Genomic DNA, 288358 nt, shown 5'->3' with positions numbered 1-288358 from the left:
CCTTCAGCTGGGCTCATGGCAGGAGAGCAGACAGTGCCAAACCATGAAAATGCCCCATAACTCATGCACACCCCATGCAGGTCAGTTAGCGTTGCTGTCCCGTGCCTGTGCTGGCCACCTGATAGGAAAGGGATGTCACCTTCTCAGCCAGCTGGAGTGTAGGGGTTTCAGTTCCACCTTTCTCACCACTGCACCTCATGCTCCACAGGGCAGGGGATGGATGCGATGCTCTGCCCACTGCTAGGTGTCCCTGTTCTTCATCCAGGGTCCAGGGGCAGGGCTGCAGTGAGAGGGACCCCTCTAAGTGGAGGTCCAGCCTGGTGTCCACGTGTCTCCGGTCTGTAGCCTGGGGGGAGCGGCACTATGACATCCCATGACCTCCCAAATGCAAAAGTCCTCCAAACATTCAGGTCACCAATTGCAGGAATGTGTGTCACCCATGCTTGTGTCACCTGCAGGTCTTGCCTCAAGGGACCTGTTCTGCTCTTCAGTACCTGGATCCTGGTTGGTGAATGGCTCTGGGCCATCAATACACTCCTGTTCCCTACCGGGGGACCCCCCTTGCCCTTGAACTTTGGAATCTTTTTCAGGCCTTGTCCCCCGTTCTGGTGACTTGTTTTCCCCATGCCTCTCGCAGTCACTTCTTCCTCCTCTGGCCCTGGCTGCTCCACAGTCCCTTCCTGCTGTGTCACAGTAGCACCTGTCCCTGTCCACCCCGGGCTGCCAGCACAGCCACCCTCTCCCCCCACCAAGTCCCCATCTGTTCTCTGACCTGCCCCGGGCTCTCCCAGGCCATTCGTGGTCTGTGCCTGGATGGTGCCAACAACCTCTCTCCCCTGCATCTGCCTGCATCCTTTAATCTGAGACTGGATGAGCTACCCCGGCAGGGGGCTGGAGCCACTCCAGCACCCGCGACCGGACACTCAGGACTGGCCCGGGGAAGGCTTCTGCTCTTGTGAGTCTTCCCTGTCCTGCAGAGCGAGGAGAAGTCCCCGCTGGAGGTCTGGAGGAGTCAGGTGGCAGCCCCAGGCCCTTCATACAGTCTTTATTCCACATTTCAGGAGCCTGCCCTTCCCTATATGGACCCCTGGCCTTTAATCTGGGAGAACCAAAGTGGGTTTGTGCCCTGAGGCTGCAGAGGAAGAACTCTCAGGCCAGGAGCTGAGCCTGGGAATCCTGAGCCTGTTTTTTCCCAGCCAACTCCACAGCTGTACTGTCACCGCCACCCCTAACTCTTCTCCTCTAGTCTGCACCACGTGTCAATCAGTGGCAGGGGAGCCCCCACTCACTGGCGCCACTTTTTTTTTTTTATCTTTTATTTAATGAATATAAATTTCCAAAGTACGACTCATGTGTTACAATGGCTTCCCCCCCCATACCGTCCCTCCAACCCACAACCCTCCCCTTTCCCACTCCCTCTCCCCTTCCATTCACATCAAGATTCATTTTCGATTATCTTAATATACAGAAGATCAGCTTAGTATACATTAAGTAAGGATTTCAACAGTTTGCTCCCACACAGAAACATAAAGTGAAAAATAATAGATGATTTTTTTTTAAATGATGATGAAATCAGATCAGACCTATTGTCATGTTTAATCCCAGTGAGAGTCAAATTGGGAATTGATAATTTCTTTCTTTCTTTTTTTTTTTTTTTTTTTTTTTTTTTACAGAAGATCAGTTTAGTGTACATTAAGTAAAGATTTCAGTCGTTTGCACCCCCATAGAAACACAAAGTGAAATATACTGTTTGAGTACTCGTTATAGCATTAAGCCTCAGTGTACAGCACGTTAAGGACAGAGATCCTACATGAGGAGTAAGTGCACAGTGACTCCTGTTGTTGACTTTACCAATTGACACTCCTGTTTATGGCATCAGTAATCTCCCTATGCACCAGTTATGAGTTTCCAAGGCTATGGAAGCCCCTTGAGTTCTCCGACTCTTATCTTGTTTAGACACGGTCATAGTCAAAGTGGAGGTTCTCTCCTCCCTTCAGAGAAAGGCACCTCCCTCTTTGAAGACCTGTTCTTTCCACTGAGATCTCACTCACAGAGATCTTTTTGCCAGAGTGTCTTGGCTTTCCATGCCTGAAATACTCTCATGGGCTTTTCAGCCAGATCCGAGTGCCTTTAGGGCTGATTCTGAGGACTGGCGCCACTTTGTGGCCTTGGATCTGTGGCTGGGTTCTTTGTGAGAGCTGCAGGATTACTTAAAGGGCAGGTGTTGTGGTTGCAGTGGGTTAAGCTGCCACTTGCGAGGTCCCAGTGCCATTCTGAGGGCCACTTCTAGTCCCAGCTACTCTGTGCTTTGGCTCCAGCTTCCTGCCAAGGCACGTGAGAAGCGGCAAAAGATGGCCCAGTCTCCACGCATGTAGGAGACCCAGAGTTTCAGACTCCTGACTTTGACCTGGCCCAGCCCCAGCTACTGCAGCTATTTGGAAATGAACCATCGGATGAACGATTCTCTCTCTCTCTCTCTCTCTCTCTCTTTCAAAGAAATACGTCTTTAAAGAACCAGCCCTGAATCCTGAGTAGTTCCACTCCTGATGCTCCCTGCCATAGTCCGTGCTCCCCAGAAAGCCACGCTCAAACACAACCTTGTGTCGGGAGATGTAGCTTGCATGTGTGCTCTTGGAATATAAAGCAGGGGCAGAATACTGGGCATGGAGTGGGGACTCCAACACTGTGATGCCTTGTGCAGGGCTGACAGCTAACGTGGAGATTGGGGGCTGGGTCTTTACTTCCTTCTCATGGAGGTGAGAGGACCAGAAACCAACTGTGCCGGCCGAGGAAGGAGGCCCAATGCTCCACGTCCACTCCTTTGTGTGGCCTTTTTCCAGTTTCCTCTTTTCTTTCTAAATACTCATTTAATTCTCTCCTGAAGCCTCCTGACAGCCAGGTTCAATGAATTCCCAATGGCAGTCAAGACATCCAGGGGTGATGCCCTCGACCCCCAACCCCTCTACCCGAGCTGGGAATATCAGTTGCTGCTTCTGTCCGTGGCCTGAGCCTCTGCTGTCCACTGCAACTCCAACACGTGGAAAGGCCAGGGACCACCTGCAGAGGGGAACACATCACCAAGTGGCCAGCACCTGGCCAAGGAGATCTAGAGAGGCTGTAAGAATCCAGGGGGTGACAGGACACCTGATCACCCTCCCGACTCCAAGACTGCATGACGGAGCTGTGTGGAGCCCATCCCTATGTTAACACCTCCGTAGGCAGGGCAGGTGTGCCCACTGGGGTAACCTCAATTCCATTCCTGGGGGTCATCTCTGCTGCTCTTCCTGCACCCCACCTTTGGGAGTCAGAACCTACCCTTGCCATGAACACGTCCTGGGAGTGAGCTCAGTGCCAAGTCAGTGCCAGGTATGACCGACCATCCTCACCTGCCCCATGGGGTTGCTTGTGGAGGGTCCAGTCCTTTGCCACCTGCCTGTCAGTCATTCGAATCAGCAGAAAGGGACTGGCCAGGAGGAAGCAAGGACATTGAGTCACGGGGACACCACGAGATGATATAATTAGTGAATTAGTTCTTCTTTAAGACGTGTTTATGTATTTGAAAGGCTGTGTTAAGAGGGGAGACAGAGAGAGACAGAGATATTTTCCCTCCACTGGTACACTCTCCAAATGCTTGGGGAAGGGCAAGGCCAAACCGGGAGCCTGGAACTCCATCTGGATCTCCCATGTGGGTGCAGGGGTCCAAGCACTTGGAGATCTTCTGCTGTTTTTCCCAGGAGCTGGATCAGAAGCGGAGCAGCCGGGACTTGAACCTGTGTCCACATGAGATGCTGGTATCGCAGGAAGAAGCTTAATCTGCTACAGCCCAACTCCTGCCCCAATTATTTAATGTTTAAAATTCTTGACTTTTCCCAAAGAAGTTAATGGACTCTGAGGCCTGTCAGGTAAATTAACTCATTCAGAAAAAAAGTATTTTTAGAGACAGAAAAAAGTGAGCTTCCTCAACATCTAAACTCAGCTCCACTTCCACGCAGAGGAAGCCGTGGGGAGAAGTCTGGGCAGGCGCCAGGCGCTGGGTTAGGAATAACGAAGACCAGCTTCTCTGGGGATAAAAGAAAAAGCGGAACGGGTGGAGGGTGGAAGGGGGCGGTGAGAGAAACGCCCTGGAAATCTACTTAAATAGAGCTGAGCGCAGCTGATCCAGCAGGCCCCGTCAGGTGCCCGGAAAGAGCCGAGCAGGTGTGGGTGGATGGGGCTAACAAGACAATGGGGCCCTGCAGATGGAGCTGCTGGGCTGCAAAACACCACTCCGAGCTGGGAATGCACGCTGGACAGGTGCGCTGGGCACCTGTGTTCTTTTCTTCCACCTCGTGATCACTGAAATGCAACAAACTCAGGGGGACGCTGAGACCGCTGCCTTATGCTACTTGCTCCTGTGCCCTAAGAACCCAGCAGACAGCAAGAAAGGGGGTGGGGTGGACAGCGGGAGGTAGAGGGATGACCAGACCCCGGATGGGGGTGTGGAGGGGGCTGGGAAACTTTGCAGCAGCTCCCTGCTGGCTGCTGTGCACAGAGTCTCCTTCAGCCCAGGCCTCAGTCTACCCATCTGTGCAATAGGAGGTTGCAGCAGAGTCAAGGGGAGTTGAGCAAAGCCTCAACGCTGGCTGGGATCCGAGGAGACCCTGATACTGTTGGCCATGCTGCTTGGGCTTGCAGGTTTCAAAGTTTTTCTTCTGTAGCATCCCTGAGGTTGTCAAAGGGACAGGGGACTCAGGCAAACTTCAACATCCCGGAATCAGACTGCATCCAAGCCACCTGCTAGCCCTTTGACACTGGAGTGAACGGGAGAGCCTGGAAGAGAGATTTGTGACATCTCATGTACATCAAAACCCAGAGTTATCTAAAGGCAAATCATCTCTAGGGTGAAGAGCGAGGCATAATAACCAGGCAACGTCACACCCAGGTGAGGTCTTGGTCTGTTTTCTGATTCTGACACAGAATACCGGAGGCTGGGGCATTTATTCATTGTTTCAAAAGAGTTTGTAGCTCCCAGTCTGGGGTCTAAGGCAGCGGCATCTATCTGCTCTTGGTGCGGGGCTTGGGGTGGGGCGGGCGTCACATGACAGCAGGTGCGTGTTCGAGGGGTGCGCAGGCACAGCTGGAAGAGAGCACAGCAGTGGGGGCGGCCTTGCTTCGAACCGGCTGCTCTGATGGTAACTGACCCAGTCCCGCGGGGACCGGCTCCCTCCACAGAGACCTAAGCTGAAACTCCACCTGCTCTTAAGGCCACTACACCAGGAGTCAGATTTCAAAGTGAGTCTGGATGGAGACAAATCCTGTCCACATCTCGCTGTTTTCCCAGAGCAGACATGGGTATGTAGACAGTTTTCTAGGAGGAGGTCCTGAGTAGGGGGGGAGGGGGAGTGGCACTGGTGAGCCTGTCCCTGCTGGAGGCAGCTGGGACTTCTGGGGAACCATAAAGGGGCCTTCGGACCGTCCCAATAAGGAGAAGTGGCACTAATGCACCAAGGAAGCTTTCCCTGTCACTTGAGAGCATTCCTTGGGGCAGGAAGTGCACCTGCTCTGCACACGGCCAAGCACTGGAGGAGGAGCTGTCCCCCCGGGAGACAGGCAGGGAGGTGAGAAGCAGACAGGAGGCTGGGCACAGTGTATCCCAGCCACCTGTGACCCCCAATGGCCAAGAGGGGAGGAGGGGAGGAACGAAGGGATGGGTCCTGGCACCAAGCCCCATGCAAGACCTGAACAAATGTGTGGCAGGAGTGTCCCCCAGACACCTGCCTGCACCCACATCCTGGCTCTGTCCTGGAATGTCCTAGTGAATCCTAGAAAGAGATGACACAGAGAGGGCAGGGTTACCTCAGGGCAGAGAGGGGGTGGAGGGCTGTGAAGCTCACAAGGCTCGGCCTGAGCATGGAGCTCAGGGCAGGGAGAGGGGAGGGGACACGTGGGAAGCCAGGGTGGTCGCTGACTGTCATGCTGTCCTCTGAACAGCTGTGCTGGCAAAGCAGTCAAAACCCTGTCTCAGGTCACAGCTTGATGGGGGGAGGGGGAGGGAGGATTCTGCACCCTGGAGTCTGGGGGCTGTCAATATGATGGCCATCTAGTCTCCTTCATCAAAAGATCCCTGGCTGGGGCTGGCACTGTGGCACAGAAGGTTAATCCTCTGCCTGTAGCACCGGCATCCCATATGGCCACCAGTTCAAGTCCTGGCTGCTCCACTGCCGATCCAGCTCTCTGCTATGGCCTGGGAAAGCAGTAGAAAATGGTCCAAGTGCTTGGGCCCCTGCACCCACGTGGGAGACCTGGAAGAAACTCCTGGCTCCTGCCTTCAGATCGGCACAGCTCTGGCCGTTGCAGCCATTTGGGAAATAAACGAGTGGATGGAAGACCCCTCTCTCTGTCTCTCCTCACTGTATGTAACTCTACCTCTCAAATAAATAATAACTAAAATCTTAAAAGAAAAATCCCTGGCTAGGGGCTGCCCTCTGGCTCACAGGGAGCATCTATTTGCTCTGTCCTCAGGCAGGGGGGAAGGGGGAATGGGCAGGGCTGGCTGTCCGGGCGTCCTATTTATTTATTTATTTATTTGACAGAGTTAGACGGTGTGGGAGAGAGAAAGGTCTTCCTTCCACTGGTTCACCCCCCAAATGGCCGCTACCGCCGGCGCTGCACCAATCTGAAACCAGGAGCCAGGTGCCTCCTCCCGGTCTCCCATGCAGGTGCAGGGGCCCAAGCACTTGAGCCATCCTCCACTGCCCTCCTGGGCCACAGCAGAGAGCTGGACTGGAAGAGGAGCAACCGGGACTAGAACCCAGCACCCATATGGGATGCTGGCGCCGCAGGCAGAGGATTAACCAAGTGAGCCACAGCACCGGCCCCACGGGGCATCCTTTATAAAGACAGTCATCACACCTGTGAGGAAGGAACCCTCGCGTCCCAATCACCTTCTGAAGGCTCCCATCTCTTTGTTTTAAAAAATGCATTTAGGGGACGGCGCTGTGGCGCAGCGGGTTAAAGCCCTGGCCTATTCGTGAGAACCTGCACCCAACCAAGCACAGAAGACACTGCCTCCAGTAGGCGGTCCCATCCAAAGCCACGCAAAAGCTACTTTCCTTTCATGTCCAGTATCGTCGGCATCAGGTCCTTCCTGCTCCCTGTCCTGGGTGTGCAAACGAGGGTCCAGGGTGGAAGTGTCCACAGGAAGTGCGTACGTTTCTTCTCACCAATGCCAGGATAACATCCACTAAGAGCCTGAGCTGAATTTGAACAAAACCACAATCTGGAAAGAGCCCTATGAGTCTGGTGAAAAGTGCCAGACCTTACATCCTTTCCACTTCTAGCAGCTGTACTAAAAGTCACATGCTGAAGATTTCTCACCTAATTAGCAGGAGGGGGAGGGGGTACACCCTTGTAAGTTCCTTAAACATTTAAAATGTCAGCCCTGCAAGCTCATTTTCATACCTCTGTTTTTCTGAATAAAGGATACAGTAGTTCTTTCTTTCTTTTTTTGATCTTAAAGAATTAGAAGGAGACATTTGCTCCAATTTTTTTAAAAGAAAAAAGGAAAACCCAGCCAGTTGTGAACTGCACCGAGAGAGAAGGCTCAGACACAGCAAAGGATGGATGTGGGGTTTTAGGGACCCCAGGTCCCCCCACCAAATATCTATGCATGGGGGCCCTGGGAGCTGGGATGCGTCTCCTCCACGCCTGCACCTTCTGCCTGCGTCCCTCACTTTTAACTCTGTGAGCTGTAGCTGGAGCCTGCTGAAGCCACGAGTAAGCTGCAGCAGATACAAAGGGGAAAGACGGATGTAGGTCACTGGGATGATTACAATTCCATGTAGCAGCTAGCATTTCCCCAGCACTTTATGCTTTCCATAAAATTTTCAACCTCCTCTCGTTTGATCAGAGCACAAGCAAGGACAACACACACACACAGGCACACCCACGGCTCGCTTCACACTCGCCAGCGCACCTGTTCCAGGAAATGGCAGCTGGTCTGCTCAGCACTGCTGCTACCTCAGGGCTGGGCTCCTGCACTGTGAGGTGGGAGAAGGCAGCCAGGTGTGCCCAGGAGGTCACCTATGTTAGCTTTCTTTCTTTTCTTTTCTTTTCTTTTCTTTTTTTTTTTTTTTTTGACAGGTAGAGTTAGACAGTGAGAGAGACGAGAGAAAGGTCTTCCTTCTGTTGCTTCACCCCCAAAATGGCCCTGACGGCCAGCGCACTGCGCCGATCCAAAGCCAGGAGCCACACGCTTCCTCCTGGTCTCCCACGCGGGTGCAGGGCCCAAGGACTTGGGGCCATCCTCCACTGCCTTCCCGGGCCACAGCAAAGAGCTGGACTGGAAGAGGAGCAACCGGGACAGAATCCGGCGCTCCAACAGGGACTAGAACCCGGTGTGCCAGTGCTGCAGGCGGAGGATTAGCTTAGTGACCCGCAGCGCTGGCTTGCCCTTCCTTCCTTCCTTCCTTCCTTCCTTCCTTCCTTCCTTCCTTCCTTCCTTCCTTCCTTCCTTCCTTCCTTCCTTCCTCTTTCTTTCTTTCTTTCTTTCTTTCTTTCTTTCTTTCTTTCTTTCTTTCTTTCTTTCTTTCTTTCTTTCTTTCTTTCTTTCTTTCGACAGGCAGAGTCAGACAGTGAGAGAGACAGAGAGAAAGGGATGTTAACTCTCAATAAGGATTACTGGTCAATAATAACACAAAATGTTACATAAAATATATTCTGCCCTCCTGCCCTGGAAAATATCCCTTGGAATGACCTAGAGTTCTCATTGTCTTGAGATACTAGAGGATGGCAGTACAGAGAAAGCCACCCCAGTCTCACGCCAGCTCCCTTCTCCTCCCACCTCCTGCTCTTCCTGCACTGTGACTACCCTGCGCCTGTGTAGAAGGGTGCCAGCGCCCCAAGCCCTAGATCTGCCCAGACTGCTGTGCCTAGCAATGGCAGTGTTGCGTTCTGCTTCCCCTAGAGACCTGTTCTGGGGAAGCCACCTGCAGAGGCCCTGGGGAGGCTTGGGAATCTTTGGCAACCCCCTCTCCAGGCCCCAACCCCACCCCCCAAACTGCTCTATCACAGAGTCACCTCTTCCAGCCCTTAGTGGCTTGCTGTTATGGGGTCGCTGCCCTGCACCTAAACCGGATGGTTGCATTGCTTCTTCTTGATTCTCCAAGCATCACCTTGGGCCTCCCCACTGTGGCAGATGAGGGCCAGGCTCCTTCTTTCACCCATCCAACCCCTGGCATGCATACCTTCCCTTGCACCTGCTTCCCAGACGGTTGTAAGGGAAGCTGGGGCAGAGGAGCACTCAGTGGTTACATGACCGTGATTGTGTAAAGATCATTCACCAGTGAACCACGCCATATGCACAATTATCTTGCCAGCTATTTCTAAAAAAAAAATGCATTTAAAAACGTGTGTACCGTGGACTCAGAAAGCATACTGGGTTTTTGCATGCTTTGGTTCCTGTGAAATCAGCATTAACTCATAGCCTGACCGCATCACCATTTGTTCAAAACAAGACTCAGCAAACAATGTGGGGCCGGTGAACTCAGCCCTGCCTTCTCCCAGGGTGCACAGCCGCGCTCGTCTGTTTCTGTTGTCTGCAGCTGCTTTTGCACGGAGTGGCAGCAGAGTGGTTGCAGCCAAGACTGTGTAGTAGGAGCAGCCCTGCTCCCTGCATTAGCCCCTTGTTTCAGTGGTGCACGTCCTTTGGTAGCTTTCCATGAAGACATGTGGCAGGTGATGACTCTGAGTATATGCCCCCATCTCTCCCTCCACCTTGTCTTATTTCCCTCATATTCACCCCACTTTCAGCTGTTCTATTAGGTGTCCCAGTGGTGCTCCCAGGTGTTGATGTTTCTGTGACTTTGCTTGCACCCACTGCTCTCTGTGAACTGCTTCACCCAGGCAACGTGCCTCATGCCTCTCCGGCCAGTGCTATGTTGCATATACCTTACAATCTGCCTGGTACCCTCTCGTCCCACCCTTCCTCTAGCCATTGCTGCACTGAGCAGCTTTGCACAGCAGTGCCCTGATGGGGCTCCCTTCCCTGGAGCCCCGTACTTCTTGCTGTCTGTGTCAGGGCCAGTTCCACCTGTGGAACTCACCCGGCACTCACACCTGATACCTCGCAGTACAAGGAAGCTGCACCCTGGCTGTACTCCTCTTGTATCCCTTGTGTGGGCCATTCTGAGGCATGGTCCTCAGGACGGCCCAGGGGAGCCCAGCACAAATGAGTGACCTGTTTGAGCTGTGAGCTTGAATTGGCATTTTTCCACTTCTCCCAGTTTTTGCTCCCGCTCCATGGAATCACTTTCCTGAATAAACTCTCCCTTCGGTAAACTTGCTTTTGGCGTCTGCTTTCCTGCAGGGAGCCCCAGCTAAAGCAATGGCCGTCCCACAATGCTGGGGAATCCCAGGAGCATGCGTGCACAATATTAAGGGTGCTGCCCCGGGTGAAATGAATGGCAGGGCCACCCCCGACAGGGACACAGAGTTAGGAAAGCAGCAGCCGGATCGGCGCCAGTTTTCTCTCTTCCTGAGGAAGATAAAGGGAAGCCCAAGTTCATTTCCCCACTGGTGCTAGCTGTTGCCATAGAGATAAACATCTCCTCCCCAGCCTGCATTTTAAAAGGAAAATTTGCAGCCACGGCAACACTAAATTTGAGTCATTTTCAGTTCTGACTTTGGGCCGTAAGAAAATCCATTTGCATAGAGTGAGTGGAGAACAGAATTAAGTGGAGAATGATGAGTCAGTGTCTAAACATCATTAGGGGCCTCCGGGCTTTGAAAATGACATCTAGGTTCAGATGCATCTGTAGAAATGACAATTAGCAATTTTAAGTGGAGGGGTAAAAGTCAGCAAGTGACAAAGGGCTGGTTTCTATTGCATTATGCTAACTTCAAGAATGCCTTCAAGGGAAAATGCCCCTCAAATGAGGCCAGTATTTCAAATGGCATCTTCAATGCCATCTTGCCAAGAGACCGCTCTGCAGTGGGTGAACCGTTTGAAGGGCTGAAAAGCAGCTGGCTTGGCCCCCGTGTTTAAGCTCGGTTGATTTATCCACCTTTAGTGACCAGTCTGAAGGGCCATGTTGTGGCACAGCAGGTTAAGCCGTGGCCCACCATGCCGGCATCTGATATTGGAGTACCAGTTCGAGTCCCAGCTGCTCCACTTCTGATCCAGCTCCCTGCTCATGCATTGGGAAGGCAGTGGAAGATGGTCTGAGTGCTTGGGTCCCCTCAACCATGTGGGAGATCCAGACGGAAGTCCTGACTTATGGCTTCAACCTAGCCTGGCCCCAACCACTAGTCATTTGGGGAGTGAACCAGCAGATGGAAGATCTCTCTCTCTCTCTCTGCTTCCCTCCCTCCCTCCCTCCCTCCCCAGCTCCATCTATCAATGTGCTTTTCAAAGAAATAAAATAAACCTTAAGAAAATAGTTAGAGTTGCACTTGGCTACAAGTGACAGCAAACCTGAGCCAGGGCCTTCAGCCAAAAGAGGTTGCTCCCCTACAGCCAACGAGTCAGAGGTAGGTGGCGTCGTCATTGGTTCAGGGGCAAGATGATGTCAGCATCGATGGCTCCTGTATTCCCTTGATCCTTCTTTCACATTTACAAAATGGCTGCTGCCTCTCCAACCATCATGACCACATTCCAGGGGATGGGAAGGGCAGTGTCTGCTGTTTCTCTTCCTGCTTGAGAAGGCAAAAACATTTAAGCCACACAGAAGAATCCCTTGAGCTGTCATTGTCCAGAACAGTGTTGCCTGACTCCTAGCTGCAAAGGAAGCCGGGAACTCTAGAAACAGGAGGGTCTGTCTCCTGGGGTCCTGCTGATGAACCTCAGTGCGATTGTGGTTCAGAGGGCAAGGACGAGGGATGGACTTCTGGTTCCCAGGGGAGTGAGCAGGGCGGCCCTTTGGGAAGCCACTTCCTAAGGGAGGCCTTTGAGAAGCAATCTGTGAGGGAGTGAGGGCACTGGGATGGGGTGCATGGCACTGACTCCCCCAGGGGCTCGCCCTCGGCCTGGCTGCAGGATCAAGCTCTCAGACCCCTCTGCAGGGGGCAGGCAAGGTCTCCAGATGCTGCCTTTGGCTCTGGGTGTGCCTGCGACTCCTGAAAACATCAGGTGGTGGGAAGGATGCTCCATTCTTTTCCTAGTTCAGGCCCCTGGGGTGCCAGCAGCTTCCACTCCCTGTTTCTTGGAATGCATTTTCTACAGCCCTGAGCTGTCCTGTAAGAAGCCTGAAGAGCCTGCTGAGAAGGTAGCACAGAGCAACTGGGACAGGAGGGAGGGAAGGAGGGAAGGAGGGAAGGAGGGAAGGAGGGAAGGAGGGAGGGAGGGAGGGAGAGAGAGAGAATGCCCAGCCGACCCACGCCTCCAACTGAGACTGCCCAAGTGAAACAGGGAGTGACACTCAGGGCCTGTCCAGCTGCCAGCCGCACACTGGACCTTTAGTCACCGAACACCAGGTGGGCAGGAGGTTTGCCCAGCCCGGCCAAGTGCTGCACCCCCAATACCTCAACTTCTGATAAAGTGCTGCAATGCCACAGAGACACCTGGAGTCCACTGGAGCCCCAGCGACACGGAAAAGGTGTTGCCCAGGGCAGGACACTGGGCCCTTGTATGTCCAGAATAGGGAGACCCTGGGGCAGGAAGAGCAAGCAGGGGGCAGCTTCAAGAGAGGCATTTGCCATCAGCCAAGGGCGGTTCTTCATCCACCAAGGACAGTTCCCTAGGGAGGGCCATGCTGAGGGCCATGGCCAGGAACAGCCCAGCAGCTGGGGGCTGGGTGCACCTGCTGAGTGAGGGCTGCATGGCTGGGAAGTACCTGCAGCATGTTCCAGAGTGGACATCTGTCCACCAGGGGTGGGCACACACACACACACACACACGGACCCATGAGAACGCGTACATGCATGCATGCACACACAGGTGAGTATACATGCAATTGCTCACAGGTGCACATGTATCTACATGCCAACACATACACTTGCACACTCACACACAGGCATATATAGGAGGCCTCAAGGAGCCCGTGGGAAAATGGAATGAATCTGTGGCTGTGGATGTGGCTGTGGATGCTGGACGTGGGCTGTAGGCTGTGGATGTGGACGAGGCTGTGGGTCTGCACGTGGGCGTGGACGAGGCTGTGAGTCTGGACATGGAAATGGACGAGGCTGTGGGTCTGGACGTGGACGTGGAATGGGCTGTAGGCTGCGGATGTGGGTGTGGCTGTGGATGCTGAATGTGGACATGGATGTGGACGTGGACGAGGCTGTGGATGTAGAGTGTAGTCCAGAGCCTGGGACAGCAAAGTGGCTCAGGGGCTCAATGGGTCCCTGCTCTCTCTGATGAGTGTTACCCTTTTGTGAGATGCCAGTGCATTAAAAAAAAAAAACATCATTGAAGATCATAGCAGGAATCCTGCTGTCACTCCCATGAGTGGCAGGAAGTCACTTCTTCATAAAACAGAGAGCTCCATATTGTTCCTACCTTCCATAGAGCTGGATCAGAAGTGGAGCAGCCAGGACTCCAACTGGCGCCCATATGGGATGTCGGCACAGCAGGCAGTGGCTTTACCCGCTATGCCACAGTGCTGGCCATTGAGTTTGAATTAAACAAAAGAGATTTGATTTTGACATGAGGGAGATGATGAGCCCAGCATGGCATGAGTGAGTAAGCTCAGCTCTCTGGGCTGAGCAGGATGCCCTGGGGGGAGGGGGAGGGCAGGGCTGGGACCTCTTCTGGGAGTCTTCTCCCAGAGACCCAAGGCGACAAGCCCTGTCTCTCTGCCCAGGCAGGTTCCAGCAGGCAGCAAAGGCCAGAGAGTGAGGTGGGGATTCTGGGGGACAGATCTTTCTCCCCAGAACTCTGCTCAGCTCCCCTCTTATCTCACAGGGAAGGTCTTGGGTCTCTGTAGAAAGTAGCATGGTGGTCACCATGGTAACACAGGCTTGGTCTGTGCTGCTCCTAATTAAACCAGCCACAGGGACACCGGGATCCTCTGGGCGCCAGGACACACAAAGCACAGGGCACGAGGATCAGCCCGGTCTGCTCTGGGGGCTTCTCTTATTCCTGACTTCTCTCCTCTGGTCTCCGCTCTGTATTGTCCCACAAAAGTCGGGAGTGGATGCTGTCCTTATATGGCCAGGTCTATGCAAGACGGGGGCTACACATCCCTCAGGTGGTCACATATCAGATAATAACAGAGAAGAGGGGCTGTCCTGGCTGCACAAACAACCATACCTGGCCTCCACCAAGGTTTCCCCAAGTCGATCAGGCTTTACAAACACCCTCTCAGCTCTCTTCCTCCACACTGCCCTCTGCACCCTACCAGGTTGGACACAGAACTTCCCCCATGGTATAGCACCTGTCCCAACATCCCCTGCCCACACACTACCACATCAGGCCTGTCTGCTCACTGAGACGTGTAGGTTACCATTGTTATATATTGTTAGCCATCACAAAACACACCGAACACTGGAGTAAGGGAGAGGGTTTATTGGGAAACACCCAACAGATGGAGGGGTGGGGCAGCGCAGGAAAAAGAGGGAGAAAGAGAGTGTAAGAGAGAGAGAGACAGAGAGGAGTTAGTGAGGAGAGAAGATAGAGCAGAGAGATGAGCCGAGAGAGGACCCAAGAGAGCAGGAGACAAACCAAGAGAGAAGAACCAAGAGAGCAGAGAGACCAGAGGAGGAGGCTAGAGAGAGAGCACGTGTGCAGGAACAGGCCCTTTTAAAACTTTGCCCAAGGGCGGGCAGGGAAGCAGGAACAGCGAATCCCATTAGGATGGGGGTGGAGCTTGACAACAGAGGTTGGGCCATGTAGCCATCTGGCTTCCAGCAATGGTGGCTGGGGCTAGAGCTTGGGATGTAAATCAGGGTGTAGATTGCGCCATAGATAACAACCATGGCCTGGCGCTGAGTCTTCTCTAAGGTAAGTGAACTTTTCTAAACAAACAGCCATGACCCTTGACCCAAGTGAACATGAGTCTGTTGTACCAGTGGAAAACATGCACCTGTTTCCCCTGTCTCTGCCTCTTAGGTTACACACTTGTGCTCCACTTAGAGACTTGGATAAATTAGCACCACAAGGCACATCCTGCTGACGACCTCCAGCCAACAGTGGACTTGTCTCCCCTTCTACGTTTCCCGGAAATCAGATAGTGGTTGCAATTGTAGGACCTGCTGGGGTGCCAGCAGGGTAACCTCCGTGGATACCAGCTGCCTGTCCACACCCCTGCAGTGACAATAGGGAAAGATGACCTCATCACTTAGGGGTGATAGACTTGATTGTTCATTGATGGCTACATTGCTTTCCTGATGTTTTGAAAGAGTGTTTATTTATTCAAAGCAATCAGTCCCCTCTTAAGTGGTGAGTTGTTTGATACGTTTGCTTTGTGAAAAATTTAGAAAGGAAAAAGCTCAACCCACATGATTTAAGATTTACATATTTATTTGAAAGAGGTACACAGAGAGGGAAGGAGAGGCAGAGAGAGAAGAGGTCTCCATCTGCTGGTTCATTCTCCAATTGGCCAAGACAGCTGGAGCTGCACTGATATGAAGCCAGGAACCAGGAACTTCTTCCAGGTCTCCCACATGAGTGCAGGGTCCCAAGGATTTGGGCCATCTTCTGCTGCTCTTCCAGGCCATAGCAGAGAGCTGGGTCGGAAGTGGAGCAGCCAGGACTCAAACCGGCACCCATACAGGATTCCAGCACTGGAGGTGGCAGCTTTACCCACTATACCACAGCGCCAGCCCCAGCAACCCACATGATTTACCAAGGGAGAGGACAGCCAGTCTCAAAAGCAAGTTGCAATGGCTGACTTGAACTCCAGGATAGAAGAGGAGATGGAAGAGTTCAAAGTGATGCCCTCCTCTTAGGCCAAACTGATCAGACAGCCACTTCCACTTAAGGAGTGGACAGGAAAGTGCTTGATGAATCCTGGGCAAGCTCAGCTGGCCAGCTGTCCTCCCCAGTGACAGTGCGCTCCTCCACTGTGTCACCCCAGCTGCCACAGTCCAGGCCCCCGGGCTGTGTCATACCTTCCTCTCCACCCCGTGCAATGTAAGCAATGCAACAGCGAATAAACGGTCACTCAGGAAGCCGCCACCGGGCATGACAGAGAGAGGGCGGGCTCTTTTCTCGGGTGTCACTGGCAGCTGATTTGTGTCTTAAGAGGCTCTCTTAAAGGTAATCACAGCTCAAAAAAAAAAAAAAAAAAAGCGTGTGAATTATTGAATAATGAAACAGAATGTATCACACAGGTTGATTGGGGCTTCTGTTAAAACCTGGGTTTCTTTCTAACCATGAATTCACTTCACAAGATGAACAAATAGTGAATCAGGTGCAGATCAATTTTTTCCCCAAAGCTGACAATGTGCCCCTGCAGCCCCATCCTGGGGACAGGAGTTTGGGAGTCGGGGGACAGAGGACAAAATCCTGAAGCTTTGCCTGTTCTCCCAGGAGCCACTCTTCATCCACTTCCGTGTCAGACCCTCCGTTGCCCTCCTTCAGGTCCAGGGGGTCTCGAAGCAGCCACTGGTCAGCTGCCTTCTGGCCTGCTCTGAGTTCTACTCCAGCAACTTCCTGAAATCCTGCGGCTTCTTCGTGGCTGCCACTTTCCCTGGTACCACTGAGTGGCATTTTTCATTGCTCTTCCTTAAATTAAAAGCTAACAACCAAGAAATACTGGCAAAAGCATTAGTGGATTAGTGGGGACAGAAGTGAGGGCTAAGCAGAGAGAATGACCAGACCAGGTCTACAAGTGGCCCCCAGCTCTTGAGTGAGGATTTTGACACTGCTGTGTATCCCTGGGAAACCACGTGATTGGGGATCTCCGATAGTGAAGATCTTTCAAAGATGGGATTCGATCCTGTGAACGACTGGCAGACCTCAGGCCCCTGCTCCCATTGTACAGACAGGAAGCTGAGACTCAGAGGAGGAAGGGACCTGCACAGGTGCACCCTGTTCACCAGGACCACACGGTCAGGGTCCAAATCTCGTGCCTTCACCCTTCGAGTTGTGTTGGCCTAGGTCCTCCTTTCCGTCAGCAAGCACTCCACGTGAGCATTCAAGTCCACACTCTACCAACCCACTCCAGGCTCCATTCCCTCCACCCTCAACTTTACCCAGCCCGAAGGAAGAGCTCCACCTGGATATCCCCCCACATCACCCCAGTCCACAGGTGTCTCAAATGATAAGAAACATCCCCTCGCGAAAAGGACCACTCAGCTTGGAGCCTCACATATCTCCCTCTAACCAAAAGAAACCAGCAGTCACCAAAACGCCTGACCCAACATCCCAGAGTCCTTTTATTAATTTTTTTATTTGAAAGGCATAAAATCAGACAGAGAAAGGCAGATCCTCCATCTGTTAGTTTATTCACCAAATGCCTGCAATAGCAGGGGCTCAGCCAGGCTAAGACAGGAGGGGAAACTCAATCCATGTCCTCCATGTGAGTGGCAGGGACCTGAGTATTTGAGCCTTTGCCTGCTGTCTCCTGGATGTGCAATAGCAGGATGCTGGATCAGAAGCAGGGAAGCCAGGGCTTTAACCAGGCACTCTGTATGGGATGTGATGTCCCAAGTGGGGTTTTAACCACAGCCCCACACCTGAATCCACAAAGCCCGTTCTGTCCTCCCGTGCACCTGCCTGCCCTTGGGTCGTATCTTGTGGCTTCTTTAGTTTTTTCCCTGATCTGTTCTTTCTTTGCCAACCCTGCCTCTACTGCGCTAATGCAAGAAGCCAGCCCTGTCTCTAACATGGACAACTTTAATTACTGTGCATCAGAAGACTTCAGACAGTTCATGGAAAACTGTATTAGAGAAGTTTATTCTGATGCAACTTTTTTTTTCTGAAATTCATGCACAACTTTCTCACACTGTGAATTTTCCATGAACTATTGGATAATCTCTCATATATTAGTCAGCATGGCTTCCATCCTACCCATTTTTTTTTTTTTAAAGATTTACTTATTTGTGTAAAAGGAAGAGTTAGAGAAAGAGAGAGAGAGAGAGACTGAAAAAGAGATCTTCTATCTGGTGGCTGTAATGGGCCATCCTCTACTGTTTTCCCAGGCCATTAGCAGGGAGCTGGATTGGAAGAGGAGCAGCCAGGACATGAACCTGTGCCCAAATGGGATGCTGGCACTGCAGGCAGAGGCTTAGCCTACTATGCCACAGCGCCGGCTCCTCCAGTGAATTCTTACCGACACCTACAGGCCAGACGTGGAACACCTGAATAGTAGAGAGTAAGCTGTGCTTCCTACAAGAACCCCAAGGAAGAGACTGGAACCAAAGGAAGCTATCAGGATGTTTTCTCAGACAGATAAATCCAAAAACTCAATTCATCTGCCTGTAGTTACCTTTGCCAGTGGTCCATGAAATAAAAGTCTAGGGCTTGTGATGACGTCGAGGCCTGGGTACAGGCACAAACTGTGAGGTGCTGAGCAGCGTGTCAGGTAAAGGACAAGCCCGCATGGCAACTACCCGGCTTCAGAACCAACTTCAGCTGCCAGTGCTGCACCTGTCAGGGGCGTGAGCTTGTGGGGTTCCCCTGGAGTTCCCCCACAGCTCCTGTGGGTCAGGGCTCTCTGGAAGTGAGCAGGCAACAGCACCACTCACCGTGTTGTAACCCAGCCACTCAGTTCGCTCTCCCTGTAGAAAGGACGGTAGGCAAGGGGCTGGGCATTTGGGGTCAGCACAGCTCCAGCCACGGCAGCCATTTGGGGAGTGAACCAGTTGATGGAAGACCTTTCTCTCTCTGTCTCTACCTCTCTCTGTAGCTCTGCCTCTCAGATAAACTAATAAAATCTCTTTAAAAAAGAAAAGAAAGGACCCAGGACTTGCAATTGCTTCCCTCAAGTGAGAAGACAGATCCTCAGAAGGCTGAAGTGCTGTCCCCAAGGCCACCTTGCCTCGGGGTGGACAGCAGAGTGGGGCCTGGGTTTCCGAGCTGGTCCCTGTGAGACACTAAGCCAGGTCCAAGGATCTGAGAGGCATCCTGGCTCCTGCTGTCCCTAGCCACGTCGGGCTCTGCACAGGCTGTCCCTGTTCCCGCCCCCTCCTGACCACACTGCAACAAAGCTGCTGGTTATCCCAGAGGCTGGTGTTCCCAAATTTTCTAGGTGAGAACATGAAGGTTCTCATGAGAGCTCCATGCAGAGCAGGCAGCTAGCAATAGGCAGATCCAAGCCTCAGACACGGATACAAGTCCTGTGCACTCACTGTCAGTACATCAGCAATAAAGACAGCAAGGGAGGAGGAGATGCGTCTTTCAGAAGTGGCTTTCTGCCATGCAGGGGCTGTGCCCCCATCGCTGTGCCCTCAACACATCATCAGTTCCTCTCTCAGTCTGGCTCCCGGCCCCAGGAACCCACTCCGCCTTCAGAAGCTGCCTGTGAGGGGGCACCAAAGCCAGCCCCCAGGTGGAAAGACCACAGCAGGAAGATGGTGCCTATGTGCCTGGCTCGATGCAGAAATTCTGTTTTATTAGAGATGATTGGATTCAGTCCTCCCCTTTCATCAAGATGCTGCTGCGTGAGGGAGAATATGAACTGAAGAAGGGCAACACATGACTGAAAAAGCCCAAGTAGGATGTGCGCACATGCATGTTGTGCAGCAACGTGTTGTGTGTACATGCATATTGTGTGTACTTGTATGTTTATGTACAAACATGTTATGTGTGCATATGTGTTGTGTGTGGCACACGTATCACACTTCTGTGTTGTGTGTTCACACATGTGTGTTGCATGCACACACATGCACGGTGCGTGCACATGTGTGTGCATGTAAGGGGATGGGGAGCAGGAGTGCACTGGGGGACAAGTGCATGTGTGTAGGCCTGGGAGGCAGGGATGCCACTGAGAATCCTGTCCCCTTCCACCCCCAGCTGCCCCAGCTCCCTGGGCTTGTGAAGCAGCTGTGACAGCTCCGTCACCTCCCTGCGTCTGAGCCTCCCCTTGCTCCCAACATCACACCAGTCAACAGCTTCCTCTGCAGCCTCCCCTTGATTGTTCCAGGAAGAGAGAAATCCAATGCCTCCAGAAATTGACTCAACTTGAACTTGGCAGGAGTGAAATAGTGCAGAGGCGGCCCCATACTATCAGCCATGGCGTCGTCGTAAAGCCGCTCTCAGACGCCCCACACAGGTCAGGCACCTAAGGTGGAACAGTGTCCTCTGTGCTTTGCAGTAGCCTCACAGGTAGGACACAAAGGCTGGAAGAGGCCACCAAGACCTATGAACCCAAAACCGAGGTCGAAAAACGACTGAGCGGCATGGTAGAACAGCTGGACAGACCCGAGATTGAATCCTGACTCTGCAAAGCCAATCCCTTCCTTGGCAACAGGCTCTGCAGAAAGTGGCGGAAACTTCTCTGAGCTCCACAGCTCACACCTGTGAAAATGGCTTGGAAGATCCAGCTCTGGGCTCCCACACTTCCAGTGCGAATTGGAGTAACTGGCGCAGGTTCACAGCCAAGGATTCCAGGCGTCCCCAGTGGGAGGAGCCTGAGCACGTGCATTTGGGATGACAGCACAGGGAGCTGGCTGGGGGTGGTGACACATGGCAGTGGTGCCTGTCATGCTCCATGGTGAGCAGGTACAAGGAGCACCTGCAGAGTTGCCACACTTGGTGTCTCTGAACCAGCAGGTCTGGGAACGCGCATCTGTTATCAGTTCCCTGGGGTCCACCGCTGTGCTGAAATGGAGCAAGGTGAGTGAGACACCAGCCCAGGGTCTGGAGCAGGCAGGTGCTTGACGGTTGCTTGGGACCTGGCTGCAGCTCAGGCTGGGCAGGCGTGCTCCCCACACACACTCAACCATGTTGACTACGCCAGGATGAACAAGATCCAGTCTCTAGCCTCGGGTTGGGGCTCCGTATGCATAGAACATTCTCACCCATTGCTTAGCCCATAAGACCCATGGGCATTTGTACCCAAAAGCACAGGTTTGGGTTTGTGTAGTCTTTGAGGTGTTGCCCTGTGCTATGACCAAGTCAGGGAGACTCAGAGAAATAAAGAGACTTAAAAAGCAGATGGCTGGTTAGCTATGGCAGAGCCCTGGTCGGGTCCCAGCCTTCCCGGTTTCCAGTACTCTGACTACTCAGTGATTGTGACACTGGGACCTGAGACTTTCCTGGCAGAGCTCCGGCACCACAAGCAGGAGAGGCAGGCACCAGGGTGGTGCTGGTGCAGGGTGCCTGTCCTGCCACCATGGCTAGAACCGAGATGCTGGGAGTCCCGGGGATGCTGACATCCTGGCTCATGGCTGAGGGAGCAGGAGATGCGATGCCAAGTGTGACTGTGGATTTGTCTGCTCAGCTTCATGCCCTGGCTGCCCTGTGCAGCTCCAGGCTCTGGCTGGGCAGGGCGGGATCCGGAGTGAGGCGTCTGTGACTCTGCCCTCTCTCCCTTCTGCTTCCTTCACTCCCCAGCATCGCCCGTGATGGTCTCTCCTCTTTCCCCCTCATCCGTCTTCATCCAACCTTTCAATTAGGCTGGCCTAAGACATCTTATCTGAGCCTGTCTGGCCAATTTGCTGGTGATTACTCGCGCCACCTAATCCGCGGACCACATGAACGTGGAGCCTGTCCATCTGATTAGGAAGTGAGAGACAAACCTTGGTAAAGAGGCCTCAGGCACGCACAGAGCACCCCGAGAAGGTGACGGGGCCCAGGAAAGGGGCAGTCAACTACAAGGGGAGGGAATGGAGCCCATGGGAAGGGAAACGGCCATGCTCTTCCAGGGGGTGTGCAGGAGCCTTCTGCTCTCTGGGTCACTGTGCCCCTGCCATGTGCACTGGAGTCAGATGACAGGCACAGGCTGGGTGACGTCTGCCAGTGGCTCTTCTGGGCAACTCACCCTTTCACACACACATCAGCCTGCCAGGTTCCATCGAGACCCTGGAGACATGCCTGTTGGAAGCTTATCTTGTTGAGTGATCGATCTGGGGACATTACCTCTAGAATATTGAGAACCTCTGCACCCAGATGTGGCGTAGCTCCCCACTTATTTAACACCTGAGCAACGACTTTCAATAAAATGTTATATGTTATCTTGTTAGGGTCTTAACATGTAAAAAACTAATTCCCAGGGGTTGCCATTGTGGCACAGAAAGTTAAGTGGCTGTTTGCAACACCAGCAGCCCATATAGGAGCACGGGTTCGAGTCCCCGTTGTTCCACTTCCAACCCAGTTCCCTGCTAATGCACCTGGGAAACCAGCAGACGATGGTCCAAGTGTTTGTGTCCCTGACACCTCTGTGGGAGACTTGGATGGAGTTCCAAGTTCCTAACTTCAGCCTGGCCAGTTCTAGCTGTTGGGACCATTTTGAACCTCTCTCTCTCTCTCTTTCTCTCTCTACCTCTTTCTAGCTCTCCCTCTCTGTCATTCTGCCTTTCAAATGAATAAAATAATTTTTTATAAAAGCACACTAATTTATTTCTAAATTCCTTATACTCATAGGTTATAGAAGACATATTTTAATTGTATTTCCTGTTTTTTGAATACAGAATCTGAAATGTTTTAATACACAGAACCCCTATTAAACAACAACATTAGAGTCTATAGTTATTTCTTTTTTAAAGATTTATTTATTTATTTATTTATTTGAGTTTATAGTTACAGTTACAGAGAGACACAGAAAGAAAAATAGAGAGGGAGAGATATATCTCCTATCCGCTGGTTCACTGGAGCTGGGCTGGTTCGAAGTCAGAAGCCAGGAGCTTTATCTAGGTCTCCCATATGGGTGCAGGGGCCCAAGGACATGGGCCAGCTAATGCTGCTTTTCCAGGCACATTAATAGGGAGCTAGACAGGAAGTGGAGCAGCCAGTTCTTGAACCGGCACCCATATAGGATGCTGGCATTGCAGGTGAGGGCTTTACCTGCTGCACCACAATGCCAGTCCCTCTGTTGTGATTTTTGTCATGTGCCTGTATAGTATTTGCATTTTCTTTGTGAACAGTCATGGTGTCTTCAAGCAATGGCAGTTTTGTCCTTTCCAGGCCTTGGGGCCTTTTTTGGTTTGTCTCATCAATGACCAGAATATGCTGCACATTTATATGATCCGAATCAGTGTGTGGTGTGCATCCTCGTCTTTTTGTTATTTTGGAAGGTGATGAGGGGTGGGTATTTGGTGTTGTGGTGAAGATGTCACTGGGGGCTCCCACATCCCATACTGGAGTGCCTGGGTCTGAGTCAATTAGAGGGTCCTGCTAGTGTGCACCCTGGGAGGCAGCAAGTGATGGCTCAGGGATTTAAGTCCCCACCACCCATGTGGGAGATCTGGATGGAGTTCCTGGCTCCAGCTTCAGCCTTGCCCAGTCAATGCTGTTGCATGCATTTGGAGACTGAGCCAGGGGACAGGATCGCTTTCTCTCTGTCTCACTCTCTCTCCTCTCTCTCTCTCTGTGTGTGTTTGTGTATGTGTCTTTCTCTCCCCCTCCTCCTCCTTCCCTCTCCCTCGTTTCTCTTCCAATATTAGAAAGATAATGTATACAGGATTTCATACGAGGGACTTGTGTACTCTCAGACTTTGGTATTGGCAAGAACCTTGGGACCAATCACTGTAATTACTTCTGGCACTGTTGCAGGAGAGGGGCAGGCTGTTAGCCAGGCTGATGTTATTGATCTATAACTGATTTCCACTGTGATCAGAGATTGAAATCTGCCCTAGACAGAAACACTCAGGTGCACTCCAGCTGTTGGGAGATTCATTTCAAGAGACCACAAGAAACTAGGGCATTAGTCTATGTAGTTCTCATGCGAGGTCCTCACAATTTCTCAGCCCCATAGTCCGCCAAACTCCACTTCCATCTCCTCTGTCCTCTGCCCTGCACTCATCCTTTCTGGTTGGGTCACCAGGCCACCACGGAATGCCAGTGATTAGAAAGAACGTTTGTATGGGGCCATTAATTTTCTGCTGGCCTCTCTCTCTCTCCTGGACAAGGCTCAACCCTGATCCACCTGCAGGGCTCAGGACTGCTGGCTCACAGAGGTAGCACCTGATCTCTTAGCCTGGCTGAGACTTCTGGATGCCCCATCCATGGCAATGACTCAGATTTCCAGGTCAGCCAGGCCAGCGGCCATCTAGCTGGCTTGGGGACTGTTGTCTTGGACAACACAGAGCTCTGTGATGCCTGAAGACAGATGCCTGCCTGCACCTCCCTGGTGTCTGCTTCAAGAAGCTAATCCATCAGGCTATGGGGCCTAGGCAGTGTGTGGGGAGACTTCTTGCCACTGCCTGCAGAATGAGAAGTGTCATCAGCTCCAATCACCATTCTTGCATCTGAGGAGAACATATCAGAGGTGCTTCACCCTCGTAGCATAAAAACAAGGAAGGGGCCGGCACCGCGGCTCAATAGGCTAATCCTCCGCCTTGCGGAGGCACACCGGGTTCTAGTCCCGGTCGGGGCACCGGATTCTGTCCCGGTTGCCCCTCTTTCAGGCCAGCTCTCTGCTGTGGCCAGGGAGTGCAGTGGAGGATGGCCCAAGTACTTGGGCCCTGCATCCACATGGGAGACCAGGATAAGTACCTGGCTCCTGCCATCGGATCAGCGGGGTGTGCCGGCCACAGCGGCCATTGGAGGGTGAACCAACGGCAAAGGAAGACCTTTCTCTCTGTCTCTCTCTCTCACTGTCCACTCTGCCTGTCAAAAAAAAAAAAAAAAAAAAAAAAAAAAAAAAAAAAAAAGGAAGGAGGACTCCTCAGAAAATACCATTTCTTCTTCTTTGTGGAGGGAGAGAATGATGGAGCTTTCCGGACTCCTGTTAATAGACACCAGGGCGTCTCCCCACCCCTCCTCCTGCTCCTCTTCCTCCATGACTGCCCTGAGGTCCTGAGGTCCTGAGGCAAAGTCATCAACCCCACCTTCCAACCTGCTATTGATTGGGGTTTTCACAGTAATCCCTACAGGGGCAACTCACTTCCTGTCCCTGGGAATCCATGTCATAGTGCCACTTGTTGTCAGAACCCAACTGGGGAAAAGGGTACCCACCATCTGCTTGGAGAGAGTCCCCACTGCAATGATCAGCCTGGCCTTTTTGACCCTGGAAACATCAAGGAGCATCTGGCCGCAGAGATGATGTTGATGGGAGAGACTGAATCTTTTCTCCCAGAACACAGCGTTCTCTGCTGGGGTCAGTGTATGCTGGATGGATCTCAGGCAAGATTGAATAGGACGCCGTGTCTGCTCTGAGATACAGCATCACAGGACACACCACTGGTCTTCAGTCACGGCCACGAGTTAACATTTCTTTGAGATGTCATTTTTCTTCCTGGGAGATCTGGATTTTGCAATTTTATCTCATCATGACCCAAAAAGAGCCCGAGCCAGCTTGAAAACTGTTTCTTCTTACCCTTCATGAGATGATCCATGAAAGAGGAGAGGGTTTTATCTCTTGCAGGTAACCAGTCGATTTGGGAGACTCTCATGTAATACTTTACTGAACATTTCCTGAATTCATGGCTGTACCATGTTGTGCCTTATTAGGGTTGCTACTGATAGTGGATATCTGTGGTTAATCTCTAAAACACACAGTTCAGCTGGCAAGATTTCCATCAACTGTTGGAACACACATCCCTGTCTTAAAGAAATGTTAGTGGAATTTCCTTGTCGGGAACAGGACCTTCCAGGGACTAAGAAGAAAGAAGTGAACCTGGCCATAATCAATATTTCAACTCAGAATGAGACTGGACTTGATTTAATCACTGGGGAATAGTTTGATTGTTGCTGGCATTGAACAGAAAAGGTCTATTCCCATTAGCAAAGTGCTTTCTGCCTGAGAGGCCCAGATTACCCAGTGCAGGCAGCTGGAGCTCAACTCTTGAGGGTTTTATTTAGAAATACAATTATCAGATGCGTTTTAGGGAGTTTTAGCAATCACCCTTATTGAGGCAAGAGAAACATACAATAAAATGCGTCAATTTTCAGATTACAGTGGCTATTCATAAACGTGTTTCCTGAGCGATTGTCCTCATAATAAAGTCACCCGGCATTCCTGTCACCCCCAACATTCCCTTGTGTGCACTGCCATCAGGATGCACGTCCCCAGCTCTGAGCAGCCACTGGTCAGCATTCTGTCTCAGGGGTTTAGATCTGACTCTTGAAATCTCATGCAAACAGAATCATACAATAGATAGACCTGTATGCCGGCTGTCTTTCTTTCAGCATGTCTTTGAGATTCATTCATATTGCCCTGTCTGTCGACTGTCATCTGTTGGTATTTACATGGGGATGCTTAGGTGTTTGTGCAGGTTTGGGGGCAGCTGTAGGTCGCTTCTTCACCCTCAGCTTTTGTGTGGGCTATGCTCTCACTTCTCCCAGGCAACCATCTGGGAGGCTGGCTCCTGTGTCTCTGGTTTGCTAGGACACCCCCAAGCTGTTTTCCAAACTGTCTGAACTAAAAGTCTTCAGCATCCCAGTCAACTTCTGGTATTGCCAGTCCTTATCCGTTTACTCTCAGTGCCAGCCATTCTCAGTGTGCCTGACGGTGTCTCACTGTGTGAACCCATTTCAACATCGGCCATCTTGTCCTATGCCTGTGGCTGGCTTTTGTCATCTTACTATGGTCAACTCAGATTGCTAACAGAGAGAACCTCCAGGAAACCTCCAAGATGAGCATCCTCTAGCGCATGTGTGGGCTGGCTCAGTGGTGCCTGCTTGTGTATTTCAGCCATGCCTGTAACACATCTCATAAGTATGTCATTAAGTCTCATACATATGTCATTAGCATACAGAGTGATGTAAACCCAGAATGTGGTGGGTGCCTCAGCTTACTGGTTAATTCCTCAGTTGAAGTGGCAAAATCATCAAATCAAGGTTGACCCTGTGGATGTCAAATGATAATCAGAACGGGGCTTTCCTGGGGTTACACTGGGTTCTGGCTGGCCCATGCTGTGAAACATTCTATGGCAGTTATGAGTCAACTCAAGACCACAGCAAAAGCCATCATGCTAAACTTCTCCACAAAGACTTATGCAGAAGGCTCTGGCTGCCAGTCACTCAGGGAAAGGCTGGTGCCTGCGCAAGCTGTGGGTAAGGAAAGTTGTACCAGCGAAGAACTCGTGTCCTCACCACTGTTTTCAAGTCCCATTTCCAGGAGCCTGTTTCACAGCTCCCATGCCAGACAGGTTCCTGTTTCTTTGCAGCTTGGGTCAAGCTTAACATTGTTCTTTTTTCTTTCCAACACTCCATTGCTGTTTTTAAAAACAAGATTGATTGATTGATTTGAAAGGCTAAGTGACAGAGACAGAAACAGGATCTTCCATCCGCTGGCCCACTTCCCAGATGGCCACAATGGCTGAGGCTGAGCCAGCACAAAGCCAGGAGCCAGGAGCCAGGAGCCAGGAACTCCATCCAGGTCTCCCACATGAGTGTGAGTTTGCCCAAGCACATGGGCCATCTTCCACTGCTTTCCCAGGTGGACTATCAGGCAGCTGGATCAGAAGTGGAGCAGTCAGGGCTTAAACCAGTGTCCAGATGGGATGCTGGTGTCACAGGTGGTGGTTCAAACCAGTGAGCCACAGTGCCGGCCCCCACATCCCATATGTTTAATGACAACATCCTGCCTGGCACGGGACCCTTTACTGCAGCTCTCAAGCTGTCCTCCTCTGGGGAGTGTGCAGCTGCCACACAGGTACTACTGGCTGTGGCTTGGCCAGACTTAGCTACTGGCTGTGGCTTGGCCAGACTTAGCCCTCAAAATCCTATGAGCATCCTATTTAGTGAGAGGACATGAGAGAGATGATGAGGAACATATGAGGTCGTGGGAACAGGCCCCCAGGACTTTCCTTCTCTTTTAAATAAATTACTCTTTTTAAAAATAAATTAGACCTGTATGCAAATTGGTCTGACACAGTGGATCAACTCTGTAATTGGCAGGAGGGCCCCTCCACACTCCTCCTAGCAATGCTGCTCCAATCTCCTGGCAACACCAAGGGCTCCTGCCAGGGCCTCCCACAGAGAGGGCTTTGAACCAGCGCATGGCTCCAGGGCAAGGGGAATAAGGGTACACTGCTCACCCATTGCCTCACCCAGTTACACCACCCCAGCCCGCTCAGGAACACAGCATCACCAGTGTGGAGGGCAGGGGCCCTTGGCAGGCCCTGGGATGGCTGCAGTGTCAGAGTGGCCCAGCCTCTCAGGGTGGACCTGCTGCCTGCTGGTTGATGAGAAGTGCTGAGTTCCCAAGTCCACAAGTCTGCCCATACAGGATGTGAATGCATATTAATGGGTTGTCATGGAGAATGAGGAATCAGTCTTGGAAGTGTATAATATTTCATGGAATGTCAGAGTTTTCTCTCGCCCCCGCCCCCAGAGATCCTAGAACAGCCCGAGAGACACAGCTCCCCCCTGCACCTGAACAGCTGCCCCCCCAAGATCGTATCAGCCTCTCCTAGGAAGCCCCCCTCAGGCCCAGCTCCAGCAACCACCCTCTGCACCTGCAGGGACTTCCTCCTGAAGCACCAGGAAGGAGTTGTTTTGGGGCCAGTGCTTCCCTGGTGCTTCAGAAATGTAGATGATGTCACTGTGTGTTAATGTTTTACAAATGGAGAGCTGCTTACAAATGTTACCTGCTAGGGGCTCCCAATTCCATGCAAAAGGAGCTGAGAGAAGTGGGTGCCTGTTGAGGGTCCAGGGTCCCTCCCTCCAGAGGCTCTATTCACGGAGCCACAGGGAAAGCCTCTCTTCCTCTCCGGGCAGCCGTGGCTGTGACCCCAGCTCCTTCTCTGAATCCCAGCACAATGTACAGCCTGGCTCTGCCCTGCCCTTCCTGAGCCCTGCACTGAACTTGCATCACAGTTCCCTCATCTGGCACCCCTTCCTCAGGACACTGTGGGAAGACCCATCTGGGATGCTGGCTCCGCAGGCAGAGGATTAACCAAGTAAGCCACACTGCTGGCCCCAGCCAATAAATGAACTTTTAAAAAGGCATTGTGAGAGCAGTTGTGCTGGGAGGCTAGCTCCATGATAAAAGGTGTGATGGAAATGCAGACGAAGCATAGAGTGCGACTTTTCAAAGAGGCCAGGGAAGGGTTCCTGAGGAATTCTTGAATGAATCAAGCCATCCAGCCGTGAAAGATTAATTGGTCATGCCAAGTAAAGGAATTATCACAAGAAGATCTCAGGGAGAGTGGGGAGAGGGACTTGGAGCTGCTCTAAGCTCAGCATGGCAGGGATTGAGGGCACTCGTGCAGAACAGCAGAGTCACGAGGTTGGAGAGGTTAGGAAAGTACCTTTCTTGTCCTCATAGCAAAGTTTAAAATGTAAGCAGACAGCCAGAGCCACTGAATGACAATCTCACACAGTGGCATCATCCAGTGCACCTGTTAGAGGCTCCTTTTGAACGCAGTGTGTGTGGCACAGGCTCTGGGCTCTGGTGGGAAAGAAGCCTTTTGTGGAGATCCACTAGGAGACAGGGGGTTGTGCCTGAGCCAATAAAGAGCAAGGCTGCTGGGATCTTGGTGATCAGGAGGAGGGGCCGTGGCCTTCCCCTAGCTATGCCTGCCTTGGCTGTGGTCAAAAATACATTCATGAGAGCTGGGCGGCCCAACAGGAGTCCAAAGGTGGCCTTGCAGGGAGCACTGTTCTCACCAGAGGACAGTGACATCCATGATGACATAACATGGTTTACAAATCTGCACCCACAGGCAACACCACACAGTAGGAGGCACCTATATACACACGACCCACAAAAGCCAGGCGCCCTGGGTGTGAGTGCCAATTGCTGCACCCAGAGAGGCACAGATGGTTCTATTTTTGTTAATCCAGACATCTCTCCCAGTGCCTGAGTTGTCACAGCAGGAATGGGCCCCAATGAGATTCACAAATTCTAGATAAGAGGATCTGCTAAGACTTGACCACGGTGGGCCCTAACGTGATGGGGACCAGGAACCAGAACTGACAATAGGAAGAAAAGGGACTTGTTCTTTCTTGTCTGCCCCTGAGATGTCGGTGCAACCCTTTGCGGTAGACCTTCCAGGTTGCTCCATCCCTGCTCACCAGCCGCCAGCCGCCATGACACCAGATAGAAGAACTATTTAGCTGGGTGAACGGATGAACGAGGGGGCTTTTCCATTGTCTGCTTGTTTTAGCTGCTGATAAAATAGTCACTCAATTTTATTTTATGATCACAGAACACTGAAGCGACAAAGCTTTTTATTGCAATTCCTACAAAGGAGGTACTGTGTTGTTCTCTTCTTGCAGCCGGGACTCGAACTGGCACCCATATGGGATGCTGGCACTGCAGGTGGTGGCTTTACCCGCCGCGCCACAATGCTGGCCCCTGTGTTGTCTTCTTCAGGACTGGTCCCCAGCCCTGTCTCCCTTTGAAGCCTTGGCTTGTGATAAATGCTCATCTGCTAACCCAGAGACACTTAGCAGTGTGATAACCCCTGTGCCCCAGCCCCTCTGGCTGGAGACATCCTCCCTGGGGACTTAGTTGCTCTGAAACTGGACTGAAAAACATCTTCCTTTAGGGCCTGTCCAAAAATCCCCATGGCCTCCCTGTCTCAGCTCTCTGCAAACCAGTGCAGTATCAGCCCCCTGGTAGGCGGGAGCAGAATTTAAACACATAGGCATTTCTAGGCCTTAGTCCCTCCCCCTCTTTTCCCAGGTACTCACACCAATCAGATTGGATCTAGAACTAAGTCACAGTGACCTGAACCTGACTCTTGCGGGGATCCCTGAGCCCCAAGTCTCCTTCACAGGTGGCCCATTGTGAGACAGGCTCCTAACAGCTGGGTCCTGATGTCTTGGTTGTCCCTGGGGCTTCCATTACCTGAGATGGCACAGGCCAGAGAAGTTGATCGCAGCTATATTCGTCCCATGTGGTGCTGGAAAACCTCTCCTGCTGGCTTTCCCGGCCTTGTCATCCTCTTGAATGACCAGAACCTTGTAGCAAAATCAAGTCCGTTTCGGTGCCTCTGACCCCAGCCTCATTGCTTTACCATGTGGGCATTTTACAGTGTTCAGCACACACACCCTTCTGCAGCAGCTCTGTTAACATGTGCCCATCCACTTTCCAAAGCAGACGCTGACCTGTGCCCCAGTTTCACAAAGTGAGCCGGGCTCCGTGCTCAAGTGATTGGTCCTGACCTGGGTTGCGAATTAGTTGCTCTGATAGCATGAGGAGAACTCAGATGCTCACAATGCCTGGAAATAAAGCAGAGTCACGGTGTCTGGAGCCTCAGCTGCCTTGCCTGACTCACTTGCACGGACTGGGACAGGTCACCAGCCTGGCACACCCATGTCGCAAAACTGAAACTCAGCTGGCTCACTGATCCAAGTGCCACCGGGCACATCCTCCGTGCTGGCCCCCAGTTACCTAGTGGGAAACGTGGGCTGAGCACCATGTGAGCCACACAGGTCTCCTTGCTCCTTTCTGCATTTTATGACTTGTTAAAGTGTCAGCTCCCATCAGATGCATTAGTGGAATAGGCATTGGGGCATAGTAGGCAAAATCACCACCTGTGATGCTGGTATCCCATATGGTCACCAGTTAGAGTCCTGACTGCTCCACTTCCCATCCAGCTCCCAGCTAATAAACTGGGTAAAGCAGCAGAAGATGGCCCAAGTGCTTGGGCCCCTGCCACCAACATGGGAGACCTGGATGAAGCTCTCGGTTCCTGGCTTCAGCCTGGCCCAGTCCCAGCCATTGTGGCCATCTGGGGAATGAATCGGCAGATAAAAGATCTCTCTCTCTCTCTCTCAATGCTGACTTTCAAATAAATATGTTTAAAATCTTTAAAAAAGGCCGGCGCCGCGGCTCACTAGGCTAATCCTCCGCCTTGCGGCGCCGGCACACCAGGTTCTAGTCCCGGTCAGGAAGCCGGATTCTGTCCCGGTTGCCCCTCTTCCAGGCCAGCTCTCTGCTGTGGCCCGGGAGTGCACTGGAGGATGGCCCGAGTGCTTGGGCCCTGCACCCGCATGGGAGACCAGGATAAGTACCTGGCTCCTGCCATCGGATCAGCGCGGTGCGCCGGCCGCAGCGCACCGGCCGTGGCCATTGGAGGGTGAACCAACGGCAAAGGAGGACCTTTCTCTCTGTCTCTCTCTCTCACTGTCCACTCTGCCTGTAAAAAAAAATCTTAAAAAAAAAAGTGCACCAGCAACTACACAGAAATTTGCTGAAATCTTGCCTCGATGAGCAAGCCTACAGTTACAAAATCATTGGGCCACATGACGGAAAACTTCCTCACCTGAAAAGGAGTAAAGGAGTGGACGTTTGATATCTGCAAAGTTTAGGTGAACCTCAAAGAAATTCTGGTGCAACAAAAAGAAATAATCGAGAAGAGCACCTGCTACATGATTTCATTTATGTAAGGTTCACATAAGTAAAACTGTACTATATCTATGTGTTCCTGTATGAGAGAGAGAGAGAGAGAGAGAGAGAGAGAGAGGCCTTCCATCAGCTGGTTCACTCCCACAATGGGCACAATGGCCGGAGCTGAGCCAATCCAAAGCCAGGAGCCAGGAGCTTCTTCCAGGTCTCCCATGTGGGTGCAGGGGCCCAAGCACTTGAGCCATCCTCCACTGCTTTCCCAGGCCATTAACAAGGAGCTGGATCAGAAGTGGAACAGCTTGGACTAGAACCAGCACCCCTATGGGGTGCCAGTGCCACAGACGGAGGCATAACCTGCTACACCACAGTGCCAGCCCTTTTGCTGACATTTTTAAAGGAGATGCACTCAACAAATGACAGACCAACACACTGTTACAAGACCATATCTGGGGGGTTACTGTGATGTGTGTTTTAACATCTATGGTTCTCCCATCCCTTCATCTTGCAAAATGAGACTAAGTCAGCAGAGAATGGGGACCAAGAAAGAGTGAGTTAGGGTCAGGGTCCACAGGAGGCCAACCAGACTGTCCAGAATGACGGAAAGTGCTTTTCTGGGAAAGAGGCTAAATGAGGAAGAGAAGACAGTGTGGGAAGTGCCACTTGCTAAGTGAGCAAAGCTCTTCCGTTGCTTTTTATGGCTCAAGCACTGGTGCAGAGGAGCTCATCTTGAGTGAACATGTCAGGTCAGCCTGTGATGAGGACAGCAACCCGGTAGCTCTGACGCCTGCCCCCTCATCTCTTTACACTACACCTCCTAAACCATCTCCACCTTGCAAGTCCCCTGCTGCTTTATGTCCTGTATACTATGCAATGCTCTCTCTCCCTTGGAGATAAATAATATGCATACATACACATGAATGAGGTCACACTGAAGGCTGACGGAGGGGCAACACACACGTGAGCATCCTACATCCACAGATGGACCACCACCAGGCTTGGGTGATTCACTCTACCTCATCCAGTTCGGCCACTGACTGATAGACAAGGACCCAACCCATTTATTCTCTGGTCCCCTGTGCAACTCTCAAATCCTCAACACTCCTCACATAAATTATTGTGAAGCCCTCCTCCCTTTCCTTACCATCTGTATGCAAGTCACCTTACTCTCTCAAACTTTTGATTTCTATTAGTTTTATTTAGGCCATCACTTTCCAAGTTTCATCATTCTTTGACCTCAAGTCCTGTAGCCACACAGTTGTTCTCAGTGGAATTCCGTTCACCTGGCTGCTGTTACCATTCTACAAACACCTCATTCATAGGTATCAGCAGTGCTGGGCAGTGCTGGGTGGCTGCTCACTGCCATTAAGGTACCACCCACCCTTGTCAGCATAGAAAATAACTGTTTCTCATCATTATGATCAGCATCCATTATTCCAGTGCACTTGGATTTACAGCAGTGACTCAGATTTCGCTTTAGACACCTTTAATTATTCATCTTTCTTTTAATATCCCATGCACTTCTTAGGAATCCTAATTGGATGACAGGATGGATGAATGAATCAACAGATGAGTATGTGAATGTTAATGGGTGAAATGGGTGACAAGATGGATGGATGGGTGGATGGATGGATGAACTGATGGAAAAGTTGAAGGATGGATGGATGGACACATGGATGTGAGGTGGAAAGTGTAGAGTGGGTTGGATGATTTATAGATAACAACAATAACTGAACTTTAGAAGTGGGAACTGGAGCAGAATTGATTGGCGTGCAAAACTAAGAGCTACTAAGAATTTACTCCAACCAGTCTCTACAATCACACTCTCATTGAATTCTCATGAAATAGTTTAAGCTGGGCATTTATCATCCCCTTGTATGAGTGAGCAACTGTGGACCACAACTTGTGAAATATATGTAAAGTCAGAATGTAATCGAAAACCCAAGTGAGGTATACAAGGACTTCATGCTCTTTTGATTGTATCACATGAAATGATTTCCGTGTGGGACATGATGATTCATATCTGTCTCAGTAACTTCTGAGTGTTATCTAGAAAATAGATGAATAATCACATTTAGTGCAAAGGAAATAAAAAGGTCCTGGGATAAGGATTTGAGAGTCATAACATGTCGTACACTATCCAATACTCGACAGCTACAGGTAAGCCACACACTGTCAAGCACACTTTGAAACACTAAGACTGAAAAGCAGGGAAGATCACTGACAACAAGGACTAAGAGTAAGGGCAAGACAAGTAGGGGAGTGGGCACTAAATCCTGGCTGTGGACAGTGCCTGGCTTATGTGGTGGCAGAGGAGTAGAGGGAGACAGAGCCTTCCATGTTTGTATACCTACTGGAGAGTCGAGAGTCGAGCGAGCAAGTGAGAGAGAGAGAGAGAGGGAGGTTGCTGGGATGTAAAGGGGAAGGTGGCAGTCCTGCTAGGTGAAACTTGGGGGAGCACAGAGCAAACCAGGTTGATCCTGATGCAGGATATCAATTTTTCTTGTAGGACTTTGTACATACCCCAAGGGCTTCATGGAAAGATGCAGTGATCACACCTCTGCCAAGTAGTGACCCCAGGGAACAATGACAGTGTCCATGACAGAAAGTGACCCCTGGAGGAACCAGAGCCAGGAGCAATGTTCTGTGGCTCTTCCGCTCCGTCTGCTCCTTGTGATGTCCCTTTGCATCGTGAGTATGTAATGATGGTCTCAGCCAGCAAGCTTTGTAGTTCTTCTTTGTAGTTTGTCCTGGAAGGAAATGATTGTCCCTACCTAGGGGCCTATGTGGGGAGAGTCAGGGCTCTGGATACAGAATCAACCCCTCACTCTCCTAGGAGGTGTCCATCTGAGGTAGCAAGGTGTGCCCGAGCTTGGGCTCATAGGGCCCAGGTTTGTGGCACCTGTTGGCAAGTGTCCCACAGGTAGAAACTGAGAGCAGGACAGCTGGTGGCTGCCCCGCAGTCCCTAATCAGTGCACTCTGACAGCCTCAGTTTCATCCAGAAACTGCCCAGCCAGCAGCATCTCAGCATCTTCATTAAAGCTTCAACCAATCCACTTCTGTTTGAACTAATTTGGGTTCCCTCCATCTGGCAAAGCCTAAGTACAGTCTGAAGATGGTCACCATCAGTGACCAGCATCCTGCCCGGCAAGGCAGCTTCCTGCAGCCCCAAATTCTCTAAAGCTGGACCCCACAGCCCCACTTCTTTCTGGGAACCCCACTTTCTATCTGAGCTGTGGGTTTCTTTTCAGTGAGAGCACATTTAAAAGCCTGATCTTGGCCGGTGCCGCGGCTCACTAGGCTAATCCTCCGCCTTGCAGCGCCGGCACACCGGGTTCTAGTCCCAGTCAGTGTGCCGGATTCTGTCCCGGTTGCCCCTCTTCCAGGCCAGCTCTCTGCTGTGGCCAGGGAGTGCAGTGGAGGATGGCCCAGGTGCTTGGGCCCTGCACCCCATGGGAGACCAGGAAAAGCACCTGGCTCCTGGCTCCTGCCATCGGATCAGCGCGGTGCGCTGGCCACAGAGCGCCAGCTGCGGCGGCCATTGGAGGGTGAACCAAGGGCATAAAGGAAGACCTTTCTCTCTGTCTCTCTCTCTCACTGTCCACTCTGCCTGTCAAAAAAAAAAAATTAAAAAAAATAGAAAAAAAAGCCTGATCTTAGCCAATACGGGATGCAAAGAATGGAGGCAGCAAAACAGGGAGGGACAGCTGGAACAGGCAGCTAGCCACAGACTTCTCAGGGGTGTGTGGCAGCCTGTGTCCCCGCAGCACCTGCCGGGAACCCTGGACGGCTGCCTCCTTCAGCAGGAACATGAAGCAAGTGCGTTCTAGAACTGTCCCAACACACTCAGCCAGTAGTGGCCACACCTACTTTGAAGACACCACTACTTTTTAAAAATATGGAATTATGTATTTGAGAGGTACAGCTGTAGACAGAGAGAGGGGGAGAGAGAGAGAGGTTTTTCATCTGCTGGTTCACTCTCCAAATGGAGCTGGATTGGAAGTGGAGTAGCTGAGACTTGAACAGGTGCCCATATAGGATGCTGGTGCCACAGGTGGAGGCTTAGCCCACTATGCTACAGCGCCAGGTCCTAAAGGCAGCACTATGGTCAGCAGGACCTGTGAAAATGAGAGGTGGGCAGTGTTTGAGCCCGTGAGAAGCGTATTGCCTGGTGGAATTTCTGGCCTAGCAGGAGATAGGGTCACCCTTTCCCTCCAGTGTGTCGATTCCCCTCTTTAATATCCTTATAGAGCTTTTAAACAATTGATGCCCTCCCCAAGGTTACAAGGTTGGGAAACACCTTGTCACAAGAATTCCATGATACAAGTAAGGGCTTTTACAACACGGGCAAAGCACACTAGACAGGATCCGGAGGGTGGGCTTACGGAGAGGGCAGGGTTGAGGGCTGGCATCCAAGGCCCAGCGAGGAGTAGTGGGGGTGGGGTGCACATCACAGCTCCCCCCTCCCCGCAGAAGGCCAGGATGCCCTGCTCCCTGCATGGCCTCAGGAGCAGCTGCCCTCGGCAGCGTTTCCACATCAGATGCCAAACAAACCCTTGTCTGGATGCTCTCTTAACCAGACCCAAGGCAGAGTCTGGAACACAGCTGTGCAAAGGAAACGCATCAAGAGCAGAAGCCACAGCCTGATGCCCGCCCCTCCCCGCCAGCCCCACTTCCCATCAGACCGCAGTAATGGGGGATCTTTTTTCTGCCAAGGGCCACGTGGATATTTATGACGCCATTTGCTGGCCATACACAATGATCAATTTAAATGTTGGCCTGCTACAGATTCACTGGATTTCGAGTCCTACCTGTGGTTGCCTTGGCAGGGCCAGACCAAAAGATGCCTTGAGCCTTATAAGGACCTGCAGCCTGTATATTCCCCTGGGGGGAGACAGATGAATGGCATAGTTTTTAAAGGGTCCTCCCCAAATGCTTTTTCAACCAGGTTTTGCATATGCACTGTTGAGCAATCAACAGATACTCATGCCCCTGGAAAGCATGGGGCTTGCCAAGGCGAGGGAATCCAATTCCAGCATGTGAGGAACCAGGAGATGGGCTGGGGAGCTGGAGTTTGCATACAAGAGGGTAGGAGCCTATGCAGCCTTCTCAGGAAGGGGGGCTCATTGCAGAAAACTGAGTGTTCTTCCAAGACTTGTCTCTGCTCCCACGGCTGAGCGGAATCTTCAGTGGATGCTGTTTGTACAACTTCAGAGAGCGTGGCTGTGATTATTCCAGCCTGGACCATTCTCAGAGCTGGTGTTTTCATGGGCCAGACCCCCAGGAAGACCACAACGGGGCATCTCCTGAGAGTCTAATTGAGGCTTCCTGCTGGGATGGCCTCATGGCCAGGTGTGTACATCTTCAGGTAACCAACCAAATCTGCGTCTCAGACAGACTTGCAGATGCTGCCTGTGACAGGAAATTTTTTTTTATAGGCAGTTAGACAGTGAGAGAGAGAGAGAGACAGAGAGAAAGGTCTTCCTTCCATTGGTTCACCCCCCAAATGGCCGCTACGGCCGGCGCACTGCGCCAATCCGAAGCCAGGAGCCAGGTGCCTCCTTCTGGTCTCCCATGAGGGTGCAGGGCCCAAGGACTTGGGCCATCCTCCACTGCCTTCCCGGGCCACAGCAGAGAGCTGGATTGTAAGAAGAGCAACCGGGACAGAATCCGGTGCCCCAACCGGGACTAGAACCCAGGGTGCTGGCGCCACAGGTGGAGGATTAGCCAAGTGAGCCGCGGCGCCAGCCAAGCGAATTTCTGGTTTTGATCTTTCTGGATCCTGCTAGATGGCAAGCTCCGCCACGTACCAGATGGCTATTAGGATGTACTTCCCATGTGCAAACTCCGCACTCTGTGCAGGAGTGATGTCCACTCGTGTTCTAGGCAGTTTGAGTGCCAAACCACACACCACACTCCCTTTGGTCAACTTTCTTAGACTCATTTCCAAATATTTGTAAGTTGTTCATGCTCCATGGCATCCCACAGATAAGGACATCTTTGCCTTATCTCACATTTCAGTCCCTTGTGAGTTCCATGGAAGCATGTATGAATCATCACTAGGACAAAGAAAATTCCCCAGAGATGGCGCTCACCACCCCAAATATCCCCAGGGAGACGCCTGATGCAGTTACTGAGGTGGCTCTGTGCACAGGTGGGTCAAAGCCGACCACCAAAGAGGAGAAGAGAACAATTTTTTTTAAAGATTTATTTATTTATTTGAGAGTCAGAGTTAGAGAGAGGAGACACAGAAACACACACACACACACACACACACAGGGAGAGAGAGAGAGAGAGCGAGCAAGCGAGGATCTTCCATGTACTGTTTCACTCCCCCCAAATGGTTGCAATGGCCAGGGCTGGCCCAGGCCTAAGCCAGGAGCCAGGTCTCCCACTGTGGGAAGGGACACCCCCCCCCCCTTGGGCCATCCTCTGCTTCTTTCCCAGGCACATTAGGAGCTGGATCGGAAGTGCAGCAGCTGAGACTTGAACTGGTGCCCATATGGGATGCCAGCACTGCAGGCTGGGCTCAACCTACTGTGCTACCGTGCCAGCCCTGAGAACAATTTCATAATCTTATCTGGTCATATCTGTGGGAGATGTGCTTCTCTAAAGGGTTTCTAGTAGAAGCTCCCTTCCCATAGTCATGATTCACTATCTCTTCTTCTTTCCAGCAAAATCCACCAACGTCTTCCTTGTGGCACTCAGAAGACAGTCAGACATATGTACATATGGCTGGGATGGCACATTTTCTCCCCAGTGAAACCAGGATTCACATTACAGACGAATCATTAATAACATGAAGCTATTAAATAATATGAAGCCATTCCTTGCTTGCACCCTCTTTTGAGAGCTAATACTTGGCCATGTAATGTATTTGCTGGACAAACACTAACGCAGAATATTCTCCCTGCCAAGTGCTGCATTAATCACTTTACAAATATTAATTTAATTCGTTGTTCCAATAACTCTGAGGCCTAGAGAAGCCTAAGAACTCATTGGAACTCCCATGGCTGGGGGAAGCCAAGCATCCCGGCCTGGGAGTTTGTACCTTGCAGCCCCACATTCTGTGTCCCTGAAACTCTGCTAGCAGTGGAACGGCCAGGGAGTCTTTGATCCCCAGGGGACAGCCACTGAAAGGGGGTGGGCAATGATAAAAAGAGAAAGAGAGCCCAAGCTGTGCCAAGGGTAGATGCACCTGCCTCAACAGGTGGCCAGGAAGGAATGAAACATGCAGCTGACCATGTACCTACGACTGGAGACCAGTTCTTTGTTTTCAGTGGCAAACCATGCTGTCACTTTCCCCCCTGAAAAAATGACATGGGAGTAATTTTTTTAAGTCCCTTCTCCAATTCTAAACCTCCACATCTAATAACTAACATAATCTGATTCCTAAGAATCTCTTCCATTAATCCTCATTCTCCCCTTTGTGCTGCTTTCCAAAAACGAACTGCAGGAACACTGCAGGAATATTAATCTCTCTCTGATGGTTCAGAAGGCACTTCAGAACTCCACAGTCCTCGGGTTATCATTTTAGCATCAATTATCCTTGCCTGGTTGCTAAGCTGAAGACTCCATTAACAGAAAGCTCTGCGTAATAGATGCCAAATGCAGAGAATTTTCTATAACGGGATGGGTCACAAGTTAGCAACTTTTGAATCCTGCTGTGGCTCAGGCATACAACAAATCAAGGCTTACAGGGCCAAGTGGCAGCCCCACAGAGGTGGGCATTGGTCTTTCCGGCCACATGGGGGCAGTCTTTCCCCAAAGATGTAGAAGGCAGGTATTTGTGATAAGATATGCTAGGTCTGCACTGGCAGATGGAATCCACGCGGGCTTCCACAGCCTCATTCTCCATAGGGGCTCAGCTCAGGGAGGGAGAAATAGTTGAGAAAACAAATAGCTTTACCCACCCCCTCCTGCCCCCAGCAAACAGAGGAGACCTAGGGAAACAGACACGAGTCCTGTTCCCGAAAAATAAATAAATAAAAAGAACCAGGAAGCTGCTACAGGCACACAGAGAACTACCCAGTTCAGTTTGGTTTGGAACATGGAGGGGCCTGAATACTGGGTGGACATCCGAGGTCCGTGCCACCAGATGTCCTCAACAAAGACTTTTGTCCAGTGCTGGGATCAGCCTCACCAGGGCAGGCCTGGCCTGCTCACAGCCCAGGGCCAAGGACTCCCTGATGCTCTGGCTTGAAACCCTGCCCACAGAGACCCAACCCAGTGCCATTCTGAAGTCCATTCTGGCCCTGGAGCCCCCTGGAGTCGGCCTGCATCAGGGTTCTCTTCTCCCTCTTGCCAGTGCCAGTCTTCCGTAGGAGGCCCCAATCTGCACGTTCACCTCCAGCCCGGAGTCTGCTCGCTGGGAAACCCACTCTGCAGTGAAGGCAGAGCTGAGGCTGAGGCTCCCTGAGCAGGGGCAGATGCAGGGCAGAGAGCACACTTCACCTGTCCTGTCAAACCTGTCACCCGTGTCTCCTGGGGAGCATCAAGCACAGCCTTGGTGACTCCTGTGACAGCCTGTGACCTTAGATGTTTCTTTGCCTTGAGCCTAACTGACTGGCTGCTGGTCCCCTGTCATTTGGGGATTGATGGCCCTCTCCCATGGGCAGCCCCCACTGCCAGCCCTCTCTTGAGCTGGACCCTGGGCTGCTTCCTCCCTGAGGCATTGGAAGAGCAGCTCAATGCTCCGAAGTGTCAGTTATGCAAGTCCCGAAACATTTCATACAGCAAGCTCTGGTTTATTGTCAGACTATTCATAAAAATACAGTTACAGCTGCAAAGGAAGTGGCCTGGGAGCAAATCTAATTGAAATCAGGGCTTCTAACAGGGTCCCCTCTGTTTGAGTCCGATCGTGCGGTGCACTTCTGCAGCCTTCTTCGCCGGGCTCATGTCAAGCTTTCCTGGGAAGGTCAATCACCTGTTCTTCTGGTTGGTTTAACCACATCTGCCATCAGGCTCCAAAGAGATCTCTGCACAACTGCAGGTCTCACATTAAAAAAAAAAGCCTATAGAGGAATTTTCCATTTCCCTTGACTTAGATGTTCAGTTGCCATTTAGGCAAATCAGCATGGCCTCTGGTTTTCTGAATCTGGGATTGGGAATTGTTGGGGAAGGCTCATTGCTCTGAGGATATGGGACACCTGCTCGGTCTCAGCCTCCTCCCCTCCTAGACCAGACTCCAATGAGATTCCTTTGAGCCCGGCTTAGCCTTGACCTTGGCTTCCAAGTCTGAATTTAGCCGACAGTCTCTCTCCAGTCAGTTCACAGAGAATCCACCTATCCTGGATGTCTGACAGAATCCTTCATCCCTAACCCTTGCTATCAAAGCCTTTGGCCTGTGTTTATTTTTTTTTAAAGATTCATTTTGTTTATCTGAAAGAGTTACAGAGAGAGGGAGAGAGAGGGAGGTCATCCATCTGCTGGTTCATTCCCCAAATGGTCACAATAGCCAAAGCTGAGCTGATCTGAGACCAAGAGCCAGGAGCTTCTTCCAGTCTCCCACGCTCCCACGTGGGAGCAGGGAATCAAGGACTTGGGCCATCTTCCACTGCTTTCCTAGCTGCATTAGCAGGGAGCTGGATTGGAAGTGGAGCAGCCTGGACTCGAACCGGCACATATATGGGATGCTGGTGATGCAGTCCAAGGCTTTAAACCTGCTGCGCCACAGCACCAGCTGCTGGCCTGTGTTTAGTAAAAATTTTGTTAGGTCACTTTAGCTACCTGCCCTTGGCATTGAATGAAATTCTTCTCAGCAATTCTCTGTGCACAGGACCACCACCCTCGCCCATCATTGGTGTGAATCCTCAGCTGCTTTCGCTGCACTTGGCATTGAGTTCAAGCTCTTCCCCTACTGCACAAGACTTGAATGAAGTCATCCTTGCCAGTTTTAAGACACAGCCCTGGGAGAATTTCTCTTCCACTCCTGTTTGGCTTCAGCCAGGGTTGGGTTTCCCCAGCTCTGGGAGAGGCAGACGGCCCAGAGACGCACAAGATTCCCTTCATGCTGGTCATGGGGCTGGGGATAGGTGATAATGCACTTGCCCAGGTGCCCCTGAAGGTGGCCTCCCCACACTGCAGTGGCTTCATTTGCATGTTAGAGGGGTACAAGGCCAAGAGGAATGGCCTGTGTTTGCTTGGACAGGAGCAGGAGTGCCTTGGGGTGGAATCTGGCCCAGGTAAACCTCCGAGTAGGTGAGCAGCACCCCCTTGCACACTCAGCAGTGGCCCTGACACCAGCTCAGGTCATTTGGTGATTTCCTTCTCTCTCTCTTGCCAGAACCTGCTGAGCTGCCACACTGTGCACCCAGAGGCTGTGACTGACCCTTAGCTGAGTGACAGGCCCTGCATGACTGAGGGACAACATGTTAACAGGAGACATCCGTGCACTCAGAGCATTTAGCCAAGTACACATTCAGTCCCAGTGCACCTGTAGGTTGGGGAGGAGGCCTTTCCGGGGGTGGTGCCTGGCCCTGCAGGCTCACAACACCTGGAACTTGTGAAAAATGCGCATACTGGGCTCCTGCACAGACCCACCAAATGGGAAACCTTGACAGGAGAGGCAGCAGTCTGTGTTCTAAGCAGCCCCCCTCCCAGGGGGGTTCTGATCTTGCCAACATTAGGGAGGGGCCCTGGAGAGATGTCCGGGTGGTTTCTTCTCAGATGCTGATGGCGAGAGGAGGCGAGGGGCTCCCCGACTTTTTTGCCTGGAGGCTCTCACTGAAATACTCTTGACAGTTCCTGTGCTCTGATATCTCTTGCCACAAGGGCAAGACACCAGGTGACTACGGCAGGGGGATGGCTTCTCAGGGAAACACTGGCTAGACGCACTGTATCCTCAGGAGAAGGCCTGATGGCTGGTCGCAAATGACCACTTGGACCCCAAGATCGTCATCAGTGGCTGAGCTGCTCCCTGGATGGGGAGAGCCTGTCCCTGTGTGGGGCTCTGCAGGGCCCCAAGCCCCTCCTCATGCCACCTGCTGAGGCACTTCTAAATCATCCCTTTCTTTGCACTGATCCTTCAGGTAAAGATGCAAACAAACCCTGATCCTAGGACGCCTGAGTGGTTTCAGAGGTCTTTCAAAGAACCAGAGAGAAAGGAGAGCAACTCACAAAATAACCTCGCACGAAGATGGCTCTGCTGCCTGTGATGCCCCTCCTCCTCCTCCTCACGATTCCTCCGGGCCTGGAATTGTACCCGGCTCATGACAACGGTTCCATCAGACTCGTTTCAATTGACGGGTAGGGGTCCTTAGAGAACCACACTGACCACACCTCACTGTTAAAAAATATTCTCCTTTCCACACTATTGATAAGTCCACGAGAACAATCCCTTTGGTTCTCAAAGATCAGAATGATGTCAGTACTGATCTGAACACATTGAGGCCTTGAGCAAAATTCCCGTATGGGTGCTGCAAGTGACCTGAGCAGATCTCAGCCCAACTGTCTCCTGCTCCCATCACTATTTTTTTTTGACAGGCAGAGTGGACAATGAGAGAGAGAGACAGAGAGAAAGGTCTTCCTTTTTCCGTTGGTTCAACCCCCCCCCCCCCCAATGGCTGCTGCGACTGGTGAGCTGCGGCCGGCGCACCGCGCTGGTCCGAAGCCAGGAGCCAGGTGCTTCCTCCTGGTCTCCCATGCAAGAGCAGGCCCCAAGCACTTGGGCCAAGCTCCACTGCCTTCCCGGGCCACAGCAGAGAGCTGGACTGGAAGAGGAGCAACTGGGACAGAATCCGGTGCCACGACCGGGACTAGAACCAGGTGTGCCGGTGCCACAGGCGGAGGATTAGCCCATTGAGCCGTGGCACCGGCCCCATCACCATTTAATTGGCCCCATGGAAGAGTGGACATTCATGGTGGTGACTAAGCCACTGCTGGGGATGCTCGCTTCCCACAGCACAGCGTCTGTGTTAAAGTCCCAGCTCTGCTCCTGAGTCTGGCTTCCTGCTCATGCACGCCTCAGAGGCAGCAGGCAATGACTCAGGTGAGTGGAGTCCCAGGTCCCAGTATCAGCCTGGCCCAGCCCTCGCTGCTGCAGGCATCTGGGCAGTGAACCAGTGCGTGGATGATCTCTCTCCTCTCTCTCTCAGTCTCTCCCTGAATTTCAAATAAATACATTCAAAATAAACAAACTAAAACAAAGTTGTGTTCCTTGATTTATTAAATAAATAAATATGAAACCACCGAGCTCTCTCTACCCAGAACCATAGCCAGGAAACAGAAACCAGAGCCCACCACAAATCCACTGAGATCAGCAGGAAAACTAACAGTGGAGTGTTTATCTTGCTGGGAGCCACAGCAGCCTTAATTTGCACATGTCCATTTATAATACTTTTTCTTGTTTCATCATTAGGCGTCAGATGAAACACAAAGAAACTTTGAGAGGAAACAGCCAATTCCATCTCCTTGACTGCCAGGGTCATTGCATGATGCTATTTTTAAAGTATCTTTTTCTTTTCCCAACAGAGAAAAAGGCAAAGAGCAAGAAAGTGTGGTCCTCACATGAGGAAACTCGCCCCACTGAAATGGAACCTGAGCAGCTCAGCTCTGGGCTTGCTGTGGAAAGACCTTTCTATCACTTACGGTAAATATGTTCAGAGGACTTGAGGAAGCCTTGTCTAAAGAACTGCAGGCAAGCATAAGAGCTCTGGGGCTGGCACTGTGGCACAGTAGGTTAATCCCCCGCCTGCAGTGCCAGCATCCCATGCGGGCACTGGTTCGAGTCCTGGCTGCTCCTCTTCTAATCTAGCTCTCTACTATGGCCTGGGAAAGCAGTAGAAGATGGCCCAAGTCCTTGGGCCCTTATACCCAAGTGGGAGACCCAGTGGAAGCTCCTGGCTTCGGATAAGCTCAGCTCTGGCTGTTGTAGTTATTTGGGAAGTGAATCAGCGGAATGGAAAACCTCTCTCTCTGGCCCTACCACTCTTTGTAACTCTTTCAAGTAAATAAAATAAATCTTAAAAAAAAAAAAAAAGGATAAGAGCTCTGTCACACCAGATTGACAGCACTAGCAAAGAAAGAAAATCACAGTAACTGAAATGAGAAATTTACTGAAGGTTCTCAAAATTATTTTAAGTGCCAAAACAAGAGAAAAAAATCATGATTAAAAATGGACAAAGCCTCAGAGATCTGTGGGCCATGAGCAAACAGATATTGGGAGCAGAAGAAGAGAATGAGGGAAAATGGGTAGGAGGATGACTTGAAGAATGAAAGGGTAAAATTATCCCAAATTTCATGAAAAAAAAAAATAGATGAACTACAGGTCCAAGAAAGATAAGCTCAAAGAGATTCATAATCAAGTTATGAAGCCTAAGACAGATTTTTTCAACATATATTTGTTTAAATGAAAGAGTAACAGAGACAAAAGGAGAGGGAGAGAGGGAGGAGGGAGGGGAGGGGGAGGGGGAGGTCTTCCATCTGTTGGTTCACTCTCCAAATGGCCACAATGGCCAAGGTTAGGCCAAGCCAAAGACAGGAGCTTCATCCAGGTCTCCCAGGTGGGTGGTAGGGTCCCAAGCACTTAGGCCATCTTCTGCTGTTTTCCAGGTGCATTAGCTGGGGGCTGGATTGGAAGTGGAGCAGCTGGGACTTGAGCCTACGCTCACATGGATGCCAGTGTCACAGGCAGTGGCTCAACCTGGTGCACTGCAATGCTGGTCCCACAAAGACAGGATCTGAAAAGCAGAAAAAGAAGTGATTTCTCTGGCCGGCGCTGCGGCTCACTAGGCTAATCCTCTGCCTTGCGGCACTGGCACACTGGATTCTAGTCCCGGTCGGGGCGCCAGATTCTGTCCTGGTTGCCCCTCTTCCAGGCCAGCTCTCTGCTATGGCCAGGGAGTGCAGTGGAGGATGGCCCAAGTGCTTGGGCCCTGCACCCCATGGGAGACCAGGAGAAGCACCGGGCTCCTGCCTTTGGATCAGCACGGTGCGCTGGCCACAGCGTGCCGGCCGCGGCGGCCATTGGAGGGTGAACCAATGGCAAAAGGGAGACCTTTCTCTCTGTCTCTCTCTCTCACTGTCCACTCTGCCTGTCAATAAATAAATAAATAAAAAGAAGTGATTTCTCATGCAGAGAGCCCTGAGTGAGACTTAGAGTGGACTTCACAGTGGACACCTTGGAGGCCAGAGGCACTAAAGTCACATTTCCAAAGCACTCACCGGAAAACCAAACCATCGACCGAGGATGCTGTACACAGGAAGACTATCCTTCAAAAACTGCTGAGACATTTAGACGTATTCTGAATTTTTTAAATTAAAGAATTGAGCCCAGTGTTGTGGCATAGCAGGCTAGGACTCTACCTGAGGCACTGGCATCCTATACGGGGGCTGGTCAGTGTCCCGGCTGCTCCACTTGTGATCCAGCTCTCTGCTATGGACTGAGGAAGCAGTGGAGGATGGCCCAAGTGCTTGGGCCCCTGCACCCATATGGGAGACCTGGAGGAAGCTCCTGGCTCCTGGCTTTGGATCAGCCCAGCTCCCACTTTTGCAGCCATTAGGGGAGTAAACCAGTGGGTAGAAGACCTCACTCTCTCTCTTTCTCTCTCTCTCTCTCTCTCTCTCTCTGTAATTCTGCCTCCCAAATAGATAATTAATTTAAAACAAAAAAAGGAAAACAAATAACAAAATGGCAAATATAAATCCTATGTGTAATAATCATGTCAAATACAAATAAGCATAATAATTAAAAGGCAGATTAGAATAATAAATAAAAATCACAATTCAATTATATGCCACGTACAAGAGAGACATTTTAAATTCAAATAAATAAAAAATTTGAAAATAAAAGAGTGTAAAAGGATTCCTGAAACAATAGATGAAGAACAAGAGCCTTCATTAGTGCTGCTCCAGGTAGATTTTAGAGACAAAATACGTTAAGAGAGACAAAGAAGGACATTTTATGTCTGTAAAAGTGCCAACCCACAAGAAAAACATAGCAATTACAAAAATGTATGCATCAAGAAACCCAGACTCAGAAACTGACTTAGTTAGAGGGAGAAGTGGTTAATTCCACCACAGGAGCTAAAGACTTTAAGAAGCCACTTTTAATAATGGAGCACTTCTTTCTTCTTTCTTCCTTCTTCCTTCTTCTTTCTTCTTTCTTCTTTCTTCCTTCTTCTTTCTTCCTTCTTCTTCTGCTTCTTCTTCTTCTTCTTTTTTTTTAAGTCAGAGTTACACAGAGAGAGGAGAGGCAGAGAGAGAGCCTTCATCTGCTGGTTCACTCCCCAGATGGCTGCAATGGCCAGGAGCCAGGTGCCTCCTCTGGGTCTCCCAGGTGGGTGCAGGTGCCCAAGCACTAGGGCCATCTTCTTCTGCTTTCCCAGGCCATAGCAGAGAGAAGTGGAGCAGCCGGGCTTCGAACTGGTGCTCATATGGGATGCTGGCACTGTAGTCAGCAGCTTTTCCCACTCTGCCACAGTGCCAGCCCCATGGAACTTTCAATAACTGGAACAACATAAGAATACTGAGGGTACATGACTCACAGTTCTCAAATTCAAAACCTGCTGCAAAGTCACAGTGGTCACCGCAGGGAGATACTGCTCTAAGAATAAACATGAGAGGATTCCCAACAGTTCTTGGAATATGGAATTAAAAGATAAAAAAGAAAAAGCATAAGCTTTATTTCTCAACATTAGCTGCACAAATTTCAAGATACCTTTGTGGGGGCTGGCACTGTGGCATAGTAGGCTAAGCCTTCGCCTGTGGCACCAGCATCCCACATGGGCACTGGTTCCAGTCCTGGCTGCTCCATCTCCAATTCATCTCCCTGTTAATTCACCTAGGAAAGCAGTTGAAGATGACCCAAGTGCTTGGGCCCTTGCACCCAGGTGGGAGACCTGGAGGGAGCTCCTAGTTCCTGGCTTTGGATTGGTACAGTTCCTGCCATTGCAGCCATTTGGGGAGTCTTGAAGAGCAGATGGAAGATCTCTCTCTCTCTCTCTCTCTCTCTCTCTCTCTCTCTCTATCTCTTTCTCTGTGTGTAACTCTGCCTCTGAAATAAATATATTTCAATATATAATATATAATACATTATATATATATATATATCTCGTTGGAATGCATGAGCTCAAATCAGTCATTTAGCTCATCCTTAAAGAATTGAGTATCCTGGGAATTTAACTTTGTCAATATAGTCCTCTGTCTATTATCAACTGAAGGAAACTGGGCCCCATTTAGAGACTTTTTTAAAATTAGGGGACAAAAGGAAGTCAAAAGATCCATATCAGTCTGCAATGTGGATACTGAATAAAACCCCAATGAAACTGTCATAAATTGCCAATGCTTCATGAGAGCAATGAGCAGAAACTTTGTTGTAGTGAAGGAGTCTACAGTGATTTTTCTGCAAAATTGCTGCTGAATTCCCTCAAATACATTCCTAATAAGCCGGCACCATCGTTTTTGTGGCTCTCTGGGAAGCCAGCAAGCCGAATGTCTCAAGCATCCCAAAGCCTTGGGTTTGTATCGACTGGACCACCTCCACCTCTTGGTAGCTATTACTCTGATTGTGCTTTGTCATCGTGAGCAGACTGGTAAGGCTGCATGTCTCCTCTCATTACGATTATTCAAAGTGCTTCAAGAGTGCAAAGAGAGAGTGAGACAGAGAGAAAGGTCCTCCTTTTTCCAATGGTTCACCCCCCAAGTGGCTACTACGGCTGGCGTATTGCGGCGGGTGCTCTGCGCTGATCTGAAGCCAGGAGCCAGGTGCTTCTCCTGGTCTCCCATGTGGGTGCAGGGCCCAAGGACCTGGGCCATCCTCCACTGCACTCCCGGGCCACAGCAGAGAGCTGGACTGGAAGAGCAGCAACTGGGACAGAACCGGCGCCCCAAACGGGACTAGAACCAGGTGTGCCGGTGCCACAGGCGGAGGATTAGCCTAGTGAGCTGCAGCGCTGGCCCAAGGTCTTGATCCCTCTTGCTTGAAATTCCCTGTGAGATCTGCTCTTGTCTGCAGCGGATCCATGAACTTCTGGGAACTCCCTCCTGTGGGATACCGTAGCAGTCATTGAACTTGCTCTTTTCATTGTTCTGTCTTCACTGTGGAAGCTGAGCCAACTGAGACGCCTAGGGTATGAGCTGTGGTTTCTATCAGTCATCAGTCTTCTTCAATGAGGCAATGAACAAGATTAATGCTTTCCTTGAAAATTGAAGTGGATGGCACATCAACTTCAACATCATCTCATCCCTTCTTAAACAAGGGATCTATATGTAAGCTGCTTACTTCTTTGGGTGCATTGTCCCCATAGATTTTGTAAAGAATCATCTTCGGTTTCATCCAACTTTGACCCAGACTTTACCATAAATTGGATATCTGTTCTTGCTTTAGTTTTAGTAGCATTCATGTTACTGTAATAGGAGCTTTTCTTTTTTTTTAGATTTATTTATTTGATTTGAAAATGTTAGAGAGAGAGAGAGAGAGAGAGAGAGAGAGAGAGAGATTCTATCCACTGGTTCACTTCCCATATGGCTGCATTGGCCAGGATTGAGCAAGGAGCCAGGAGCTTCATTGAGGCCTCCCTCATTAGTGCAGGGGCCCAAGCACTTGGGCCATCTCACGCCTGGGTGCAGGGGCCCAAAGAGTTGGGCCATCTTCTGCTGCTTTCTCAGTTGTATTAACAGGGAGCTGGATTGCAAATGGAGCAGCCGGGACTTGAACCGGTGCCCATAAGGGATGGCAGCACTGTAGGCTGGGGCTTTAAACCACTGCACCACAACACCAGCCCCAATAGGGGCTCTTTTCAAACCCACACTCTGTCTTCCTTTGTGCCTCAAATTAGATCCTGTTCAGACATGCTATCATGAATTTGTTTTGGTGAAAAAATTTTCAAACCATGCAGTTTTTTTTCCATAATATACACCTTCCATGAAGGTCTTAAATATCCCTCACACAGATCAATAAAATGAAATTGACAGTCCAGAAACAAATCCTGACATTTATGATCAGTTAATTTTCTACAAGGGCACCAAAACTGTTCTACGGGGAAGAGAGCAATGTCTTTTCACAGATGATTCTGAGACAACTTGCTATCTACATTCAGTATATGCTATCTCACTGCATAGAAAAATAACTCAAGATAGACACAAAAGTTAAAAATAAGCATTAAAACTATAAAAAGATACAAGAGGAAACAGAAGTAAATCACCACGAACTTGGATTAGGCAAGGTTTTCTGAGATATGACACTCAAAGCACAAACAACAAAAGAACAAACAGATAAATTGGACTTTGAAAAAGTCTGTGTACTTCAAATTATACCATCAAGAAAGTGAAAATATTGCTCACAGAATGGTAGAAAATCACAAGCTAAATATCTTAAGGGGCTTGTATCCAGACTAATCAAAAAACACAACACAATCATAAAAAGACAAATATCCCAGTTTAAAAATAAGAAAAGGATCTGATAGACATTTCCCCAAAGAACATGTACATATAAATATATATGAAAACTAAATATGGGTTATTAACAGCCACATCCTTCAATAAGAAACATCACAGCGGTGCCTTGTGAGGTCAGGAAGATGTGAATGGCGATGCACACACAGAGAGCTTCTTCTTTGTTGCATCTGGGTTCCCAATGGACAGTTCACAGAGCCAGCAAATCCAGCACATACAAGGCGGTTGCTGAGTTATCAGACCTTCTAAGAAGACTCATGCATGAGATCCATGCTGGTGACCCTGGATCTATGAATCCACAAGAGTCCCCAGAGATCTGTCTGCAGATCCCAAAGGAGTCTGCGCTGCTCTCTCCAGCAAAGAACAAAAGCTCTCCATGAATCCATGGATCTGACCTGTGAAACAAATTGTGAGCCGTTAAAGAGAGGAGAGAACAGAAGCAGGCATGATGTCACTGTGTCATGTCTATCCACAGCTCAAGATCTGGTTTTTAAAAAGTATTACTTTAGCAGACATCAGCACACTTATGATGTGCCCGGCACCATGCTACATGTTTTAGAGCTATAATATTTGCAGAGTCAGGATTGATCTTTTCCATCAGGAAAATTTTGGAAACTCTAGCACAAATGGTTGAGTGACTTTTCCAAGTTCACAAAGCTGGTAACAATGCCAGAGTCTGACTCTCATGAGTTTAGCACCAGTGCCTTGCTCTTTACTATTGTGTGCTGCCTTTCCATGCTGACGTGAAAATGTCCCATATACTTATGTGCATATATGCATACAGATGTAGACAGCTAATGGTAAGGCTCTATAGATACAAACATATGGATGGATGGATGGAGAAAGGGAGAAAGGAAGAGGAGTAAAAGGAATGGGTGGGTGTATGGGTGAATAGATGTGTGGATGGAGGACTGGAGGGGAGAATGGAGAGAACAGGATGGTTGGGTCTAGAGGGTTGGATGGATGAGTGTACTTACATGCATGGGTGAAGTGAGGGAAGGAAAGAGGGCAAAATGTGGAGGGAGGAGAGAGGTTAGCAAGGAGGGAGGGGGATGAAAGAACAGAGTGGTGGATGGAAGGGAGGAAGAATAAAGGCAAGCATAGGCGTATGCAGGCACATAAAGACAAATACATAGGCTACGTATGTGTTTCTTGGCCTTTTTTTTTTTTACTGTAGAAAGTGAAAACACAAGAATAATACATTTAATCAAAACCACAAAACTCCAGATTCACAGCAACCAATACAAAGTGTTTAAGAATTAGTCATTATTATTCTTCACCCAATCTCAGTGATTTTTGAAGCTATGCAATTAAGGTCCTTGATGAACCCATGTTTTTTAAAGAGATGACATGACTGGGTGACAGACAGCAGGAGGTAGTGGTCAGGCCTGACCTCCCAGGAGGACTTGATCTGGGAGGGAGGACCTGAAGCAAGTGTTTTGTCCCCCTGGTCTTGCACATCAGGTGGGCACAGGGACCCTGCCCTATCTCCCGGATGAGACTGGGTGACAGGAATCAGGGGTGGATTCTCCTTTGTTCTCAAGGAGCCTGAAGGAGGTGGGTCTGCTGGGCAAATCCAACAAATCCCTCATGTGCTGTCGGTTACTGGCCAAGGTGAGACACTGGGATAGGAAAACTTACGCAGACACAACATCGGGCATCCACAAGAGAGGAACAAAATCAACCCTTGGCTGGATGCACAATCTGCCTCCTTGGTCCTGCTACGAAAAGAAAACAATCCCTTATTTGATGCTTTAATCTGCCAAATTGCTTTGTATTTGCTATAGCAAATAAAACAGAGCCAACGTTGTATTAAAACAAAGGAAGCTGTCTCCCTTCAGGCATTCTATCCCGGACCCAGCTCAGCCCACTTTGCTCTCAGCCTCCATGCATACCCGAGCCTGGACAACACATCTCCGAGGCATCAGTCATAAAATACACCCGGCATAAAATTTATCAATTGAACCATTTTTCAAAGCTTATTTATTTCAGAGACCTCCCGTTCACTGGCTCACTCGTCCAGTGCTCACGAGAGTCAGGCCCAGGTCCACTCAAAGCTGAGAGTCTGGTCTCCCACATGAGTGGCAGGGACCCAGCCACCTAAGCCATCGCCACTGCCTCCCAGGGGGCTGCAGTGGCAGGAAACTGGGGTCAGGAACTGGAGACAGGACTTGAACTCAGGTGCTCTGTTGTGAGTCACAGGTACCTACCTGGGGTCCTAACCACAGGCTAAACGCCCCTCCAGCCACTGTGTGTCTGTGACATTGAGAACATGCACAGTACTGCTCAGCCCTCACCATCATCCCTCTCCAGGACCCTTCCATTGTCCCCCACTGACACTCAGAGCACATTGCAGAGCAATTGCTCATGCCCCTGCTCCAGCCCCTGGTCACCCCCACGCCGCTCCCTGTCTCTGTGACCCTGGCTGCTCTGGGTCCCTTGTGGGAGTGGAATCCCACAGGGATCACCCTTCTGTCTGTGGCTTATTTTGCCCAGCACAAAGGCCCCAGGTTCCCCATGCTGTAACAAGTGTCAGAGTCCAAGTCCTCTGAGTGGGGAGCAGGGGCCCAGACACCTGGGCCATTGTCCACCATCTCCCAGGCGCATTGGCAGGAAGCTGGATCGGAAGGGCCGAGTAGCAGGCACTCACACCCAGGTGCCCTGATACAGAATGTGGGCGTCCCAAATGGCAGCTTAACGGCGGCACCACGGCACCTGCCCCCGTCTGGAAGCTCTTCCCCTGTGTTCGCTCCCATGACTTGTACAGCTTAGCTCCGACATGTGGGTATCTGGTCCCTTGTGAGAGTTACTTTCTGTATGGGATAGAAAGCGAGAACTCGTCCTTTTGCTTGGGGTTCACCTGGTGTCTCAGCAGCTTAGCAGAGAAGGCTGTACTTTCCCCACTGGGTGCCGCTGGGGCCCCCACTGGCAATCACAGCACTGGGGGAGGGAGGGCTCATGCTGGGGCCTCCCCTTCATTCCAATGCGTCTGTCTCCTGGTCAGCTCCTCCCTGCTCTGATTCCGACAGTTTTGTATAAGTGGTGGAATCGGTGAGGATGAAATTTCTCAGTGTCTTCTTGTTCAAGATTTCCGGGCTGTTCAACAACCCAGTGGGTTGTAACTACATAAATCCTGTTTCTACACTGTCACTCAGCTGCTTCCTCTTGTTTAACAGTGAGTCCCGGTCATTCCCGTTAACAAGGTCACTTTCTGCACCCAGGTAACTTTACCAAAATGGAGCATGCCAAAAAAGCTTTTCTGTTTGTTTGCATGAATGGCAGAGAGGCAGAAAGAGCTAGAGACAGGCAGGCACAGAGCCCCCATGTGCCGACCCACCTTATGTGTGCTGCGACTCCCAGGGCTGGGCCAGGCTGAAGCCAGGAGCCAAGGACTCAATCTGGATCCTCATGGCTTACTTAAGACCACAGTTGCTGCCTCCCAGGGTGCACATTAGGAGGCGGGAGCCAAGAGCAGGGCTGGGGATTGAACCCAGGCACTCTGGGTATCCCGGGCACTATCTTAACTGCTGAGCCAAATGCCTGCCCCGACAGCTGGGTTTTTTATCTGCTGTCTCGGCTCATTTTCACTTTCCTTTTGTGTCTGCTCCCCCACCCCCCATCACCCCTGCTTTGCTTGTAACCAGTCCCCAGCCTCACATGGCTCTTGTCAGTCTCTCCAGGCTCCTGTGGTCGTCACACACAGGCACACAGATAAAACCACACCCAGGATGCACCATGGCTGGCACAGGACCTAGTGCTCCTCCTTCTGCCCCGGATGGGCTGACTTGCACTCATGTTGCCTCTGTCAACTGTTTTTCTTGGAGACTCCTGAACAGGGATGGAACGGCTGTGTTTCTGGTGTAATTTTGATGGCTCTATAATGTTGTGGTGTGAATGAGCCATGCTTTACTCCACCATTGCCCCGAAATCGAGAGGACTTCATTTCCAGTTTTAGCCACAGATCACAAAGCCTGCTATAATTCCTTGTAAGACCTGGCTCTAACACCATCCTGCCATTTCTACACCGTGGATCCCCAGTGTCAGAATCATGGAGTTTTTTTTTTTTTTTAAAGATGTGTTTCATTTGTTTGTATTTCCACCTGCTGACGACAAGGGTTTCCCTCCCCCAAGTCCTCCCAGGTTTCATCACAGCCTGGGCAGCAAATCCATTTGTAGAGATGGCGTTAGGAAAGTGTAGGACTCAACTCGAGCCCCGTGGGTTCCTGTGCCAGTGTGAGTCCCCCCACTAAGAGGCGGGGGCGCTGCCTTAATGCTTCTCGGGCCGGCTCACAGTGCTGCGCACAAGACACTGCTTCTGGTCGCACTCGCCGCTCAGGAAGAAGAAAAGGAGAAAGTTCCTGCAGGTGTCATTTGGCTTCGCTGTCCAGCAACAGCCCTGGGGAAATCAGCAGCTGTGCTGCCGTGCTGGCTGCTACAAGAGGGGATTTGGATTTGTGAAAATCGCAGGTGCCCCTGACTGCCGGCCAAGCAAAGGGGACCCTGTGGAGGAAGGAGGGGCTGGGCTGGTGCCACACCTGGCTCTGGCATCCTCAGCAAACACTACCCCAGGCACAGCATCAGCTTGTTCACCCGGGGCTCATTCACCTGGCAAATGGCTTCTGAGCTCTCACTGAGAGGGGTGCACTTGGGGGCTGGATGCAGAGGGAAGGGGTTCTGGGCGTGTCCTCCCCTGCCCATGGCACACTCTACGAACCAACCATGGAGCGTCCACACTGGCTCAGGCTGCCTGATTCCCCTCCTGCCTCCCACCACCACGTCCCAGCCCCTCACTCCTGAGAGATCTGCCCAGAGCCCCCAGGGCAGCAGCACACTCATCACCGTCCAGGGCTCCAGGCAGAGGCCAAAGGACCACACCTACCGTCAGCCTGGGGTTTGTTACCTGCTGCAATTCTCTGGGGTGCACAGGCTCTAGAGAACCTTGGGGCCTTGCATAGAGAGGGTGCAGGGGAACTGGCTGGGCTTGGGTGGGGTTAGGTGATCAGAGAGGGGTCAGCATTGCTGCAGTTTGCCCTGGATGGTGACAGAAGGGGCTGCCTGTGATGAACCGAAGCGTGCTTATCCTGCAAAGATTCCAGAAGTTTGGGAGCACTGAGGCAGTGTCCTGGGCATGGCTGTGTGGACAGAAGCCTGCAAGAATCATCAATGAATAAATGTATCAAAATCCTAAGTTGAAAGGGTCCTCACATATTTCTGTACACACTAGGCCCCTGATGTACAAGGGTTCCACCTAAGGATTTCCTGACTTCAGGATAGTGGGGAAGCCAAGGGCTTTCTGTAGAAATTTGGACCTGGGTTTTGAATTTAGTCTTTCCCCTGGGCCAGCACTCCATGGTCCATGCTTTCTCCTGACACGGGGCAGCTCGCGGTCAGCCGGTGGTTTGTGGGTGCCGGACTCCTGGTGCCCTTTGCACGCAGGTGCTCAGTCTGCTACAGGAGGTGTTCAGCACCTTGGTGTAAACCAGGCTTTGGGCTGGGTGACTGCGCCCTCTGTCGGCTGATGTGGGTGTGCTGCACATATTCGAGGCAGGCTCAGCTCAGCTAGGATGTTTAGTAAGTTGCTGTGCTGAATGCATCCCAGCTTGCAGGATTTGCAACTTCCCGGGGTGCCACCCACTGTAAATGGCAGAGCGTCTGTACTCAGCTGAGGAGGGGGCTGACTCTGTGCCCACCTCCCCTTGAGACTCAAACAAGCCTCTCATGGTGCCATTTATTTCTTTGTTCACAAAGTTCATTATGTCACCAGGAATAGTCGCCATATTTCTCTGGCACAATTACGTTAAATGTCCTCTGACAGGCGGCTCCCCTAGGTAGCATCCGCCTGGACTTACTCCTCGGACGTGTTCTCTTACTTGGACTTACCTGCCTAAATAAATTGTAGGTATCAGTAAATAATCTACACGTCTCAAATCTGCAAGCCTGCATCTTCCTCTGCTGTTCTTCCCAAGCCTTACACTGTTCCCCCTCACATACAAGGCATTGTTTCCCAAAGTAACTATTGCACACCGGGAGGAGGTGTGTTTCAGACACAGGGATTCAGTTACGGTCACTGCTGTCTCATCCTGAGACGAATCGGGGAGCAGGTTGTGTCCACGTCCCTGGCCATCATAGGAAAAGGACCACGTGTGACTGAGGTCTCTGCTGTGTGGACACCGAGGTACAATGATTCCAGAAAAATCTTCAGCCAAACACAGCCTGTGTTTACAAGATTAAAAAATTAAAAAAGTTTACAAGATTAAAAAATAATTTTAGTGAATAAACATAAGTCCTTTGTCTCTTCCTCTGGGTGTGTAATTGTATACAGTGCACACACACATACAAACACATGTAGCAAGATAATATTGTGTGTTTCTTACATAATTGATATCCCTATGCAAAGACAAGGTTGTGTGTTTTCCTGCTATGGAAAATGGACATATAAATATCCTTTCCTAAATTGTTATAACTTTTATTGTCATAAAAATAACATGCATTTTTCTGTCCAATGTTGTCATACCAGGCATTCAGTTTGTTAATATCATCAGAGAGAATGACCTCAGATTGTTTGTACAAAACTTAAATCAGTAACTTTGAAACTGACCTTCAAGGGGCTGGTGCTGTGGCATAGCAGGTAAAGCTTCTGCCTGCAGGGCCAGCATCGCATCTGGGTGCCAGTTTGAGTCCCTGCTGCTCCACTTCCAGTCCAGCTCCTTGCTATGGCCTGGGAAAGAAGTATAATATGGCCTAAGTCCTTGGGCCCCTGCACCTACATGGGAAACCCAAAAGAAGCTCCTGGCTTTGATACCAGGCCTCAGGTTTCATAGCTCACACAAGTGCTTAGTATTCCATACCCCTGAGGGCATCCCTTGGAAGCAAATGCTAGAATAAACCCCTGGGTGCAGAGGGGGGACAGGGGAGGCCCTGAGAGGCACAAGACTTGCCCAGGGATACAGACCTGGAAGAAGGAGACGCCGGGTCTGACCCTGGTCTATGACCTCCTAGTTGGAGAGTATGGCTGGCCCAGGCCTCCCTCAGGGATCTGGGGGGGGGGGGGTGATGGTGTAACTGGGTGCAGGTGCGCACACAGCATCTGTCCCGGGGGGCAGTCAGCTGTGATAGAACCCTAGGGGAGGTCCACTGAGAGGACCTCAGGAAGTGACCTCACTTCTTTGATGATGGCCACAACAGAACCTGGAACCCAGGTTACCAGGCGCCCACAATGTGGTGCTGGTGACCCAGCCAGTTCAGTTGGTCAGAGGCCATCGAGCAGATATGTTCTCGAGTTGTCTCTCGCCGTCTCAAGGCCCAGGCCGGGGCCAGCCCAGGCTGCAGGTCTTCTCCAGAGCTACAGACATTGGGTCAGCCCTCGCCCACAGCAGCTCTGGCAGTTCTCTCAGAGGGAAGCCAAGGTGATCTCAGCCAGCCAGGCCAGGACCCCTGGGCAGACCTCCCCTCTGATCCTCCTGGGCGGCCCTGCATCCATCTTGGGTGGTGTGAGGGGGCACACTCTGGGGAGGTCAGTGGCCCATGGGAAGTGGCAGGGGGTGGGATGGGGAACCTGGTGGTCCCATGAAAACCACAGGAGGGTGGGGGCAGCACATCAGGCCCAGGATTACAACCACCCTCCTTGTTCACCGCAGAATGACAGTGACTTAGACACATCCCATGATGACACCAGCGGAGTGGGGGCCATGGTGGCAGGCAGGCTGGAGGGGGAGCCCTCACCAAGAGCAGCTGATTCAGCTTCCCTGGAGCCGGACCCTGCAGAGGCCGTGGCAGCGGAGATGGGGCCAGGATCTATGCTGGAATCAGAGGAGCCAGCAGCACAGGCCCCTGTGCTGTCCCTGTTGGCTGCCAGCAGTGTGGGGACCCTGGACATAGCCATGGTCGAGAAGCTGGTGATGGAGCTGGTGCCTGCCCAGCAGAGAGGGGACCCCTTCATCGTCCCCACCTTCTTGTGCAATTATCGAAGGTTCACCACCACCCAGCAGGTGCTGAACCTGCTGTTTCACAGGTGAGGGCCTGCACCTGCAGGCACATGGGGATCATCACTTAGGCGGGGTCCTGGAGACATCTTGACCCCCCACTCAGGGCTTCAGTTTGCTCTTGCAGCATCTTGCTGCTCAGGGGAGCAACCACCAGGATAATAAAATACCTCCTAGTGCTTGGTCCTGAGCGGTGGCCTGCCCAGGACATGGGGACTGACTCAGGATTGTCCTCCCCTGGCCCCGAGATGAGGCTGTGGGTCTAAGGAATCCTGTACCATGGCTTTCAGCAGAGTGGCTTTCCTGTTCCCAAAGAGCTTCCAGATCGATGTGGAGGTCTCTGTCCTAGCAGTGGCCAGAACCAAGCAATAGGGGTTGGCAGAGGGCACCCAGGCCCCCACACACCTTTTAAGGAGCAGGCTGAGATCACACACAGCAAACGTAATGAAGCATCCACTGTGTGCAGGCTTCGGTCCAGGCCCCAGCAACATTCAGTGCACAGCAGAGACCACCGTGTATGCCCTGCTTTGTTCCCTGCTAGTCAGGGAGTCAGCCCCTCCCCTCCAGGCCTCCTGGCAGGTGGGACCCAGGACACCACAGGTGACACCTCCTGTCCTCCCCTAGGTATGCCTACTTCCAGCCTCACTGTGAAGAGGACGACCGCACTAAGGAGTGAGTGGGCTCTGGGTCAGGAGGGAGGCTCCATTCTGCCCAGCAGGGACACTGGGGTGCAACTGGGTGCTGACCATGACCCCAACTGCCACAACTAAGGTTCCTACTAGAGGGCTTGAGGTCAGGGGCCTTGCCTGGAGGAGGGAGACAGAATTGTCTGGTGCAGGGCATCTGAGAGCAGTGAGAATTCATCCCCATGCAACCCATCCCAGCAGGGCTGGCCAACCCCTTCCCATTCTGTGCCTTGAGGTTGGGCACAGACGGCTCACACGTGGGCCTCTGCACTGCCCACCTGCACACGGGCTGAGCATCCTCTGCCCAGGGGCCATACCCTGAGGTGTGAGGGAGAGTTGTGGGGCAGGAGATGCCAGGCCTCTCATTCTCCCTCCCTCCTTCCTGTCCCCAGCGCCCTCTGCTCCATCCTGGGAACCTGGCTGGAAAACTATCCAGACGACTTCTATGAGTTCCAGGACCTGGCCAGGCTGAAACAGCTGGTGGCCTACGTCAGGCTCCATATGCCCTTCTCGGACCTGGCACGCCGGGCTCAGCTGCTCCTTATAGAGTTGGAGGATGCAGAGCCCAAGGAGCTGGTGGCTGAGCCCGAGGGTGAGGAGGGCTGGGGCTGGTGCATGGGTACTTGGGAGTGTGTCAGGGCTGGGCCACACTGAGAGGAGGCTCCAGGTTGGCACTGGCTGGGAGCTATGACATCAGGGCTGTAGCACAGTTTGGACAGGGTCCTGTTTTGGGCACATGGCCGAAACAGCTCTGCAGTTCACGGGAATCCAGGTTTGCCACAGGGAGCTGGGAAGGCTGTGGTGCTGACATTGTCTCTCCTGCATTAGCTCCAGCAATCTAGGGCTCCCCTGCAAGTCATGGGCACTTTTGTTGGGTACAGGGAGCAGGAAGGGCTGATGCGTTGACATTTTCTCCCCTTGCAGAAACATCACTGCCCTGGGCAGTCTTTCTTCTAGCTCCAGAGGCACTGGAGTCCCCTGAGTATCCAGCAGGGGGGTCAGGACCCCCCCCCCCCCCCAGGAACCAGATTTTACTCCTGTGCTCTCCTTGTCGGCTGCCAGCAACGTGGAGACCCTGGACACAGCCTTGGTCGAAAATCTGGTGGATGAGCTGGTGCCTGCCCTGCAGAGAGGGGACCCCTTCATCGTCCCCACCTTCTTGCACATCTATCGAGGGTTCGCCACCACCCAACAGGTGCTGCACATGCTGTTCCACAGGTGAGGGCCTGCACCTGCTGGACCTGCCATGACTCAGCACCTCCAGGCTGGGTCTCAGGGATGCCCCAGGCCCTGCACAGCCTCAGATTAACCACACAGAATCTGGGTGCAAAGCGGCGCAGCCCCTGGGTGATTTTAGAACTAATGGGAGGAGCCCCAGAAAGGATCTCCGTGTTCCTGGCCCTGAGGAGTGAGCTGCCCAGGACAGGGGTCTCATTTAGGATTTTTCTTCTCCCACAATGAGGCTCTGGGCCTCAGTCCTCACCACTCATGCTCTCTGGCAATGTGGTTTTCTTATTCACATTTAAACTTCTGATTTCTCTGTCCTGGTTTTGCTCGTAAAGTTTCCATTTCCACTAAGTCCCCTGGGAAGAGAAGGCTGAGTCCCTGCATTCAAACTGCATATACAATGAAGCATCTGCTGTGTGCAGGAACCAGTCCAGGCCTTCAGCAAAACACAGTGTTTAGCACAGATTACTGTATCCCCTGTTTGCTTCCCTTCTAGTCAGGGAGTCAGGCCCTCCCCCAGGTCTCCTGTCAGGTGGAAGGCAGGACACTACAGGTGGCACGTCCTGTCTTCCTGTAGGTATGCATACTTTCGGTCCAACTGTGAAGAGGACAACTGTGCTAAGGAGTGAGTGGGCTTTGGGTCAGGAGGGAAGTTCCATTCTCCCCACGGGGACACTGGGGTGCTACTGGTTGCTGACCATGACCCCAGCTGCCACATTTCTGTGATCCCTGCTAGAGGGCTGAGGTCAGGAGACTCCAGGCCTCTGATTCTCTCTGCTTCCTTTGTACCCAGTGCCCTCTGCTTCCTCCTGGGATCCTGGCTAGAAAAGCACCCGGAGGACTTCTCCGACCTGGCCTGCCTCCATCAGCTGGTGGCCTATGTCCAGCTCCATATGCCCTTCTCAGACCTGGCCTGCCGAGCCCAGCTGCTCCTGATGCAGCTGGAAGACACAGAGCCCACGGAGCTGGTGGCTGAGCCAGAGGGTGAGGAGGGCTGGGGTCAGTGCCTAGGAGCTTGGGAGTCTCTCAGGCTGGGCCACACTGAGAGGAAGCTCCAAGGCTGGTGTTGGCTGGGAGTGAAGAAAAGGCTTAGAGCCTTCTGGGCTGCAGCACAGTCTGGGCATGGTCCTGGTGTTGGCGCTGGGCTGGGGAAGCTCTGCAGGGCAGGGGCACCCCCGTGTTCTCACAGGGAGCTGGAAGGGTTATGGTGCTGATATTTTCTCTGCCTGTATGGGCTCCTGCATCCTGGGACTTCCCTGGAAGGCTTGGAAAATTGGGTACAATGAGCTGCAAGTCCGTGCTGTTGCTATTTTCTCTGTTGCAGAAACATCATTGCCCTGGGCAGTCCCTCTTCCTGCTGCATTGATTTTTGAGGCCCCTGAGTGCCCAGCCGCTGGACCGGGGTCAGGACCCCTCCAGGAACCAGATGTCACTTCTGAGCTCTCCTTGTCGGCTGCCAGCAACGTGGAGACCCTGGACACAGCCATGGTCAATAAGCTGGTGGATGAGCTGGTGCCTGCTCAGCAGCGAGGGGACCCCTTCATCGTCCCCACCTTCTTGCACATCTATCGAGGGTTCATCACCACCCAACAGGTGCTGCACACGCTGTTCCACAGGTGAGGGCCTGCACCTGCTGGACCTGCCATGACTCAGCACCTCCAGGCTGGGTCTCAGGGATGCCCCAGGCCCTGCACAGCCTCAGATTAACCACGCAGAATCTGGGTGCGAAGCGGCACAGCCCCTGGGTGATTTTAGAACCAAGGGGATGAGCCCCAGAAAGGGTTTCCCTGTGCCTGGCCCTGAGGAGTGGGTGCCCAGGACAGGGGTCTCATTTAGGATTTTCCTCACCCAGATTGAGTCTCTGGGCTTCAGTCCTTACCACTCATGTTCTTGGGTAAATCAATTTTTCTATTTACAAAGAAACTTCCGGTGTCTACGTGGAGGTCTCTGTGTTGTTTGTGGCTCAAACTGAGAACCCGTGGGCAGTAGAGTGTGCCAGTGCCACTCTGACACCTGCAAGCGGCTGGCTGAGTTCAATCACTCACACTGCATATACAATGAAGTATCCACGATGTGCAGGTTCCTGTCCAGGCCTTCAGTAGTATACAGTGCACAGTACAGACCACCGTATCTCTGCTGCTTTGCTTCCTGTCTAGTCAGGGAATCAGCCCCTCCCCCAGACCTCCTGGCAGGTGGGACACAGGACACCACAGGTGACACCTCCTGCCCTTTTCTAGGTATGCATACTTTCGGTCCGACTGTGAAGAGGACGACCGTGCTAAGCAGTGAGTGGGCTTGGCTGAGGAGGGAGGTTCCATTCTCCCTAGCAGGGACATGGCGGTGCTACTAGGTTGCTGACCATGACCCCAACATGACCCTGCTGTAATTCCTGCTTGAGGGCTGAGGTCAGGGCCCTTGCCTACAGCAGGGAACAGAATTGTCTGGTTGCAGGGCATCTGAGAAGCAGTGAGATTTATCCCGACACAACCCATCCAGCAGGCCTGGCCAACCCCTTCCTATTTCAGGACTTGAGGTTGGGCACAGACAGCTCACACAAGGGCCTCCCACTGCCCACCTGCACTTGGTGCTGAGCATTCTCTGCCCAGGCTGCATACACTGAGGTGTGTGAGAGAGTTGTGGGGCAGGAGACTCCAGGCCTCTGATACTCCTGCCTGCCTGCCTGTCCTCAGCGCCCTCTGCACCATCCTGGGAACCTGGCTGGACTCTTTCCCGGAGGACTTCCAGGACCGGGCCAGCCTGAAACTGCTGGTGACCTACGTCCAGCTCCATATGCCCTTCTTGGACCTGGCAAGCCAAGCCCAGCTGCTCCTGATGCAGCTGGAGGATGCGGAGCCCAAGGAGGCTGAGGCTGAGCCTGAGGGTGAGGAGGGCGTGGGTGAGTGTTTCGGAACCTAGGATGGCCTTGGAGCTGGGCAGCACTAGGAGACTCCAAGGCTGGTGTTGGTTGGAGTGAAGACTAGGCTCAGAGTCCCGGGGCTGCAGCACATTCCGCCCAGGGCTCTGCTGTGGGCACAGGGCTGGGCCTCTTCTGGAAGCCAGGGACATCTCCCTCTTGGCAAGGACAGCAGGAACGGGCAGTGGTGTTCATGACATGTTCTCCTCCTGCAGCTCCAGCACCAGGAGGAGACCTGGAGGTGCCTCCTGCAGCGGCTGCTGCACTTCTGTGGTCAGAATTGTTGCCAACAATTGCTCCCCAGCCAGAACCAGATGAAGCCTGTTTGTCCCTGGCAATTGTGCCAGATGTGGACAGCCTGGAGCCTCCTGCATGTCCAGAAGCCAAACAAGAGCCAGATCGTCCCCAGCCCTGGTTCACGAAGCTGTGCTGGCCCTGGGTCCACCGGCGTGGGCAGCGCACAATCTCCAATCAGGACCGTCCCCACCGTCGTTCACCCAGCTGGGTGCGCATCCTTCTAAGCTGTTTCCCCATCCACTCATAGGGGCTCCACTCTGGCCCCAGCCATGAATGAAACATCTGTGGTGGCAGCAAACCCGGCTCTGCACAGCTCAGCTCCTGGGTCCTCCCAGGGCCACCTCCAGCCAGAGCCATCCTGCCCTGGGCAACATAGTGTTTTGTAGCTCCCTTTTCTGCTCTCTGAGACAGTTTATTTCAGTCTCCCTCTGTATGTAGTACAATATAGCTCTTTTCATGTTCCTGCATGGATACCAGTGCATTGAGTCCCCACCCGTGCTGTGCAGCCACCTTCTCCCTGCTGTACATGGGAGCCCCATGGCGACCTGCAGGGCACCCGCTGCTGTCCTGGAGCAGGGAGGAGGAAGCCCCTGTGTGTCCAGGGTTCACTGACTGCCCAGAAGAGTGAGGAATCCAGGGGAACCATGGGCATGGCCATGGGCTGGTCAGTGCTCCCTCATGGTTAGGAACACAGGTTCTGAGGGTAGGCAGAGTGGCTGGTGTTCTCATTGGAGCCTCAGTGTTCTCATCTGTGACGTGGGCTCACAGCCCTCCCCACAGGGCCCCATGGAGCCAGGTGAAATGAGATGCATGTGGTTCCCTGAGCACTCCACGAGCTCCCAGCTCCTCAGCTCCTGGCTCCTGGGTGAGGACTCACATGAGTTCCACATGGACAGGGCAGCCTTTCTCCCAGCAGGGGTACAACCTCCGTGCCTGGGGAACCGCATCACCATCGGTCACTGTGATCACAGCTGTGCCAGCCCATATCCCAGTGCCCACGGATGGGGCTGTGACAGGAGGAGCCCAGGAGTGTTTGGCCTGGATGGTGCAGGCAGTGGTGTCCACAGCACAGGAGAGAAACCAGGCCAGGCCAGGAACCACCCCCACTGACAGAGCACCTAGCATCCAGGCCGAGATGCACTGCGGCTGCAAATGGGAGACTGTGCAGTGTTCCTGGTGTGGGAACAACTCCCTGCAAGGGCTCCAGCTCTGTGTCAGGCACCTGGCTGGGTACTGGGCCCCTCCTCACCTGAGAGCAAGTGGCCATGGTCACTGACACAATACCGAGTCCCTGCCCATCATGGGACTGGGAACTCAGGGGTGGATCCCCTCCGCTGCTGCACCTAGACCATGGCAAGCACCAGGCCCACAATGTGCAGAATCACAGCTCAGAGCCAGAAGCTGCAGGGAAGTCAATGGTCAGGGGAGTTCGTTTTTCTGAAGATGTTGAAACACGTGGTGAATTTCTTCAAGGTTTTCTCAACTTTTCCACAGGCCTTGGGCTGGATTGGGCAGGCTGCCTGTGGGGCTAAGGGAGGCAGCTGAGTCAGTGGGAATTGGGCTGATGCATGTGTTTGTGGGAGTGGCTAGGACCACCCCACAGTGCCAGTACCCACACAAGGCACTCTGGGAAAAACCATGGATCATCCCCCCTCCCACGACATGGTACCTGGCATCTGGGAGACCTAGGTGCTAACTGTTCAGGACTTGAGGAGGGTGCAACTATATGGGGCACACAGGGCAGCTACGTATGCCAGTCGAGCTAGAGAGTCCTCCCTCACGGGCACCCCGACATCAGTCCCTTGGTGTAGACGACAGAGTGCATATCAGGGAGCCCCGGGGTGGAGGTGTCAGCAGTCAGGATGGTTCATGTTTGCAGATGCACCAGCAGAGCCAGGGGTCAATTACTCTTCCAGAACTTGGGGTCACATGTTGGGATCCAGGGTGGCATAGGCTTGTGAACCCCCCAGTAGGGTTCCTGGAGGAACGGGTGCTGGGCTTTGCGTGACTGCTAAGGATGCCTTTGTCCCCAGGGGATTTCTGTCCACATGGGCCAGAGGGGGTGATGTCATGTCTAGCAGAGAGTGTCTGAGTCCCTCGGGGGCCCTCTGTCCATGGTGGCCATCATGAGTGGGCTGTGTCGGCAACTGCGGGCATCTGCATCCCTGCAGGGCCTCCTGTCTTCCCTGTGATCTCTTGCTGCCGCCTCCTGGGCACTCCGGGACAGCAGGGGTGACCGTAATGGGAGCCATTTCCTGTTTCTCTCAGTAAATTCCCCAGACAGCTACAGCTGTGGAAGAAGGTTCTGTGGTTTCCAAGTTTGCAGCTCCAAGTCAGGACGCATTGGTCCTTTCTATACAGCATATAGAGAGCAGAGTGACCAAAATGCACACGCACAGGGGACTGTGGTCCGTGGCGCCACACTAGAAGCTCGACGGCGCGGAGCTCTTCCCACTCCTTCCCTCTCCTCCCCTACACCAGCACCCAAACACTATGCAGGCCACTCAGGGGGAGTCTAGCTACCACACCCCCCACCAAAGAAAAACAAACTTTTCTATGTATTGTTACAAAAAGATTACTTATAAAATGTGTTTGACTGCTTCAACTATGACCCTATACCAGGCATCCAGAACATCTAGAAAGACTAGATATTTCCACAAAGTGCTTAGCACCGGCAACTACCTAGCACCAAGGAAACACACACACAAAACAATGGCTTCACAACTCCACAAATGCTCACCCTGACCAGTCTGGCCCAGAACCTTCCTCCTGCTCTCCCTCCTCATGCTCCTCCACTTCAGGACCTCGAGCCTTCTGAGGGGCCGTGGCCGCGTGTCCCTGCTGGGCGTGCACATGGCAGTGGAAACAGAGACAAAAACAGCTTGCTTTCTGTAAATCAGTCAATGCAACCATCGTATCATTTAAGGACAGGAAAATACCGCATGCGACAATCTCAAAATGTACCTGGCAAATCGACCACCCGTTCTTGGTTAAAAAACACACTGCTTGAGAAAGTTGTGACAGAAGGGAGCTCCCGCCTCTTATTAAGAGCATCTACAAGAACCTGTAGTGGACAGGATCCTTACTCATGGAAGCCGGAAGTCTTCCCCACTAAGATCACATGCTTACACTCATATACATACACACACATGTACACATATACACATGTACACGTACGTACATGCACACACACATACACATGAAATTTTGGTCATGGATTGCAACAATTTTCCTTTTAGAACCCCATTGGAAAATATAAATAATCTTGATATTTAATTCCCCTTGAAAACTGCTTACTTTCTTTAGGCCAGAGAGTAAAGGACACGAATGAGCACTGAAGGGGGGTCTGTTGTAGGTTGGAATCTTGGCTCTGCTTTTAACTAACTGAAATGTTGGTACATCAAGTTTATTGACCTTAGTGTCTCTCTAGTCTGTAAAATGAGTTTGAACGTTCCCACTTCTAATATCTGTGCCTATTGAATATGAAAATCAATACAAAAATATTCAGATAAGCTGTTGAAAGTTATCTGAATATAAGATATTGCTTGAATATTTGTCTTATTACAAAAATATAACTAATATATAAAGATGAAATACTAGAATAATAACAAGAAGTAGCTTTAGAAGAAGCAGAATAAATTGCTGATTTTCTCTGTGTTAGACATGATTCTTACTACTGACTGAACATGTTATTTAACTCTCACAGTAAGTCTACCAGGTAGAATTTTGTTTCACAGTGAAGGTTGCTTACCCAAGATCACACTGCTACTTATGGAGATAGACATGGGCTGAAGGACCTGCATGTTTTCTAAACCAAAACTGTTTCGATGATATGTGCATCTGCTCAGCTTTCGCAAGCAATGCTTATAAAGTGAGCCCTGAAGAATAATAAAACTCTTAAACTTGTAAATGCACCTGCAAAGACAATTAAGCAGAAATTGAATATCCTTTTATTTGCATGGAACTCTAAGATCAAAGTAAACTGACATCAGTTGTGGGGGTGTAAACCCTTGGTTACCTGGAGCTTCACACTGACCAGAAGGGGGCAGTCTCACAAGGAAGAGCTAGATGAAAGAGAAACTCAAAACTAAGAGTAAAATTGTGCATACTGACATACTTCAAGGTCAGTAGTTCTCAGCTAGGACTGCTTAAGTCCCCTGTGGGATATTTCACAACACCAATATATTTTGGTTGTCACCACTGGTGGGGGAAGGAGAGCCGGGGTAGACTGGTGATTATCACGTGGCTGTATGTTGCTGTCCATGGTCTAGCAATAGGGATAGGCCAGCAGAAGGTAGAGGCCAATGATGCTGCTAAACCTCCTATTGAACAGTCCCACCCAACAAAGAATGGCTTAGTCTCAAAAGTCAGGAGGAGTGGGTAGGAAAGGGCTTGGAATAAAATCTTCTCATTTTCCCATATTATCTCCTATCTAGAATAGTGGAAAGAAGAGGAGATTTGCCATGGAAGAGGCCTGAGTGTGGGCCCACTGAATGTGCTGGTGGGATGAGCAGAACAGCCTCATTGGGCCCCATGTTTTCAGGCAGAAAACAAGCAAGACTCATGAAGGCACCATGTGCAAAGCAGGTTCCTTGGACTGAGTACGCTTCTTATACATCTGGAGTAAAAGATGATCATTTCATAAAGATTTATGGATATTAGATAAAATACATTGGGCATATTTTAGCAATTTGACATTAAAAATTATGAGACAGTTTCCAAAATGCTTAATTTAAAACAAACAAAATCAATAATTTTATGCTGAGCAATCTAGTTGTAAGGTGGAAAAATATGTTAGTTAGAGCCCCACTGTATAGGCAGAAGCATCAACTAAATCAGCTCTAACCAGTTTCCAAAACTTAATATACATTGGAATCACTTGTGAAGTCTGTGAAAGTACAGCATCTGATTCAGCAAGTCTGGTGCACTCTATGCTTCTAACAAACTTCCTGGGATTCCTCTGCTGCTGGTGGTACTGGACTACCCTTGAGGTGGCAAGTCCTCCAGCTATGGAGGGTCCTTAAAGACAGAAAAATAAATGCATGGTATTCTGTGAAATCTATAACACTGAGACTTACCTCAACTAAGGGTTGAATAGAAGCGAAAGCTGGACTTCCTCTGTATAATGCTCGTCTTTCTACATTTATATGCAAATAATTAAGAAAACAGGTTCAGGACTTTTTAGTGGGGATGGAGGTACTGAAAAAAGCTGGAAGATATTAAATTCAAAGTTCTTTAGATGCAGCTTGATCATAGCTCTGGACAATGTCCTCCCTTGTAACAAACTGGGCCTGGGAACGCAAAAACATTCTTTCTTAAATAGCTAAACTTAAGGGATTTCATCAATACCTAAAGCCCCAGACAAGAGGAGGTCCAGAGCTCTGTAATGGAAATGTTCTGTGGCTGCTCAATTCTCTTCGCTCTGCAAAAAATAGATTACTGGCAATGGAATTACTGCATTTAATGAAGACCCAAATGGTTAGAGTTGACTTCTGAAAATGATTGGGATGACTTGAATGCTTCTTGAACAAGAAAGGAGGGAAGGTGGAAAGGCCAGTAAACCTATAGAGTGCATTGTCCCCTGCTGAGGTTTTAAATGTGGGGTCCATAGAAATTTCTCAAGATTCTGATAATTCTTCCAAATACACAGGCTTCTAAAAGCAGAAGCTGTAAATGTCATTAGGGTGTCAGAATGGGGCTGAAGCTGTCTCACTTATCTTCTTTTTTTGTAAGTTCTGTGGTTGTCTCTCATGACAACCAACTGTATATCACACCACCCTACTGTTCCCATCCCTCCCCTGGGACACACACAACTTCAAGATTTTATTCTCAGTGCCAGTGTCAGTCTCCAGTATTCTGCCCCATGGCTCAGAAATTCTCCAAATACTAGGCACATCAAATACTCTGAGACATCAACAGCCATGTCCCTCTGGACCCTACAATGTCACTTGCAGGGTAAGGCTGGATGAAATGGAAGCACAACATTAACATGGATCAGAAGGATTCTTAAGAATGACAGAGTATGGATTTGGACCTGCTCCTGGGTCTTTCTCCCTTAAGCTCCAATTCCTGTACCTCAGGAAACAATATGTCTATTGTATATAATGTATATATAAATATATGCCCTGTATGTAATGTATATATACACATTTATAGGTAATATATATGTTGTGTGTCTATGTATATATTAATCCAGTTAAAAAGGTAGAAACAGTTTATTGGTTAGTTGAATTAAATGTATATTTAACTACAAAATTATTTAATATTTATTATCTCTTCCCCTCAAATTTAAATAACAGTTGCTTTAAAATACTGATCTCCCCCAAAAATCATGTAATGAAGAATTAAGAAAAATCCATCCTGGGCCGGCGCCGCGGCTCACTAGGCTAATCCTCCGCCTAGCGGCGCCGGCACACTGGGTTCTAGTCCCGGTCGGGGCGCTGGATTCTGTCCCGGTTGCCCCTCTTCCAGGCCAGCTCTCTGCTGTGGCCAGGGAGTGCAGTGGAGGATGGCCCAGGTACTTGGGCCCTGCACCCGCATGGGAGACCAGGAAAAGCACCTGGCTCCTGGCTCCTGCCACCGGATCAGCGCGGTGCGCCGGCCGCAGCGCGCCGGCCGCGGCGGCCATTGGAGGGTGAACCAACGGCAAAGGAAGACCTTTCTCTCTGTCTCTCTCTCTCACTGTCCACTCTGCCTGTCAAAAAAAATAAATAAATAAAAAAATAAAAAAAAAAGAAAAATCCATCCTAATGTAATGTATACCACACATGGAATGCGTTTCCCATTGAAGATAATATCTTTTTCTTATGCAAATATTTCATTTGCCATTGAAGTAAACAAAAGTTCATGAATGTTGGCCAAACAAAGCAGCCCATTTTTAACACTGTATAGAGGCCAGCGCCGTGGCTCACTTGGCTAATCCTCTGCCTGTGGTGCCGGCACTCCGGGTTCTAGTCCGGGTCGGGGCACCGGATTCTGTCCCGGTTGCTCCTCTTCCAGTCTAGCTCTCTGCTATGGCCCGGGAGTGCAGTGGAGGATGGCCCAAGTGCTTGGGCCCTGCACCTGCATGGGAAACCAGGAGAAGCACCTGGCTCCTGGCTTCAGATCGGCATGGTGTGCCCGCTGCAGCACCGCCTGAGCAGCCATTGGGGGGGGGGGTGTGAACCAACAGAAAAAGGAAGACCTTTCTCTCCGTCTCTCTCTCTCTCTCTCACTGTCCACTCTACCTGTCAAAAAACAAACAAACAAAAAAAACAACACTGTACAGAACAAAGTGTAATCCACTGCCATGTACCCTTAACTGTAAGGCTACATTTTAGGGACAGAGCTAAGCGGCACAGGTGATGACAGTCACACTTCCAATCTGCTTTTACTGGTATATAAACACAAACAGTGTGTGTTCCCAAGAGCACTAACATGAGAGGAAAGAGGACAGAGGGGGAAGATATTACTACGATGAAAAGCAAATTATTTCAGAATTTTTTCTTCAAATCTAACCACAAATAGTAATACCGTGATGTTGAACCAGCGTGAATCAAGAATATCTGATTGAGTCGACATGAGGTAAGTGAATACGACTAGGTTAACTCCAAGTTAAATTCAACCTAACTCTAAAATTTACATTGCTTGTATAAGATACTTGAGTCCCAACTGCATTTCAGAAATTAGAAAATTCAACATAAATGTTATTTCATCTAACAGAAAACATTTTTCATGTTTAAACTTTTATTAATGATCATTTTACAGGTTATAATTAATTATCTTTGAAGAAGCTTTCAGAAAAATTGGTAATGAGCCATTTCTAAGGGTCTCGAAAATATCACTACTCTACTTAATAGTCCATTCCAGATACCCTACTTAGTTAAAGCCACCCTCATGTCATAAATCACACTGCAACAGTCCTGTTTCACCCGCAGATTTACTCTGTAGCTACATTTCTAGCACATAAACGAAACTGTCTCCCAATCTCATTCTTTCACAAGACACTTTTTATTTTAAAAAATCAAATTTATGGAAAAAGTTGCAAAAATTACAATGAATTGTCACCCACTTTACAACTTGTCACTATCTTTTACCTCTCTCTCTCTTTCTTTTTATCGCTCACCATTCTGTCTTTCTCTCTCTACAGATAGATAAAGAGATGGATATAAATGTGACAGTATCAATGTGGACATAGATATCACACACCTGTTCCTATGCTTTCTTTGCGTGTAACCACTTAATAGTGAGTTGCACTCCTGCATGACTCTTTATTTTAAATATGTTAGTGCAGAGCAGATTTTTGGTGCAGGGATTAAGATTCCACTTGGGAATCCTACATTGGAGTGCTAGAGTTGGGGTTCTGACTTCCTGTTCATTCATATCCTGGGGGAAGCAGGTGGTGGCTCAAGTTCTTGGGTCTTGCCACCCACCTTGGAGACCCAAATTGAGTTCCAGGCTGCTATTGCCAGTATCTGGCAAGTGAAGAGTACACTGGCTATAATCATGACATAATAATCAAATTTAAGAAATCTGGCACTATTACAATACTATTACTTAATATAAAGTAAAGTTCAATTTTGCCAATTATTATTAATATAATTTTTCTCTCCAGTGATGTAGGATAGAGCCCAGGATCAGTTATTTCATGTAGTTCATGTATCTCTTTACTCTCCTTCAATCTGCATTAATCACTATCTTTCCTAAAATTGTTATTATTGAAGAGTAGAATATAGTTGTTTTGTAGAATATCTCTCAGTTTAGATTTCTCAGCTACTTTTCTTGTGGTTAAATACAACATCATTTTCAAGGACATGTCTAACAAAGTTACCCATAGTAGCATGTTTCTTAAGAAGACTATTAGCATTTCCAATGAATTATACTCATATTGCATATTGCATGACATAGATTATATATTAAGTGACCTATATGGTATGTTATACAGTAACATGAGTTTTAATATGCATGTGTATATACATATATACTATTCACAAACACATGCACACACTCTCCACCTTCCAGTTGGACTCCCCCTCCTGCATTTTTATGTACTAAACATCCTCCTATGCACCCCTAATGCCACTGTGGGTAGGCAAATATGTCTCCTCGAATGAACATTTAGATGGGTGTACACACAATCTGATTTTCATAATAATTTTACAATTTACAGCATAAAAACTAATTACACAAATGTGTGCTTTTTAAAGCTACTTTACAGGACCTTCCTTCCTACTCTAGTTTCCATTCAGAGAAAATACACATTTTCTTATTTAACATAGTGCAGGCTGGCACTGCGGCTCACTTGGCTAATCCTCCACCTGCGGCACCAGCACCCTGGGTTCTAGTCCTGGTTGGGGTGCCGGATTCTGTCTGGTTGCTCCTCTTCCAGTCCAGCTCTCTGCTGAGGCCCGGGAAGGCAGTGGAGATTGGCCCAAGTGCTTGGGGCCTGCTCTTGCATGGGAGACCAGGAGGAAGCACCTGGCTTCTGGCTTCAGATCGGCACAGCACACATGCCATAGCGGCCATTTGGGGGGTGAACCAATGGAGAAGGAAGACCTTTCTCTCTGTCTCTCTCTCTCTCACTAACTCTGCCTGTCAAAAAAAAAAAAAAAAACATAGTCCACAATTCAGTCTATTTTCCTTGTGACTCCCAGGTCCAAATGCTACTAGAACATCGACATTTCAATTAAGCTTCTTGGCAAGATAGTTAATCCAGAACTCTTCCAGATTAATCTGTGCCTATATTTTAAGTCTGGATTTTGTCACCTGCCATGGAATTAAGCACTGGATAAAATTCCATAAACATCAATAAGCAAAAGAGGTAAAGAAAGGCAAGGGTATTAGAGGTGCAAAACAGTGGTTTTCACTTTGAACTTCATTAAACACAACAGTAGTGACAAACACTGACAAACTTAAAGAATTTGTGGAGCCCGAGGTTGGTCTAACACCCTTTTTTAATTGGCTGCCATTGGAAATGCAGGGGTGTTTTTCCCTCCAACAGATTTTTTTAGATCCTGCCTTCATTCCTCCAGCCACCTCCATTCACAAACACGTAACTCCAAGGCTGGTCTCCTGTGATCACACCAAGTCTCCTGCATCCAGAGAAAATCCTTTCTGACCCAGGTATCAAACTCATTTCTAAATGCAAAATCTGTCTTATTTTGAAACTTCTCTTTTAGAAAATCTTAGTGCATTGCATAAAGTATATGCTTATATCCTAGTAGGGTTTGGAAATTTCAGACTTCTTGGTCTCACATGGGGAGAAATTTGGGCTACAGGGTTCAGGAATATGTTTTGTTCTCAAAATATATCAATATATTGATTTAATACATCTATATTAAGCTGTTACTGTATGCTAGACCATGTGCATAACAGATAGCTACAACTGTGATCTTCTGTGTATAAAGTTAATAAAAAATGACATTAGAGAATGGGACTGGGAATGGTAGAGGGAGGAGGAAGATGGGTGGGAGTGTGGGAGGGTGGGTATGGTGGGAAGAGTCACTATATTCCTAAAGTTGTACTTACGGAGTGCATGAGGTTTGTATTTCTTTAATAAAAGGCTTCTTTCGGGGAAAATAAAAGCAAAAACATAAACACAACAGTTAACCAAGTCACAGAAAAAAAGAACTATGGAGCGAGGACAAGTAGGAAAGAAAAACTGGAAAACTTCCCACATGTTTTTGAGTCGCCTTTTCCATCGTTCAGTGTTTGCCTGGTTGCTGCGAACCTGCGACTACTTTCCAGAAGCCTCGTAACGCTGGCTTTGCCTCTTCTGCCTGATGTCCTCATACTTTCTGCTAATTTTCTTACTGACATCCCAAGAGCAAACATTCATTACTCCAGGTGATGCTCAAATTGTTCATTGTTAATTTATCCTTCTAAGCAATACTTGTGTAGTTTTTGACAATAACAGTTTGCTTCATGGAATCTCCATTCTCTCATTTATATTATGATGCCATTCTCTTTCAGGGATTTTGAGGATTGGAAATTATATTGGCATAGAGACAGAGATCGATAACTTCATTATGGCAGAACTATCGTATTTCCTTCATAGTGCTCATGATTGATTTTGTTTCTATTATTCACAATATAATTACTTACAACTTCCAGATGGTAGGCTAGCATACTGGAACATGCAATATGGAACAACAACCCCTGCCTCAAAGTTGTCTGTAGCCCAATGGCAAAAAGTCAAGAGAGATTCAGAAGATGAGAAGTAAAGCACAAATGGCCAGCCCCATGGGTAGATAGCAGATCTAGTGGAGATTAGAGAACCCTGTCAGAGACAATGGCATTGAAGTCAGAATTTGTGCAGGCTGTGTTTAATAAAGTGCCTAGGAAGCACAGTAGACACTGGCCACGGGAAGGCGGAGAAAGAGACTACCCCAGGAACAGAACCTGCATGAGCAAAGGCCCCTGAAGCCAACGAAGAATATGAAATATCAAGGAACTTCAAGAGGCAATTTAGCTCCAAACTGAAATGACTGAGAATGCAGGCTGGGAAGACTTATGGAGAATACAATCATATTTTAAATATTTTTTAGATATTTGAAAAGATTAATCATTAATTGGTACAGAGAAAATTTTACCTTGTAGCAAATATTAGAAGTTCGGGGGCCATGTTTTCTAGAGGCAACACAATGAAATTAGACATGTCATGACAAGAACAGACTATGCTCCATAATACTCGATACTGAGAACATGCTTTGCCTGAAGTTTGCAACACATGTATTCATGAATTTGAAAAAGAAGAGAACGATGGGCAGAGAAGAAAGGGAGCAAAGTGGAAGGACTAGAAAGAAGAAAAAGGTAAGTTAGAAAAATCAAGAACAATTGAGAGAGAGAAATAATTATTTCTGATGAACTTCCATTTGTTTCCTTGATGGAACATATTTATAGCATTCTCCAAGGTATCACCAAGACATGCATGCTAACAGGATGTTTATACTAGAGATAAGATCAGATTGAAATCCTAGTTTACTCTGGGAGCTAATGAAAGTGAAGATTCGAGTTTAAGCATCACTTTCTCCTAGAGTACAGGAACAAGGAAACGGGGGTCAAAGGGCGGTGACACACTGACCAGGACAGCACTAGGAAAGGGCCCTTCCTGGAACCAGTGGGCTTCCAGGGGCCGGGCTCTCCCAGCTGACTGGCACTGTGAGACAGGCCGGGTCTCAGGCCTCTCAAGAGAAGCCCCACACACGCTAAGGTGGTGAAGATAAACCCCACCCGAGGGCACTCCTCCTCCTGCTCCTCCTCCTCCCCCAGTTAGTGTTTATTCTCAGCACCTGTTCCACGCAGTTTTTCATCCTCTACCTATTGCACTGTTGTGACCTGTTGGCCATTATTTGATTTTTGTACAAGCATAAAAGCTTTGTTACAGAAATCAGCATACTATCTTTTTTAAATCTAGAGAAAAGATACTATTGTGACTGAAAATATGGTCAGGTGTCAAGTATCAGTGTATCAGTGCCTTCTAGCTGTCCTGTCAGATTACATCCATTTTATATTTGCTGGAAATACTGATGGCTTCCTTTTTGTTTCTGTAAATTCTAATTTCTATCACAGTATCATGGATTTTTAAATTTAGCATTTCATTACAAAGTTCTCAGCATTGGTTAACTCATTTTTACCAGGACCATTATTGATCAAGCAAATTCAACAGCCATTTGGGATTAAAAAAAAAAGCACTAGTGTTGTAAGCTCTTTATCTGAAACGTGAACATTACTGGAGTGTACTGTGGATGACACCACCTTTCTCAGATCAGTGACATATGCATTCCTGCCCCATTTAAGCATGCCAATTGAACTGTGGCTTTGAGGGCTGATTAGGAGATGGACACCTGAGGAAAGCATCTTACCTCAAGGGCTAATATAACTCAAGCAATTAAAAGGCACCCCATTGAGGAAGATCTAATAAAACTTGAATTCCCTGGAACAGGATGCCCCCAGAAATACAGGCAAACAGAGCACCTATCACTCTATGTGGGATGACCATGCACTTTTTCTTGTAAACAGACAGAGTTGCAGATCCAGAAACACTGAGTATGACTGTACCATGCCCCTTTAAGTCTTGGCTCTGCCTTATGGAAATTATCATGGAAAATCACTGGTGTGTCCATCACAGACTATAGAATGACTAATAATAGAATTGTACTGTCTAAAATCAGAGATAAAACTTGCATGGAAATGTCTGATTTTTAAAATAATAACAATAAAAAAGGTAATAAACACCTAGACAACTGGATATTCTGCATGATTTGAAAGCTTCCAGTAATATTTTATAGACAAAACTACATAAATAATATCAATGGTTTTAATACAACATATCTGGCTCTCAGTTTTTCAGTAGAATTTGTTATCTCCAAATTCATCATGAAACAAATCTTTTCTTTTCAAAATTAAGTAAATATAGCATTATTCACAATAATCAAATGACAGAAGCACTACACAAATGTCCACAGACAGAACAATGGATAAACAAAATGCAGCACACACATAGAATGGAAAATCACTCAGCCCTAAACAGTGCATTCTGATATACACTACAACTAGCATGAACCTTGAAGATAGTATGCTAAGGAAATAAGCCAAACACAAAAGAACAAGCACTGTATGACTGCTTTTATGAGGTGCCCAGTAGAGTCAAATTCACAGAGCTAGAAAGTAGAATGATACGGTCAAAGGCTAGGGTTAGTCAAGAAGAGAGAGTTGTTTAACGGTCATGGAGTTTCATTTACAGGACGTGAAGAGAGCTCCTGAGAGGATGGTGGTGATGGTGACACAGCAATGTGAATGTATTTAATGCCACTGCCTTGCTCACTGAAAGATGGTTAACATGGGGGGAGCTGCCACTGTGGCACAGTGTGTTACGCTGCCCAGGATGCCCACCTAACATACTGAAGTGCTGACTGTGGTCCCAGACACATTGCTTCCAATCCAGCTCCCTACTAATGCATCCTTGGAAGTGGCAGAAGACTGGTAACGTACTTGGCCCCCTGCCACCCAAATGGGATATCTGATTGGAAATGACTTGGGTCTGACCTGGCTCTCGCTGTTGCAGGTAATTTTGAGGGAGTGAACCAGTAGATGGATGGTCTCTGTCTCTCTCTCTTCCCTGCAAATGAATATTTTTTATTTATATGAGTATATATATGTGTATGAAATGGTTAACATTATATAATATATAATACAATGTATCACATCTGCAACAAAACTAATGAAATTGAAAAAGTATGTTTTGGAATTGCTTCTTTTCAATTTATTCTGGGTTACCTTAATTTACTCACTTTCAAAACTGCTGTCATGCTATTAACTCAAGAAATTACCTATGACAACTGTCCCACCCCTGTACACTTCTTAGAAGGCCCATGACTGAACATGCAGGTAGTAGCTACTGGAAACAATGAAGAAGCAATTCAGAGTGTGGGCAATTGCATCTTTATGTTGTATATTTTTTGAGTCTTTTCTAACTTTTATTTAATAAATATAAATTTCCAAAGTACAACTTATGGATTACAATGGCTCTCCCCCCCCGCCATAACTTCCCTCCCAACCGCAACCCTCCCATCTCCCGCTCCCTCTCCCATTCCATTCACGTCAAGATTCATTTTCAATTATCACAGATCAATTTAGTACATATTAAGTAAAGATTTCAACAGTTTGCACCCACACAGAAACATGAAGTGTGAAATACTGTTTCAGTACTAGTGAAAGCATGAATTCACAATGTACAGCACATTAAGGACAGAGATCCTACATGAGGAGTAAGTGCACAGTGACTCCTGTTGTTGACTTAACAAATTGACACTCTTGTTTATGGCATCAGTAATTTCCCTAGGCTCTTGTCATGAGTTGCCAAGGCTATGGAAGCCCTTTGAGTTCGCTGACTCTGATCTTATTTAGAAAAGGTCATAGTCAAAGTGGAAGTTCTCTCATTCCTCCCTTCAGAGAAAGGTACCTCCTTCTTTGATGGCCCGTTCTTTCCACTGGGATCTCACTCGCAGAAATCTTTCATTTATGGGTTTTTTTTTCAGAGTGTCTTGGTTTTCCATGCCTAAAATACTCTCATGGGCTCTTCAGCCAGATCCTATTGCCTTAAGGGCTGATTTGAGGCCAGAGTGCTGTTTAGGACATCTGCCATTCTATGAGTCTGCTGTGTATCCCACTTCCCATGTTGGATCATTCTCTCCTTTTTAATTCTATCAGTTAGTATTAGCAGATACCAGTCTTGTTTATGTGATCCCTTTGACTCTTAGACCTAACAGTGTGATCAATTGTGAGATGAAATTGATCACTTGGACTAGTGAGATGGCATTGGTACATGCCACCTTGATGGGATTGAATTGGAATCCCCTGGCATGTTTCTAACTCTACCATTTGGGGCAAGTCCGATTGAGCATGTCCCAAATTGTACATTTCCTCCTCTCTTATTCCCACTCTTATATTTAACAGAGATAACTTTTCAGTTAAATTTAAATACCTAGGAATAATTGTGTGTTAATTACAGAGTTCAACCAATATTATTAAGTAGAACAAAAAAAAACACTAAAAGGGATAAAGTATTAAGTTGTACATCTTAATGCTTATTGCAGCCCAATTCACAATGGCTAAGACCTGGAATCAACCTAAATGCCCATCAACAGTAGACTGGATAAAGAAATTATGGGACATGTACTCTATAGAATACTATACAGCAGTAAAAAACAATGAAATCCGGTCATTTGCAACAAAATCTGGAAAACATCATGCTGAGTGAAATAAGCCAATCCCAAAGGGACAAATATCATATGTTCTCCCTGATCGGTGACAACTAACCGAGCACCAAAAAGGAAACCTGTTGAAGTGAAATAGACACTATGAGAAACAGTGACTTGATCAGCCCTTGTCCTGACTGTTGATGTACAACTTTATGTTGTATTTTTAGAAATTCTCTAGCATACACTCTTGCCTCGGGAACTCATGCATGCACACATGGAAGGATTGTTTGCTCACCAAGCTCACAGCCTTAATAATGGAAGAGGAGACAGAATTACTCTAAACCCAAACTTTGCAAAGTTGAAAATTGGTTCTGAGTGTTGCTTCTAGGAATAGTAGCCAAAAAAATTCCTCAGCCAGTCTTATTTCCTGCTCCTTTTATCTGTTTCTCACTCATTCTAGACATGTTTCCTGCTGGAACTCTTCCTCTTGGATTAGTAGCTTTGGTTAACCAGACATTTTACTGGCTATAAAACATGGATGTTCTGGGAGACATGAGAGTAAGCAAGTAAGTGAGGATTTGTCTTGTGGAAGGCCAAAAATTCTGTAGAATCAAAGTGCAAATTAAAATTTGAAACACACTACACTTTGCATTAGTAAGACAGGAGAGTTTAAGTTCAAACTCTGTCACATCCACTGGTTGTCTTTAAGAAATATTCCCATCTTCTTTCTATTTCCTCTGCCCATGCTTTCCTTTAGACCCATGTTTGATAAGCATTATTTGGTTACATTGCCTTACTGATAAGGGCAGTGGGAGATAACACCTGTTGTCAATCTCCAGCAGATATGATTTTGAGCAAAGACTTAACCTCATGAAGAATATCTGAAAAAGTTTGGCAGAAATCCACATTCAGACTGGGACAAGAATACATCAGTTCCTTCCTCTCGTGTTTATGAATTCATTTTTCCCTTGACCAACTGCACAGTAGTCCCATTCTCAACTTTAGGAGAATAACTCAGTGGGATTACCTGTTACCCTTTTTTTTTACAGGCAGAGTGGACAGTGAGAGAGAGAGAGAGAGAGAGACAGAGAGAAAGGTCTTCCTTTGCCGTTGGTTCACTCTCCAATGGCCGCCGCGGCCAGCACGCTACGACCGGCGCATCGCGCGCTGATCCGATGGCAAGAGCCAGGTACTTATCCTGGTCTCCCATGGGGTGCAGGGCCCAAACACTTGGGCCATCCTCCACTGCACTTCCAGGCCATAGCAGAGAGCCGGCCTGGAAGAGGGGCAACTGGTACAGAATCTGGCACCCCGACTGGGACTAGAACCCCGTGTGCCGGCGCCGCAAGGCGGAGGATTAGCCTATTGAGTTGCGGCGCCAGCACCTGTTACCCCTCTTACAAAAGAATCATAGAGAGGCCCCGGGGTACGATGTAGTGGGTAAAGCCACTGTCTGCAATGCTGGCATCCTATATGGGCACTTGTTGGTATCCCAGCTGCTCTGCTTCTGATCCAGCTCCCTGCCAATGTCCTGGGAAAAGCAGCAGAATATGACATATATCAGACATATGTCAGAGCTAAACATAGAATTAAGAAAATTCTGTGTGGCTAATGGCCCAGAAAAGACCTCTTAGCTTTTCACAAAGATTTATAGGGAAGATATTGGAAGCCTCATCAGTAAGGCTTAACACATTCATTTTCCCAGCACAAGGTGAGGGAACTCTTCTGGGGCACTCAGGAAAGATGGGGCATGAAGTTTTTTATCCAGGGAAGAGCAGCAAATAATAAACATCAATGCTGCCACAAAGCCCTCACACTTAGACTGATGAGCAACTCACAGTGTTCTATTCTTAGACACCTTTTCAGACACACACTGACACACACATACACATTCACACTTGGTGAGTCACTTACCCTAACTTCAGGTGACTCAAGGATTTCTATCTGTGTGCTATTCTTCTGAGAAATTCTGTTTTCATAGATATAAAGTAAATAATTCCCATTATAAAACCCAAACATCAGAGTGACAGACTGAGCCATGAAGAGTGGCTCTCCATCTCTGAGAGACATGGGAATTTCCTGAGGTCTTCCTGTTATACAAATTTTGTCACCAGGTATCAGACCCCCTCACCTTAAGGTGCTGACAGTTGTGAGCCTCAATCAATAATTCGTTATCTGCTTTTCTCTCTTCCTTTCTGACACGCTTGCTTCAGTCAAAAGAAAACGTATCTAAGAAGACCCCAAAAGGTTTGTAGGTGGCAAATGTGTGAATACCATTCTCTTTGTAACTTGCTTTCAAGAAAGGTAGGTTAAAATTTACCGAATTTTACAAGGACCTCAAATCAAACCGCAAAAGTCAGCCTCAGCCAGGCACTGGCCTCTTGCCACAGTCACTGTTTATAATACATTTGTCTTGTTTGGTTTCCAGCAAAAAAAAGTATATAAATAAATATTAAAAAGTGCAGCTACCTTTTTGATGACAGGTCTTCCAGCTCACAAATCTGTTCAGTTTTATCCTACATGCCTGCCTGTAACATCCCCCCTCAGAGACTCCATTCCCTTAATCCTAAGGGATGTTGAAGGGCGTAGAATCATCACATCTTCTATAGCTGCTTCCTGCTTATGAGGGGTGTAGCGCAGGCCCTGCCTGTCCTGGGTCTGGACGTCTCTGTCTTGCTCATCTAATCTGTTTTGTGAGCTGGAGCAGTCTTGGTCACCACCAATGTCTGTGTTCCCTGCATGGTCAGTTATTCCCAGAAGTCGAGTTCTGAAAGTTTAAGTTTGTTAATTAGCATAAGAAAAATCAGAATAAAACCAAATGTAAGTGGACTGTGTCTTAAGATGAAAAGGACGCATCTTACAGACTCCCAGGTAGAGGGTGGTGATTGGTTACCCTCAATTAGATATGGGCCCATTTAGCTTGAGCATAGAGAAATATAATAGAAGAACTCATTAGGAGTTTTATTGTCAATAACAGTTCCAAGAAAGAATCAAAAGAGGCAGGTACAATATATTTGCCTTAAGGTGCAGCAGGCTTGATTCCAGGAAAGTAAAGGATTTACTAATCCTTTTTGTTTGGAAGAGATACTTAAGGTCTCTAGTTGGCTTACAGGAATAATAAGGGTGTCTTTTGAGTTCACCTGTGAAGACGTAAGAGAGAGAAGTTTAATCCTAATTTCACTGAGGTAGTCACCCTCAGTAGCACCTGGAAAATCCCTGCCATTTAAGCCGTAACTCAGATCTTTCTAAGAATGGCTTACTCAGGAATTTCTCATGTTGGAGTTTTGTCAAAAGCTCTTTAGTTCCTTGGAACACATTTTGTAGCTCCCCTGTCCAGTACAGTGTGTCTGTATCAGGGCCTTTCAGAGTACATACAAAGGCTTAGAATCCAAATCCTGGAATCCATACTCCATAGAATCCTGTCATCAGTAATTCCCAATGATGAAGCATCTGTTAAAAGCTCCTATATTCTTTGGAACAACTTTTGTAGCTACCCTGTCCGTCACAGTGTCTACATCAGGGCTTTTTAAAGCATACACAAAGACTTGGAATCCAAATCCAACAGAATCGTGCTGTTGCCAGAAACATCCTTAGCCGCCTTTTTAGTCTGTGAAAACCATTTATATAAAATAGCTTCCCTTCTTCTGACTGAGAGAGCACAACTTTCTGGAGTTAGCATATATCCCAGGTAATCTAACTCTCATTTAGAAACCTGAGCTCTTGGATGTTCTTTATCCACACTATCCCAGATTCTGGGTTTAGTGGGATGCAGAAGAAATTTTCCCTTAGGCAAAGGTTTAGCCCACAATAAAATGCATCGAAACAACTGTCTCATTAGTAGTCCTGAGGCCTTTAACCATCTGTACTCTGTATTTGACCTTACGTTAAAACATACCAGATGGGAATATCAGAGTAACATGGGTCCAAGAGTTCACATTTGAGGCACTTAGTAAACCTTAAAGAAACACCTAAGAATACAGGCCCTGGAGTCTGACACTTACGCATCACTAGAACTTATGGCAAGTAAGAATATAACATGTTAGAACAAGGTAAATCTTTGGGATCAAGTTTTACTATGGATGCTAATACCGTAGCTCTTTGTAAACATATATCCTGCATGGGAAGTTAGTACACAGTGACTCCGGTTGTTAATTTAACAATTAACACTCTTATGTAAGATGTCAGTGATAACCCGAGGCCCTTGACATGAGATGCCTAGGCTATGGAAGCCTTTTGAGTCCACAAACTCCATCAGTATTCAGACAAGGCCATAGCAAAGTGGAAGTTCTCTCCTCCCTTCAGAGAAAAGTACATCCTTCTTTGATGACCTCTTCTTTCCACTGGGGTCTCACCCAGGGAGGTCCTCCAGGTAGGGACAATTTTCCCATGGGTATCCTGGCTTTCCATGCCTGAAATGCTCTTGTGGGATTTTCAGCCAGACCAGAATGCCTTTGGGGCTGACTCTGAGGTCACTGAGAATTACTTGAGGCAACTGCCATTCTATTAATCTGCTGTATGGACTGCTTCCCATGTTGGAGCATTTGCTCCTCTAATCCTCCTCATTATTAGCAGTAAACACTTAATCCTATTGATATGATCACTTTCATAATCAATCCCATTCATATGATCACTTGAAAACTTAATCCTTTCCATATGACCACTTTAACACTTAAAACATTACTTCTTTTACCATGTACCCAAGGAGATTTAGGATCCCATGGCAATATTTTTTTTATTTAATGAATGCATTTTTACATAGATACAACTTTAGGAATATAGTGGTTCTTTCCCCCATCCCACCCACCCCGCCCCCATCCCACCTCCCATTTCCTCTCCCATCTCCTTCTTCATTATGGATCATTTTTAGTATGACTTTATATACAGAGGACCAACTCTATACTAATCATAGATTTCAACAATTTGCTCCCACTCCCTCACACAACATGTAGAGTTCAGTTTGGGGAGAGAATTTGCAGTCGATTCTCATATTATAGTTCAATAGGGACAGAGGTCCTACTTGGGCAGCAAGTGCACAGTGACTACTGTTGTTCCTTTAACAATTAACATTCTTTTTATGACATCAGTGATCACCCCAGGCTCTTCTCATGGGCTCTTTTGTGACCATAGACTCTGTCAGTATTCGGACACAGCCATAAGCAAAGTGTCTGTTCTCTTCTCCCTTCAGAGAAGAGTGTCTCCTTCTTTGATGACCCTTTCTTTCCTCTGAGGTCTCACAGAGATCCTCTGTGGAGGATTATTTTTTGTCACAGAGTCTTGTCTTTCCATGCCTGAAATGCTCTCGCAGGCCTTGCACCCTTACCAGGAAGCCTTATGGGTTGATTCTGAGATCAGAGTGTTATTTACTGAGAAAGTCATTCTAGGAGTCTACCCTGTGGTCTGTTTCCCATATTGCTCTTTCCTTACTTTTAATTCTATTATTTTTACCCAGTACTTGATGTTATTTATATCGTGCCATGGCAAATTTTTAAACTGTACCCTTAGAAGTAAGTCCATAGGAATGTATGCTGAGCTACACAGCTTTACAGTTTCTTTGTAAGACCTGAGAAATAAAAACAGTCACAGCTCTAATGAGCTTAATTATCCTTAAGCATTTGACATGGATACAGTGCATTAGTTAGAATTCCTATGATCAGCTGCTGTGGCACTATGATAGCCCAGGCACAAGCCACTGAGCATGCGCTGCTACCACCACTGCCCCTAGAACCTACCAGGCTGGTTGGCGGGCTGCCTGCCAGCTGCATGCTGAACTCCACAGCTCCACTTGGCCCGGCCTGGTTCATCCACCCTGGCCTCAGGACAAATGCCCCTCTCCCATGGAGTTCACCAGTGGAAGGAAAGCCAGTGCAGGTTCCAGGCAGACCAGCACCTGCACTCTGTGGGGTGAGTGCACTGGAGCCCCACATTCACCTTCCCCCACCTGTGGCTGGGCATGGAAGGAGAGCACTAACCCAGATGGAGAAGGGGAGGAGTGCAGAAAGAGAGACCCAGTTGGAAACTTGGGAAGCCAGTTTTTATCATGCTGCCAGATTTTCCCCCCTTTTAATAAATTTTGGGGGATTCCTTCTGTTATTAAAAGTCCCTCCATTATTAAAGGTCCCTCTGTTGTTACAGGTCCCATCTGGGGTGCCAATATATTACTGATTTGCTTACTAATAATCCAAAATGTTAACAAGCCATCAGGTCTCTTGGCACATATTCAGAGAAGAATTCTGAATTCTGGCACAAATAAACCAGGCAACATGATCAGTTTTAAGTTTTTTTTTTTTTTTTTTTTTTTTTTTTTTTTGTGAGAGAAATGCACAGAAAAGTGAGGGCATTAATTTAATCTAAAGGAGAAGGGAAAGTCTCAAAATTAAGTTGGATTCCATGCAAAGCAGAAAACAGGGAAAAGCCATGTGCAGCACTCATTTGGTTTTGAGCAGCTATTAACAGCTTATCACGAGTAGCAAAGGGAAGGCAGAAAGCTCAGGCAGCCCGAAGACCAGGCTCCCCCAAGGTGTGGGACAACAAAGGTGCATAATGGTGAAAAAGGGCAAAAAAGGGCCAGCCCCACCGGGTTTCAGGGCTTTCAGCCATTTCCAAACGGGACTGGTTATTTAGTCTGATTGGCAGACAGGTGCACAGGTGTGGCCATGTCTGGGGATGAGATCACACAGGGGGTGTGGTAAAGGCGTGCACTCCCAGCTCGCAAATCTGATCAATTTTATCCTATATGCCTGCCTACAACATCCCCCACCAGAGACTCCATTCCCTTAATCATAAGGGATGTTGAAGGGCGTAGAATCATCACATCTACTATAGCTGCTTCCTGCTTATGAGGGGTGTAGTGCAGGCCCTGCCTGTCCTGGGTCTGGAGGTCTCTGCCTTTCTCATCCAACAAATTTGCTTTGTGAGCTGCAGCAGTCTCAGGGAGTACTCACTGGCTGAGTACCATGGAGTTTACAATCTTCGTGCACATGGCTTCAGTTACAAAGCTACCTTCCACCTCCATCTCTGTTCTTTTACAGTGATTTGGTGACTCCACAGCATCCTGTTTGCCTAGTGAGTTTTGCTACATCTGTGCCTAACCCACAGACCACCACCCTGTGTTGCAAATGGACTCCAGACTTCCTTACAACAGGAAGCGTCCATCTGACAGATCTAACTCTAACTCCACTCAAGTGCATGGGAGCCTGGCACCCAGCTAACGGATGCCTTCTGCCCTTTACACAGCTGAACACCTCTGTGAGGTCACACGGTCACATAAGTCACCCAAGGATGGATGGGAAGGGATGAATGGACAGTGTGACGCTATGACTCAGTAAGAAATACACGAGTACAGAGTTTCACACATAAAGAGTACGGCATATTCTGAGAAATGCATCGTTAGGTGACTTGACTGCCCTTCCCACATCTAAGAGTCTGTGAACACAAACCTAGGTGATGCAGCCCACTGCACAGGTTACTTGTACTGCACATTACTGTACCCAGTACTGCATTCAGTTGTCACACATGGTAGGTATTTGCACATCTAAACATAGACAGGCTCCATACAGACAGGATACAAGTATGGCACCTGCATAGGGCACCTACCATGAATGGAGCTTGCAGTGTTTGAAGTTGCTTTCTGTGAGCCAGTGAGTGAGGAGTGAGCTTGAAGTTCTCAGCACCAAAGTACACCACTCTACTCTTCTTCACACTGCACACTCAGGCCACACTGAATGAGCCCCACCTTGTTCTTCAATAAGAAATGAACATATAGTACGCCGTAGATTTGTACAAATTGTGTATGTCTGTTAAAATCATTTTAAAATAACAATGTTTTTAAAATAGAGACAAAAGCACTCAGTTCTTCCAGTGGGCTGCTGATTGGTTCTGACAAATGATGACTAATAATAATAATCATAATAATAAAAAGAAATTAACAGCTTATTGCAACTGTTTGACTTTCTGAATTTTCTAATTTTTAAAGACATTTGATTCTTCTATTAACTCTTGGCTTACAACAAACACAACTGTACAAAATTTTTGTTATTTCATTTTTTCTATTTAAAAATTTTCTTTTTTTTGACATTGTAAACTTTGTTACAAGTGTAGAAACAGTCACACACACACACACCCATCTCAGCATCCTGGAGGCCATGCACTTGCACACCAGAGCTCAGATCCCTTGCCCTCCCTCAGCACCTTGAACTTCCAGCCTGCATGAACTGTACGGGCAGCATCCCCAGGCAGATGCCCTCTCCTGTCCTCCTGAGCACCACTGAGCCTGTCTGATCCTGGGATGCTCTCGACCTGCAGCCTCGCCTGGAGGCCACAGAGATCCTGCACTGGGGTTGAGCACCCTTCCCTCAGGGGCCACTGGGAACCACTCAGGCTGGCCAGGATGTTGGGACAGAGTGGCCCATGGTAGAGCAACAATACAATGTCACAGCTGGGATGGGTTACACGGGGGTCACTCATGGGCCACACTCACAGTTGTCTGCTGCTGCCCAGAGCACTGAGATGCACTGGAGCTCATCAATGGTCCTGAGTCAAGGGCCTTCAGCTGCCACCTGTCACCTGACACCTGTCCCCCGACATAGCCAAGGCCATGGACAGCAACACATCCCCTGCAAGCTGCAGCTTCTAGAATATGAGTAACTTCACAGGCATTCCACACTCTTTTTCCCACACTGGCATTTGCTCTGAGATCCACCTGGGCAGTCAGTATCACTTCTCACTGCACTTAACCCTGAAGGAGCACTTTTCTTCCACATGCAGAGGCTTAAACCACAGGGCCAGCCACAGTTACTGCTTTTTTATACATGGCTTTTCTTTCTTCTTGATGAGATTCACCTCTAGGATCACCACATAACTAGATGGTTAAAAAAATTATACATCCCTTTACTGGAAGATTTTTCAATGCTCACATAAAATTATGCGTATTTATTGTGTACCATGTGATGTTCCAATATATCTGTGTGTTTTATAACAGACAAAGCAAATGGGGTACCCATGAAATGCTACTCAACCATTACAACAGGGGGAAATCTTGTCATAGGCATCAACGTGCATGGATTTGGTCATTATTTCCCGTGAAGTAAACCAGGCAGAGGAAGACGAGCTTTGCACGATTTCACTCATATGTGACATCTAAAAAATGCATGACCATACTGAGGCTAAAAAAAAAAGGATGATGTACAGAGGCTGAGCAGGAAAGAGGCAGGAAGTGATGGAGACGGGTTGATTCCTGGGTACTCAATTGTAGCTGGGGAGGTGTAAGTACTGGTTTCTGTTGCACAGTAGAGTGACTACAGAGAATCTCATCCATTGTTATTTCCTTTCTTCTGGTTTCCAAAAAATTGCATAAAGTTTTATTCTTAAGCTGTTGAGCTATAAAGTATGCAAACTTGTTGATTATTTTGTCTGTAAATTTGTACTCAATCGATGATTAACGCAATTTCAACAGAGAGAGAGAGAGAGAGAGAGAGTATTCTAATGACCTGTAATTAAAATTTTATTTCTCATTTGATTCATTAGTTTCATACAAGTATTTTTTAAAATCTGGTAATATTTTTGCAAGTTTTTTTCACATTCATTTTTTGTATCATTAGAGATTGATATGGAGTGTGAGAAGTGCTTCTAATATATACATATTGTGGAGATTCTATTTGATTTTGGTAAGTGATTTTTTTTAACTTTTATTTAATGAATACCAAAGTACAGCTTATGGATTACAATGGCTCCCCCCACCCCATAACTTCCCCCCCACCTTCAACCCTCCCCTTTCCCTCTCCCTCCCCCCTTCCATTCACATCAAGATTCATTTTCAATTCTCTTTACATACAGAAGATCAGTTTAGCATATATTAAGTAAAGATTTCAACAGTTTGCACCCACATAGAAACACAAAGTGAAAAATACAAGTGTTTCCTGTCACAAGAGCTTATTAAATTACCTTTACTCCTACTCCCATTCTCTATGTCTTCATTGGTTATAACTTTGCTGGGCCCCTAACTGATGCAGACAGCTCCAATCCTGAATCCCATGAATCCCTTTCTAATTTGATTGTGATAGTTTTTGTTTTCTCTAGTCAATTGCAGTTTTAAATAATATATACGTGTTCAGATGTTGTAATACCACTTTGATATTTTCAGTTCTGCTATTAAATGTTTTCTACCTTAAATTTCATTTCTTTGAAAATGCTGTCTTCTTTCTTATTTTTAAAAATATTATTTATTTATTTGAGAGGCAGCGTTACAGACAGGAGTGAGAGAGAGAGAAAGAAAGAGAGAGAGATTTTCCATCCACTGGTTCACTCCCCAAATGGCTGCAACAGCCAGAGCTGGGCTGATCCAAATCCAGGACCCTGGAGCTTCCTCCAGGTCTTCTCACATGGGTGCAGGGGTCAAGCACTTGTAGTGTCACCCACGGCTTTCCCAGGCAATAGCAGAGAGCTGTATTGGAAGAGGAGCAACTGGGACTAGAACCAGTGCCCATACGAAATGCCAGCACTACAGGCTGAGGCTTAGTCTAATATGCCACAGAGCTGCTCCTGTCTTACTTTTTGATATGTACATTTATGTCTTCTTTGTCAGACTATGTTGAAGGTTTTTATTTAATGAATACAAATTTCATATGTACAGATTTTAGGGATATAGTGTTTCTTCCCCCCATTCCTGCCCTCCCACTTCCACTCACATCCTACCTCCCACTCCCTCTCCCATTCCATTTTCCATTAAGATTCATTTTTAATTGACTTTATATACTGAAGACCAACTCTATTCAACTATTTGCACCCACATGGACACACAAAGTATCAAGTACAGTTTGAAGACAAGTTTTACCATTGATTCTCATAGTACACCTCATTAAGAACAGAAGTCCAACACGGGGAGCAAGTGTTGTTGATTTAACAAATGACACTCTTATTTATGACGTCAGTGATCACCCAAGGCTCGTGACATGAGCTGCCAAGGCTATGGAAGTCTTCTGAGTCCACAAACTCCATCTGTTTTTAAACAGGGTCCTGTGCAGAGTGGAAGTTCTCTCCTCCCTTCAGAGGAAAGTACATCCTTCTTTGATGGCCCTTTCTTTCCACTGGGGTCTCACTCACAGAGATCTTTCAAGGAGAACCATTTTTGCCACCATGTCTTGGCTTTCCATGCCTGAAATGCTCTCATGGTATTTTCAGTCAGACCTGAATGCCTTAGGGGCTGATTCTGAGGTCAGAGTGCTATTTAGGGCATTTGTCATTCTATGAGTCTGCAGTGTGGACTGCTTCCCATGTTGGAACATTCTCTCCTTTATAATTCTATATTTATTACCAGGCATTTGGTCTTATTTATGTGATCCCTTTGACTTATGGTGTATTTATATGATCAATTCCATACTTAATATGATCACTTTATCACATAAGATGGGATTAGTGCCACGCAGCTAAAAGGGATTTGGACCAGCCCCTTGGCAAGCTTTTAGCTTCACCCTTAGGTGTAAATCTGTGGGAATGTGTGAGGATCTATACAGCTCCCCCCCCTTCCCACTCTTGTTTTTAACTGGGATCTATTTTCCATTGACTTAATATATCTATGATTAATTCTATGTTAAGTAAGGACTTCAACCAATGGTATTAAGTAGAGAAACAAAAGAACAAAAAAATAAAGTAAATAAAATGAAGTAATAAACTGTTCCACAACAGTCAAGATAAGGGCTGTTCAAATAATTGCCTCTCATAATGTCAGTTTCAAAACTATGGAACGCTTCACAAATTTGCATGTCATCCTTGGGCACGGGCCATGCTAATCTTCTCTGTATTGTTCCAGTTTTAGTAGATGAGCTGCTGAAGCGAGCACTCTCTCTAACTTTTTAAATGCACTTTACATACCAGGGTACTTCAAGAAGTTTGCAGAAAGTAATAGAAGTAAAATATAAGCTTATTTTGGAAGAAAAATATGAAATGTATGCAGAGTTTTTTGTCATAATATTCACGTTCAAGAGCATTTTGAAGACCACATGTGTATGCATGGATAGTTCTTGGCACCAAAATGAACTTTTACCCTTTTACCCTTTTTTTTTAAAAGATTCATTTATCTATTGAAAGGCAGAGTGAGTGACTGAAAGAGAGAGAGAGAGGGAGAGAGATCTTTCATCTGTTGATTCACTCCCCAGATGGCCACAATGGCTGGACCTGGGCCAATCTGAAACCAGGAGCTTCTTCTGGGTCTCCCACATGGGCATTAGCAGGGAACTGAATGGGAAGTGGAGCAGCCATGTCTTGAACCAACAACAATATGGCAAGCCAGCATCACAAGCTGCAGCTGTACCTGCTATATCACAGCACTGGTCCCATAAACTTGTCTTTTAATGCTGCTTTCCATAACATTCTCAAGTTTCCCAAAATACATATAAATATATATATACATATATTTATAAATATATATATTTATATATACTGACCTGGTCATCTTACTATGGGGATAGAAATCCTGTGTGATCATCTCTCCCACACAAGAAGCAAAGCCTGTTAACACAATTTCAGCCACATGCAAAAGTCTGGCTTTGAGTCCTGTGTTGCTGACTTCTTTTCCTTTTGGAGATGGGGCTGGGCATTGCCCTTCCTCTAATGGAACTTCTCCAGACCTCCAAAGTTTACTCCTGGGTATCCCTGTGTACACACAGATGTGTTGTTTCAAAGTGCAGGGGCTCCTGCTTCCTTGGCTTGCACTGCTCTTCCTCACCCTTCCTTTCTGAAGTTCACCCTATTTGTCTATACTTTATGCATTCTCCAGAGGCTTCCCTGGAGCCCCTCCCCAGCAGCAGTTTTCCGTCTGTGGTTCTGGGCATGCTCTTAACCATGAAAGGGCCTTCTTGCAACAAGCTCTTGTTTGTTTGCTTGTTTAAAATATCCTTTATTTTCTCAAAGCTAATAAGTGCATTACAGGAAACTTACAAACACAAGAAGCAAAGAACAAAGTTATCTGCAATCACAAGCAGTTGAGTTTAACATGTCCTTTTGGGTCCCGTGCATGCACACACAAAAAATCCACATTTATGTGACTGAGATATAGTATGTATGCATCATGATTTTTCACACTTCAAGAATATTTACCAATTCCAAATCACAAAGCTGGAAAGAGTATTTTGATAACCAAAAATACACTACATAAACTCAGTCTTTTAGGAAAAACTATAATTGATTTCCTTGGAAACAAAAATTTTGTAAAAGACAAAAACAGTAACAGGCCTCTAAATACAAGTTTTGGCCAAGTTACAGTTAAGACATTGCATTCCCTTACTGCCCTACACTGATGCACATAGCAACGTGTTCTGTGTGTTCTGTTTCTAAGATAATTGTTCTTTTTCTAAGGGAATTCATGACCACATTGGTATTATAAAAATATTATCAAGAAGGAATGTTGGCCGGCACCATGGCTCAATAGGCTAATCCTCCGCCTGTGGTGCCGGCACACCAGGTTCTAGTCCCGGTCGGGGCACCGGATTCTGTCCCGGTTGCTCCTCTTCCAGTACAGCTCTCTGATGTGGCCTGGGAAGGCAGTGGAGGATGGCCCAGGTCCTTGGGCCCTGTACCCACATGGGAGACCAGGAGAAGCACCTGGCTCCTGGCTTCGAATCAGTGCAGTGCGCCGGCCGCAGCGGCCATTGTGGGGTGAACCAACAGAACAAGGAAGACCTTTCTCTCTGTCTCTCTCTCTCACTGTCCACTCGGCCTGTCAAAAAAAAATATATAAAAAAGAAGGCATGTTCTATTCACTTACTTAATGTACGCCTACAGAAGAAAAAAATTAAATGCACATTCACCAATGCCTATCATCAAAATGCAAATAGGACATCTCTCACTTTGAACTTCTTTCTGCCTCTCTGGTGCCAGCCCAGTGAGGAAGTTCTGATACACACTGACTCCTCAGAGGTGGTTTAATGATTCCACATCCAGGATGCATCTATGCTAACACTTATAACAAAAAGATACAAACTGCCTAATTCACCAGCTCTACTTTTTAGTATACATTGCCACCTCAACACATCTATAAGGTGTAGCTGTTGTAAAGAATGAACCATGCCCACAATAACCATGGGTGTTTACCAAAAAATGCACATAGACACCTACTGGTCTAATCTAAAAATATCTTCTACATATGGAGGTACTGGTAATGATCCCTTCCCTTCACCGTCCCCATACACCATTGCAGTGACTATGCCCAGGACTGTGACCTCTCCCTCCCAGAGGAGGGCTAGCAAGGTCACTCCCATAAGACATCCCTCCTAAAAACTACCAAGAGCAGTGTTTACACAGGCATTATCTTATTACCTCTACTTTGAATATACATTGGGCATTAGAACATAAGTATCTTTAATACACAGCCATATTAACTAAAATGCATGTTTATAACAATGGATAGACAATTGGAACAATCTCACAGGAAGGTACCCCTTCTATGCATACTCCCTCACTACCACCCCCACCACTACCACCCAATGACTTCCGCATTCTCTCCAAGGCATCAAGTTCAATGCCATTCCCAAAATGCAACCACTCCTATGAAATAACAAACTACTTAAACAGGTGTTACTTTTAAACACCTACAGACCAGATGCTTCCAGAAAGGACTTCAGTTTCCCACTAAACACACAAGAGCCCCTAAAATCCCACACACGTCACAAAGGCTCTAATGGGAGCGTCTTCTCAACAAAGACATTCTGGATATTCTTTAATATCTACAGACTAAATATTGTAAAATTAGGACTCTTTGTCCCATGCATACACAAAATATAAAAACAGCCAGCTTAATCAAATGCATGTAACATATAGGGCAGTAGGCAAGCTCTAATTTTCTAGCACACACGATCTGTAATCTCTTCCCACACAGCTCCCTAAACCCAACCAACAAAGTACAACAGGGTATAGTATTCATAAAACTGGCTCACCAATTCCACTTCCAAGGTTCCTTACCACTTTTTAAAACCTATTTAAGAAAGTACTAATTCACTGATGCTACTTTTAAAAACACCAAGCACTTCTAAACATCTCAATCATTAGATAGTTCATATGGAGATCTTCAAAAAGTTCCTGAAAAATACTTGCCAAGAAAAGGCTATATGGGGTTTTATATTTTGCACCAAAACAAACATCTTTTGACATCATTTTCCATAAACTTTCTGAACTACTAATGGATAAGGACATGCCCACTAAGAAGACAACAACTTTACACAAAATTGCACAAATGTTAAGGGCTATGATCTCAGGTATCATCTAAATGTGTTCATTTTGGTCAGCAACCCCTCCAAAGGCCTTCTCCCTGCACACACCAGCGTCCAGCGACGCCCAGCCCGCCTGCCCTGGGCCATGGCCACTCACCGCTCTGCTGCCTTCATCCCGCGGGGCTTTGCTCACTTCCTGGCCGCTCTTCTCGCTTCCTTTTGCCAAGGCCTTGGTCTGGTCCATCTTCCCGGGCCCGGTGAGGTGTAGGCCAGCTGGGACACCGTGCTCACCCTGGGCCCCTCATCTGCGAGGCCCCAAGGCCGGGAGACCAGGCCCCACTTGCGCAGTAGAGCCTGCCTCACCAGCTTGTCTGGCCCTGGAGCTGCCAATGGCCTAAGCGGCCTGACCGCACGTGCACACCAAGGGCTATCACTTTCCAAGACTAACCACCTATGCACACACAGGAATACACGGACACGTGCACACACAACACATGCACCCCACACACATCACACACACACACATACACACATGCAGAGAGAGAACACACGGACAGAGACACCACACTTACACCCCCCACAGACTGAGACACCACACATAAACACTTAAACACACACACTCACTCATGTACTGACACACAGACACACAAACATGAACACATGCACATACGCACACCCTCCCACACACAGACACCACACAGACACACATGCTGCCACAGTCACACATGTACACAACCCACACAGACTCACAGACATCATATTTATCCACATGCACACACAGATGCACATATACATCCCACAACATACACACACTTGGAAAGCCCACATGTGTAGTCTTTACAGATGGTATAACAAACATTCATCTAAAAGTCATTTACAGTCATTTCCTATGAATTTCAACACAAATTATATAAAATACGAGAATTTTATGACCTTGTCATACACTGACAACCTCTTGAACATCTAGAAACAAGCAAAAAGATTAAGGGACCGATTTCACTACTTCTACATTTCACCTAGGATTGTTCAAGAACCAAGGGGTACACACAGACCTGTGATGTTTCTCACTCTCCCCTATGGTACCTCAGAGGCCTGTGTCCATCCAGGACCCCTGGATGCAACCACAGCGGTTGGTTTGGAAAGGCCGAGGAGGAAAGAAGAGAGCGGCTTCTGCATTGACACACGCAGACCTCCAGACAACAGCCAGCCCATCCTCCCGAGGGCCGCGGCTTCTTGGACAGCCTTCTCCCTGCACACACCAGCGTCCAGCGGTGCCAAGCCTGCCCACCCCGGCCCATGGCCACTCACCACTCCGCCACCATTGTCCCGTGGGTCTCTGCTTACTTCCTGGCCGGTCTGCTCACTTCCCTTTGCCGAGGCTTCAGTCTGGTCCATCTTCCCAGGCCCAGTGAGGTGCGGCGCCAAGCCTGCCCACCTCGGCCCAAGGCCACTCACCGCTCCGCCGCCGTTGTCCCATGGGTCTCTGCTTACTTCCTGGCCGGTCTGCTCACTTCCCTTTGCCGAGGCTTCAGTCTGGTCCATCTTCCCAGGCCCAGTGAGGTGTCGGCTGTGGGGAGCAACTCGGACTAGACTAAGTTACTGGAATTAAGACTTATTCACAATATGGCGCTGAGAAGGGAGTAACAACTTCTACGCAGCTGCCTCTCGCCAACTTGAGTGATGACCTGCAGGAGCTGATCCTGCTCCTGATTGGAGGAGAGCAGCGTACTCGGCGTGTGGGTAGCAGAGTTGGGACTGGTGGAAGAGGACTATAAAGGAGGAGAGAGACAACATGCACCAGGAACATCTAAGGGGAACATCTGGATAACATCTGAGCAGCCCCTGAGAGAGCTGGCCAGCAGTGTGCCACTCCCCTGCGGAAGTGGGGAAAGTGGCAGGGGGAACTGCCCTTCCACGGAGGTGGAAGGACAGCAGCCAACCCGGGAAGAACCAGCAGCAAACCCGGGGAGGGCCGAGCAGACAAAAGAACAGCGCAGGGTCCTGTGTCATTCTCCATGAAGAGGGGGAGCGACAGTCGGCCAGCTGGGACACTGCACTCAGCCTAGGCCCTGCATCTGCGAGGCCCCAAGGCCGGAGGACCAGGCCGTGCTTTCACAGCAGAGTCCACCTCGCCTGCTCAGCCCTGGAGCTGTCAATGGCCTCCGTGGCCTGCCAGCGCCTGCCAGGCTGCTCACCTGACCGCATATGCACACCAAGGCCCATGCTCCCTGCACAGCACCCAGGAGGACTGGAGCAGCCATTTGAAAATGGTGCCAAACTGCCAAGTGCAGCATCACTCTCTAGACTAAACACACATGCACACACAGGAATACACCTACGCATGCACACACAACACTGCCACCTCACACACATCACACACACACACACACGCACAGACACAACACATGCACAGACTCAGACACCACATATACACCCCCCCACAGACTCAGAGACACCACACATACACACATGCACACACACACACTCACTCATGCATTGATACACAGGCACACAAACATGAACACATGCACACACACACACCCTCCCGCACACACAGTCACATATGCACACAACCCACACAGACTTACAGACAGCACATGTACCCACATGCACACACAGATTCACATACACATGCACACACACACATACCACAACATACACATGCTTGGAAAGCCTACATGTGTACATTGATTGTATTGAATCAACTTAATCAATAAACTACTGTTCTGAATAGAGTCTGTCTTTAAATAGCTTAGGGTCATGAGCCTCTTGGTTGGGCAGTAATTTTATAGCTTTTGTTTTGGTTGGGTTGTTTGTTGGGATAGGGGAAGAGGATATACCCTATGTTCCCCCTGATCTGTGATAACTATTAGAGCCCCAAAACGTTAATCTATAGAACTGAAATCGACACTGTGAGAAGCAATGTCTTTGAACAGCCCTTGTCCTGACTGTGGAGGAACAGTCAAATTTTTGGTCTTGAAGAATGATGATGATATTAACCAACATCAGAGGATAGCATGGTTTCTGTTGGACTAGAGCTACTTGTCAGACATTTAGTGGAGATTTCAGTAAACAGGAGGACATAAGTCTGCAGTTCAAGGGTGCAGGGTTGGAAATGGCTAAAGACAGTATTTCAAATAACCATTTAGGGATACTGTAACTGGAGGAGAGATCAGAGACTAAGGTGTAAATCCTGGAAAACCCCGAAATTCAGTCTGATAATAAGGACCAGTAAAGGAGTTGAGAAAGAACAGCACATGAGAAAAACAATGTAAAGCAAAAGCCTTGGGAGAAGTACAGAGAACTGACCGTGAGATTTAGCATAGCAGAGAGGCAATAGCATCTATGAGCACATAATCTAAGGCAATATACTCTAAGATCACGGCTCCACCTCTAACTAGCTGCAACGGCCTTGGACAAGTTACTTAGCCTGCACTTCAGAGTCCTCAGTCAAAGGAATCACAACAGTACCTATCTCAAATTACAACGAGGAATCTTAAATTAAGCGTAAGGAGCTTAGGACAGTCCAGATACAGAGCAGGCATGACATAGTGTTTTCTGCTACTGCTATTATTATTACAGATAATTAACAAAACCTTCAGTTGAATTAAAGAGAATGGGGGGTGGGGCAGTGCTGTGGCTCAGCGGGTTCAGCAGCCACCTGCAATGCCAACATCCCATATGGGTTCCAATTTGAGACCCAGCAGGTACACTTCTGATCCAGCTCCCTGCTATAACATGGGAAAGCAATAGAAGATGGACACCAGTGCTTGGGCTCCTGCACCCATGAGTGAGACCTGAAGAAGCTCCTGGCTTTGGATTGGCCCAGCTCCAGCTGTTGTAACCATCTGGGGAGTGAAACAGTGGATAGAAGATCTCTCTCTGCCTCTGCCTCTCTGTAACTCTGCCTTTCAAATATATAAATAAATCTAAACCAAAGCTCACCTGGCCATTAAGAAATTCCCTGAAGAGCATGACATCACTGAGCATCAGTGGCCTCAGAACTCCCTGAGACTCAAGGGACAACAGCCACCTGATGGATCTCTGGGCTATGTCACTGTTTTCCATCTGGAGTTGCCTTCAGCTGCATATGTGTGAGCTTTATGCTGTTATATCAAAGCGAGCAACACAGAGTAAATGGGATATACCTAAAATAACGACCTATGGAAATTATATTAAGCCAAATGTCTGTTGGGCCACATAACTTCACTAAGTCTTTGGTGGATAATCTGCTTTATATTTGTTTTATTTTTTTTTATCTTTTATTTAATGAATATAAATTTCCAAAGTACAATTTATGGGTTACAATGGCTTCCCCCCAATACCGTCCCTCCCACCCACAACCCTCCCCTTTCCCACTCCCTCTCCCCTTCCATTCACATCAAGATTCATTTTCGATTATCTTAATATACAGAAGATCAGCTTAGTATACCTTAAGTATTTCAACAGTTTGCTCCCACACAGCAACATAAAGTGAAAAATAATAGATGATTTTTTTTTAAATGATGATGAAATCAGATCAGACCTATTGTCATGTTTAATCCCAGTGAGAGTCAAGTTGGGAATTGATAATTTCTTTCTTTCTTTTTTTTTTTTTTTTTACAGAAGATCAGTTTAGTATACATTAAGTAAAGATTTCAGTCGTTTGCACCCCCATAGAAACACAAAGTGAAATATACTGTTTGAGTACTCGTTATAGCATTAAGCCTCAGTGTACAGCACGTTAAGGACAGAGATCCTACATGAGGAGTAAGTGCACAGTGACTCCTGTTGTTGACTTTACCAATTGACACTCCTGTTTATGGCATCAGTAATCTCCCTATGCACCAGTTATGAGTTTCCAAGGCTATGGAAGCCCCTTGAGTTCTCCGACTCTTATCTTGTTTAGACAAGGTCATAGTCAAAGTGGAGGTTCTCTCCTCCCTTCAGAGAAAGGCACCTCCCTCTTTGAAGACCTGTTCTTTCCACTGGGATCTCACTCACAGAGATCTTTTTGCCAGAGTGTCTTGGCTTTCCATGCCTGAAATACTCTCATGGGCTTTTCAGCCAGATCCGAGTGCCTTTAGGGCTGATTCTGAGGCCAGAGTGCTATTTAGGACATCCGCCATTCTATGAGTCTGCTGAGTATCTCACTTCCCATGTTGGATCACTCTCCCCTTTATTTATTCTATCGGTTGGTGTTAGCAGATACTAGACTTGTTTATGTGCTCCCTTTGACTCTTAGTCCTTTCATTATGATCAATTGTGAACTGAAATTGATCACTTGGAGTAGTGAGATGGCATTGGCACATGCCACCTTGATGGGATTGAATTGGAATCCCCTGGTATGTTTCCAACTCTACCAATTGGGGCAAGTCAGCCCGAGCATGTCCCAAATTATACATCTCTTCCCTCTCTTATTCCCACTCTTATGTTTAACAGGGATCACATTTCAGTTAATTTTCAACACTTAAGAATCCCTCATAGTATTTTTTTTTTTTGGTCTGTTCTACTTAATATGACTGGTTTAATTCTGTAATTCTGTAATTATCACACAGTTATATTTGTTTTAAAAAGGGCCGAGGGGGGCACAGTTTTGTGGTGTAGTGGGTAAAGCCACTGCCTGCAGTGCCGGCATCCCATATGGGTGCTGGTTTGAGTCTCTGCTGCTCCACTCTGATTCAGCTCTCTGCTATGGCCTGGGAAAGCAGTGGAAGATGGTCCAAGTCCTTGGGCTCCTGCATCCATGTGGGAGACCCGGAGGAAGCTCCTGGCTGCTGCCTTTGGTTCGGTGCAGCTCCAGCCAATGCCACCAATTAGGGAGTGAACCAGCAGATGGAAGACCTCTCTCTCTTTCTCTCTGCCTCTCCTTCTCTCTGTGTGTAACTTTGACTTTCAAATAGATAAATAAATCTTAAAAAAGAGAGAGAGAAGGAAAGAAGGGGGGGTGGAATAAAGATATTTTCAGAATTCTAAACATACATTTGTGTCTGGGTTTGCTGGCCAGGAAGACAAATAAGTCAGAAAAAGACACAATATTCATTGTGTATGTAATTTTACTAAAAGTGTATGTAATTTTACTAAAAGTGTATGTAATTTTACTAAAAGTGCTTTCACTTAATTGAGGTATTTTTAAATGATTATTTCAAAATGTAAATTAAAGTTGCCAGTAGACAGGAAAGTGAAAAGGAAGGAAACAATAAGCATGACAATGTATTCTGGGCATGGAAGGTTAAGGAAAGATAACTTTTGGATAATGAAAGGCACTGTATATGAAATTTTAGTCCTACAATAAGATGACTGGATTACTCTAGACTGGAGAAAAAAGGGTAGGATGAATAACTTGGGTAATATAAGAATGCTGTATAAGGTTTGTGGGAGTTAAATGTTGTGTGGGATGAGGCTGACTGAGGATAGAAGAGAATGAAAAGCCCTAGGCCTGGGTTCTGAGCTCCCTGGGTAGAGAATGTAGCTTCCATTTTCTCCCCTACCCCTAGTGAGTCCTCTAATCTCTCTCCTTCTTGCCCTAACTCTCGGGCCTCCTCTTTTGAAAAAGCTAGTTCACTCTACATTCTCCAGCATACAGCAAATCCACGTTCAACCAGTAATGCCACAAATATTTCAACCCCTTAAAAATCAAATTCCTCCAGACAAAGCCACCAGCAGTCCCCTGGATGACACAGCAGTTTATACGGAGCAGATAACCTCCTCTTCCCCAAGGCTCCACCAGCTGATGGATTCCTACAGCCAGGACCCCAGGACACCCCCACCCCCATGTTAGGCAAAGCAAATGCAACATCTCTGCCCAAAGATGTTTGAGAAGATGAGACCCAACCTAAATGACCAAGGTTTGTCATTGTTGATCTCTCAGTGGGAGAGGGGAGTAGAGGCCACAGGCTCCAGGCAACAAGGAGGCCCCTAGTGAAAGTCCCCAGCAATAAGCATGGAACTAGTGATGAGAAGCCACTTGCCCAAGGCAACGCATGGCAGAGACCTGTCCCCCAGATTAGAATCCAGGTTGCCGAAGCAGTCAGCTTCCAGCTGTCCTGCTGCTCCCTGGCTGTGTATTTGATACATCTAACTTTGCTCATTTCCTCTTGGTTATCGCCTGCAGTGCTGGCCTCCATCAGTCTCATTCCAAGACAGTAAATGGTGTGAATGACAGTCACACCATGTAAGCACATTAACTCAATCTACATGAACTAAATTTACGAGTGGAGAGCAACACAGTGACAGATGAATTCTGAACTCTACTAAAACATTCCTTTTGAATACATAGCACCGGTGCTATAAATTTGCAAATGAATAAGTCAAAATATCTGTGTAGAAGACAATTAGAGGCCAGCGCCGCGGCTCACTAGGCTAATCCTCCGCCTAGCGGCGCCGGCACACCGGGTTCTAGTCCCGGTCGGGGTGCCGGATTCTGTCCCGGTTGCCCCTCTTCCAGGCCAGCCCTCTGCTGTGGCCAGGGAGTGCAGTGGAGGATGGCCCAGGTGCTTGGGCCCTGCACCCCATGGGAGACCAGGAAAAGCACCTGGCTCCTGGCTCCTGCCATCAGATCAGCGCGGTGCACCGGCCGCAGCGCGCCGGCCGCGGCGGCCATTGGAGGGTGAACCACCGGCAAAAAGGAAGACCTTTCTCTCTGTCTCTCTCTCTCACTGTCCACTCTGCCTGTCAAAAAAAAAAAAAAAAAAAGAAGACAATTAGAGTAAATCCAGAAGACATCATTAACAGTCCTTGATTTGACAAAGCAAGCTGGCCTATTAAACTGACTCTGTTATTACCAGCAGTAGACTTAAAGCCTCCATCTAAAATAAAGTCCTCATATAACTCTGGTTGCAAATATTATTTATTCTTAAGTGTTGAAATTTAACTGAAATGTGATCCCTGTTAAACATAAGAGTAGGAATAAGAGAGGGAAGAGATATATAATTTGGGACATGCTCAAGCTGACTTGCCCCAAATGGTAGAGTTAGAAACATACCAGGGGACTCCAATTTAATCCCATCAAGGTGGCATGTACCAATGCCATCTCACAATTCCAAGTGATCAATTTCAGTTCACAATTGATCATAATGAAAGGACTAAGAGTCAAAGGGAGCACATAAACAAGTCTAGTACCTGCTAACACTAACCGATAGAATAAATAAAGGGGAGAGTGATCCAACATGGGAAGTGAGATACCCAGCAGACTCATAGACTGGCAGATGTCCTAAATAGCACTCTGGCCTCAGAATCAGCCCTAAAGGCACTCGGATCTGGCTGAAAAGCCCATGAGAGTATTTCAGGCATGGAAAGCCAAGACACTCTGGCAAAAGATCTCTGCGAGTGAGATCTCAGTGGAAAGAACAGGTCTTCAAAGAAGGAGGTACCTTTCTCTGAAGGGAGGAGAGAACCTCCACTTTGACTATGACCTTGTCTAAACAAGATAAGAATCGGAGAACTCAGAGGGCTTCCATAGCCTTGGGAACTCATGACTGGTGCATAGGGAGATTACTGATGCCATAGACAGGAGTGTCAATTGGTAAAGTCAACAACAGGAGTCACTGTGCACTTACTCCTCATGTAGGATCTCTGTCCTTAATGTGCTGTGCATTGAGATTTAATGCTATAACGAGTACTCAAACAATATATTTCACTTTGTGTTTCTATGGGGGTGCAAACTGTTGAAATCCTTACTTAATGCATACTAAACTGATCCTCTGTAAAAAAAAAAAATTATCAACTCCCAACTTGACTCTCACTGGGATTAAACATGACAATAGGTCTGATCTGATTTCATCATCATTTAAAAAAAATCATCTATTATTCCTCACTTTATGTTTCTGTGTGGGAGCAAACTGTTGAAATCTTTACTTAATGTATACTAAGCTGAACTTCTGTATATTAAGATAATCGAAAATGAATCTTGATGTGAATGGAAGGGGAGAGGGAGTGGGAAAGGGGAGGGCTGTGGGTGGGAGGGACGGTATGGGGGGGGAAGCCATTGTAACCCATAAATTGTACTTTGGAAATTTATATTCATTAAATAAAAGTTAAAAAAAAAGAAAATAAAAATAAATCTGTCAGTGGCAAGAAAAAAAAAAAGAAAAGCTTCACCCTTAGAAAAATGATAAATATTTAGTGATTCTGAAATTGGATTTACCAAGTGTGATTATTTTTGCTCCAAATCTAGTCAAGCTGGAATGTTGTATCCCATTTGCTAAAGCACCCATTCCTGTTTGCCTACAGACTCTGGTTATAAACTTGTCATCTTCTGTTGACTGTGAGTTTGTAATTCTATGATGCTTTTCAAAATGCAATTAAAATAAATGAAGTCATTTTTGCATCCAAAGCAGGCACTAGAACTCAGCTGACCACACTGTGTCAGGACTCACTAAGGAGAAGTTATACACACAAATGGCTGTGTTGGACAGGGGAGCAAGTGTCTCCAATACATACACTATGATTTGGTTCTAGGCCATTGCATGTTTGAAGCCCCTCCATTGCTGCCCTGGGGATCTTGTATAACCATTGTCTGCTATAAATTTATAAGCTTGGTTTATAATTCTTCTGGGAAACTTTGAATGTTTTGATTATAAATTTAGACTGTTAAACCCCAAGAGAACCCAATAAATCCTAGACAAACAAGATCAATTCACAGTTGCCTTTTATATGCAGTTCTCAATCTGGGAAAGTAATTTAAGACATGTGCTGCTTAGGTTTTGAAGGAAGAAAAGCCATGATCCTAAACACAGCCACTTGTATGTCTGAAGGTTTTAAACTCCACGATTTATATTTTTACTCCTTCAACTTGTCATGCATTGATCAATTAAAACAAAAACTAATCCCAAAGCCTTCCAAATCACAGTACATTGTTCGGAATCATTTGTTAGTAGGCTACTAACAATAAAATCAATGAATTCTTATTAACTTAAATCACGTTTTTACCATGTCTTTATACTCCAGGTCAATTTTAAAAGATCACACAACTACCCTCTAGAGGGAGGAAATACTTGCTTTAGCATACAACAAGAAGAAAATAAAATCCACACTGACTTAAAAAGTGGGGCATGAAGGGGCTGTCATTATGGCACAGCCAGTAAAGCCACTGCCTGCAATGCTCACACCCCAAATGGGCACCAGTGCGAGGCCCAGTTGCTCTACTTCTGATCCAGCTCTTTGCTGATGACCTGAGAAATGTAGCAGAAAATGGTTCAAGTGCTTAGACCCCTGAACCCATGTGGAAGACCTGGATGAAGCTCCTGCCTCCTAACTTCAGCGTGGCACAGCCCTGGCCATTGTGTGGCCATCTGGGGCATGAACCAGCAGATGGAAAATTTCTCTCTCTCTCTCCTCCCCCTGGCTATTCAAATAAATAAAAAAATTTTTAAAAAATTATTTTTCTGGTACCTGATATTATAGATATCTGTCTACTGGACAGAAATAGCTCAAGTTTATTTGGCTTGAGTATCATTAGAAAAAATAATTCAATAAAGAAATATTTATAAGCTGCAATTGTATGGAGAAATGTAAAGATGTTAAGAGGTCATGCATGCTATTACTGACTTCAGAGAACATAAAATTTAATTTGAAAGTCAATAAGTCTAAAATTCACAAAGATAGTCACATAAAAATTATATTGATGTATGGTGTATGCTAGTGGTCGGATGGTAGCATCACAGGGTCAAAGGTATCCAGGGAAAGTTCTGGGCTGTCTCCCTGGAAGCAGAGACAATCCCATATCACTTTTTTCCCCTTTATCACTTTTTTGTGGCCTCCCAAAAACTTTCCTGACACCAGGCTGACACAATGTAAGTTTTTAGAAATAACATAACAAAGGCACTAGTCCTGTATTCAAAAGGACATGTAATCAAGAAAGAATTATAGTAACAACAACAACAAAGGTAAAATAACCACACTTAAAAGGAAATATAGGGGGCTGGTGTTTTGGTATAGGAGGTAAAGCTGCAATCTGCAATGCCAGCATCCCATAAGGGCGCCAGTCCAGTCCTGGCTGCTCCACTTCTGATCCAGCTCTCTGCTATGGCCTGGGAAAGCAGTGGAAGATGGCCCAAGTCCTTGGGCCCCTGCACCCGCTGGGAGACCTGAAAGAAGCTCCTGGCTTCCGTTCAGTGGAAGTCTGGCCATTTCGACTATTTTGGGAGTGACCCAGCAGATGGAAGACCTTTCTCTCTGTATCTCCCTCTCTGCCTGTAGCTCTCTTTCAAATAAATACATTAATTAAAAATAAAAACAATATTCTGCTGGTATCTGAATGGGGCAAACATGGCGCTGAGAGATTCTAGTATTTCGTGAACCATAATGAGGTCCACTTCCCCTGGTGTCTACGACTAGTAAGGTTTACAGCATCCTTAGTGCACCCCTTAATTACACCCTGCTGAGTTAACCCGGCCCCGTTTCGCCGTTTCAGGGTGATCACTGCAGGGTTATGGGGAGCTCTCTCTCAGGTCTTGGGGTTCTTCACCAAGAACAACCCTGGCGCCCAATGTGGCAGTAACTTATGATAAAAGAATTCAAAATCACTCACGAGAGTAACACCTCCACGCCTTCGGTGCAGGACGCCTGCCTCTGGTCCCAGTGATGCAGGAAAGCTTAAATAACTTTAAGCCCACGAGCTGGAAGCCATTATCTCCTTGTCTCTGCGCTGTCATGTTCAACTACCTGTCAATCAGGGGACCGCATCACAGGAAGTACCGCCTCTTACCGGGAGGTGGGGGTGGAGCCATGTAAACGCTTCCGTTTTTCTAAAGCCATAAAAAACTAGGAAGAGCAGAAACTGCCTTCTTTTCCTTGCATGATAATTCCCTTTCCCTGGCACACTTTCCTGAAATAAAGTCCTAATGGGCCTGTGTATTTTTCTCTTTATAAATAAAGCTGATCACCCTGCATGCCGTGTTTGGGCCTGTATTTAGAATTCTCTAAGTAAAAGGCAGGAGTCTGGAAAATTAATTTAGACCCAACCTAGCTCCGGAAGCCGGCACTGTGGAGAGTGCCAACAGGAAGTCGCCCTCTTGGTTCAAATTCAGGAGGCCAGGGGTCCCCTAGGCAGGGCCCTAAAGGAGGACATTCCAGGTAGGTGAGTGGCGCTGAGGGCCAAACGCCATCAGCCAGGGCCCGAGCGATGGGGACAGGGGCTGAGTTGTGCAAGAGTGAGTCCAAGGGCGGGAGCGCGCCTCGGCCGGGAATGGAGCGCTGCTTGCACACGGGTGTGCTAGAGTCAGGCCAGGCATGAGCAGGGCCATGGCTCTGGTCTTGGGCGGGCAGGCGGAGTCCAGCTGAAACAGGGAAGGCGACATCAGTGGCAAAGCACGGGGGTGAACGGAGCAGGCAGGGTGATTTCTGGGAGTGCGTCTGCTGCAGTCTGATCCCAGGCAGGTAAGCGTCCCCGATGGCCCACTTCCCAACCACCAGCCCAGGGACAGACTGTCCTCCGACTGTCGCTGAAGCCACTGCTGGCCCTAAGTGAGCCTGTCCCTTCCTTGGACCTCAGATTCTGCAGCTGTGGAGTGGGCTGTCAGTGACGTGGAATCTCCTGGTTCCTTTGTCCCGGCATCCGCGCCCTCGCGCCTGAATCCAGAACCACAGCTTCCTTTTCGGAACTGTGTATCGCCTGTCCGGTCCACACAGTTCAAGAAGCTTGACCCTGGGCTTCCATTCCTGCCTCAGAGTGGACAGAGTATCCACGTGTCTAGCTAATCTGTTGTCCCAGCCTCACGGACACTTTGATGGGTTCAAGGACCACAGTGTGGCCCCACCCAGTCCACTTGGCATTACATAATTGAAATACAGGGGAGGATTCATAAAATAGTGTCAATTGTTTATGTACCAGCGGTACATTTTGCTATTTTTTTTTTAAGATTTATTTATTTATTTGAAAGACAGAGTTAGAGAGAGAGAGAGAGAGAGAGGTCTTCCATCGGCTGGTTCATTCTCCAAATGGCTGCAATGGCCAGAGTTGGGCCGATCTGAAGCCAGGAGCCTGATGTTTCTTCCAGGTCTCCCACACAGGTGCAGGGGCCCAAGCACTTGGCCCATCTTCTACTTCTTTTCCAGGCCATAAGCAGAGAGCTGGATCAGAAGTGAAACAGCTGGGATGTGAACCAGTGCCCATATGGGATGCTGGTGCCGCAGGTGGAGGTTTAGCCTATTTTAATACTACAGCACCAGCCCCATTTTGCTATTTTGTCCATAGATTACACTCATTCCAAAGTGACTTTTGCCCACACTCTAAATAATTTAATTTGAAGAGATTGTGATTTACTCTTTGAACTTTAAGATCAAACACACAACGTCGCATATCCACCGTTAAAGTACAAAACACTTCACACACACACACACACACGTGGAACCACTGATCAGCTCTGTAGAATTGCCTTTTCTGGAATGTCATTAGAGGGTCCAGACAGTGTGGAATCTCTTCAGACAGGCATCTGAATCAATGGGTGATTCAGCCAGGTCTTTACACTTTTGAAAGTGTGCTCATTTCTGTTGCAGAATATATATTCCATTGCTAGGATGTATATTCCATTGCTTAAATATATATTCCATTGCATGGATGTACTTTCACTTGGTTATGCATTCGGCCATTGAAGGACATCCTGGGAAAGTTTTGGCCATTATGAATAGAACTGCTGCACATAACTGCATGCTTGTTTGGATGTCGTTTTTCAAATCAGTTGTCTAAGTACAGTTTAGGGGTGTGATTGTGAGAGCACGAGGTGGAACTTGTTTAGCTTCGGAACCAGCCGCCAAACTCTTCTGCCAAGTGGCTCTCACGCCATGCACGCCACCAGCCACAATGCTTCCTGCTTCCCCTGATCCTCAGCAGTCGGCCTTGTCATTATTTAGGGTTGAGCAGTTCTAATGACCCTGCAGTGCTATCTCGTATTGCCTTCATTTACAATTCCCAAATGACACCTGGTGGTGAGCAGGTATTTGTATGAAAATTTGCTCTCTGTGTACTTTCCGTGGTCAGGTAGCCATTCCGGTATTTACCCATTTTTAACTGAATTGCTAGTTTTCTTATTGTAGATCCTTGATAAGTCTTTGTGTATTTTGAACCAAAATTCTTGACCACCCGGTATGTTTTGTAATTTTTTTTTTTGCACAGTCTATGGCTTTTTCTGTTCTCTGAAGAGGATTTTTCACAGAGCAGAATATGTAATTTTATAAAGTCCACATGCATATTTTTTCTTCAGTGAATTGTCTTCTGTTGTGCGTTACAGGTTATCATCAAGTCCAAGGTCACATTTTTTATTCTTCTAGAATGTTTATAATTCTGCATTTCAGATTTTCTAGGCTCCTGTTGGTTTAGCTGCATCATGTATTGCAGTGCCTGGGTTTGATGCCTGGCCCCAGTTGAGTCCACCTTCCTGTATGCACCCTGCAAAGCAGCAGGCAATGGCTCAGAGTTGGGTCACTGCTCCCTTGTGGCAGGCCTGGGTGGAGTTCCTGGCTCCCATCTTCTCCCCCCTCCCCTGCCACTGCCATCATTTGGGGGGTTAACCAGTAGATGTGGGAGCTCTTTCTCCCTGTCCTTCTGCCTCTCAAGTAAATATTTCACAAAAATAAAAAGTGTATCCACACAGTGGCCGCCAATGGCCTTCAGACCCTCCTAAGGCCAAGTGTTCTCGTGATCTTGGCTGCACTGGGGTTTGAAGTAAGTGTAATGTCTGCTCTTCTGAAATGGTATTGACATGGTTGTTTTAAAATGTAATTTACTTCCAAATAATTTCAAGTTTACAGGAATCTTACAGTGGTAACACAAAGTACCCCAACCCTTCCCTCAGATTGCCCAACAGTTACTGCTTTACCGTATTCACACCTCTACAGGGAACACTCCATTGTATTTTACTCCAAACCAGGACGGTCTCCCAGGTAAGCATCACTTAATCCCCAACCAGGACATCTACATGATTCCGACATAATAATCCAGGGGCTACTGGTTTCATGTTACTATTATGGTGTGGATTATTACATCTCTACAAGAAGTATGTATCTGTCATTTTTTTTGACAGGCAGAGTGGACAGTGAGAGAGAGAGAGAAAGGTCTTCCCTTTTCCATTGCTTCACACCCCCCCACCAATGGCCGATGTGGCTGGCGCACTGCGGCCAGCACACCACGCTGATCTGAAGCCAAGAGCCAGGTGCTTCTTCCTGGTCTCCCATGCGGGTGCAGGGGCCCAAGGATTTGGGCCATCCTCCACTGCACTCCTGGGCCACAGCAGAGAGCTGGACTGGAAGAGGAGCACCTGGGACAGAATCCAGCACCCCAACCGGGACTAGAACCCGGGGTGCCAGCGCCGCAGGCGGAGGATTAGCCTATTGAGCTGCGGTGCTGGCCTGTCATTTTTTCATTGTGATACTATGTCCTTGACTTGGTAGTGGATTGGGGGTCAGTTTGGGATGGGGCTAATTTTAGGATGTTGGGAACATAAGGGTTAGAAGTTAGAGTAATAAATGTAGGGCTTAGGAATTAGGGTTTACAGAGTAGGAGCTGGGGGTTTGGGTTGTAGATTAGGAGCTAAGAGTGAAAAATTGTGGTTAGGTGGTTAGAGTTAGGGATAGAGTTGGGGTTAGAGGTAGGGGTAAGGGTAAAGCTTACAGGTTTGGGGGAGGATCAGTTAGGATTGTACAGGTTCATTCTAGGCAGTATACACGGATCCTTTGAAACATGAATCAGAAGATAATGCTTTTTGTTTGTTTGTTTTAAAGATTTATTTATTTGAAATTCACAGTTACACAGAGAGAGAAGGAAAGGCAGAGAGAGAAAGGTCTTCCATCTGTTGGTTAACTCCCCAAATGGCCACAACAGTGGGAACTGTGCAGATCCGAAGCCAGGAGCCAGGAACTTCTTCCAGGTCTCCCACATGGGTACAGGGGCCCAAAGACTTGGGCCATCTTCTTACTGCTTTCCCAGGCCATAGCAGAGAGCTAGATTGGAAGTGAAGCAGCTGGGACTTGAACCAGCACCTATATGGGATGCTGGCACTGCAGGCAGTAGCTTTATCCACTGCACTGCAGCAGCAGCCCCAAGAATGCTTCTTTAAAGATGCCTTCTACTCTGTCTTCCTAGTTAACAGAACTCATGAAACTGTAGATTCTGCAGGGGAATATGTTTCCATAGCGCTTTGCAATCATTTCTCATCACTGCTTACAGGGACTCAGAAGGAGCATGAATCAGCATGCTTCTCGCAAGATGTGCTGCATCCCATGCTTCCTTGGTAAAGTGAAGGCTCTGCCACCTATGGGCTCTGTAAAGAGCTTCTCCAAGGCCCTTCCACACGCTTCCCAGGAGTCCACACCTCACTCAATTGAAAGTGGCAGTTGAGGCCAGACAGCTCTGAGAAACATGCATCAGAGCACACTTCTCCAAAGATACCATGTGCTCTGCATACGTGAACTTAAATCTTCACCAAACTGCGAGTTCTGTAACGAAGTCACTGCCCATGCTTCTTTGCTATCATTTCTTAGCATCAGGTACAGAGACCTATTCCAAGTTGTGTAAGAGACAACTGGAGAATAATCATTCAGAGCTTGTGTTATGGGTTGAGGAGGATCTGTCTCCCCCAAATCCATGCAGGTGTCCAAATTCAGAGGCCTTCATAGTGATGGTTGAAGGACTGAGGGTTGAGATCTGATATAATCATGGCGTCCGAGATGGCTCTGGTGGGTGGTTTTTTAGGTCATTGCAGGAGTGGGCCTAGAGGGTAGTTGTATTCCAACCTGATCAGCTATAACTTGAGAAAGACACAGTAATTTACAAACCTAGTTTTGGCAGAAGAGAGAACACAGGCTGCAGAATTAGTCAGATCTGGGTCCTAATCCCAGCTTAGTCATTGTTGTCGCATCCAGGGCTACTCACCTGACCCTCACTTTTCTCCTCTAGCAATGGGCCAGATGTCCCTCAGTGCTGTGGTCACTCTCCCCTTGGGGAAGTCTGTCCCTTCTCTTGGGATAACACAGAACACCCACGAGAAGAAAATGCACCTGTTACTGTAGCTGTCATTAGAACTGTTTCCACAGAAGGATCAGAAAGATAGGACCAGCATTTTGGCCCAGCAGGTTAAGCCTCTGTGGACAGAGCTCAATTGCTCCACCTCTGTCCCAACTCCCTGCTAATAAATCTGGGAAACAGTGGAAGATGCTCAAGTGCTTGGGCTCCTGCTACCCATGTGGGAGACCTGGATGGAGCTGCAGCCATTTGGGGAGTGAATCAGCAGATGGCAGATTTTCTGTGATGCTCTTTCAAAACATGTATTTTTTTTTTAAAAGAAAATATAACCAATCAAATGAAACTTCAAGTTTACTTCATTAAGAAACTATAAGACAGATTATAGGGACAGGTTTTGGTATCAGAAAAAATTTTAAACAGACTAATATATTCATGAGTCTTTTTTTAAAAAGACTTCTTTCTTTTAAAGTCAGAATTACAGAGAGAGAGAGAGAGAGGGAACGAATGAATGATTGGATGTTCCATTCACTGGTTTACTCTCCAATAATGGAAACAGCCATGACTGTGCCAAGCCAAAGCCAGGGGATTCTTCCAGTCCTCCTACATGGGTGTAGGGGCCCAAGAACTTAAGCCAACTTCATGGTTTCCCAGGTGCATTAGCAGGGAGCTGGAGCAGCCAGGACTTGAACTGGCAACTATATGGGATGCTAGTGTTGCGGCTGGTGGCTTACCTGCTATGCCAAAATGCTGGACCCAATAGAATAATCTGACACAGGGCAGTGGCTTCTGATAAGCAGATAAGAAAAAAAATTGTCACATTTCCTTTCTTGTCGTAAAACTGATACTGAAATTAAAACTATTAAGGTAATGCCAAGCCTGATAGGAGCTCAGTAAACACACACTAAATTAACCTTTTCCACACATGAGAACTCCTGGGCCCGACCTGCTTAGCTTTGGAGATCAGGTGAGCTCGGGCACATTCAGCAGTGTGGCCTCAGAAAAGCAGACTTTGCCCTGCATCTTACACACCCGTCAGCTGCACTAAGAGACTGAATTGCTGGAGTTTCTTTTGGATGTGTGTCTACTTTCATACATGAGACAGGGTCGCAGTTTTATTTACTGTGTATTAGTTTTGTCAAGTTTGGCACTAGACTTATGCCGGTTTTATAAAATGAAGTGAATAACTTTTTGTTGTTGCTGTTCTGCTTGGGAACAGATTATGTAGTATAATTATGATGAGTCTAACTCTGCCTGTCAAAAAAAAAAGATTTAAAAGAATTTTTACTAAAGGGGGGAAAAATATAAGAACTCCACAATCCCCCTAAAGGAAAATGTGGAAAATAAGAAAAAGAAGTGAATTAGGAAGTATAAAATTGGTCATTAATCTCATAACCTTAAAAAAGATTTAATAGAGGGGGCCAACTTCATGGCACAGTAGGTTAATCCTCCTCCTGTGACACTGGCATCCCATGTGGGTGCCAGTTCTAGTCCTGGATGCCCTTCTTCCAATCCAGCTCTCTGTTATGGTCTGGTAAAGTAGTGGAGGATGGCCTGAATGCTTGGGCCCCTGCACCTGCATGGGAGATGGGGAGGAGGCACCTCGCTCCTGGCTTCAGATCGGCAGAACTCTGGCCATTGTGGCCATCTTGGGAGTGAACCAATGGAAGGAAGACCTTTCTCTCTGTCTCTCCCTCTCACTCTCTATGACTTACCTCTCAAATAAATAAATAAAATCTTTTAAAAAAGATTTAATAAAAATTACCCATATAAAGATACAGGTCAGTAAAAGCCCTAGAATGCTGGATATGCCTAAGATGGAAAAGAAAGGAGAGAGTGGTCTCCTAGAATCTCAACTGCTCAGGGTCCTTGTCTCTTGATAAACAAATTGAACTGATTCATGAATCCCTGTATAACTGAGATGCTATCTATTTGGAAAATACAAGACATGAGTACTGTAGGCATGCACATTAAGTTGTCAAACTGTAGACAGGGGTGTTGAGTTATCTGGTGACTCATACATGTATTCACAGCCCAACTTGGGTACATCTTAATTAGCATGTTCAGACTGAGGTTACAAAGAAAGAGAGTGAATACCAGAGATGTGGTACTGAAGATGAAAGGGCCCTAATGCGTTAGACAACAAATTATTTTTTTTCTTTGTATTCTGGGCATATTCAATCTTAGCATCACTCTCATATTTTTCCTTAATATACAGAAAACTTAATACTTACTAATACTTAATAATACTTGCTGCAGGAATTCTGCAGAAAGTACCACAGAGTTCCATAGTGATAACAAGTGCCCAGCTCTCTTACATGGTACTGTAACTACAATTTCCTCTATTTGAGATTCTCTGTGTGGATTAAAAAATAAAAAGGCTTACTGTATCAGTCCCATTGCTTTCATGTCATACCCCATGTATTACCTAAAGAACAAGGTCACTTTCAGTTCTTGCAGTTATTTTTAACTTAGTAAAATAGTTTTTTTTTTTTTTTAAAAATTCACCACTGTAGTCTGTTGTTCTAAACCCACATACAAGTTAGTACCAAGGGGAGCCATGTTCAGAGAGCCAAGAAACCCAGAAAGGGAAGCAGAGTCACACAGACCATTCACCAGTGACAAAGGAGGCAGAAGACTGTTGGAAAACAGAGAGCTTGTAATAATGAAAAAAGGACAGTTTTGTAACCAATCACTTATTTGCTTTTAAAAACACATAACCACATTAACTTTTTGCTTTGTACAACCATCTAGAAACTATAAAACCGTACCACCTTGTGCATTTAACTACTTATCAAGAAGGGAAGTCCATATGTCACAAGAATTCTACCCATACAAGGAGGGAAAGGGAGACAGCTAATAGCATAGTCACAGATACAACAGGAATCCAAGCAAGCATCAATTCTCTGACGTCACCTTTTCCATTTACCAGAGTGGAGAGTAAGAAAGCAAGGAAGGAGAAAGGGAAAGAAAGAAGCATCCACAGAGGACTAGTCACAATCCAGTTACTCCTGAGAGCCACAGCTCAGGGTTTCATAAAACAGCATCGTTTGACCAACACGGTTTGGGGGAGCAGGGTGAGGGGTAGGGAGGGAGTCTGAAAAGAAAACCATTTCTCACCCCATTCCCCTCCTCAGTATTCTTCATTGATACAAGGGTCTGTGCTAATCCTGAAAATGGCAAAAAATTAATCTTCAGAATGTGATAAAGTTTAAGAGTTCTGTTCTTTTTCAACCAAAACGTGAGTTTCTCACAGTTTTACTTTACAGTTCAAAAGAATAACAATTATCATAAACAATGGCTTCGGGATTTCCCACAATCATTCTCCCTGCTCCCACCATGCTGGTGTGGCTCCAGGATGTGAAGGCAGGGTCCTCAGAGACAACGATTAGGAAGCACTGCTCCTCCCTGAAGTCCACATCCTTCCCACAGACTCGTGGCGGTACAGAGGAAGAACCACAGTAACACAGTGGACGTCTCATCAAGTAACAGGTTTGAAGGTATATCAGGGGGACCGTGTCATTAGCAGACACACAGAATCCAAGGCAAACACACATTATCTTTCATTGTTCTCCTTAGGTTGATTGCACCAGACAGAAACTGAACGTGGCTTTGATTCAATAATAAAGTAAACCAAAGGTTTATGACAAGGAAACACACTTCAGTGGAAAATTAGTATTATGATTCTCCTCACTTCAGGGGAAACTCTGATTTTGTCTCTTACTTCTTCTCCCACTATAATTAAGCCAATATATTCTGGAAGGTAGCTTCTGAGGGCAACTTAGTATCAGAGTTTGGACAATTCACACAAGAAATATTATGAGCCATACCAATCAACAGCCTCCTTTCTGCTCCCAAGCTTCTTGTATTGCTTAACTTAAACTGCTCCAAATCTAATGGGATGCTTTTACTTTTTCACATTTGGTAAGTAGAGCGTGGTTAACGCTGGTTAAATGATTGGTCTGGAGCACTGAAAAGCACAAATTCCTTTAGCTCTACCCAGCTCTACCCCATATTACCATAAGGATGCTCTAAAAATTTTTATTGAAGCAAGAACATTTATTTGTTTTTTGAACCATCCACTGGTTCCAAAAGTCTGCAACATCCAGAACTGGGCCAGGCTGAATGAAGCCAGGAGTCGGGAGCTTTGTCTGGGTCTTCCCCATGGGTGCAGGGTCCCAAGATATTGGGCCGTCTTTTGACTGCTTTCCTAGGTGCATTAATGGGGAGCTGGAGCAGAAGCAGAGCAGCTGGGAATCGAGCCAGGGCAAATGTGGGATGCCAGCATTGCAGATGGCGGCTTGACTCACTGTGCCACAGTGCCTGCCCCAAGCAGGAACATTTAAATTGCTGTCTACTCTCAGAACAAAATTTTACGTGAACAGTATGATACTGTCCAGTGTAGACACAATGCTGGGAAGCACATCTCCACAACCTGTCACTCCTAGTTGGAACTTAATGCTTGCTTGTCATCTCATCCTCACTTTCCCCTCCCCACCAATCTGCTCCCTGATTCTAGGAGTTTCACTATTTTAGGTTCCTCATGTAACTGGAGTCATTATTTGCCCCTTCCATTATCCTTACTCACTAAATATTAAGATTTAAAAAAATAAAGATATTCTCTAGGTTGGATCCATATGAAATTAGTTTATTATTATTTTCTATAGCTGAAAAATAGTTGAATATCAACAATTTCATTTGGTCTAACTTATTAAGCTTCCTAGGATAAATGTTATACGAGGCTAAAGCCCAAAGAACATACGGCCCTAAAAAAGTAGAAGCCGGGGCTGGCACCGGGGCTCACTAGGTTAATCCTCTGCCTGTGGCACCGGCATCCCATCCCTGGTTCTAGTCCCAGTTGCTCCTCTTCCAGTACAGCTCTCTGCTGTGGCCCGGGAAGGCAGTGGAGGATGGCCCAAGTGCTTGGGCCCTGCACTTGCATAGGAGACCAGGAAGAAGCACCTGGCTCCTGGCATCGGATTGGCGCAGCGCCAGCCGTAGCAGCCATTTGGGGGGTGAACCATCGGAAAGAAGACCTTTCTCTCTGTCTGTCTCTCTCTCACTGTCTAACTCTGTCAAATAAATTAAAAAAAAATTCTTTAAAAAAAAAAAAAGAAGTAGAAGCCATACAAACTGAGAAGCGAGGCGAGGCCGGCACAGGGATATGCTCTGGTTGTACTTCCATGACTGATTCTTCCTGGTCCATCATCTGCTCTAGGAGAGTCTGATCATCTGCATTCAGAGGGGCCACAGAGATGTCCCACACAGCACGGAATTCACCACAGTTATTCAGATGTTTGTTCTCCAGGCGAAAGAAGTTCCACACAAAACGCCTGAGCAAAATGGTGCACAGCAAACAGATTACTTGTAAAATATGGACATAATATTACTACTATAAACCTACCCAAATACCAAGATGCCACTCATGGAAACAAAAATGAGGAATTAAGGCTAGGTTATTAAAATAAATCAGGGAAAATGGTGTGGGGTTGGTGGGGAAGCAAACGAGAGTGGACTATATAAAAGGGACTCCTGAATGCAGTGTTTGAGTGCTCATCCTCCCACTCTGTTCAACAAATGTTTACTGAATGTCTGTTGTAAGGCAGGAAAATGCAATGGAGAAAGCAGATAAAGCCTCTGTCTTCACAGAGTGTAATTTCTAGTGGCAGAGACAGATAAAAGTAAGTAGGCAATGAAGTGGGCAATGACAGACACTATGAAGAACATCAAGCAGAACGAGGGACTGAGCAGTCTCAAGAGTTTTGGTCTTGCGGAATGATGATGCTATTAACCAAGATCAGAGGATAGTGTGGTTTCTGTTGGACTAGAGCTACTTGTCAGACATTCATAGTAAAAGGGGGACATGAGTCTGCAATTCAAGGGTGCAGGGTTGGAAATGGCTAAAGACAGTATTTCAAATAACCGTTTAGGGATACTGAAACTGGAGGAGAGATCAGAGACTAAGGTGTAAATCCTGGAAAACCCCGAAAATCAGTCTGATAATAAGGACCAGTAAAGGAGTTGAGAAAGAACAGCACATGAGAAAAACAATGTAAAGCAAAAGCCTTGGGAGAAGTACAGAGAACTGACCGTGAGATTTAGCATAGCAGAGAGGCAATAGCATCTATGAGCACATAATCTAAGGCAATATACTCTAAGATCACGGCTCCACCTCTAACTAGCTGCAACAGCCTTGGACGAGTTACTTAGCCTGCACTTCAGAGTCATCAGTCAAAGCAATCACAACAGTACCTATCTCAAATTACAATGAGGATTCATAAATTAGTGTAAGGAGCTTAGGACAGTCCAGATACAGAGCAGGCATGACATAGTGTTTTCTGCTACTGCTATTATTATTACAGATAATTAACAAAACTTTCAGTTGAATTAAAGAGAATGGGGGGTGGGGCAGTGCTGTGGCTTAGCGGGTTCAGCAGCCACCTGCAATGCCAACATCCCATATGGGTTCCAATTTGAGACCCAGCAGTACACTTCTGATCCAGCTCTCTGCTATAGCCTGGGAAAGCAACAGAAGATGGCCCAAGTGCTTAGGCCCTTGCACCCATGTGGGAGACCAGGAAGAAGCTCCTGGCTCCTGGCTTTGGATTGGCCCAGCTCCAGGTGCTGTAACCACTTGGGGAGCGAACCAGTAGACAGACCTCTCTCTGCCTCTGCCTCTCTGTAACTCTGCCTTTCAAATAAAGAAATAAATCTTTAGAAAGGAAAAGAATGGGAGAGAAGTGAGAATGGAGATAGCAAGTGCAGACACTTCTTGAATTTGCTATAAAGGACAGCAGAAAGAAGCGCAGTCATTGCAAGGGTACAGTAGGTTCAAATGGGTGAGAAAACGTTTGATTCTATTATTAAGCAAATGACTTTTTTTTTGAGAAACAATATGAGTAAAAAAAGAATGGAATTTTTAACTAGAATTTTTTTCTTTTCTAAGTTTATGAAGCAGTACACAGGAAAGAGAAAGAACTGCCTGGTGGTGGGGGGAGGGTGGTGGCAGCGATGGTGCCAGAGTCAGGAAGGGTAAGTGAGCTGACCAAATGGTGTGGAGACATTTCTGATCACTCTTTATCTTTCAGGTCTATCTTGCTGTTTCCAGCGTCTATGTTATTGGATTGGGAAATGTTTGTTCATCCTCACTCAGAGGAATGTCATGTACCTATCTGAAAATATCCTGTGTCATCTCATCTGTGAGAGAGAGTTTCTCTGGGTAGAGTTCCAGGTAGGCAGTTTCACTGAAGACTTGATTCGAATGAATTCTCACTTTAATTGTTGGTGTTCAGAAGTCAGCTGTCAGTCTGCCACTTTTCTAAAAGCAATCCTTTGTGTTTTAAATAAACATTTTAATTGAAGGATGGCATTAAATATAGAAAAGCATGCGAATCCTAAGTGTACAGTTTAGTTGTCAGAAACCGATCACACTGTGTAATTATCATCCAGAGATACAAAGCACATCATCAGGTACTGTAGGCACCTTTAGGACCCTCTCTAATGTTCACTTCTGGGGAGTTTATTGATTGGCCTTTCATATTTAGCTGTGCCATCTATCTAGAAACAATTTCACATACATTAAAGTTAGGATTCACTTTTCTTCTCTATATGGATACACAGTTGACTCATCTATTAAAATGCCTCTAGGGTTGGCACTGTGGCATGGCAGCCTAGGACACTGCCTGTGGCGTTGGCATTCCATATGGGCACCGATTTGTGTCCAGGCTGCTCCTCTTCTGATCCAGCTCTCTGCTGTGGCCTGGGAAAGCAGTGGAAGATAGCCCAAGTGCTTGGGTCCCTGTACCTGGAGGAAGCTCCGGCTCTTGGCTTCAGATTGGCTCAGCTCCAGCCATTGTGGGCATCTGGGGAGCAAACCAGTGGATGGAAGAGTTTCTGTCTCTCCCTCTGTCTGTAACTCTACTTCTCAAATAAATAAATAAAATCTTTAAAATAAACACATAAAACACCTCTATTTCTCCATTGTTACATAGCTATCTTTGTCATAAATCAAGTATATATATATAAACCAAATACATATAAACTTATATAAACAAACATATATAAACATATATTTTATATATATATATATATATATATATATATATATATATATATATATAAGTTTATGAAGCAGTACATAGGGAAAAGAAAGAACTGGCTGAAAATCCACACAAAGTTTTTACACAAAATGCATCTTCTATGAATTCTATGAATTTTCCTTATTTCACTAACTGCATTTGCAGTAAGATGTAAAACAACCGTGGTAACAGCACTCATACTTGTCTCATGTATGACCTTAAGGGAAAGCTTACAGTATTTAACTGCTTAATAAGATAAAGATAATGGGTTTTGTTTTTTGCAGAAAATACCTATTTTTCTCAGGAGCAGATACTGTTAGCAATTATCTTTTCTATATACTGTTTCCCTTTTATTTAAAATGTGGTTAAATTATACATACTGATTTTTGGATGTTAAATCTTATTGTTTATAAAGTGAACCTGATTTGTGATATATTACCCTTTTTATATACTGTTGGACTATTATCAGCTAATATTTTGTTCAGGATTTTTGCAACTCTATACATGACATAGATTGATGGTTTTTGACATCTTTGTAGATTCAGAAATCACAGTCATGCTGGTTGCATAAAACAACCTAGGAAGCACTCTCTTTATTGTCCTTTCTCTTTAGAAGAGTTTTATGTAAAATTGATAATATTTTTTTCCTTGAAAATTTGGAAGAATCCCCTGGGCCTAGAATGTTCTTTGTGAGAAGTATTTTAATATGGATTTAATTGTTTTAACTGAAGTTTATCAGATTTTCTATTTCTTCTTTACAGGTTCTGGTAAACTGCTTTTTTATAGAGTTTTTTCGTTTTATTGAGATTTTTAAATTTACTGGCATAACGTTGAACATAATACTCATTTTATCTTGTTAAAAAATCACTAGATTTCTGATATTTGTAATTTGTGCCTTCTTTCCTTTTTAGTTTGATCAGTCTAGCCAAGCACTTTATTTTTTTTTTGTGTGCAATTTGATCGATGTTTTATTTCATGATAGGTTTTTTTTTTTTTTTTTTTTTTTTGACAGGCAGAGTGGACAGTGAGAGTGAAAGAGAGAGGGAGAAAGGTCTTCCTTCTCCGTTGCTTCACCTCCCAATGGCCGCTGCGGCTGGCACACTGTGGCTGGCGCACCGAAGGCAGGAGCCAGGTACTTTTCCTGGTCTCCCATGGGGTGCAGGGTCCAAGCACTTGGGCCATCCTCCACTGCACTCCTGGGCCACAGCAGAGAGCTGGCCTGGAAGAGGGGCAACCGGGACAGAATCCGGTGCCCCGACCGGGACTAGAACCCAGTGTGCTGGCGCCGCAAGGCGGAGGATTAGCCTAGTGAGCCGCGGCGCCGACCTCAGAATACAGTTTTAAAGAGCAACCCCACAAGCCAAGTTAAAAGACAAACTGGGAAGAAACATTTCACAGCTGGTATTACGGACAAAGAACGAATTCCCCCCAAAAGAAAGAGCTCCTAGAGATGGCCGAAAAGACCAACAACTCAGTAGAAAAATGAAGCGAGGACGGAGTTCCGGCACAGGGAAACACAGCTGGCCCCTCAACATGTGACCAGAGGCCCGGCCTTGCTCCGGGTAAGGTAAAGGCAGGCTTTGAAAAGCCCCGAAGGCCTCTTCTCACAGGCCCCTGGACCACCGCGGTCGGGAAGTTCTGACTTCGCGGTGTTGGCTTTTCACTGACTGCAGCCACTCTGGGCCCTTTGAGGAGCCAGTGGCTGCGGCCAGGGGCAGGGGCTCTTCACGAAGGAGGCAGACGGCAGGCGAGGCAGCCACATCCCAGGACGTCTGTGCTCCGGGCCCCGGCCCGGTTCAAGCTGCCTGAGTTTCTCCTGGAGCTTCCGGAGCTGCCTCTGACCCCAGCTAAGCGGATCTGGAGGGGGGCAATGTCCCCAGCTAGCTGCAGGCCATCCCTGAAGCTGGCTTGCGCCCGCAGCAGACTGAAAAACCAGGATTCCGAACCAGTTCAGGGGGTCCTGGGGCGCTGGGGCTCGGGCTCCGGCGTCTTGGTGGGGCCCTGGCGCTGGCGCAGAGCTGCCTCAAGGGGCCCCACCTTCTCCGGGATCTGGGCGCCGGCTCTCACCACTAGCAAGTTCTGGGTCCCTCCGGGGCCCCGCTGGCTCACATACACACCTGGGGCTCCGTGTGTTAGGCGTACTGCAGGGGGCCTACCTACTTCTCACCCATGGCCTAGCGCGCCTGGACGAGCGACATCCAGCCCTCCTCCACAGGGCCGTGCAGCGCCTCCCGTTTCGCCTCCAGCTCCTCCAGGTCCGCGAGCAGCTGCAGGATCAGCGAATCCAGTTCCGCCTGCACGTCCCGGGCCACCACGGGTCCGCCATACTCGGGTCTCAGGTGGGCTGAGGATCGGGTCTGGAGCCGACTCCTTTAGGTCGCCCAATCACCGCCAGCCGCGCTGGCGTGACAGCCAGTCAGCGTGCGGGATACGCCCCCAAGGAGGCGTTCCCAGTCAAGGACCCGGACAGGCCAACAGTATCTAGACTATCACATCACCCCGTTTAATGGCAGGCTCCCGGCGGGAAGTATAGGAGCCGAATTCCCCAATTAATGCCCCAAGTAGGCCAACCAGCTGCACAGTCTACGAGGGCTAAAGGTGGAGGCGGTAGCATTTTAAAAATCAGCCTACCGCTATAGCAATGGAAAAAGGCGAAGCCGTTTGGCAACCATTTTGATTCGGGAAAGAGTGGCTTTAATTACGGAAGGTGCCTGCAGGTACCTTCCCAATTAGTCTCTGTGCTATTGTTACAGCCAATAGGTTTTCTCGAGTCGCCAATCATGACTGCTTCAGCAGTTTATTGCCCGTTGGTAGCCGCTCTGGAAGCCCTGGGGGGCCGACATCTTTGTTAACGGCCGTCCCACATCACGTGACCTAACAAGCACTTAAAAATTTTTATATATTTAAGATTTATTTATTTATTTATCTGACAGGCAGACTTACAGATCGAAGGAGAGACAGAGAGTGAAGTCTTCCATCCTCTGGTCCATTCCTCAAATGACCCAAGGGCAGGAGCTGGGCCAATCTGAAGCCAGGAGCCAGGAGCTTCTTCCGGGTCTCCCACGCGAGTGCAGGGGCCCAAGCACTTGGGGCACGTTCACTGCATTCACAGGCCATAAATAGACAGCTAGATTGGAAGAGGGGCAGCCGGGACATGAACCAGTGCCCAGATGGCATGCTGGCACTGGAAGTGGACATTTAACCTATTGTACCACAGCACCACCCCCCACAACCAAGCATTTTATCAGTAATATTAAATTAGTCTTTAAAAAGCTAACTTTGGCTTTGTTAATATTTTCTAACTTTGTTTTCTATTTCCTTATTTTCTGTTTTTGTATTTCCTTCCTTCCACTTTCTATCAGGTTTGATTTACAGTTTTTAGATTTTTTTCTAACGTACTGAGCTATACACTTAAAAAAAATGTATTTGTTATTTGAAAGACAGAGTGACAGAGAGACAGGCAGAGACACAGACAGAAAGATCTTCCAACTGCTGCATCAATCCCCAAATGGCCACAACAGCCAGGGCTGGACCAGGCAGAAGCCAGGAACTCCATCAGGGTCTCCCACATGGTGGCAGAACCCAAGCACTTGGGCAATCTTCCATTGCTTTCCCAGGGAGAGTAGCGGGGACCTGGATAGAAAATAGCAGCCAGATGGAACCTTCTCTAGGATTGATCACATACTAGGCCATAAAGCAAGTCTCAGCAAATTTAAAAGAATTAGAATCCTACCATGCAGCTTCTCAGACCACAGCGGAATGAAGCTGGAAATTAGCAACTCAGGAAACCCCAGAAAGTATGCAAACACATGGAGACTGAACAACATGCTCCTGAATGAACACTGGGTCATTCAAGAAATCAAAAGAGAAATAAAAAACTTTCTGGAAGTAAATGAAGATAACAACACATCAAAACTTATGGGATACAGCAAAAGCAGTAGTGAGAGGTAAATTTATAGCAATAGATGCCTATATCAAGAGACTGGAAAGGTACCAAATAAATGAGCTTTCAGTGCATCTCAAGGACCTAGAAAAACTGCAGCAAACCAAACCCAAATCTAGTACGAGAAGAGAAATAATTAAAACCAGAGAAGAAATTAACAGGATTGAATCCAAAAAAACATTACAAAAAATCAGCCAAGCGAGAAGCTGGTTTTTTGAAAAAATAAACAAAATTGACACCCCATTGGCCCAACTAACTAAAAAAAGAAGAGAAAAGACCCAAATCAATAAAATCAGAGATGAAAAAGGAAACGTAACAACAGACACCACAGAAATAAAAAGAATCATCAGAAATTACTACAAGGACCTGTATGCCAGCAAACAGGAAAATCTATCAGAAATGGATAGATTCCTGGACACATGCAATCTACCAAAATTGAACCATGAAGACATAGAAAACCTAAATAGACCCATAACTGAAACAGAAATTGAAACAATAATAAAGGCCCTTCCAACAAAGAAAAGCCCAGGACCAGATGGATTCACTGCTGAATTCTACCAGACATTTAAAGAAGAACTAATCCCATTTCTTCTCAAACTATTCAGAACAATCGAAAAAGAGGGAATCCTCCCAAATTCTTTCTATGAAGCCAGCATCACCTTAATCCCTAAGCCAGAGAAAGATGCAGCACTGAAAGAAAATTATAGACCAATATCCCTGATGAACATAGATGCAAAAATCCTCAATAAAATTCTCGCCAATAGAATACAACAACACATCAGAAAACTCATCCACCCAGACCAAGTGGGATTCATCCCTAGTATGCAGGGATGGTTCAACATTCGCAAATCAATCAATGTGATTCACCACATTAACAGACTGCAAAAGAAAAACCATATGATTATCTCAATTGATGCAGAGAAAGCATTCGATAAAATTCAACACCCTTTCATGATGAAAACTCTAAGCAAATTGGGTATAGAAGGAACATTCCTCAATATAATCAAAGCAATTTATGAAAAACCCACGGCCAGCATCCTATTGAATGGGGAAAAGTTGGAAGCATTTCCACTGAGATCTGGCACCAGGCAGGGATGCCCACTCTCACCACTGCTATTTAACATAGTTCTGGAAGTTTTAGCCAGAGCCATCAGACAACAAAAAGAAATTAAAGGAATACAAATTGAGAAGGAAGAAGTCAAACTATCCCTCTTTGCAGACGCTATGATTCTTTACTTAGATCCAAAGAACTCTACTAAGAGACTATTGGAACTCATAGAGGAGTTTGGCAAAGTGGCAGGATATAAAATCAGTGCACAAAAATCAACAGCCTTTGTATACACAAGCAATGCCATGACTGAGAAAGAACTGCTAAGATCAATCCCATTCACAATAGCTACAAAAACAATCAAATACCTTGGAATAAACTTAACCAAGGACGTTAAAGATCTCTACGATGAGAATTACAAAATCTTAAAGAAAGAAATAGAAGAGGATACCAAGAAATGGAAAAATCTTCCATGCTCATGGATTGGAAGAATCAACATCATCAAAATGTCCATTCTCCCAAAAGCAATTTATAGATTCAATGCAATCCCAATCAAGATACCAAAGACATTCTTCTCAGATCTAGAAAAAATGATGCTGAAATTCATATGGAGGCACAAGAGACCTCGAATAGCTAAAGCAATCTTGTACAACAAAAAACAAAACCGGAGGCATCTCAATACCAGATTTCAGGACATACTACAGGGCAGTTGTAATCAAAACAGCATGGTACTGGTACAGAAACAGATGGATAGACCAATGGAACAGAATTGAAACACCAGAAATCAACCCAAACATCTACAGCCAACTTATATTTGATCAAGGATCTAAAACCAATTCCTGGAGCAAGGACAGTCTATTCAATAAATGGTGCTGGGAAAACTGGATTTCCACGTGCAGAAGCATGAAGCAAGACCCCTACCTTACACCTTACACAAAAATCCACTCAACATGGATTAAAGACCTAAATCTACGACCTGACACCATCAAGTTATTAGAGAACATTGGAGAAACCCTTCAAGATATTGGCACATAAAAGACCCGGGAGGCACAGGCAGTCAAAGCCAAAATCAACTATTGGGATTGCATCAAATTGAGAAGTTTCTGTACTGCAAAAGAAACAGTCAGGAGAGTGAAGAGACAACTGACAGAATGGGAAAAAATATTTGCAAACTATGCAACAGATAAAGGGTTAATAACCAGAATCTACAAAGAGATCAAGAAACTCCACAAAAACAAAACCAACAACCCACTTAAGAGATGGGCCAAGGACCTCAATAGACATTTTTCAAAAGAGGAAATCCAAATGGCCAACAGGCACATGAAAAAATGTTCAAGATCACTAGCAATCAGGGAAATGCAAATGAAAACCACAGTGAGGTTTCACCTCACCCCGGTTAGAATGGCTCACATACACAAATCTACCAACAACAGATGCTGGCCAGGATGTGGGGAAAAAGGGACACTAAGCCACTGTTGGTGGGAATGCAAACTGGTCAAGCCACTATGGAAGTCAGTCTGGAGATTCCTCAGAAACCTGAAGATAACCCTACCATTCGACCCAGCCATCCCACTCCTTGGAATTTACCCAAAGGAATTTAAATTGGCAAACAAAAAAGTGGTCTGCACCCTAATGTTTATTGCAGCACAATTCACAATAGCCAAGACCTGGAACCAACCTAAATGCCCATCAACTGTAGACTGGATAAAGAAATTATGGGATATGTACTCTTTAGAATACTATACCGCAGTAAGAAACAACGAAATCCAGTCATTTGCAACAAAATGGAGGAATCTGGAACACATCATGCTGAGTGAAATTAGCCAGTCCCAAAGGGACAAATACCATATGTTCTCCCTGATCGGTGACAACTGACTGAACACCAAAAAGGAAACCTTCTGAAGTGAAATGGACACTATGAGAAACGGTGACTTGATCAGCATAGCCCTGACTGTTAATGAACAACTTAATACATTATCCCTCTTAGTATTTTTTTTGTCTGTTCTACTTAATATGACTGGTTTAATTCTGTAATTAATACACAGTTATTCTTAAGTGTTGAAAATTAACTGAAATGTGATCCCTGTTAAACATAAGAGTGGGAACAAGAGAGGGAAGAGATGTATAATTTGGGACATGCTCAAGCTGACTTGCCCCAAATGGTAGAGTTAGAAACGTGCCAGGGGACTCCAATTTAATCCCATTAAGGTGGCATGTACCAATGCCATCTCACTATTCCAAGTGATCAATTTCAGTTCACAATTGATCATAATGAAAGGACTAAGAGTCAAAGGGAGCACATAAACAAGTCTAGTACCTGCTAATACTAACCGATAGAATAAATAAAGGGGAGAGTGATCCAACATGGGAAGCGAGATACTCAGCAGACTCATAGAATGGCAGATGTCCTAAACAGCACTCTGGCCTCAGAATCAGCCCTAAAGGCATTCGGATCTGGCTGAAAAGCCCATGAGAGTATTTCAGGCATGGAAAGCCAAGACACTCTGGTTAAAAAAAAAGACCTAAATGAAAGATCTCTGTGAGTGAGATCCCAGTGGAAAGAACAGGTCTTCAAAGAAGGAGGTACCTTTCTCTCAAGGGAGGAGAGAACCTCCACTTTGACTTTGACCTTGTCTAAACAAGATAACAGTCGGAGAACTCAGAGGGCTTCCATAACCTTGGAAACTCATGACTGGAGCATAGGGAGATTACTGATGCCATAGACAGGAGTGTCAATTGGTAAAGTCAACAACAGGAGTCACTGTGCACTTACTCCTCATGTAGGATCTCTGTCCTTAATGTGCTGTGCATTGAGATTTAATGCTATAACGAGTACTCAAACAGTATATTTCACTTTGTGTTTCTATGGGGGTGCAAACTGTTGAAAGCTTTACTTAATGTATACTAAACTGATCTTCTGTAAAAAAAAAAAAGAAATTATCAATTCCCAACTTGACTCTCACTGGGATTAAACATGACAATAGGTCTGATCTGATTTCATCATCATTTAAAAAATCATCTATTATTTTTCACTTTATGTTTCTGTGTGGGAGCAAACTGTTGAAATCTTTACTTAATGTATACTAAGCTGATCTTCTGTATATTAAGAGAATCGAAAATGAATCTTGATGTGAATGGAAGGGGAGAGGGAGTGGGAAAGGGGAGGGTTGCGGGTGGGACGGTATGGGGGGGAAGCCATTGTAATCCATAAGTCGTACTTTGGAAATTTATATTCATTAAATAAAAGTTTAAAAAAAAAGAAAATAGCAGCCAGCACTTGAACCAGCACTCCAATAGGGATGCTGGTGTCAAGTGGTGGCTTTACCTGCTGTTCCACAACATCAGCAAAATCTTCCATTAAAATTGCAAATTCAGCTTCTGGCCTATCTCAGAGACATAATGTTCAGGAGCTTTGAGGAACTTGGCCAAGTGGGCCTCATGCTGGCAGGCTGGCATAATTGTAGACGTCATTGATAAGAACAGGGTTTTGATTGATGGTCCCTGCACTCGGAGAAGATAGGTCACGCCTTTCAAATGCATGCTGCTGACTGACTTTATTCTCAAGTTCCACACAGTGCCCTCCCAGAAATACATCCAAAGAGCCTGAGAGAAGGCAGGCGTCAATATAAAATGTGCAGCCACAAGATGGGCCAAGAAGACTGAAGCCAGAGAAAGGAAAGCCAGGATGACTGATCTTGACTGTTTTCAAGTCATGAAGGCGAAGGGGTTCCTGCTTTCATTTAGGTTACCAGGTACCTTGTCAGATGGTTGATGCTCTGAGAATCATGAAACTACTTTATCCAGCGTTTTTGTTGGCATCATTGGGCTGAATAATTCAGACTGCCAAACTGTAAAAATTGATTTTCAAGAGATTTCAATTTCTGTTTTAAATTAAGCTTTTTTGCTTCCCAATGTTTACTTACCACCTTTCCAACTGAGCCCAATTCTAAAAAAAACACATAAGTCACCATCAATAGCTATTTTAACTTCATTGGTTTTTTAAAAAAGATTTATTTATTTGAAAGGCAGAATTATAGAGAAGGAGAGAGAGAGGGAGAGAGAAAGAAAGAGAGAGAAAGAGAAGAGAGCGAAAGCTCTACCCTCTGCTGGTTTATTCCTCAAAAGGCCACAATGGCTAGAGATGGACCAGACTGAAACCAGGAGCCAGGAACTCCATCTGGGTCTCCCATTTGGGTGGCAGGGACCCAAGTGCTTAGCTTATCTTTCACTGTCTTCCCTGGTTTATCAGCAGGGAGAGGTTTCAGAAGCAGAGCAGCCAGGACTCAACCCAGGCTTCCACTGTATGCCAGTCCCTGTTTTACTTTGTAAGAAATAACCTCTCAATCCCTCAAGTAGGATGTTCCATCTCTGGGACTGACAGAAATTTGGGAAAAGCTGGAAAATCTAAGCTTTGCAAGTATGAAGGTATTTTAAAAGGCTCGTGGAAAATAGCATTAAAGATCAGGGTATTTTGGTGCAAAATAATTTTGAAATCGATGCATATGTGCTCCACAGATGTCTCCTTGTATCTCCCCCTGCCTCCCCCCACCCCCCTGCCATGGTTCTTGCTGCAGCCCAATCTAACACTCCAAGTAATTGAGCACAATATTCCTTTTTACCTTCCAAGAATTCTGGTTAAAAGTTCTGGGGCCGGCATTGTGGTGTAGTTTGTAAAAGCCAATGCCTGCAATGCCAGTATCCCATATGGACACCAATTCAAGTCCCTGCTGCTCTACTTCCAATCCAGCTTCATGCTAATGCTCCTGGGAAAGCAGTAGAAGATGGCTCAAGTGCTTGGACCTCTGCACCCACGTGGGAGACTTAGAGGAAGCTCCTTGCTCCTGGCTTCAGTCTGGCCCAGCCTTTGCCAGTGAACCATTTGGGGAGTGAACCAGCATATGGAAAATCAATCTCTCTGTGTCTCTGCCTCTCTTTCAAATTAAAAAAAAAAGAAAAATAAATCTGTGCATATGGAGGGTCTTCAAAATGTTCAACGTGTATTATGAAAAAAACTATGTAGATTTCAAAAATTTTATATAATATACACTTATTTTTTAATTCCACTTTTCCACATTTGTAATCACCCTTGTATGTTATGATAAACTCTAATCTGTAAGTACTATGGCATCATTCAGGTAAGAAGAATCTTTGATAAACTTTTCAGCAATTTGCTCACCAGAAAACCTCAAAGGGTGCAAAGACAGTGGCAATGATGTCTCCAGAATGAGGCAACACAGTCGTGGAGGTAATGGAGATTTGCATGGTCCAGGCAAAGCGTAGTATCACATCCTCTTTGATGCACAGCAGTAGTAAGCCTGAGGAATAATAAACAATTGAGTAGGCCTCCCACCACATTTCTCAAAAATAAGCACTTCTATCACCAACAAGATTCACAAATTTCTCACCAATAAGCACAGATTCAAAAGGAAAAAGATTTATATTTCATTTGGGGGAGAAGTACATACTATATTTTAAGAATATTTCCAGGGCTGGTGCTGTGGCTTAGCAGGTAAAGCCGCTGCCTGCAGTGCCAGCATCCCATGTGGGCACCGGTCCTGCATCCACTTCCAATCCAGCTCTCTGCTATGGCCTGGGAAAGCAGTAGAAGATGGCTCAAGTTCTTGGGTCCCTGCACCCACGTGGGAGACCCGGAAGAAGCTCCTGGCTCCTGGCTTCGGATTGGCGCAGCTCCAGCCATTGCGGCCAATTGGTGAGTGAAGCAGCAGATGGAAGACCTCTCTCTCTCTCTGCTTCTCTTTCTGTAAAACGCTTTCAAATAAATAAATAAATAAATCTTTTTTTAAGAAAAGAATATTGCACCAATTTCATTTTTTCTTAAATGGTACAATATTCAAAATGAAGTGTTACTTAATTTGAGTGATCATTTCACAAATACACTTCATTCCCTTATTTTAATATGAGACTCTACTCTGGGCCTCAGAAATTATGAGCCAGATGGGATTACTGACTGAAACATATTCTAACAGGGATATGATAGCTAATGACTAAAGAGCTAGCATTAGAAAAGATAAGCAGATTTATTAACTGTACTATTTGCACTTATTTAATTTATTTCATCTGAAAGGTAGAAAGACAGAAAGAGGGATCTTCCATCTGCTGGTTCATTCCCAGAATGCTCACAACGACCAGGGCTGGACCAGGCTAAGCTAGGAGTCTGGGAATCTATCCAGGTCTCCCATGTGCATGGCAAGAACCCAAGACCTTGGGTCATCAGCGGCTGCCTCCCAAGAGCATTTGCACAGAGCTGGACTGGAAGCAGAGGCAGGACTCAATCCCAGGCACTGATACAGGATGCAGGTGCCCCAGGAAGGGCCTTACTCTGCTATGCCAGAACACCTGCTTCTTGCCTTGCTTCCTGACATCAGCGAATGAAATAAAGCGTGGCTAAAGCACACAGAGTGGAACTTAGGAATGTTCTATTTTCACTAGTAGAAAACAGTGCTCAACTCATACCTCCAGGTAAGAGTACACACACTTTAGGAGTTGAGTTTTAGCTATTACAAGCCTGAAGTACATAAACTGCCAGCAGAGCAGAACTGCAAGGCATGGTTTTGTTTGTCTAACCTCTAGGAAATTAGTTTTTTAAATACATGTATTTAAAGTTAGTGATTTTTTTTGGAACCAGAATATTTGTGTATTAAGCCATAAGCTTGGTTTTATTTAAACTAATTTAACAAAGCAGCAGTCCTAGTCTCTGTTAGAGGGCTATTTATTAAAAAAAAAAAAAAAAAAAACAGGAGCCCCTTTACTACTTTCTCTTTCTATTCCCAAGAGACAAAAATTTTCACTTTATTTCTTCTACTTTTTATCCTCTTTATATTTAAATAAGATATGCATGCTACTCTATCTTATAGTCAATTTTAAACATTATCTATTGAATTACGATTATGATATATTTTATTAGGGTTACTAAGAGGGTTTTAACACATTGATAAATCTTCCTGTTCCAGTCTGCATCCTCCTAATATGGTGATAATGCAATTCTTTGATAAATCCACATTCAGCGTACTTATTGTTAGGCTTAAACATGCTTTTAACAGTCAGTCTAGGGGCTGGTGCTGTGGAATAGTGAGTAAAGCCTCTGCCTCTGATGTCGGTATCCCAGATGGGTGTCAATTTGAATTCTGGCTGCTCCACTTCTGCCGGACCAACTCCCTGCTAATGGCTGGGAAAGCAGTGGAGGATAGCCCAGGTGCTTGTACTGACAGGAGAGATCTGGATGAAGCTCCTGGCTCCTGGCTTTGGCCTGGCCCAGTCCTAGGGCATTGTGACCAAATATTTGGGGAGTGAACCAGCGGATCTCTAAGTCTTTCAAATACAAAAATAAATCATAAAAAAGTAGTGTAAGGTTGACGGATGTGGGAATTGATACAGAAAAGTGAAGTTTGAATATGGAGATAATAAAAATGGTTCCTGCACATGGAATGTCCTACTCAAAATTATGCATATTTAGTCATCAAGAACTGTTTTTTTTTTTTAAAGAAGATTTTATTAATGGCTACAACACAAGTGGGAATGGGCAAGGCTAAAGCCAGGAGCCTGGAATTGCATCTGGGTCTCCCACATGAGTGGCAGGAGTCCAACCACTTGGGCCATCTTTCACTGCTTTCCTAGGCACATTAGCAGGAAGCTGGATCAGAAATGGAGCAGCTGTGATTTATATATGGAATTCCAGTGTTGTAGGTAGTAGCTTAACTCGTTGTGCCACAACATCGGCCCTCAGTAACTGATTTTAAGGTTTATATAGCTGTGCTCTTGATTTTTATTTATTCAAAAGGTGTTGAGACAAAGAGAAGAGACAGCTTCTGCTGGTCCAGCCCTCAAATACCATCACCAACTGAGGCTAGGCCAGGCTAAAGCCAGGAGTCTAGAACTCCATCTGGGTCTCCCCGCTGGGTGGCAGAGACCAAACTACTTGGGCTATCACCTGCTGCCTCCTTGGGTGCACATTAGCAGGAAGTTGGAAACCGGAGCACAGCTAGGACTTGAGCCTGGGAACTCCAATGGAGGATGTACCAAATGCCCACCCAATGTGTTCTTAATTTTTAATGAAGGTCCATTGGATCTCAGGAATGGCCTCTTTACTTTCAAGCTTAAATGAATCTTATTCCAATATTTGCCTTTTTAAAATAAAAAGGGAGCCAGCACTGTGGCACAGTAGGTAAAGCCTCTCTGCCTGTGATGCCAGCATCCCATATGGGTGCCAGTTCTAGCTTTGGCTGCTCCACGTCGGATCCAGCTCCCTGCTAAAGCACCTGAGCAAAGCAGTAGAAGACGGCCCAAGTGCCTGGGCCCTTGCCACTCACACCAGATACCTGGATGGAGTTCTAGGCTCATGGCTTCAGACTGGCCCAGCTCCTCCTCTGTAGCCATTTGGGGAGCAAACCAGTAGATGGAAGATTTCTCTTTCTCTCTGTAACTTTGCCTTTCAAATAAAGAGATAAATCTTTAAAAAATAATAAAATAAAGTAAAAAGAGGGCCAAGATTGTGGTGCAACAGGTATCAAGACACTGTTTATGATGTCAGCACCCTGTATCAGAGTACCAGTCTGAGTCCTGGCTGCTCTACTTCAGATCCAGCTTCCTACTAATGTAATGCTCCTGGGAACACAGCTGAAGATGGCCCAAGTACTTGGGTCCCTGACACCCACATGGGAGAAACAGATGGGGTTACTGGCTCCTAGCTTCAGCCTGGCCCAATTCTAGCTATTGCAGCCATCTCTTGCTCTCCTCTCTGTCACGCTGCCTTTCAAAAAATAACTGGTTTAATTCTGTAATTATCACACAGTTATTCTTAAGTGTTGAAAATTAACTGAAATGTGATCCCTGTTAAACATAAAAGTGGGAACAAGAGAGGGAAGAGATGTATAATTTGGGGCATGCTCGGGCTGACTTGCCCCAAATGGTAGAGTTGGAAACATACCAGGGGATTCCAATTCAATCCCATCAAGGTGGCATGTGCCAATGCCATCTCACTATTCCAAGTGATCAATTTCAGTTCACAATTGATCATAATGAAAGGACTAAGAGTCAAAGGGAGCACATAAACAAGTCTAGTACCTGCTAATACTAACCGATAGAATAAATAAAGGGGAGAGTGATCCAACATGGGAAGTGAGATACTCAGCAGACTCATAGAATGGCGGATGTCCTAAATAGCACTCTGGCCTCAGAATCAGCCCTAAAGGCACTCGGATCTGGCTGAAAAGCCCATGAGAGTATTTCAGGCATGGAAAGCCAAGACACTCTGGCAAAAAGATCTCTGTGAATGAGATCCCAGTGGAAAGAACAGGTCTTCAAAGAGGGAGGTGCCTTTCTCTGAAGGGAGGAGAGAACCTCCACTTTGACTATGACCTTGTCTAAACAAGATAAGAGTCGGAGAACTCAAGGGGCTTCCATAGCCTTGGAAACTCATGACTGGTGCATAGGGAGATTACTGATGCCATAAACAGGAGTGTCAATTGGTAAAGTCAACAACAGGAGTCACTGTGCACTTACTCCTCATGTAGGATCTCTGTCCTTAATGTGCTGTACACTGAGGCTTAATGCTATAACGAGTACTCAAACAGTATATTTCACTTTGTGTTTCTATGGGGGTGCAAACGATTGAAATCTTTACTTAATGTACACTAAACTGATTTTCTGTAAAAAAAAAAAAAAGAAAAAAAAAAAAAGAAATTATCAATTCCCAACTTGACTCTCACTGGGATTAAACATGACAATAGGTCTGATCTGATTTCATCATCATTTAAAAAAAATCATCTATTATTTTTCACTTTATGTTTCTGTGTGGGAACAAACTGTTGAAATCCTTACTTAAGGTATACTAAGCTGATCTTCTGTATATTGAGATAATTGAAAATGAATCTTGATGTGAATGGAAGGGGAGAGGGAGTGGGAAGGGGGAGGGTTGTGGGTGGGAGGGACGGTATGGGGGGGAAAGCCATTGTAACCCATGAGTCGTACTTTGGAAATTTATATTCATTTAATAAAAGATAAAAAAAAATAAAACAATGAAAAGAGGTGTGGTGATCCAGAAAATTCTTCTCATAAATTTGCAAATTATAATGTAGGAAAACATGCACTTTATATTGTAGGGTCATAAAAGCATGTAATATACAAGAAACTAGTTAAATCTTCTATTCACTAATTTTATTACATAGAAACCTGTAAGTTAGAACTGTTTAAAAAGGGGGGTGAATTAGCATTTCCGTAAAGCTACACACAGTTCCTCTGTGCAATCCTCACAGCAGGAACGTGTGTCACATTTCTCACTGAGGCAAGAACAACACAAGCAGCTATACGGTACACAATCTGGTAAGCACGGAAGGGCCTGCTTTATCTCAGCTTGTGAACACTATCTTCAATGACTGATTTTCTTTTGAAATGAGATTCATAAAAATGTGCACTGTCTTGGTCATATATTCTAAATTTTCACACTGGGCTTATTACATAATGTAAGTAAAAGGTCATTAACAATGAGTGCTCCCATCTCTCTCTTCATTTGCTTATCTGAAGTTACTCTACATATCATTCAGCACTCTCCTCTGTCTTCAATCCTCACCCTTGCAAATAGTGTCTCCTACTCAACAACTGAATATGACACATTCCCACATTTTTGAAAATATATTTTAAAGTATTCATGATATTTTGAGAAACTGTAAAATATGATTTATCCAATATATATCTTCCTTATCACAGAATTTTAGAACTAGGAAAAAAATAGAAGATAATATCGTCTAATACCCTTACCTTACAGAAGAGAATTCACTGTAGTTTGAGTGCCTAAAATTAAATGGCTAGTTAGAAAGGGAGCTAGAATCAGAATGCACATATCAGGATTCTCAATTTGTTGTTCAATTTCCTTTAAGGTCTAATCAGGGCATTCATTCTTAACTAAAACATTTGTGTAAAGATACTTTCAGTCTTTTGACTTTTTAACTTGGCCTCTCATTTTTTTATTCATGTATACAAAATCCTTAAAATAATTTTTGGAGAAGTATCTATATTTTCTCATTGAATTGGCATTTGATTATAACAAACACTTGTTGAAATAAATCAAAGTGGAAGGCTTTCTGATGCACCCAACTTGAGTCAGGCACTTCCTTACTTTTGTGAATTCATAATACTGCTCATTCAGCCAAAATATTTAGTCATTCATTTCATTAAGTGTACTACATATCAGGAACTATGATGGACAGTGAGAGATATGGACATCTGAACAGATAATTAGAAGATAACGTAATGACTGCAGAAGTTTATATAAGGTAAAAAAGGATAGGGACTAATGGCCAAGTATGACAGGAAAAAATAAAGGCTTCTTAGGAAGAGTACCACAAACTGGAGGAACAGGAGTTTACAAAAAGGAGGGAATGCCATGTTCAAAAATAAATCACAAATTATACTGTTATTTTTCTGTTGAGTTATTTATAACATTGTGTTGTAATTTATTTAAATTATTTATTTAGATGATAGTTTAAGGTCTCCCTGAGGACTTTGTTTTTATTTCCTGTAATGCCTAACATAGTAAATACGTAACATAGTAAATACCTAATACATTTTTGCTGACTGAACAAATCCGTATTTTTGATAATTATTGTTCTATTTATATTGGGTTAAAATAACTAGAGGTTGAATCTACATTGCAGTAAGATTTAGTCAGTGATACAAGTAACTTTTCTTTTAAAAAAAACACACAAACATTCCTTGCACCTACTTTTTGGGGATACACAATTTCCTCCCGGAGAAGTGTTTTCTCCAGCATTCTTTTCAAAGAGACCCCAGTCTATCTTCAGATCCCAGATGAGGTAGAGGAGGAACTGATGACACAAAAGACAATGCACAGGTAGGACACCAAGGGGTCTGAGTGACCTCGTTCTGAAGAAAGAAAAGGGAAGAGAAAAAGAGGCAATTATTAGATTTAAGTAAAATTCTTCATCAAATAAAACTAACTGAAAAACAGACCCTTCACAGAGCTCCATAAAGAAAGAGGATCTTCAAAGAAATTTTTAAAGGATCACTGTCTAAAAAGGTTAAATAATAAAGATGATTTCCCCGAAGTCCAAAGAATTCCTCAAATATTTATTCAGTACAAAATAGTTGTATAAATCTGCATTTGGACTTTTGCAGTCTTCACGCTAAATACATAAAAGTTCAAATAATTGCAATGGTTTTACTTATTTTTTTAGATGTATTTATTTGAAAGACAGAGTTACAATGAGGCAGAGCCAGAGGCATAGGCAGAGAGAGAGAGAGAGAGAGAGAGAGATATCTTTGTTATGCTGGTTCACTCCCCAGAGGGTCCCAATGATCAGGACTGAGTTAGGGACTTCATCTGGGTATTCCACGTGGGTGGCAGGGGTCCAAACACGAGTCATCTTCTGCTGCTTTTCCCAGGCCATTAGCAGGGAGCTGGATTGGAAGTGGAGCAGCTGGGACTTGAACCAGTGCCCATATGGCATGCTGGTGTCACAGGCAGCAGATTTACCTGCTATGCCACAATGTGTGTCCTTTTTTTCCCCCCTTTTTAAAGATTTATTTATTTATTTTGAAAGTAAGAGTTACAGAGAAAGAGGGAAAGAGAGAGAGAGAGGGAGAGAGCGTGCTTCCATCTTCTGGTTCACTCCCCAGATGGTCACATTGGCCAGTGCTTAGCCAGGCTAAGGTCAGGAGCCAGGAGCTTCTTCTGGGTCTCCCACGTGGCAGGCTATGAAAAAGACGCTATTATTATTAACTCCATTTTTCTTCCATTTTTACAGTGATAAAAACTGACATTTAAAGAAATTAGATAATTATTCCATTGTTAAGAAGTGACAGATCTTAGGCATAAATCCATAAACAGGTGACCTATAATTTCAACAACAATCATGTTGAACAGTTCATGCTAAGCAGAGTTGATGTAAGGAAACCTACTCTTAACTGTATGGGGTCTTAATTATACTGCCACCCATGAGGGAGACCTGCATTGATTATAATTAAGACCCATATAGTTAAGGTATACTTCCTCTCAGGTGAGTGTCGCTCCCCGTCTTTGTGGAGGAACGACACAGGACCCTGCGCTGTTCTTTTGTCTGCTCGGCCCTCCCCGGGTTTGCTGCTGGTTCTTCCCGGGTTGGCTACTGACCCTTCCACCTCCGTGGAAGGGCGGTTCCCCCTGGCCACTTTCCCCACTTCTGCGGGGGAGCGGCACACCGCCAGTCGGCTCTCTCGGGGGCTGCTCAGATGTTCCTCAGGTGTTCCTGGTGCATGTTGTCTCTCTCCTCCTTTATAGTCCTCTTCCACCAATCCCAACTCTGCTACCCACACGCCGAGTACGCTGCTCTCCTCCAATCAGGAGCAGGTCCTGCTGTTTATTGGTTGAACTGGAGGCAGCTGTGTAGAAGCTGTTTCCCTTCTCAGCGCCATATTGTGGGAGAGCAGATGCATAGAATAAGTCTTAATTCCAGTAACAGTCTAGTCCGAGTTGCTCCCCACAGTGAGTAGTACAAATATAAATGCATTCTGAGATCACTGGAGGTAAGCTTTGTGAGAAGAAGTACTGGTGATAAGGCTGCAAATATAAACGACAAAAAGCCAAGTACTTTTAAACTAGATTACAGTATTTGCATTTAATTCACTACTGTTTGGTTACAGTGTTCAAATTTCCTACATCCTTGGATTGTAAATTGAATATATTTCAGTCACTAAAAGTCACACTGAATTAGTGTGGGCAAAAAAAGAGAAAATATTGTGCAGCTCCTTGCAGAGAAGCTATCACGTATATCCAATACCCAAAGTGAGAGTCTACTATTTCATCTCTAGGGCATTTTGAGGCTCTCTGATGCCCTGTGTTTCACAGTGGCACACTCATCCCTGAAGACCACTGAGGAATACATCAAGGCATTGATACATTCTCTCATTCATCACTCACTCACATGCTCATTGGTTAAAACACACAAAAGAGGGTACTTCAAAAAGTTCATAGGAAATGGAACTGGAAGTTGATTTTAGGCCGGCACCGTGGCTCACTAGGCTAATCCTCTGAATGCGGTGCTGGTACCCCGGGTTCTAGTTCCAGTTGGGGTGCCGGATTCTGTCCAGATTGCTCCTCTTGCAGTCCAGCTCTCTGCTGTGGCCCGGGGAGGCAGCCAAGGATGGCCCAAGTCCTTGTAGTGGCCATTTGGGGGGTGAACCAATGGAATGAAGACCTTTATCTCTTTCTCTCACTGTCTAACTCTGCCTGTCAAAAAAAAGTTGATTTTAGTGTGAATTTTTTTAAATCCATGCACGCTTTTTAAGAAAATGCATATTCCTAGAACTTTCTAAGGACCTTTCCTATATTCCATGGTTTATTTATAAACTTATGCTAAGAACTTACTGTCTTTCAGATATTGCATCAGGAAATAATGAAAAAAGTAAGAAAGACAAGTTCTTTGACTTCATGGAGAGGAAGTGAGATACTAATCAAGGATATAAATATTAATATAAGACTACAAATGTCAGGGATGCACATTTTGCTAGTGCATGAGCTTCCAGTTAGGCTGCCCTCATACCATAGCAGAGAGCCTGGGTTCAAGTCCCAGCTCTGCTCCAGCTTCCTGCTTCCTGCAATACTTACCCTGTTGGGAAGATGCTGGTGTGAGACCTGGATTGAGTTCCTAACTCCTGGGTTCAGCCTGCTGCAGCCCAGTCCTGCCCCGACTGTTGTGAGCACTCGGACAATGAAGCAGAGTGTAGGAACTCTCTCTTTCGCTCTCAAATAAAGACATTTAAAAAGTAATTTCAAAAATTATTAAAGATAACAATAACGGGAACTCTCTGTCATAGTAAAAAGAGGACAAAATCCTTCAGCGACCAAGTCCAAAGAAGTTATCTTGATGAGGTAACAGTTATGTGAAGCCAAGTGGATAAGGAGGATCCAGCTAAGACTGAGTGAAGAGAGCTTCTGGGCAGAAGTAGCATCGGTGATAGACAGGAAGTGGGAGTGTGAGTAGAGGTAATGCTCAAGAGAAGGAATGGCGGCTGGCGCCGTGGCTCAATAGGCTAATCCTCCACCTAGCGGCGCCAGCACCCCAGGTTCTAGTCCCAGTCGGGGCGCCAGCTCTCTGCTGTGGCCAGGGAGTGCAGTGGAGGATGGCCCAGGTGCTTGGGCCCTGCACCCCATGGGAGACCAGGAGAAGTACCTGGCTCCTGCCATCGGATCAGCGCAGTGCACCGGCCACAGCGTGCCAGCTGTGGCGGCCATTGGAGGGTGAACCAACAGCAAAGGAACACCTTTCTCTCTGTCTCTCTCTCTCACTGTCCACTCTGCCTGTCAAAAAAAAAAAAAAAAAAAAGAAAAGAAAAGAAAAGGAATGGCTTGAGATGAGGTGGGAGATGTAGGCGGGGTTCCTGTTGAGAGTTTGGATTTTTTGTTAAGCATGGTTGAAAATACTTCAAAAATGGAAAGTTATAATCTGATTTGCCTTTTTAAAGACTACTTTGAGTTCTGTAGGGAAAATTTTATTGGAAAAGGCAAAAGGGAATTTGGGCAAACTGATAGGAAATGATTGAAACATAGTCCAGGAGAAGATGGTGGTGCCTTATTCGAAGAATAAGAAGAAAAGAAATCAAAAATGAAACAGAAAAGTGGCAGAATTTTAGGGATATGTTGGGAAGATTTGCTCATGATTTATAGCAGAAAAAGGAACGAGTCAACGGCAATACACAAAAAGTTCTTTAACTTATTAAAAATGCCAAAACCATAGTTATTGCAGGATATAGCAGAGAGGCAAAAAGAACTTCCAACGCTGTCCACAAGGGAATATTGGGGACCAAGATGGGTAAAGATGACATCCAGCAGAGGTTCTCAGGCAGACACACACAGTTTCTTAGTATCTATCTTCTCAATAGACTTTGCTATGATGATGGAAACGTTCTATATTTGTTTTGTCCAACGCTGCGGTCACTGGGGCTATTCCATACAAGAAATGGGATCAGTGCAGCTGAGACACTGACTAAATTTTAATTGAATTGAATGTAAAATTAAACATCCAATGGTTTAGTCGAAAGTATTTGTCCAAACTCTGTTTGCATGATTTTATCCCACCCCCTCCCCAAATTAATATGTTGGAGCCCCAACCCCTAATGCATTGGTATTTGGAAACTTGACTTTTGGAAGGTAGGGAATTAGGTAATTAGGTTAGATCAGGTGAAGAAGACTGAATGGGTTTGGCCTGATGCTATTAATGCACTTAAGGAAGAGATACCAGAGAGATTTCTCTGTTTCTCTCCTTGTCTGAACAAGAAGAGGTCACGAGAGTCCACAGTGGGTTGGTGGCTGCCCACAGTCCAAGGGGAAGGTGCCTCGGATGGGACTTACATTTCTAGCATCTTGGGCTTGGACTTTTCAGTATCCAGAACAGTTAGGAATAAGTTTCTATTGTTTAAGCAACTCAGTGACTGGTATTTTGTTACAACAGCCTGTGTAGCCTACAAATGTCTCCAATGTTCTAGGCATTGTACTAGACACCAGAGCCTTAACAACATGCAGAAACATGAGTCCTTACTCTCCTAAAATGTGAGTAAAATCACCCACAAAGCTTTTTATCTGGAGAAGAGAATATTTCGGAGGAAAAGATATCAGGAGAAGAAAGAACAGTTGAAAAGAAGGAAAAACAGATTATTGGACAGACATGAAGTATGCTTGGTAAGTCTCTAAAGGGGACATGGATAAAAGACTGTAACATAGTAGTCACAGAACCACTGGGAAGACTGGTGGACTGGTTAGTACCCAAGAATGATAGCAGAGAATAACCAACCACCAAACTGAAGAAAAAGGCACAGCCTCTGGTAGCCACTGCCTTAGATATTGCATATTGAGAGATTCAAACGTCTTGATGAGAGTTGCACCCTTTTCCAAATGTGTGAGCATTCTTCTGCTAAGACAATTAACAGTTCAGTAGGTCACAGCCTACTCCCACTCCTTATCTGGAGCTAGATGAAGTTATGAATGTAGGGTACTCTGGTAAAACGTTTGTCAAGGAAAGAATATGTGGCAAAGTCCTTTGATACTGAATCAAAGGTCTTCAGGGATTTGATATTAACCACTAGGAGGGGTGGGCTAAATTATGTTATACTCCTAAGTGCTGGTATTACTGCTGTAGATGAGACAAATACAAGGAAAAATGAAAACTTAACTAAATAACTCTTCTATGAATTCTTTTTGAGGAAAGAAAACAATATATGAATTTTACAAGCACAAACCACTTCAGTAACCTTTTTAAACATCAATTAATTTCTAACTTTATTTCGACCAGAAAAAAATAAAAGAACTCTTGAGGTGGCTGGAATAATCTCTCCAGCAACATAGCATCATTTCCTCAATAAAACTTTAGAATAACTTGTTAATAATACCCATTGTTTTCAGGAAATGAGTTTCTTTAATTTCCTGCATTCAGCTATTAATTATGTAATATGGACAAATAAAAGAGAAGTAATGACATAAAATTCTGTAGGAAAAATAATTATTATTCAGTAAAATTACTTTTCATTGCATTCCCCTTGTTTAAGGATAATTCATCCCTTTTTTATGATGTAATTTTGAACCTCTGATTGGACATCTCAGTTTGTCTAAGGAAATTCCACAGATGATTTTCTTGAAACTTTCTAGTTTTGGGAGAGGGTTTCATTGTATTTTTCTGGAAGGATAATATTTAGGGGATAATAAAAATAGTATTTTTTTAAAAAAAGGTCAGGTACTTGCTAACTCTTAAAGGGGTGGTCACTGTCAGTCACTGACGCGGTTTAGAGAGACGTCAGCACTTTCCTCCAAGCCTGAGTTGAAAGCTATTTGCACTGTAGCTCAAGTTGACAGGAAGAATGAGATAGATTATTCAATTTATTTACAGAGAAAATTCCCAAAGTTAGACCAGTGTGTGATGAGAATCTGGGTGCCTAGGTGCAGGCAAATGTATAGCCAAATGTCTCCAGTGAAAACAGAATAACAAACAATGAAAGCACAGTTCATGCATGGGAATAAAGCCATTTCTCTCCTCAACTTCATGCTTCTATCTAGGGGTCAGTCATTTAGTTTGGACCACAGTGACAAAAGACAGAACAATTTGTTCAGAAAAAAATTGATACAAATTACACTAATGCTGCATCTAAACACTGCTGGTCAGGGTTTGACAGTACCTTCTCCATTTACTTTCCAGGATTAAAGAAGGTCCTGCCCTTAAGAGTAACCATATCGACACTGACCACAGCATGGGTATGTCATCTTCTAACTGTCTTCTAGTTCCTTGAATAATCTGAGACAGGCTTACTGTACACACCTACTTGGTGAGAAGCATCACAGTAGGTGTTGTGAGGCACATCAGAATGTATTATATTCTTGTGTGTGGCCAAGAGCTAATGAGGAAATTCATGAAATAGAACCACTCGGAGCCTCTGACAGATGAGTGTGAACCTGAGAGGGGCTCTCTCTGGTTTGCTTCAGGAGGGGAGACCCCTTTGGGAAGGCACAGGAATTTAAACCTCTTACAGAGAGAGATTGCCAGGGCCAAAATGTGGACAACAGTTCCTGGGTGGTTGGAGTGGAGATTTGATAGGAAGCTCTATAGACTGAGGCTGGAAAGTCAGGAAAATATGTATAGTGGAGGACTCTGAATAGTCTCATTGCAGAGTTCAAGAGTTATGCTATGTTTTTTCCTTTTAACACAGGCATTTCAGAACCTGCAACATACTAACACGCCTTGTGTCTCCCCAAGAAGTAGTGTAGCAATGCAGTGGTTTCCCTCTCCCTTCCTCTCTCCCTCTCTCTTCCTCTCTTTCTGCCCCAATTTTTGTTCATGGAGTTCTGGAAGTCAGGTACAAAGATTCCTTGCCCAACTGATAGTTCTACTTCGGGAAACCTACTTGTAAGGAATTTGACACTGATTCATAAGAAAAAGCAGTAATACATACTAACACAATCAGACCAGCCTACAAAATATTTTGAGCCTGTGCTTGTCATATATGTTCTAAAAATCACAAAATCATGAATTAGAAGATCATTTAGAATCCATTTGATGTTATTTAAATATCCTCTAAAAATCCATATATTTAATTGTTTAGTCACTGCCCTGTTGAAAAGGAACTCAATTGAAGAACCTCATTCTGTTTTCAGAGTATATTACTTTTAGTTGAAATGTGTTTTCTCAGCTCATGGGGGCTTATTTTAGGGCAGTTACTAAAAGGTGAAACGTTTTCCTACCCAACAGTCATTTATGTCCTTGAAAAGAAGCATCTCATTTCTCTCTAGTCTCTTTTTCCTAGTTCTTCCCAGTGTAGGTCATGTGGCACAGTTTCTACATCCTGTCCAGCTTGCTCATTCCCCTGGGACATTCCAGTTTGCCAGTTTTTCTCTTGACATCACATAGTAGACATGCTCCATTCCAGTGCCATCTGAGCTCAGACTGGAACATTCTAAATTCTCAACTTTATGCATCCAAATATACAAATTAGCGTCATTTGGGTTAAATTGCCCTCAATATGAAGTTGTAGTTCTGAATTATTGAAACTATTTTCATATCAACTTCTATTCACCGCCTCTCCCTATGATTCATCCCACTGTCATTGCCATAGTGTTCTTGTTTGGTTCTAACTTCTTGTTAGGGTTATATTTCTAAAGATTGAAGCAGTGTACATAATTTGGACATGGAAACAGAAGGCAATCACCATGTGAGATAAGCAGAGGTAGGGATGGGAAAGCTTCACTACTTACACAGAAAACTAATTTGTTTGGCATCTTAATGGATGTTTGACACTTGAGTTAACCTGTCCCTGAACTTCATTCAAGTGTTCAGAATACGGACGACTGAATAGGGCTACTCCTCAGTGTATGAACCTGTCGCTCCCCGTCTTCATGGAGGAACGACACAGGACCCTGCGCTGTTCTTTTGTCTGCTCGGCCCTCCCCGGGTTTGCTGCTGGTTCTTCCCGGGTTGGCTACTGTCCCTTCCACCTCCGTGGAAGGGCGGTTCCCCCGGCCACTTTCCCCACTTCCGCAGGGGAGCGGCACACCGCCAGTCGGCTCTCTCGGGGGCTGCACAGGTGTTCCTTCAAATAGATGTTCCCCTTAGATGTTCCTGGTGCATGTTGTCTCTCTCCTCCTTTATAGTCCTCTTCACCAATCCCAACTCTGCTACCCACACGCCGAGTACGCTGCTCTCCTCCAATCAGGAGCAGGTCCTGCTGTTTATTGGTTGAACTGGAGGCAGCTGTGTAGAAGCTGTTTCCCTTCTCAGCGCCATATTGTGAGAGAGCAGATGCATAGAATAAGTCTTAATTCCAGTAACTTAGTCTAGTCCGAGTTGCTCCCCACAGAACCTACCTCTGCCTTGAGGTGGGAAAGTTGCTTTTAGAGAGTACTCCCAGACTCATCAACGTTACACAAAGAGTTCTCTAGAGCACTGCTGCCCCACCCCAGCCATAGGCATCGGAGGGTAGAGCTGCACCTGTCTTGATGTTTGCTGATTTTCCTCTAAACCCCTGAGCCTGGATGAGGAAGTGGTCATGGGAGTTCCAATGCATCTTACAGGGTGGGATCTCCATTCCTCCTTGAAATTTAGTAGACCTTGGTTCCTGGAAGCCAGCCAACTCGTGTCCAGGGGCGTGACATTTGTGTAAGGGATTTGGAGACCAAGGTCTCACACACACGCAATCAGAGGTTTCTGGTGTCAGTATTCATGAATTATCCTCGGGGAAAGGAGATGGGGATCAGCACATCAGAACTCTGCCTTTGTACAGGGGCATGTCTGTATAGTTCTGATCTGGTTTACAATCATGTTCATTATTTGGATTTATCTGCTGTCTTTTTTTTTTTTTTTTTTGACAGGCAGAGTGGATAGTGAGAGAGAGAGACAGAGAGAAAGGTCTTCCTTTTGCCGTTGGTTCACCCTCCAATGGCCGCCGCGGCCGGCGCGCTGCGGCCGGCACACCGCGCTGATCCGATGGCAGGAGCCAGGAGCTAGGTGCTTTTCCTGGTCTCCCATAGGGTGCAGGGCCCAAGCACCTGGGCCATCCTCCACTGCACTCCCTGGCCACAGCAGAGAGCTGGCCTGGAAGAGGGGCAACCGGGACAGAATCCGGCGCCCCGACCGGGACTAGAACCCGGTGTGCCGGCGCCGCTAGGCGGAGGATTAGCCTAGTGAGCCGCGGCGCCGGCCTGCTGTCTTTCTTTTATGTAGAATTACTATGGATTAACCTTGAGGTCAATGCAGAGTTCACCACTTAGGAAAAAGAAAAACATTCTAAGGTGAAGGAAAAGTAAAATAAAACTTTTCACTAGTAATCTTATCTTTAATGGAAGTTTTCCAACAATAAAATGAATACAAATCATATTTAATGACTGGATTAAAATATGTCTTCATATTTTATACTGTAGGTAGCAATACACAAAACAAGGTGAGTTAATGGGAAATAAATTCAAGGAAGATTTCCATACTTCACTTGAAGTGGAAAAATGTTGATACAAGCAGGATATGATAAGTCTTATCCTATTTGTATGGTACTGCCCAGAGCAATCACCCAGAAAGCTATTGCTATACAAAAAGATTTCAAACTAGGAAATAATTTTAAATAAAACAAAATGTAATCATGAACAATGCTTACATAACACACATAAAAGCAAAAATAAAGAAGTAGAGAAATAAAACCAAAGAAACAAACAGAATATAAATAATAAAATGACAAGTGTAAGCTTTAATGTGTCAATTACAGCTTGGGACTTCAACAGTCTCACCTTCAGCAAGCGGTAGGACAGTGAGGCAAGATATTAAGAAGAATGTTGCAGATACAAACAATATAATCAACGCAGAGGATGCAACTGATATATAAAAATGTCCTACACAACATCAAAATATACATTTAAAAATAGGCCAGAATATTCTGTACGATAGTCCACATTCTGGACCACAATTTATACCTCAACAAACGTAAAAGAAACTGAAGTAATGCAGACATTGTTTTGGAGCAACTAGATAAAATAGAAAAGCAACCAGAAAATCTACAAATGAATAGCATTAAATATATATAATAATCCATAAGTCAGAGAAGTAGTGTCAAATGGAATTTAAAATGCATCTAACTGAGTTCATATGAGAATAAAATATATAAAATGTAGATTGGTGTTAATGCAGTGCTGTGAGGCAAATTTATATTACTAAATACTTATATTAATAAAGATAAAAGTACTCATATCATTAATTTAACATTTTATACTTAGAAGCTAGAGGAAGAAGATGTAAATATACCTAAACCAAACATAAATAAGTTAGTAATGAAATCAGAAATTAATAAATTTGAAAAGAACCAAACTAGAAAATGAAACAAAAATTGCTATTAAAAATCAGTCAAGGGCCGGCGCCGCGGCTCACTAGGCTAATCCTCCACCTAGCGGCGCCGGCACACCGGGTTCTAGTCCCGGTCGGGGCACTGGATTCTGTCCCGGTTGCCCCTCTTCCAGGCCAGCTCTCTGCTGTGGCCAGGGAGTGCAGTGGAGGATGGCCCAGGTGCTTGGGCCCTGCACCCTATGGGAGACCAGGAAAAGCACCTGGCTCCTGGCTCCTGCCATCGGATCAGCGCGGTGCGCCGGCCGCAGCGCGCCGGCCACGGCGGCCATTGGAGGGTGAACCAACGGCAAAGGAAACCTTTCTCTCTGTCTCTCTCTCTCACTGTCCACTCTGCCTGTCAAAAAAAAAATCAGTCAAGTTGGTAAAACTCTAGCAAGACTGCAAAAATATAACAAGAAAAGACAGAACCTGCAGGTTTCAAGGATGAAATACGAGGGGCTGGCTCTGTGGTGTAGCAGGTTAAGCCACTGCCTGCAGTGTCAGCATCCCATATGGGCGCTGGTTCAAGTCCCAGCTGCTCCACTTCCAATCCAGCTCTTGTCTGTGGCCTGGGACAGCAGTGGAGGATGGCCCAAGCCCTAGGGCCCCTGCACCCATGTGGGAGACCTGGAGGAGGCTCCTGGCTCCTCGCTTTGGATCAGCGTAGGTCCACCCATTGCAGCCAGTTTTGAAGTGATCCACTGGTAGAAGACCTCTCTCTCTGGCCCTCCTCTCTCTGTTTAACTCTGATTTTTGAATTAATAAAGAAATCTTTAAAAACAAAACAAAGCAAAACGAAGAGGAAATAAGAAATATCATCTACAGATTCCGTAGGGTTACTGTAGACATTAAGAGAACAATAAAGGAATACTAAAGGAACTTACTCATTAATTTGACAACTTAGAGGAAATGATTAATTTCCCAAAAAATCAGAAAGCACAGAAAACTTAACCAAAACAAAACAGACCATATTAATAGTATTATAAATGGATTGAATCTGTCATTTTAAATCTCCTGATAAAATTTTCATGCCCGGGTGGCTGAACTGTGGAAGCCTGCCATTTAAAGAATTAACACCAACTTAATTTAACCTCAGACAATCTCAGACAATTTAAAAAAGAGAAAATACTTTCTAAGACATTTTATGGCTTAATAAGAAAGCCAGACAAAAACAATAATGGAAAGAAAGTAAAACAAAAATCTGTGGTACAATATCGTTCCTGAATAAAAGTGCATGCAAAAATCCTCAACATATTAGCACACTGAACTGTACAATGTTTAAAAGGATGTATACAGTGCAACTAAATGAGATTTGTTCTAAGTGCACTGCTGTTGCAGCATTTACTCGAAGCTGATGTAGTCCAACATGTGAACAGGCTAACAAGGGAAAAGTGAGTAAGATTATATTACCTGACACAGGAAAATATTTCACAGAACCTAATTCTCATTCATGATAAGCTTCGGAGCACGATATAAATTGGGAGCAATTATGTTCACTTGAGAAAAAAATTATAAAAAAACCCTCTATTTAATATCACATATAACAGTAGAAGACTGAGTGCTGTCCACCTTGGATCAATAATAAAGAAAGATAGAAGCTCTCACACTCTTTTTTTTTTTGACAGGCAGAGTTAGACAGTGAGAGAGAGACAGAGAGAAAGGTCTTCCTTTTTCCGTTGGTTCACCCCCCAAATGGCTGCTACGGCCGGCACGCTGCACCAATCTGAAGCCAGGAGCCAGGTGCTTCCTTCTGGTCTCCCATGTGGGTGCAGGGCCCAAGCACTTGGGCCATGCTCCACTGCCTTCCCGGGCCACAGCAGAGAGCTGGACTGGAAGAGGAGCAACCGGGACAGAATCCGGCGCCCTGACCAGGATTAGAACCCGGGATGCTGGCGCCACAGGCAGAGAATTAGCCTAGTGAGCCGTGGCGCAGGCCTCTCACACTTTATTAAAACATGTACTCTTACTAGTACTGTAAGTTCTACATAATATAATTAAGGCAATACAAAATAATAAATGAAAACAGATAGAAAATGAAGAAATGAGGCTGTCCTTGATTTCAAATGACATTATAATCTCCATAGAATATTAGAAATATCCTACAAGAACTCATCTATAACTAATAAGAGTCTTCAGCAAGATTAAAGGACACACAATCAATACACAAAATTCAACCTATTAGTGTATATTAGCAGTGAATGGATAGAAACAGAAATTGACAACAAGATGACATTTGCAATTGCTACAAAAACCTGCAGAGGCGCAGGTCCCAGCTGAATGGCCGGAGCACGGGCTGCTGTGGCGCTGATCATAGGGCAGGCAGAAGCAATTGGAGCGCACTGCCAACATAAGCTTATTTTGGCACAGAAATACTGAAATGTATGCAGAGTTTTTTTGTCATAATATTCACATTCAAGAGCATTTTGAAGACCATGTGTATGCATGGATATTTTTTGTCACCAAAATGAAATTATCCTTTTTTTTAAAGATTCATTTATCTATTTGAAAGGCAGAGTGAGTGCGTGAGTGAGTGAGAGAGAGAAAGACAGACAGAGAGAGAGAGAGAGAGAGATCTTTCATCTGTTGGTTCACTCCCAAGATGGCCACAGTGTCCAGACCTGGGCCATTCTGAAGCCAGGAGCTTCTTCTGGGTCTTCCACATGGGCATTAGCAGGGAGCTGGATGGGAAGTGGAGCAGCCAGGTCTCGAACTGATACCCACATGGGAAGCCAGCAAACAAGCTGCAGCTGTACCTGTTATGCCATAGCGCTGGTTCCATGAACTTATCTTTTAATGCTGCTTTCCAGAACTTCCTCGAGTGCCACATATATTTATATACACTGACCTGGTCATCTTGCTATGGGGGTAGAAATTCTGTGTGATCATCTCTCCCCAACAAGAATCTAAGCCCATGAATAAAATTTCAGCCATATGCATAAGTCTGACTTTGAGTCCTGGGTTACTGACTTCCTTTCCCATTGGAGCAATGTGGCTGGGCATTGCCCTTCCTCTAATGGAATTGCTCCAGACCTCCAAAGCTTACTCCAGGGGATCCCTGTGTAAACACACAGAATCCTGTGAGTCTACACACTCAGATGTAATGTTTCAAAGTGCAGGGGCTCCTGCTTCCTTGGCTTGCAGCTCTTCTTCCTCACCCTTCCTTCCTGAAGATCGTCCTATTTGTCTATACTTTATGCATTCTCCAGAGCGGTGTTTATACAGGCATTATCTTATTACCTCTACTTTGAATATACTTTGGACATTAGGACATTTGTATCTTTAATGCACAGCAGTATCAACTAAAATGCATGTATATAACAATGGGTAGAAAATCAGAACAATCTAACAGGAAGGTACCCCTTCTATGCATACTCCCTCATGACCCCACCCCCAACGCCCACCACCCAGTGACTTCAGCATTCTCAAGTTCAATGCCATTCCCAAAATGCAACCACTCCTATGAAATAACAAACAAGTATTACTTTTAAACACCTAGAGACCAGATGCTTCCAGTAAGGAGTTCAGTTTCCCACTAAACACACAAGAGCCCCTAAAATCCCACACACGTTACAAAGGCTCTAAAGGGAGTGTCTTCTCAACAAGGACATTCTGGGCTAGGAAACCTTTCCCTTTCCAACTATACCAACCCAGTGGACAGGTAGAAGCACCTGTAATGCTTACAGGGAATGTTAACAATATCATTTCCATAAGTGGATCTAAGAACAGTCTTTCCTATGAGTTTTAACACAAAGCACACTCAATGTATTTGATTACTAATTCTACTTTTGTCATACACCAGCAACCTCTTTAACATCCAGGAAGACTAGGTGTTGTAAAGTGGGACTTGTTTGCCCTTTACGTATACCTTATGTACACAGCATGACAAACAGCCTGGACAATGGTTCACCTTGTCCCACTGCACACACTCTGGGGAAAAGCCCTGTAGACTTTCACCCGCTGCTTCCTCCCTGAAGCAGCACAAAACACCACAGTGTGTACTGCTCAGACCAGGAGTTCATCATTCCACTTCCAAGAGACAGTATTCCATATGAATTTAACAAAAGGATATCTACAAAATGTATTATTTACCACCTCTAATTTTAACATAATTTTTTCATCTAGAAGGATTAGATGTTTCAAACAAGGACTTAAATGTGTCCACCACATACACAGCAGTGTTGAATAAACTACACACAGGGAACTGCTCATATCAGAAGGTGTCTTCTAAATAGGAGCATTCACGGAGGTCGAGAGAAGTCTTCCCTTCTTCCAACTCCTTCCCCCTCACACCCACAGGCAGACGTGGGCAAACGTGTCACTGCAATGTGAAGTGACAATTTCACTTCCAAAAGTCCTTTTCAGAAGACAGTTTTTGTATAAATTTTAACACAAAAATACCAAATGTGTTAGTCTATTAACTCTACTTTTGTCATACATTGGCAACCTCTTTAATATCTACAGACCAGATCTTGTAAAATTAGGACTCTTTGTCCCATACATACACAAAATATAAAAAACATCAAAGTTAAGTCAAATGCATGTAACATATAGGGAAGTACCAAGCTCTAATTTTTAAGCACACAGTAGCAAAAACACAATTTGTAATCTCTGCCCACCCACCTCCCTCAACCCAACCAAAAGTACAACAGAGCGTACTGTTCACAAAACTTGCTCATCAATTCCACTTCCACACATTCCCTACCACTTTTTTTTTTAAAAAGCTATTTAGGAAAGTGCTAACCTACTGTTCCTACTTTAAATACACCAAGCACTTCTAAACATCTCTATCACTAGATAGTTCATACGCAGATCTTCAAAAAGCTCATGGAAAATACTTGTTACACAAAAAGCTTTACAGGCTTTGATACTTTAGCACCAAAATAAACATCTTTTGACTTCATTTTCCATGAACTTTCTGAAGTACCCACAGGTAAGGACCTGCCCACTAAGAACACAACACCGTTAAAACAAAATTGCACAAAAGTAAACAATGGCTATGATCTCAGGTATCTTCTAAATATGATTATTTTGGTCTGCAACTTCTCCAACACCCTTCTCCCTGGCCACACTAGCGTCCAGCGGTGCCCAGTCCACACACCCCAGCCCATGGCCACTCACCGCTCCACTGCTGTCGTCCCCCAGGGCTCCGCTCCCTTCCTGGCCACTCTGCTCACCTCCCTTCACCAAGGCCTCAGTCCGGTCCATCTTCTGGGGCCTGCTGAGGTGTCAGCCAGCTGGGACACCGCGCTCACCCCAGGACCCACATCCGCGAGGCCCCAAGGCCGGAGGACCAGGCCGCGCTTGGACAGTAGAGCCCGCCTCACCTGCTGGGCCCTGGAGCTGCCAATGGCCTCTGGCTCGGCTGCACAGATTCCCTCGCGTAGGCTCCTTAGTGTTGGTCTAGAAGCCCTGGGCATGGGCAGGGTAAGGGTGGGGGCTCTGGGAGGTGCACTGCATGCATTAAATCACTGAGCTTGGGGCAGGTGTAATTCACCCTGCTTCAGTGCCTGGGCCAGGGCAGTGCAGCAGGCACAGCGAGGGCTCCGGGTGTCCACAGTGCAGAGGACATAGTTCGTCCCAGGACCCCCAGCCCACCCGCAGGTCCTGGGCCAGAAGGACAGGAGGTCCCCAGTGTAGCAAACTGCATCCTGCTTCTCTGCTAGAATGTGTTTTTTTTTTTTTTTGTACATTTTTATTCCACCCAGGTTGTTGTCATCCACACGGCTGCTCTACAACACTGTCTTGTGCCTGGACAAGTCTTCGGGGTGCAATGCTCTGGTTTGCACCATGTGCTGATTCTTTTCTCAACAACAGACTCCTGCCAAAGGGGACCCGCCATCTACAAAGTTCTAGATGGACACCAGCAAGAGGGAGAACCTGCGTCCAGAATCGTGGCTCACGAATGTGACCATCGCCTGGGACCCACCAGGGATTTAAAAGCCTCACTGCACATTTCGACATGGTAGGTAAAGAGAATTATTTTTCAGATGTAATTTATTTATTTGAAAGGTGGAATTAGAGAGAGGGAGAGAGAGAGGGCGACACAGAGATAGAGAGATCTTCCATCTGCTAGTTCACTCCCCAAATGGCAACGGTCGGGCTTGGTCAGATTGAAGTCAGGAGCCTGGAATTCCATGGAAGTCTCCCAATTGGGTGGCAGGGGCTCAAGCACTTGATCCATCTTCTGCTGCTTTCTCAGGCACATTAGAAGGAAGCTTGACCAGAAGCAGAGCAGCTGGGACTGGAACTGGTTCCCATATGGGATGCTAGTGTTGCAAGCAGCAGCAGCTTAACCCCCTACACAGAAGTGCCAGCTCCATTGTAAAGAGAATTTGAGGCCGGCGCCACGGCTCACTAGGCTAATCCACAGCCTTGTGGCACCGGCACACCGGGTTCTAGTCCCGGTCGGGGCGCCGGATTCTGTCCCGGTTGCCCCTCTTCCAGGCCAGCTCTCTGCTGTGGCCAGGGAGTGCAGTGGAGGATGGCCCAAGTCCTTGGGCCCTGCACCCCATGGGAGACCAGGAAAAGCACCTGGCTCCTGCCATCGGATCAGCGCGGTGCGCCGGCCACAGCGCGCTGGCCGCGGCGGTCATTGGAGGGTGAACCAAGGGCATAAAGGAAGACCTTTCTCTCTGTCTCTCTCTCTCACTGTCCACTCTGCCTGTCAAAAAAAAAAAAAAAAGAGAGAGAGAATTTGAATGTCCTCCACACAACAAAATAACCTATGTGTGAAGTGCTGGATATGCTAAGTATCCCGACTTAGCATATATTCATGACACACTATACACATCTAACACCACATTGCATCCGGTAAGGATGTGCACTTACGATGCATCAACTGTTAAAGGCACACAAAAAATTTCTGTAGTTTTTTTTTTTTTTTTTTTTTTTTTTTGACAGGCAGAGTGGACAGTGAGAGAGAGAGACAGAGAGAAAGGTCTTCCTTTGCCGTTGGTTCACCCTCCAATGGCCGCCGTGGCCGGCGCGCTGCGGCTGGCGCACCGCGCTGATCCGATGGCAGGAGCCAGGAGCCAGGTGCTTTTCCTGGTCTCCCATGGGGTGCAGGGCCCAAGCACCTGGGCCATCCTCCACTGCACTCCCTGGCCACAGCAGAGGGCTGGCCTGGAAGAGGGGCAACCGGGACAGAATCCGGCGCCCCGACCGGGACTAGAACCCGGTGTGCCGGCGCCGCTAGGCGGAGGATTAGCCTATTGAGCCGCGGCGCCGGCCTGTAGTTTTTTAAAACACACTTTTCAACTGAGAAGCCAAAAGTGCCTCCATTTAAAAAAAAAAAAAAAAAAAAAAAAGCAGCCTCCGTTTCCCACAGCAGACCTGGGTCCTTGTAAAAGCAGGCATTCAGGCATTCCAGATATACCAAAGCTTACCAGGGACAGCTAGCTCAGTAGACCAAGGACAGCACAGTAGAGACTGCTAAACAAAGTAACTCCCTGCGCCCAAAGATTCCGTGCTGTAAGTCCCCGCTGTAACTCCCTGTACCCAAAGCTTCCGTACTGTATGTAACTCTTTTCCTGCTGATGTAGCCCTTTTTTCCTTCAAAAGCTCTCCCAAAGACCGGGGCCTCACTCCTTCCTCTGCTGTGCCGGTTGGTTGGATAGGGTCCCTGTCGCGGCTTGTACTCCCAAATAAACCTTGCTTTTGCAGTTCGGTGTGATTGACTCTCTGGGGGTCTCTGCGGGGATCTAACGACCTGGGCACGACACAACCAACTGACCATGACAACTCACCAGAAAAGACAATGAAAGCAAGATTTTGTGCAGTATTTTACAACATTCCTCATTGGGTGGGGTTCAAAATGCTGGAGAACTGGCTTTGAAACATGCCAAGATCAGAACAATTTCAGACATGCTCTATGGCTATGAGTCACATCCTCATCTGTTTATGAGAGCAGATGATGCTATATTACAATAAATCACCCTAAGGTGGTGACAGCATGGTCCACTGTATGTCCCAGCCTTTCTTGGGGTCCTCCCATCTCTAGGTCATGCATTAGACACAGGTGATACCAGGCCTCAGGTTTCACAGCTCACACAAGTGCTTAGTGTTCCGCACTCTGAGGGCATCCCTTGGAAGCAGATGCTAGAATAATCACCTGGCTGCAGAGAGGGGACAGGGGAGGCCCTGAGAGGCACAGGACTTACCCAGACACAGGCCTGGAGGAAGGAGATGCCGGTCTGACCCTGGTCTATGACCTCCTAGTTGGAAAGTGTGGCTGGCCCAGGCTTCCCTCAGGGAGCTGGCGGGGGTGTGTGTGTGTGTGTGCTGGTATAATGGGATGCAGGTGTGCACACGGCATCTGTCCTGGGGGACAGTCAGCAGTGATAGAAACCTAGGGGAGGTCTGCTGAGAGGACCTCAGGAAGTGACCTCACTTCCTTGACGATGGCCACAACAGAACCTGGAACCCCGGTTACCAGGCACCCACAATGTGGTGCTGGTGACCCAGCCAGTTCAGTTGGTCAGAGGCCATCGAGCAGATATGTTCTCGTGTTGTCTCCCAACATCCCAAGGCCCAGGCCGGGGCCAGCCCCAGGCTGCGGATATTCTCCAGAGCTACAGACATTGGGTCAGCCCTCGCCCACAGCAGCTCTGGCAATTCTCTCAGAGGGAAACCAAGGTGATCTCAGCCAGCCAGGCCAGGACCCCTGGGAAGACCTCCCCCGCTGATCCTCCTGGGTGTCCTTGCATCCATCTTGGGTGGTGTGGAGGGGGTAGTTTGGGGAGTCAGTGGCCCATGGGAAGGGACGGGGGGTGGGATGGGGACCTGGTGGTCCCATGACAACCGCAGGAGGGTGGGGGCAGAACATCAGGGCTATGATTACAACCACCCTCCTTGTCTCACCCCAGAATGACAGTGACATTGCCACACCCCTGGAGGACACCAGCGGAGTGGGGACCATGGTGGCAAGCAGGCTGGAGGGGGAGCCCTCGCCAAGAGCAGCTGATTCTGCTCCAGTGGAGCCGGCCCCAGCCAAGATGGCAGCAGCTAAGATGGGGCCAGGACCAATCCTGGAACCTGAGGAACCAGCAACAGTGGAAACTGTGCCATCCCCGTCACCTGCCAGCAGCGTGGGGACCCAGGAGGCAGGCAAGGTGGAGAAGCTGGTGAGTCAGCTGGTGCCTGCCCAGCAGAGAGGGGACCACTTCATCGTCCCTGCATTCCTGCTCATCTATCACAAGTTCACCACCACCCAGCAGGTGCTGCATCTGCTGTTCCAAAGGTGAGGACCTGCACCTGCAGGCGCAGGGGGGACGTACCACCCTTGGCTGGAACTTGGTGACACCCTGCTCCCCTTCAGGGCCTCAGTGTGTTCTTGCAGCATCTTGGTGAGCGGGGGAGTGTCTCCCAGGGTGATAAAGTTCTTTCTAAGCCTGGTCCTGAGGGGATAGGCTGCCCAGGAGGTCTGATTTAGAGATTTCCTCCCATGCTCATGAAACAGCCTTGGACCTAAGGCTTCATCTCTAATGGCCGTAGGCAAAGCTGCTTTGCTGTTCACAAAGAACCTTCCAGATCCCTCTGGGGGTCCCTGTCCTGATCATGGCCTGAATAGGACCCCTAGCGGCTGCTGGAGGGGATTCAGACCTCTCAACACCTAAGAAGGAGCTCAATTCACCCACAGAGCAAACATAAGAAAGTGCCCACTGTGTGCAGGCACATACTCAGGAACTTAGCAAAAGACAGCGCACAGCACAGACCACTCTATCTGCCCTGCTTTGCTTCCCTTGTAGTCAGGGAGTCAGCCCCTCCCCCAGACCTCCTGGCAGGTGGCACACAGGACACCACAGGTGACACCTCCTGTCCTCCTCTAGGTATGCATCCTTTCAGCCTCACTGTGAAGAGGATGACCGCACTAAGGAGTGAGTGGGCCTTGGGTCAGGAGGGAGGTTTCTACTATCCACAGCAGGGACATGGGGTGCAACTGGGGGGCTGACCTTGACCCAGGATTGCACCCTTCCTGTGTTTTCCACTTGAAGTCTGAGGTCAGGCGTGGTACCTGAAGAACCTGAGAGACACACGAGGTTCCTGGGCATCCTGACAGCAGTGGGAATCTGTCCCTACCACAACCCTTCTCCGAAGGGCTGGCCCAATCCCTCCCATCTCAAGAACCCGAGAGGAGGTGGGAGCATCGGGCTACACATGACCCCTCTCTGTCCACCTGCACAAGGGCTGAGCATCCTCTGCCCAGATCTCAGAGTCACAGGGGCGAGGGTGGGTGTGGACAGGAGACGTCTGACTCTGCTGCCCGCCTGCCTGTCCCCAGTGCCCTGTGCTGCCTCCTGGGAACCTGGCTGGACCGTTATCCCGAGCACTTCTGTCAGCCTCAGGACCTGACCTGTCTGCATCAGCTGCTGGCCTACGTCCAGCTCCATATGCCCTTCTCGGACCTGGCACTCCGAGCCCAACGGCTCCTGACCCAGCTGGAGGACCCCGAGCCCAAGGAGGCTGAGGCTGAGCCCAAAGGTGAGGAGGGCTTGGGTACGTGGGAGATTGGAGGGCACTGGGGCAGAGCCACACTGGGATGGGGCTCCAAGCCTGGTGTTGTCTGGGAGCAAAGACCAGGCTCAGAGCCCTCAGGGCTCACCACATCTGGGCAGGGTCCTGTTGTGGCAGGGCTGGGGCTTCCCTGGAAGGCAAGGAAACTCCTGGTTGACCACAAGGAGCAGGAAAGGCTGTGGTGTTGATATTTTCTCCCTCTGCATTTGCTCCTGCATTTCTGTGCTTAGATCTAGCGCCAACTACAGCAGCGGCACCCCAACCAGAGTCGGCTGAACCATCGCTGCCCCGGGCAGTCCACCTTTCAGCTGCAGAGGCGCTGGAGGCCCCTGAGGGGCCAGCAGCTGAACCAAGTGCAGCACCCTACCAGGAACAAGACGTGGGAACGGTGCCCTCCTTGACGGCTGCCAGCAGGGTCGGGACCCTGGACACAGGCATGGTGGAGAAGCTGGTGAATCAGCTGGTGCCTGCCCAGCAGAGAGGGGACCCCTTCTTCGTCCCCACATTCCTGAACATCTATCAAAGGTTCGCCACCACCCAACAGGTGCTGCACCTGCTGTTCCAAAGGTGAGGGCCGGAACCTGCAAGAATGGGATGACTCAGTACCTCTCGACTGGGTCTTGGTGATGTCCCAGACCCTGCCTGTGGTCGTAAATCATTCACGCAGAGTTTTGGTGCTCAGAGGAAAAGCCCCTTGGTGATTTCGGGACCAATGGGATGAGCTCCAGAAAGTGCTTCCCGGAGGAGTGGGCTGCCAAGGACAGGGGTCTCATTTAGCATTATGTTCACCCTCCAATGAGGCTCTGCGCCCTCAGGCCTCACCACCCATGGCCTCAGACAAAACAGTCTTCCTATTCAGAAAGAAGCTGCCAGATTCTATGTGTGGTTCTCTGTCCTGGTAGTGACCCAAACTGAGACACCAGAGGGTGATAAAGGGGCCCAGGCCCACGTAGACCCCTGGGGACAAGCAGGCTGACTTCACAAGCTCACACTGCAAACACTATGAAGTGCCCACTGTGTGCAGCCACATGTCCAGGAGCTTAATAAAATTCAGTGCACAGCACAGACCACTGTCTCTACCCTGCTTTTCTTCCCTTGTAGTCAGGGGCTCAGCCCCTCCCCCAGACCTCCTGGCAGGTGGCACACAGGACACCACAGGTGACACCTCCTGTCCTCCTCTAGGTATGCATCCTTTCAGCCTCACTGCGAAGAGGACGACCGCACTAAGGAGTGAGTGGGCTTTGGGTCAGGAGGGAGGTTCCATTCTCCCCAGCAGGGACACGGGGGTGCCTGCCACTAGGGGGCTGACCGTGATCCCATCTCCTACATTTCTGTGATTAATGCTATAGGGCTGAGGTCAGTGACGTTGCCTTCAGCAGGGAACAGAATTGTCTGGGTTCCTGGGCATCTGGGGAACGGTGAGAATTCATCCACAGCACAACTCAAGCCAGGCTGGCCCACCCCTTCCCATTTCAGGGGCCTGCCTGGAGGCAGGCAGCAGCCGGCTCACACATGCGCCACCACTCAATGCCCACCTGCAAACAAGGCCGTGTATCCTCAGCCCAGAACCCAGAGTCACAGGGGTGAGGGAGGCTGTGGGCAGAAGGTGTCTGACTCTGCTGACCTCCTGCTACCCCTAGTGCCCTCTGCTCCTTCCTCGGTACCTGGCGGGACCGCTACCCGGAGCACTTCTGTCAGCCTCAGGACCTGGCCAGCCTGAATCAGCTGCTGGCCTACGTCCAGCTCCAGATGCCCAGCTCAGACCTGGCACGCCGAGCCCAGCTGCTCCTGATGCAGCTGGAGGATCCAGAGCCCCAGGAGGCTGAGGCTGAAGCGGAGCCCGAGGGTGAGGACGACTGGGGTGTGTGCGTGGGAGCCTGAGAGGGTCTCGGGGCTGCCCCACACTGGGAGGAGGCTCCAAGGCTGGTGTTGGCTGGAGTGAAGACCAGGCTCAGAGTCCCAGGGCTGCAGCACGTTCCGCCCAGGGCTCTGCTGTGGGCACAGGGCTGGGGCTCTTCTGGAAGCCAGGGACATCTCCCTCTTGGCAAGCGCAGCAGGAACGGGCAGTGGTGTTCATGACATGTTCTCCTCCTGCAGCTCCAGCACCAGGAGGAGACCTGGAGGTGCCTCCCGCAGCGGCTGCTGCACTTCTGGGGTCAGATTTGGTGGCAACCCCGGCGTCTGCTCCCCAGCCAGAGCCACCTGAAGCCTGTCTGTCCCTGGCAACTGTGCCAGCTGTGGATTCCCTGGAGCCCCCTGCATCTCCAGAAGCCAAACCAGAGCCAGAGCATCCCCAGCCCTGGTTCACGAAGCGGCGCTGGCCCTGGGGCTGCCGGTGTGGGCAGCGCACAATCTCCAATCAGGACCGTCCCCACCGTCGTTCACCCAGCTGGGTGCGCACCCTTCTAAGCTGTTTCCCCATCCGCTCATCAGGGCCCCGCTCTGGCCCCAGCCACGAGTGAAACATCTGTGGTGGCAGCAAACCCGGCTCTGCACAGCTCAGCTCCTGGGTCCTCCCAGGGCCACCTCCAGTCAGAGCCATTGTTCCCCTCACCATCAGTTTATTTATAGCTCCCTCTCCTGCTCTCTCAGACAGTTTATTTAAGTCCCCCTCTGTATGTAGTCCAATATAGCTCTCTTCATGCTCCTGTGTGGATGGCAGTGCATTGAGTCCCCACACATGCTGTGCAGCCACCTTCTCCCTGCTGCACTAGGGAGCCCCACGCCGAGCACACAGGGACCTGGGGGGCCCCCGCCGCTGTCCTGGGGCAGGGAGGAGGAAGCCCCTGTGTGTCCAGGGTTCACTGACTGCCCAGAAGAGTGAGGAATCCAGGGGAACCATGGGCGCGGCCATGGGCTGGGTCGGTGCTCCCTCATGGCTAGGGACACGGGTTCTGAGGGTAGGCAGAGTGGCTGGTGTCCTCACTGGAGCCCCAGTGTTCTCATCTGTGACGTGGGCTCACAGCCCTCCCCACAGGGCCCCATGGATCCAGGTGAAATGAGATGCATGTGGTTCCCTGAGCACTCCACGAGCTCCCAGCTCCTCAGCTCCTGGCTCCTGGGTGAGGACTCACACAGGTTCCGCATGGACAGGGCGGCCTTTCTCCCAGCGGGGGTAAACCTCGTCGTCTGGGGAACCACGTCACCATCTGTCACTGTGATCTGAGCTCTGACAGCCCATATCCCCGTGCCCACGGATGGGGGTGTGACAGGAGGAGCCCAAGAGTGTTTGGCCTGGATGGTGCAGCAGTGGTGTCCACAGCACAGGAGAGACACCAGGCCAGGCCAGGAACCACCCCCACTGACAGACCGCCCAGGATCCAGGCCGAGACGCACTGTGTCTGAAAATGGGAGTCTGCAGTGTCCCTGACTGGGGGGACGACTCCCTGCATGGACTGCTGCTCTGTGCCTGACACCTGGCCGAGCACTGGGCCCCCCCTCGCCTGAGAGTGGCCGTGGACACCTATACTTTACAGATGTGCAAACATCTCTGAGAGGAGCCCCTGCCCACCATGGGTCTAGCAACTCAGGGGTGGTTCCCCTCTCCCTGCTGCACTTAGCAAATGGCATGCAAACTCACAGTTCAGAGCCTGAAGGCTCAGGGAGGTCAACGGCCAGGGGTTTTTGTCTTTCTGAAGATGGTGAAAGCTGTGGAGAGGTTCTTCATGGAATCTGAACTTTTCACAAGGCTTCGCGGTGGCCTATGGAGCAAACAGTGGAGACAGTGGGAATTGGGCAGGTGCGTGCTTTGTGGGAGTTCCTGGGCCACACCATGGCGTCCCCACCCACACAGGACTATCTCGGGGAAAACCAGGGATCTCTTCCCACCCACTCCCCGCCAGGTCCCCAGGCTCTGCCACCTGTGCCGGAGGTCTGGGAGGGTGCACCTGTCTTGGGGACACAGGGCAGCTCCATTTGGCCATTGTAGGGGGCAGGGAGCCCACCCAGAAGATCACCCTGACATCTGGCCCATGGTGTGGAGCACTCAGGATGGTTCATGTCTGCAGACACACAGACAGAGCCAGGGATCATTTCCTGTCCCAGAACTAAGGGGTCAGGTTGGAGCAATGGTAGCTCAGGCTAGTGAATCCCCGACTGGGGTGCACATTGGGTCACCCGAGGACCAGAGCAGGTGGAGTGAGTCGGCCTGCACGGTGAGGGGACAGAGTAGACAGTGGCTGGTGGTGAAGGCAGCTGCAGGCTGCAGGTGTGAGGTCAGTGTCAACAGCTGGGGGTGTCTGAGTCCCTGCAGGGCCTTCTGTCCTCCCTGTGGTCTCCCACTGCCTCCTCCTGGCCACTCGGGGATGGGATGGCGGGGGTGGTCGTCTCATGGGAGCCGTTTCACACTGCTCTCTGTAAATACCCAAGAGCAGCCTTCAGATGTGGGAGGAAAGCTCTGTACTTCCTGCTCCTGCAGTTTGCAGTCCTTGGTGGGACCACCCCATGGGCTGGGGCCTGATGAGGCAGGGGTGGCACACAGGAGTGGAGGCAGGACCACATTTGCACCCAGGTCACAGGGATCCTGTACCCCTGCAATTATTACGAGGAGCCTTCTCCTGGGTATGAGCTCCTAATGCCTCTGCCATGGTGACCCTGGACCTCACAAAGTCTACCTCTGGATCATCCACTGGACGAAGCCTCCAGCCTCTTCCCCCTGCACCGTCTGCTACCAAGCCGTTAACACTGGGGTTTGGAGTCTGAGAAACTGGTGTCCAAATGATGGCTGACCACCCGCTGTGCTCAGGAGGAAACTGAGGCTCCCAGAACCTGCTCCCATGTCCCACAGAGTGGCAGAGCTGGATTTTTAACCCAGAGCCTGCCAGATTCTGGCATGCAGGCCTGACAAAGAGGCTGCACCGAGACACACCACGAAGGAGCTCTGCGCCCTGCGGTGCTGAGAATCTTTGGTCCCAGAGAGAAACCTCGTCCTGCACACACAGGAGCTGGTCTTGCTACCAGGACAGCCAGGCCTGCACTGGCCCTTCCCCGGCTGCCACACTTCACTCAGCATGAGGGGCAGGCTCTGACCCCAGTTCTCTGAAGGTCAGAGCATGCTGGGACCCCTGACTCTGGAGAGGCCTCTCTGGGGGAAGTCGAGTAGGACAGAGCCCAGGCTGGAAAGTCAGAGACAAGGGTCCTTGTCCTGCTAATCGCTTTGTAGCTACGACCACAGATAAGCTCTGGGCCTCAGTTCCCATCCCGGGAACAAGAAAGATGCAGACCTGCCTGGTGGGTTGTCAGAAGACCTCCCTGAGATGGGGCTGATGGGATCCTCTCCATGAAGTGGGGCCCCTTAGGGGCTGCCTGCTGGCAGGGCACAGGGTCTGGGAAGCACCTCGCATGTGGCTGCTCCTGCAGCCTGGCCACCAGGCCGTCAGCATCACTGAGGAGCAGTGAAGCAGGTCGAGAGCCACAGTCTGTCCCAGGTCAGGGGGCTCAGCAGGACAGGCGGACGTGCTCTGTGCCTCTGGGCAGGGCCTGTACAGGGACCCCAGACCTCCACCCACCAGGAAAGGAGCACGGCTTGCTTCACTCATTCACTCACTGAGCCAGTGTCCCCCAGTCCTTGCTGTGTGTCCCTCTCCTGTCTTCATCGGGGACGGCCCCTCGGAATGCACGGGAGCCCTACACAGTCAGGTCAGCCCTTAGGAGGCTGCGGACTGCAGTGTCGGGCGGAAGGGGGGGATTCTCCCTGGAGTCCTTCAGACTTCAGTCTACAGTCAGTGCCTCCTAGTCAGAGTCTCCTTTAGTTCCCCAGCACATCTCTCAGAGGTCCCCGCGTCCCACTGCCTCTGCTTCCTGGGAAAACCAGACTACCATATCAATTATAAAGAACAAACGACAATCATAAAGATGTGCTAAACAGGCTTATAATGTATAAAGATGCAATGTCAATCAAAATAACAGCACCAAGTAGGAGAAGGAATACGAGTTGTACAGGAACCAAGTTTTTATTATTATATATTTTATATATTTTACGTAATATTATGTGTTATTAATCCAAACTAGATTGTTAGAACGTTATTAGTGCTAATATGCAAGACAATCATTAACAAACACTACTTATACTAAAAGAGGCAACGTGAAAATTAAAATCATAAAATATCTATTTAGTTTAAAAAAAATAGGAATAGATGAAGAGAGGAAAAAAGCACCAGACCAGATCTCACAGTCCAGGCTTCAAACATACCTCAGCATCAGCCCAGCACCCACAGAACAGATATCGGCCCAGCACCCACAGGAGCAGCCTCCCGGCCTGCCCTGTAGACCCAACCACCAGGCTGACCCAAGGTCCCATGCTCAAGTAGACCAAGGGTGTGTGCCTGCTTCAGGAGAACCTAGATAGAAGACCTCCTAGTAGAACCCTTTCTCCAACCTGCTGCACTCAGGCTCCAGGACACTCCACCCCATATGCATTCTGCTTCTACACAGTTCCTCAAAGCCCCAAGGTTTAAACCCACTCTCATGGGCCCAGCCTCCAAAATGACCCCTGTGGATCCACCATCCGGGCCTCTCCCCATTTCCCCAGATTGCAGATCACCCCTCGTGGCCCAGGCAGCCGGCCACACCTGTGACCACAGACCTTACACTGGTTAGCACAAGCTCAAGCTCCATGCCTGCCCCAGCACCTGTGACCACAGCTGCCAGTAACCTATGTCCACGTCTGGTCTTACAGACCCAGGACCCAGGGCCAGCACGGAAGATTTTGGTGCTGAGTCAGTCACTACGCACCAGTGCTCCAGGGCCCAACCCTGCGTACCCAAGCTCTAGGCCACAATCAATAACAGAAGGAATCCTGGAAAACGCACAACAGGGAAATAAAGGTACCTGACCCTGAACAATCAGTGAGTCAAAGACAAAAGAAATGGTGATTTTAAAATGTCTTCAGACGAATAAGAATGCACACACCACTGAACCACGAGTAAGGGGACTGAATCACTAATAAATTCTACTGTCAAAGAAAAGTGCAAGATGTGATGATTTCCCTGTGGAATTCTATCAACCATTTGAAAACTGATACAGAGTCTTCCCAAATTCTTCCAAAAATTTGAGGATGGGTCAGCACTCCAAAACTCAGTTTACATGAACAACATTACTCTGATTCTAAAACTAGACTAGGATGCCAAAGAAAAGATTACAGGTCAATATTCATACTGAGCATAGATTTTAAAAAATCCTTAAAAAATATCATCCAGCAAAATTCAACAGCATACCATATGACTCAACATATGAAAATCAATAAATACAATTCATCCACCACATTAACAGAATGAAAATGGACATGTGGAAAATAAGTGTGGTATACAACACTACCAGACTGAAGGTCAAAACCCGTATGATCTCCTCAATGGACCCATGGAAAGTACTTTACAAAAGCCAGTACGCTTTCATGAGAAAATCTCAACAAACTAACTAGACAAGCAAAGTACCTCAAAACAATGCAGGTTAGATGACGACTCCACACCTAACATCACATTCAATGAAAAGCTGAAAGCTTTTACACTAAGATCAGGGACAAGTCAAGGACAAACACTTGTATTCAATCTAGCACTAAATGTCCCAGTAAGAGCAATGAGGCATGAGAAAGAAAAAAGGATATCCACATTAGATAGGAAGAATTTAGTTGCAGCTGAAACCAGGAGCCAAGAACTCCATGCAGGCCTCCCACAATTGTAGAAGGGACCCAGCTATGTGAGCCATCATCAGCTGTCTCCCCAGGTGCACATTAGCAAGAAGCTGATCGGAAGTGGACACAGGACTCAATCACAGGCACTCAGACTGGAAGGCAGACATCCCAACTGGTGACAACCTAGTAGACCGAGAACTCATAGCTAAAATGTCAACACACCTAATGTGATCTACATATTCAAAAACATCCCTACCAAAATTCCAAAGGCATTTTTCACAGCATTAGAAATAATAAACATTCATAAGGAGCCACAAAATATCCCAAAGAGCCAAAGGACTCTTGAGCAGAAAGAATAAAGTTAGAGGCATCATACTACCTGACTTCAAAATCTACAACACAGCTAGGAGAATCAAAACAGCATGGTTGGGCCGGCGCCCTGGCTCACTTGGCTAATCCTCCGCCTGAGGCGCCGGCATCCCATATGGGCGCCGTGTTTTAGTCCCGGTTGCTACACTTCCAGTCCAGCTCTCTGCTGTGGCCCGGGAGAGCAGTGGAAGTTGGACCAGGAGCTTGGGCCCCTAAACCCACATGGGAGACCAGGAAGATCACCACCTGGCTCCTGGCTTCAGATCGGCGCAGCGCTGGCCATGGCGGCCATCTGGGGAGTGAACCAACAGAAGGAAAACCTTTCTCTCTGTCTCTCCCTCTCACTGTCTATAACTCTACAAGACGTTTGAAAAAAAAAAAAAACAGCATGATACTGCAATCAAAAATTAGGCCAACAGACCAGAATAGAGAGACAAGAAATACACCCACACACTTAAGTTCAACTAATATTTTACAGAATTGCTATGAATAAATGATAGGAAAAGTATACTCTCTTTAATAAGTAATTTGGGGAAAATTGAATATCCACATTCAGAACATTGAAATCAGATCCTTATCCAGAAATAAACTAAAATGGTTCAAAAACTTCAATTTAACACCTGGAAATATAAAACTACTAGAAGAAGGGTTCATGACATTGATCAGGGCAATGAGTTTTTAATATGACCCCAAAAGCACAGGAACTAAAATATGAAAAGAAAAATGGGATTTACCTCATGCTAAAAATAATATAAAATAGCTAAGAAAGCAGTCAACACATGGAACAGACAATAAATGGAATGGGAAAAATATGTGTAAATCATCTCTCAAATAAGGGTAAATATCCACATTATATAAGGACCTGAAACAATTCAATAGCAAAAACCAATTAACCTGGTTAAAAACTAGACAAAGGACCTGAATAGACGTTTCTCCAAACAAACAAAAAAAGACATGCATATGGTCAAGAGATATGTGAACAAATGCCCCACATCACTTCTCATCATAATGCAAATTAAAACCACAGTGAGGGGCCTCTGTCTCTGGTGTAGAGGGTAAAGCTGTCGCCTGAAGTGCCGGCATCCCTTATGGGTGCCACTTTGAGTCCCGGCTGCTCCACTTCCCATCCAGTTCTCTGCTATGGCCTAAAGAGCAGTACAAGATGGCCCAGGTCCTAGGACCCCTGCACCCCTGTGGGAGACCCAGAAGAAGCTCCTGGCTCCTGCCTTGGGATCAGCGCAGCTCCAGCCATTGCAACTAACTGGGGAGTGAATCAGTGGATGGAAGACCTCTCTCTTTCCCTCTTTCCCCTCTCCATCTCCCTCTCCCACTCCCTCTTTCCCCTCCCCCTCTCCCTCTCCCTCTCCTTCTCCATCTGTAAACTCATTCAAATAAATAAATAAATCTTGAAAACACACATACACACACAATGAAATAGTGCCACACTCATGTTAGAATGGCCAGTTTGCAAACCAAGACAAAAAGGAACAAGTACTGGTGAGGATGTAGAGAGAAGGGAACACTCCCTCCCTGTTGGTGGGAATGCAAATTCGTATGATTATGGAAAGCAGTATGGACGGTCCTCAAAAAATTAGAAGTAGATCTACCGTACGACCCAGGAACCCTCCTACTGAAGTCTGTCTGCTGTGGTGTGAGTATGGCTTGTCCTAACCAAAACCATGCAGAGGCTGAATCTCTCCATGAGGCAGATTAGGGGTGGAGCCCAATGCAAGGTGTTCAGATTCGGGGGCTGGAGGCCTCATGAGTAGATCAGTGCTCTCCTGGGAGCCAGTTCTCACCCTGGCAGGATTCCTTTCCAAAAGACAGGGCTGGTCCTGTTGTTCCCACCTCCCTTACACGTGTACTCCTCTTCTTCATGCAGCTGTTTCTACTTTCTGCTTCTCCACCAGGAACTGATGCAGCATGTGGTCCTCACCAGAGGGGACCAGGGATCTCAGACTTTCCACCTTCCACCACTTGAGCCAAAATAACTCCCTTTTCTTTAGACAGTGCAGTCTGGGGGGATTTTGTTACAGCAATACAAAATGGCCTGAGACAACATCCAAACAAATTAGAACATTATGCCGAGGAGGTATCTGCACTCTGATGTAGCAGCAGTATCACAACAGCCAAGAAATGGAAACAACCTAGGCATCCTTTGATGGATCAATGCTTAAAGAAAATATGGCAGGGGATAGCATTTTTGTCTAGCAGTCAAAGCTGACACCTGCAACGCCGGCATCCCATATGGGCTCTGGCTCGATCCCTAGTGGTCCACTTCCAGTGCAGCTCCCTGCTAATGTGCCTGAGAAAGCAGTGGAAGGTGGTCCAAGTCCTTGGGCCCAGGCACCCACATGTCAAGAACAGAAAGAAGCTCCTGGCTCTTGTCTTCAGATCGGTACACCTCCGGCCATTGTGACCATCTAGGGAGTGAACCATTGGATGGAATACCTCTCTCTCTCTCCCTCTCTCTCTCTCTCTCTCTCTCTCTTTCTCAGTAACTGCCTTTCAAATAAATAAGTAAATCGTTTGTATACACAAACGATACCATTGCTGAGACAGAACTTCTAAGATCAATCCTACTCATGTTAGCTACAAAAAAAAGCTAAATACCATAGAATAAATTAAACAAGGACATCAAAGAACTTTATGATGAAAATTACAAAACATAAAAGAAAGAAATAGAAGAAGGCATTAAAAAGTGGAAAATCTTTCATATTCATGAATTGGAAGAATAAATAACATCAAAATGTCCATTCGACTGAAAGAGGGGTAGGCGATGTGGGGTAGCAGGTAAAGCCACTGCCTGCAGTGCTTGTATCCCATACTGATGCCAGTTCAAGGCCCAGCTGCTCCACTTCCGATCCAGCTCTCTGATATGGCCTGGGAAAGCAATACAAGATGGCCTAAATCCTTGGGTCCCTGCACTCACATGGGAGATCTGGAAGAAGCTCCTGGATCCTGGTTTTCCTTCAGCCCTACTCCAGCGATTGCAGCCATCTGGGGAGTGAACCAGCAGATGGACGAGATTCTCTCTCTCTGGCGCACGCGCTCTCTCCCTCTCTTGCTCTGTCTCTCTCTCTCTCCGTTTCTCTCTCTTTCTGTCTCTGCCTTTCAAATAAATATATAAATCTTTTTTCAAAAGTGAAGTGTACACTAAATGCAATTCCAAACAAAACAGCAACAACATTCTTCTCAGATCTAGAAAAAAATGATGCACAAATTCATATGGAAACACAAGAGACTCCAAAGAGCTAAAGCAATCTGAAACAACACAAACAAAGCTGGAGGCACCATAATACCAGTGCTCAAGACATACCACAGGGCAATAATAATCAAAACAGCCTGTAATGGCACAAAATCAGATGTGCAGACCAATGAAACAGAAAAGAAACTCCAGAAATCAATCCATGCATCTATAACCAACGGATCTTTGACAAAGGAGCTAAAAATCAATCCCTCAAGCAAACACAATCTCTTCAAAAAATGGTGCTGGGAATACTGGATCTCCACATGCAGAAATAGGAAGCAAGACCCCTTCTTTACACCTTACACAAAATCCACTCAAAGTGGATCAAAGACCTAAAGCTATGACCCAATACCTTCAGATTACTAGAAACATTGGGGAAACCCTGCAGCACATTGATATAGTCAAAAGAGTGCTTGAAAAAGACCCAGAGACACAGGCAAGCAAAGCCAAAATTAACAAATGGGATTATACCAAATTGAGAAGCTTCTGCACTGCAAAAAGATGCTCAGCAAAGTGAAGAGGCAACCTATAGAGTGGGAGAAATGGTTTGCAAACTATGCAACTGATAAAAGATGAATTTCTAGAATGGCTAGAGAACTCAAGAAACTCAGAAACAACAAAACAATTCACTTACGAAATGGGCAAAAATCTGAACAGACATTTTTCAGGAGAGGGACATCAAATGGCCAACAGACACATACAAAATCCTTAGGATCACTAGCCACAGGCAACTGCAAATCAAACCCATCATTGGGTTTCACCTCATCCCAGTTAGAATGGCTTTCATGCAGAAATCAACAAACAACAAACGCTGGCAAGGATGTGGTTGAAAGGGTATCCTAATCCATTATTTGTGAAAATGTAACTTGGTGCAGCCACTGTTGAAGACACATACCTCAGAAGTCTGAATATATACCTACCATATGACCCAGCCATCCCGCTCCTGGGAGTTTATCCAAAGGAAAAGGAATTCAGAAGGTGAAAGAGTGATCTGCACCCCAATGTTCACTGCAGCTCAATGCACAATGGCTAAGATATGGACTCAACCCAGATGTCCATCAGCTGTTGAGTGGATAAAGAAATTCTGGTGTATTTACACTGTGGAATACTACTCAGCTTAAAAAAACCCTGTATTTGCAACAGGTCTAAGACTTCCCAGTGTGGGCTATGGCTGGCCCAGGCCTCCCTCAGGGAGCTGATGGGTGATACTGGCATAACCGTGTGCATGTGTGCACACGGCATCTGTCCCGGGAAGGGGGGGGGGCGGGGAAGGAGAGTGGCAGTCAGCAGCCCACAGAACCTTAGGGGAGGTCAGCTAAGTGGACTTCAAGAAGTGACCTCGCTTCCTTGACGATGACTACAACAGAACCTGGAACCTCGGTTACCAGGCACCCACAATGTGGTGCTGGTGACCCAGCCAGTTCAGTTGGTCAGAGGCCATTGAGCAGATATGTTCTCGTGTTGTCTCCCAACATCCCAAGGCCCAGGCCGGGGCCAGCCCCAGGCTGCGGATATTCTCCAGAGCTACAGACATTGGGTCAGCCCTCGCCCACAGCAGCTCTGGCAATTCTCTCAGAGGGAAACCAAGGTGATCTCAGCCAGCCAGGCCAGGACCCCTGGGAAGACCTCCCCTCTGATCCTCCTGGGTGGCCCTGCATCCACCTTGGGTGGTGTGGAGGGGGGAGTTTGGGGAGGTCCGTGACCCATGGGAAGGGACCAGGGGGTGGGATGGGGACCTGGTGGTCCCATGACAACCGCAGGAGGGTGGGGGCAGAACATCAGGGCTATGATTACAACCACCCTCCTTGTCTCACCCCAGAATGACAGTGACATTGCCACACCCCTGGAGGACACCAGCGGAGTGGGGACCATGGTGGCAAGCAGGCTGGAGGGGGAGCCCTCGCCAAGAGCAGCTGATTCTGCTCCAGTGGAGCCGGCCCCAGCCAAGATGGTAGCAGCTAAGATGGGGCCAGGACCAATCCTGGAACCTGAGGAACCAGCAACAGTGGAACCTGTGCCATCCCCGTCACCTGCCAGCAGCGTGGGGACCCAGGAGGCAGGCAAGGTGGAGAAGCTGGTGAGTCAGCTGGTGCCTGCCCAGCAGAGAGGGGACCGCTTCATCGTCCCTGCATTCCTGCTCATCTATCACAAGTTCACCATCACCCAGCAGGTGCTGCATCTGCTGTTCCAAAGGTGAGGACCTGCACCTGCAGGTGCAGGGGGGATGCGCCACCCTTGGCTGGAACTTGGTGACACCCTGCTCCCCTTCAGGGCCTCAGTGTGTTCTTGCAGCATCTTGGTGAGCGGGGGAGTGTCTCCCAGGGTGATAAAGTTCTTTCTGAGCCTGGTCCTGAGGGGATAGGCTGCCCAGCAGGTCTGATTTAGAGATTTCCTCCCATGGCTCATGAAACAGCCTGGGACCTAAGGCTTCATCTCTCATGGCCATAGGCAAAGCTGCTTTGCTGTTCACAAAGAACCTTCCAGATCCCTCTGGGGGTCCCTGTCCTGATCATGGCCTGAATAGGACCCCTAGGGGCTGCTGGAGGGGACTCAGACCTCAGGACACCTAAGAAGGAGCTCAATTCACCCACAGAGCAAACATAAGAAAGCGCCCACTGTGTGCAGGCACATACCCAGGAACTTAGCAAAAGACAGCCCAAGCACAGACCACCCTATCTGCCCTGCTTTGCTTCCCTTGTAGTCAGGGAGTCAGCCCCTCCCCCAGACCTCCTGGCAGGTGGCACACAGGACACCACAGGTGACACCTCCTGTCCTCCTCTAGGTATGCATCCTTTCAGCCTCACTGTGAAGAGGATGACCGCACTAAGGAGTGAGTGGGCCTTGGGTCAGGAGGGAGGTTTCTACTATCCACAGCAGGGACATGGGGTGCAACTGGGGGGCTGACCTTGACCCAGGATTGCACCCTTCCTGTGTTTTTCACTTGAAGTCTGAGGTCAGGCGTGGTACCTGAAGAACCTGAGAGACACACGAGGTTCCTGGGCATCCTGACAGCAGTGGGAATCTGTCCCTACCACAACCCTTCTCCGAAGGGCTGGCCCAATCCTTCCCATCTCAAGAACCTGAGAGGAGGTGGGAGCATCGGGCTACACACGACCCCTCTCTGTCCACCTGCACAAGGGCTGAGCATCCTCTGCCCAGATCTCAGAGTCACAGGGGCGAGGGTGGGTGTGGACAGGAGACGTCTGACTCTGCTGCCCGCCTGCCTGTCCCCAGTGCCCTGTGCTGCCTCCTGGGAACCTGGCTGGACCGTTATCCCGAGCACTTCTGTCAGCCTCAGGACCTGACCTGTCTGCATCAGCTGCTGGCCTACGTCCAGCTCCATATGCCCTTCTCGGACCTGGCACTCCGAGCCCAACGGCTCCTGACCCAGCTGGAGGACCCCGAGCCCAAGGAGGCTGAGGCTGAGCCCAAAGGTGAGGAGGGCTTGAGTACGTGGGAGATTGGAGGGCACTGGGGCAGAGCCACACTGGGATGGGGCTCCAAGCCTGGCGTTGTCTGGGAGCAAAGACCAGGCTCAGAGCCCTCAGGGCTCACCACATCTGGGCAGGGTCCTGTTGTGGGCAGGGCTAGGGCTTCCCTGGAAGGCAGGAAAACTCCTGGTTGACCACAAGGAGCAGGAAAGACTGTGGTGTTGATATTTTCTCCCTCTGCATTTGCTCCTGCATTTCTGTGCTTAGATCTAGCGCCAACTACAGCAGCGGCACCCCAACCAGAGTCGGCTGAACCATCGCTGCCCCGGGCAGTCCACCTTTCAGCTGCAGAGGCGCTGGAGGCCCCTGAGGGGCCAAGTGCAGCACCCCACCAGGAACAAGACGTGGGAACGGTGCCCTCCTTGTCGGCTGCCAGCAGGGTCGGGACCCTGGACACAGGCATGGTGGAGAAGCTGGTGAATCAGCTGGTGCCTGCCCAGCAGAGAGGGGACCCCTTCTTCGTCCCCACATTCCTGAACATCTATCAAAGGTTCGCCATCACCCAACAGGTGCTGCACCTGCTGTTCCAAAGGTGAGGGCCGGAACATGCAAGAATGGGATGACTCAGTACCTCTCGACTGGGTCTTGGTGATGTCCCAGACCCTGCCTGTGGTCGTAAATCATTCACGCAGAGTTTTGGTGCTCAGAGGAAAAGCCCCTTGGTGATTTCGGGACCAATGGGATGAGCTCCAGAAAGTGCTTCCCGGAGGAGTGGGCTGCCAAGGACAGGGGTCTCATTTAGCATTATGTTCACCCTCCAATGAGGCTCTGCGCCCTCAGGCCTCACCACCCATGGCCTCAGGCAAAGCAGCCTTCCTATTCACAAAGAACCTTCCAGATTCTATGTGTGGTTCTCTGTCCTGGTAGTGACCCAAACTGAGACACCAGAGGGTGATAAAGGGGCCCAGGCCCACGTAGACCCCTGGGGACAAGCAGGCTGACTTCACAAGCTCACACTGCAAACACTGTGAAGTGCCCACTGTGTGCAGCCACATGTCCAGGAACTTAATAAAATTCAGTGCACAGCACAGACCACTGTCTCTACCCTGCTTTTCTTCCCTTGTAGTCAGGGAGTCATCCCTCCCCCAGACCTCATGGCAGGTGGCACACAGGACACCACAGGTGACACCTCCTGTCCTCCTCTAGGTATGCATCCTTTCAGCCTCACTGCGAAGAGGACGACTGCACTAAGGAGTGAGTGGGCTTTGGGTCAGGAGGGAGGTTCCATTCTCCCAAGCAGGGACACGGGGGTGCCACTAGGGGGCTGACCGTGATCCCATCTCCTACATTTCTGTGATTAATGCTATAGGGCTGAGGTCCGTGACGTTGCCTACAGCAGGGAACAGAATTGTCTGGGTTCCTGGGCATCTGGGGAACGGTGAGAATTCATCCACAGCACAACTCAAGCCAGGCTGGCCCACCCCTTCCCATTTCAGGGGCCTGCCTGGAGGCAGGCAGCAGCCGGCTCACACATGCGCCACCACTCAATGCCCACCTGCAAACAAGGCCGTGTATCCTCAGCCCAGAACCCAGAGTCACAGGGGTGAAGGAGGCTGTGGGCAGAAGGTGTCTGACTGTGCTGACCTCCTGCTACCCCTAGTGCCCTCTGCTCCTTCCTTGGTACCTGGCGGGACCGCTACCCGGAGCACTTCTGTGAGCTTCAGGACCTGGCCAGCCTGAATCAGCTGCTGGCCTACGTCCAGCTCCAGATGCCCAGCTCAGACCTGGCACGCCGAGCCCAGCTGCTCCTGATGCAGCTGGAGGATCCAGAGCCCCAGGAGGTTGAGGCTGAAGCGGAGCCCAAGGGTGAGGACGACTGGGGTGTGTGCGTGGGAGCCTGAGAGGGTCTCGGGGCTGCCCCACTCTGGGAGGAGGCTCCAAGGCTGGTGTTGGCTGGAGTGAAGACCAGGCTCAGAGTCCCAGGGCTGCAGCACGTTCCGCCCAGGGCTCTGCTGTGGGCACAGGGCTGGGGCTCTTCTGGAAGCCAGGGACATCTCCCTCTTGGCAAGCGCAGCAGGAACGGGCAGTGGTGTTCATGACATGTTCTCCTCCTGCAGCTCCAGCACCAGGAGGAGACCTGGAGGTGCCTCCCGCAGCGGCTGCTGCACTTCTGGGGTCAGATTTGGTGGCAACCCCGGCATCTGCTCCCCAGCCAGAGCCACCTGAAACCTGTCTGTCCCTGGCAACTGTGCCAGCTGTGGAGGCCCTGGAGCCCCCTGCATCTCCAGAAGCCAAACCAGAGCCAGAGCATCCCCAGCCCTGGTTCACGAAGCGGCGCTGGCCCTGGGGCCGCCGGTGTGGGCAGCGCACAATCTCCAATCAGGACCGTCCCCACCGTCGTTCACCCAGCTGGGTGCGCACCCTTCTAAGCTGTTTCCCCATCCGCTCATCGGGGCCCCGCTCTGGCCCCAGCCACGAGTGAAACATCTGTGGTGGCAGCAAACCCGGCTCTGCACAGCTCAGCTCCTGGGTCCTCCCAGGGCCACCTCCAGTCAGAGCCAATGTTCCCCTCACCATCAGTTTATTTATAGCTCCCTCTCCTGCTCTCTCAGATAGTTTATTTAAGTCCCCCTCTGTATGTGGTCCAATATAGCTCTCTTCATGTTCCTGTGTGGATGCCAGTGCATTGAGTCCCCACCCGTGCTGTGCAGCCACCTTCTCCCTGCTGCACAAGGGAGCCCCACACTGAGCACACAGGGACCTTGGGGGAACCCACCGCTGTCCTGGGGCAGGGAGGAGGAAGCCCCTGTGTGTCCAGGGTTCACTGACTGCCCAGAAGAGTGAGGAATCCAGGGGAACCATGGGCGCGGCCATGGGCTGGTCAGTGCTCCCTCATGGTTAGGGACATGGGTTCTGAGGCTAGGCAGAGTAGCTGGTGTCCTCACTGGAGCCCCAGTGTTCTCGTCTGTGATGTGGACTCACAGCCCTCCCCACCGGGTGCCATGGATCCAGGTGAAATGAGATGCATGTGGTTCCCTGAGCACTCCACGAGCTCCCAGCTCCTCAGCCTCTGGATCCTGAATGAAGACTCACACAGGTTCTGCATGGACAGGGCGGCCTTTCTCCCAGCGGGTTAAACCTTGTTGACTAGGGAACCGTGTCACCATCTGTCACTGTGATCTGAGCTGTGCCAGCCCATATCCCAGTGCCCACGGATGGGGCTGTGACAGGAGGAGCCCAGGTGTGTTTGGCCTGGATGGTGCAGGCAGTGGTGTCCACAACACAGGAGAGAAACCAGGCCAGGCCAGGCCAGGAACCACCCCCACTGACAAGACTGCCCATGGTTTAGGCTGAGACGCACTGTGGCTGCAAATGGGAGTCTGTGCAGTGTCCCTGGTTTTGGGGATGACTCCCTGCATGGACTGCTGCTCTGTGCCTGACATCTGGCTGAGCATTGGGCCCCTCCTTGCCTGAAATCCAGTGGCCATGGTCGCTGACACAATATTGAGTCCCTGCCCATCATGGGTCTGGGAACCTCGGGGTGGATCCCCTCTGCTGCTGCACCGAGACCATTTTAAGCACCAGGCCAAGCATGTGCAGAATCACAGCTCAGAGCCAGAAGCTGCAGGGAGGTCAGTGGTTAGGGGAATTAGTTTTTTGGAAGACTTTGAAACCCATGGTGATTTTCTTCAAGGTTTTCTCAACTTTTCCACAGGGTTTGGGCTGGGGTGGGCAGGTTGCCTATGGGGCTTGAGGGAGGCAGCTGAGTCAGTGGGAATTGGGCAGGTTCTTGTGTTTGTGGAGGTGTCCAGGACCACACCACACTGTCCCTACCCACAGTGGGCACTCTGGGAAAAACCATGGATCATCCCCCCTCCCCAAGCTACCTGGCATCTGGGAGCCCTAGGTGCTAACTGTGCAGGATCTGAGGAGGGTGCAACTGTATGTAGGCCCAGGCTGTGAGACTGGACGGTGACAGGGCTATGGAACAAGTCAGAACAGAGAGGAGAGGTGAGTGGCTCACTGCCACAGAGGGACATAGCACAGTGTGTCCAGGTGTGTCGCCAACAGAAGAAAATGAAACAACCCCAAATAACAACAATATAGAAAGACCAAGCAACAACCATGACCTCAGTGAGGAAAATCAGAATCCCAAGTTGCGACAACACAGAATTAGAAACATCTGCTCTACTTTCCAATCCCCCCAAAGCCCCCACAACGAAAACCATCAGACAAGTGGGGGAAAGACAAACAGAAATACATGACCAATACTCATGGGAAACAAACTGACAACAAAAATGACCTCTGAAGTAGCTTCTAAATGTGACCATTTTGGTCTGGAACCATTCCCTCCTCACTTCCCTCCCTGCCCTCCATCCTGTGGACAAGTATTAGCACATGCAATGTTTACAGATGGCGTAACAAACTTTCATCCAAAAGTCACAGAGGACTTGCTTTCCCATGAATGTCAACAGCAATTATATAAAATATGTGAATTTTACTACCTTGTCATACACTGGCAACCTCTTGAACATCTAGAAACTAGGTGTCACAAAATTAGGAGTCATTTGACCACTATATACACTATATAAATAGTAAAACGAAAGGACCCAAACACAGAAAAATGGCTGAAAGTAGCCCAAGCAGCAACACATCATCATATTACCTCTTACAATTCCTCGCCTCCCACCTTCTCCAAACCACAGAACACTCAGGATGCACAAGGCTCCCAGACAAGGCCAACAATTCCATTCCCCAGAGACGCATTTCATGAGTTTTAACGAAAAGATATAGAGGTATGTCACTACTTCTGCATTTAACCTAGGATTGTTCAAGAACCAAGGGGCATCACACACAAGACCTGCGGTGTTTCTAACTCTCCCCTATGGTACTTCGGCGGCCTCTGTCCATCCATCCAGGAACCCTGGATGCAACCACAGCCTTTGGTTTGGAAAGGCCGTGTGTAAAGCAGAGAGCAGCTTCCGCATCTGACACACGCAGGCCTCCCAACAATGGCTGGCACATCCTCCTGAGGGTGGCTGGCCTCTCAGATGGCCTTCTCCCTGCACACACCAGCGTCCAGCGGCGCCCAGCCTGCCCACCCTGGCCCATGGCCGCTCACCGCTCCGCCGCCATCGTCCCGCGGGTCTCTGTTTCCTTCCTGGCTGCTCCCCGCACTTCCCTTCACCGAGGCCTCGGTCCAGTCACTCTTCTGGTGGCTGCTGTGGTGTCTGCCAGCTGCAACACCGTGCTCAGCCCAGGCCCCGCCTCTGCGAGGCTCCAAGGCTGGAGGACCAGGCCACACTTGTGCACTGGAGCCCGCCTCAGCTGCTAGACCCTGGAGCTGCCAATGGCCTCTGCGGCCTGCCAGTGCCTGCCAGGCTCCTCGCCTCACCGCACGCGCACACACCAAGGGCCATGCTCCCTGCACAGCACCCAGGAGGACTGGAGCAGCCATTTGCAAATGCTGCCAAACTGCCAAGTGCAGCATCACTCTTTACTCTAACCACACAAGCACACACAGGAATACACTACACATGCAAACACAACACGTGCACCCCACATACATCACATACTCACACCCATGCACAGACAACACACAGACACCATACATAAACCCCCCCCAGAGACTCAGAGACACCACACAAACACATGTGCACACATGCACTTACACACTGCACTGACACACAGACACAAACATGAACACATGCACATACGCATACCCTCCCACACACACAGACTCATTTGCACACACAGGCACAAATGCACACAACCCACACAGACTCACAGACATCACACATACCCACACGCACACAGAGATGCACAGACACAGGCACACACAGATGCACACACACACAGCACAACCTACACACTCTTGGAAAGCCTACATGTGTTCATTGATTGTACTGAATCAACTTAATAAACTACCATTCTGAATAGGGCCCATCTTTAATTAGCTTAGAGTCACTAGCTTCTTCGTTGGGCAATAATATTATAGCTTTTACTTTGGTTAGGTACACTTATTCTGGTAGGTACCAAACTGACAGCTTGTTCCTGGGAAGTCGCAGCTTTATTTGTCAACATCATTGTGATACACGACTTGGAATCATCTTGGGGGAACACGCAGGGCAATTTGATCTGTGAAACAGTTTCTGAAGCATCCTTCATCCGTGTCATGGAAGATTAATTCTCTGTGCAGGAGGAGGTCAGCCACCAAGACAAGGCGCCACCTGTAGCAGCCTCACCTGCTTGCAGGAGGAGGGCAGATTGCACAGTGCAGTTTTTCCTGCTAACCAGATCTACAATCGCCCCCCTGGAGCAGTGAGGCACGCTTGGCTGCTGGTGTGGCTTCCAAGAAATCCAGGATCTGGGGAGAGATTTGCCCCAGGCTAAAGAGATCTCTCACACCCACCCCAGGAGGCACTGTTGCCCACTCCAGTCCTTTCAGAAAATCATATTCCATCAGTTTCGGCTCCCTCTAAATCTTCCACCAAACCAGTAGAGTACTTCCATTCTTACTAAGGAAAATGTAAATGAGAAAATATAAAAATGAGAGCTATTATGCACTGAATGTGTCAACCATTTAACAGTGAAATGTACTAAAGAGTTCTGAGTTGATTATCCTAGAGCTGCCGCCACACTGTGACTGGATTTTGGTGTGATAGGTCAGCTGTCCCCAAAAGTCTATTCAGTAGCTGCCAAGAAATGGGCAGGGTGCTACTAGTTAAGGGACTGGCTTCTGTTCTTGGAAACTTCATCATTTGAAAATTATTGCTAGAATCCTTGGAAAAAATGGCAGTATGCCGAGACATTTCTTAGAAAAGAATATAAATTTAAGGTAGAAATGCTTGGTGTTCTAGGAAAATTCCAAGTATCAATAACTTCCAATTTTTAAATTTTATGCCAACAAACTGTCTTCATTTAATGATGTATTTCTGTGTCCTTGGGTTATAAGGTTTCCTTTATATAGGAAATACACACACACACAAACACACATATTGGGAGATGAAGAGGATCCTTGTGTAATCCAATAAAAAAGAGTAGGCTATATAAAATCTACCTACAGTGTGGTCATTTGGCAAACTGAAAAAAAAAAAAAACAACTAGCTGAGGATTTAGAAAAATCAATAAAAATTGAGAAAGAAAGTTGTAGCCTGAATAAGTGACCCACATGGAGACGGGTTTCCTCTTTCTCCCTCACCCACTCACATTGCTCCCTCCACCTCTCAACCCCTGGCTTCCCTCCTCTTCCTCCAAACCCCCAGTCATGGGGTCAATAGCTAAAACCCAAACAGGATGTCCAAATTTCTGGCCCAAAGGACATGAAAAAGGACACTAAGGGTTCTGCCATGAGATGCCCAGCCATTTGGCTCAAGGTTCTTTCTGGGTGTGTCCTGAGAATGTTTCTGGGTGATTTATATTTGAATCAGTGAACTGAGTAAAGAAGACTGCTCCTACCAACGCAGGGGTTGGGGGCACCCAATCCACAGAAGTCCCAGATGGAACCAAAGGCAGAGGAAGGGAAATTCGCTCTTCTGGCTGTCCTCCTTTGCTCTCCACCAGACTCGGCTGCTGTACCATTGGCCCACCTGAGTCTCCGGCTTGCTGAGCTTGCTGGTTACAGACCTGGGGGAATTTTCTGAACACCAAAACCCAGGAATGACTTCACTGGGCCTGTGGAGGCACCGATCCACAGAAGCAATTGTTTTGTTTATTAGGTACTCCATGAGACTAAATGGAGCAATTGCCACCTCTCTAATGAAAAGCAGAGCTTCTCAATGTTTCTACCTTGCTTGGGTCTCATTAGTTTAAGTGCCTGTATTAAATATGCACATGTAGGTCTATCACAATATTCCAAGGAGGCTCTGAATCATTGGACGCACTGCAGATCCCCCTGGTGGCATTGCTTGGAGTAGGCAGCACCTAAGAATGGCAGCTGAGGGAATGCCATCGTGTCCTCCCGCTGGGTGTGCATTCATTCAATTTCCCAGCAGCAGAATGGGAACTGAATGGCACATCACTGGGCTTTGCTCCTAGCATTTTAGAAGATCAGCAAGCTTTAGTGTGCTGGCACTCACATATTTTTCTAGAACTGGATTGAAGTGTAAAAGGAAAAAGTCTTGCCCTCAACATTTAAAGGACTTTCAAATACTACATCACAGATTTCAGTTCTAAAAACATCATTTTCCAAACTTGATGTGACTGTCATAGTTTGTAATTCATGTGACTCCAATTTCCATGGCTGTGCCATGACCAACTCCAACAATAATCTCTGTTAACAATGAGCATCAATGTGCAACTCAGTCTTTCCATTTACAGCTGATTCTATCATTCACCAGTCTGCAAACTTTGTAAGGAATTTAATCTCTTTTGCCACTGTTTCCTTAGAGTATTGACTATCAATTCATATAAAACAATTTGGTCAGTGACTGGTATATAAGAAATACTTCATAAACTTTATTCATTCTAATTGTTTCGAGCTAAGCAGTTTCAATGCACCACCTCAACCTGAAAATACAAATCGAATTGCAGAAAAAGAACTAGCTTTAATTTTAGGATAGAAAAAACTACTCAGAGGGAATGACTTTATTCACTAAGACCCATTTCGTCTCTATCTCTGTTTAATATGAGAAAATGCATGTACTATTACTGAATTCAGAAGTGATGGAAACTCATGAAAGATAACAGAGCTTTTGTGTAGACTGATCTGGTTAGCTGCTTTCTTAAGTCTTTTTTACAGACTCTTTTGTTCATATATTTATTTGAAAGGCAGAGCAACAGAGAGGTAGGGTGAGACAAAGAAAGAGATCATCTATTGGCTGACACTTCCCAAATGGCCCCAACAGCCAGGTCTGGGCCCAGCCCAAGTCATCTCCAGCAGTGGCTTCACTGCTGCAATACAATGCTGGCTCCAACAAGCGATTTCTCATAGGTCCTAGAGTGACAGAGACAAAGAGAGACATACAGAGAGACATCTCCCATCCACTAATTCACTCCCCAAATGCCTGGAACAGCCAGGCTGGGCCAAACTGAAGCCAGGAGCTAGGAACTCAGTCTGGGTATCTTATAAGAGGAGCTGGGGCCCAACCATTTGAACCACCACCTGCTGCACCCCAGGGTATGCAGTAGCAGAAAACTGGGATTGGGAGCAAACCTAGGACTCAAACCCAGGCAGCAGAATATGGGATGCAGGCATCCCAAGCAAAGTCTTAATCACTGTGGCAAACACCCACTCCTTGAACTTTTCATTAGTACAGAAATATTTAAAGACCTGTCTTTGACCATGCATTTAAATAAAACAGAATTCCACTTCAAACGGCTTTAATACTCAATTTTGAAATTTAAATTAAGTAAATTTCTTGTATGTACATAGAACATTGAGTAATTGATTTTTTCTTTTTTTAAATATTCTTTTTCCATTTTTAAAAATTTTATTTAGGGCACACAAATTTCATGTATTTCCTATATACAGATCACAAGCATAATGATATTTCCTAACCTGCCCTTCCTCCCTGCAATGTACCCACCCTTCTTCCTCCTCCCTCTCCTATTTCCACACTTTATTTTTTTATAAAGATGTATTTTCAGTTAACCTTATCGTCATAAGATTAACCCTGGGGCCAGTGCTGTGGTGTAGCAGGTAATGCCACTGCCTGCTGTACAGGCAATCCATATGGGCACCGGTTCAAGTCTCAGCTGCTCCACTTCCGATCCAGCTCTCTAATATAGCCTGGGAAAGCAGTGGAAGAACGGCCCAAGTCCTTGGGCCATTGAACCCGTGTCGGAAGACCTGGAGGAGGCTCCTGGCTTCTGATTGGAATAGTGCTGGCAGTTGTGGCCAACTGGGGAGTGAACCAGTAGGTGGAAAACCTCTCTCTCTCTCTGCCCCTCCTGTATCTGTGTGTAACTCTGATATTCAAATAAATAAATAAATCTGTTAAAAATCATTGCATCTCACTTGATAAAGTGCAACACCCTTTCAAGATGAAAACTCTAAACAAATTCGGTCTAGCAGGAACATTCCTCAAAAAATCAAGGCAATTTATGACAAACCCATGGCCAGCATCATACTGAATGTGGAAAAGTTGGAAGCATTTCCACTGAGATCTGGTACCCGACAGCGATGCCTATTCTCATCATTGCTATTCAATATAGTACTGAAAATTTTAGCCAGAGCCATTAGGCAAGAAACAGAAATCAAAGGGATACAAATTTGGAAGGAAGAAGTCAAACTATCCCTCTTTGCAGACAATATGATTCTTTATTTAGAGGATTCCAAGAACTCCACTAAGAGACTATTGGAACTCATAGGAGAGTTTGGTAAAACAGCAGATTATAAAATCAACACACAAAAAATCAACAGCCTTTGTATACACAGACAATGCCATGGCTGAGAAAGAACTTCTAAAATCAATAGCGTTCAGAACAGCTACAAAAATATGAAATATCTTGGAATAAATTTAACCAAGGTGGTCAAAGATCTCTATGACGAGAATTACACAACTCTAAAGAAAGAAATAGAAAAAGATATAATAGATGGAAAAAAATTTCATGTTCATGGATTGGAAGAGTCAATATTGTCAAAATGCCCAGTCTTCCAAAAGCAACTTACAGATTCAATGCGATACCAAATAAATACCAAAGACGTTCTACTTAGACGTGGCAAAATTGATGCTGAAATTCATATGGAGGCACGGGAAACCTCAAATAGCTAAAGCAACCGTATATAACAAAAACAGAGCTGTAGGCATCACAATATCAGATTTCAAGACATACTACAGGGCAGTTAAAATCAAAACAGTCTGGTGCTAGTACAAAACAGATGCATAGACCAATGTAACAGAATAGAAACACCAGAAATCAATCCAAACATCTACAACCAACTTATTTTTGATCAAGGAGCTAAATCCAATTCCTGGAGCAAGGACAACCTATTCCAAAATGGTGCTGGGGAAAATGGTTTACCACAAGCAGAAGTATGAAGCAAGACCCCTATCTTACACCTTACACATTTAACATGGATTAAACATCTAAATCTAAGACCTGCCACCATTAAATTATTAGAGAACATTGGAGAAACCCTGCAAGATATTGGCACAGGCAAACACATCTTGGGAAAGATCCCAGAGGCACAGGCAGCCAAAGACAAAATTATCAACTGGGATGACATCAAATTGAGAAGTTTCTGTACCAACAGAATGGGAGAAAATGTTTGCAAATTATGCAGCTAATAAAGAATTAATCACCAGGATCTACATTGCATTCAAGAAACTCCACCACAACAAAACAAACAACCCATTTAAGAGATGGGCCAAGCACCTAAACAGACAGTTTTCAAAAGAGGAAATCCAGATAGCCAACAGACACATGAAAAAATGTTCAGGATCACTAGCCATCAGAGACATGCAAATCAAAACTACAATGAAGGTTTCACCACACCCCGGTTAGAATGCCTTACATACAGAAATCAACTAACAACAGATGCTGGCGAGGATGTGGGGGAAAAAGGCACACAAATCCACTGTTGGTGAGAATGCAAACTGGTGAAGCCACTATGGAAGACAGTTTGGAGGTACCTCAGAAATCTGAATATAGCCCTACCACAGGACCCAGCCATTCCACTCTTCACAATATGCCCAAGGGAAGTTAAATTGGCAAATAAAAGAGCTGTCTGCACCTCAATGTTTATTACAGTTCAATTCACAAGACCTAAGGCATGGAGTCAACCTAAATGCCCATCAACAGAAGACTGGATAAAGAAATTATGGGATATGTACTCTATGGAATACTACACAGCGGTTAAAAATGAAATCTGGTCATTTGCAACAAAATGGAGGAATGGAAAACATCATGCTTGAGTGAAATAAGCCAGTCCCAAAGAGACAAATATCATATGTTCTCCGGGATCTGTAACAACTAACTGAGCAACTAAAAGGAAACCTGTAGAAGTGAAACTGACACTGTGAGAAGCAATGACTTGATCAGCCTTTATCCTGTCAAGGAACAGCTTACCATTTTATTCTTTTTAGTATTTTCTTTTTCTACTTAATACTATTCGTTGAAGTTTTTACTTAACACAGAATTATTCTTGGGTGTTTAAATTTAACTGAAAATTGATCTCTGTTAAAAATAAGAGTGGAAATAAGAGAGGAAGGAGATGTACAATTTGGCACACGTTCCCTAGGACTTACTCCTATGGTAAAGCTAAAAATGTGCCATAGGACTCCAAATCCCATTAAGTTGACAGGTCCCATTGCCATCTTCTTAGTTAAAGTGATCAGTTTAAGTTCATAACTGATCATAAAGATTCAATTAAGTGTCAGAGAGATCACATAAATAAGACCAAGTGTCTGCTAAGAATAATTGATAGAATTTAAAAGGAAAGAACAATCCAACATGGGAAGCAGGATACACAGCAGACTCATCGAATGACAAGTGTCCTAAACAGCACTCCAGCCTCAGAATCAGCCCTTAAGGCATCTAGATCTGGTAAAAAGCCCATGAGAGTTTCTCAGGCATTGAAAGCCAAAACACTCTGGCAAAAAATGACCTACATGAAAGATCTCTGTGAGTGAGAACTCAGTGGAAAGAATGGGCCATCAAAGAAGGAGGTACCTTGCTCTAAAGGGAGGAGAGAACTCTGACTTTGATCATGGCCTTGTCTAAATAATGTCAGAGTTTGTGGACTTAAGAGGCTTCCAAGCTTGGCAGGTCATGACAGGAGCCTCAGGTGATCAGTGACGTCATAAATAAGAGTGTCAATTGTTAAATCAACAACAGCAGTCACTGTGCCCTTATTCCCCATGTAGGACCTCTGTCCTTAATGTGTTGTACTATGAGAATTAATGGTAAAACTAGTCTTCAAACAGTACTTTATACTTTATTGTCTGTGTGGGTGCAAACTGTTGAAGTCTTTACTTAGTATAGAGTTGATCTTCTGTGTATAAAGATAATTAAAAATGAATCTTAATGAAGAATGGGATGGGAGAGGGAGTAGGAGGTGAGATGTTCAGGGATGAGAGGGCGGGTATGGGGGGAAGAACCGCTATAATCCAGAAGTTGTACTTTGGAAATTTATATTTATTAAATAAATCTTTCTATAAAAAACTGCATCTCAAAGTGTCAATTTCACTCATATAGATTATCTTTCAGGTACTCTATTAATTGCTAGAGATCAGGGAGATCATTTGGTATTTGTCGTTTTGGGACTGGCTCATTTCACTAAGTATAATGGTTTCCAGTTGCATCCATTTTGTCGCAAAAGACAGGATTTCATTTCGTATCACTGATTGGTGGGATTCCATATTGTCTATATCATAATTTCTTTATCTAATCTAGTTTTAACTTTCATAAGTACATGGTTTGTTTCCATGAGGAACAGCTGAATCTATTTGGAGAGCCAGGCTTACATCATGTGTCTGCTGTTCAACAATCACATGTGTTTTACGTTGGTTATGTGATCACCTATCTTGACAGAATATTCCAGTCTCCCTTGGTAAGCATGCTTCATAATCTGAGTGCTTTTAAATACTGATTCTACCTGAATTTATTTCTTAAATAATATTTATGAGAAGTAGAAAATATAGAAACATCAATACTTCTTAATCATAATTTTTCCAAAAAACATATTTAAATAAGTAACAACTGAACACTTCCCTGATCTGGCAATAGAAGCCAGTACTCTCTGAAGTACAGAGGTATCAACCAAATTCTAGCCAAAAATGTAAGAGCAGAATAGATAAGAAGCTCATTACATACAAAGGAGTATTGATATGACTACATAAAAATATGAAGGCCAGGAGACAGTGGAATATGTTCAAAGTGCTGAAGGAAAAGCCTGACAACCAAGGAAAAGCTTTCTTTCATAAGCCAGGGACAGATTAATCTGCTTCCATCACTGTCACAAAACACCTGAGGCTGGCTACCCCATAAAGTAAACAGGGTTATGTAACTCATCAGTTTGGAAGCTTGGAGTTCAAGACCAGGAAGATCCACTGATCTGACCCCTACAGAGGTCCCCATTCGACACTCACATCACGGCAGCAGCATATGCAAGAGGGAGCAGTCACATGGTGAGAAGGGGAGCCAGAGCAGGGGCAGCCTCTCTCATGAACTACCTGGACCCCATGGAAACTCTGAATCCCTTCTCAGGGCAGCACTCTCAGTAACTTAATTATCTGGCATCAGGCCCCACTTCTTCAGAGTCACACCCCCTCCTCCAATTTTGCCACATCGAGATTCATGCCTCCAACACATGGGCCCTTGGGGTAACACTCAAACCATATCCAAACCAAAGCGAAGGGGAATTTTTAAAATTTCTCAGGCAACCTAAATCGAAAGGAGTCCATCGCCACTAGACCTGTCTTTCAAGGACTGCTGATGGGAGTTCTTTAAGCTGAAATAAAAGACCGTTACTTGATAACATGAAATATATGGCAGCACAGAACTTGATGGTACAAGTAAAACAGAATTCTAAGACTGAAATGATGATGTATACGACAACTTTATCCCTTAAACAAAAGTTAAAAGTCAAAACTATGAATAACAACTATAGCTATAATAAATCATAAGGGACACACATTACAAAATGTTATAAATTCTAACATCAAATACATAAAAACGTGAGGTGGAGTAAAAGTGTATAATTATTTGATGCAATCAATTTATTATCAGTTTTAAACAGGTTTTATATGTACAAGATGCACTGTGTCAGCCTGAAGGTAAACATGAATCAAAAATCTTTAGTGAAATTATAAAAGACTGTTAGAGGCTGGTGCCGCGGCTCACTAGGATAATCCTCTGCCTTGCAGCGCCAGCACACCGGGTTCTAGTCCCAGTCGGGGCGCCAGATTCTGTCCCGGTTGCCCCTCTTTCAGGCCAGCTCTCTGCTGTGGCCAGGGAGTGCAGTGGAGGATGACCCAAGCGCTTGGGCCCTGCACCCCATGGGAGACCAGGATAAGTACCTGGCTCCTGCCTTCGGATCAGTGCAGTGCGCCGGCTGCAGTGTGCCAGCTGCGGTGGCCATTGGAGGGTGAACCAACGGCAAAGGAAGTTCTTTCTCTCTGTCTCTCTCTCTCTCACTGTCCACTCTGCCTGTCAAAAAAAAAAGACTTTTAGAAAGGATTCAAAGCACACAAATACAGAAGGCCATCAAACCACAAGGGAAGAAGACAGCAAGGTGTGAAGAAAGAAATACTGTCTATAAAACAAGAAAATGACCAACAAAATGTAAGTAGTGAATCCTTGCCCATCAATAACTACCTGAGTATAGCTGGAATAAATTCTCCAATAGAAAGACCCAAAGTGCGTGAGTAGGTTTTCTTTGCACTTCTATCAATAGACAGATGAACAGGCAAAAATCAACAAAGAAACAACAAAGCAAAGCTATACCATTGGCCAAATGGATCCAATTGATACCTATAGAACATTTCATCCCAAAACCACAGAACACACATTCTTTTTATCAGTGCATGGAACATTCTCTAGGATAGACTATATACCAGGCCATCAAACAAGTCTGAACAAATTCAAAACAATGAAAATCATACCATGAATCTTTTCTGACAACAATGGAATGAAGTTGGAAATGAACATAGTAAGAAAGTCAGGAAAATACAGAAACACATAGAGACCGATCAGCATGCTCCTGAATGAACAGTGAATCATAGAAGAAATCAAAAAGATAAATTAAAAAAGTTCCTTGAAACAAAGGAAGATGACAACACAACATATCAAAATTTATGAAATGTATGAAAGTAGATCTTTGTAGAATTTAAGAGTGGGAAAAGAACAGAGAGGAGGATAAAGGGTGGGAGCATGGGCAGGAAGGGGGGCAGAATGGGAGGTATCACTATATCTGTATATATCTCTACATGAAATACAGGAAACTTGTATAACTTAAATGACATTTTAAAACAGAAAAAAGAAAAAAAAATAATGCCAACATCTCCCAAAATTTCTTGAAAAACTTTCACCTACACATCGAAGAAGTTCAACAAACTCCAAGTAGGATAAACCCTGAGATCAACATCACGATAGTTAAATCATAGTTAACTTGTCAAACTAAAGGATTCCTGAAAGTGATGAAACAATGGCGCATCAACATCAACATCAACATCAAAGGATCCTCAACCATGGTAGCAGATGACTTTTCAGCAGAAACCATGGAGACTAGGAAGCAGTGGGATGACATTGTCAGGTACTGTAAGGGAAAGACTCTCAACCAGGAATTCTATACCCCCTCCCTTCAAACAACAGCCTTTCCAAAAATGAGAGGGATGGAGTAAAACAAACCCTCACTCATTCCTGATGAGAATGACAATAGCACAGCTATTTTAGAAGATAGGTTGGCAGTTTTAATAAAGCTGAAAATAATCTCAACATAACATCTTGCAGAGAGGGGTGAGCATTTGGTCTAGTGGTGCAGATGCTGGTTAGGGCACCTGTGTCCCATATCTGGGTGCCTGGATTCAAAACCTACCATTGTCATCTAACCGGCTTCCCAATACATATCTCCCCTGTGAAGCGGTGTTGATGTCTGAAGCACATGGACTCTGTCCTTACACCTTTGGACTCAGCCCACCCCAGCTGCAGGGGGAATCTGGGGAGTGATCTAGCAAAAGAGAGCTCACTCTCTCTCCCTCTTTCTGTCTTTCCTGATCTGTTTCTCCATCTCTCTCTCCCTCTCTCTGCTCTCTCTCTCTCCCTCCCTCTTGCATCTCACAAACATAAAATATAATCTAACGGTGACATTCCTGTGCATTATGTCTACACATGTAACTGTTTATGAATGTTTTTAGCATCTGTATTTGCCCAATATTGCAAACAACCAAGTTGTTCTTTAAATATATAAATGGAAAAACAAAAAGATGTGATGTATTTACACAGTAAATTTTTTTTAAATAAAAAGAAACAAACTACTCTGCCACATAAAGGCATGGAGTTAAATGGATATTGTTAAGTGAAACAAAAGCCAATTTCGAATTATATATTATATCTTATCTAATTATATGAGATTCTGCAAAAGGCAGAACTATAACGACAGTAGAAAGATCAGTAGTTTCCAGAAGTTTCGGGGAGGAGGAGGGCTGAATGGATGAAGCACAGGGCAAGTTTTAGGGCAGTGCACTTTTGTGCCTAATCCTAAATTTGTGGAGATATAACATTATGCATTTGTCAAAACCCACTGAATGTTAGAGCAAAGCAAGTCAACACTAATATATGTAAATCAAGTGATTATTTAGGCAGTTTGTGGAATGCCAGCATGAAAGGCAACAAGTGAAAAAACACTGTAACCATATTACAAATGTATGAAATGACTTCATTGAGAAGGATGGGGAAAAGACGTCAACACAAGTAACTCTGGAAAGGACTGAAGTCTGTGGCAGTCAAGGCAAAGGAAACTGCCAAACACGTTGCTCTAGTTAATAATGTTTTCTAGGATGATGCGGGTTCTATATTCTCTTTTTCTTTAAATTCAAAAGGCTTATTGCAAGTAATGCCACAGAGAAATGAATCAGAATATTACATGAAGAAGTTCTCAGTTTCCCATACATCGACACTGGTATCCATTGAACTGATCAAGAGTATACCGTCCCATCCATTTCTGTCCTTGGGGCTTGAATAATAACAAATCCCCAAATTGTCTCCATTTCCAAACACCATTTAAATTTAGCTATATGTCTATGTTGCTTCCAAGATTTATGGTTGAACAAATTTTGACATCTAAAAATTAACATTTGGAGGTGGGTAGCTGTTTGATTTATGAAAAAAAATTAAAATATTCTCTCTCAAAAGCCCAGTTTAAAAAATGGCTCACATTAATCAAGAGAAGCGGGCCGGCGCCACAGCTTACTAGGCTAATCCTCTGCCTTGCGGCGCCGGCACACAGGGTTCTAGTCCCGGTCGGGGCACCGGATTCTGTCCCGGTTGCCCCTCTTCCAGGCCAGCTCTCTGCTGTGGCCAGGGAGTGCAGTGGAGGATGGCCCAAGTCCTTGGGCCCTGCACCCCATGGGAGACCAGGATAAGCACCTGGCTCCTGCCTTCGGATCAGCGCGCCGGCCGCGGTGGCCATTGGAGGGTGAACCAACAGCAAAGGAAGACCTTTCTCTCTCTCTCTCTCTCTCACTGTCCACTCTGCCTGTCAAAAAATAAAAATAAATAAATAAATAAATAAAATCAATAGAAGCTAAAGACTTTATTAATTTGATGGTGAAAGCATGCATGAACAAACTATTCCTCAAAGTAGACCTTAGTGAAAAACAGACATTTACAAAAAATTGGGGCTTACTTTTTCTTTCTTTTTTTTTTTTAAATGTACAACCAACTCTAGTTAAGAACCTAAAAAGCTACATACTGAATTGTTATAAAATCTCAGGATCTAATTTTAAGAGCCCAAGCAGTGGTTTAATATCATTTAGCAAGTAGGGATTTTTCCTCCCTCCAAAGGTTAATTTTCAAAAAAATATGGTTACGTTTAAAAAGTTGCAGTGTGTGAACAGCAGTTCCATGGGAAGTGAGATTATAGTTGCTGTCATTAAAAAACAGCACACTTCAGAAAAATGGATTGACGCCTGTACAAAAAGCTATTTAACACTGATAAAAAATAAAATACTTTGGAATTATGCACACGTATGGAAGCCACATTTTAACCTTTTCTCATTGTCATGGTTAAAATGTACACAATTACCTTACAGTCATATCACTTATCAATTTATTAAAAATAAAACTGCAACATGCTAGAAAGAGGTCCGTCACAGGGACATGGGCACACATCTGCAGGCCCAGGGAGGCCGGAGTCCTGCTGCACAGCCAGGTTTGGAACAGGCACTACCACGGTCCTTGCCTGTCTTCCAAATACAAGCCCAGGGTCGTCCCCGTGCTCTCCTTCTGGTTGCTGCTGCACTGTCAGGAGGGGAGAGCGAGTCGACGGCGTGGCCAGGACCCCAGCAGCAGTATCTGCTGTGGCATCAGTTCTGATGCCTCCATCCTCCGCAAAACCCCGGCCTGCATGCCCTACAGCTCCCCAACAACAGCCAGTCTGAGCACGTGGGCACTGTCCCCAGGGCCAGGTCTGGAGGAGCATCTGGAAACCTGCTGGTCCTCAGCCCCCAGGGGACCCCTCGCTGCCTTTGGGTGCTGTGCACAGGCCCTCAGCCACTCCTCAATTTTTTTGGTTCAGCTTTCCATGCCAGACTCTGGTGACACAGAGCGTCCAATGTGGAAAGTGACCTTCTCCCAGGAGGCTTCTGCCAGAAATGTCCATCAGGGCAAGGCCTGGCTGCTGAGCGGTCCGGTCCTTTCTCAGGCAGCTCCCCTCGGGCCTCCTTATTGGCACCTGTTGATCTGCCCTCATGCCTATCCCTGGAGCCTCACAGTGGGACAGGAGTAAGGAGTAACCCCATGGAGCCTGCTTCTTACTTTCTTCAGCTCTGCAAAATGCACCCTGATGCTTCCAGGCACTGTCTACTGCCGGCTCTGGTGGCCCCACGCCACAGGACTTGAACTCTGCTCTGGCCTCTTGCATGTCTCTGTCAGGTCTGGGACAGGGACTCTCCCATCCATGCCCTCTAGGGTCTCCGCTAACTCTGCAGGCCGGGGTTCCTTCTCTGCCATGGCTGGGAGCACGAGAGAAGGCTCATTTCTCACAGCGACCACCATGGATTCCGACTCCTCCACTTGTGCCTTCTCCAGGGCAGTGATGATCTGGTTCCTGTTTACAACCCAGTTGCTCTCGCTGTGAGCCACACTCTAGGTCAGCTTATCCTCCCGTAGCTCAGAGTACTGGAGAACGTAGGTCAGGAAGTACCAGATGCACTGCACCCAATCATTCTGCTCCCCCGCACCTCTCAATGTGCATGTTAGCCTCACTGGAGAGCCTGTGGCTCCGCTAACATCACCAAGCTGCATCCAAGAGGACTGTAGGGATGTTTTTTGGCCAGCAAGTTCACCAACTGAGAAGTGTGTTTCTCTGAGAAGGCTTTCATAGGAGGACGGTCAATGGGCATGACAGTCAGGACCCAGGCCAGGTGGGAGGTTGACCCTGCAGTCAGTAAGGCAGCAAACACCTGGTTCCTGTGCTCTGATCTATCAGCAGTGTAAACTCCTTGAGAAAGCACTGGCAGAGCTGGGTTTTTCCAAAGTGCTGGACATCATGGTAAGCCACACAGTTTCAGCTATCCCTGGAACAGAATGAACTTTGAGATAGTCCTTCTGAATGCTCCCAGAGCTTGGACCTGCAGAGTGGACTCTGCTATCTCCCTCCAGCAGATGATGGCCTTTCCAACTGCACTCTTGAGCCTGCTCATGAGAGTCAAACAGGGGAAATGAGAGAAAAAGAAGTCCTGGAAGTTCCTTTGTGCTTCGTCTCTCTCACACAAGGAAACGGCGATGCTCATGGCAACTTTCCTCCTCCTAACCATGGCCGGCTAGAACCGCAGGTTTCTTCAGCCAAGCTGCATGTCTCAGCAGTTGACCTCCTGGGAGTGATGCTGCTACCAGACGTTTCGTCTGACTTTGGAGCCAGAGGCAGTGTAGCTGCTGGAGGACGACATAAAGGAGCCCAGGCATGGGAAGGGCGTGGTCGAAAGGCTGCTCAGGGAGGCTGGTGGAGCTACACCCCCATCCCTGTCTCCATTCTGCCCGTGGCCCCCTGTATAGAAAGGTGTGCAGGGAGCTGCAGAGAAAGATGCTCTCCTGGTGAGCTGGAGGGGTCCTCCATCAGCTCCCCCTGCAGCAGACCTAGGTCACCTGCATTGTGCCCAGGACCCACACAATTCTGATGTGTGTTCAGTTTTCCCGAGTCAGGCTCTTGGTGGATGTGGTCCAGGCTGTCTTGCGCATCATCTGCATTTCCATGGAAGCTGCCCATCTAGCAGAGCAGACGGCACTGAGCATCAGTTGTGGAGGAGAAGGCGCACAGCGCATCTTTCAGGAGGGTCCTTTGGAATTCACTGCCACAGCGCCAAACTTCATTCCCCCAGCACACTGACACCCGAAGCTGGTCTTGTGTACGGTCCTCTGGGCTGCTCCCTGGCGTGTGCTAAAGACCCCGGAGGAGCCATGGCAAGAGCTGCTGCTGAGGCTGCCACTTCCCTCACAGTACCTGGCTGACTCCTTCACAGGGACAGCCTCTGTTCCCTGAGCTGCGGCCTCTTCAACCTTGAGCAGCTTTAGAACTGCACAAGGTACGGCTGCCCCTTCTTTCACAATCCGGGTAAACCAGCAGGCGAGTTTCATTCAGGTCAGACTCCGAGCATGACCAAGAGTGCCCGGGCTTCCAGGAGCCGGTAACATGACGGAGCCAGCCTGCCGCTGCCTGGCAGGCTGACAGTTCCCAGGTCATATATTCTCATACTGCACTATATGTACACTGGCATTAAACAGTTAATTAAATGGACTGAAGAAGTAACAAACAGATTTCTCACCACTGAAACGGGAGTTTACAGATCAGTTGGGGGGGGGGGGGGAAGCTGTAGTTCCATGGAAGTACCAGATGCACTGCACCCAATCATTCTGCTCCTTCTTGTTTAGAGCTCAAGACATCAGTGTGAACTCATGTTTAGTTTGTTTCACATAAATCCCGATGCTACATAGAGATATGCACAGGTGTGAACACAGGCCTGGGTTTGTACGTACATGTGTATTTCTTGGCTTTGTCAGCTCAAAGTGCCCAGAAGTAACACACCTCCCGCAGCACGCAGCACACCAATCACTTGACCTTGTCTTCTAACGTTAGTTATTCAGTTATGAAGATCCTTTGGGAAATGAATGATTCTAAGACTGGCACATGGAATATACAAGGTAAGCATGAAGCATCTGTAGTTCCAAAAGTAAAGGAGTGGTGAGAAGAAAAGCCTTCCCTAGAGTGACAGTATTGTCAAAGGGAAAACAGACAACTGAGGGAGCTTCCAGGTTACAGCTGGAACAATGTGAACAACAAAACAATTACATTACATTATAGTCCAGATCTGAAAAATATTTCCTTAAATCTCTAATGACTAAATTTCTCAATGGGGGACAATTGATTCTATAGACACAATGGAATATCACTCAGCCATAAAGAAGAATGAAATCCTCACATTTGCAGCAAAACACGTGACACTGAAGATAATCTTATTAAGTTAAATGAACCAGACAGCAGCAGTGGGTGGAGCAGGTGGCAGAAGAGACGGCGATGGATGTGGGAGCGTGAGGGGCTCCAGTCCCAGCTGCCCCAGGCCCCATGACCCGGACGCCACATGGCCACCTTCAGGCAGGAAGCCATGGAGGAACTATGAGATGGGGGATGGGCTGGGCAGCGGCCAGTTGGCCATAAGTGGAAGTGCAGGAGGAGGGCCCAGGGAGAGAGTCTTCCGCCAAGGTATCAGGAAGGGGCCCTTCCTCCAGCCATCGTGGGGTCAGCTGGGGGAGATGGAGTGGGAGGTGGGCGTCCTGCGGGGCATCCAGCATCCAGCATCACTGAGCTGCCTGATGGCTTCCAGCACAGGATGGGCGTGGTGATCATTCTGAGCTCTGTGACTTCCTGGCTGAGATGGAGATGCTGAAGGGGGACGAGACCATGCAGTTCTGCAAGTGGATCCTGGGCTGCATGCACCACCTGTACTCATGGCATTGCACACTCGGACCTCAAGCCCGATGACATCATATGCTAGACAAGCGTGCGCCCAGTCCAGGTCAAGCTCCTCAGCTTCAGCATGGCACACAGGATGGAGGCAGGGACCGAGTTTAAGAACCTCGTCTGCACCCAGAGCTCGTGGCTCCCGAGATTGTCAGCTATGCGCCCCTGGGCCTGGAGGCGGATGGTGGAGCATTGGTCTCATGACCAACACCCTCCTCAGCAGCCGTCCCCACTCTGGGGGAGACGAAGCAGGAGCCCCTGACCAGCATCTTGGCTGTGAACCAGGACTTCAGCGAGGAGGATTCCAGCAACACCAGCGAGCTGGCTGAGGGCTTCATCCATGGGTGCTCGTCATGGACCCCAAGAGGGGAAGAACCTCGCCCAGAGCCTGGGGAATTCCTGGGTCATGGTCATCCTGGGTGGACGTGCACAGGGAGATGGAGGCCACGAGCCCAAGCAGCTCCAGGAGGGCAGATCCAGTCCACTCCAGCAGGCTGCCCACAACAGCTGTCAGCTCCCAGCGCTTCTTCAAGGTGCTGCAGGAGGCAGTGGCCACCAAGGGCCTGCGAGAGCCGGAGCATGGCTGGCGCCTGTGCCAGAGCATGGGGAGGTGCTCAGGGCCATCTGAAAGAAGGAGGAGGCCTGGTAGGAGGAAGAGGAGGATGAGAGCATGGGCCAGGATCTGTGGCGGCGGCGCCAGGAGCTGCACTCGACCCTGGAGCTGCAGTGCCAGGCACAGGAGGAGGCCAAGTCCGCCTTGCTGGGTCCAGCAGGTTCAAGTGCAGCCTCGGCCACCTACAGAACTGCTAGGAGGCCCTGGCCAAGAAGGCGGCCTCAGAGATGCGCTTTCTGCAGGATCTGGTGTGCACCCTGCAGCAGGAAAAGCTGCAGGCGGGGGAGTGCGGCCTGCTCTAGGCCCTGCCCGGCCCGTGGGCTCCTGCTCCTAAGCCACTGGCCCTGGCAAAACTCAGAGAAGTTCACAGCGCCCAGGAATTTGGGGTCAGGAGCCACCCTCCCTCATCCCCTCCTTTACCTGGCCCCTCCCGCTCCAGACTCAGCCCCTCTGTGGCTCAGGGAGGGCTGGGCATCCTCCCAGCAGAAGTGACCACTGCGTGGCTTAGCACAGTGCATGGAGGTGGTGTGGGCTGTGGGTTGTAGACTTGGAGATCTTGTGAACAGTCAGGGCCCCCCACTCCCTGGGAGAATCATGAAGCAAGACCCCTACCTTTCACCTGACACAAAAATCCACTCAACATTGATTAAAGACCTATAGGAATCTATGACCCGACACCACCAAACTATTAGAGAACATTGGAGAATCCCTGGAAGATATAGGTACCAGCAAAGACTTCTTGGAAAAGGCCCCGGAAGCACAGGCAGTCAAAGCCAAAATTAACATTTGGGATTGCATCAAATTGAGAAGTTTCTGTACGGCAAAAGAAGCAGTCAGGAAAGTAAAGAGACAACCGACAGAATGGGAAAAATATTGCAAACTATGCAACAGATAAAGGGTTAATAACCAGAATCTACAAAGAGATCAAGAAACTCCACAACAACAAAACACACAACCCATTTAAGAGATGGGCCAAGGACCTCAATAGACATTTTTCAAAAGAGGAAATCCAAATGGCTAACAGACACGTGAAAAAATGTTCAGGATCACTAGCAATCAGGGAAATGCAAATCAAAACCACAATGAGGTTTCACCTCACCCCAGTTAGAATGGCTCACATGCAGAAATCTACCAACAACAGATGCTGGCGAGGATGTGGGGAAAAAGGGACACTAACTGAATGTTGGTGGGAATGCAAACTGGTTAAGCGACTATGGAAGTCAGTCTGGAGATTCCTCAGAAACCTGAAGATAACCCTACCTTTCGACCCAGCCATCCCACTTCTTGGAATTTACCCAAAGGTAATTAAACTGGCAAACACAAAAGCTGTCTGCACATTAATGTTTATTGCAGCTCAATTCACAATAGCTAAGACCTGGAACCAACACAAATGCCCATCAACAGTAGACTGGATAAAGAAATTATGGGACATATACTCTATAGAATATTATACAGCAGTAAAAAAACAATGAAATCTGGTCATTTGCAACAAAACGGACTAATCTGGAAAACATCATGCTGAGTGAATTAAGCCAGTCCCAAAGGGACAAATATCATATGTTCTCCCTGACAACTAACCGAGCACCAAAAAGGAAACCTGTTAAAGTGAAATGGACACTATGAGAAACAGGGACTTGATGAGCCCTTGTCCCAACTTGATGTACAATTTAATACTTTATCCCTTTTATTAATTTTTTTTGTCCTACTTAATTCTATTGGTTGAACTCTGTAATTAACACACAATTATTCTTGGGTGTTTAAATTTAACTGAAAAGTGATCTCTGTTAAATATAAGAGTGGGAATAAGAGAGGGAGGAGATGTACAATTTGGGACATGCTCCATCTGACTTGCCCCAAATGGTAGAGTTAGAAACGTGCCAGGGGATTCCAATTCAATCCCATCAAGGTGGCATGTACCAATGCCATCTCACTAGTCAACTGATCAATTTCAGTTCACGATTGATCATACTGATAGGTCGAAGAATCAAAGGGATCACATAAATAAGACTAGTGTCTGCAAATATTAACTGATAGAATAAAAAAGGGAGAATATGATCTAACATGGGAAGTAGGATACACAGCAGACTCATAGAATGGCAGATGTCCTAAACAGCACTCTGGCTTCAAATCAACCCTTAAGGCATTCAGATCTGGTGGAAGAGCCCATGAGAGTATTTTAGGCATGGAAAGCCAAGATACCCTGGAGAAAAAAAAAAAAAGGAAGACCTAAATGGAAGATCTCTGCGAGTGAGATCCCAGTGGAAAGAATGGGGCCATCAAAGAAGGAGGTACTTTCTCTGAAGGGAGGAGAGAACTTCCACTTTGGCTATGACCTTGTCTAAATAAGATCAGAGTTGGCAAACTCAAAAGGCTTCCATAGCCTTGGCAACTCATGACAAGAGCCTAGGGTGTTTACTGATGCCATAAACAAGAGTGTCAATTTGTTAAATCAACAACAGGTGTCACTGTGTACTTACTCCTCATGCAGGATCTCTGTCCTTAATGTATTGTACATTGTGAATTCATGCTATAACTATTACTCAAACAGTATTTTACACTTTGAGTTTCTCTGTGGGTGCTAACTGTTGAAATCTTTACTTAATATATGCTAAATTGATCATCTGTACATAAAGATAGTTGAAAACGAATCTTGATGTGAATGGAATGGGAGAGGGAGCAGGAGAGGGGAGGGTTGTGGGTGGGAGGGAAGTTATGGGGTAGGGGGAAGCCATTGTAATCCATAAGCTGTACTTTGGACATTTATATTTATTAAATGAAAGTTAAAAATAAAATAAAATGATAGCCTGGGCCCAAAGCCAAGAAATCACAGTTCTTCTGTCTTGGTCTTTGGGGCAGCCTATAAGAGTAATCCACGTAAAGGTTTACAGTTATTGGAGAAACAAACTTCTCTTAATTTGAAAGATAAAACTTTCCCCTTTTCCTGAGCATTGGAAATGGTTGGTCAGTGTGACAGCTTCCTTGCTCATCCCAGCAGTGTTTCTATCAACTTGACATTGTGGCTTAGGAGACGGGGGTTGAGAGAGAGTAATAGCATTTAAACTCCAATTCTTTCAGCTGCTGGCTAGGATTAATGAATGGAAATAAATACACAGAACCCCTTTGATGTTTTTATAAATCCCACCTTTGATGTAGGTTTAGATTTGAAACATCTGAAATTTCTCGAGAGATGACATATAAAAACTACTAGTGGAAAGGTACAGAAAAACCTACTTTGTGTTACAGAATCTATATCAGTTTTACTCCTAGACAGCATTTTGGGAAATGATCCCCGTCAGATTTTATTATTACTGATCACTCTATACTCCTTCTTGAACACTGATCAACAAATTGCTCCAATAAAAGCACTTGTGATAAAAAACAGAAATTCAGAATCTCACAAAAAAGAATTTCTACCAGTAAAAATTGCAGAGTGGTAATACCCAAGAAATGGAAAAAAAAGGTGAAATAATGACATTCAGTGCAGATCTTAAGATAAATTTGGGACATTTCAAAGTTTATGGGAAATGGAATTAAAAGATTTATTTTGGTGCAAAAAGTATTGAAATCCACACATATAGGAGTTTTCTGAAAGTTCATAGAATGGGAATTGTGAAAATCATGTGTGGATTTTAGAAGATTTTTTCTGGAGAAGAAGTTTTATATCTTCTCTGTGGTGTGGATTAGACTATTGTAAACATTGTTAAAATTAATAAAACTAAACACTCAAATATGTGTGCTTTAACAGATAAATTAAATCACAAAAGATATATACATAGAAAGATATTATTCAATGTCTGACAGATGAGCAATGATTAAGGAGACTGAAAATCTCAAGAATTAGGATATAAGCAGGAACCTCATCTTCTACTGACATCATTATAATCACTCCAAAAGACAATCTGAACATATCGAGGTTAGTTTAATATACGGTTCTCTATTACTCATAAATTCCCCTTCAATTGTACACACACTACAGAAACACATACATGTTTACAACAATGCTGTTTTTAATGGTTAAGCGTGAAGTCAACAAAAATGTCTACCAAGATTTGAAAAAAATAAAGTACATGTCCACATAAAATGAACAAGGTTCATCTTCATCATGTTGGGCCAATATGAAAACCTACTATTGTTACATTCAAAACAGTTAAGGTGGGGATGATTATACACTGGACATTTATAGGTTATGTATTTTAATGAAAACAGAATAAGAAACAATGAAAGCATGGTTCATGCATGGGAATAAAGCCATTTCTCTCCTCAACTTCACGCTTCCATCTAGGGGTCAGTCATCTAGTTTGGACCACAGTGACAAAAGACAGAACAATTTGTTCAGAAAAAAATTGATACAAATTACACTAATGCTGCATCTAAACACCGCTGGTCAGGGTTTGACAGTACCTTCTCCATTTACTTTCCAGGATTAAAGAAGGTCCTGCCCTTAATAGTAACCATATCGACACTGACCACAGCATGGCTATGTCATCTTCTAACTGTCTTCTAGTTCCTTGAATAATCTGAAACAGGCTTACTCTACACCTACTTGGTGAGAAGCATCACAGTAGGTGTTGTGAGGCACATCAGAATGTATTATATTCTTGTGTGTGGCCAAGAGCTAATGAGGAAATTCATGAAATAGAACCACTCGGAGCCTCTGACAGATGAGTGTGAACCTGAGAGGGGCTCTCTCTGGTTTGCTTCAGGAGGGGAGACCCCTTTGGGAAGGCGCAGGAATTTAAACCTCTTACAGAGAGAGATTGCCAGGGCCAAAATGTGGACAACAGTTCCTGGGTGGTTGGAGTGGAGATTTGATAGGAAGCTCTATAGACTGAGGCTGGAAAGTCAGGAAAATATGTATAGTGGAGGACTCTGAATAGTCTCATTGCAGAGTTCAAGAGTTATGCTATGTTTTTTCCTTTAACACAGGGCATTTCAGAACCTGCAACATACTAACATGCCTTGTGTCTCCCCAAGAAGTAGTGTAGCAGTGCAGTGGTTTCCCTCTCCCTTCCTCTCTCCCTCTCTCTCCTTTCTGCCCCAATTTTTGTTCATGGAGTTCTGGAAGTCAGGTACAAAGATTCCTTGCCAACTGCAACTTCTACTTCGGGAAACCTACTTGTAAGGAATTTGACACTGATTCATAAGAAAAAGCAGTAATATATACTAACACAATCAGACCAGCCTACAAAATATTTTGAGCCTGTGCTTGTCATATATGTTCTAAAAATCTCAAAATCATGAATTAGAAGATCATTTAGAATCCATTTGATGTTATTTAAATATCCTCTAAAAAATCCATATATTTAATTGTTTAGCCACTGCCCTGTTGAAAAGGAACTCAATTGAAGAACCTCATTCTGTTTTCAGACTATATTACTTTCAGTTGAAATGTGTTTTCTCAGCTCCATGGGGGCTTATTTTAGGGCAGTTACTATAAGGCGAAACGTTTTCCTACCCAACAGTCATTTATGTCCTTGAAAAGAAGCATCTCATTTCTCTCTAGTCTCTTTTTCCTAGTTCTTCCCAGTGTAGGTCATGTGGCACAGTTTCTACATCCTGCCCAGCCTGCTCATTCCCCTGGGACATTCCAGTTTGCCAGTTTTTCTCTTGACATCAGAGAGTAGACATGCTCCATTCCAGTGCCATCTGAGCTCAGACTGGAACATTCTAAATTCTCAACTTTATGCATCCAAATGTAAAAATAAGAGTCATTTGGGTTAAATTGCACTCAATATTAAGTGTAGTTCTAAATTATTGAAACAATTTTCTCTTTTAAAAATAATTTATTAGGACTGTTATCACTATTACCTACACTAAGTCCCCAGTGTCACACTTCACTTTTTTTTTTTTTTTTTTTTTTTACGTATTTGTGTCGCTCCCCCACTTGCGGAGGAACGACACCGGACTCTGCTGAAAAATCAAGCCCCTACGAATGTGGATTTGACCCTATAGGATCAGCACGCCTACCATTCTCAATAAAATTTTTCCTAGCAGCCAATACATTCATATTGTTCACCCTAGAAATTGTTTCTTCCTGTCCCATGAGCAGCACAATTCAACAACCTCAACCTAGTTCTCATCATAGTACTCATACTAATATCAATGCTAGCTTTAGGCTTAGCTTAGGAATGAAACAAAAAAGGATTAGAATGAATTGAATATGATAATTAGTTACTTAAAATAAATGATTTTGACTCATTAGACTGTGGTAATTCCATCATTATCAAAATGCCTTCAATCCGTATTAACATTTTCCTAGCATTTATCTTAGCACTTTTAGGAATGCTAATCTATCAATTTCAATATCTACTCTTTTATGCCTTGACGGAATAATACTATCACTATTTATCTCAATTACATTAACAGCCCTAAATGCCCCCTTTACACTTTCCTTTATATTTCCAATTATCCTCTTAGTATTACAGCCTGTAAAGCTGCTGTTGGGTTAGCATGGCTAGTTACAGTCTTTAATACTTACTGCATCGAGATTATGTTCAAAACCTTAGCCTCCTACAATGCTAAAAATTATTATTTCTACAATTATACTTATCCCTAATTCATGATGGTCTAAGAATTCTATAATTTGTATTCACACAACCACGAATAGTCTCTTAATTAGCCTGGCTGCTCTTTTTCTATTAAATCAACCAAATGACACCAACCTAAGCTTTTCAACAACATTTTTTTCAGATGCCCTATCTGCTCTTCTCCTCATACGTACAGTTTGACTCCTTCCCTAATAATCTTAGTGAGTCAACATCATCTAGACAAAGAAACCTTAGTACAAAAGAAAACATATATTTCCCTTTTAATCTCTTTACAGGCATTTTTAGTTATAACATTTTCAGCCACATAACTTATCTTATTTTACATTTTGTTTGAAGCAACACTAATCCCCACACTAATTATCATCACACAATGAGGTAACCAAACAGAACGACTTAATGCAGGAACTTACTTCTTATTCTATACACTTACAGGATCTCTGCCACTTTTTTTTGACAGATAGAGTTTTAGACAGTGAGAGAAAGAGAGACAGAGAGAAAGGTCTTCCTTCCATTGGTTCTCTACCGAAATGGCCACCACAGCTGGCGCTGCACTGACCCGAAGCAAGAAGGCATGTGCTTCCTCCTGGTGTCCCATGCGGGTGCAGGCGCCCAAACACTTCGGCCATCCTCCACTGCCCTCCCAGGCCACAGCAGAGAGTGGACTGGAAGAGGAGCACTGGGACTAGAAACTGGCGCCCATGTGGGATGCCAGCGCCGCCGGCGGAGGATTAACCTAGTGAGCCAGGGCGCTGGCCCCCTCTGCCACTTTTATTTGCTTTAATCTATAGCCAAAACTTTACCAGATCTCTTTATTTTTTACTTATACAATTCTTAAATGAAGCACTGGCACCATCATGGTCTAACTCACTAATATGAGTAGCATGCTTAGTAGCATTTTTAGTCAAAATACCCCTTTATGGGCTTGATTACTAAAACGCCACGTTGAAGCCCCTATTGCAGGCTCAAGGGTCCTAGCAGCCGTCTTACTAAAACTAGGCGGCTATGGCCTATAAGTATTACCATCATGCTTAACCCAATCACAGAATAGATAGCCTACCCATTGCTTATACTCTCACTTTGAGGCATAACTATAACTAGCTCTATCTGCTTATGACAAACAGATCTAAACTCACTCACTGCTTATCTTCAGTTAGTCATATAGCCTTAGGAATTGTCACAATTTTAATCCAAACTCCGTGAAGTCTAAAGGAGCCACCGCTCTAATAATTGCCCATGGCCTAACCTCCTCTATATTATTCTGCTCAGCTAATTCTAATTATGAACGTATTCATAGCCGAACTATACTATTAGCACAAGGTCTTCAAACTGTCTTGCCATTAACAGCTGCATGATGACTACTTGCTAGCTTCACTAATTTCGCTTTACCACCTACTACTATCTTACTAGGGGAACGTTTTGTTATAATAGCATCCTTTTCATGATCTAATCTTACTATTATTTTAATAGGCACTAACACTAATAGGTACTAATTACAGCACTTTATTCCCTTGACCTATTATCTACCACCCAAAGAGGAAAATTTACATATCATACTAATAATATTTCAGCAACATTCACCCGAGAAAATACTCTAATAATGCTTCACCTAACTCCACTCCTTCTCCTACCTATTAACCCAAAAATTATTCTAGGCCAATATTCTGTAAATAGAGTTTTAAGAAAGGATTAGATTGTGAATCTAATAATAGAAGATTAACTCTCCTTATTTACCGAGAATGTCTGCAAGAAATGCTAACTCATGCACCCATGCTTAAGCTCATGGCTCTCTCAACTTTTAAAGGATAGAAGTAATCCGCTGGCCTTAGGAGCCAAAACATTGGCACAACTCCAAATAAAAGGAACTAACTTATTCTCCACTTTAGTAGCTCTCTCAATCATCATTCTAGTTCTACCTATTCCAGCCTTGTTCACTAACATTTTTAATAACATTAGCTACCTTAATTTTGTAAAGACTTCAGTATCATATGCATTTGTTATTAGGCTCATTCCAACCCTAATTTTTATTAGAACAAACCAAGAACCAATAATTTCCAACTGGCACTGAATGACCATTCATACTTTTAAACTGACATTGAGTTTAAACTAGATTATTTCCCTTTACTATTTACCCCAATTGCACTTTTTGTGACATGGTCCATTACAGAATTTTCCATATGATACATATAGTCAGACCCAAAAATTAAACAATTCTTCAAATACTTATTAATATTTCTTATTACTATATTAATTCTAGTTACAGCAAATAATCTTTTCCAACTATTTATTGGATGGGAGGCATAGGAATTATATCATTCCTCTTAATCAGACGATTACATGGACAGATGCCAACACCAGGGCCCTACAAGAAATTTTATATAATCGCTTTAGAGATATGGGTTTTATTATAGCTACAGCCTGATTCGCCATTAACCTCAGTACATGGGAATTCCAACAAATATTTATTACAGACCACAATGTTACGATTCTTCACTAACTGGACTTATTTTAGGTGCCCCAGGAAAATCCACACAATTGGGATTACATCCATGACTGCCCTGAGCAATAGAAAGCCCAACACCAGTTTCAGGCTTACTTCTTTCAAGCACTACAGTAGTAGCAGACCATCTGTTAGAAAATAGCAGAACAGCCCAAACACTGATCTTATGCCGAGGAGCATCTGCGACCCTTTCCACAGCCCCTTGTGCAATCATCTAGAAAACAGGTGTCACAAAATACACGCACTTTGTCCATTACAGAAACTCTGTAGGTATTAAAAGAAAATGCTCACTCAAATTAGAACATACGGAAAAATGGCTGAAAATATTCCCAATAGGAACGCAGCATTCTATGACCTTTGACAATTCATCGCCTCCCAATTTCTCCAGACCACAGAACAAGCACAGGTTGTACAAGCCCCACAGACATGGCCAACAGTTCCAGACCCCAGAGACGCATTTCATGAGTTTTACCAAAAAGAGATTTAGAGAGCGATTTCACGACTTCTGCATGTCACCTAGGCTTGCTCAAGAACCAAGGGGCATCACGCACAAGACCTGCGGTGTTTCTAACTCTCCCCTGTGGCACCTCGGTGGCCTGGCCTCTGTCCATACATCCAGGACCCCTGGACGCAGCCACAGCCGCTGGTTTGGAAAGGCCGTGCGTAAAGCAGAGAGCAGCTTCAGCATCTGACACACACAGCCTCCCGACAATTGCCGGCGCATCCTCCCGAGGGCGGCGGGCTTCTCAGAAGGCCTTCTCCCTGCCCACACCAGCGTCCAGCGGCGCCCAGCCCCCACCCCCCGCCCCGGCCCATGGCCACTCACCGCTCCGCCGCTGTCGTCCCGCGGGGCTCCGCTCCCTTCCTGGCCGCTCAGCTCACTTCCCTTCGCAGAGGCCTTGGTCCGGTCCCTCTTCCCGGGCCCGCTGAGGTGCTGGCCAGCTGGGACTCGGCACTCGACCCGGGCCCAGCATCCGCTAGGCCCCAAGGCCCAAGGACAAGCCCGCGCTTGCGCACTAGAGCCTGCCTCCCCTGCTCGGCCCTGGAGCTGCCAATGGCCTCCGTGGCCTGCCAGCGCCTGCCAGGCTCCTCGCCTCACCGCACGCGCACACCAAGGGCCATGCTCCCTGCACAGCACCCAGGAGGACTGGAGCAGCCATTTGCAAATGCTGCCAAACTGCCAAATGCAACATCACCCTCTAGACTAAACACACATGCACACACAGGAATATACCTACGCATGCACACACACCATGCCACGTCACACACACACATGCACAGGCACACCACATGCACAGACTCAGACACCACACACACACACCCCCCACAGACTCAGAGACACCACACATACACACATGCACACACACACTCACCCATGCACTGACACACAGACACCAACATGAACACATGCACTGACACACACCCTCCCACACACACAGACACCACACAGACACACAGGCACACACAGGCACACATGCACACAACCCACACACACTCACAGACATCACACATACCCACATGCACACACAGATGCACAGACACAGGCACGCACACATGCACACATACCACAACATGCACACACTTGGAAAGCCTACATGTGTTTGTTAGTTGTATTTAATCAACTTCATCAATAAACTACCATTCTGAATATGATCCATCTGTAATTACCTTAGGGTCTCTAGATTCTCGGTCGGGCAATATTTTTATAGCTTTAGTTTCGGTTTGGTTGGTTGTTGGGACAGGGTGAAGAGGATACACCCTTTGTTCTCCCTGATCTGGGATAACTTATAGAGCCCGAGAAGGTCATCTATAGAACTGAAATCCACACTGTGAGAAGCAATGTCTTTGAACTGCCCTTGGTTGACTGTGGAGGAACAGTTTGGTTTTTTCCCCATACAATCTGTTGAACACTTTACTTAGTAGAGCCTTAACCCAATGTGCATATACTTAATTGAAATAGAACTTAGTAAAGAATAGGAATGGGAATAGGAGAGGGAGGAGGAAGAGGGGTGGGAGTGTGGGGCAGAGTGTGGGTGGGATTGTGGGAAGATATGGTATTCCTAAAGGGGTACTTAGGAAATGCATGAAGTTTCTATTCCTTCAAGACAAGGTTTCTGGGGGAAAACTCGATATTTCAAAGTAAGGACTTAGCTGTCCACTATCCACACAGCAGTACAAAACTGCACACTAATATAATAGCTATCATTTGAACAGGAGGTAATATGTTGATTAGCAGTGGCTAATATAGGGGTTTGTAGTGCTTTGTTAAGTTAAGCTTTTATTTTGATGTAGAATCTGGCATAAGGTTTACATTTAAGTGACATGATTGGATTATTCATTTTGAAGGGTCACTCTAGCTATTATGTGGAGAATAGACTACAAGGTAGCAAACCTACAAGCAAGAGTAGTTAGGAGGATATCAATGGAAAATTACAGATCTATATCATGATTCCCAAGCAAAACTAACAAATACATGTCAACATGCAGATAAGTATAAATCCCAAACAATCTACAAGAAAACTCTTAAGAGTCTGTAAATTCAGTAAAGGCAGAATACAAGGTCAACACACAAAATTCAGTTGTATTTGTATATACCAGCATCCAAAACAATAACACACCCTGGAATAACTTTAGTCAAGGAAGTGAAAGCTTTGTATATTGAAAACTAAAAGATATTACAGAAAACAATTCAAATTAATTTAACTATATGGACGGAAATCTCATGTCAGAGGTTGGAAGATTGCTACTCTTAAGATGGCAATAACATAAAAAGCAATCCACAAATTTAATGTACTCCAATCAATGTCTTTCTTTTCTTTTTAACAGAAATTAAAAAATCAATTCTAAAATTAAAGGGCATTCAGGAAATGATAAAAAGTCTCAAACTTTTTATAATATTAAAAAGTCTAAAATAGCCAAAACAATGATGAAAAGCAACAAACTTGGAGAATCTTACTTCGCAGGTTCAAAACTGACTACAAAGCTGTATCAACCTAAATACGCACAGGCATATAAACAATCATACAGATGAATGGAATGTGACTGAGAATTCAGAAATAAACTCACATAGCTACGGTCAATTAGTTTTAAAAACTGCTGAGAAAATTCAGTGAAAAAAAAAAAAACATTGTCTTCAGCAACTAGAGCTGAGGCAACTGGATAACTACAAGCAAAAAATGAAGCTGGATGCTCGATCTCACATCATATACAAAAATTAGTTCACAACTGCTCAAAAACCTCAATATACGAATTAGAATGACAAAAGTCTTAGAAAAGCAAGCAGTAATTATTCAAGACCCTGGGTATAGCAATGCGTCCTTAGATATGACAACAAAAAATACACACACAAAAAAAGAAAAATAGCTAAATTGCACTTCATCAACATTAAAAAATTTTGTATATCAATGAAGTATGTCAAGAAAGTGAAATGACAGACCATGTGACGGAAGAAAACAATTGCAAATCATATGACAGTACACCAAAAGGTTCACAGAAAAATGGAATTAAAAGAAACGCTTACTGTGGTGCCAAAAAAGTTTGAAATCCATGCATAATTTACTCACAATGCATCCTTTCCATGACCTTTTTTAAAAAATTTAAGCCATTGTAATCCATAAACTGTACTTTGGAAATTTATATTTACTACATAAAAAAGATTTTTAAATTTATTTATTTGAGAAAGTTACAGAGAGAGAGAGGGAGAGGCAAGTAGAAAGGTTTTCCATCCACTGGTTCACTCTTCAAATGCCTGTAACAGCTGGAGCTGGGCTGCTCCAAAGAAAGGAGCCAGGAGATTCTTCCAGGTCTCTCATGCAGGTGCAGAGGCCCAAGCACTTGGGTCATCTTCCACTGCTTCCCCAGGGCCATGCCACAGGGCCAGCCCCTTTTCCATGATCTTTTTGAAGTACCCTCATATACCTGATAAGGGCCTAGTGTCCAGAATAGGTAAAGAATTCATATGACTTAACAATAAGCAGACAACCAGGTGGCTGGAGTTTTGGCACAGTAGATAAAGCTGCCATGCTGGCATCCCATGGAACCGCCCGTTCCAGTCCTAGCTGCTCCACTTCCAACCCAGCTCCCTGCTAATGCTCCAGGGAAAGCAGTGGGAGATAGCCCAAATACATGAGTCCCTGTCACCCTCTTGGGAGACCACGATGGAATTTCTGGCTCCTGGTTTCACCTGTCTCAAGCTTGCCCATTGCAACCATTTGAGGAGTGAACCAAAAGATGAAAGACCTCTTTTTCTCCCTCTCTCTCTTATCACTCTGCCTTTCAAATAAATAAAATAAATTTAAAGAAAAAAAGACTGGGGCCAGAGCTGTGGAGCAGCTGGTTAACGCCCTGGCCTGAAGTGCCGGCATCCCAGATGGGCACTGGTTCTAGTCCTGGCTGCCCTCTTCTGATCCAGCTCTATGCTAAGGCCTGGGAAAGCAGTAGAAGATGGTCCAAGTCCTTGGGCCCCTGCACCCACATGAGAGACCCAGAGCAAACTCGGGGTTCCTGGCTTTGGATCGGCCATTGCAGTCATCTGGGGAGTGAACCAGCAGATGCAAGACCTCTCTCTCTGATTCTACCTCTCTCCCTAACTCTTTCAAATAATTAAAATAAATATTAAAAAAGACAAACAAGCTAATTTTAAATAAGCAAAGAACTTGGATAGATATTTGCCCACAAAAAACATTCAAATGACCAACAAGTAAGTATAAAGATGATTAATATGATCAGTCAATAGAGAAATGCTAATTCAAACAAGATGCCACCTCATAGTCACTTGGATGGATTAAAAAAAAAAACTCAAAAAATAACAAGTCTTGAAGAGAATATGCAGAAAATAGAACCCTCACAGATTTCTGGTAGAAATGGAAAATACTGCAGCCTCTAGCTTGTCAGTTTCCCAAGAAGTTAAATAGGTACTCAAATCCATGTCAGTAGCACCATTCGTGGAAGTCAAAAAGGAGAAGCAATCCAAATGTCTATCAATAAATTCACAAATACAAACATCGTGATATGTACCTAAAATGGAATATTAGCCATAAAAGAAATGAGTACTGTCACATGCTATAACATGAATCGAGTCTTTTTTTAAAGATTTATTTATTTGAAAGTCAAAGTTACATTTGGTGAAAGAGAGAGAAGGAGAGAAAGGAGAGAGAGGGGGGAGAGAGAGAGAAAGAGAGAGAAGAGATCATCCGTCCACTGATGCACTCCCCAAATGAACGCAGCAACTGGGCTGGGCTAGGCTGACACCAGGAGCTTCTTCCAGGTCTCCCACGTGGGTAGCAGGGACCTAGGGACTTGGGCCATCTTCCCCTGCTTTCCCTGAATATATAAAGGGATCATGAAACTCCACAACAACAAAACAAGAAACCCAGTTAAGAAATGGGCCAAGGACTTAAATAGATAGTTTTCAAAAGAGGAAAACCAAATGGCCAAAAGACACATGAAAAAATGTTTAGGATCACCAGCCATCAGGGAGATGCAAATCAAAACCACAATGAGGTTTCACCTCACCCCAGTTACAATGGTTTTCACACAGAAATCAACAAATAACAAATGCTGGTGAGAATGTGGGAAAAAGGTACCCTAACCCACTGTTTCTGGGAATGTTAACTGGTAAAACCACTATGGAAATCAGTTTGGAGATACCTCAGCAATCTGAATACAGACCTACCCTATGACCCAACCATTCCATTCCTGGGAATTTACACAAGGGATATGAAATCAGGATACGAAAGGGGTATCTGTGCACCCACGTTTACTGCAGCCCAATTAACAATAGCTAAGACATGGAATCAACCAAAATGCCCATCAACTGAAGACTGGGTAAAGAAATTATGGGATATGTACTCTATGGAATATTATACAGTGGTAAAAACAAATGAAATCTGGTCATTTGCAATAAAATGGAGAAATCTGGAAAAATCATACTTAGTGATATAAGCCAGTCTCAGAGGGACAAATACCATATATTCTTTGTGATCTGTGGTAACTAATAGAGCACCTAAAACGTAATCTGTAGAAGTGAAACTGACACTTTGAGAAGCAATGACTTGAACAACCCTTGTCTTGCCTGTCAAGGAATAGTTTTTTTTTCCCTTTTTTCATTCTATTCGTTGAACTCTTTACCTAACATAGAGCTAATCATTTGTGTAAAGTCAACTGAAAACAGATCTCAGTAAAAAATAAGAGTGTAATAAGAGAGGGAGGAGGAAGTTTTTAACTGTAAAGCTGTATAGTTCTGCATCATTTCCTATGGACTTAGTTCTAAGGGCACAGTTTAAAAACTTCCCATGGGACCCCAAATCTCATTCAGCTGGGTGGTAAAAATGCCATCTTAAGTGTGAAAGTGATCAAATAGATAGGATTAAGTGTTAAAAGGGATCATTTAAATAAGATCAAGTGTCTGGTAATAATAATAGATAGAATTAAAAAGCAGAGAAAGTTACAACATTTTCAAATGTAGCCTTTTTCTTTTTTGCCCATTTCAGCCAGGGCTGGGCTAGGCTGACGATAGGAGCCAAAAAACTCCACCTGGTTTTCTATGTGTGTAGCAGGGAATCAAGTACTTAGGCCATCATCTGATGCTTCCCACGTGTATTAGCCGGATGCTAGAGAAGCAGAGTAGGTAGTACTTGAACCAGGCACTGTTATGGGTTGCAAACATTCCAAGCAGCAGCTTAATCCACTGTGGCACAACACACACCTCTAATATAAACTTTTAGGTGGTATACACATACAGAAAGCAGATAAATCATAAGTATATAGTATGATGAAAATGATAAAGTGAATTAGTACACAGAACAAAAATAGTAGCAGCATCCAAGAAACTCCCCCACGTACCCCCCTTCCAGTTGTTACCCATCCTCCAGGGTATGCATATCCTAATCTCTAACATAAATTTTTACCTGTTGTTTGAACTCTACATAAATAGAACCATGTAATAAAGACTCTGTGTCTGCTGCCATCTGTTACATATTTGTGAGATTCATTTATGTTCTTGGATGTGGTTTTCATTCTCACAACTCTAAGCTCTTTTCACTAGGTACAAGTACATTAAAATTTACTAGTACTGGTTAGCTCTAATACTGATGAACATCTGGGTTGTTTCCAGATAGGGAACAATTACAAACAGTACTGTAATTTCAACATTGTCACACATGTGTTTTGGTGGAAATTGTATATAAGCATCTCTATAAGAGCTGGGCCATAGGTTAGTATATGTTCAGTTTGGGTAAATATGCTAAATAGTTCTCCAAAGCACTGTGTCCGTCTTTATTCATACCACTACACCACTCATCTTAATATGTCCTTGCTATTCCATTGTATAGGGATAATATAATTTACCTACACATTCAAGCTGGTGCATATTTGAGTGGTTTTTAAGTTTTTGCTATTATAAATAAAATGCCAGTGAGTACTCTCCTTGCATACATATTTTACACCAATATACAAGTATTGTAGTTACTGTAAAAATAAAATTGCCTGGGGCCTGTGCTGTGGCACAGTGGGTAAAGTCACTGCCTGCAGTGCCGGCATCCCATATGGCTGCTGGTTTCTGTCCAGGCTGCTCCACTTCCAGTCCAGCTCCCTGCATTATAATGTGCCTAGGAAATCCACAGAACATGGCCCAAGTGGTTGGGCCCCTGCACCTGTGTGGGAGACTCAGAAGAAGCTCCTGGCTCCTGGCTTCGGATGGGCCCAGCTCTGGCCATTGCAGTCATTTGGGGAGTGAACCAGCAGATGGAAGACCTCTCTCTGTCTCTCTGCCTCTCCTTTCTGTAAGTCTACCTTTCTAAAAGTAAATAACACTTAAAAGAGAAAAAGAAGAAGAAAGAAAGAAAATTGCCTAAGCAAAGTGACTGTAAATATAAACACTTTATTCTCCAAAGAGATGCTAACAATTAATTCTCTTACTACTAAATACTAAATAGGAAAGTACCTATTTTCTCACCCTTATATTCACTGTAAATCATCAAACCAATAAATGAACTTGATATATTTCAATTGTATTAAATTAAATTTTGCTAGGAATCTGTCAAGGAAACAAGTCCAAAAAAGAGAAAAAAGTCAAACAGGCAGCTGTACATCGTCATGAAACTGAGTATCTAGAATATGTGATTTTCAGGCAAATTACTAAATTTCAGGCCATGTCCCCTTGAGAAACCACAGCAATTATGCACATTTTGATGTGAATGTTTGGGAAAATAAAATCATGCTCGTACATGCATTACTACTGCTGTGTTTTCCCTGACTCTCAACATTTATCTTTTGAGCACTCGCTGGGAGATAAATAAGGACAGATAGTTGAATTTAACAATATTTATCCACTCCCAACCCCAGTACGCACAAAGATCAAGTAAAGGGTTCTGAGGTGAGAGAATATAATGCATTATAATACCAAATGCATAAACCACTCATGTTAAGAAGTAGATCAGTCTGTTTCACAAAAGCAGTCTACATTTACTAAGGAAACTATGTCTCAATTTGCCCTGAATCTTTTAAACCAGTGACTGTGTTTACATCCTTTACATGTACTACCAAATCATTTTCCACAGAAATTGCAACAATGTATACTCCTAATACTAGTATGCAAGTTTTCTTAAATTAATTCACATAAATATGTTTATTTTTTCTTAAATCTTATTTAATGATGACGATGCTAACACAAAATTAACCTACTCCCTCCTCCTTCATCCTTCCTACCCCAGTTCAACTAAAGCTCTTCTGTCCCCTTCCCTTAGAATGCCTTTCATTCCATCAACATCTTACATAAATGCCATTTCTTCCATAAACCCTTCTCTGGTGCTGTCGATTGAAAGTAACCACTTATTCCTTTGAACTGCTTAGAATATTAAAAACGTTTTTTTAAATTTTTTATTTGACAGATAGAGTTAGACAGTGAGAGAGAGACAGAGAGACAGAGAGAAAGGTCTTCCTTCCACTGGTTCACTCCCCAAATGGCCATAACGGCTATGATATGCCAATCCGAAGCCAGGAGCCAGGTGCTTCTTCCTGGTCTCCCATATGGGAACAGGTGGCCAAGCACCTGGGCCATCCTCCACTGCCTTCCCAGGCCACCGCAGAGAGCTGAACTGGAAGAGGAGCAGCCGGGACTAGAACCTGGTGCCCATATGGGATGTTGGTGCCACAGGCAGAGGATTAACCAAGTGAACCACAGCGCTGGCCTCAACACCTTGTTACATTATGTCTGCAAGGTGTCTGGCACATAACAAAACTTCCCAGCCAGATGAATCAATTAATTTATAAGAGTTTTTGGAATTCCACTCCAGGTGAGGTTCACCAGTCCCAACAGAGGTTGGGAGAACTCCTTTTGGAGATACAGGGTGTGAAGGTTAAAGGTTGAGGCGGATCTGATCCTCATTGGTGGACCTTTAGGCACCTGCAGAGACCTTGACAGGGACTTTTCGTTCCCGGAAGTGCAGGTAGGGACTCTCCATTCCAGGAAGTGTGCGCCTTCTCTCCTTGCAGATCCCAAAGCTACCAATATCATTATTATTTTAATATGTGCCTTAACCTTTATGGGCTATAAATTTCATAAGGCAAGGGATTCTTTTCTACCTTAAGATTCAAGAGTATCAAGAATAATCATGAGATCCATAAAACTTACTTATTGAATCAGTCAATGATTTCTAAAGCAACTCTGAAAATTTAAGATATTTAGGGGTCGATGCTGTTTCGTAGCGGGTAAAGCCACAGCCTGCAGTGCCGGTATCCCATATGGGCGCCAGTTCAAGTCCTGGCTGCTCCACTTCTGATACAGCTCTGCTGTGACCCGGGAAAGCAGAAGATGGCCCAAGTCCTTGGGCCCCTACACCCACATGGGAGACCCAGAAGAAATCCTGGCTCCTGGCTTCAGATTGGCACAGCTCCAGCCATTGTGGCCCGTTGGGGAGTGAACCAGCAGATGGAAGACCTCTCTCTCCCTCTCTCTCTCCCTCTCTCTGCCTTTCTTTCTCTCTTTGTGTAACTCTGACTTTCAAATACATACATCTTAAGAAAAAAGGATATTTAAGTTCATTAAGTTCATTTAGCAGACGAGGAAACTGTTTCAGAAAAGTTAAGTTTTGTCCTTAAAGCTAAAACTGCTAGAGCTGGGACTAAAACCAAGAAAGACCTGTTTTTTCCCACAACTGGCTAGATAATCTAGGTCAAAGAGTTCTTATTGGAGAATTTCCATATATGCTATATAAGTAAAATGTATTCACCCTAAATAAATAGGAGTATATTTAAAATATGATCATGTATCCTATCATTAGGAACCATGAAGTTAGGGTGGACAACAATAAAGTTGGTTTTTAGTAACTGGTGGGAAGGAAAATACAAAAACAGAGTTAGCTATGTAAAATTCATATGCTCTCTAAAAGACATTACAACTTGAGTTATAATTTCATAATGCACAAGTTACAGCCTTAAGAAAAATATTTATGAGGAATAATGAGTTCAGTAACTTATTTCTCAGACATCTGCTATATGCTTTGCACTATGTTAGAGAACAGAAATAAAAAAATGAAAAACTCATCATCCCTGCAATAGAGAATAAGCATGTCAATGATAAAAGCTGCCTCTGTTTGTGCATTACTGTGATCACTAAAGGTCCAAATCAAAATATAGTGAATATTATATGGTACCATCTATTTATAAACCGCAGTTCTTTGCAGTCTGGGGCTAGCATTGTGGCACAGTGGGTGAAGCCACTGCTTGGGATCCCAGCATCCTCTATCATGACACAGGTTTGACCCTAAGCTACCAAGATTCTGATTCAGCTCCTGATAATGCACCTATGACAGCAGGGATGATGACCCAAGTGTCTGGGCCTCTGCCACACATGTGGGAGACCCATATGGGATTCTGGGTTCCTGGGTTCAGCCAGGGCTACCTTTGAAGCCATTTGGGGACTGACCCAGCAGTTGGAATATTTCTCTTCCTTCCCACTTTGCCTTTCAAGTAAAATATCTAAAGCAATAACTGTTTCTAAATCGCATTTCTTTCACATCTGACCATTCAGAAATTAATCTTTCCTTAATGATTTACAGTTATAATTATGAGCATAATTATGTAAACTCTTGAGGTAAATAAAGATTATCTGTGCTTACAAGTTCTTATCTGCAAGAAGATTTGAGACTCTTCTGTCTTTTGTCATTTGTGCATTTCCTGTCTATCTCTTATTTTCATCTTTTTCCTTCTCTTTCAACCATACAAACTTCTCGAGTATTTTGTGAGCCCCTGCTATAATCTAGGAGGGATTCTAGGTGCTGGAGGTATAATGGTGGACAGGAGAGACAAGAGCTTGGGATTCAAAATGTTGGCATTCCAGTGGGAAAATAGATAACAAGAAACATAGGTACACAATATACTGTTATGTGATTATAAGCACTCTGAAGAAAACTAATGTAGGCTAAAAAGACAAAAAGTGGACGGATAGTCTATTTTAGGGCAAGGTGATCAGGAAAAGTCTTTCTGAAGGGGCAGCCTTTGGATAGAGGCCTTTATCAATAAAGTAAGAGAGTAAGCCCTGCACATATCTTGGGGAAGGCAATGTCCTAACGAGAATGGATTTGGTGTATTCAAGGAATAGCAATCACACAAGTGTGGTTGGAGAGTGTGGGGGAGGATGACGGGCTATGAAGTAAGAATTCCCTCGGAGATGGAAGGTGAGATCCTGAGGGGTCTTGTAAGCCATGGTAAGGAATTCACTAGTGGCTGTCAGTGATGTGGGCAGGGAGGTAGCTAGGACGCAAAGAGGAGCTGAGAGATTGCCAGCAACATCTGGGCCACAGCCTGACTGCTCTGAACTCCATCTCCTTCCATGACTATGCAATGTGATTTCAGGCCCTCAACTCCCACTCTCCATTATGCACCTGAGCCTTCCTTTCCATCACAAACCGAGACGTGTTCCCTAGAGATGACCATGTGTGTGCTCAAGCCCCACATGGAGACACCATCACACGTCTGAGACCCCCCAAAAAGGAACATGGAAGCAAGTGTCACTCAAGCTCTGCCTCCAACTCCACCCCATGTGAACACTGAATTAGGGCTCTGCCCCTTCTCTACAAAAGGACAAGCCCATTTTTGGTGAAGGCAGCAGTTCTTCCTTTCTCATGAAAAGAGGTTCACCACACTCAGGTCTGAGCGGGCACTGGCCCTTTAAATAAATCCTGCTTTTCTGTACACCTGTAAGCTTCTTCCTGAACTCTTTCACAAGTGGAGGGAAGAGCCTGGAACAAGCCCCACTGGGAGGCCCCTTATCCCACAACGTAAGGAGTCAAGAGGGAATGCAGGGAGAGAGGTTCAGAAGGCCCCTGTGGCATGCTGAACAAGGAATGGCTGCACAGAGACGGTATTGCTAAAGGGGCTGAGAAGTGATCAGCTTTAGAGAACATTTTGAAGACAGAGTGACAGGATTTGCTGAAGGACTGGAGATGGAGTATGAGGAAAAGAGAGGCTGGAAGTTTTTGGACTGAGAAATGGGATGAAACATGGTGGCCTATAGAAGAGAAAGCATATTTAGGGGTAATAATCAAGGGTTCTTTTGTATATCCAAGTCTGAGATGTCTATTATACTTTCATCTAAGTAGACAATCAAATGTCTTTCAGAGGAGAGAGGGTACTTACTTGGGAGCCATTAGCATGCAGATGGTATTTATAGCAATAGGCTTGAATAAGATTGCCTAGGGAGGAAATGAATGCAGACAGAAAACTCAAGGACTGAGCCTCCTGGTACTCCTCAACATCTCAATGTCACAATCAAAGGTATGGCTAGCAAAGGATCCTGGGAAAGAACTGCTGGCAAAATTTAAGGGGAAAACCAGCAGAGCATGGATTTCCCAGAAAAAAAAAAAGCCACAGATAAAAATGTTTCAAGACGTGGTGATCAAAAATGTGAAATGCTGCCGAGAGTCAAATTTTGCAGAGTTAAGTAAGATTATGCCTTCCTTTGGCTGTTACATTATTTCTCAATGGTGGAAACACTAATGCTCCTAGCAATCCTTCCTCCTTCTTTCTGATTTCTAACTTGCACAGACTACAAAATACATAACCAAGCTTTCTTAAAACTATATGCAAAGTAACTGTGGATATATTCTGAAAAAGAATGTTAGGGTCTCCAATAAGCAAAGTAAATGATTTTTAGTGAATGAATTTTTTCACAAATTATTTATACTCAACTATGACCAAGGAAGCTGAAGTTCTTGGTAACTGAATTATAAAAAGTCTGGAACAGCACATACAAGCTGGAAAATGATGAATACATCACACACTAGCAATGCTTTAAAGTATGACCATATCCAAAGAAAGAAAAAAAATAAACAAAAAGGCCCACATCATTCATAAAAACCAAAAGCTAACTCCTTTCGACAGCTTTCACAGATGCATGTTTGATTCATTATGGATGGACAGAAGATAACAAAGTCACATTAATATATAATATTAATATATAAATAATGCAAAATTTAAACTACTTACTGGCAAGCACAAGGGTGATATTAGTACCATGGATATTCCACAAAATAGACCAACTCTAAAAGTAGTCCATGCTGGTGCCAGCTGTGAACAGAACAACAGCACTTTGGGTATAGGTCAAAATGTTATAATATAATAGTAGTATAGAGCCTCAAAGTTCTGTCATGAACATTTTACTTTATGGTCTGAATTTCTATAAATCTGAACCACAGACCCATCTATCTTTCATCATCCGATAATAACTGTAATAGAGTTGCCAGTTAATTGAATTCTATAGAGAAACCTGAGTCTCAAAATAAGATTAAAATCTTAGGCATAAAATTATATGCACACTATTTTTTTTGTAGGGGAGAAATTTAAAAGACAATTTAATTTTTACAATGTATACATCTCTAAATTTTGTGAGTTGCTGATACTCAAAGTTTGCCTACTTTGTACTATGAATACTAGAGTTAATAGTAAAAATAAGAGCACTTATTTTCTTTCAGGATTCATTTTGTAATAATTTTTAAATTACTTTATTTTTTAACTTTTATTTAATGAATATAAATTTCCAAAGTATAGCTTATGGATTACAGTGGCTTTCCCCCCCCCTTAATGTCCCTCCCACCTGCAATCCTCCCCTTTCCCACTCCCTCTCCCCTTCCATTCACATCATGATTCATTTTCGATTCTCTTTATATACAGAAGATCAGTTGAAATCTTTACTTAATGTATACTTTATTATTTTTATATATTCAAAAGGCATAGAGAAAAAGAAAGACTAAGACACACAAACACAGATTTCTGTCATCTACTGGTTCATTCTTTAAATGCTTGTAACAGCCAAGGGTGGGCCAAGTCAAATCCAGCAACCCAGAATGCAATGCAGGATCCCTCACATGGGTGGCAGAGACTGAACTATGAGCCGTGTCCTGCTGCCTCCCAGCATGTGCATCAACAAGATAGTGGAATTCCAAGCACAGCCAGGACCTGAGCCAAGGCACTCTGCTATGAGATGTGGGCATCTCAAGCAGTAGCATAACCGCTGCCTGCCTCCTGATGTAATTTAAATGAACCTTTTGAGATAAAGTACATATTCTCAAGGGACTGGAAAATCAGTCATAAAATAAGAATTTCCAGATTTCGTTACGTTTAAAAATATTTTTCTCTGTTACAATCTAACTTTTTACATAGACAGTGATTTTAAAAACTACTGTTTTTTTTAATAAATAAAATGAAGTGTCTTAGATTTTAACCATAAAGGGTGTTGGGGTGTTGGGGTGCCGCAGGTTAAAGCCCTGTGTGGGGAAGTGCTAGGGATAAAGCCCCACCTCCACTTCAGGCAGTTTCCTGTTAACCTGCATCTGAGGAGGCAGCAGATAAAGGCTCAAGTCGCTGGGTCTCTGCCATTCATGTGGGAGATCCAGATGCGGTTCCAGACTCCTGATTTCTGCATGGCCAAATCCCTGCTATTTTTTCCATATGGAAAGTGAACCAACACCAACAGGTAGAAACTCTCTCTCTCTATCTCTCTGCATTTCAAATAAATAAATAAACTTTAAAAAATTAAAAGGGATGACACACATGAAGAAAGATAATCTTATGGACAAATATTTATAATGAATGTTATAAAAAGTTTTATTGATATTAGAGGTGGTACTAAATTTCAGGTATATTAAATGTTTTCTAAAAATCTTTAAAAAATATGGAGACTCAATCTTTCTTACTTATTATTTATCAGTAAAAGGTATCAGACTGGAAACATCCAGAGGAAGATGGTCATGTTATTTTAAACAAATTATCTTTAGTTTCAAAAACTGCAAAATTTATCACATACACCAAAAAATGTATACCAGTGAACTCAGACTGGTAGAAATGAATAGTAACAGAGCACTACACAGTACCTTGTACTCTTCTTTAGAAGCAGAATGTGCCCATTAGCTTTGAAGTCTCTACAGCTCCCTGACCCAAAAACCTGCCTGCCTTACCAGATAACAATTTCAATGCTTTCTTTACCTTAATGCCTCTACATACATTCCTAAATACATACATCTTTTAAAACTAGTTACTAGCAGTTTTATTCAGATATAACTAATTAATATAAATACATACTTTAAGGATATAATTTGTTTTTCTTTTGTTTTAAAATTTTTCTTTAATTTACGAAGTTTGACTATGGTATGCCTATTTAAAAAACTGCTTTATTGATTAAACTGACAGAAACTACACATACTGGGTACAATTTATCTGTCACCATAATCAAGACAATGAATATACCCATGACTTCCAAGCATTTCCTCATGCCTCTTCTTAGCCTTTCCCTTCAAACCATACTGCTCTACCTCTGATGTATGTTTTGTCACAGTATATTAGTTCGCATTTTCCAGACACTTGGGTAGGTGGAATCACAAGCATTATACTGTTGTTTTTTGGGTCTGCATTCCTTCTGTCAGCATAAGGCATTTGAGAGTCATCCATCTTGCTGCATTAAAAGTAAGTTATTCCTTTTATTGCTGAGTACTAAATCATTGTATGGATATATCATAAATTGTTTATCATTCACATATTAATGGACATTTGGATTTTTAATCAGTTTTAGCTTCTTATAAATAAAGTTGTGACGAATGTTTATGTATCACCTTTATATGGACATACGCTTACATTTAGGTAAATACTTAGGAGTATAACAGATCATGTTAAAAGCATAGTAGTGGGAGGCCAACGCTGTGGTGTAGTAGGCTAAGCCTCCACCTGTGGAGCCATCATCCCATATGGGTGCTGGTTCATGTCTTGGCTATTCACCTTGAGATCCAGCTCTCTGCTATGGCCTGGGAAAGCAGTGGAGGACGGCCCAAATGCTTGGGCCTCTGCACCCGTGTGGGAGACCCAGAGGAAGCTCCTGGCTTTGAATCAGCCCAGCTCCAGCAGTTGAGGCCATTTGGGGAGTGAACCAGTGGATGGAAGAACATTTTCTCTGTCTCCCCACTTTCTGTCTGTAACTCTGCCTCTCAAGTAAATAAATAAAATTTTAAAAAATAAAAAGTGTAGTGGTTATACCATTTTGCATTGCAACACAGCATATGAAAACCGAGAACTCTTGTTCCTCCAATATTTATTATGATTGCTTTTTAAATTTTAGCTGTTCTAATAGGTATTATAGCATTACTGGTTTACTATATAATGATATTGAGCATCTTGTCACATGCTAATATTTTTACCTATACGTACTTGATAAAGTTCCTATTTACCTTCCCCCCCCCCCAGCTTTTTTTTTTTTTTTTTGACAGGCAGAGTGGACAGTGAGAGAGACAGAGAGAAAGGTCTTCCTTTTCCGTTGGTTCTTTAATGTTTTGTAGTTTTCATTGTACAGATCTTTTACATTCTTAGAAAAATTTATTCCAAGGTATTTGTTTTGTAGCTGTTGTGAATGGGATTGATCTTAGAAATTCTTTCTCAGCCATGGCATTGTCTGTATATACAAAGGCTATTTATTTTTTGTGTTAATTTTATATCCTGCCATTTTACCAAACACTGGATGAGTTCCAATAGTCACTTAGTGGAGTTTTTGGATGCCCTAAATATAGAATCATGTCATAATTAAGCTTCAAGTTGTATTCAATTCAGCAATATTTCATAGTTTTTACTATGAATGTCTTGGACATCTTTTGTCAGAATTATCCCTACATATTTCATATTTTGATGGTATTATAAATAGCACTGTTTCTCTTTCCAACTGTTCTTGCTATTGTATAAACACACAATTGATTTTAGAATGCTTATCTTGTATTCTACAAAGAGCTCTTTTATTGGTTCTTATTAGTTCTTATAAACCCTAGACTCACTGGATTTTCTACAAAGATCATCCCCGTCAATGGCAGGAAAATCTCAAAAGTTTTACTTCATCATTTCTAATCTAAATGCCATTTATTTCTTTTTCTTATTTTACAGTGATGGCTACCCTCAGCAGCACAATGTTGAACAGAAGTGGTAAGAGAAAATATCCTTTTTGGTCCATAGCCTTGGGGAGAAAGTATTCAGTGTTTTACCATTAACTATGGTATTAATTATAGATTTTTCATAGGTGCCTCTTATTAAGTTATGGAAGCTCTTTCTGTTATTGATTTCACTTCCACTGTAGTCAAAGAATATATCATGTACAATTTAAGTCCTTGTAAATTCATTGGAATTTATTTATGATACGGAAGATATCACCGAAAAGAGACTTAATAGAGTCTTTTATTTGGTATAACCACTAGATTTTATACAATGTTATATAGCAATCCAACAGAAATGAACACACTGTATCATTTAAAAAGAAATCATTTTGAGAAACCAAAGCTAATATGTCATTAAAAATAAACAAGAGAGGGAATACACGCAGGTTAAAAAGTGAAATTTGGGGTAACATTATAATTCATTATGAACAGAAATCTGGCATCTTATTTTTAAAGCCAAAATAATAGCAGTAACAACTACTTATAAAATGTGTCTGAAATTCTTGATTTAAGGTTATGAAACCAGCTAAACAGATTGTGCTGATTACTACATAGGTAAAAGCAGACAAACCACTAGACAGAATACTAACCTAAGCAGCTCCCAAAGGGGGAACATGTAAATGCTTCATAGCTTTTTGTCTGTCACCATCTTCAAGTTCATTGGTCACTACAGCCTAGAAAGATGTTATTAAATTATGAAATGAGTTATACTAAATTTCAACCTTGCATTAATCATTATGCAACATTTGTATACATTGTTTTGTGATAATCTCTTGATGACTTTATACTGACAAAGCAAAAGAAAAAAAATCATAAGACTATTGTATTGAGGGCCAGCATGGTGGCACAGCAGGTTAAGCTGCCACCTGCAAAGCTAGCATCCCACAGGGGCACCGGTTCGAATCCTTACTGCTCCACTTCTGCACCCACGTGGGAGACCCAGAGGAAACTCCTGGCCCAACCCCAACTGTGGTGGCTATTTGGAATGTGAAACAGTAGATGGAAGATCTTTCTGTCTCTGTAACTCTGCCTTTCAAATAAATAAAAATTAAATAAAAAAACTATATGTATTGAAAGCTACCAACTCTTTGGAGAATAGGAATGAGGAAGTATTTCTTTAAAAATAAGACATGAATGTGATTGCAGATACATGGTTGATAAGTGGGATTATTATACCTCAGTTTCAGAGATGAGCTGGTTCATTTTCTTGCATGTATAAAATGGGGCTACTTCTACATGAGCCACTCACCAATCTGCTCCACGAGATGTTTCCAGGATCTTGTCATGCCTTTTAAGGATGTTCCAAAATCCTGTAAAATTCAGATTCTACAGAAAGAAATGAAAAACACAACCATAAAATCTACCATCACCAAAGATGAAAACCAATAAGCACTAAGCTGACTAGACAAAAACTGAGTACACTGGGAGATGCAATGCTCCTGTGTAAAGAATACTTCCAGAAAAGGTTTTGCATGTATCACACACTAAATATATTTCTTTATTTCTCTGCTTCTTGAGGGACTGGTATAGATGTGCATTTTCTCCCCTACCACGCGAGCATGTATGTATCAGCAAGGAAAACGTAGGATCAGCTGTTTCTCTTAAAGTATATTCTCCTTCCCTTCCTTCTCACTTTGTGGATAGTGGTGTGTGGTCAGTCAGTAGAAAGGAGTAAGTGACTACATTTTGGTTCAGGTGATGATGGTTAGGAACCCCCCATCTTCTCTCAGATTCAATTTTTTTTTAACAAGCAGAGTTAGACAGTGAGAGAGAGAGAGACAGAGAGAAAGGTCTTCCTTCCGTTGGTTCACCCTCAAAATGGCCTCTAAGGCAGGCACACTGTGCTGATCTGAAGCCAGGAGCCAGGTGCTCCCTCCTGGTCTCCCATGGGGGTGCAGAGCCCAAGTACTCGGGCCATCCTCCACTGCCTTCCTGGGTGACAGCAGAGAGCTGGGCTGGAAGAGGAGCAACTGGGACAGAATCCAGCGCCCAAACTGGGACTAGAACCTGGGGTGCTGCGCCTCAGGCAGAGGATTAGCCAAGTGAGCTGTGGCTCTGGCCCCTCAGTTTCTACAATAACAAAATACCATACTTCTGGGGCACTGGGTCGAGTCCTGGATACTCCATTTCTGATCCAGCTCCCTGCTAATGCACCTGGGAAAGCAGTGGAAGATAGTCCAAGTGTTTGGACCCCTACCCCTGGGAGACCTGGAAGAAGCTCCTAACTCTTCGTTTTGGATCAGCCCAGATTTTGCTGTTGTGGTCATTTGAGGAGTGATCCAGCAAATGGAATATTTCCTCCCCTTCACTCTATTACTCTGCCTTTTAAATGAATAAAAAAGTCTTTTAAAATATACCATACTTCTTTATAGTATCAAATTCTATCATGCTTTACAAAAAAGTAGGAAGCCATGCACTTGCAAAGTGAAATTACAAGCCAGAGGTCTCCCAAAATGACTCATCAACTATCCCTATCAGTAAAAAAATTAGCACTCACTGCAAATAGGCCTTGCTTGCTTCTTTACAGTTTTCCCTCGTACTTCACTCTACTTGGAGTGCATGTGTCATAACTTGGAAGCAGTTTTTAGTCAATCATCTCTCATACATTCTTACAGAATAACATATGCTTACAGAATAAACCCAAAAAACTCGGAATAGAACACAATTTCTACAGTTAAAAACTATTCTTGCTTTCCCAAGGAGTATTTTATAATGATACAAAACAAATTGATACTGAATTTTACAGGGAATTTCTCTGTAACACACAAGCACAGAGCTAATGAACTAAGAAATGATAATGTTTTTAAAGCATTATAGGAAAGTGGAATATATATTCATTAAAAATTAAATTATAAAGCTTAAATTAAAAATGGTAGAGGATGGGAGGCATCATGTTCCTTAAACTGTATATGTGAAATAATGAAATCTGTTTTAAATGATAAAAACACAAAGTTCAGAGAAAAGGAATGTATCATTTTTGTATTATATATATATATTTTATAATGTGAAGTTTTCTATTAAATAATCTTCCCCTGAGTTTGTATGTGAATGATAACTCTTAAGTTACCAAAGGAAAAAACTCTGAATTTTTCAAAGAGGAAGATGGAAATACATGCATTAACAATTTATGTAGTTATTTCAGATATGAAACTTTAGTTACTCTTAATTTTGAAATTCTTATATCCCAGGTATTGCTTTTATAGCATAATTATCTTTTTATATGGTATACCACCCTATGATGATCCTAACCACTCATCTAAGTAATAATCAAAAGAATAAAATAAAAAAGTATATCAAGTCTATAAAGAAACGGAAGTTGATTTACCTATTTAAATAGCTTTCTATTAAATTCCTAATAAATTTAACTACGTCAAGAAATATGCAAGGAACAAAAAATGAATAAATGTCTTCTATCTCTGTAATTTAGAAAAGCTGCAGTTTTAGAAACACTGAGTGACAGATATAAGTGATAGATTTAAGTCCTTACTCACATTTGCCATATCCTGATTTCTGTTCTTTCTCAGGATCTTTAAAAAACAAACAACAAAACAGCCATATTGCAGCCTGTCAAGAATAAAGGTTCTTTTAGTGGCATATTAAAAAGTCCAGAACTTTTATTAATGTTCCTTGAAGGAATTTTAACAATCCAACTGCTTTTGGAAAATGTTGCTATTGCCTAGAAGGAACATAAAAGTTCTTCCAATGCCAGCAATGATTTGGTAGATATGTATTATTTCTTTATCTATCAGCATTATCAGAGTTGCTGCTAAAAAAGGACACAAATGGCTGCTCTGTAAAGCTACCCCAATTCGGACATTTTTAGAAAATTAATCTTCAAAAACAGAAGTCCTGTTAGCACTGTTTTACTGCCTCTGATACTTGCTTTTTTAGCCAATAAGGGAATCTGAAATCCCAACAACAACATGCTAAGGAGTATCCTTTTCCAATGGACGCGTTTGTAGAGTTCCAGGTGAATCCCATCCACAGGGATGTCTCATTTACTGCAAGGTGCCATTCACCTGGGTAAAATCTCATTACCTGACAGTTCTGCAGCAGGAACACTGAGGGAGAACTCGCTGAAGGCCAGTTTAAGGTCTTTATACTCCTGTGGTGGACAAGTTCCTCACGGGACAGGGGGAGGACTGGTTTTCTAGTTGTCGCAGCGTAGTAACACCAGCAGTGTCGTTCTGAGCCTCCAGTGACGACTGCAGCTCATTCTGAAGTGTGGAGACCTGCGCTGAGCCTCTGCGGGCTTCTCTGTAAGAAAACAAGATCGTCCAATCAGGAAGATAAAAAGGTGATGGAAGTTTTCAATGGGGCGGTGGTTAAAAAGCTGACTGGGGCCGACGCTGCGGCTCACTAGACTAATCCTCCGCCTGCGGCGCCGGTACCGTGGGTTCTAGTCCTGGTTTGGGGCGCTGGTTCTGTACTGGTTACACCTCTTCCAGTCCAGCTCTCTGCTGTGGCCCTGGAGTGTGGTGGAGGATGGCCCAAGTGCTTGGGCCCTGCACGGGCATGGGAGACCAGGAGGAAATACCTGGCTCCTGGCTTCGGATTGGCGCAGAGTGCCTACTGTGTCGGCCATTTGAGGGGTGAACTGGCAGAGGGAAACCTTTGTCTCTCTCTCTCTCTCTAACACTGCCTGTCAAAAAAATTTTTTTAATTAAAAATAAAAAAAGTTGACTGGGACTCCCACATCCCATCCTGTAGAGCCTGGTCAAGTTTCACCACCATTTTTCTGCTAAGTGCCCCCTGAGAGGTACCAGGTGACTGCTTAAGTACTTGTGTTCCTGACACTCATGTGGGAAACCCAGATGGAATTCCTAATTTCCAACTTTGGCCAGGCTAGGTCCCAGCCATTGCAGGCATTTAGGTAGTGAACAAGCAGATGGAAGACATCTGTCTCTCCATTCAAATAAAATTTTAAAGTAAAATATGTAATATTTATATTAAAAGGTCCACATTGTCCTTTGCATTTTTACTAATTATTCTAATTTGCTTCTGTAGATTTTTTGTGATAGGCAGAGTTAGGCAGTGAGAGAGAGAGAGACAGAGAAAAAGGTCTTCCTTCTGTTGGTTCACCCCCCAAATGGACACTACGGCCTTCATACTGAGCTGATCCAAAGCCAGGAGCCAGGTACTTCCTCCAGGTCTCCCATGCTGGTGCAGGGCCCAAGCACTTTGGCTATCTTCCACTGCCTTCCCGGGCCACAGCAGAGAGCCGGACTGGAAGAGGTGCAACCAGTATAGAACCAGCACCCCAACCGGGACTAGAATCCACGGTACTGGCTCCGTAGTTGGAGGATTAGCCAAGTGAGCCGCGGTGCCGTCCATCTGTAGAATTTCTAAGAAATAATGTTACAAGTAATATTTAGAACTAGATGGAAAAATATTTTTGTGTAACATACTCCTTTTATTTTACCTCACACTTCCATAACCCACAAAATTTCTAAGGTAACTTTTCCTTTTTTTTTCCAGAAGCAGAAATCAAATGCAAAGAACTACTAAGAGTAAAAATAAAATGATACAGCTGTTTTGGATCTTGGAAAACATTTTGGCCATTTCCAAAATGTTAAATGTTAAACACAAGTTACAATATGATTCCGTGATTCTACTCCTAAGTACATACCTAAAAGAACTGAAAACATGCTCACACTAAAGCTTGCACATCTATACATGCAGCCAAACAGCAGAAAGTAATGCAAACGACCATGGGCCAGTGAATGGATGTGTAAAAACATATGGTATGCACACATGCAAATACACAATGGAATATCAGTCACAAAAAAGAATGAGTACTACTTCATGCTACAATATGGATGAATCTTGAAGATGCTAAGTGAAAGGAGACATAAAATACCTCACACGTATGATTCTATTTATATGAAATGTCCAAAACAGGGAAATCCATGGAAACAGGAAGTAGGTACATGGTTGCCAGGGGCTGGGGGAGAGTGGAGTCAGGAGTGACTGCTAAAAGGGACTGATGAAAATGTTCTGTGATTAGATACAGATGGCGGTTGTGCAAACTTTGTAGAACTGTCCACACTTTAAAAGGGTGAATGCTGAGGTGGAGTGCCTGCGTTTGAGTTCCAACTCTGCTCCCAATTCCAGCTTCCTACTAATACCCACCCTGGGAGTCAGTAGGCAGTGGGTGAAGTAGGTGGGTACCACAGAGAAGACCAGGTTTCAGTTTCCAGCCCCTGGCTTCAGCCTGGCCTAGCCCCAGCTGTTACAGCCATTTTGGGAGTAAACCAGTGTGGACTGAAACTCACTTGCTGTTTGTCTACCCTCTGCCTCTGAAATAAAATAATTACCTAATTAATTAGAGGGCAAATGTTATGCTATGTGAATACTTCAATTGTTTTAAAAGCTATTAAACATTTTTTAAAAGATTTATTTATTTGAAAGCAGACCTCAAGAGAAGCAGATAAATAAGTCTTCCATCTGCTGGTTCACTCTCCAGATGACCGCAATGGCCAGAGTTGCACCGATCCAAAGCCACTAACTAGGAGCTTCTTCCCAGTCTCCCATGAGGGTGCAGGGGCCCAAGGACTTGGCCCATCTTCTACTGTATCCCCAGGCCGTAGCAGAGGGATGGGTTGAAAATGGAGCAGCTAGGATTTGAACCGACACCCATATGGGATGCCAACACTCCAAGCAGCAGCTTTAGCAGCTACGCCACAGTGTCGTCCCCCTAAACATTTTTAATTGTACATCTTAGTGGGGCCAGCGCATGGCTCACTGTGTTAATCCTCCAGCTGCAGCCCCGGCATCCCTTATGGGCACCGGGTTCTAGTCCCGGTTGCTCCTCTTCCAGTCCAGCTCTCTGCTGTGGCCTGGGTGGGCAGTGGAGGATGGCCCAAGTGCTTAGGCCCTGCACCCCATGGGAGACCAGGAGAAGCACCTGGCTCCTGCCCAACTGTAGGATAAAGTAAGTGCTCTGTGCACATTCAAGGTGGGTAGGACTAAGCTATGATGTTCAGTAGGTGCACCCTATCCACTTTTGACTTAATTATATTTTCAACTTATGATGGGTTTATGGGGAAGTAACCCCCATCATAGATTGAACAGAATTTGCAGTATGCTCAAAACATGTTTTAAACAAACGAACAGGTAAAAGTTCTTTCTGGTCATTCACGTTTCAGTGTTCTTTGGAATACAAAGTAAGTTTATGAGAATGTTGACCCAGTGTTGGGCGTTTCAATGCATAATGGTTTAAGCTTCAGTTTGCAACACCCACATTCCACATCAGAGTGTGGTTTGAGCCCTGGCTCTTCCACTTCTGATCTAGCTTTCCTGCTAATGCATCCTGGGAGGCAGCAGCTAAGAGCTCAGATGCTTGGGCCCCATAACGTAAATGGAAGACCCATATGGAGTTCCTGACTCCTAGCCTTGGCCTGACCCCATCCTGGCTATTGCAAGCATTTGAGGAATGAACCAACAGATGGAAGCTCACTTGCTTGCTCACTCTCTTTTTTTTTCTTCCTCTCTCTCTCTCATCTCTCTCTGTAACTCTGCCTTCCAAGTAGTGAAAATAAATAAAACAATCAAAAAACATGAAAAAGAATATCAACCCATCAGAGATGATTCAAGGTAGTTAATTTTGTTAGTTTACATCATTTGTTACACTGTTTTGATTTGGAATTCTTACCACTTGAAATTTTAAGTCCCAAATACTAGAGACCTAGGAGTCTTCTACAACAGCTATTAGCAATGTTTCTACCACAAAGGGTCTCCTGTTTTCAAACTTCCTTTCTCTTCACATGGTCTTCAGATATTCAAAGATTTTTATTTATAAATCTAAATAATTACCAATTTCTTACTAAACAAAAATATATAATAAAAAGGAAGCAATAAAATAACTGGTATCAACTTTTCTGAATACTAAAATAGCTCCTACCTTCTAACATGCAGAATCTTAAAGGACTGAAAATTAATCTGCTCATCAGTATCATCTTACTCCTGTCAGAATAGAGAAAATCCAAAACACAGAGAGTAACAAATGCTGATGAGGATGTAGACAAAGGGGAACGCTTCACACTGTTGGTGGAAATGTAAATTAGTGCAGCCAAAGTGTAAAACGGTGTGGAGATTTCTTTAAAAACTAGAAATAGACTCGCCATATGATCCAACAATCCCAGTACTGGGCATATACCCAAAGACTTGAACACAATGAATCAAAGAGATACCTGCACCACCATGTTTACAGCAGCACCGTTCACAACAGCCACAACTCAGAATCAAAGGTGTTCATCATCAGATGAATGGATAAAGAAATTGTAGCATATAGACACAGGGAATGCTATTCAGCTATAAAAAACAAGGGAATTCTATCATGTGCAGCAAAATGGATGCAACTGGAGGACATCATGTTGAATGAAATAAGTCAGACCCAAAAAGACAAAAATCACCTGTTCTTCCTTATATATGGGAGCTAAAGTTTAAAAAAGAAAGAAAGAAATGTTTATGTGTATCAGCACTGATGTAAATATAGTTTTGTAAAACTTTGTTTTATATCTTTGTCAAACCAATGTTTAAGAATGTTATACTACTATAGTTTTAGTGATCTGTGCTTACTTTGAAATTTACTGTATATGCGTGAAATGGTCATCTTTCCCATGCAATTACTGTTTATACCTGTTGTGTGTATTCTCACTAAACTAGGGTCTTTTTGCTTTTTATTTGTTAAACCCCTTATTCAGTGAAATATCAAGCCTTTTTAGTGTAATGTCAATTTAAAATATGTTATCTCAAAAACTTAAAAAAAGAGAGAAAGGAAGAAGGAAGGAGGGTGGGAGGGAGAGAGCATAAGAGAGGAAGAGAATATCATTATGTTCTTAGAATTGTATCTACATGGGCAAGCGCCGTGCACTAGGTTAATCCTCCACCTGCTGCACCAGCATCCAATATGGGTGCCACTTCTAGTCCTGGTTGCTCCTCTTCCAATCCAGTTCTCGGCTATGGCCTGGGAAAGCAACAGAAGATGGCCCAAGTGCTTAGGACCCTGCACCCTCATGGGAGACCAGGAAGAAGCACCTGGCTCTTGCCTTTGGATCGGTGCAGCGCCAGCTGTGGCGGCCATTTGGGGAGTGAACCAACAGAAGGAAGACCTTTCTCTGTCTCTGTCTCTCTCTCTCTCTCTCTCTCTCTCTCACTGTCTGTAATTCTACCTGTCAAATAAATAAATAACATCTTTTAAAAAAGAATTGTTTCTACAAATCACACTGAATCTGTTAAAAACGAATTAGAAATTAAAATTAAAAAGTCAAAAAACAAATAAAGTTAAAAGGATGGTAAAAAGAAAGAATGGAGGACCAGGAATGTTAAAAGGTACATTTCTAAGAAAAAAAAAAGGCTAAAAAATTCAAATGTAATTTGTAGATAATAGTATTTTCATTGCAGAGTTTTTGTTGTGATTAGACATTACTACTGTGGTGGGCGCCGTGGCTCACTTGGCTAATCCTCCGCCTGCGGCGGTGGCACCCTGGGTTCTAGTCCCATCTGGGGCACCGGATTCTGTCCCGGTTGCTCCTCTTCCGTCCAGCTCTCTGCTGTGGCCCAGGAAGGCAGTGGAGGATGGCCCAAGTGTTTGGGCCCTGCACCCGCATGGGAGACCAAGGGGAAGCACCTGGCTCCTGGCTTTGGATCAGCACAGCGCGCCGGCTGTAGTGGCCATTGAGGGGGTGAACCAAGGGAAGGAAGATCTTTCTCTCTGTCTCTCTCACTGTCTAACTCTGCCTGTCAAAAAAATAAATAAATAAAAAGAAGAAGAAGAAAAAGAAATTACTACTGCAATTTATTTCAAGCATTTACAGGTTTCAGTCAGGAGTTTATCTTACAAATTGACCATGTTTAACTACTCAATAATTTGTGAGATGTAAGTAGGTAGAGGTGAGTTAATAAGCTGAACTCACCTCCGTATTATTTATAGTTTTCCATGTGCTCTATATCTGAGGATTGAAGTCTACAAGACAATCTGAAGCTAAATAAAGAGAAAAATGATACTAAGGCAAGTGCCAAATTCTACTTTTGTCAATCATGTCTTCATGCTTACTCATCACTTCCTAACCTTGCAAAAAGCAGTCTGAAGACTCTCAGTTTGTACCTACTCTGTGATGACATCAGGAGACATCCTAATAGTCCTGCCAATACACAGAGCAGTCTTTAAGACAGAGCACCCACATTTGTAACAAATGCCAGGCTGAGAATATTTTTGAGAGGTGAGTTAGTCTGATATAACATTTTTTTATTCTGAAGGTTAAAACCAAATACAGGAATTTAAAACTAATTAGTGAACCATAATTAGTATTTTTTAAAATTCAGAAAGAAATAGAAAACAGGAATATACCACAAGCAGTACAAGAATAAATGCTGTCCTGTGAAATAAGTTATGTTATTGAAATATATTTGTATATTCACACATACATACTCAAACATACTCAGAAACTGAAAATCATGCAGTTTTAAAAAATATGTATTTTCTATACATTTCCTTTACAGCCTTGCAGAAATGGATTTTGAAATTTTTGCAACAAAATAAACTTGCATTTTATTCCATTGTCCATGAATTTTTTGAAGTACCCTCATATACATGTACTAATTCATAGTATAGATTTTAGTGTACCTCAAAAATATTAACAGTATATATAAGTATCTATTGCTAACTAGCATTTATTTTTCTTTGAAACCAAGGAGATACTATCCATTCTTCATGATGTAAATCATCCATTTAGAGTTGGGCTTAAAGATCCTTCCAAAAAAATCACAGCAAAAAGAAATATACTAATAACCACAAAAGACTCAAGAATTGCCAAAGTAATCCTGAAGTAGCAGGTGGGGAAGATGCATCAGAATATCTGATTTCAAAACATACAACAAGGTACAGTAATTAAAACAGTATGGTACTGGCATGAAAACCAACACATAGATCAATGGAAGTCATTCAGGAACTCAGAAATTCATCCACATAGATACAGCCAACTGATTTTTGACAAAGGTGCCAAGAACATACATTGAAGGATAGTCTTTTTAATAAATAGCAAAACTGGGTATACATCTGTAGAAGAATAAAATTAGACCCCTACCTCTCATCATATACAAGAATCAACTCAAGATGAATCAAGAACCTACATTAAGACCTAAAACTATGAAACTGCTACACAAAAACATAGGAAAAACACTTCAAGACACTGGTGTAGGCAATAATTTTTTTGATAAGACCCCAAAAGCACAGAAAACAACACAATTATACAAAAGGGATTATGTCAAATTCAGCAGCTCCTGTACAACAGAGAAAATAGTTGCAAGCCATTTGTCTGACAAAGTATTAATATCCAGAATAATAATTTAAAATTCCAGTTAAGAAATGGGAAAAGGGCAGTTCTCAAAAAAAAAAAAAAGAAATATAAGTAGACAACAAATATATTAAAAAATGCTCACTATCACCAGCCATCAGCTAACTGCAAATCAAAACCACAGTGAGATACTACTATATCCCGTTAAAATGGTTATTAGAAAACAGACACAGAAGACAAATGCTGGAGAGGATGTAGAGAAATGGGAACTCATATACACTGTTGGTGGGAATGTAAATTAGTACAGGCTATGATGGAAAATAGTATGAAAATTTCTTTAAAAACTGGAAGTAAAGCTACCATATGATCCAGCAATCCCACTACTAGGTATGTATTCAGAAGACATGGAATCAAAGACTTATCCATTCCACCAAGTTTATTCCGAATAGCCAAATTAGCCAAAATTCATTAGCACTTTTCAAAAGAGCCAAAATATGGAAATCAACCAAGGTGTCCATCATCGGAAAATCAAAAAGAAAATGTGGTATATATACACAATGGAGTATTATTCAGCCATAAAAAAGAAAGAAATCCTGTCATCTGTAGCAAAATGGATAAATCAAGAGGACATCATGTTAGGTGAAATAAGCCAGTCACAGAGAGACAAATATAGTATGTTCTCCCTCAAATGTGGGAACTAAAAACACAACTCAACCTAAACACAGAATGATGATTACTACAGGTTGCAAGAGATGAGGAAGACAGAGGGAGTTTAGAAAATGGCTACCAAATCAGAGTTAGATCCAAGAAATACATTCCTAGCATTACACAGCAGAGTGAGGAGAGTAGAGTTCCTAATAACCCAGATATAAGAAGTTCCAAACCTCAAATTAAAATGTCACACAAGGGGAGAAGTTTTGATTTATTGGTACCCATTGTATATATGTATTGAAATATCACACTGTAACCCATACATATATACAATTTATTACAAAAATTTTAAACAAAAGGAAAATACTAATGAACTCAATTCTACATCGCTAGGTCCTCTTTTATCTTTCTACTTCCTTTTTGTGGAAACCTTTGTCCTTGGAACACTGCAATTCCTTTGAAAACGTGGACAACAAAAGACCCCTCCCCTTGCTTAACAGCAAGTTTCCAGTGCCTGTCTAGCATATTAACAGCCCATAATAGTTCTTTGCCTACCTGTTGCATACTAACTTGTAATATCATCATAGTTGTTTCTGAAAGAAAAGAAAAAAAAACTGCAGAGTCCTCTTTTCAGGGTCCCTGAAAACTGATAAGCCTGACAGAACAGGCTCCCACCAGACCTGTAAAAGGAACCTGCACCAATCAGACCACACAGTTACCTTATGGTCCATTAGAATGCTAGCTGCCACACCTCTGATGATGTTTCAATAGCCACCTTTGAACATCTGATATATATATAAAGACATGATTTGTCAAGGCACATGCTCATGCTCAAAGGACATTTCCTATCCCTTTCCTTTCCACCTATCAAACTGTTGCTTTGTTTCACCCAGTTTGTCCCCAATTACCCTAACTCCATAAATTCCCAATCCTCTCTCTGTACCTGGGTCTTGACACGACCTGTCTCTTTCTCCTACTGGACTGCAGTAAAAATAAATGTTCTCTTTCTCAGAAAGTGAATCTAGTGTTTTTGTAACTAATCCGGTATATGTGAGCAAGGGGCTCCATCTGATAACATCTCCTGTATGTTTTTCCCTGGTAGAAAGTCTTTTTACAAGGTTTCAAGTAATACTTCTATTTTGATTCTGTCCCCTAAGTGCTTGTAACATAGTGAAAAGGACATGTGTATAAGCATGCCCTTTCATGACTCCATGCTTTGCATAAACTCTTCCCCCTGCCTAGGAGGAACTCCAGCCATAAGGGAAAATTAAGGCGGAGGAATATAGAAGTACAAAACTTGTTTGCTTATTTTCTTGCTTGAAGGGAATAATTTGCTGAGGAAACTGAACCAGTACAAAGGGAAATGAAATCATTCAATAATTCTTACTGAAAACGATTTCTGGAGCAAGGTCTTGTAGAGTAACGAATCAGTCAGTAATGTAAAGATCTGTCAGGGAAGAAGTAGGATTTGTTTGTACAGAAATTGGATGAAAATAAGTATGAGAACATCTACAGATAGGCAGGAAGGGGGCAGCAGATATCTGCAAGGCATTGTATTCTCATCAACAGGAGTTGAAGAGGGCCAGTGCTGGGGCATAGCAGGTAAAGCTGCTGCCTGCAGTGCCGGCATACCATATGTGCGCTGGTTCGAGACCAGGCTGCTCCATTTCTTATCTAGCTCTCTGCTACAGCCTGGGAAAGCAGTGGAAGATGACCCAAATCCTTCATTCCTGGCACCAACGTGGGAGACTGGGAAGAAGCTCCTGGCTCCTGACTTCAGATCGGCACAGCCAATTGGAGTGAACCAGCAGATGGAAGATCTCTCTCTCTCTCTCTCTCTCTCTTTTCCTTTCCTTCTCTCTCTGTGTAACTCTGACTTTCAAATAAATAAATCTTAAAAAAACGCAAAAAACAGGAGTTGATGGATTTTATTTTTATTTGTAAAGTAGTAGGTATAATGACCATGCTGAAGACAGCAGGACTGGAGAATTCAGGATGGTACACAATATTTAGAGGAAGCACTTTGGAGCATAGAAAAGGAAACTCATTAGGACACACAGATAGCTCTGAGGACACAGTGAAGAGTACACTAATGAGGGGCTGGTGCTGTGGTGCAGCAGGTTAGCAGCCTGGCCTGAAATGCCAGCATCCCATATTGGCACGGGTTCGAGGCCCAGCTGCTCTTCCAATCCAACTCTCTGCTATGGCCTGGGAAAGCAGTGGAAGATGGCCCGAGTCCTTGGGCCCCTGCACCAGTGTAGGACACCCAGAGGAGGCTCCTGGCTCCTGGCTTTGGATCAGCACAGCTCCCGCCGTTGTGGCCAACTGGGGAGTGAACAATCGATGGAAGACCTCTCTCACTCTCTCACTCTCTGCCTCTTCTCTCTCTGTGTAACTCTGACTTTTAAATAAATAAATGAATCTTAAAAAATAAGAGTACACTAATGAAATTTATAATGGTTTCAATCTGTTCTGCTATTGTCCTAAGGAGTCCTGGGGGTAGGCACAAAAAAAGGTAAAGTCTAGAATGGTGGGAGTTTGCTTGGCAATTTCAAAATAAGGCAATGAAGGAAAAGGGATTAAAAGCACAGGAGACAGAATGGTTAAAATGACTGATGAAAAGAAGTTAATTATGGAAGGATGCCATCCACTGGAATCAAAGGAAAGAGTTAAGGAGACAGAGCTCTGTGAGATGGGAAAACTGACATGAACATGGAGGAGAGTAAAAAGCTTAACGTCAACACCAGGGTTTATTATTTTAGAGGGGAGCAATTCTGGGTGATGGGTATGGCCATAGGACTATGTGGCAAAAGTAGAGAGGAAATGAAACTGAAGCAGACTGTCCACACAGACAATGAAGTCAACCAGGGTTATATAAAACGAAGACGGAGATTTAGATTGGGAGCCAGAGTCTGAGTTCTCAGTGAGCAACCAGGTTAGGAGAAGCACCAAGTTCAAGTGGCAGAGGACAGACGCTCTGCAAACTACTGGGGGCTTAGAAAGTGACCCACATTTGTAGAAATATGCTGAAATATGGATTTGGAAGATTAATAGTTGCTCAGAAAATGCTGGATTCAGCATCTGTTAGTTTCCTGGCCGTTTCTTTTTACTCTTCTTATCACACTGCATTTCCCACCTCCCATCTTCCACTGCACCCCAAAGAAAGAACACCTTAGTGAGCAGCTTCCAGAAGTTGTAGAAGCTAGGGAAACAATCATCCTTTGGGAAAAAAAATAGCAAAGTAATAAAATTTTCATCCTTAGACTAACTCATTATAGTATTTGGTTTATGACTATGTTACTAAGATCGTGCCATTTTTAAGCCTTTGTCAAGAGATGAGGGTATATTCTTTACAATCATGGTTGACACAAAAGAAAATTAAATTCTCCTCTGATTTAATAGCATGTTAATAACTGGAATATATGCATATTAAATACAAGAAAAAATAATATTATTTCATTTTTGCTATTAAATAAAATTATGAATTTTTTGTGTCCATTACACTACGAAATAGATATATTACATCCAATAAGTACTCTAGTTATTAGGTTGTAAATTCGCAGCATAATAAGGATAGTGGAAGGGGTTCCCAGAGTCAGATGAAATGTTTCCCTGAATCCAACTCACTTTGTTCTGATTCTATAGTCATAAAACTATCTGAATATCAACTAATCAGGTGTCATTGAATACATGATGCCAAATGCAGTAGTCTACAGCACAGTTCACACAATTTTCCGTAAGAGGGCACTGTTTTAGTAATCAATATTATATACAGTATGACTTAAAGAAAAAAGAAACCTTTTAAAAGAGCTAGACATGGGTCCAGCGCTGTGGCATAGCAGGTAAAGCTGCCACCTGCAGTGGCAACATCCCACATGGGCACCAGTTTGCTCGACATCTGATCCAGCTCTCTGCTATGGTCTTGGAAAGCAGTAGAAGATGGACCAAGTCCTTGGGCCCCAACACCCACGTGGGAGACCCAGAAGAAGCTCCTGGCTCCTGGCTTCGGATTGGCCCAGCTCCAGCCATTGCAGCCATTTGGGGAGTGAACCAGCAGATGGAAGACTTCTCTCTCTCTCTCTCTCTCTCTCTCTCTCTCTCTCCTTCTGCCTATCTGTAACTCTGCCTTCAAGTAAATAAATAAATCTTGGGGCCAGCGCTGTGGCGTAGTGGGTAAAACCACCATCTGTGGTGCCAGCATCCCATATGGGCACCGGTTCAAGTTCCATCTGCTCCACTTCTGATCCAGCTCTCTGCTATGGCCTGGGAAAGCAGCAGAAAATGGCCCAAATCCTTGGTCCCCTGCACCCATGTGAGAGAACTGGAAGAAGCTCCTGGCTTCTGGCTTTGGATCGGTGCAGCTCTGGCTGTTGCAACCATTTGGGGAGTGAAACAGCGAATGGAAGATCTCTCTCTCTCTCTCTCTCTCTCTCTCTCTCTCTGCCTCTCCTTCTCTGTGTAACTGACTTTCAAATAAATAAAGCTAGATAAAACAATAGAAGTTCTGATATTTTCTTCTCATACTCCAGTGGCCTCCTGTAGTTCTCACTCTATAGAAGAGTGCTCTAGAGATAGATATGAGCATTCCTGGCAATTGAAAGATATAACAGTCATGTAATCGATAAACTAAACCTCAGTAACTCAGCACTAGATGCAGTAATAAAATCAGCTATCTGACCCTTTAGGTACCATACGTGCTCCCATGACAAAATATTCCTAAAGAGCAGTAGGGCTAGGAAAAGAAGCTTCAACCTGAAAATGTTGATCAGAAGTTTAAACAATCACATGGAATAATTTCTCCTTCCCTAGCAGTAGAAATCATTTCTTATGACCACTGACCTGAATAAAAATGTGTTGATTTTGGCAAGTTCCTTTTCACAGGTTTGGTAAAACTTTTCTTCAAACTTGGAAAAACACCTCTTTATTGTGTCCTCATCTGTAACTAAAAAGCAAGGAAAACAATATTTAAATTTAATGCCCAAAAGCCGATTGAAAAAATTAAGGGAATAAAAATTAGTTACTGGCCGGCGCTGCGGCTCACTAATCCTCCACCTACGGCACCGGTACTCCAGGTTCTAGTCTTGGTTGGGGCGCCGGTTCTGTCCCAGTTGCTCCTCTTCCAGTCCAGCTCTCTGGTGTGGCCTGAGGAAGGCAGTGCAGGATGGCCCAAGTGCTTGGGCCCTGCACCTGCATGGGAGACCAGGAGGAAGCACCTGGCTCCTGGCTTCAGATGGGCGCAGCGCGCCGGCCATAGCAGCCATTTGGGGGGGTGAACCAACAGAAGGAAGACCTTTCTCTCTCTCTCTCTCTCTCTCTCTCTCTCTCACTGTCTAACTCTGCCTGCCAAAAAAAATTTGTTACGAGGTGGACATTGTGGCACAGTGCATTAAAATGCCCTTGGATGCGACAACCATAGTTAGAGTGCTTGGATCTGAGTCCTGGCTCTGCTCTCGATTTGAGTTTCCTTTTAATAATGTGCACCCTGGGAGGAAGCAGGGGATAGCCCAAGGACTTAGGCCCCTGCCACCCACATAGAGACTCGGACTGAATTCTGGGTTCTCAGCTTTGGCCTGGCCCAGCCTAGGCTGTTGCAGGCATTTGGGGAATGAACCAATGGATGGAAGATCTCTATTCTCCCTCTTTCTGTGTTTCAAATAAATTAAATAAATAAGTACTAAAGTTACTCAGTTCTTAGTATTCAAGATGACAACTATATATTTTTTTTCTAAAAAAGCAAATTGTGGACCATTAAGAAAAGGTTAATCAAAGGCCTCTTCACAGAACACAAGCTTTCTTTAATTGAATTTGACCCTAAATCTCTTACTATAATAGATCTAATTATCAGAGAAATTTTTCTAAAGCTTGGAAAGAGGGAAAACACTACAGACAGTGGTAATCAAGGAAAAGCCCAGGTGTTGGGAGCTGAGCTGAGTAGGAATCACTCAGCAAGGGAGTAGACTAACTGTTACAAGCAAGAAAAATAAATAAATACGGGGTCAGTGTTGTGCAGTTGGAGCACAAGTTCAAACTCTGGCTGTTCCACTTCTGATGCAGTTTCCTGCTAACACACCTGGGAGCCTATGGAAGATGGAGTATTTGGGGTGCTTCTAGCAATGTGGTAACCAGGAAGGAGTTTGCAAGAGCAAACTATAAAGACATGAATATATAGTATGTTTACAGAAAAGAATAATTTATTTTGTCCTATGTTAGACTGTTACCTACTTATTTGTCTTTTAGCTACAGCAGACACAAAGAAAGCAGTGTCTACTGTTGACTGTACATTAAACGTTCCAATCTTTCAGAAACTGGGAAGGTAACATAAATGAGTTGTCCAAGTTGATAACTACACGTGTGTAGTGATAAATGACAACTGATAAAACATCAGGGTAGATGTTTTATGTTTTATGAGGGTAAAAACAATATGTTTTTTTTTTTAGAAAAAATATAGTTGTCATCTTGAAGACTAAGAACTGAATAACTTTAGCACTTATGCTGGCAAACTAGAAGCATGTATCTATCTAGTTGCTACCAATGGAGTGATATGGGGCAACACCTGTCAAATTGTCCAGTTTTTTAGGAGAAGCCTTAAATCTGGATATTTTAAAAACTTGATGTGGGCCAATCAACATATATTTCTGTAGGCTTGATCTATTTGTGGGTGCTGAAATATAGTACACCAATTTACTGAATCTCAGTCCAGACAGAAATCCCAGTCTAGACAGAAATTCCAGACCAAAAGAGGTATGTTTCTTCCTCAAGTGAGATCTGACTAAACTCTCCAGATGCTAACAATAATAGAAAACTATTCAACTTCTGGTTCTCTGTGTCACTCTAAGCTTGAAATGTATAGAAAAGTATAGGTTCATTTCTGTCCCCCAGATATGCCAAATCTTGGTGCAATCCATGAAACCCTTATTTAATCCACCGTAGGAAAAGGAAAATAGTATTTCACTAAATAATATGCTATCACACGTGTACATATTCATAGTACCAGTGATATTTTAAAGAAAGACAAAATCTTAAAGTTCTAAAAAGCATGTCACATCCTCATTTTACTTGATTAACACAAATGTAACAAAAAACTGTACACAATTTATTTTTATAAATCCCTACTTCTCTATCTTATCTGCTTTCTACCTGAACACATTATGCAGGATATTCTATTAATTTTACAGTAAAAAAGAGAAGGCCACTTTAAGTTCCTCATATAAGGTTACAATAAAGGCTGTAGCTGCTCAAAGCTACTAATAATAATTATTTTTATAAAGCACAAAATAGCTCCCAGCCTTTTTATTTTTATAACAGCTGACATGCACTAAAGCAAACTCTATGGTAACAGATGTTGTTCTCATAACAGAATCTACCTACAGATGATTTAAAATAAGCTTATTCTCCTTAACTATCTACTTCTTGATTTTTATTTTATTCTCTATTGTTAATAAAGAAAATTCCAAAGCAATGCATGGACTTGGTCATATTTTCTTGCTTTCCTATTACAAACAACTTTCACTAAGATAAAGTGATAGAAATGAAGTTGTTCCATAAAGTGATATAAATATAGTTTCTGCTCTTTTTTCTGACAGACAGAGTTAGACAGTGAGAGAGACAGAGAGAAAGGTCTTCCCCCCATATGGCCACCGTGGCTGGTGCTCTGAGCCGATCCGAAGCCAGGAACCAAGTGCTCCCTCCTGGTCTCCCATGCAGATGCAGGGCCCAAGGACCTGGGCCATCCTCCACTGCACTCCCAGACCACAGCAGAGAGCTGGACAGGAAGAGGAGCAACCGGGACAGAACCAGCACTCCAACCAAGACTAGAACCCGGAGTACCGGCACCGCAGGCAGAGGATTAGCCTAGTGAGCTGTGGTGCCAGACTAGTTTCTGCTCTTAAAATAATTTTTAGTATACATGAATGTCTATACAGACATTACACATTCAGCAACACTGACTATATAAAGTATTGCCAAAAACTTAGAAACATAAAAAATTCAGGCCTCTAAGATACTGAAACATGTAATAAATTTTATGTATTAAGGCATAAACATTTCACCATGAGCAACTCTCTTATGAATTCATCATTTCCTCAGTTTAGGGATTGGCTTATCTAAAGTACCAGCAGCCTGTTAGCTAGTTTCCTAGTTCACATGTAACTTAACAGCAACAATCAGAGGGGACAGAGTAAGGTTACAGCAATACTAAGAAATAATAGCTCACAGAGAGAAAGAAGGAAAAAGCCATAAAAAAAAAAAACCAGCAAATAGCTGTGCAGAAGAAACTAAATGAAGGACAACATTCTTGTTCTCTCAGATTTCAAGACATGGAAAATCACTACAAGCAGAAGCTCACAACTGGTAGAATTAGAAAACTACAACAAAATGAACAGAATACAGTCCAGAAATACTAATAACTTTGCTTATATTATTTATGAAGGTTCAGACTAAAATAAAGAGGGCTTTCAATCAGTGAAGAAAGGAATGGACTGCACAACACAAAGGGGTGGGTCAACTGATCATCCATTTATTCTAAAATGGAGTTAAAGACATATTACCAAAAATGTAAATAACTCTACTCAGGGAACCCATTCTTAAATGCTATAGAGAACACTCATCCCATTAAGATAATGATTTACATTTTCACAAAATGAAAAATCTCCATTCCATAAGATACAATCAGCAAAGTCAAGAGAAGCAGAAGATAGGGAAAATACATATATGTAACATTCAAAAGGAAAGAGTAGGGCTGGCATTGTGGTGAACAGATAAACCCTCTGCCTGTGACGTCGACATCCCATAGGGGTGCCAGTTTGAGTCAGGCTGCTCCACTTCCAATTCAGCTCCTTCCTAAGGAATGGCCTGGGAAACCAGCGACGATGGTTCAAATGCTCACTCGCCCGCTCTATCTTCCTCAACATTGGAACTCTTTCAAACAAACAAATAAATCTTTAAAAAAAAGAGAGAGAGATTTACACACAAAGTACATTTTTGAAAAATCTTACAAATCAATACTAAAAGATTATGATATAATCTTTTATTTATATCTTTTAATTTATATAAGGTGAACAAGTCTTACGTATTTCTTTTTTTTTTTTTTTTTGACAGGCTGAGTGGACAGTGAGAGAGAGAGACAGAGAGAAAGGTCTTCCTTTTCCATTGGTTCACCCCCTAATGGCTGCTGCGGCCAGTGCGCTGCACTGATCTGAAGCCAGGAGCCAGGTGTCTCTCCTGGTCTCCCATGTGGGTGAAGAGCCCAAGGATTTGGGCCATCCTCCACTGCACCCCTGGGCCACAGCAGAGATCTGGACTAGAAGAGGAGCAACCGGGATAGAATCCGGCTCCCCGACTGGGACTAAAACCTGTGGTGCACCGCCGGCACCACAGGCGGAGGATTAGCCTATTGAGCTGTGGCGCCGGCCCTATGTATTTCATATATACAGATTTAGGAGCACGGGGATATTTCCCACCCTAGCCTTCCTGCAGCTCACATTCCTACCCTCCCTCCTCTTTCCTTTCTTAGCCTTTCTTTTAATTTTTACAATGACATAATTTCAGTTTACTTTATAATCCTAAGCTTAATGCTCTACTAAGTAAAGAATTCAACAAATTGTAAGAATAAAAACACTGTTCCTCAACAGTAGAGATATGGACTGTAAACAATAATCAATTCTCAAAATGGCAATTTTACTCATATCCGTTACATTTTTTATATTTTATTAGTTACCCCAGACCAGGGAAAACATTATATTTTGTCTTTTTGGGACTGGCTTATTTCACAAAGTATAATGGTTTCCAGTTACATTCATTGTGTTGTAAAAGACAAGATTTCATTCTTTTTTATAGCTCAATACAATACAATATTCCATAGTCTATATAACACCATTTGTTCTTTATCCAGTCATTGGTTGATGAGTCCCTGGGTTGATTCCATGTCTTAGCTATTGTGAATTGAGCTGCAATAAACATGGGGGTACAGATAACTATTTCATATGCTGATTTCAGGATGGCAGGGTCACATATGATAGATCTATTTTCAGCTTTCTGAGGAATCCCCACATTTTCTTCCACAATGGCTGTACTAGTTTACATTCCCACCACCACCAAGTGGATTAGGGTACCTTTTCCCCCACATCCTCACCAGCTTTTACTGTTTTTTGATTTCTGTATGATAGCCATTCTAGCTGGGGTAAGGTAAATCCCCATTGTGGTCTTTATTTGCATTTCCCTGATGGCTAATGATCCTGAGCATTTTTTCATGTGTCTGTTGGCCATCTGAATTTCAACTTTTGAAAAATGCCTGTTCAAGTCCTTTGGCCATTTCTTAACTGGACTATTTGTTTTGTTATTCTGATTGTTTTTGAGTTTCTTGAGCTCTTTAGAAAATATTTCTAAATTATGCAATTGATAAAGGATTAACAACTCGAATCTATAAATAGCTCAAGAAAATCAATAATACAAAGATTTAATTCCACAAGAATAATGAGCAAAGTAGAGCAATTCGTGGAGAAATACAAATAGATAACAAACAAAAAGATGCTTAATATCCCAGATGACATTTAAATGCAACTTTTAAAACTGAAAAAAAATTTGAACCATTAGCCTGGCAGCGATTTTAAAATCACAACATCAATTGGCAATGGTCAGGGTAAGTGAACACTTTCATTCTCAGTTGAATGAAAGGTAAGTCTGTAAAGCTTTTTAGGAAGACAAATTTGGCAGAAGTTTTCAAAATGTTCAGTCATTTCAATCCTAAATGTAGGAAATATAAAGGAATCTCTGCCTAAATGCATGGGTTTGCAGTGATGTTTTTAACAGTGACAAAGAAAACAAACTGATGTCCAGCAGAAGGAAATGGTTAAGTAAATTATGATAATATTATGTAATACTATATAGTCATTTTAAATGATAGACATAGAACCTGGTATGTATTAAAAGTTTACAAGACATACTACAAGACATACTATGAAAACTTATATGCACAAATTAATACACACAAGTGCATTCACAGAAAGAAGACTGGAAGGGTACATAAACCAAACTGCTACTTCTAATGTCTCCTTTGAAAGAGATGTAGGCAAGAGAGGGATTCTCACATTTTCCTATCTAAAATGACTGCACTGTTTGACTCCATTATAGTGAAATGGTTAAATAATAATTAATAAAGGATAAATTATATTGAATAAATGAAAGGTATTAACTGGGGAAAAAAAGAAAGACGTTACATCCAAACCTTTACACTGTACATAGAAAACACTGCCCAGCATAGCTAGTTGGAAAGTGTCGATAAAGGAATCTATAGGTATTTAGAGTGACATCATTTCAATGATGAAAGTTAGTAGAATGTTAATTTATAGGATTCAACTTCCATCATAAGATGCTTCCTATAATCTACCTGCTGAATAACATCAGAAATCTGTAACTGTGAATTGCAGAGCCACAGAATTTCTGTGTTCAGAAGCCAAGTAGCTCAAATGTCATGCTGTACAGATGAGGAAACTGAGGTGCAGAGGGCCAAAATGACATGACTTATCCCCCCTTCAATAGCAAATAAGTTTTATAGAAAATCACTTTATTTATTACTACAAAATAAGAGAATCTACCTATTAACTATATGAAAGTGACGACTGAAGAAAGGGGAAACTTCTTTCTGCCAAGGCCCATTTGAATATTTATAACATCATTCATGGGCCATACAAAATTATCAACTTAAAAATGTGTGTGTAATAATAGATTTATTGAATTTTGAGTCCTTACTGGGTTTGCCTTGTAGGGCCAGACCAAATGATTCTGTGAGCCTTACGCAACCCATGGGCCACACATCCCCACCCCTCAAAGAACTGCACTGTGTCTCTCCCAAATTCATATGTTGAATCTCTAATCCCCAAAATGACTGTTTTTAAAGGTGAGGGCTTTAAAAAAAGTAGTGAGGGGCTGGAGCTGTGGTGCAGCAGGTTAAAGCTCTGGTCTGGAGTGCTGGCATCCTATATGGGAGCCAGTTTGAGTCCTACCTGCTGCACTTCTGATCCACCTCCCTGCTGATGTGCCTGGGAAAGCAGCGGAGGATGGCCTAAGTCTTTGGGTCCCTGCACTCACATGGAAGAACCAGAAGCTCCTGGCTCCTGGCTTTGCCCTGGCCCAGCCCTGGTTGCTGCAGCCATTTGGCAAGTAAACCAGCAGATGGAAGATCTCTCTCTCACTGCCTCTACCTCTCTCTCTGTAACTACCTATCAAATAAATAAAAAATAAGTCTTAAAAAAAAAAGGGCAATAAAGGTTAAGTGAGGGGACAGCGCTGTGGCACAGTGGGTTGGCGCCCTGGCCTGAAGCGCCGACATTCCATGCGGGCACTGGTTCTAGTCATGACTGCTCCTCTTCCAATCCCGCTCTCTGCTATGTCCTGGGAAAGCAGTGGAGGACGGACAAAGTCCTTGGGCCCCTGTACCAGCGTGGGAGACCTGGAGGAGGCTCCTGGCTCCTGTCTTCAGATCGACACAACTCCTGCTGTTAAGGCTATCTGGGGAGTGAACCATTGGATGGAGAACTTCTCTCTCTGCCTCTCCTCTCTCTCTGTAACTCTGACTTTCAAATAAATAAAGAAATCTTTAAAAAATAAAAAAGGTTAAGTGAGGCCCTAAGGTTATTGGGGCCTTAATCCAACAGGACTAGTGTCTGTAATTTATAGAGGAAGACACACCAAAGACATCTTTCTTTCCCCTTCTTCCATCACATGCGAAGCAAAGGCCACATAAGGACACAGGTCTTGAAGTTTGCCTCAACCTTGATCAGGGACTCTGAGCTTCCAGAACTGTGAGAAAATAAGTTTCTGTTGTTTAAGCCCCCTCGTCTGTGGTATTTTGTTTCAGTAGCTTTATTCTTTTTTTTTTTTTTTTTTTTAACAGGCAGAGTGGACAGTGAGAGAGAGAGACAGAGAGAAAGGTCTTCCTTTTTCCATTGGTTCACCCCTCTAGTGGCCTCTACGTCCAGCGCGCTGCAGCTGGCGCACCGCGCTGATCTGAAGCCAGGAGCCAGGTGCTTCTCCTGGTCTCCTGTGCGTGTGCAGGGCCCAAGGACTTGGGCCATCCTCCACTGCACCCCCAGACCACAGCAGAGAGCTGGACAGGAAGAGGAGCAACCGGGACAGAATCTGGTGCCCTGACCTGTGTGCCGGCGCCGCAGGGGGAGGATTACCCTATTGAGCTGTGGCGCCAGCCCAGTAGCTTTATTCTTAAGACAATGGGTTTAGCATGTCTTGAATCCAATAATTAGTCAAAAAGTACTAGTCCAAGTTCAAAGAGAGCTAGTCTAAGTAAGTACAAATCTCAGAAATACCAACAATTATAAGATTAGTATTAAAAGGGGTGAGGAAAAAAAAGACCCAGAATTGGTGAAGAATGACTCACAGAGCACTGCCACAGAGATCTCTTTGCTCTGACTTAAGCAAATATTAAGTCAGTCAATTAAATCAAAATAAAGAGACAAAGCAAGATGTGTCACACTTGCCCTCCCTCATGTCTGTGGAAGACAGACCTTTTGTTCTCAATCTCCACCACCACCACCAATTACTAAGTTAGCAGAAAATGACTCTTAATTTAAGAGTATCAATCAAGGTAAAAGATGTCTACGGCACAGCAATCAACACCAAGTGCTTTTTTACAGCAACTTCCAGGAATATTTTTCTATTTGCACCATAAATGTCTTCTAACCTTCTCGTGCAATCACTGTTAGACAGATAAAAACTTAGCCTTTCAAAACTAATTCTTTAAAACCATTAATTCCATGCTATTGAGCACCAAAGAAAAAGTCTATGCCAAGGATGACAGCAGAAATATGCACATGAATAAAATAATAAGACTATCAAATTTAAGCAGGCTTTACATATGATAATAATAATGAATCAAAACAAAAATAAATGTGGAAAAGAAAGATTATGTAGCTTAAAAACTAACATAAACATCCTTTGCCCTAGTCAAGTTGAGACATTTTCTTAAAGGAATTCCCATTGGCCATACTACTGGGAGCACCAAAGTTGACCTAATTTTTCCTTCCCAGTTGATGTAGCTACTGCATTCCTTGGATTCTATGTGTTGCCATAATACCCTTCAATAAATTCCATTTTTACTTAAGTCATTCAGCTTTAATTGTTTGCAGTGGAAGAATCCAACTGATAAATATTTCTACATCTGAAACAGAATCTATCATCCATCCATGGAAGTGAATTAATTTTCACCTACATTCAGGTGAAACAAAGTCAGAGTTTAGGGGAGTCAAGACAGTAAAAGCTTAACTTCTACATTTAGGCAACTTTAGTATAAAATTTAGAGCAAAGGAGTAAACTCGTTAGTATAAATGAAATTCTCTTCGAGTGACTTAGTTATTGTAATAATATTCAATTCATCTCAACATCTTTTAGCTCTCTTATGCCAAGATCACAAGATTCTTTATATATCCCTCACTCTCAGATTCCTTTCAGAGTCCTGATGTCAGCGTCTGTAAATCAGAGATCCTAATTGTTCCTTAATCTTAAATAAAATTACCCTTAAGAATTCCAAGTTCCAATCAAGATTGGAAGGTAGTTAGTTAATCCTGCATTTGTGTTGTCAACCTTTTAGACTGACTTGTCTCTTTTGCAAACAGAAGGGCATACTTTTATCTATGTATGCAGAACATCAACTCCATAATTCCCACATTTAACCCTGAATGCATTTTAATACCTCACTGACTCTTTCAAAAGAAAACTGGAATTTTTGTTCAACGTTTATTTTATTTTATTTTATTTTATTTTATTTTATTTTATTTTATTTTTTTGATAGGCAGAGTTAGACAGTAAGAGAGAGAGAGACAGAGAGAAAGGTCTTCCTTTTTCCATTGGTTCACCCCCCAAGTGGCCACTACAGCCAGCATGCTGTGCGGATCAGAAGCCAGGAGCCAGGTGCTACCTCCTGGTCTCCCATGTGGGTGCATAGCCCAGGCACTTGGGCCATCCTCCACTGCACTCCCGGGCCATAGCAGAGAGCTGGACTGGAAGAGGAGCAACCAGGACAGAATCCGGTGCCCCAACTGGGACTAGAACCCAGGGTGCCGGCACAACAGGTGGAGGATTAGCCTAATGAGCTGAGGCACCAGCCGAAGAAAGACTTCCCTGACTGAGATGTTCAATGTTTAAAAAGCACTAAATTAAGAAAAATGGATATTGTAATATAAGCCATTAATACAATTTCTAGAAAGACACAGAATGGGAATTCTTTACAAAAGGATAAAAACTATTTACAAAAAAAAAAAAAAAAAAGAGTTCCCAAGACACAAACAAATCAGAACCCCTAAAACTAGCATTGTTGACCAGAGGAGTCCACATTAATGAAGAAATTTAACTATCTTTACAATGTTACAGACCCTGGAGACAGTCCACATTATTCTTAAAAATGGTTTGTTTAGTAAGTTAAGATCCACTGTTTCAGAATGCTAAAATCTCTAAGTAGAGAGAAGGGCATACACAATCATTCTTCCTTGTTCCAGAATGCCTGGAACAAGCAGACTGCAGTTGATTAAACTTATGGAGTGTCAGCCAGTGAAAAAGTCCTGTTTTTCTGAGTTTATTGAAACCGTTGCTCATAGACTTTTTATTCACATAAGGGAAGTAAAGTTCTCTTATTTGGGTAAGATTCACAGAATCACTATGAATAACAGCTTAGAGGCTTAAGGACACTGAGAACTGGTTCCATTACTAAAAGGAAGGAACCTAACACTTCTAAGAGGTTGGGACAGACTCAGTGAAACATAAAGACTCTAGTTGTAACAGCAAAGTTAATATGATCTTCACACTCAATAGCCCTACATTAAAAAATTTTAATCAACTTTATGAATTTAGTGTTTCTACATCCTGCATAGTAAAATGGCTAATAATTATGAAAGTCCTTCTCACAGTCATCTTTTTAACAGAAACTCAGGTGGCATTCCCCAAAAGACAGTAACAGAATTAGAGGCCACTATGGAGCTTGGGGGTCTTACACAGAAGCATCAACTCTGATGGCTTATTTTGGGCACATAAAGTCAGAAACCTAAGAATCTTCCATGAATGAAGCAGATCCTTCTAGAAGGTGACAAACAGCTCATAATATATACTCTCTAGTGTTTATAAAGCTCTCAACCTAAACACAATTCCATAGTAAATCTTAGTTTTGGGCCAACCTTCTCTACTCACTAAATTTAAACAAAAACTTTTAAACGTTCAAGTTTCTTGTGATATGAGTAATCTATCTTCATTATTTTTATTTTATTTTATTTTATTTTATTATTTTTTTTTTTTATTTTTTGACAGGCAGAGTGGACAGTGAGAGAGAGAGACAGAGAGAGAAAGGTCTTCCTTTGCCGTTGGTTCACCCTCCAATGGCCGCCGCTGCAGCCGGCGCACCGCGCTGATCCGATGGCAGGAGCCAGGATCCAGGTGCTTTTCCTGGTCTCCCATGGGGTGCAGGGCCCAAGTACCTGGGCCATCCTCCACTGCACTCCCTGGCCATAGCAGAGAGCTGGCCTGGAAGAGGGGCAACCGGGACATAATCCGGCGCCCCAACCGGGACTAGAACCCGGTATGCCGGCGCCGCAAGGTGGAGGATTAGCCTAGTGTGCCTCGGCGCCGGCTCAATCTTCATTATTTTTAGAAAATTCATTTTTTATTTTCATGTACTTGAAAGAGGGTTGGGGGAAGCAAGCTCCTATCCACTGGCTCACTCCCCAAATGCCAGAATCACCCAAGCACTGCACTAGGCCAAAGCTAGAACTCTAACAGGTCTGCTAGATGGGTGGCAGGAGCCCAAGCACTTGGGCCATCATCCACTGCCTCCCAGTATGCATGAGCAGGAAGCAGGAAGGGGAGTACCCAGAACCTAGAGCAGCACTCTGATATGGGATGTGGAGTCTCAAATTGGGACTCACTGGCCACTACCTGCACCTACTACCTTCATTATGAAAAAACTATCAGTACTCCTAACACAGAAACCTCAGCCACTATTCTGGCATAGTTTTTTTCGATTAATATACTTGTATGAGTACATGCTATATAAAATTGTGATAATGAGTTCTGTATGTGGTTTACATCACTTTGCATAATATTATACTTGGAGTATTTCTCCTGTTATTATGTCCTTTAAAACAACAATTTTAATGGCTTCAGAATATCCTTTCTTCTGAACATTCTAGAATTTATGTCATATTATCTAGAATTTAGATTTTTAGGGGCTACTTTACTTTAGACAATGTTAAACATTGTACCTATGCATTTTTTGCTCATACCTGATTATTAGAATGTTTACAGTCAAAGGGTATGAGCATACTTGCAATTTTAGAAGGAACTCTTCAGACAATGCTAGCATTCAAGAAGTCATATAATTAATTCTAAGATGCATAACATATTGCCCAAAGTGATGATTTATTCATAGTTTCTGAAGAATTTATTTAATTTCCTATTCTTTCCTCTTACTGATTTAAAATATTCTTAAATGAAAACTGTACACTGGACCTGGACCTAGAATAATCAAACAGCACAATCACGATGGTGACTGAGCCACAACTCTAACACTTAATAGTTATATGAGCTAGAATAAGTCACTTGAATTTCTCTGAGTTTCAGTTTCAAACTAAAAAAAAGGAAAGTAATAGTATATGCCTTGGTGAGCTAACAAGAAACTGAAAGAATCAAATTATAGCTAGTAATATTAAAGACTGTTTACCATATTCTAAGGCAAGATGTGTGAATTATCTCACTTAACACCAATAACCATAGGGCAGGTAATATTTTCATCCAAAGTTTAAAGATGGAGAAAGAAGCCTGAAAAAAGTTAGGAAATTTATCCTAGGCAGAGTTTGACCAGAGCCCAGGTCTTGAACTGAAATAGTTATTTACAATAACTATTTCTCAGTGTTCTCAATGAATTGATGAATGTAAAAACATTTTGTAAAAATTATGGAATTAATCTAAAACAAATATTATCATCAACCAAATGACCAAATCTTCTGGAAAGAAAGGGAAAAAATACATTTATGTCAGACATATGAGAGGGCTTTCCAAAATTCATGGAGGAAAAGGTGTTTGCTCTAGTGGTTAAAACCCCGCTTGGGATGCTTGCATCTCATTACCAGAGTGCCTGAGTTCCAGTCTCAGCTCTGATCCCAATTCCATTTTCCTACTCTGCAGAACCTGGAAGGCAGAACACAATGACTTCAATTTTAGGTCCCTGCCAGCCACGTGAGGGACCTGGTTTAAGTTCCTGGCTCACAGCTTCAGTATGGCCTACTCCGAGCTGTTCCAGGCATTTGGGGAGTATGCCAGCAGCTGGGTGCTGTATGTGTGTGTCTCTCTCTGCCTCACAGATAATAAAAAAATAATAAATTAGGAAAATGTGTTATTCCAATGAAAAAACTTAAGTACACCTATTTTTAAATTTATATCAGTACAGAACCGGCTTTGTGGCACAGTGAGTTAAGTAGCCACTTGTGATGCTGGCATCCCATGTCTGACTGCTGGTTCAAGTTCTGCCTGTTCTGCTTCGGGGAAAGTAGCAGAAGATGGTCCAAGTGCTTGGGCCCCTCCCACCAACTTAAGAGCACTGGTGGAGTTCCTGACTCCTGGCTTCAGTGTGGCCAACCCCCATCTCCTGCAGCCATTTGCGGAGTGAACCAGTGGATGAAAGATCTCTGTCTTTCCCTTTCTTTGCCACTAAGATAAATAAATGTTTTCAAAAAATTATAAAAGTATGGACTTTGAGATCCTAATTTTTACAATCATTATTCACTTTGAGGCTTAAAATATCCCACATGTGTTCAATGGAAGCCTCTTCAAGCTTGCTTTTGTGTCACTTCTGACATGTTCCCATAATGCTTCTAGCATTTCCTCATTTGCCAGCACAAAATATTCCAGGGTCATCTTATACTCTGCCACTTCTAGCCCTGGAATCAGTCACTTCTCCAAGGGGCTCTGATTTGTTTTAGTGAAGAGCGATGCGGTCTGTTCTCCAAGGTGATGTTTGAGTGAATACATGTTCCTAAAAATCACTGTGCAATGCACAGTCATTCAATAAATCAACAAGGTTTGGAGGAAAGTGGGGGTGGGGCACAAAACTCAAAACCTTCATCAGGGCACATTAATATATAGGTAAGAATCTAAGAAAATATGTTATCATAGTTTTATACATGTTAGAAGTTAAAAAATACAAAAATATTATAATAAACATAGTACTTACCTTGAAAAAAACATTTCCTGTTCAAATGGGTTTCAGAATGGTTGTACTTTGGGCTGGTGCTGCCGCTCACTAGGCTAATCCTCCGCCTGTGGTGCCGGCATCCCAGGTTCTAGTCCTGGTTGGGGCACCGGATTCCATCCCTGTTGCTCCTCTTCCAGTCCAGCTCTCTGCTGTGGCCCCGGAAGGCAGTGGAGGATGGCCCAAGTGCTTGGGCCCTGCATCCACACAGGGGACCAGGAGGAAGCACCTGGCTCCTGACTTCGGATCGGTGCAGGGTGCCGGCTGTAGCAGCTGTTTAGGGGGTGAACAACGGAAGGAAGACCTTTCTGTCTCTCTCTCTCTCACTGTCTAACTCTGCCTCTCAAAAAAAAAAAAATGGTTGTAGTTTGTAAATTGTGGTGAAGCAGTCAAGAGGGCTAGTTATATCAAATTAGAGAAACTTAACACCAGATGTGAATGGGTGTGGCACACAACATAAGCAAAAAACGAAGGTAGCTGTAGATGTGTAAGGTGTATGCATGTAAGCATTTTGTGTATTCTTACACAGCTTGATTCAGCTATGTACAGTAGTTTTAGTTCACCTAGTGTTTGTCATAGAAATAATGCATACATAAACACAAAATATTGTTTCACACTGTATTCCCATGTTTCTTGTTTGCAAAACAAGTGTTACAGCAGAACTTAGTATATTTAAAAAACTGTATCTTGCACCCAATGTGTTCATTATTATTGGAGTGCAGATTTCCAGGCTGTTTCCATGGATAGAGCTGGAGAAACACACACATGCCATGTCTGTATATGCTATAAATCAAGAGTTTCAAGAGTTTATAGTAGCATCTCCATTTCAACCTAGCACCATAGGGTTAATTCTAGTTTTCTCCTACTTTAAAAGTTAGAAACCTGGCTCCCATAACTTCAACAGATTTACTTATTTGATCAATCCTCTCCCTGTAACTAGTATCTATGGCTCCAGTGATCCACCACTACCCAAGAAAATGCTATCCTTATCTCATTCAGGCTCTAAAACCCCATGCTGGCGTTTCGAACTGAATTACCTGGGGGAAAGGAAGCCCATTTTTTACAGTTATTTTAAAATATAAGAAAAGGAACAGATTACAGGACAAATTGAGTTTCATGTCATCTTGACTTAAATATCTTTTTATAATATAAATCTGCTCATCCTTGATAGAAAACTTTTTATTGTGGAAAATTCCACACATAAACAAAACTAGAGAGGATAGTATAATGGATTCTAATACGCCCTAATCCACAGGAATACAACAAATAGATGGGCACAAGGGAAAAAACTAACAAAGTATACTAACTTCCTGCAGGTGGTCATTTATATAGCATAGGACATACTGGGATCCTGCTTTTAGGCAACTTACATTTCATAGAAAGGATAAGGAAGCAATTAAATAAATTAGGACTTTTAAAATAATAAGGGCTCTACAGGAAATGAAACTAGGTAATATGATAGCATATCAAGTGCAAGGAGAATGGCTTTAGAAGAGCTGGTCAGTGGGCCACTGAAATTTAAGGAACCCTGGGCTTCTTTGTCATACAATTTCTAGAAAAAAAATACTGCTTACGTAAAGATCTCTCCTTAATACACAACTATTTATTAGTACTTGAATTCCTAGCAGATTAATGGGCTCTTTTCATGTTCAGTATTTTTTTTATTAAATTTTAGGTAAGAGTTCATATGCATGTCTGAATGATATATGATCAGGGAAATGTAAAATTTATAAAAGCCCTGGATGATGCAGTCATTCAGGGAGTGAACTAGCAGATGAAAAATATCTCTCTTGCTGGCACCGTGGCTCAATAGGGTAATCCTCTGCCTACAGTGCCGGCACCCCAGGTTCTAGTCCTGATTGGGGAACTGGATTCTGTCCCGGTTGCTCCTCTTCCAGTCCAGCTCTCTGCTGTGGTCTGGGAGTGCAGTGGAGGATGGCCCAAGTCCTTGGGCCCTGTACCCACATGAGAGACCAGGGGAAGCACCTGGCTCCTGGCTTCGGATCAGCGCAGTGCACTGGCCGCTGCGCGCCTGCTGCAGCAGCCACTGGGGGGTGAACCAACAGAAAAGGAAGACCTTTCTCTGTCTCTCTCTCTCACTGTCCACTCTGCCTGTCAAAAGGAAAAAGAAAAAAGAAAAAAAGAAAATCTCTCTCTGTGTGTCTCTCTCTATATATAACTCTGCATTTCAAATAAATAAATAAATTTTGAGGGGTCAGCACTGTGGCACAGCAGATTAAGCCATGGTCTACAGCTCCAGCATCCCATATGGGCACCGATTCTAGTCCCAGCTGTTCCACTTCCAATCCATCTCCCTGTTAATGTGCCTAGCAAAGCAGCAGAAGGTGGCCCAGCTCTGTGGGTCTCTGCACACTCGTGAGAGACCTGGAAGAAGCTCCCGGCTCCTGGCTTCAGATCGGCCCAGCCCCAGCCATTGTGGCCATTTGGGGAGTGAGCCAGCAATGGAAGCTCGTGCTCTCTCTGTCTCTTCCTCTGTAACTCTGCCTTTCAAATAACTTTTTTTTAAAAGTGTAAGGGCAGGGAAGATGAAATTGTTATATTAACATCAAAGTAGTTTTCACAGCAAGCAAAATTATCTGGAATAAAAGCAGGCATCACATAATAAAAATGGCAATTAATCAAGAAATCACATAAAAGATAGGTTTATTTTGGTACATAAAATTTTGAAATCCATGCATGCAAGCATCGCCAAAAGCTGAAAAAAAATTCATATTATGAAAAAATTACGCATGGATTTCAAAACATTTTTGCACTAAAATAAGTATCTGTAATTTCACTTTTCCATGAGCTTACCAAAGTACTCTTGTACTCCTAAATGTGTATGCACCTAATAACTGAGGTTCAAACGACATGAATAAAAAACAGACAGAACTAAAAGAAGAAATAGTCAAATTGATAATTATACCCAGAGACTTCAACATTTCTCCTCCAGTCACTGACAAAATAATCCGAAAATCAGAAGGAATAAAGGGGGCCGGCGCTGTGGCGTAGCGGGTAAAGCCACCGCCTGCAGTGCCGGCATCCAATACCGGCGCAGGTTCAAGACTCGGCTGCTCTACTTCCGATCCAGCTTTCTGTTGTGCCCTGGGAAAGCAGCAGAAGATGGCCCAATGCCTTGGGCTCCTGCACTCGCATGGGAGACCTGGAAGGAGCTCCTGGCTCCTGGCTTCAGATCAGCACAGCTCCAGCTGTTGCGGCCATCTGGGGAGTGAACCAATGGATGGGAGACCTCTCTCTCTCTGCCTCTCCATCTCTTTCTTTGTAAGTCTGCCTTTCAAATAAATAAATAAATCATAAAAAAGGAAGGAACACAGACAAACTCAGTGCCAACATCAACCAAGTAAACTTCATTAACATTTAAACAACACTAAAATATACTTTTATGCACAGGGAATATTTACCAAGATAAACCACAACTGGAGACACTGAAACAAGCCTCACAGAACTGAACAGAATTAAATTGAACAAGGTTTCTTTCCCTAAACCAGAAATGAATTAGAAATCAATTTTTAAAAACAAAGAGCAAATTCTCAAAGCACTTGGGAATTAAACATCAGCACATACATATACATGGATTACAAATTTTCAAATCATTAGACTATAGTAGAAGAAATAATGACACTATTTTAAACATAATCTATTCCTTACTTAGTTACAAGTCTATTTTTAAAAGTGCAATACCTCATTGTTATTAAGAACATTAATTATCATTATACTGTACAGTTCCAGTTAAGACAATGACACATTTCAACCTTCTGCATCAAATCAATGTATAAAATGCAATCACGTACTATATAATGATGACTTGGTCATCAATGGACCACAAATATAATGATAGTCCCATAAAACTGTAATGCAGTTAAACAATCCCTATAAATCTAGTGATGGTATAGCCATGTGTTTGTGTGGTGATACTGGAGTAAACAAAACCACTCACTGCTAGTTGTATGAAAGTACAGCACATGCAATTACAAAATATGTATAGTGAATAATAATCAACTATGTTGATAGTTTATAGAGTCACCATACTAACCGTTTAATCATTATTTTAATGTGTACTCCTACTTGTTTAAAAAAAAACTTTACAAAACTTTACAAAAAAAACAGAATGCCACGTTAACACCAGCAGCAGCCTCATTTGGCTTGTATTCATCCCATCCCTTGATCACATCAACAGGCCATATCAATTGATGCCATCTAGGTTTGTGTGAACACCCTCTATGCTGCTCACAGAACAATACATTTCTCAGAATATACCCCTTTGTTAACAGATGCATAACTGCACTTCAGGTTCTGGCACAAGACACTTATGAATTACTAAATGTACTTGAAACATGCGTGAAATAAAAATTCTGAACAATACTTAAAAATTTGAAGGATCAAGCTGAATCTTGTCTTCCCAACTGAATTAACAGATGTTGCCTGTTTTGTTTGGAATACATGTCATTTCATGGAATTAATTATTTAGCTAATAATTTTCTTTTTTATACAATCTGGCGTTAATTCGTTTTTCTTATGTCTAAACAACTTAAATGTCTGGAGAGCCATAGTGTAATACCCAATTCTGTTGAAAACCATTTACAAAGACACTCCTTGATGAGACAGTTTTCAAATGGACTTGAACTATTAAGCAGAACAGACACCATTCTGTCTGACAATGTGCATTGCTGGATCCAGTGTATTTCTCCACTTCAAAAGGCATTATTCAATGGAGACACAATAAAAGCATATTAAAAACTGACTCTCCCAGCATTGTTGGCATTTTGAGAACAAATAATGGGTTGGGAGCATTCCCCCTGAATCTCTCTCTCTCTCTGTGTCTCTGAAAAACAATAATAATAAAAAAGTCACCTACGGGGCCGGTGCTATTATGTAGTAGTGTAGGCTTCCACCTGTGGCGCCCACAACCCATATGGGCGTTGGTTAAAGTACCTGCTGCTCCACTTCCAATCTAGATCCCTGCCAATGGCCTGGGAAGACAGCAGAGGACGGACCAAGTGCATGGGCCCCTGCACCCATGTGGGAGACCCTGAAAAAGCTTCCAGCTCCTGGCTTTGGATCAGTGCAGCTCTGGCCATTGCAACCATCTGGGGAATGAACCAGTGGATGGAGGACACCCCTCTCCCTCCCCCCACCCTGTCTATAGTTCTGCCTCTCAAATAAATAAATATAAAAAAATCACCTACTGGAGCCAGCACTGAGGCATAACAGGTAAAGCCTCTGCCGTGGCACCAGCATCCCATATGAGCTCTGTTTTGAGTCCTGGCTACTCCACTTCCAATTCAGCTCTCTGCTAATGTGCCTGGGAAAGCAGCAGGAGATGGGCTAAGTACTTGGGCCCCTGAACCCACATGGGAGACCTAAAAGCAGCTTCTGGCTCCTAGTTTTAGGTCAGCTCAGCTCTGGCCATTGTGGCTGCTTGGGGAGTGAACCAGCGGATGGAAGATATCTATCTATCTCTCTCTCTCTGTCTCTTCCTCTCCCTTTCTCTTTCTCTCTTATTCTTGGTAACTCTGCCTTTCAAATAAATAAAAAATCCTTTTTTTTTTTAAAAGTCACCTACTGAGAACATTATCTACCTAGCAGGAAAGTAAGAGGAAACATGCAACCTTTTTAGAAGTCTTACTTAGACGTACTACGTAAGATACAAATAATCATTTAAAAAAGATATCACAGAGTAAAAAGGAAAAATGTTTGCTCACAACTCAGATGTTACATGGCATACTGAAAACAAAACTTAAGAAATCTAAAAAATACATGGGAAGCGAGATACACAGCAGACTCATAGAATGGCAGATGTCCTAAACAGCACTCTGGCCTCAGAATCAGCCCTTAAGGCATGCGGATCCAGCTGAAAAGCCCATGAGAGTATTTCAGGCATGGAAAGCCAAGACACTCTGGCAAAAAAAAGACCTAAATGAAAGATCTCTGTGAGTGAGATCCCAGTGGAAAGAACAGGTCATCAAAGAAGGAGGTACCTTTCTCTGAAGGGAGGAGAGAACTTCCACTTTGACTACGACCTTGTCTAAATATGATCAGAGTCGGTGAACTCAAAAGGCTTCCATGGCCTTGGCAATGTATGACAAGAGCCTAGGGTGATTACTGATGCCATAAACAAGAGTGTCAATTTGTTAAGTCAACAACAGGAGTCACTGTGCACTTACTCCTCATGTAGGATCTCTGTCCTTGATGTACTGTACATTGTGATTTAATGCTATAACTAGTACTCAAACAGTATTTTTCACTTTGTAAAAAAAATAAAAAGAAATCTAAAAAATATGATTTTAAAATCTTTAGGGGGCCGGTGCCATGGCGCAGTGGGTTAATCCTTTGCCTGCAGTGCCGGCATTCCATGTGGGCGCCAGTTCTAGTTCCAGCTGCTCCTCTTCCAATACAGCTCTCTGCTAATGGCCTGGGGATGAGGTAGAGAATGCCCAAGCCCTCGGGCCCCTGCACCTGCATGGGAGCCCCAGAGGAAGCTTCTGGCTCCTGGCTTCAGATCGGCACAGCTCCAGCCATTGCAGCCATCTGGGGAGTGAACCAATGGAAGGAGGACCTTCCTCCTTGCATTCATATTTTACACCAATGTACAAGTATTGTAGTTACTGTAAAAATAAAATTGCCTGGGGCCTGTGCTGTGGCACAGTGGGTAAAGTCACTGCCTGCAGTGCCGGCATCCCATATGGCTGCTGCTTTCTGTCCAGGCTGCTCCACTTCCAGTCCAGCTCCCTGCATTATAACGTGCCTAAGAAATCCACAGAACATGGCCCAAGTGGCTGCGCCCCTGCACCTGCGTGCGAGACTCAGAAGAAGCTCCTGGCTCCTGGCTTCAGATGGGCCCAGCTCTGGCCATTGCAGCCAATTGCGGAGTGAACCAGCAGACAGAAGAACTCTCTCTCTTTCTGCCTCTCCTTTCTGTAAACCTACCTGTCAAAAAATAAGTAAACATTAAAAGAAAAAAGGAAGAAGAAATAAAGAAATTGCCTAAGCAAAGTGACTGTAAATATAAACACTTTATTCTCCAAAGAGATGCTAACAATTAATTCTCTTACTACTAAATACTAAATAGGAAAGTACCTATTTTCACACCCTTATATTCACTGTAAATAATCAAACCAATAAATGAACTTGATATATTTCAATTGTATTAAATTAAATTTTGCTAGGAATCTGTCAAGGAAACAAGTCCAAAAAAGAAAAAAAGTCAAAGCAGGCAACTGTACATCGTCATGAAACTGAGTATCTAGAATATGTGGTTTTCAGGCAAATTACTAAATTTCAGGCCATGTCCCCTTGAGAAACCACAGCAATTATGCACATTTTGATGTGAATGTTTGGGAAAATAAAATCATGCTCATACATGCATTACTACTGCTGTGTTTTCTCTGACTCTCAACATTTATCTTTTGAGCACTCGCTGGGAGATAAATAAGGACAGATAGTTGGATTTAACAATATTTATCCACTCCCAACCCCAGTACGCACAAAGATCAAGTAAAGGGTTCTGAGGTGAGAGAATATAATGCATTATAATACCAAATGCACAAACCACTCATGTTAAGAAGTAGATCAGTCTGTTTCACAAAAGCAGTCTACATTTACTGAGGAAACTATGTCTCAATTTGCCCTGAATCTTTTAAACCAGTGACTGTGTTTACATCCTTTACATATACTACCAAATCATTTTCCACAGAAATTGCAACAATGTATACTCCTAATACTAGTATGCAAGTTTTCTTAAATTAATTCACATAAATATGTTTATTTTTTCTTAAATCTTATTTAATGAAGACGATGCTAACACAAAATTAACCTACTCCCTCCTCCTTCATCCTTCCTACCCCAGTTCAACTAAAGCTCTTCTGTCCCCTTCCCTTAGAATGCCTTTCATTGCCTCAACATCTTACATAAATGCCATTTCTTCCATAAACCCTTCTCTGGTGCTGTCGATTGAAAGTAACCACTTATTCCTTTGAACTGCTTAGAATATTAAAAACCTTTTTTTAATTTTTAATTTTTTTATTTTTTATTTTTTTTTATCTTTTATTTAATGAATATAAATTTCCAAAGTACGACTCATGGGTTACAATGGCTTCCCCCCCCATACCGTCCCTCCCACCCACAACCCTCCCCTTTCCCACTCCCTCTCCCCTTCCATTCACATCAAGATTCATTTTCGATTATCTTAATATACAGAAGATCAGCTTAGTATACCTTAAGTAAGGATTTCAACAGTTTGCTCCCACACAGAAACATAAAGTGAAAAATAATAGATGATTTTTTTTAAATGATGATGAAATCAGATCAGACCTATTGTCATGTTTAATCCCTGACAGATAGAGTAAGACGGTGAGAGAGAGACAGAGAGAAAGGTCTTCCTTCCACTGGTTCACTCCCCAAATGGCCACAATGGCTGGTGATATGCCAATCCGAAGCCAGAAGTCAGGTGCTTCTTCCTGGTCTCCCATATGGGAACAGGTGGCCAAGCACCTGGGCCATCCTCCACTGCCTTCCCAGGCCACTGCAGAGAGCTGGACTGGAAGAGGAACAGCCGGGACTAGAACCTGGTGCCCATATGGGATGTTGGTGAAACAGGCAGAGGATTAACCAAGTGAACCACAGCGCTGGCCCCAACCCCTTCTTACAGTATATCTGCAAGGTGTCTGGCACATAACAAAACTTCCCAGCCAGATGAATCAATTAATTTATAAGAGTTTTTGGAATTCCACTCCAGGCGAGGTTCACCAGTCCCAACAGAGGTTGGGAGAACTCCTTTTGGAGATACAGGGTGTGAAGGTTAAAGGTTGAGGCAGATCTGATCCTCATTGTAGAACTTTAGGCACCTGCAGAGACCTTGACAAGGACTTTTCGTTCCCAGAAGTGCAGGTAGGGACTCTCCATTCCAGGAAGTGTGGGCCTTCTCTCTTGCAGATCCCAAAGCTACCAATATCATTATTATTTTAATGTGTGCCATAATCTTTATGGGCTATAAATTTCATAAGGAAAGGGATTCTTTTCTACCTTAAGATTCAAGAGTATCAAGAATAATCATGAGATCCATAAAACTTACTTATTGAATCAGTCAATGATTTCTAAAGCAACTCTGAAAATTTAAGATATTTAGGGGTCGATGCTGTTTTGTAGCGGGTAAAGCCACCGCCTGCAGTGCTGGTATCCCATATGGGCGCCAGTTCAAGTCCTGGCTGCTCCACTTCTGATACAGCTCCCTGCTGTGACCTGGGAAAGCAGAAGATGGCCCAAGTCCTTGGGCCCCTACACCCACATGGGAGACCCAGAAGAAATCCTGGCTCCTGGCTTCAGATTGGCACAGCTCCAGCCATTGTGGCCCATTGGGGAGTGAACCAGCAGATGGAAGACCTCTCTCTCCCTCTCTCTGCCTTTCTTTCTCTCTTTGTGTAACACTGACTTTCAAATACATACATCTTAAGAAAAAAGGATATTTAAGTTCATTAAGTTCATTTAGCAGACGAGGAAACTGTTTCAGAGAAGTTAAGTTTTGTCCTTAAAGCTAAAACTGCTAGAGCTGGGACTAAAACCAAGAAAGACCTGTTTTTTCCCACAACAACTGGCTAGATAATCTAGGTCAAAGAGTTCTTATTGGAGAATTTCCATGTATGCTATATAAGTAAAATGTATTCACCCTAAATAAATAGGAGTATATTTAAAATATGATCATGTATCCTATCAGTAGGAACCATGAAGTTAGGGTGGACAACAATAAAGTTGGTTTTTAGTAACTGGTGGGAAGGAAAATACAAAAACAGAGTTAGCTATGTAAAATTCATATGCTCTCTAAAAGCCATTATAACCTGAGTTATAATTTCATAATGTACAAGTTACAATCTTAAGAAAAATATTTATGAGGAATAATAAGTTCAGTAACTTATTTCTCAGACATCTGCTATATGCTTTGCACTATGTTAGAGAATGGAAATAAAAAAATGAAAAACTCATCACCCCTGCAATAAAGAATAAGCATGTCAATGATAAAAGCTGCCTCTGTTTGTGCATTACTGTGATCACTAAAAGCCCAAAATAAAATATAGTGAATATTATATTGTACCATCTATTTATAAACCGCAGTTCTTTGCAGTCTGGGGCTAGCATTGTGGCACAGTGGGTGAAGCCACTGCTTGGGATCCCAGCATCCTCTATCATGACACAGGTTTGACCCTAAGCTACCAAGATTCTGATTCAGCTCCTGATAATGCACCTATGACAGCAGGGATGATGACCCAAGTGTCTGGGCCTCTGCCACACATGTGGGAGACCCATATGGGATTCTGGGTTCCTGGGTTCAGCCAGGGCTACCTTTGAAGCCATTTGGGGACTGACCCAGCAGTTGGAATATTTCTCTTCCTTCCCACTTTGCCTTTCAAGTAAAATATCTAAAGTAATAACTGTTTCTAAATCGCATTTCTTTTCACATCTGACCATTCAGAAATTAATCTTTCCTTAATGATTTACAGTTATAATTATGAGCATAATTATGTAAACTCTTGAGGTAAATAAAGATTATCTGTGCTTACAAGTTCTTATCTGCAAGAAGATTTGAGACTCTTCTGTCTTTTGTCATTTGTGCATTTCCTGTCTATCTCTTCTTTTCATCTTTTTCCTTCTCTTCCAACAATGCAAACTTCTCGAGTATTTTGTGAGCCCCTACTATAGTCTAGGAGGGATTCTAGGTGCTGGAGGTATAATGGTGGACAGGAGAGACAAGAGCTTGGGATTCAAAATGTTGGCATTCCAGTGGGAAAATAGATAACAAGAAACATAGGTACACAATATAATGTTATGTGATTATAAGCACTCTGAAGAAAACTAATGTAGGCTAAAAAGACAAAAAGGGGACGGATAGTCTATTTTAGGGCAAGGTGATCAGGAAAAGTCTTTCTGAAGGGGCAGCCTTTGGATAGAGGCCTTTATCAATAAAGTAAGAGAGTAAGCCCTGCACACATCTTGGGGAAGGCAATGTCCTAACGAGAATGGATTTGGTGTATTCAAGGAATAGCAATCACACAAGTGTGGTTGGAGAGTGTGGGGGAGGATGACGGGCTATGAAGTAAGAATTCCCTCGGAGATGGAAGGTGAGATCCTGAGGGGTCTTGTAAGCTATGGTAAGGAGTTCACTAGTGGCTGTCAGTGATGTGGGCAGGGAGGTAGCTAGGACACAAAGAGGAGCTGAGAGATTGCCAGCAGCATCTGGGCCACAGCCTGACTGCTCTGAACCCCATCTCCTTCCATGCCTATGCAATGTGATTTCAGGCCCTCAACTCCCACTCTCCATTATGCACCTGAGCCTTCCTTTCCATCACATACCTAGACGTGTTCCCTAGAGATGACCATGTGTGTGCTCAAGCCCCACATGGAGACACCATCACACGTCTGAGACCCCCCAAAAAAGGAACATGGAAGCAAGTGTCACTCAAGCTCTGCCTCCAACTCCACCCCATGTGAACACTGAATTAGGGCTCTGCCCCTTCTCTACAAAAGGACAAGCCCATTTTTGGTGAAGGCAGCAGTTCTTCCTTTCTCATGAAAAGAGGTTCACCACACTCAGGTCTGAGCGGGCACTGGCCCTTTAAATAAATCCTGCTTTTCTGTACACCTTTAAGCTTCTTCCTTGAACTCTTTCATACGTGGAGGGAAGAGCCTGGAACAAGCCCCACTCGGAGGCCCCTTATCCCACAACGTAAGGAGTCAAGAGGGAATGCAGGGAGAGAGGTTCAGAAGGCCCCTGTGGCATGCTGAACAAGGAATGGCTGCACAGAGACGGTATTGGTAGAGGGGCTGAGAAGTGATCAGATTTGGAGCACATTTTGAAGACAGAGCGACAGGATTTGCTGAAGGACTGGAGATGGAGTACGAGGAAAAGAGAGGCTGGAAGTTTTTGGACTGAGAAATGGGATGAAACATGGTGGCCTATAGAAGAGAAAGCATATTTAGGGGGAAAAATCAAGGGTTCTTTTGTATATCCAAGTCTGAGATGTCTATTATACTTTCATTTAAGTAGACAATCAAATGTCTTTCAGAGGAGAGAGGGTACTTACTTGGGAGCCATTAGCATGCAGATGGTATTTATAGCAATAGGCTTGAATAAGCTTGCCTAGGGAGGAAATGAATGCAGACAGAAAACTCAAGGACTGAGCCTGCTGGTACTCCTCAACATCTCAATGTCACAATCAAAGGTATGGCTAGCAAAGGATCCTGGGAAAGAACTGCTGGCAAATTTAAGGTGAAAACCAGCAGAGCATGGATTCCCCAGAAAAAAAAAAAAGCCACAGATAAAAGTGTTTCAAGACGTAGGATCAACAATGTGAAATGCTGCCGAGAGTCAAATTTTGCAGAGTTAAGTAAGATTATGCCTTCCTTTTGCTGTTACATTATTTCTCAATGCTGGAAACACTAATGCTCCTAGCAATCCTTCCTCCTTCTTTCTGATTGCTAACTTGCACAGACTACAAAATACATAACCAAGCTTTATTAAAACTATATGCAAAGTAACTGTCGATATATTCTGAAAAGAATGTTAGGGTCTCCAATAAGCAAAGTAAATGATTTTTAGTGAATGAATTTTGTCACAAATTATTTATCCTCAACTATGACCAAGGAAGCTGAAGTTCATGGTAACTGAATTCTAAAAAGTCTGGAACAGCACATATGAGCTGGAAAATGATGAATACATCACACACTAGCAATACTTTAAAGTATGGCCATATCCAAAGAAGGAAAAAAAAATAAACAAAAAGGCCCACATCATTCATAAAAACCAAAAGCTAAGTCCTTTCGACAGCTTTCACAGATGCATGTTTGATTCATTATGGATGGACAGAAGATAACAAAGTCACATTAATATATAAAAATAATGCAAAATTTAAACTACTTACCGGCAAGCACAAGGGTGATATTCAGTACAATGGATATTCCACAAAATAGACCAACTCTAAAAGTAGTCCATGCTGGTGCCAGCTGTGAACAGAACAACAGCACTTTGGGTATAGGTCAAAATGTTATAATATAGTAGTAGTATAGAGCCTCAAAGTTCTGTCATGAACATTTCACTTTATGGTCTGAATTTCTATAAATCTGAACCACAGAACCATCTATCTTTCATCATCCTATAATAATTGTAATAGAGTTGCCAGTTAATTGAATTCTATAGAGAAACCTGAGTCTCAAAATAAGATTAAAATCTTAGGCATAAAATTATATGCACACTAAATTTTTGGTGGAGGAGAAATTTAAAAGACAATTTAATGTTTACAATGTATACATCTCTAAATTTTGTGAGTTGCTGATACTCAAAGTTTGCCTACTTTGTACTATGAATACTAGAGTTAATAGTAAAAATGAGAACACTTATTTTCTGTCAGGATTTATTTTGTAGTACTTTTTAAATTACTTTATTATTTTTATATATTCAAAAGGCATACAGAAAAAGAAAGACTAAGACAGACAAACACAGATTTCTGTCATCTACTGGTTCATTCTTTAAATGCTTGTAACAGCCAAGGGTGTGCCAAGTCAAATCCAGCAACCCAGAATGCAATGCAGGATCCCTCACATGGGTGGCAGGGACTGAACTATGAGTGTGTCCTGCTGCCTCCCAGCATGTGCATCAACAAGATAGTGGAATTCCAAGCACAGCCAGGACCTGAGCCAAGGCACTCTGATATGAGATGTGGGCACCTCAAGCAGTAGCATAACCACTGCCTGCCTCCTGATGTAATTTAAATGAACCTTTCGAGATAAAGTACATATTCTCAAGAGACTGGAAAATCAGTCATAAAATAAGAATTTCCAGATTTCGTTAGGTTTAAAAAATATTTTTCTCTGTTACGATCTAACTTTTTACATAGACAGTGATTTTAAAAACTACTGTTTTTTTTTAATAAATAAAATTAAGTGTCTTAGATTTTAACCATAAAGGGTGTTGGGGTGTTGGGGTGCCGCAGGTTAAAGCCCTGTGTGGAGAAGTGCTAGGGATAAAGCCCCACCTCCACTTCAGGCAGTTTCCTGTTAACCTGCAGCTGAGGAGGCAGCAGATAAAGGCTCAAGTCGCTGGGTCTCTGCCATTCATGTGGGAGATCCAGATGTGGTTCCAGACTCCTGATTTCTGCATGGCCAAATCCCTGCTATTTTTTCCATATGGAAAGTGAACCAACACCAACAGGTAGAAACTCTCTCTCTCTCTCTCTCTCTGCATTTCAAATAAATAAATAAACTTCAAAAAATTAAAAGGGATGACACACATGAAGAAAGATAATCTTATGGACAAATATTTATAATGAATGTTATAAAAAGTTTTATTGATATTAGAGGTGGTACTAAATTTCAGGTATTTAAATGTTTTCTAAAAATCTTTTAAAAATATTGAGACTCAATCTTTCTTACTTATTATTTATCAGTAAAAGGTATCAGACTGGAAACATCCAGAGGAAGATGGTCATGTTATTTTAAACAAATTATCTTTAGTTTCAAAAACTGCAAAATTTATCACATACACCAAAAAATGTATACCAGTGAACTCAGACTGGTAGAAATGAATAGTAACAGAGCACTACACAGTGCCTACTACTCTTCTTTAGAAGCAGAATGTGCCATTAGCTTTGAAGCCTCTACAGCTCCCGACCCAAAAACCTGTCCGCCTCACCAGATAACAATTTCCATGCTTTCTTTACCTTAATGCCTCTACATACATTCCTAAATACCTACATCTTTTAAAATTAGTTACTAGCGGCCGGCGCCGCGGCTCACTAGGCTAATCCTCTGCCTAGCGGCGCCGGCACACCAGGTTCTATTCCCGGTTGGGGCACCGGATTCTGTCCCGGTTGCGCCTCTTCCAGGCCAGCCCTCTGCTGTGGCAAGGGAGTGCAGTGGAGGATGGCCCAGGTGCTTGGGCCCTGCACCCCATGGGAGACCAGGAAAAACACCTGGCTCCTGGCTCCTGCCATCAGATCAGCGCGGTGCGCCGGCTGCAGCGTGCTGGCCGCGGCGACCATTGGATTGTGAACCAACGGCAAAGGAAGACCTTTCTCTCTGTCTCTCTCTCACTGTCCACTCTGCCTGTTAAAAAAATAAAAAAAATTAGTTACTAGCAGTTTTATTCAGATATAACTAATTAAAATAAATACATACCTTAAGGATATAATTTGTGTTTCCTTTGTTTTAAAATTTTTCTTTAATTTACGAAATTTGACTATGACATGCCTATTTTAAAAACTGCTTTATTGATTAAACTGACAGAAACTACACATACTGGGTACAATTTATCTATCACCATAATCAAGACAATGAACATACCCATGACTTCCAAGCATTTCCTCATGCCTCTTCTTAGCCTTTCCCTTCAAACCATACTGCTCTACCTCTGATGTATGTTTTGTCACAGTATATTAGTTTGCATTTTCCAGACACTTGGGTAGGTGGAATCACAAGCATTATACTGTTGTTTTTTGGGTCTGCATTCCTTCTGTCAGCATAAGGCATTTGAGAGTCATCCATCTTGCTGCATTAAAAGTAAGTTATTCCTTTTATTGCTGAGTACTAAATCATTGTATGGATATATCATAAATTGTTTATCATTCACATATTAATGGACATTTGGATTTTTAATCAGTTTTAGCTTCTTATAAATACAGTTGCTATGAATGTTTATGTATCACCTTTATATGGACATACACTTACATTTAGGTAAACATTTAGCAGTATAACAGATCATGTTAAAAGTGTAGTGGTGGGGGCCAACACTGTGGTGTAGTAGGCTAAGCCTCCACCCGTGCAGCCATCATCCCATATGGGTGCTGGTTCATGTCTCGGCTATTCATCTGGAGATCCAGCTCTCTGCTATGGCCTGGGAAAGCAGTGGAGGACGGCCCAAATGCTTGGGCCCCTGCACCCGTGTGGGAGACCCAGAGGAAGCTCCTGGCTTTGAATCAGCCCAGCTCCAGCAGTTGAGGCCATTTGGGGAGTGAACCAGTGGATGGAAGAACATTTTCTCTGTCTCCCCCCTCTCTGTCTGTAACTCTGCCTCTCAAGTAAATAAATAAAATTTTAAAAAATAAAAAGTGTAGTGGTTATACCATTTTACATTGCATCACAGCATATGAAAACCGAGAACTTTTCTTCCTCCAATATTTATTATGATTACTTTTTAAATTTTAGATATTCTAATAGGTATTATAGCATTACTGGTTTACTATATGATATTGAGCATCTTGTCACATGCTAATATTTTTACCTATACGTACTTGATAAAGTTCCTATTTACCTTTTTTCTCCCCTGGATTATTATTATTATTATTTTTGACAGGCAGAGTGGACAGTGAGAGAGACAGAGAGAAAGGTCTTCCTTTTCCGTTGGTTCTTTAATGTTTTGTAATTTTCATTGTACAGATCTTTGACATTCTTAGAAAAATTTTTTTCAAGGTATTTGTTTTGTATCTATTGTGAATGGGATTGATCTTAGAAATTCTTTCTCAGCCATGGCATTGTCTGTATACACAAAGGCTATTTATTTTTGTGTGTTAATTTTATATCCTGCCATTTTACCAAACTCTTGTATGAGTTCCAATAGTCACTCAGTGGAGTCTTTTGGATCCCCTAAATATAGAATCATGTCATAATTAAGCTTCCAGTTGTATTCAATTCAGCAATATTTCATAATTTTTACTATGAATGTCTTGGACATCTTTTGTCAGAATTATCCCTACATATTTCATATTTTGATGGTATTATAAATAGCACTGTTTCTGTTTCCAACTGTTCTTGCTATTGTATAAACACACAAATGATTTTAGAATGCTTGTCTTGTATTCTACAAAGAGCTCTTTCATTGGTTCTTATTAGTTCTTATAAACCCAAAGACTCACTGGATTTTCTACAAAGATCATCCCCGTCAATGGCAGAAAAATCTCAAAAGTTTTACTTCATCATTTCTTTTTTTTTTTTAACAAAGACTTGAGAATTTATTGGTTCTAGACACTTAAACTCTTTGTCCAATGATTCGGTGCCAGCCAAGCTAATATGTGTAGAGGTTTCAATGGATACACATGCCAAAAGATGTATATTTAAAAATACTAGTTCAGGAAAATCATTAACAAAGAGATAAACACATACACACACACACAAACAAAAACAAAAACAACAACAACCTTTCACATTCACCATTGTGCATGATAATCCTTTGAACGTGATATGCAATAAAGGTCATATGCTTTTCTCAGCACCAATAGAGAACTCCATATGATCTTTATCTTACATTCTGTATATATACACATATATTTATATCACATTTATTGAAGTGCATGTGCTGAACCATCCTAGAGATAAATCTCACTTGTTATGGTGTGTCAACCTTTTAATATGTTGCTAATCTCATCTTCTCAACTGGTGGATTTTTGCATCTCTGTCTATCAGGGGATATTGGTCTATAATTTTCTTGTCTTGCCATGTCTTTGTCTTTGCATGTCTTGGTCTTTGCAATGTCTTTGCAGCATGATGGTGGCCTTAGAAAATTTATTTGGAATTGTTTTCTCCTCTTCAGGTTTTTGAAAGAATTTGAGAAGGGTTAATGCTAGTTCTTTAAAAGTTTTATAGAATTCCTTAGTGAAGCAATGAGATTAAGATTTCTTTTTTTCTTTTTTTATTTACTTATTTTCCTTGTTGGGAGAATTTTGGTTACTGAATAATTCACATTACTTGTTATCTCCCTGATCAGATTTCGTATTTCTTCATGATTTTTTTTTTTTACATTATCCCTCTTAGTATTTTTTTTGTCTGTTCTACTTAATATGACTGGTTTAATTCTGTAATTATCACACAGTTATTCTTAAGTGTTGAAAAGTAACTGAAATGTGATCCCTGTTAAATATAAGAGTGGGAATAAGAGAGGGAAGAGATGTATAATTTGGGGCATGCTCGGGCTGACTTGCCCCAATGGTAGAGCTGGAAACATACCAGGGGATTCCAGATCAATCCCATCAAGGTGGCATGTGCCAATGCCATCTCACTATTCCAAGTGATCAATTTCAGTTCACAATTGATCATAATGAAAGGACTAAGAGTCAAAGGGAGCACATAAACAAGTCTAGTACCTGCTAACACCAACCGATAGAATAAATAAAGGGGAGAGTGATCCAACATGGGAAGTGAGATACTCAGCAGACTCATAGAATGGCGGATGTCCTAAATAGCACTCTGGCCTCAGAATCAGCCCTAAAGGCACTCGGATCTGGCTGAAAAGCCCATGAGAGTATTTCAGGCATGGAAAGCCAAGACACTCTGGCAAAAAGATCTCTGTGAGTGAGATCCCAGTGGAAAGAACAGGTCTTCAAAGAGGGAGGTTTCTTTCTCTGAAGGGAGGAGAGAACCTCCACTTTGACTATGACCGTGTCTAAACAAGATAAGAGTCGGAGAACTCAGGGGGCTTCCATAGCCTTGGAAACTCATGACTGGTGCATAGGGAGATTACTGATGCCATAAACAGGAGTGTCAATTTGCAAAGTCAACAACAGGAGTCACTGTGCACTTACTCCTCATGTAGGATCTCTGTCCTTAATGTGCTGTACATTGAGGCTTAATGCTATAACGAGTACTCAAACAGTATATTTCACTTTGTGTTTCTATGGGGGTGCAAACGATTGAAATCTTTACTTAATGTACACTAAACTGATCTTCTGGAAAAAAAAAAGAAATTATCAATTCCCAACTTGACTCTCATTGGGATTAAACATGACAATAGGTCTGATCTGATTTCATCATCACTTAAAAAAATCATCTATTATTTTTCACTTTATGTTTCTGTGTGGGAGCAAACTGTTGAAATCCTTACTTAAGGTATACTAAGCTGATCTTCTGTATATTAAGATAATCGAAAATGAATCTTGATGTGAATGGAAGGGGAGAGGGAGTGGGAAAGGGAGGGTTGTGGGTGGGAGGGACGGTATGGGGGGGGGGGAAGCCATTGTAACCCATGAGTCGTACTTTGGAAATTTATATTCATTAAATAAAAGATAAAAAAAAAAGTTTTACTTCATCATTTCTAAACTAAATGCCATTTATTTCTTTTTCTTATTTTACAATGATGGCTACCCTCAGCAGCACAATGTTGAACAAAAGTGGTAAGGGAAAATATCCTTTTTGGTTCATAGCCTTAGGGAGAAAGTATTCAGTGTTTTACCATTAACTATGGTATTAATTATAGATTTTTCATAGATGCCTCTTATTAAGTTATGGAAGCCCTTTCTGTTATTGATTTCAGTTCTACTGTAGTCAAAGAATATATCATGTACAATTTAAGTCCTTGTAAATTCATTGGAATTTATTTATGATACAGAAGATATCACCTGATAGAGTCTTAATAGAGTCTTTCTTTTTGGTATAACCGATAGATTTTAGATAATGTTATATAGCAATCCAACACATATGAACACACTGTATCATTCAAAAAAGTAATCATTTCGAGAAACCAAAGCTAGTATGTCATTAAAAATAAACAAGAGAGGGAATACAGGCAGGTTAAAAAGAGAAAGTTGGGGTGACATTATAATTCATTATGAACAAAAATCTGGCATCTTATTTTTTAAAACTATAATAGTAACAGTAACAACTACAACTACTTATAAAATGTATCTGAAATTCTTGCTTTAAGGTTATGAAACCAGCTAAACAGATTGTGCTGATTATTACATAGGCAAAAGCAAACAAACCACTAGACAAAATACTAACCTGAGCAGCTCCCAAAGGGGGAACACGTAAATGCTTCATAGCTTTTTGTCTGTCACCAACTTCAAGTTCATTGGTCACTACAGCCTAGAAAGATGTTATTAAATTATGAAATGAGTTATACTAAATTTGAATCTTGCATTAATAATTATGCAACGTTTGTATGCATTGTTTTGTGATAATCTCTTGATGAGTTTATACTGACAAGGCAAAAGAAAAAAAATCATAAGACAATTGTATTGAGGGCCAGCATGGTGGCGTAGCAGGTTAAGCTGTCACCTGAAGTGCTAGCATCCCATACGGGTGCCGGTTTGAGTCCTTACTGCTCCACTTCTGCACCCGCGTGGGAGACCCTGAGGAAACTCCTGGCCCAACCCCAACTGTGGTGGCCATTTGGAGTGTGAAACAGCAGATGGAAGATCTTTCTCTCTCTGTAACTCTGCCTTTCAAATAAATAAAAATTAAATTTAAAAAGACTATATATATTGATGGTTGGGGCCTCAGCTTACTAGGCTAATCCTCCGCCTTGTGGCACTGGCACACCAGGTTCTAGTCCCGGTCGGGGTGGCGGATTCTGTCCCGGTTGCCCCTCTTCCAGGCCAGCTCTCTGCTGTGGCCCAGGAGTGCAGTGGAGGATGGCCCAAGTGCTTGGGCCCTGCACCCCATGGGAGACCAGGATAAGTACCTGGCTCCTGCCATCCGATCAGCGTGGCGCGCCGGCTGCAGCGCGCCGGCTGCGCCGCCATTGGAGGGTGAACCAACAGCAAAGGGAGACCTTTCTCTCTGTCTCTCTCTCTCTCACTGTCCACTTTGCCTGTCAAAAAATAAAAAAAAATAAAAAATAAAAAATAAAAAAGACTATATGTATTGAAACTACCAACTATTTGGAGAAATGGAATGAGGAAGTATTTCTTTAAAAATAAGACATGAATGTGATTGCAGATACATGGTTGATAAGTGGGATTATTATACCTCAGTTTCAGAGATGAGCTGGTTCATTTTCTTGCATGTATAAAATGGGGCTACTTCTACATGAGCCACTCACCAATCTGCTCCACGAGATGTTTCCAGGATCTTGTCATGCTTTTTAAGGATGTTCCAAAATCCTGTAAAATTCAGATTCTACAGGAAGAAATGAAAAACACAACCATAAAATCTACCATCACCAAAGATGAAAAGCAATAAGCACTAAGCTGCCTAGACAAAAACTGAGTACACTGGGAGATGCAATGCTCCTGTGTAAAGAATACTTCCAGAAAATGTCTTGCATGTATCACACACTAAATATTGTGGGGAGCAACTGAGACTAGACTAAATTACTGGAACTGCTAGGACTAATTCTATGCATCTGATCTCCCACCATATGGTGCTGAGAGGGAATAAACAACTTCCACACAGCTGCCTCACCAAGTCAACTAACAAGCTGCAGGAATGATCCTGCTCCTGATTGGAGGAGAGCAGTGTGCTCAGCATATGGGGAGAGAATGCCAACAGAGCACGGATTGGTGGAAGAAATGCTATTTAGCAAGAATCCATTGTTAGAGCATTTCCTTATTTTGTTTAAAACTTCAAATGTCAACAGCCATAACTATTTATATTACTTCTGGAAAGTGACATTCATGGTGAAACTAAGTACTCGGGCCCTTGGGCCATCCTCCACTGCCTTCCTGGGCGACAGCAGAGAGCTGGACTGGAAGAGGAGCAATTGGGACACAATCCAGCGCCCAAACTGGGACTAGAACCTGGGGTGCTGGCACCATAGGCAGAGGATTAGCCAAGTGAGCCATGGCTCCGGCCCCTCAGTTTCTACAATCACAAAATACCATACTTCTGGGGCACTGGGTCGAGTCCTGGATACTCCATTTCTGATCCAGCTCCCTGCTAATGCACCTGGGAAAGCAGTGGAAGATAGCCCAAGTGTTTGGACCCCTACACCTGGGAGACCTGGAAGAAGCTCCAAACCCTTAGTTTTGGATTAGCCCAGATCTTGCTGTTGTGGTCATTTGGGGAGTGATCCAGCGAATGGAATATCTCTCTCCCCTTCACTCTATTACTCTGCCTTTTAAATGAATAAAAAAGTCTTTTAAAATATACCATACTTCTTTACAGTATCAAATTCTATCATGCTTTACAAAAAAGTAGGAAGCCATGCACTTGCAAAGTTAAATTACAAACCAGAGGTCTCCCAAGATGACTCATCAACTATCCCTATCAGTAAAAAAATTAGCACTCACTGCAAATAGGCCATGCTTGCTTCTTTATAGTTTTCCCTCGTACTTCACTCTACTTGGAGTGCATGTGTCATAACTTGGAGGCAGTTTTTAGTCAATCTTCTCTCCTTCTCAAAAGAAACACATTCTTACAGAATAACACATGCTTACAGAATAAACCCAAAAAACTCGGAATAGAACACAATTTCTATAGTTAAAAACTATTCTTGCTTTCCCAAGGAGTATTTTATAATGATACAAAACAAATTGATACTGAATTTTACAGGGAATTTCTCTGTAACACACAAGCACAGAGCTAATGAACTAAGAAATGTTAATGTTTTTTAAAGCATTATAGGAGAATAAGTGGTATTTGTCCCTTTGGGATTGGCTTATTTCACTCAACATAATGTTTTCCAAATTCCTAACAGGGATCACTTTTCAGCTAAAATTTAAACACCTAAGAATAATTGTGTGTTAATTACAGAGTTCAACCAATGGTACTAGAACAAAAAAAATACTAAAATGGATAAAGTATTACATTGTACATCAACCGTCAGGACAAGAGCTGATCAAGTCACTGTTTCTCATAGTGTCCATTTCACTTCAACAAGTTTCCCCTTTGGTGCTCAGTTAGTTGTCGCCAATCAGTCCCTTTGGGACTGGCTTGTTCTCCTTGATAGGTGACAATTAACTGAGCACCAAAGGGGAAACCTGTTAAAGTGAAATGAACACTATGAGAAACGGTGACTTGATCAGCCCTCACCCTGACTGTTGATGAGCAGCTTAATATGTTATCCCTCTTAGTATTTTTTTTGTTTGTTCTACTTAATACTTTTGGTTGAATACTGTAATCAATACACAATTATTCTTAAGTGCTGAAACTTAACTGAAAAGTGATTGCTGTTAAATATAAGAGTGGGAATAAGAGAGGGAAGAGATGTGCAATTCGGGACATGCTCAAGCTGACTTACCTCAAACAGTAGAGTTAGAAACATACCAGGGGATTCGAATTCAATCCCATCGAGGTGGCATGTACCAATGCCATCTCACTAGTCCCAGTGATCAATTTCTGTTCACAATTGATCATAATGATAGGACTAAGAACCAAAGGGATCACATAAACAAGAATAGTGTCTGCAAATACTAGCTGATAGAATCAAAAAGGGAGAGAATGATCCAACATGGGAAGTGAGATACACAGCAGACTCATAGAATGGCAAATGTCCTAACAGCACTCTGGCCTCATAATCAGCCCTTAAGGCATGCGGATCTGGCTGAAATGCCCATGAGAGTATTTCAGGCATGGAAAGCCAAGACACTCTGGGGGAAAAAAAAAACCTAAATGAAAGATCTCCACGAGTGAAATCCCAGTGGAAAGAATGGGTCTTCAAAGAAGGAGGTACCTTTCTCTGAAGGGAGGAGAGAACTTCCACTTTGACCATGGCCTTGTCTAAAAATGATCAGAGTCAGTGAACTCAGGGGGCTTCCATAGCCTTGGCAACTCATGGCAAGAGCCTAGGGTGATTACTGATGCCATAAACAAGAGTGTCAATTTGTTAAGTCAACAACAGGAGTCACTGTGCACTTACTCCTCATGTAGGATCTTTGTCCTTAGTGTGCTGTACATTGAGATTTAATGCTATAACTAGTACTCAAACAGTATTTTTCACTTTATGTTTCTGTGTGGGAGCAAACTGTTGAAATCTTTACTTAATGTATGCTAAACTGATCTTCTGTATATAAAGAGAATGGAAAATGAATCTTGATATGAATGGAAGGGGAGAGGGAGTGTATAAGGGGAGGGTTGCGGGTGGGAGGGACGTTATGGGGGGGAAGCCATTGTAATCAATATTCTGTACTTTGGAAATTTATATTCATTAAATAAAAGTCAAAAAAAGCATTATAGGAAAGTGGAATATATATTAATATATATTAATTAAAAATTAAATTATAAAGCTTAAATTAAAAATGGTAGAGGATGGGAGACATCATGTTCTTTAAACTGTATATATGAAATAATGAAATCTGTTAAATGATAAAAACACAAAGTTCAAAGAAAAGGAATGTATCATTGTATTATATATATATATTTTATAATGAGAAGTTTTCTATTAAATTATCTTCCCCTGAGTTTGTATGTGAATGATAACTCTTAAGTGACCAAGGAAAAAACTCTGAATTTTTCAAAGAGGAATATGGAAATACATGCATTTACAATTTATATAGTTATATCAGATATGAAACTTTAGTTACTCTTAATTTTGAAATTCTTATATCCCAGGTATTGCTTTTATAGCATAATTTAGCTTTCTATGTGGCATATCATCCTATGATGATCCTAACCACTCATCTAAGTAATAATCAAAAGAATAAAATGAAAAAAAAGTATATCAAGTCTATTAAAGATAACGAAGTTGATTTACCTATTTAAATAGCTTTCAATTAAATTCCTAATAAATTTAACTATGTCAAGAATGATGCAAGGAACAAAATATGAATAAATGTCCTATATCTCTGTAATTTAGAAAAGCTGCCATTTTAGAAACACTGAATGATAGATATAAGTGATAGATTTAAGTCCTTACTCACATTTGCCATATCCTGATTTCTGTTCTTTCTCAGGATCTTTAAAAAACAAACAACAAAACAGCCATATTGCAGCCTGTCAAGAATAAAGGTTCTTCTAGTGGCACATTAAGAAGTCCAGAACTTTTATTAATGTTCATTGAAGGAATTTTTTTTTTTGACAGGCAGAGTGGACAGTGAGAGAGAGAGACAGAGAGAAAGGTCTTCCTTTTGCCGTTGGTTCACCCTCCAATGGCCGCCGCGGCCAGTGCGCTGCGGCCGGAGCACCGCGCTGATCCGATGGCAGGAGCCAGGAGCCAGGTGCTTTTCCTGGTCTCCCATGGGGTGCAGGGCCCAAGCACCTGGGCCATCCTCCACTGCACTCCCTGGCCACAGCAGGGAGCTGGCCTGGAAGAGGGGCAACCGGGACAGAATCCGGCGCCCCGACCGGGACTAGAACCCGGTGTGCTGGCGCCGCTAGGTGGAGGATTAGCCTAGTGAGCTGCAGCGCCGGCCCCACTGAAGGAATTTTAACAATCCAACTGCTTTTGGAAAATATTTGCTATTGCCTAGAAGGAAGATAAAAGTTCTTCCAATGCCAGCAATGATTTGGTAGATATGTATTATTTCTTCTTTCTATCAGCATTATCAGAGTTGCTGCTAAAAATAGGACACAAACAGCTGCTCTGTAAAGCTACCCCAACTCAGAAATTTTTAGAAAATTAATCTTCAAAAACAGAAGTCCTGTTAGCACCGTTGTACTGCCTCTGATACTTGCTTTTTAGCCAATAAGGGCATCTGAAATCCCAACAACAACATGCTAAGGAGTATCCTTTTCCAATGGACGCGTTTGTAGAGTTCCAGGTGAATCCCATCTCCAGGGATGTCTCATTTACTGCAAGGTGCCATTCACCTGGGTAAAATCTCATTACCTGACAGTTCTGCAGCAGGAACACTGAGGGAGAACTCGCTGAAGGCCAGTTTAAGGTCTTTATACTCCTGTGGTGGACAAGTTCCTCACGGGACAGGGGGAGGACTGGTTTTCTAGCTGTCGCAGCGTAGTAACACCAGCAGTGTCGTTCTGAGCCTCCAGTGACGACTGCAGCTCATTCTGAAGTGTGGAGACCTGCGCTGAGCCTCTGGGAGCTTCTCTGTAAGAAAACAAGATCGTCCAATCAGGAAGATAAAAAGGTGATGGAAGTTTTCAATGGGGCGGTGGTTAAAAAGCTGACTGGGGCCGGCGCTGCGGCTCACTAGACTAATCCTCCGCCTGCGGCGCCGGTACCGTGGGTTCTAGTCCTGGTTTGGGGCGCTGGTTCTGTACTGGTTGCCCCTCTTCCAGTCCAGCTCTCTGCTGTGGCCCGGGAGTGTGGTGGAGGATGGCCCAAGTGCTTGGGCCCTGCACCCGCATGGGAGACCAGGAGGAAGCACCTGGCTCCTGGGTTCGGATTGGTGCAGTGCGCCTACAGTGTTGGCCATTTGAGGGGTGAAATGGTGGAGGGAAGACCTTTGTCTCTCTCTCTCTCTCTCTCTCTCTCTCTAACACTGCCTGTCAAAAATTTTTTTTTTAATTAAAAAAAAAAAAAGCTGACTGGGACTCCCACATCCCATCCTGTAGAGCCTGGTCAAGTTCCACCTCCATTTTTCTGCTAAGTGCACCCTGAGAGGTAGCAGGTGACTGCTCAAGTACTTGGGTTCCTGTCACTCATGTGGGAAACCCAGATGGAATTCCTAATTTCCAACTTTGGCCAGGCTAGGTCCCAGCCATTGCAGGCATTTAGGTAGTGAACAAGCAGATGGAAGACATCCGTCTCTGTCATTCAAATACAATTTTAAAGTAAAATATGTAATATTTATATTAAAAGGTCCACATTGTCCTTTGCATTTTTACTAATTATTCTAATTCGCTTCTGTAGTTTTTTTTTTTTGATAGGCAGAGTTAGGCAGTGAGAGAGAGAGAGACAGAGAGAAAGGTCTTCCTTCTGTTGGTTCACCCCCCAAATGGACACTACGGCCTGCACACTGAGCTGATCCGAAGCTAGGAGCCAGGTACTTCCTCCTGGTCTCCCATTCGGGTGCAGGGCCCCAGCACTTGGGCCATCTTCCACTGCCTTCCCGGGCCACAGCAGAGAGCTGGACTGGAAGAGGTGCAACCAGTACAGAACCAGTGCCCCAATTGGGACTAGAACCCACGGTACTGGCGCCGCAGTTGGAGGATTAGCCAAGTGAGCCGTGGTGCCGTCCATCTACAGAATTCCTAAGAAATAATGTTACAAGTAATATTTAGAACTAGATGGAAATCTTTACTTAATATATGCTAAACTGATCTTCTGTATATAAAGAGAATTGAAAATGAATCTTGATGTGAATGGAAGGGGGGAGGGAGAGGGAACGGGGAGGGTTGCGGGTGGGAGGGAAGTTATGGGGGGGAAGCCATTGTAATCCATACGCTGTACTTTGGAAATTTATATTCATTAAATAAAAGTTAAAAAAAGAAGAAAATTTTAAAATCCTAAAAAGAAAAACAAAAACAAACAAAAAAAGAATTAGATGGAAAAAATATTTTTGTGTAACATCCTCTTTTTATTTTACCTCACACTTCCCTAACCCACAAAATTTCTAAGGTAACCTTTCCTTTTTTTCCAGAAGAAGAAATCAAATGCAAAGAGCTACTAAGAGTAAAAATAAAATGGTACAGCTGTTTTGGATCTTGGAAAACATTTTGGCCACTTCCAAAAGGTTAAACACAAATTACAGTATGATTCCGTGATTCTACTCCTAAGTACATTCCTAACAGAACTGAAAACATGCTCACACTAAAGCTTGCACGACTATACATGCAGCCAAACAGCAGAAAGCAATGCAAACGACCATGGGCCGGTGAATGCATGTTTAAAACATATGGTATGCACGCATGCAAATACACAATGGAATATCAGTCACAAAAAAGAATGAGTACTACTTCATGCTACAATATGGATGAATCTTGAAGATACTAAGTGAAAGGAGACATAAAATACCTCATATGTATGATTCTATTTATATGAAATGTCCAAAACAGGGAAATCCATGGAAACAGGAAGTAGGTTCGTGGTTGCAAGAGGCTGGGGGAGAGTGGAATGAGGGTGACTGCTAAAAGGGACTGATGAAAATGTTCTGTGATTAGATACAGATGGCGGTTGTGCAAACTTTGTAGAACTGTCCACACTTTAAAAGGGTGAATGCTGAGGTGGAGTGCCTGCGTTTGAGTTCCAACTCTGCTCCCAATTCCAGCTTCCCACTAATACCCACCCTGGGAGTCAGTAGGCAGTGGGTGAAGTAGGTGGGTACCACAGAGAAGACCAGGTTTCAGTTTCCAGCCCCTGGCTTCAGCCTGGCCTAGCCCCAGCTGTTACAGCCATTTTGGGAGTAAACCAGTGTGGACTGAAACTCACTTGCTGTTTGTCTACCCTCTGCCTCTGAAATAAAATAATTACCTAATTAATTAGAGGGCAAATGTTATGCTGTATGAATACTTCAATTGTTATTTCTGAAAAGCTATTAAACATTTTTTAAAAGATTTATTTATTTATTTATTTGAAGGCAGAGCTCAAGAGAGGCAGACAAATAAGTCTTCCATCTGCTGGTTCACTCTCCAGATGACCGCAATGGCCAGAGTTGCACTGATCCAAAGCCAGGAACTAGGAGCTTCTTCCCCGCCTCCCATGAGGTTGCAGGTGCCCAAGGACTTGGCCCATCTTCTACTGTATCCCCAGGCCTTAGCAGAGAGATGGGTTGAAAATGGAGCAGCTAGGATTTGAACCAGCACCCATATGGGATGCCAACACTCCAAGCATCAGCTTTACCAGCTACGCCACAGTGTCGGCCCCCTAAACATTTTTCATTATACACCTTAGTGGGGCCAGCGCCATGGCTCACTCTGTTAATTCTCCAGCTGTGGCCCCGGCATCCCATATGGGCACCAGGTTCTAGTCCCGGTTGCTCCTCTTCCAGTCCAGCTCTCTTCTGTGGCCTGGGAGGGCAGTGGAGGATGGCCCAAGTGCTTGGGCCCCTGCATCCTCAGAGGAGAGCAGGAAGAAGCACCTGGCTCCTGGCTTCAGATCAGCACTGCACTGGCCATGACAGCCATTTGGGGGGTGAACCAACAGAAGGAAGACCTCTCTCTCTGTCTGTCTATCTCTCTCTCGCACTGTCTATAACTCTACCTGTCAAATAAAAAATATATATATTTACCTTAGTACAGAAACAAGATTAGAATTGGGGTTTAAATTTTTAATTGGCTGTATCTCTCACTCCATTTCATTATTTCTCCGATACACATGTTACAAGAAAAAAAGATCAGCAAATATTTTTATCTACAAATACTAAGTACAGCTGAATACATATGTATTTCTATTGTACTTATACAAGAGGTCTGCAAAAAGATCATGGATAATGAATATATACTATTAAAACAGCATGCAAGTCTTTCAAAAATTTTTGAGGCAAAATAAACTTATCTTTTAATTTTCTATGACTTTTGCAGGACTTTCAATAGTGGTCCCTTTGTATCCATGGGGGTTGGCTCCAGGATGCAAAACCTATAGATGATAAAATCCCTTACATAAAATGGCATAGAATCTGCCTGTAATCTATGCACATCATCCTGTATACCCTAGATTACTTACAGTATCTACCAAAATATAAATGTTACATAGATATTTGTTATACTGTGTTATTTAGGGAATAATGACAATAAAAAAAAGTCTATGCATGTTCAGTACTGACACCATTTTTACCCCAAACCTGGTCATTCCGGTCATTTGGGGAGTGAACCAGCAGATGAAAGATCTCTCTCTCTCCTTCTCTCTGTAACTCTTTCAAACAAATAACTAAATCTAAAAACAAATGATTTCAATAAATACTCTTCTGCAAATCATACAACAGGGAGAAGCTCCTGGCTTCAGCCTGATCCAAACTAGTCACTTCTGATCCAGCTCCCTGCTAATGCACGTGGGAAAGCAGCAGAGGATGGCCTAAGTCCCTGGGTCTCTGCACCCATGTGGGAGACCCAAAGAAGCCCCTGGCTCCTGGCTTCAGCCTGGCCCAACCTGGTCATTCCAGTCATCTGGGGAGTGAACCAGCAGATGAAAGATCTCTCTCTCCTTCTCTCTGTAACTCTTTCAAATAAATAACTAAATCTTAAAAAAATCATTTCTATAAATACTCTTCTACAAAACATACAAGAGGAAGAAACAAGTCCAAAGCCATTTTATAAGGAAAATAGAACCCTGATTCCAAAACAGAAAAAGACATTACCAAAAAAAGGAAACTAAAGACCAGTGTGCCCCATGAACATGGACACAAAAAAACCTCTGATCAATTTTCACAAATCTAATTTAGCAATACATAAAAAATGATGTCATAACCATGTGGGATGTACCCCAATACAAGTTTGGGTTTATCAATGAAAAGTAAATCAATGTAATTTACCATAACAGCCAATTAAAGAAGAAAAAAACTATACCACCATCTCAATAAATATGGGAAAAGGATTTGACAAAGTCCAACATTCACTGCTGATAAAAATCTCTAAATAAAGTAAGCATAGGGAGCAAATTCTCAATGTGATAAATAAGATAAACAAACAACTACAGTTACCCATTGCCCAGTGTCTCCACATTCACTTCTAAGATTTTATATTACCTAAGTGTTACTTCTTCAGAGTATTACTCAGAAAGTACACAACAGATCTGAAAGTCACAGTAATAGCAATAATAATAACAATAAATTAGAATTGCACTGTGTTGCTCCCCAAATTGCATCATTATCTCATTTATGGAGCAAACTCATTATTAAGGGTTTAATGACAGTAAGTCCCCTTATAAATTTTGTATATTGTTCATTATTCTTTAACACCTCTTTTTTTTTTTTGACAGGCAGAGTGGACAGTGAGAGAGAGAGACAGAGAGAAAGGTCTTCCTTTGCCGTTGGTTCACCCTCCAGTGGCCGGCGCGGCCGGCGCACCACGCTGATCCGATGGCAGGAGCCAGGAGCCAGGTGCTTTTCCTGGTCTCCCATTGGGTGCAGGGCCCAAGCACTTGGGCCATCCTCCACTGCACTCCCTGGCCACAGCAGAGAGCTGGCATGGAAGAGGGGCAACCGGGACAGAATGCGGCGCCCCAACCGGGACTGGAATCCGGTGTGCCAGCACTGCTAGGCGGAGGATTAGCCTAGTGAGCCGCGGCGCCGGCTTAACACCTCTTTTTTAAAACATTCTGATGTCCTGGGACTAAAGCTAAGACTGATCCCACTCTTAACTCCTAGATCAAAAAGTTTAGAAGGCTAAAAGTAATTACTAGCCTTGAGTGCAAGGTCTCCTAAATCCACCAGGTCCCCTATTGATCAACACAATTAAATCAGCACAAAAGTAACGTTCTAGCCCGGAGGAATCTGTCCCGGTTGCCCCTCTTCCAGGCCAGCTCTCTGCTGTGGCCAGGGAGTGCAGTGGAGGATGGCCCAGGTCCTTGGGCCCTGCACCCCATGGGAGACCAGGAGAAGTACCTGGCTCCTGCCATCGGATCAGCGCGGCGGCCATTGGAAGGTGAACCAACGGCAAAGGAAGACCTTTCTCTCTGTCTCTCTCTCTCACTGTCCACTCTGCCTGTCAAAAAAAAAATAAATAAATAAAAAAGTAAGTTCACATTTCTAAGTCCTCAAAGCAAGTCAAAAGAGATATAATGAATTAAGTTGTACTGCAACCACTTTCTAAGCCTACAATCACTTGGAAAAACAGTCAAATATATCTTTAAATACAAAAGGAAATATAATTAATCGAAGCTTTCAAAAAGAAATAAAGAACGTTCAAAAATTAACCCAATCCATTATATATATATATATATATATATATATATATATATATATATATATAAAATGTTACAAAAGGCTCAATTTATTGAAATTTCTCAAAACTGGCTCATCCTGCATTTTTAGACAATATTGTTTATGCCACTTATATCACTAGATGCTTCCTATTTACTCTCTCATCCTCAGTATAGAATTTTCTCCATACAATGGCATAGAGAATCATTACCCTTTTTCATAATTTTTCATTGTGCTTATAAACCATGTATACTTAGATCTACTCAAATCTCCCTATACTTTCATTTATGTTTATCTACTCATGCCTAGCCATCACACTTCCCTCTAACTTTTATTTTTTAAGATGAATTTATTTGAAAGGCAGAGCTACAGAGAGGCAAAGCAGAGGCAACGGCAGAGAGAGGAGAGGGAGAGAGAGGGAGGGGATCCATCTGCTGCTTCACTCCCCAAATGGCCACAATAGCTGGAGCTGAGCTGATCCAAAGCCAGGAACCAGGAGCTTCTTCCAGGTCTCCCATGCAGGTAGGTGCAAGGGCCCAAGGACTTGGGCCATCTTCCACTGCTTTCCCAGGCCATAGCAGAGAGCTAGATCAGAAGCAGAACAGCCAGGACACAAACTGGTGCCTATATTGGATGCCAGGACTGTTGAAGGCAACCAGACGGCAGCTTTACCTGCTACACCAGAGCACCGACCCCCTCTATCATGTTTTAAGTGCATACATATTAGTATAACTCTCAGGACTTTTCTGTAGGATGAGCTGATTCTAAAAGTTCAGGTAACAATATACAATCCTCTATGCTTTGCCTGTCACTTTATTTAAGGATTAATGTGAGTGGCTGAATAACATGTGACCAAACCAGCTACATAATGGTACTCAGCAATTCTATTCAAACATTTTCTTTAAAAAAAAAAAGATTTGTTTATTTATTTGAAAGTCAGAGTTACACAGAGAGAAGGAGAGGCAGAGAGAGACAGAGAGAGAGAGAGATCCTCCATCCGCCAGTTCACTCCCCAGTTGGATGCAATGGCCAGAGCTGCGCCAATCTGAAGCCAGGAGCCAGGAGCTTCCTCCAAGTCTCCCACATGGGTCCAGGGGCCCAAGGACTTGGGCCATCCTCCACTGCTTTCCCAGGCCACAGCAGAGAGCTGGATGGGAAATGGAGTAGCCAGGTCTCGAACTGGCGCCCACATGGGATGCAGGTGAATGCAGCTTTACCAGCCACGCCACAGCGCCGGCCCCTCAAACATTTTCTTTTAATGTTCCATCTACTACGTATCCAAAATTGTATTAAGAAGGTTTGTGGTGCACCAGGGTAAGCCGCCACTTCCTATACCAGCATTCCATATCAGAAAGCTGGTTGGAGTCCCAGCTGCTCTGCTCCCAATCCAGGTCCTTCCTAAAGTGCCTGGGAAAGCAGCAAAATTGGGTTCCAGTCCCTAGGTCCCTGCCTCCCATGTTTAAAGCCCAGATGGAGTTCTGGGCTCCCGGCAGCAGCCAACATTTTCTCACTCTGTCTTTTCCCTACTCTGTTACTCTTCCTTCCAAGCAAATAAAATAAATCTTTGAAAAATTAAAAAATGCAATAATACAAGGTTGAACAAATCAAGCTCTACCTTTAAGGTATTCTTGGGTTCTCAGGACAAAATGACAAGGAAAAAAATTATGATACAATCAGAAGTGTAAGAGATATAAAACGGTTTCAGGAGAAGACAAACGAAGAATGATCAGAAAGGAGATGACATTTAACTGTTTCTTAAACAAGTTTGCCAGTTGCATTTTAAGAAAAAAGGCATCCTAAAGCACAGAACTAGCATGTACAAAATCAAAAAGTAAAACTAAGTGGTTTCTCCAGTGAGCACGAGTGAGATGGTGACTACATCAAAGACTTGTCTGAATTTAAAATAATCTAATCAAATAGGCATTGGAGCCTCCTCAGCGCTCCGCAATTATGAAGTTGTAACTGTCTCTTAAGGAGGTGAAGATACTGAAGATGTATTTCCCCATGAAATTAAAAATAAGTTAAGTGACATCTAGAATGCCCAGAAAATGTTTTCAGTAATTCATATTGGAAATATTTTTAGATGTTGGTATAACCATTTTAGTAAAGCAACATACATTTTATTTCTTCTTCTTCATTGTAAAGAGAAGCAGAAAATACAGCCTCCAAAGACAACTAACTTTGAAAAAGGGCTACATTCATGTCACTGAGATCTGCTATCCACTCCAACTTCATCTCCTTAAATCGACCATGCCCTCAAACTACATTTCTACCTTTCCAAGCTCCTAAGCAAAACTCTCACACAGCCCTTCTGTTAGATATTGGAAAGAAAGTAACCTTAGAATCATACTTCACTTTGTTAAAAGTTAAAGAAAATAAAAATCATTCACACACATCTCAAGGCTTCCACTATTCCAAAGCAATGTTTTTTAACTGCAAGAGACTGCTGGTTAGAAGTACCATACCAGGGTATTTCAAAAAGTTTTCAGAAAAATAAAGAATTACAAGGTGAGTTTAGGGCAGGTATCTGGCCCAGCAGTTAAGATGGCTGTGCCCACATCAGAGTACCTGGGTTGGAGATTTGGCTCCAGCTCCTGACTCCAGCTTCCTGCTAATGCAGACCCTGGGAGGCTGTGGCGATGGCACAAAGAACTGGGTCTCTGCCATTCATGTGGCAGACCTGGATTATTTTACTAGCTCCAGATTTGGGCTCCACTCCAGCTCCAGGCATTATGGGAATTTAGGGCATGAACCAGCAATGGGAGCTCACTTTCTCTTTTTCTCACTGTATTTCCCTTTTTTCTCTCTCTCAAGTAAATAAATAATTCAAAAAATCAATAAAATTGAAAAAAAACTTTAAAAATTGTTTTGAAAGATTGAAAGATAAAAGTCACAAATACTTGTAATGTATTTACACTGAAAACAACAAAACATTGCTTTCAAAGGTTAAATATATAAATAAACGGAGAAATATATACCATGTCCTTACACTGGAAGAAAATTTCTAAGCTGTCATTTTCCCCAAATGACATATGAGGAAAGTTTGTGGAGACCTGGATTACTTGGGGTGCAAACCAGCATACAGGAGTGTCGCTCCCCCTCTTTGCGGAGGAACGACACAGGACCCTGCGCTGTTCTTTTGTCTGCTCAGCCCTTCCCGGGTTTGCTGCTGGTTCTTCCCGGGTTGGCTACCGACCCTTCCACCTCCGTGGAAGGGCGGTTCTCCCTGCCACTTTCCCCACTTCCGCGGGGGAGCGGCACACCGCTGGCCGGCTCTCACGGGGGCTGCTCAGGTGTTCCTTCAGATAGATGTTCCTGGTGCATGTTGTCTCTCTCCTCCTTTTTAGTCCTCTTCCACCAATCCCAACTCTGCTACCCACACGCCGAGTACGCTGCTCTCCTCCAATCAGGAGCAGGATCAGCTCCTGCAGGTCATCACTCAAGTTGGCGAGAGATAGCTGCGTAGAAGCTGTTTACTCCTCTCCCAGCGCCATATTGTGGGAGAGCAGATGCATAGAATAAGTCTTAATTCCAGTAACTTAGTCTAGTCTGAGTTGCTCCCCACACAGGAGCTCACACTATGTCTCTCTCTTTAACAATTTTTTTTACAGGTCAGTTTGCTTTCATAGCAAAAAAAGCCTGACATCCATGCATAGATATTTCATAATATGCATTTTCCATGAATTTCTGAAGTCCTTTATATATTTATTTACTTTTCAGCTTGTAAAAAGTAAACCTTAATTGTAAGAGAAAAAAATTATATGACTAGTCAGATAGAAATAAAATGTTAAATGAGCCTTAACCATGTAAAGGAATGACAGAGGTCTAACAAGACGGCAAAAGTGAAG

The 288358-nt window shown here is 44.9% G+C and overlaps 4 protein-coding genes, 1 non-coding gene and 2 pseudogenes across 10 annotated transcripts; 3 read left to right on the top strand and 4 right to left on the bottom strand.

Annotated features, from left to right (window-relative positions):
* Window positions 1–58343: 58343 nt before the first annotated feature.
* On the top strand, window positions 58344–67242 carry LOC103352538 (uncharacterized). The gene is made up of 10 exons (XM_070053178.1): window positions 58344–58666; window positions 59262–59309; window positions 59716–59915; window positions 60307–60541; window positions 61128–61175; window positions 61344–61534; window positions 61875–62166; window positions 62788–62835; window positions 63241–63431; window positions 63680–67242. The coding sequence occupies exons 1-10, from the start codon at window positions 58344–58346 to the stop codon at window positions 64006–64008; spliced, it is 1905 nt and encodes a 634-aa protein (XP_069909279.1). The 3' UTR covers window positions 64009–67242.
* Window positions 67243–78330: 11088 nt separating this feature from the next.
* LOC127487786 (solute carrier family 53 member 1-like) lies at window positions 78331–226209 on the bottom strand. 6 transcript variants are annotated; one of them, XM_070052151.1, is made up of 8 exons: window positions 225955–226208; window positions 225408–225480; window positions 223093–223242; window positions 222507–222590; window positions 136378–136538; window positions 129817–129955; window positions 116702–116904; window positions 109321–114741 (listed from the first exon to the last, which is right to left on the bottom strand). In XM_070052151.1, coding segments are annotated over exons 4-8 (531 nt in total). In that variant the 5' UTR covers window positions 222533–222590; window positions 223093–223242; window positions 225408–225480; window positions 225955–226208; the 3' UTR covers window positions 109321–114739. The 6 variants fall into 6 exon arrangements, 4 of the variants coding, with proteins under 4 accessions (XP_069908253.1, XP_069908252.1, XP_069908250.1 ...); XM_070052152.1 differs by lacking the exons at window positions 109321–114741; window positions 116702–116904 and adding an exon at window positions 78331–82581 and having other exon boundaries at window positions 225955–226209; XM_070052149.1 differs by having other exon boundaries at window positions 109321–116904.
* Window positions 91168–91274, bottom strand: LOC127487788 (U6 spliceosomal RNA). Its single transcript, XR_007914969.1, has one exon. It is a non-coding gene; the product is annotated as a U6 spliceosomal RNA (small nuclear RNA).
* Window positions 120606–122431, bottom strand: LOC138844248 (coiled-coil domain-containing protein 115 pseudogene; annotated as a pseudogene).
* On the top strand, window positions 152099–160192 carry LOC138843210 (uncharacterized). Its single transcript, XM_070051550.1, has 9 exons — window positions 152099–152416; window positions 155405–155626; window positions 155857–156230; window positions 156820–156867; window positions 157272–157471; window positions 157735–158071; window positions 158687–158734; window positions 159145–159350; window positions 159602–160192. Exons 1-9 carry the CDS (start codon window positions 152099–152101, stop codon window positions 159964–159966), a joined length of 2118 nt encoding a protein of 705 aa, XP_069907651.1. The 3' UTR covers window positions 159967–160192.
* On the top strand, window positions 170164–174860 carry LOC100343937 (uncharacterized). The gene is made up of 8 exons (XM_051831377.2): window positions 170164–170338; window positions 170570–170943; window positions 171533–171580; window positions 171985–172184; window positions 172449–172773; window positions 173388–173435; window positions 173842–174047; window positions 174299–174860. The coding sequence occupies exons 1-8, from the start codon at window positions 170201–170203 to the stop codon at window positions 174661–174663; spliced, it is 1704 nt and encodes a 567-aa protein (XP_051687337.2). The 5' UTR covers window positions 170164–170200; the 3' UTR covers window positions 174664–174860.
* LOC100344951 (folliculin-interacting protein 2 pseudogene) lies at window positions 191196–193620 on the bottom strand (annotated as a pseudogene).
* Window positions 226210–288358: the final 62149 nt, after the last annotated feature.

This window comes from Oryctolagus cuniculus, chromosome 11, assembly GCF_964237555.1.
Source record: "Oryctolagus cuniculus chromosome 11, mOryCun1.1, whole genome shotgun sequence".
In the NCBI taxonomy this organism is placed as follows: Eukaryota; Metazoa; Chordata; class Mammalia; order Lagomorpha; family Leporidae; genus Oryctolagus; species Oryctolagus cuniculus.
This window is presented reverse-complemented; position numbering and strand designations above follow the sequence as displayed.

What these genes read in the sequence shown, in the direction of transcription:
- LOC103352538 (XM_070053178.1), top strand. Translation starts at nt 58,344, where the DNA reads ATGGTGGCAGGCAGGCTGGAGGGGGAGCCCTCACCAAGAGCAGCTGAT. An exon ending in CTGCACATGCTGTTCCACAG is followed by an intron (nt 60,542 to 61,127) that starts GTGAGGGCCTGC and finishes GTCTTCCTGTAG; the next exon opens with GTATGCATACTTTCGGTCCA. An exon ending in GAGGACGACCGTGCTAAGCA is followed by an intron (nt 62,836 to 63,240) that starts GTGAGTGGGCTT and finishes GCCTGTCCTCAG; the next exon opens with CGCCCTCTGCACCATCCTGG.
- LOC138843210 (XM_070051550.1), top strand. Translation starts at nt 152,099, where the DNA reads ATGGCCACTCACCGCTCCACTGCTGTCGTCCCCCAGGGCTCCGCTCCC. An exon ending in TCTCTCAGAGGGAAACCAAG is followed by an intron (nt 155,627 to 155,856) that starts GTGATCTCAGCC and finishes GTCTCACCCCAG; the next exon opens with AATGACAGTGACATTGCCAC. An exon ending in CTGCACCTGCTGTTCCAAAG is followed by an intron (nt 158,072 to 158,686) that starts GTGAGGGCCGGA and finishes GTCCTCCTCTAG; the next exon opens with GTATGCATCCTTTCAGCCTC.
- LOC100343937 (XM_051831377.2), top strand. Translation starts at nt 170,201, where the DNA reads ATGTTCTCGTGTTGTCTCCCAACATCCCAAGGCCCAGGCCGGGGCCAG. An exon ending in GGCTGAGGCTGAGCCCAAAG is followed by an intron (nt 172,185 to 172,448) that starts GTGAGGAGGGCT and finishes TTCTGTGCTTAG; the next exon opens with ATCTAGCGCCAACTACAGCA. An exon ending in CTGCACCTGCTGTTCCAAAG is followed by an intron (nt 172,774 to 173,387) that starts GTGAGGGCCGGA and finishes GTCCTCCTCTAG; the next exon opens with GTATGCATCCTTTCAGCCTC.
- LOC127487786 (XM_070052149.1), bottom strand. Translation starts at nt 222,532, where the DNA reads ATGTTCCCCCTTTGGGAGCTGCTTAG. An exon ending in AAATTGTGTATCCCCAAAAA is followed by an intron (nt 129,956 to 136,377) that starts GTAGGTGCAAGG and finishes ATTATTCCTCAG; the next exon opens with GCTTACTACTGCTGTGCATC. An exon ending in GCACCCTTTGAGGTTTTCTG is followed by an intron (nt 116,905 to 129,816) that starts GTGAGCAAATTG and finishes CATTTTGCTCAG; the next exon opens with GCGTTTTGTGTGGAACTTCT.